The sequence below is a fragment of the Anser brachyrhynchus genome (genome assembly GCF_964034855.1).
Source record: "Anser brachyrhynchus genome assembly, chromosome: 16".
Taxonomy (NCBI): domain Eukaryota; kingdom Metazoa; phylum Chordata; class Aves; order Anseriformes; family Anatidae; genus Anser; species Anser brachyrhynchus.
In genome coordinates, this window is record NC_137734.1 from 11,350,727 (window position 1) to 11,611,794 (window position 261,068).

A 261,068-nucleotide genomic window follows, 5' to 3' on the forward strand; every position below is an offset into this window, starting at 1 on the left:
TCAAATGAAGTTGTACATATATTGTACAGTAGTAAGTATCAAGTAAGTTGTGAACCTGTAGTACTCAGCCAGGGAGGAACGGGGAAGGAATCAAGCGTCAGGTAACAGGGAATACAAGGTTTCGGTATACTTTTAGTGTGCACTCCTGCTTACAGGATGCCTGCCATTGCAATCCAACTGCAAATAAAAATAGCTTCACAGAAGACCCTGCCTGAAAAATTGAGATACTTCTCACAGTCCCCTCCCCTTATAGGGGAAAGGGGTCTGTGGAACTTCCAAAGCCAGTTAACATTTAGGTTTCACATTGCCCTCATTCCCCTTATATAAGGGAAGTCTTTCCCCACTCTGGATCTCCATTAGAGAGATCATATTGATAGTAAGCACTATGCTTAGGAGAGGGATCTGGTACCTCCTTCCTCCCCACCAAGGCTTAGAGAAGCTCTTGCACTAGAGGAGGTAGTAACAGCAGATTTAGAGGGGAAAAGAAAAGAAAAAGGACACATTCAGAAGCCTGCTCTGCTGCCAAAAGCACAGCCCAACCCCACCTAGCTTTTCACTCGATACCAGCACAGGCCATACCTAACCTTTCAGCCAGGATCACAGGCAACCATGTATTAATTAAGACCCATTTCACTCTGTGATTAATCCATGTAAGACACACCTAAACATGAACCTGGTGTCCACAAAACAATTACAGCCTTTCCAACCAAAAGCTTTCCCTCCCGTAGCAAGCAATACCTTTTTCCCCTGTTGAAGGTAAGCAGGCAACCACCAACAAAGAAGCAGGCACCACACCATGCTGCCCCCCTGCTCCCTGCCTTTATATGCTGGATGGGGAGCAGCTGGGGAGGGACCCTGAGTGACTGACAGCTCTGGGAAGCAGCAGAAAGGACCCAGGGTCTGTCCTGGCCTATGAGAGGTAGAAAGGGGGCAGAGATGGGTCCTGCTGTGTTTCATTAATTACTCTGTAATCAAGCAGGTACACGTTACTCTGGGCAGGGGAGCTTCTTTCAGAGGCTCCTACAAATGGAGAGAAGCAATGCTGGCATAGCCTTCTATGACCTTACATGGGCTTCCACAATCTTTTGTGATCATCTTCTATGATCTTGCATCAGGTCACAGGTACAGTCTGGAAACAGCAATTTGTTGCCTTTTTTTTTTTTATTGGGAAATAATAACCAGAAAAGAAAAGGAATTAAAGAGATCCAGAGAAGGGCTTCACTCCTAATGTGGGATTCCTATTGCTTTTATCTACCAGTGCTTGAAGTTTAATGCTGGAAGTACCGGAAAAAGGGAAACATCACTCCCCTTTTTAAAAAGGGTAGAAAAGAGGACCTGAGGAACTACAGACCAGCGAGCCTCACCTCTGTGTCTGGCGTGATCATGGAAAAGGTCCTCCTGGAAGCAATGTTAGGGCACATGCACACAAGGAGGTGATCCGAGACAGCAAGCACAGCTTCACCAAGGGCAAATCGTGCCTGACCAGTTGGTGGCTTTCTATGACTGAGTGAGTGCATCAGTTCACACAGGAAAACCAACTGATGTCATCTACCTGGACTTCTGCAAGGCCTTTGACAGGGTCCCACATGACATCCTGGTCTCCAAATTGGAGAGAGATGGGTTTGGTGGGTGGGCCATTCAGTGGGTAAGGAACTGAGGGAAACGAACCTCATTGCAGCCTTTCGGTACTTGAAGGAGGCTTATAAAAAAGATGGAGAGCAACTCTTTGCTCAATCAGATATTGAGAGGAGGAAGGGGAATGTTTTTAAACTAAAAGAGGGGAGATTTAGATTAGAGGTTAGTAGGAAATTCTTCACCCAGAGGGCGCTGAGGCACTGGAACAGGGTGCCCAGAGAAGCTGTGGGTGCCCTGTCCCTGGGGGTGTTCAAGACCAGGTTAAATGAGGCCCTGGGCAACCTGATCTAGTGGGTGGCATCCCTATGGCAGGGGTGTTGGAACTGGATGATCTTGGTGGTTCCTTCCAAACTGAGCCATTCCATGAAGTAGCTGCTCAGCTGCTGCCTAACCCTAGAAGCACTAAAACTCAAGTCTCTCATCCTGATGTACCCCGAGAGCCCAGTCCCTCTGCACCTTCCCCAGAGACCTACAGGGTGATCAGCCCACATGCAACACTGGTAGTACCAGAGCAGACTCCTTCTGCTTGGGTTCAGAGTGCACCTACTGAGCTGGTCTCAGTACTCGCTTCAATCCACCTTCCTTACAATACAATTGCACAACAGCCAGCTGATGCTTGCGCATGTTTTGGGAACTACATCTTTTATTCCCCACTCTGCTAGGGGAAACGGGGGTCCCGTGGTCCATCTCCCTCCGCAGAGCTTCACCTGTTTGCAGAAAGACTCCTCAGTCTCTCACCAGGTCTCAGACCAGGCAGGGTCCTGCCTGGTGGTGGTGGGCATGGTCAGCAGGAAGGGGCAGCCAGCAGCATCTGGCCCCTGCAATGATTCTCCCTGTATGCAATCTGGTGGCTTTAAAATACAGAAATACTAAAATCAGCTGAGCAGTTTATACTGCAGTTGCTTGTAGTCCCATCAGAAAGCTTTGAGTGGGGTGGGATTTTCATGTTTCAGGTACCTCCTCGTACCCTGATCCCACCAAGAGTCACCGCTTTACTTCTGCTTATGCATTGTCCAACATTTCAGCAAGCCTGTTAATGAGTGGGAGTTCAGCACTGAACCTTTGCAGGATCTGGGTAGATGAGAGTTTGCTTTGTTTGCAGGAGAACACACAAAACATTTGTGTTACAACCTGCATCCAGCACCCCAGCTCCTCGAATACAGCATCTGTCATTGCTTTCATTTAAAAAGAAAATCAAAAGAAAAAAAAAAGCTGTGAGTAGGTGGCACCAGTGAAACAGCAACTCGGTTACCTGCCAGAGGAATGTGGATCCCAACAGCCGAGCAGACAGGACTGGCACCCACCCACACACAGTGCAAACTAAATTGCCTTCCTCCCTTCCCAGTATTCATGAGCTTACTCCCAGCCACCATCCATCAGGATACCGTGGCAGTTACAGAGCCCTTTCCCCCGTGCAGGGAGCAGCCTGTTCCCTGCTCCCACAGCAGAGCAGATACCCCAAGGCAGCCTGTGCCCCACACCAGCCCTTGCAACCCCTGTTGACCACGTGCACAAGGGCAGACGATATACAGAACCCTGGAAGCCCCTCCAGAGCCTCATGTCTCAGCCAGGGCTTTAGAGGGTTCAACGAGTGCTTAACATTTGTGTCGTGGTCCCTCCAGGAGCCAGTCCTGGTGCTGGGAGCCGAAACTGAGAAATACAGCAGCCCTGTTTGCCCGCAGGGACAGAGTTTCTGCCCACATGCACCAAGCTAATGGAAAGGAGACAGCACAGCAAGGGTGGCTGCAAATGATGCTTGTTTTGGCAGTCAGCGAACACAGATCCTTTTGGCAGGAGCTGAGCAGGACTCCTGCTGCCGGAGCCAGATAAAATGGTGGTGGATTGGTACGTGGCAGAACAGTGGGGAGCAGGAAACGCAAAACCAGGGAGGAAAACAGACTGTAGCCAGTCCTTTATAAACACAGAACAGCCACCCTGGTAAATCCGGACAGCTCAAATGCAACAGAGATAATAACAAATCCTTCCTAGTGAGATGATTAAAAATAAATCTGAGGTTTCTGTAACCTCTCTCCTTTGTCTGTGAAGCTTAAGAGGGAACCCACAGTCCTTAGCCTGTCCTGACACTACCCACACCCCAAGTGCACAGTGCAGTGGCAGGGATGGGGTGAGTGTGCAAGGACGGTACATGGTGCAGGATGGCTTAACCACAGGGACGCGGGGGCAGCTCCAGGAAGAGCTGGGGTGAGCGGTGGCCCCCACCTTGCAGTGTGCCTGGTAGTGGAAGGTCCCCTGGGCCTGCAGAAGGAATCGAATACAGATCTACCATAACTGCAGTAATGCGTTTGCACCAGCAGTTACATGTATTTTTGCATTAGGGTAGGGCTACCGGGTTTTGAGAAGAACATACAGGTGGAAAAAATGTTTGGCTGGATGCTCCCAAACAGACACTGATTTGGTTGCTTCTGTTTTGGCAGCAATGGTTATAGGCATGTGTAAAAGCAGAGTTTCGTGTTCCTATATAACATTATTGATGAGCTATAAGATTTGAGGTTATTTAAAGGGGTCTTCATTTCTACCTAAGTCTTTCTGATGTGCCCCAGCCCTCTCCAGATCTGGGTGCATGTGCCTTTGTACCTCTTATCTACAGTTCTCCTTATGTCTCTGGATGGTGAAGATTATCAGTAATTTAGCCACTGTGATGATGGACCCTAAGCACCGTACGTTCTAATTTTTACACTAAATAAAAGGCATTAGCTGTGGTTTCTCGAGTGCATTTAATGGCAAACTCGGTGTTAGAAAAAGGAAAAGCCACTTCTGAATGGCCCTAGCTGCACAAAGATCACAGCGTCATGCAGTTTTCTGGATGATGAGCTTGGGCAGGGCTGTAAAATAAGCCTGTTGTAATGGCCAGGGAACTGCTGGCAAGTGAGATGCTGGAGGCTAATCCAGCAGACCTGGAGGTTCTGACATACCGTCTTTCCTCAGAGCTCGCTGTCACCATAACAGAGAATATGAGAGCAGTCAGAGTCTAAATTCCTGTTGTGCTCCCTTGTAACTTTCCTGAAAAAGAGGAAAAATTCCTCCGAGTACTCACTGTCCTCCAGACAAGCCCTGAAGTGGTGGTGAACATCATGTCAGAGGATCCAGCTTCCCAGAACGCCTCGAGGAAGGAGCGGTGTTTGTGCCATTTGCCTTTAAGTTTATTTTTCACTTTCTGCTTTGGGACGAGACAGCAGCATTGCTGAAGCACATCGCTCCCTGCACAGCAGTGGCTGCCAGCACCCACCTCTCACTGAGCGCCCTGTGTGCAGCAGTGGCATTACGCCAGCAGTAGTGCCCAGGCTGGGTCTTGTGGTGTTGAGGAGTCAGACGAGTAGGTCCTCCACCCGACAGAACAACTGGCAAGGCTTTGGATGATCAGACTCATGCTGAGGTTTGTTCCCTCGTATGGGGACAGAAAGGGCTTTGATATCTTGAGCTGTTCGTGCAGCCTTCTCTGCCTGAGCTGAGTCTCCTGAGAATGTTTACAGGAGAAACTGCATTTTGAACCTGTGAAAATGGATGCTACCACTACTTACAACTTTTTTTTTCCAGCAGATGAGCTCTGTCTGTCACAACAAGAGCCTTAGGAGGGCCCCAGACTCTCTCGGGAGGAAGGCAGCTCCTGCTGTCCCACACCTGTCAGGTGCACTGAGGCACCTGCAGGTTTCCCAGAAAAAGAAGACGTTCATGTTTCTGCTCCTGTGCTGAGCTTGAGCTGCTTTGCAGAAGAAAGCCAGGCAGCTGGATCTCTCTCTTAGCTCCCTTTAGCTGCCTTCAGAGGAGAGAAGAACTGATTACAAAGAGGCAGATGCATCAACATGACTCAACCCCTGAACTCCTGCAGAAAGCCCTTCAAAACCATACTGACTTCCAAGAAACTGCTGCTGTTCCCTCTTACCCCCTCTCTTTACCACTTAGTTCTTTTTGAAAGCAGGATGTTTTGCTAAGCCCTCTTGGCAGAAGAAAAGCTCATACGGAGGCAGAAAACAGCGAGCAATTTCATGTTACAGGTCTGCTGACGTTAGGACCAAAAGGCATGTCCTAGTGCTTTGTGTCACGGGGGAGCAGAGGCTGCTTGGAAATTGCTGCTCAGATCCTTCGTAGTATTGACTGAGCCCTTCTATCTTGGAAAGGTGTAACAAGCATGATATCTGTCTGCCTGCTGCAGAGTTTGGCATAACTGCTGTGCACCTGGGTTTCAGCAGCTGGGTAGTTACGGTGACAACTGCCCAATATTGCCTTCCTTGGCCAAAGCTGCAGAGCACCTGTGCCTGTAAGGAAGATAAAGATGAACAGTCAACATCAGAAATTAGAGGGGGACAAGAAAAGGCAGCCAGAATGGGTATTAACATTACCTTTTGCTCATAGGCAGCACAGTTCATGCAGAGAAACTCAGAAAGCTGATGGTGTTGAACTGGAGAATCCTTTGCCGCTTGGCCACTGATGGTCAGGGTAGCAAAGATGTTGTTGTTTCTGTTTTCGTTGTGGGTTGTTTGTTTGTCTGTTTGTTTTTCCTTTTCCTGGTGGTACTCATCTTAACTACAATGGTTAAGGAAGAAAAATATGTTTGTCTGTAGGCTGGCAGTGAACTCCTCAGCACTGCAGGTGAGTGCTCAGCTTTGCCCCTCTGCAGCTGAAATCTTCTTGGGGGGTGTGTGTGCATGTGGCTGGGAGATGGGTCTTTCTTCCTGTCACTGCTGAGACCACCTATAGCTGGGGAAAGACACTGCCTCGGGTGGGGATGTGGATGGCACAGGTGCTGCTGTGCTGTGCAGGGCACGCGTTCAGCAGAAGTCTTGTGCAGGAGTTATGGAGGGCAACTGGACCCAAAGGTCTGCTCCAGTCCATGCTGGAGAAATCACACAACCAGATCAACTAATCTAAGAGGGCTACAGCTAACTGGTTTTTCTGTCTTTGTATCACATCTCGAGCATTTGCACTGGATGCAAATGAATGCCTGTTTCCGTGCTCGTTATTGCACTGATGTTTGAAGACCACAGAGCTATTGTGGAAAAGAAGGGCTCCAGCCAAGCCAGAGGAGAGCCTGTGGATGCTGTATCCATGGCGACAGCTCCTTCCACTTTCAGAGATCTGACACCAATTAGAGGCAGTCTTCCCACTGCTAATGATGGTAATAGGGAGGCCGGAGCACTGGGCTGGACCTGGAGGCTGTGGGACTCCGTCCCCAGTTCTGCCAGCTGCCTGCGGGGGACTTTCTCTGAGGTGGCTCAGCTCTGTGTCTCAGCTTCCCCATCTTTAAAATGGGGATCATGATACCGACCCTTTTTCTGCAAAATGCTTTGTGATCTGCTGATGAAAAGCGCCAGGTGAGAGCTACGATAACTGATAATAAACTCCACACTTACCATTAGAAAGGCAGTTCCTGCTCAAGGCAAGTCACAGTCCCCTTAACCAGAGATACAGTTTCTCAGGGCAGATCTGGCCAGCTACAGCTTCCAAGCTCTTTGCTTTGCTTCATAGAATCATAGAATGGCCTGGGTTGGAAGGGACCTCAAGGATCATCCAGTTCCAACCCCCCTGCCATAGACAGGGACACATCAGGTTGCCCAGGGCCTCATCTCACCTGGTCTTGAACACCCCCAGGGATGGGGCATCCACACCTTCTCTGGGCAGCCTGTTCCAGCGCCTCAGCGCCCTCTGGGTGAAGAATTTCCTACTAACCTCTAATCTAAATCTCCCCTCTTTTAGTTTAAAACCATTCCCCCTCCTCCTGTCAATATCTGATTGAGCAAAGAGTTGCTCTCCATCTTTTTTACAAGCCCCCTTCAAGTACTGAAAAGTTGTGATGAGGTCCCCCCGGAGCCTTCTCCCCTCCAGGCTGAACAGCCCCAGCTCTCTCAGCCTTCCCTCACAGGAGAGGTGCTCCAGCCCTCTGGGCATCTTCGTGGCCTCCTCTGCACCCGCTCCAGCAGTCCCACATCCTCCTGGTGCTGGGGGCCCCAAAGCTGGACGCAGGGCTCCAAGTGCATGATTTGCCCTTGGTGGAGCCATGCTGGCTGTCTCAGATCACCTCCTTGTCTTGCATGTCCCTCGACATTGCTTCCTGGAGGATCTTTTCCATAATCTTGCCAGGCACAGAGGTGAGGTTCACCGGTCTGAAGTTCCCTGGGTCCTCCTTTCTACCCTTTTTAAAAAGGGGAGTGGTGTTTCCCTTTTTCCAGTCACCAGGGACTTCACCTGACTGCCAGGACTTTTCAAATATGATGGAGAGAGGTTTGGCAACTACATCAGCCAATTCTTTCAGGACCCTGGGATGAATGTCATCAGGCCCCGTAGACTTGTGTTTATTTTCATCAGGTGGTCTCGGACCCGCTCTTCACTTAGAGTGGGTGAGACTTTGCTCCCCCAGCCTCCATCTACAGGTTCAGGAAAGCAAAAGACTTGGGAAGCCTAACTATCAGTGAAGACTGAGGCAAAGAAGTTGCTGAGTACCTCAGCCTTCCCCATGTCTGTTGTTTCCGTGATAGCAGTCAGTCATATTTGTCTGCACCATGGTTTCCGATTCCTCTTTCTTGTTTCCAATTCCTCTTGCAGCAGGAGGAGAAGGTATGCAGTGTCTCATGCGGGGACGTGCTTATCCAGACACTTGACTCTGTGAGCAGAGCTTTCAGGGTGACAAGCTGGTCTCCACTGCCCTTCAAATCTGCTTCTGCTGAGACCTGGATGAACTGAGACAGTGGCTGTGTGAAACAGCTGCCTGGCCCCTGAGGAAGTGCCACCAGCCTTCTACCACCACCCCTTGTTACTGCACCAGGACTCCTAGACAGGTGGGACCACAGTGCAGTTCCTGGCTGAACAAGGCAATAGGGGGTTACCCATAGGAGACCCCAGAAACCCCTCCAACAGTGTCCTCAGCTGGAAGGCTGACACTTGGCTAGCTGTGCTTGGTTGCAGTGTGGGAGAGAGATCTGGAGGACTTGCAAGATGCGTGTGTGCTGAGGGGGTTATTGCCCCTCTGCAATGCAAACCAGGAGGTCTGGACACACTAAATACACTTGCTTGGATTGTACTGGCTTATGTCATCTGTATAACACATGATCAGCAGGTAACTTAGGGACAGTATTTGAAGAGAACACCCACTGAACTGTCAGAAAAATGCTTCAGAAATTTCATTTGAATTCCCTCCCATGTAAAGAAACTGGAACTTGAAATATGTACAGAGCACAAAAGAATACGCTCTAGCAGCAGATTTAAAAAATCAGTGCTTTAGGCAATCTCCTTAGCAGCTTGTTAGATATTTTATAAGTGTCCTTCCCAGCTCCAGAAGAAATAATACTACTAATGATCATGTCAGATGCAAAATAATTTCACAGCCTTTTTTTCTCTGTGAGCTTTCCAACTTCAATAACTCAAGTTCCCTTCTATGCAGATGAAGGAATTCAAAACCCATAGTACAGATGGTTTAGGTGGTGGAAGGAAGGAAGGAAGGAAGGAAGGAAGGAAGGAAGGAAGGAAGGAAGGAAGGAAGGAAGGAAGGAAGGAAGGAAGGAAGGAAGGAAGGAAGGAAGGAAGGAAGGAAGGAAGGAAGGAAGGAAGGAAGGAAGGAAGGAAGGAAGGAAGGAAGGAAGGAAGGAAGGAAGGAAGGAAGGAAGGAAGGAAGGAAGGAAGGAAGGAAGGAAGGAAGGAAGGAAGGAAGGAAGGAGGGAAAAAGAAAAAAGACACCAGGGCCATCTTTTTCTGCATTAGTTCCAGCCAATACTTTGTTTGCCTTAGCAAGTCAGGCACTTGCTGAGCTGTGATACCTTCTCATTAGCACAGCTGAGTGCTCTCTGGGATCCCATGAGGAGGTGTTAGACTTAAGCGTGGAGAAACATAATAAGGGAATCTGCACGTGCCTGCATGTTTCACTGCTCTGTAAAGTGATCTGGTGGCCCCAGGAGAGGTGGTGAACATCCAGGTTTCCCCAGGGTTGGGGTGGTGAGATTGTCGTGCTGTGGCATGATATTCCTTCAGGCTGAGAGGTGATTTACATGCCTGATGTACCGGGGGAGTGTTTCAGCCAGTGAACTGTGGGAACTATTATTCTCCTTGCAAATAGTCCTGTGCTCAGGATGATTGTCCGTGTGGACATAACCACACCTGAACGATTGTCTCAGTCCACTAGGAGAAGCTTTCCTGCCAGTGACATACTTGGGGATGGTAGAGGTGAAGCAGGGCATAAAGGACACAGGCACCTTTCTATCCTCTGCCCAACAACACACCAGTGAGAGGTTTACTCCTTTGTTTTTGAAGATGGAATGTTGTATAGGGGAGGTGGCAAACATATTTTAAACTTCTGCCTTGAAATTTTGGGTTTATTTCTAACAAAATCATTGCAACCCAAGCTAAGGTAATTTGAACTACCCAGAAAATTCCTGTGTGAAGTCCCTTTTCCAGATACCTTTTGAAACTCTGTTGAATTTTCTCAGGGGGTATTGGGGAAAAGGTCCCAGAAATGACTGTTTGAAAAAAAAAAAAATGCATTGAAATGAGCAGAGTAGTATGAATCTTCAGTGCTCAATGTAGTTATAGACCAAGAATAAATAACTTACACTGCCAGATCAATCTTCCAATGTTGATTGCATTCATCTACCCTCTTTGTTCTGAATAATAGAAAACACCACTCCAGGCTCTTGCAGAAAGTAGACTAGGGCCAACAGCTCTCCAGCATCAAGGCTTGAGCCTCTGTCTGTAGAGCACTCGAGTAGGGTGACGGCCTCCTCTTGTGCTCCTCCTGCCTTGCAGGTGCTGTCTCCTGCTCAGTACAGCTTGATGCAGGTGTTACTTTGGGCTGGGGTAATTAGAGATGCTCCATCTGCATTTGTGGGTGAGAAGGGACTCCCCCAACCCTGTGTCAGGAGCAAGACGAGCACACCTCTCCCTCGACAATGCGTGATCCCTGAGCGGGGGAGCAGATGGAGCAGGTTTATGTCTCGTGACAGGTTGCAGATCCTAGCTGCAACCAAAAGCTTTGTCTGGAATTTGTATGTCTATAAAGGCATTTGCTCTCATCGAGTTCTCTGGTGCCTGCTAGACTTCGAGCTCACACAATGATTTTTCTCTCTGTTGGGATACTTACACTACCTTTTTCTTATTGAGTTGCCTATTTTTTTCACATTTTGTAAGAATGTAATTACCTTTGAAACCTCTTCCCTGCGCTGTAAGATCTGATTGAAATTTAGCCAATGGATTCAGAAACTTGCACAGGAACAATCTGAAAACCCAAGGAGATAGTTACACTGCAATGTGAAATAATCCATAATCCATCTGAGTTTAATTTATCCATAGCATTTACATTTTTTTCCTATACGTTAACTGATGCTATTTTGATAAATTCATTCCAAGCCTGTATGTTCCTTCTTTTTTCTTTAAACTGCCTGAAGAACCCAGCACCACCCTGTAGCTGCTCCCCCTCAAGACCTGCCATGGACCCCATGGTGAGCAGAGCAGCAGCCTCCACTCACGACCTTTTCAATTTGTCTGCAGAACTAGAAAATGCAATTAAAATGAGAAACAAAAGGTCAGAAACCAGAAAACACATGACTGACTAAATCTAATCTTTTGTGTGTGGATATTTAGTCTCTTAATTGTTAAAGCTGTACCTGAACTCCAAGCATGGCCATAGAGGTAAATGAGAAACACAAATGTAGTGATCTTCTTTGGGTCTTCATTTTCCATGTGAGTTGTTTTCTCTCTTCTGCTTTGTCTAAGCTTTGGGTCTTATTTTGCTTATTTCCCTGGCTTCAGTTGTGATAAACCTCCATGGGGTCCCTGTTTGCTTCACACATGGCTCAAAGGGTGGCGGGGAGCAGCCCATCCTTCACATCAATCCATCATAGGCCGTGGAGAGCGGGAGCTTTTCTTTCTAAAAGAAAAGCCTCCCAGTAACTGCAGGCTGAGATTAATAAAAATGACTTGTTGGGGCAATTTGTTGTTATCAGCCATCCCATATATCCCCCTCTTTGGAAAACCTCTGACCTTTCGTGTCTTTCTTCAGATTGTCTTCTTACTGTCCCACCGACTGATCCCAAACAGATGTCTTTTTTTCCACATAGCAGATCTTGAGGCTTTCATGAGAGAATGATGATGCAATATCCAGTCCTTGAGGTCTGGAAACTTCATTTTAGAGGACAGAATCTGTGTCATACTTCTTGGCAGGGAGACTGCAGGGCAGGTGTTATAAACCATAGATGGTTTCTGAATGGAGATAGTCCACAGTCAGTTATAGCACCCAAACGCAAATGCTGAGGCTTTAGACTATCACAGCATATTTGCAAAGCATTGCCACCATTTAAGTGCAGTTGGTAGATTAATTTCACTGTGTTTCAATTTGCAGTTTAATGACGTCAAGGTTAGAGTGGATTACAGCCATCTCATTTGGCCTCCAGCTTTAACTGCGGCACAGGGTGTTATTCACTGAATTTCACAAACATTTTAGGCGTATCACCGGTATGCAAATGGCAGTCTACGGACTGTCCCAGTTATTCTGCATTTGAATTTCAGAACCGGGGGCCCGAGGGGCAACTAGTTTTTGCAAATAAACATCCAGCTTTACATGGCTACATGAGGCCTGGCAATCAGGATCGCTCATAAAGGCACACATATTATGGCATGACAACGACGCAATCAAAGGTAACTTGACTGTAGCATCCACATATTGTTTTCCTCATCTGCCATCAGCTTCTTTATTTTTAATTTTGATTGGGAAAGTTAACTGTAAAGACGTTATGGGAGAAATGTGTTTGTCTACACCATGAGGCCGCCTGCCTTTAAAGTGCTGCCCCCAGCTATTAACAGCATTGCCCCAGGAGCCAACGTCCCACTGTCGAGGCTTGGTGGCCATCCCTACACCACGGACCTTGGGGACATCTGGCTCAGCTCTGCCTCTGGGAGGAGAAGGTGCCTTTCCTCCTCCTGCTGTAAATCTCCCTTCTGAGCTCTCTGTATGGTCAAAGGCCAAGTCCTGTGCAGTCCTGGAGGCTCACAGCTCCAGGGATGATCACGGTGGGCCACGGCCAGGAGCATCTCTCCTTGCTTCCACGGGATTGCTGTTTCTTAGGGCAGACTTTTCCAGAAATCCCTACAAATCAGGGAGACATGCTGTGGCTTGGTTCATAGCTCGTGGCTTGCCGGTGTTGTATTCGACTGTGTGCTCTCCAGTACCCTTTGTTTGCATTATTATCTGGAGCAGCACGATACGACTGTCCTACTTTGCCTCCTGTAAAAATAGCACGGAAATAAGGTTTGATCTTTTTCCAACCACAGAGATAATTGTGAGCTGTTTGCATCCAGGATCTTCCTAGTCTGTTGTTATAGCTATTTTAAAATGATTCTTTACAGCTTTCTCTTTTTTTGTTGTTTTTTTTTGTTTTTTTTTTTTTTGATGGGGTCACTGAGTTTGCTGGTAAATCTTGATACACCTGTCAAAATACATTTTTTTTCACTGACAGAACATTTTGTATTGCAGGGTTAGTGTATATTAATATGTATCCCTTTCTTTTGCCATTCTTCAAAGTAATTTGGAGGATACAATTTTCAAATCTTTTATTGTACATCCTTTTGTAAAAGCGTCTAACTGCTTCTTTCTCTCCTTTGAAATCGTATTTCTTTCTTTCTGATAGTATCAGATCTGAAATCATTTGTCATGTTCCTGATATTTTTCATTTTTGAAGTCAAGCATTGCTTTTTACACTGTTTTTTTAGGCTTTTGTACTTCTTTTCTCCACTTTTAATGCGGATTCTAATGTTTGTCAGACAGTTTCATTTCTGTCATCTTTATTCTCTGCTTTATACGATATTTCCTGTTGGTTCCTTCCTACAAGTTTTTTAACTAAATTTCTTTAATTTCCAATTGATATACGTTTTCTAAGTACTGTTGTCATGGAAGGCAAGTGTAAGAAATATTATAGACTTTGTGGTAGTTTGCCAGCCTAATGAGACAGAAACAAATAGCGCACACTGAGAGGCAAAACAGCTCCTAGTAAATCTAATAGGCTTCTGAATTGGCTGCCGTGACCCTGTGGAAGGGGAGATGAACACCTTGCAGGTGGCTCTGCTTATCATGGCCAACAACCAACGCTCTCCAGCGAAGCTCCTGGGTGGGAAGAGGGGGATGCTGTGCCTCTGCCGCTGGGGACGTCCCTGGGGGCACCCCGCAGGGACCCAGCCAGCTCCCCTGGGTGTTCAGGACAGCACGAAGTCTGCAAGTGTCTCCAAGAAAACACCTCCTCATCTTCCCATCCAGAGACAGGGGCAAGCCCAGTGATATTTCGGATGCCTCAGTTATTTCTCTCAATGCTTGTTTCTCACCAGGCAGTGTGTTATTGCAGGCAGCAGGGAATCAACGATAATAACAGGGTGAGCAAAGAGGGTCACCTCACCATGGCATCTTTGGGGGGGACCCCCAGTACAAGAAGTCAAAAGGAAGACAAGAACGTCAAATATCATATCAAATATCCTCTGAAAAGTTTGAAGCAAAGGCACTGGAAAGTCCATTGTTTGTTTAATGTCATCAGAACCAAGTAGAGGAACAAGGTTTTTAAAAGCACAAGTGATGAGCACAAAGGAGGTGTCATGGGAACTGCTCGTCTCCACTTGCCAGTGGAGGAGTGATGGTGTTTCAGTGCTGCTTGGGAGAGACAGAGTCCAAAACCAGAAAGAAACGTTGTTTTTCTATACAGTGATTAAATATGGAACCTGGTGCCATGGGGAGGCCAGAGGCCAGGAATATCACACTGAAAAATGTCCGTAGTGTTCTGTATAACTGCTGGTGGTACCTGGTGTAATTAGCAAAATGGAATTAGAGAAGGGAGCTTATCCTTAAAGTTAGGGCTGAGAGCAGAAAGGATCACTCTGAGGACCCACAACTGTGGATTTTTTTATGCTGTCTTCTGGAATAGCTGATGCTGGACACTGTACAGCCTAAGATTTTGGACAAGAGGGCCCCAGCTGCCCGAGAAAGTGCAAAAACCTCATTCTTCAGTACCTCTTCCTCTTACAGTTGAACTAACATGTGGCTGTGCACAGCTTACAGGGGAGCTGTGCCATGAGTTTAGCCCTCCCCACAAAATCAGCCTGGGAATACAACATCTGCTCCTTCCAAGGGAGAGAGCTGTGACCCCAAAGAGGGGACGATCACCTCCCGTGCTGCCTGTGGGACAGCCTGGTGGCTTCCTCTTAATGGAAAAATTATGTATCTGACAAACACTAGTGACTTCCAGAGCAGCATAGCAGCAAGCTGTGGATCCAGTCAAGCCAGCAAGGGAACGCGAATTACCACTTGCTTCAGAAAGCAGATCTCCTCCAGGAGAACAAGAAACTTCCACCAGGTTCTGGCTGTCAGTGGGAGGTGATGTACGGTGAGCTGAGGTCTGGGTAGAGATGGATCTCCTCTGTATTTCCACAGGAATGAAGTTGTTGCTATACACCAGGGTGAAAATCCAAGCACAGTAACGTAGTAACTGCACGGCGATGTGAAAAATTAACTAGCAGTTTAGAAAAGCATATTCAGCTACTGAGGAAGGCTGGAATGAATTGTGCTCAGCTGCTGCTGTTTATGTTTCTCATGCTCTGCTTGTTTCTTCAATTTCTTATGTCCTTTTTCATGTGTCCCTCTTTGTTTTTGCTGTATCTCTTCTTGATGCCACTGCACAGCCCGGATGGGCTTCAGCTATGCTGGGTGTGGAGAGAGCAGCTAAGGATTCACACAGGGCTCTCATAAGCCGTTTCTGCTATAATATCTAATTCACGAGGCTTGTATCTATAATGTTGATGTCCAGCTGAGAGTTACAGCCATACACACAACCCAAAGCGAGAAGAGAGACTGCTGCAAATACCTGCAGTCCAGCAAAGGGTGGGCAGCAAACATAAAGCCATGAGATATTATAAATAAAATCAGCAAAAGCCAGAGTTGCCGCTGAATGGCAGGGCCGTTATGGCTCCAAGCCAAGCCGAGGCTGCGGGCTGGGGACAGCATCCCACCCCATCCCACCCCATCCCATCCCACCCCACCCCATCCCATCCCACCCCACCCATGGGCTCGGGAGGTGCAGGGTGAGCTGACAGTGAGGGTGACAGCCCAGGAAGGAGGTGAGTTCAGGACAGTTCGCATGTGCTGCCTACAGAGCAGTAAAGCAAAATGACCGTCCTAATTTCCTCATTACACTAATGACAGCCAGGAAAGCTGTGCAATTCTTTTCTTTTCCTTCCTTTTTTATTTTTATTTTTATTTTTATTTTTATTTTTTATTTTCCCCTCAAAATACTGCACTTTCCCTTGGAAGGGATTAGCAAAGCCAGCCCTCGCCACCATCTCCCCAGGGCCTCCCTGGCTCAAGAGCTGCTCGTTTTAAATGATTCAAACCTAGGCTGTAGGAAGGGGGAAACCCCTGGGGCCCCACAGTAAAATGGAGCAGCAATATGACCTTTTAAAAGCAATATGTTTTCTGTGGAAGAAAACCAAACTATCCACGGAGAAACTGTTCCCCAAAGAGCAGGAGCATCGTGAGGTCTTTCTATGTTTCCAAGAACCACTGCTACCAGCTAATGCTTGCTATTGATCAGGCACAGCCTAGATCCATTTCTTACTCTTTCATTTATGAGCATGCTTTAAGAGCCTTGTAACTCAGCTCTTGGGGTCAGAACAAAGGAGAAAGTTGCAGGTGCATATAAGAGAGGGATACCTACCGAAAGATGCCACTCGCAAACACCTTGGTGAGCCCAGCCTGACCTTTCCTGAGGTCGGGGTCGTGCATGACGATGTCCCCCTGCCCTGCCCGATGTCCCCTTTCAGGGCCAGGTGCTGCTCCATCTCCTGCAGTTGCTGCTGGCAGTGCTGGGAGCATCTCCTCTCCTCCCAGGCCACCTCTGAGCGCCCCAGAGGATGGACAGCCTCCAGCTTTTCCCTGTTAATATATGGGGAAAGGTAGGCTGTCTCCTTCCCAAAACAAACCCCAGTGCCTGCTCAGGGAAGGTACAGGCTGTTTTAAGATCCAGTACACATCAGCAAGGAGCGTCACCTACCAGGAGAGCCTCAAACCTGCTTAGTGTAGAGCAGAGATCAACAACAGACATGGCTTCGGCTTTCAGAGCAATTTGTCTCAGCTCAAGGCAAACAGAGAACAAGGCAGGTGGTAGAAAACACTGACAGTGGGAAAATGAAGTATGAAGAGGGAGCAGTCTCCGCCAGCGAGACCTAGAAGCACAGGATAAAAGTTTTCTGTCAGCTACAATATCACATAGACAATGATGCCCCGGATCACAAAGCTGGACTCTTTTCAGCCTCATTTTCAATGATGTCTCAAAATACAAGGAAAGTTTGCCATCAGCCTCAGTGAATGAAAAAAAATAATGCCTGACTCTGCAGAAAACACAACTGAAAGGCAAAACATGCCTTTGGCTCATTCTGCAAATCGGTGTCCCACATCTCAAGGAAAAAATGGTTCCCGAAGTACCCACCCAGCTCCTGCCTGTGATGGGAGACTGCTCCCTGACACACAGCCCTCGTTTAAAGGTTAAAGGAGCAGGAAAGGCAGTCCCCTGAGCTGCTGAAGGCCAGGTTTGTCCTAAGGCTGTGCCATGAACAGGCAGGACCAGAGAGAGAGAGGGAGCGGGATAAATTCATAGCCAGCCAGAGTGGAGTCTGGTGAAAACAAAAAGAAAAAAAAAAAGGAGGGGGTTTATAAAAATGTGAGATGTAACTTGTTCGCTTAGGAGAGAATTTTAGATTTGTTTTCTTCTTTTGCACATCTACTGCCTCACTTCATTAATTATAAGTAATAAAATGTGGTGGGTTTGTTTGTTTGTTTGTTTTTTTTAAGAAGTCTGGAAGTGAGGCACGTGCCCCAGCCGTGCCAAACATCTCTGCCATTTATTTCTCCAGTGGTTCCGGTGCCCAAACCAATGGGCAGTGAAACAACTGCTAAGTCTTGCTAAGTGTTCACCCTTGGGCTGCCTCTTCATCTTACAGGAGTCCAAGATTTCAGCCAAACAGATTTTTTAATGCTTTGAGAGGGTTCCGAGATCAACAGCCCAAAGCCAAAACTGTCCATGGTCTTCTTGTCCTAGCTCTTTGCCTCATCCTGCTATGTGTAATGATTTACTGGAACGTGGCTGGCACGAGGCCCTGGCCATGCTCTGAGCTGCGGCAGTGCCCAGAAAAACAAACACTGGCAGAAAACAGATTTGCTGGAGGAGAAAGAAGCTGGCCCGTAAGTCACAAAGGCAGGGGCTGCTCTGCAAGGCTGCAGCTCTGGAGATAGTCGGTTTGGGGAAAATATTGCAGAAGGGAGTGCAGTAGTTTTAGAGTTTGGGGTTTGTATACATCCTGCAGTGCCTGGTGCGTGCTTGCAAAGCCCCCGCACTGGCAGGGTGTCTCGTGGCACAGCTGAGTGCTTGCAGGCACCTGCAGAGAGCCGCACAGATCGGCCCCACCACTGCTGTCCATCTCCATCAGAGGCAGCACGGGGGAAGGAGGTGTCTGTGTGGCAGATCTCGGCATGTCCTGAACAGCAGTGGGCTGCCCAGGCTGTATTATTAAAATAATGATAGGGACACAGCCACGCGTTGGCTGGGAGCTAGCACAACCACCCAGCATAGACATGGATCGCTTCATCTATGAGAGCGCTCTCCTGGCAAGGAGAGGGTTCATAATGGGGGGAAATGGTGTACATTTTGCAGAAAACATCATTAATCTGAAGCCGCTCTGCAGGCAGGAAAACAAGCCACTTAGCCACAAATGCCACCGAGTGCTGCGGCTGCCGGTGGCTCCTCTCCCCGCACGCCAGGTGAGATAACAGGAGCTGCGAGCAGCTCGGAGGCCTGCAGAGACCCCTCAGCTGCTTGGCACTCTCATGATTAAAGACCTTTGGAGCCCTGGTTATTATCTCCAGTCCATCCCTAAGCTGTGCAGCTCATCCCACAGGAGCTTTATCACCACCACCAGCAGCAAGTAAAAATGTGTCTCCCACCGGCAGGGCTCACCACGCTCCCTCTGTTCATGGCTGCAGTGGAAGCAGCCCCCTGAAACGAGCGTGCAATGCAGGAAAACCACGTTACACTCCAGGCTGCGTCACGTTACGGGGAGGAGAGCACGTGCTGGCTTACTGGGACACACACATTCACCAACCCACTCCACCACCCCCAAATGCAAGATCCCCACAGCCCTTAGCAGGTAGGTGGTCACTGCTGCTGCCTTTATCTGTAAGTAACCTGGAAACACAAACACATCGCACCCTTAATTCACTGGTGCTAATTTGAGAGCAACATTAGCTTTGTCCTCATTGGCAAAAGGAAGAAAATTCCAGGTTTTTTTTTTTTTTTGGACAAAGCTGTGCAAAATAACGGTGATGCAAAACACAGCCTGGGCAGGTCAGAGGGTGGCTGGAATAAGTCAGTGGGGTGGCAGGAGGGCAGAGTGGAGGGGGGGTTCCCTGCTTCTGCAGAAGCAGGAGCACAGCTCCCCACAATCCAGGCTGCACCTGGCTCACCTGAGCTTGGAGGATTGGTCTGGACTCTGAAAAGCAGAAGTACAGCGACCCCAGCACCTTCACCCCAGTGCTCACGGACTCTTCAGACACCCACAGCATTTGGACTCCCAGTGCTGCTGTTTTTACCCTGTGGCTGGAGTAAAAATTTCCATTCAAAATAGTAAAATTTAACACACACATGCACAAAAGTATATACCTTTTTCCTGGAGGTGTTTCCAGAAATTTCCTTTGAAAGAAAGGCAATAGAGACATTCACTCAAATGGTCTTTCTCCCTTCCACCTCTCCCTGGTAGGGCTGAGGTCCCTGCACCCCTTCCAGTGGCCAAAGGCACCCATGGTCCCTTCTGAGCACATAGTTGGTGCCAGCAGGGAGCAACGAGCAGGTGAAATAGGTGCTAAGTAAAGAATAACTAACATTGTAAAATCCAGGTGGGAAGGGACCTTGGGGGTCACCTAGTCCGCCTTCCTGCATAGCTCTGGTACCTCGTGCCTGCTCCTGCAGTTGGCTGGGGTCTCCAGTCATGGCCGTGCCTTTCACGCGATGCTTTTCGCTGCAGAACATCTCTCCTCATCATCGTCACTCAGCCCAGAGACACGTGCATGGCCAGTGACCGAGGTTCCCACCCTGCTTGGTTTAAAGCCTGCCTGCATGTTAGCAGCCCTGCCAGCTTTGGGCTGTATCCAGCCACCTCCCATTGAAGATGACCACTCGTCTGCCTGCAATTGCCTCCTTCGTACCACCAGCAAGCAGACAGACACCACCAATTTATTTCACTCCTAATAAACTTTACAATCATTACAAGTAATTTACGCTTTCAGCTTCTGCACTGCCACTTGGTGAGAGACGAGCGGGTGAAGATGACCTGTGCAAAGTACCAAACTTCACATCTCACGGGGAAGGTGCCCCTGGAGAGGGGGTTGGTGTGGTTGCTCACAATGACAGTGAAGTTCAGCAGCCACCAAGCCCTCCCTCACCTCCTGCAGCCCAGAGCAGTGGGAACCACAATCTCCCTCCTGCCTTTTTCTCCAAGGAAGGACCCCAGCCAATTCAGAGCTGCTCTACTCGTGGTAATGCTCCTTTCCTTGGGTCTTCCAAGGCCGCAGCAAACTTCCAAGACTCCCTGTCCCCCCCATATCCTTCCCCAGGTGTCCCTCAGGGGCCACTTGGCTTACTACCCCATCCCTGCCTCCCCCCAGCTGCCTCCTCCAAGGGCCTCCAGCTTGGACCCCCCTGCAGCAAGACCCCAGATCCAGAGAGCTGCTCAGGATCATCCACGCCTCTGGGAAAGGCACGGGCATCCTGACAGCAGTTAGCGCCATGCTCAGCTTTGTTTGACTGACGGGTAAATGAGATGTTTAGTGATTTCTCTGCGGTCTGGTTTACAGCAGAGAGAAATGGCTCTATCTGAGCTGCTCCGCTTCATTAGTAGTTTAGAGAAGAGGGGAGGAAAAGAGAAAGCTGCCTCGAGGTTGGAAATTAAATTCTTTTGTGTTTAATCCCCCCTGGAAAAAATAAAAAAATAAAAAGAGCAGCAGCATTTTGGCAGATCCCTCTCCCTCCTGGCTCAGGAGGGATGCTCACAGCAGGACAGCAGAGGGGCCACCAGGAAACCTTGGACCTCTGCCCAAGTCTGCCAGAGCCCCTGCCAAAGCTGCTGAGTGGTAGCCCTCTACGCATGGATGATTGTTTTCTTGAGCATGGGAAGGGAGAGCAAGGGCACCCTGCTGTGCTGCAAACGGGGCTGGATGGACCCCGCTAAGCCGTGATTCACTGGAGCACAAACCCATGCCCGTCTGTGATCACTGGACCTCAGCAGGGCACTGAATCCCCGCTCCCCTGGGATTCATTGAGAGGAAGAAAATAAAGTTTCTGTTCCTAGGGATTGCAGAAAAATGTCTGCATTTCAGGTCATTTGGCATTTTATGTCCCTTATTAACCCTTTTCCATTTTTCATTTCCCTTTCACTCATTTCTCTTTTGAGTTGGGCCCGATTTTGAAGCAAAAAAAAATGCCTTTGAACATTTTAAAGTGAGGTTTTTACCTTTGAGGTTTTCAAAGGCAGCTTTTCTATATTGCTCTTTCAAAGTATTTTATGGCAGTTTTCTTTTAATTCTTTTTAATCATTCAAAACCCAGTCACTGAACATGACCTGGAGTTGTGCTACACCCCCAGAAGCACCACCTGGGGGCAAAAACCCTCTTCACTGAGAGCACATCACCCAGCTCATGTTTTATGGCCAACCCAGCATCAGCACGGCTGAGGCTAGAGCAACACACGTGCCTTAGCCCGGTGCCAGGAGCGTGGGGCAAGAGCCCAGAGCTCTGCGGTGGCTGCTGTGAGCGCTCCTGCAATTAGTGCAATTAGTCCTCTTTCACCAGAAGAATGACAACCCCCCAGACAGGAGTGGGGATGCTCTGCAAATCTGGTCCTCCTGGAACTGCAAAATGGTTGAGGATGGGAGGCACTTCTGGAGAACGTCTGGTCCAACTGCCCTGCTCAGGCAGGGACACCTGGAGCGGTTTGCCCAGGACCACAACCATGTTTTCTGAAACTCCAGCCCTGAAACACGCAGCCCCAGGAAGTTTTAGTTATCCACATCTTTGGCTTTCTGACTCTAAAGAAGATCTCAAGGATTCAGATGCTGCCGTTCTTGGAGACCAGCACCATCTGGCCCCTGTCCTTACTCACTTTAGATTAAAGACTAGAAAGCCTTTATGAAGTCAAAAGAAAAAAAAAAAAGTGATATGTCATCTGGACTTCCTACTGTTTGCTGGTAATTAAGTTTGTCACAGTCTTGACAGAGCTGGGAACAGTGGAGGGAATCAGAAAGAAAAGATGGAGGGAGAGAAAATATAACAAGAGTCTCTCCAGAGCTGTTTCCTTCTGATTCTGTTACCAAAGAAAATTATTAAAAGAAATAATGATATTTCCATGGTGTCTGCTCCCCAGTTCCACTACGGATACAAATTAAGCTTAACAATTTGTCGATTCTTTTTTTTAAGCTCAGGTAATGTCATTCCAATATTTACTGGGCTGCACGCCAACTCCTGGGTTTCATATTGGTTCAAATCTAGACTCTCCCTCTTCATCCCTCTTTGTTGTTTTCTCTTAATTTGTTTCCTTTCTTTTACTTGGAGAGCCAAAAATCCGGCCAGCTCAGTGGCACAGCACCTCAGGAGCAGGGCTGAAGGGCATCTCAGCAGAAGGATCTGCCTGTCTGTGTCTCCCTGCAGGAAGAAATGGTCCTTAGAGTTCATTTTCATCTTTCACTCTGCTGGGATAAAACCAAAACCGCTTGAAAGCCCCGAAAAGCTGCCGGGGCATTATCTGTGCTTCAGTACTGCCACAGCCCACCCTGCCAAACCTTCCTCCTACACCGACCTGATGGAGATGGAGGTGGCTGCAGTTTGCTCTTGTCCACAGCCGGGCTTCTTGCCCCTCTGGGATCAGACACAGTGAGCTGGGATGCAGGCAGAGAGGCAGCTTCAGCACTAGAAAGGCAAATTTCCATGCAAAAAAAACAGTGTTGCATTGTAAAAGCACTGAAAATATTTGGAAAGTGGAGAACATGAGTGTGGGGAAGTCATTGAAAAGAATTACCATGAGCAATTCCGGCTGTGACCCCACCTCTGCTCTGTCAGTGCCCAGCTTTGGAGCGCCCGCTGGTCTCTGCACATCCATGGAGCCCCTGACAAGCAGGACTTCCTCCTGGTTTCCTTTAGTTTCCTGGGTTGAATGAAAATTATTTGCTCCTTATGGGAAAACACAGCCCCTACCCAAACAACTGCAGCATTACAGGGCGCCACGCGAAAGCTGCTCTGACATAAATCTTGTGCTTCCCCACCTCCCTCCGAACTGGTGAGGCTGCGCAGAGCTCTCGCAGTGGACTTTGCAGAGGGCCATGAGGATAGATTTATTTTGGAATATTTCCACTTGTCATCACAATTAATCACCAGAACCCAAGGAAAAGGAGCGCAGTTTATGAAAACTGAAAATGAAAAAAGCAGGGAATGTGACTGCAGGAACCTGACAAACAGGACAGCAAGACAGGGAGACGGCTTAGAATAATCCATTTTCATGCCAACTCCAGTAAAAAGAAAAGAGAAAGACCGAGCAGCATCCTTCCCCATGACAACCTCCAGAGCATAATTGTGGCCCTCATCTGAAACCATGCAGCAGCTCTTCAGAACATTTTCAAAAGACAAGGCACCGTATTTTTTAAGCTCTGTCTCAAGCACGATACTCCGGAGAGTCCCTCTACTGTGAAAAATAAATGCTCCTCTACAAAGAACTAAATCCACACTTCTCAAAAACAGCCTCAGATCTGGACATGAACTTCAGAAAACACAGATTAATGTTGGCTAAAGTTTTGCACTAAGGACACTGGCAAGACAGACTCTGTCGTGTGTCCCCACCTGTTCTCCCCATTTCCTTGAGAGGACTTCCAGCCCCTTCACCATCTGCCATGAGAATTACCAGGCTCCTCTGGAAGGCATATCTGCAATGTTGGCATCATTAATGCAGAAGATAAGGAGGAAGTCTGTTTTCTAACTCAGTAGCTGAGACATGGACTCCAGAATGAGACACCCTGTAATAGCTGCACCCATGAAGCATTTACAAATAACAGCCTGCCACGGGAGAAGGATGCCCACTTCCAGCATCTGGGCAAGGAAAGGAGTCAGAAGCAAGCTCGGGTTTCCCCTGAAGCGCCCTAACCTCCGAGTTACCTGGGTGGAGGGCAGTGAGGGGGAAGAGGAAGAGGAGGGCTCCTGCCTGGCAGCCTTCTGATTCTCACCTTTGGCTCCATGTAGTGTCAGATGCTTGCAGAACAGATGGTTGAGTCAAATAGGAAATTGGTCAGTGTTTCACTGTGGCGAGAAGAAACGTATTTTTTGTTGATCCAAACCAATTTATTATTTTTTTTTGCATCTTGGCAGCTGAGCTGCAAAGAAAAAAACACACAAATTTCAGCTCTGCTTTGGTTTTGTTAGGTTATAAGCTCCTAAAACACCCGAAGATGGGCATTTGGGGAAGGCTACGAGGGTTCTGGCCTGTGCCCCCCTGCAGGGTGGAGGCAGGTGGACGCGGAGGGTCCCGCCACGGGCAGCCCGGGTGTCCCAGAGCCCCGTGGCTCTCGCCCAGCTGCCCTCCAAAGACCTGCAGGCCCACCTAGAAGCAGACCATCGGTTTCTCCCCAAACCTTCAGTGTCCTCTCATGGGCTCCACCCACTGAGCGCATGCATGGCCAGACCCTAAATACCTTTAAGTGATTTGTGGGTGTTAATCCAAGAACCATGAAAGCACGCCAGCATGCTGTTGGGGGAGCAGGTTTGCTTGGAAAGATGGAGTGAGCTTTTAAAGTCTTCGTACTCACAAGGTTTTCTTCATCAGTGACCAACCTGGATGAGTCTTCACACACAGCATCACTGCTTCCCTGCTTCCCACTACACAGCACAGCAAGCCAGAGCCCCTACAGAGGGAAACAGCACCATCACGGCCACGAAGAGGAGCAATTCCTTACTCCTACCCCATACCCAGGCACTCAAAGTTCATTAGCAGGAGCAGGAAGGGCACATAATCAAACATGATTAAGGTACACTAGAGACAGGATATCCAGTGTTGGTGTGTCCCTTAGCGGGCTGTTCTAGTGGGTGGCGGGGGACACGTGGGCATGCAGAACAGGGAGAACCACGAGAAATGAGCCAACAATACAGAGCAGGCTGACAATGTCCACCCAAACTACCTCACTGACCAGGAACTTGCCAGGCTTCTGGACTAGCAGGAACTATGAGAGTTAACAGCAAGCTTTCGTCACAAGTTCTGTTAGTAATTCACAATCCAAAACACACACTTAGGGTTCATGAGACGAATTACTCTCCATGAATAGTTCATTGTCTCTGTGCAAGACACAATGTTCTCTGAATACACTGCTCTCTGTGAGGCTCCCACGGGGCATATGTCTCAGAGGCTGTTGTCTCTCAGAGGCTGTAAGTGGACATAGCAAAATCCTCTTTGGTATTGCCAAGCGAGGAAGCCCTCAGCTGGAATCTGCAAAGGGAAGAAGCTCCTTTCTCCAAAAGCTGAAATTCCACTTTTGCTTAATAATTAAACCCCCAGATAACAGCTTTTATGCGTGAGCTGAACCACTAAATTACAGGGTGGATCTACAGCCTTTTTACACTGAGTGGAGTTTGCTCATGTGGAAATCTCCTGGTGCATCATCCTGTGGACACATTAACGATGTAAAGAAGGTGAGCAGGTTTTATGGTATTGATTAAAAATATTCCTCTTCCAAACTACAAAAGAATTTATGTTTTGGTTTTATTTTTTTAATCCACTTGGCACAAATTCCCCATCGTTTGAGTTGTGCAGTGTTGACGTACATTACTTTTTTCAGACTCACTCTATTGAAAGTGGAATGACTTCACAGAAGCCTTGAGCGAAGTCTGCAGGGCTGGGAGCAGGGGCCAGCGAAGGCCCCAGGACCCCCCTGTCTGTCTTCTCCAGGGCCTTGGCCTGGGCCTCAGCCACCGGGCATACATTGGCCAAGGATGTGCAATGACACCACCCCGCCAACTGCACCCAAGCTCCCCTACAGACCCTTCTGCTATAGGAAGTTAAAGCAATGGGCCTGAAATGTTGGATTCTCTCTTGTTCAACACTAATTCAAACACCAGTAGTTGTACAACACAGCCAAAAACTGGCCTGTCAGATTGTCTCAGGAAACCCAGCAGCTTTTGATAAAACATCTTTCCCATTGCTTGTGCAGGCCAGCAGAAGGCTGCCCACAAGCGGCTCCTCCTGGATCCCAATCAGAGAACTCTTTGTTAGATTTAAATTATTTAAAAGACATGAGCCAAACCTTCCTAGCTGTTCACACACCAAATCCTAAGTATCTTTTGTTGTTGAAAAAAAATGCAGTAAGACTAATGAAATTGTAATGTATGTATTAATTAATGTACATATTTTCTCAGTAAATTTTGCACAGCTATAAATGGCCAAATAAATAATGAATGCTATAGAATAATTTATATGAGCTCTTTTTCTTACTTTGCATGTTCTAATTACTGGTATGAACATACTCCAATGAATTATTGAAAATCACAGAATAAATAATATTTAAATTAATTTGTCACCCATAAGTACACGAAAAGACATGTTCAAATATATATTTAATTCTATGAGCATATTGCATTGTAATACTTGCCCAATAAATGGAAGCAGGAGAGGGAACGTTTCTCCTGGCCAACTTTATTAGGGGCTCCAGCTCTGGGTTTCATTTTTGGCTTCCAGTGCGGAAATTCGGCATCTAGATGCTTTTCACTAATGGACCTTTGGAGGGAGAGCAGATTCCGTCATGAAGCACCATGGATGAAACCAACACCAGTCTTAAAGCATTGTAAGCAGCACCTCACACTTGCAGAGTGTGTTGCAGCTGGGAATTTCGTGGTCACTTGCAGATAATTAGTCAAGCTTTAGAATTTCCCTGTGAGGCTGCATATTGTCATCGCCCTTTCACACGCCAAATGAAAGGATGGGAATGTTCTGAGCCTCTGAATGCAATTGTTGCACAACGTGAACAGTTTTTGCAGCTGCGACCAGAGGTCAGAAGCAACTGAGGGACATGCCCAGTAATTAATGATGCTGGTTGTTAGTATGCTTGACTGCTTGTTTCTCGTGAGTATGCAGAGTAACCATGTGCATCTTGTCAAAAACTGTGCTCTAGAGGGTGGATTTCTAAGAGGTACTGCTGTGGTCTTCTGAAGAACTGCCTAGGGTGATCTGCCCAGCAAGCTATTCACAAGCAGTTGCAACCATTTGGTAGCAGCGTGTGCCCAAAGGCCTACATCACGAGGTACCGGGAGTGTTCCTGAGCTGATGGATGCAGCCACTCCCCCCACCCCAGCAGGCACACTCCAGCCGAAACTGTGTTGCTTACCTATTAGTTATCCACTTACTCCGTAGCATGATGAGTGATCCATCAAACCCACTGCCTTCCCCTCGCTCAGCACACCCATGGTTAACAAGATTGATGAACTGCAGTTCATCCCCGAACGCTGCATTAATCACCAAGAGGATTCATCCTAGGCCGTGACGTTCACAGTGACTTTGGCTTCATCACGATTCAGCCAGAAGATGTCCCACCAGAGTGCAAGGAAGGGTCACTTCACCATGGGCAGAACCAGCAGAACCAGCTACAACTCCTCCTGCTTCAAGCAGAGCATCCAAGCTGGGCATGGGCTGTGTCCAGGTGGCCGCTGGCAAGAGCACAGCTCTCAAGAGCGTGGATTTTCATATCTGATTAGTGTTTAAGTCAGACTTTAGGGTTGGAAAACCTAAATTCAAGTCCTTACCTTGTGCCCTTTTTATTCCAGACTCCTATCATTTTTTCCACAAAATGGTATTTTTATTTTTTTATTTTTTTAAAAAAGTGTTTCTATGGAAAGTGTTAATGAATCTCAAGTCTCTTTAACCACCTGTACAAATGGCACATACTAAATACTTGATAGAAGAGTAGCAGAGTGGAGAACTCCATCTGACACAGACACAAAAAGTATCCCTAGGACATCTCAGTTTGCAGATAAAGCTGTGAAAACAAGTTGCAAATTTCAAATACACTGAAGGCAAAATTCACCCAGAAAAAGGTGTGTGGGGGCGGTAGAAATAAATGCAAGGACGACTACAAGAAAGTGAGCCCAGGGAGAGGAGCTTTGTTCAGGCCCAGATTGAAAATATAGTCAAATAAGAGAAGGCACCATCCTTGGTGGGCTTTCCTCCTGCACCTGGGCTAATCAAGTGACTGATTATTTGCTGAATATTTAACTATCACATCCAATATGAACTTTGCTTTATAAATGATAAATCAAGCAGCTTTTTTAAAGCTATACCTTGTCATAGTCTCTCCTCCAGCACTTTCATGGGCAGGAATAATTATTTAGTGCACGCTGCATGTATAATGAATTTTCAGGCATACTTGTTTGATCTATAGCCTTGGAAATAAAAATCCCATTAGTCTAACAAGCTCACCAATTATTTCCTGAGATCATTGAGCACATTTCAGTGAAGAAAGTTAAATAAAATTGAAAGTGAATGGAGAGCAGGGCAATATGTTGTTTTACAGAGTAAAACATTTTAAAATAGCATTTCACATCATGTTTGGGGGGCTAGAAAGAGCAGAGAATTTACGTCTGCATTAGATAGGTGCATGTAGCTTGCCTGCAGCTGCCCAGTGGAGGCTGAGTTAACACTAGGGAAGAAACATTTGTCCGAATTCAGATATTAACACTCAGATGTCTCTGTCCAAGCTAGTTACCTAGACTCCCCTTGGAAGGTTTTATGTTGAAATATATGCACTTTTGAGTGACAAGCATTCACAACCATTTCAGATACAGAAATCTGAAGACAGATTTTTTCTCAGATTTAGAAAGCCAGCGAGACAAACCGCAGAAGAGACATAAAACTGGATGATGCCGATTTCCACTTGGTGTCCAACCTCACCCAGTCACCCTGGGCTTCTAGAGGCTATGGAGGCATCCCCCAAGAGCCACCCAGCTATCTTTAGATTCCAATCTCCAAATTACATCAGCTGCCCTCTGTGGGTGGCTGCTTCTCACAGTTGCCTTGGCCAAACATCCAAAAAAAATCAGTTCCGATGAGATGCATCAACTTCAGAGGGCTGGCAGTGGGGAGCCAAGTCCACCACTCCTTCCCACGACACTCACGACGATCAGGGTGAGGAGGGAGCACCAGGCTCCATCTGCAAATAAGGAGTCGTGGCACAGCTTGATTAATTCTCGCTTGCTCTTCAGGGCTATTGGGAGCAGCTTTTTAGGTGATTACAGAGGGGACTGCAGCAGCAGCAAAGGAAGAGAGCGATTAGAGAAAATGCTTTAACAAACACACACACGGCATCAGCATTTCTGACTTCCAAGCACTTCCCTTTGCACCCAAGAAGGTGGCCTTTAACTGCTGGAACATCCACGGAAAAACAAAACCAGAAGAAACAGGCCCTGAAAACAGAAAGGTTCTGCCCTAGGAGAGGGTCAGCAGAAAAGGGGGCCTTAGAAGGGATTATTTACCTTGAGCTGGTGGGATCACCGTCGCTCTGGCGGATTATGAACTTCCACATGGAGCGAGGGGATGTGCTCCGAGAGCTACTTGCACAGCTCCCCGCTGGCACCAGAGCCATCACCGCCCTCACCTCCTGGGTGCGGGCCCGGCCCCAGGGAGGAGCAGGGCTGCAGGGAGCCGGCCCCCACCACAGCTCCCCCCTGCTTCCCTCTGCTTGTACCCCACCGCACCCTGCGCTCTGCCGCCCTCCTGCAGGCACCCTTCTGCTCGCTTCTCGCCCTGTGCCTCCAAGCAGGTCACTGCTGGTTTTCTCTTCTTCTTGGCAGCCGAGTCTTCTCTGGGAGCCTGGGAGAGGCCATCTGCCTTCCCGCAGCCCTGGCATGCGGTGCCCAGCAGGAGTAGAAATGGGAAGGTGCAAAGCAAGGTCGGCACAAGCAGTCTCTTCAGAGGCTGATGAAGCCCCTGCTCTCGTTTTGTCATTTTTCTCCCCCCTTAACTGACCCTTCTGGTGAATTGATACAAATGACCATGGAGCCACATGCTCGGCCAGATCAGGTTACTCCTATTAAAGCTCAAAAAAAGAGCATTTGTTCCCTCTTCATCTCTAGAAGACGCACAACTGAAGGTAGAACATGGGGGAAGAAAAAACAGCAGGGAATGATAAAAGAAAAGACACAAATGCAATAACGAAGCCATGAAAACCAAGTCTTAACTTGTCACATTCAAGTATTGTCCAGATAACTCTGGAAATACTTCGCTCACTGAATATTTTAAACATATCTAACAGTGCCTGAGCTCTGTAGTCCCATCCAAACAGGACCATGAGCCACTTTGGGATAACTTCTAAGGTTTTTCAAGTACTCAGACGCAGCACATTAATTAAGGGTTGGAACAGATGGGCATGTATGGATCACATCTGAGCTCGTTTTGGAAGGAGTGCCCTCCACTCTTCCCAGGAGCTGCTAATTACCACCCATCAGCAGGAGATCACAGCTCCAGCACTGAAACACGTGCACCGTGTGGGCTCCCAGGGCAGCTTAATACAGACAAGCTGTTTAAGTTGCCACACCTTTCCCAAAATGTGTGCATTTGCACCTTGCACTTAGCCATCTGTTTTTCTCTAGAGTGATGTCCAGGTACCCACAGGAAGATAAAATCCACGGCAAAGCTGTCACCACACTCCTGCATGGGAGCAGGCTCAGCCCCTGTGCAGGCAAGCCCTGGGGCTGGCCACTGTGCCCAACCACTCCTCCCCAGGTCTGCTCTAGCTCCTGTTGTTGGGATGCCCCCTCCTTAGTACGTGTCAGGCTCATGCCCCTTGCTCCACATCCATGACCTCTACATAGAACAGCAAGTGGAAAAGTTGGTCACAAGGATCTTTCCTTGCTATTACTAGAAGGAGGAGAAGCAAGAAAAAAAACAGTTTCCCCAAGCACATCAGAAATGCCAGACTGAGGAATCCTGAGAAGTGGGGGAGCTCCCCATTTGAGGCTTGGGACACCCTTGTTCCCCGTGATTGCTCCCAGAACCCATTGATCTTTGAAAAGGAGACTGAAATAGGCTTCATTTTGAGCAAAAACTCACAGCCTCTACAGCACTGTCCTTTCAAGAATCAGTTCTTGGACTGGATGAGGGCCCCTGCACACCCAGGAGAGCAGCAGGTGCCCCAGGTGCCAAGTCAAAGGCAAATAGAAAGCAAGGGGAAAACACCCCCTTCAGCACTCCCCTGCAGAGCACAGCCCCTCTGCTTTCCCTTCCCATCCCAAGCAGGTGCACAAGACAAACGATTCCTGCTGAAATACATTTCTGAGCTCAAAAAGGCTCATGAAGATGGATGTGTCCCCTGGACCAGAGAGCTGGCAGGAAGGTGGAAAAAGGAAAAATTAAAATGATTCCACAAATCAAACTCCAAGGTGTTGTTTAGGCATGAAGGTCCCCTGCTCACTGCCGTATTTGCTTTCTTCAGCTCACGCACAGATTTCAGCAGCTGAGTGTGCATGCACTGAGTGTGTGCCCTGCCCGTGACACAACCGCCAAGCCCATGGGGGCACCCGGCAGGAATGGGAGCTGTGGGCTCACCTGCTCAGCACCAGGGAGCAGGTCCTTGTGTCCTCTCTCTGACCAGAGAGAGGTGCCGGGCACAGCACCCTCCAGCTAAGGTTGCACCTCTGCTTTTTGCATATTTTTCCAGCTATTCACTATTTAAAGGAGAAACTTTCTACTTTTGCCTGTCTGCCTGAACTTTTTTCGAGAAGGAAAAGGGTTTGAAGAACATTTTGTCTTGTCATTTCTTTGAGTTATGGGACAGCAATTGAAAAACACTTTTCCCAGCAGTTTAAAGAGAAAATAACCACAGATACATTTTTCAGAACTGGAATAAAGCAAAAAAAGCGTAAGTTTGAAACTTGAAACTGGTTCAGTCACCAGGCTACGGAACAACATAACGTCTGTAAATCAGGTGAACAAGAGAAAGGTCAATTCTGAGCAGGAGCAGCAGATACGTCCTGTGTCTGTCCGTTCAGACAGCTTCTGTGTGATGGTTTTCTTCACATCTCTTTGTAGGGCAGCCAAATGAAGTCTTTTCCCCCTCCCTCCTCTCGTATCTCTGGAAACCCTTCCTGCATCCCTGCTTGTGTATTTTGAACAGGATACTGCTCGGAAACCACAAAGCCCCAAGCATGTCAAACACCAACCCTTCAGTCAGACAAGTCTTTCCTCTGCTAATCTCGGGCCTGTTTTAAAAGATGTTGGAGCCAAAAAATGAAACTACCAGTCAGAGGTGTGGCAGAGCTCGCCACACCTCACCCCTGCAGGCCTGATGCCCCAGCTTTGGTGGCCCCTTTCTCATGGAGTCCCACCAGCTCCAGGAGCTAAAAGGTTAAACAGGCTCATTTCCCACTCAAAAGCCACCTGAGCCAGCAGCATCCTGCCCTTGGAAGACACAACAGCAAGTGCAAACCTCCCTTGCCAAGCTGTGGCTGCCCTCTGGGCCAGCCTGCTGGCATGGCTTCGTCGGGGGCAAATGCAGCAGGAAGAGGCAGCGAGGTGGGAGCTGGGAAAGGAGGACCATGGCCTCTGACCTCTGGCTTATGTAAGATGATGAAAAAGCTGACAAGATAACCACTAATCCCCATCATTTCCGTTGTCCTTGGACTCCAGTGCACCAGTTGCCTTTGAGGAATTGCACCTTCCAAGAGCACACATGTCCATTAGCTCCAGCCATGACCCGGCCAAAGGACACAACTCACCAGCCATCCACCCCAGCACATGCTTTCTGGCAAGAAGTAGCCCAAGGAAACCTCAGACTGATCAGAGGAAGTTAAGGAGCTTGGGATGAGCTATCAAGGCAGGACAGTATGGCATGGAGCCACTCTGAGCATCGCTGCTTGGAGGGCATCTGGACTACGTGAGATGAGGTCTGTGTTGGTACAGTCTCCAGTATCAGCAAGAACTTTGTCACTGGTTTCAATAAAACAGATTCAGCCCTTAACCCACCTCTAATATGTCTGTTTCTTATAGCCAGATGAATAATGAACAGATATAAATTACAAAGAATTTGTCTGATGATGGCAAGGAGAGAAAAAGATGAATAATTTATTTGATGGATATTATTCATCCATCTCTATAGCCAGCCAAGTAATGAAAACATTTGTTCACAAATCACTTTGTTGACGGTTGAAAAGTTTGTAAAATAAATTATTCATAACTATGATTTGACTCCCTAAAAGCCCAAAAAGGATGGCTGACCTTGAAGTGGAGGAAGGTGTATCAGTACTGCACCTGTTCTAGACCTACCTTGTGCCTACCATCTCCGTGGTTACTTTGGACAGTGGGAAATGGGACCTTCATTTTTACAAGACAGCCCCAGAACCGGACAGTAATGTATCATACGGCCATGCTTAGAGGATGAGCCTGAGCCTGTACCCCAGAATGTCCCTCCAAGGACCAGGCACTCTGTCACTTGGCAGCACAGCCAGGACTCTCCAGATCTCCACTCCAGTATTAACACGTCCCACGCACCCCAGTTAGTCTTCTGTCTTTGGACACCATCACTCCCTGCTGCTTCAGCCAGGCTTCCAGCTCATCCCAGCTAAAGGTCAGTAAAACATTGTGTGATGCTTTCTGATGAAGGCAAAAAGATGGCTCTTCCCACGAGCCCAGCTCCAGAGAATGCTGGAGTACCCATTCCTCCGTAAATAACCTGCTGGAAAGGCCTGAAAATAACATTTTATTTTATTTTTTTTCTGTCAGAGGACATACAGCTGCCTTTTCAGATCTTTTCCACAGTTTATACCATTATCAGAGTTCCTTCTTCCATCCTGTCTTGCAATTTTCAGGTTGATGAAATAAGCCAAATGGCTCCATATTCCCTCTAAATAACATGAACTATATTCAAGCAAGGTTATAGCTGCCACAGATGAAAATATGATATTTATGTCCCCCTGAATTCTAGTCACTACTTTATGACCCCAGCTCCTCCAAAGAGGGCCACAAATCTACACAAAATCCCCAAGTGCAGGGTTTTGCATTTGGATCCTCTAAGATACCTAAAATTACATGAAGATGGACTGCTCCCTATTGACCGTCCATATAGAGAGGCACAGAAACACACATTATTCCAACATGACTACTGAATAAATTGCCATCTGCTTTCGAGTAGCAGAAGAGAAAAAATTTCTATGGCCAAACCTCTGGAGCTGGTGAACCACAAAACTTGTCACGGTTCAATTCATCTCACAGAAATATCAAAACCACAGCTGCCCCTCTGAAATAGATACAGACTATTCATCCCCCTTTGGTGAATGAGACCAGGTTGATACTCAGGGTAAGCCAGGTTGCTTATGAGATTTTCAAGTCCTTTTGGGGAACTACAATGAGAACAACTCTGGACATATGGCATTTGCAAGGTATTTTCTCTTCCCAGAAGAGATGGTTATTGCAGAGGATGTGAAAATGAAAATTAAAATAGAAGCTCACGCAGGCTGAACAGATGGCTACCATTTCTTTGCAACAAAGACCCTGAAGTAGACCTACATTTGAGGGGAGAAAAGGGTGGAAGAGAATAGAGCAGTCTGGGATGACTTAAGACACCTGACCTCATGGACCTTCAGGTCCACTCCCCCGCAGAAGCTCAATAGTCACCAAAAGCAGAAGTGTCCACAGGTGAGACACTGCTCTGCACCCACACTAGGGCAGGATTTGCACCACAGGGCCTCAGCCAAACTCACAGCCCAGCCACAGACAACCAGCCATTTGTGCAGCCTAAAAACCCTGCTGGCTTCTGCTTCTCAGCACCCAAAGAGAGACCAGACAGTGGGGGCATCGCCAGCGCCACCTCCACTCCGAGGACCATCTTCCTCTTCCTCCTTCCTTGGCCAGGACATTGCCTCCAGGAAAGGGTTCCTCAGCTGACACAATCCCATGAGCGATTTCCATAGTCCACAACTACAGCCACAAAACTATCAAAGTTTCACTCCCCCAAAATAAAAGATAGTTGGGAATTTCTGACACTGAGCCTTGCCTGGGAGCAGAGTCTGGGCTGAGATACAACAGAAGGCCACACAAGCACAGGTGCAGGGGTGCGCTCAGCACGGTGACACATGGGCTCAGACACACAAGCAAGAAGAGCCAGCCAGAGCCTCACTGTGGGGGTCATTTTCCCCATTCTAGAAGCAGTAATCTCTTTTTTTGAGTCTCTTATAAATGGACTTCAGGAAAAAAAAAAATCTTTCCAGTGAGCATGCCTGTCTGAGCACCCAAGGACTACAGAAGAGATGAAAAGCTCCACCACAACCACTCACCTAATTAGTTTTCATCACCATCTCCTTAATAACTGGTCCAGTGCCTCCTGTTGGTTGCCATTGAACCCTCACAGATTCCTGCCAGGCCAGAAATATATGAATTTGAACTACCTGACTCTGTTAGCAAGTTGTTTCTTTGTTTTGTGTTGGTTGGTTTGTTTTTAAAGACAGCTCAGAGGCCAGATAGACCCAGATGAGTCAAACGTCCTCACACCCTCCACTGAGTTTTGCTAAAGTGAGAAAAAGTATCTGCCTTATGGTACCTGCCAAATGGCGTCCTCAGCTCAGGGCCGTTTCGGAGAGTTTCTTTTGCCGGGAACCAGACGAGAGAGCAGGCATCAAATGAGGTCAGGCTAATGTGTCACAGGGGCTTTGCTGGGATGAGCAGGGTGGGCACTGCTGTCCTCACACAGGTCACCCGTGTCAGCTCCTGGTGTCCAGACACCTCCCTGATCAGGGCTGGAGGCAGCAGCAGTCCTGCAGCTCCATCTAGTGCGCTGTGCCTGGGCCATGGCCAGCACCCAGAGCTCATCCCCGTCCCCCAGGTTTCGGGCTCCTAGGACCCTGGGATGCCTTGTGTGTGTCTCACGGCTCTCAAAATCATCACCTTTCCAGCTATCACCACCGCAGAGGACACCACATACCTGCCTCAGGTGCAATCTCCACCTCCACCTCCAGGTACCAGGGCATCGCTTCATGAAGCATGCCTGAAGTCCTCCAAAAGGACTCGTAATTTCAAGGTCTGGTGTCACATCTCCAAAGACTTCCAGCACATTGGAGGTGGAAAATCTGTTCCCCTTTAAAAAATCCCTTGCTGCAGTCAGCAGACAGGGAGCCTGCAACATGGGCGCAACAGGGCTGTGGGCTCCAGCTTGTGTTTTAACCATTAATGCCAAAAAAAAAAAAAAAATGGAATGAAGGAAGAAGTAGGATGAGATGTTCCTCGGGGAAATGAATAAGAAAGTAAGACTTGGTACATGGTAGCACACTTTTACCCACCCCAAACACAGAATCACAGAACGGTTCGGGTGGGAAGGGCCCTTAAGGCCCACCCAGGGCCACCCCCTGCCCCCAGCCCAGGCTGCCCCCAGCCCCCCCCAGCCTGGCCTCGGGCACCCCCAGGGATGGGGCACCCCCAGCTCCTGGGGCAGCCTGGGCAGGGCCTCGCCGCCCTCAGAGGGAAGGATTTCCTCCTCACATCTAAGCTGAGCCTGCCCTCTTCTAGTGTAACGCCATCCCCCCGGCCTGTCCCTACCCCCTGGCAGGGTCCCTCCCCTCTCTCCTGCAGCCCCTCAGGCCCGGGCAGGCGCTGGGAGCTCTCCCGGGGCCTTCTCTGCCCCAGGCCCAGCGCCCCCGGCGCCCTCGGCCTGTCTTTGTAGGAGAGGGGCTCCAGCCCTCTGATCATCCTCGTGGCCTCCTCTGGACTTGCTCCAATAGGACCCTATCCTTCTCCTGTGGGGGTCCCAGAGCTGAACGCAGGGCTCCAGGAGGGGTCTCACGACTCACAAGGTTCCCAAAGCAGACCGCATCCTCCTCTGCTCAGCTCCCTCCTCCAGCCACAAAAGCAGGACTTGAATTGCCTCACCAAGCTGACAAACGCCCTGGTTATTCGTCATCTGCCCTGGTGCCAATCACCACCCAGCTGTGGAGCTCTGGCTTGGGCTCTTCCAGATATAAATACTGATATATAAACCCTTAAATAAATTCATGAATGATTAGCAGAAGTAATTGTTTTCTTTTTTTTCATCATTCATTATAGAAAGCTACAAAATGACTTTCATTTATTAATGGATGAGGCCCCGGTGCTAAACGAAGGTCACAGAGTGACTCGTGTCACGCTGCAGCGCTTTGGATCAATCTTTTATTAAGCATCTCCACAGTGCTTTTGGCTGCCGACTGCTCACTCAGCACGTGCTCGCACGGCTGGCAACTGCTCCTCTTTTAGCCTGGCCCAGAGCAGAGCAAGGGAAAGGGCTGGAGAGAAAAAGGTTGGAAATCTCCTATGCACACCACTTAGAGCAACTCCATGTTCAAAAATAAATCGAAGAGCAAACAAGCTTTGTCCCTGGGATAAAAGCCATGACTTTGCGGCGGGGCTGTGCTGGTCACGAGGCCCATCCCAGGGCATGGACACCCTTGGGTGAGCCCATCAGCCGCTGCTTTAACTCAGCACTGAGCCCCCGGTGCCTTACAACAGCCTCCTAAAACAACTTCTGTACATGCTTTTATTTCGAGCATCTTCCGACTCGAACGCATCCGATTCATCTCCCTGCCATAAATGACCCCTTTATGATGGAGAGCGAGCTGTCGAAGCACAGCAGAATTGTTTTCTCCCTGCTATCATGATCAAGTTGCTTGGTATAAAATGCAGCTTAAAAGTGAATCCATAACGTTCCTGGCAATGCGAGGAAACTGCTATTACTGGGAGTAAAATGTAGCTAGTAACTCTGGGGTTTTTTTCTCCACTGAAACTGTAATTAATGTGGATCCTGTGTACTAAGTGCAGGGAGAAATACAGTCTTCACAGCAGTTAAAATGCATCTCATTAGCACTGAAACCACTGTATCGTCAAAATGCATTATGTTCAGCGAGGAAAAATTGTGTAATTGAATTTCCACCAAAGCACAGTTCATCTGCAGCAAATGGCATTGTGCTCGTCATGGAGCTCATCCTGGCTGCGACTGGAAATGAGGATTAATTAGGAAACCTGTTCATTACAAGCATAGATGTGCTGTGGTCAGACTGGGGGCAGCATGCCCAAATCCCAGCAAGGCAGAGAGGGACCCAGGAACATCTCTTATTTGGGGAAAGCTGGAGGGGCTGCGGGGCGGCTGGTTTGGCCACACCTGTAGGAGCTCGTCCTGCGAGCCGGATGCATTAGTCAATTTTTTTTGTCAGTGCAGTAAATGCTGGCAAAAAACTGCCAACAATTCACATGAAGGTGCCCCTTACCTGCATAAATCCTTCAGTAATAATTAAATGATTTACACAATTGCTCTTTCATTATTCTAGGCTGTATCGCTACAAGTGGCAGTGATTGTATAAATCATGTTGCGTACAGCATCTAACAAGTGTGCCGCCAGAGGTACAAATGCACGAGGTAATAAATTCTCCAAAGCTGAACATGCCAGGCTCTTCACCTCACTAAGAATAACTCATTGATCTGCAGCATTTTAATGGGCAAATTATTATTAATTTAAATAAATAGATTAAAAGCTTCCAAAGACAGGGCACTGCAGGGGAGACACTGGGAGCAGATGGGAGAGTAGCAGAGGGAGGAGCGGTGACGTTTCGGAGCCTGAGCACCTCTGCTTTCACCCCATAGTCCTTCAGCCAGCTCAGAAGAGTGCAGAGCTGATCTAACCCACTGCTTCGCCACAGCATCTTCAGTGAGTCCAGGCACTGGGGCATGAATGGGCAGCAAGAGTGATTAAATGCATTTTATATCACTGTTACGTATCTTCCCATTTTGCTTTGTTTTTCACATTACACCAGAGTCCTGGTATGTCTGTCCTTCCTCTCAGCAGCACGACGGTCACGCTGAGAAAACCAGACAGCAAACTAGAATCCTGCCTGTGGCCCTTGCTTTGGGCCATCCGTGCAGCTTTGGAGCTGCTGGAAGCAATCCATCGCCCTCACCCTTTGCAAAGCCAGGAGCTGCTGTGGGGCCATGTTAAGCAGCCCCTTGGGTGAATTTTGCTGGCTGGAGGTGCAAGGGATTCTGAGCTCCAGTTCCCCGAACCTGCAGGCATGGTCCCCTCCGATGTGGCCAAGCACAAGCCATTACTTCTGTTCTTCAAAGCCCATTGTTCAGCTCTAACGAGAAAATAACTTTAATTAAGGAAATTAAAAATTTATTTCCATTTGAATTTTAAGTAGACCTTAATGGGAAACCACTGCGGGGAGCCCTCCGGCAGCAGTCACGGGGCTGGGTAAGGAAGAGGAGAAGGAGGAGGAGGAGAAGGAGGAGGAAGGCACAGCTGCCTTGCCCTGCCATCTCCACCCCGATGCACAACCCGCAGCTCGTGCCACCCGCCCAGAGGTGGCAGGCTCTCAGCCCTCCCCAGCCCCCAGAACTGCCAGTGGCAGACGGGGACACGGCCACCCCTGTGACAGTGGCACCGACCTGGGGAGGCCCTGCCTGTGGCAGCAGGTGGCCTTCCCACCCCCCCGGGTCCTGATTTCAGTTAGACGTGGAGCGTGCTGAATGCACCGAGGCTGCCTGCCGCTCCCAGGCCGACCTGGCCGGAGGAAGAGATGCATTTCCCAAGGCGAGGGAAAGGTCCCCAGGGTGCTGGTGAGCAGTGCAGCACTGACGTTTGTGGATGCTCCTGCATCTCTTGTCCACTGATGCTCCTCCAGCTGCTGTCTGAAGGCAGTTTGCTCGTTAAGCACTTACCACTCTCCCATGACCTCACACACCGGCTGCTGTCAGGATTTCCCAGCACGTCACTGCCAACCAGCACCCCCCTGCCCCAGCTATGGAAGCCTCCTGCTAATTGCAGGTGGGCAAAACAACCAAAAACAGGGCTTGGAACAACGCTGCCCTTGGTGCTGAGGTGCCACCAACGACCAGGCAGCTCAGCTGAACAACGAGGACAAGGCGAGGTGGCTTCGGGGCAAAAAGAAAACGCTTCTCATCTCATCTCCTTGCGGCTGAGGCAGCCTGGAGGGCAGCGCAATGCAAGGCGATGGTTTAGTGCATCTGGATAATGGTCTTGTTGAAAACACCCACTAATTAGTTAAGTGGTACCCAGTGTTATTAATTCGGCAGCTCTGCCATCAGCAATTTATTTGTAATAATAGTATTCCCTCTGTAACAGCATTAATCAAAATGGATTTATTAAGAAATTAAGAGGGAAGGGACATTACCTCCCTCGGGAGCACCGTTTGGCACCGGCTCTCCTCACGGCGCAGATTTCTGTTGTTTCAGTTCTTTGTGTCACGTCCAACATTTCCTCCCGACATTCACACCAAGCGGAAGGGCACCACCAGGTCTTTTTTTCCAAAAAAAAACCTTCTCCCCCAGACAGGGCTCCGGCTGCGCCGCAAGTGCCTGGGGCGGGGAAGGTGCGAGGCGCGCAGCCTGCCTTTCCCTCTCTCCTCATGTTTGCCGCGTTTTGGTTCTAATTCATTAAGTATGAGTTGCAGCCTGAGTAATTACATTTGTCTTAATTAGCGTGTATTGCCACACACCGCCGCACTGAAGAGACTTCTGTTCCGTGACTAGCACCGCGCCGTGGATGCAGCCCCGCATCTCCAGCACGTGGCCCGCCGCTGCCGGGCTGCTGGCAGCTGGCTGATTAAACAGGTAAATGCTTCCTGCACCTGTGCCCAGAACTAAGTTATAAAGTTAGGGCAAAGCAAGGATGTCGTTTTTACTATTTTACCCTGTTTTTTTGGAGCCTCCCCCATAGCAGAAGCTGTTCTGCTCCACCGGGGTGTTACAGGAGAGAGACCTGGAGAGGCTGCAGGCGGGTGGATGAGAGTCCTTAAAGCTTTTAGGGTGATGGTTTCAAATGAGACCATGAGGTCCTGGTTTGCAGCTGCCGATGAAGCCAGAGCTGCAGGGTAAAGGCTTTTCCAGCAACTCTCCCTGTGCTGAGAAGCCACCATGGGCTGTGGAGGGGCTGGAGAGGGGGCGAGGGGGTGTGGGGGGTGGGTAATCAAAGGAGCAGAGATCAGGAGGATCACTGGTGATACCCAACATCCTACCAAGCAGCACAATGGGACTTCAACAAGAATTAATTATATTATTATGATTAAATTATACTATATCTGCTCTCTTGAGAACCCACCTGAGGCACAGAAAGGGGTGGGCCTGTCAGAGCGGGGCCAGAGGAGGCTGTGAGGATGCTCTGAGGGCTGGGGCTTAAACTAAAAGAAGGTTTGGGTTGGATGTAAGGAGGAAATCCTTCCCTCTGAGGGCGGCGAGGCCCTGCCCAGGCTGCCCCAGGAGCTGGGGGTGCCCCATCCCTGGGGGTGCCCAAGGCCAGGCTGGATGGGGCTGAGGGCCCTGCCCGTGGCAGGGGGTGGCACTGGATGGGCTTTGAGGTCCCTTCCTACCCGAACCGTTCTGTGACCTGTGACATGGTTCGCTACCTGTGCTGTAGATAAGCAGTGCGAGGAAGGATCCGTCCCACTGTGACAGAACAGAGGCAGGGCTGTCACTCTCCGTGGGCCGGATCTGTGTCATGCCATGAAAATGAACGCCGTGTCCAGGCCAAACCACAGATGCCAACTATCCCCAGCTCCCACGGATCTCCACCACTTATATCTAGGGCTGGGGCTGTGCTAACACCGCGTGGAAGAGCATTATTCCTCCAGCAAGACTGGGGGATGGCAGGGATCAGGCATTCAGAGCGTGGACGGGGTGCAGGGAAGACAGCAACATGATTCGCACTGAGCTTGCTTTTGGTCTCAGAGCTGCTTATTGAGTTTCAGATTTCCCAGGCAGCTAGCTTTGGGGCTGAGCACAGGACTGCTGCTGTTAAAAATGAGCTGCCAGGCACTGCCAACAAGTCAGTGACTTTATGAAGTCGTTAACCAGTCAATTGAGATCAGCTTTCTCTTTCCCTGCCACCCTGCTGCCATCCATCCATCACTCCCGGCTCAGCACATCCATCTCGGTGCCCCCGTGCCGGTCCCTTGGGTGCGCTGCGGCAGGATTCGGGTTGGGTGAAGACGCTGCGGATGCGGTAGATGAGAAATCCTGTTGCCTCACTGTATAAAAAGCACATTTTTTGATGGAGATGGGTGACTTTAGCCCCCGTGTTGCTGACAAACAGAAAGCACAACTGGAGGCAGGCGTGGTTCATGCTTGAGCATTGCTGTCCCCAGGCTTCCCGCAGCCCAGCACTGCCGGGGATGGAGCAGCTCCCACACCGGGCAGGGCACGAGGGGCTGGTCGGAGACGTAACACCAGCAAAGCTCCAGCTCTGCCCCGCTCAGTCCCGCGGAGCCGTGCCGAGGCAGCTCCACCCGCAGCGCGGTCGCCTTCCCTGCGTTGGGACACACGGTGTGGCATGGGGTGGCCGTCCGGGAGATTTGCTGTGGCACCCCGGGGACACCGCTTTCCCAAGAGCAGAGCTGGGATGGGTCTTTCCCACTCAAGTGCTGGGATTTTACCTCCTGGACTCAGGCACTGGCCCGGCTCTACCCACCGGGCTGCAGAGCCATGTCCCAAAAGGACACAGCCACTCATGGCACTCCCGGTACCCGAGGGACAAGAAGCAGGGTCTGAACGCTGGCTGGTGGTGAACTTTTGTTGAATGAGACATCAGCTCAGCACAAGCACCATGCGCCCATCGCCACCTTGTGCATAAGCAGAGACAAGTGAAAACCACCTCCTTGTCCTGCCCCAACCCCCTGGTTCAAAGCTCCAGACGTCAGCCTGGAACCAGCTCTCCTTGCCCACAGCGTCACCGCGCTCACCGAGCCCCCGATGCGCAGCAAGGATCGTCCCCAGGACCCCCATCCATCCAGGGGACACGAGGAGATGATGCAGCACCGACCGCACATGCTGAAATGAAGGCAAGCGATGAAAGCGGTGGGCGTGGGAGGGTTCGGCACGCTCACCAAAACCCAGTGCCAAAAAACCTCCCGGCACAGATATCAAAGCAAAACTCTCGCCACTCACCAGACTGAGCGATGCTACCTCTGGCTGTGCTCCGGCACAGCACCGCTCCGTGCCACCCAGGGTGTCCCTCTGGGGGACGTCGGCGTTGTCCGGGGGTCTGCAAGCTGCCGCTCATCCCCTTTGAGTTTAACTTGGTGTTCTTCTCTCTTGGCTGCCACCCAGGGCACCGAGATGGCACCAAGCACACTGCAGACAAAATGAAGTTCTCTGCGATGGCACCAGCGGGATTATGAGAGCTTTGTCAATATTTGCCCAGGATGGAGGTGAAACTGAACCGAGTGAGGCTAAGAAATAATGTCAGATATTGGATTGTAAAGTGCAGTTGATAGCCCACAGTGGCAGCTATTGAGGTATTACCAGCTGCTGAGCTGAAAAGTCTTTTCTTTTTTCCCTTTTCCTCCCTTCCTTTGTATTTTAACTTCAGGTAAATTGATCGCGAATTACACATTGTACAACCACAGAGCTGGCTGGTACAGAAAACTGGCAACCTATAATAGGCTCAGCAGGGCGAGCTAATCCGCACGCTTGTTTCATGCTAATGAAGGGAAAAGCAGCAGCCGGGGCCGCTGTGGCTCGACCCTGCCCGCTCGGCCCCCCCAGCCCGCCGGGAAGAAGGCAGAGGAGCCACGGAAGCAGCACGTGAGAATCCCAGGCCTGAATTTAAATATTGCCATCCTAAAATTGACCTTGGGTGGTGAAAAACTTGCTTAAACCTCTGCCACGGTTGTTCTGCACAGCCTTAAACCCCGACTTTAGTGGTGCTCTTGCTGTCTTTGCTCGTGGGATAGGGCTCGCCGTGACGCTCCATCAGGGCTGGCTGGCTGTGGTGTGACACAGAGCTACTCCCCTTTGAGGCCATCTGACGAATTTCCATTCAGATATCCATAAAAATAAAATAAAGGTGGTGCATCCTTCCACTGAGCTGCCCAGGGGTGGCAGACGTCCCACGCCGTCCCGCAGCAGACGTGCTGTGCACACCCACGAGCTGGGGGCCATCCGCCCGTCCATCGCCAACCTCTCACCCTGCCCTCCCCGCATCCCCGCAGGCTGTCCCTGCTGACCTGGGACCCCTTCGCTCCCAGGGCCAGGAGAACAACCCCGGCTGACCCCTCCCCGGGCACTGGCACCCCTCAGAGCCTCCCGGGAGGCGGCGGGGCTGCTGCCAGCAGCTGAGCCTCGAGGCCATCGCCACACCGGGTTCCCACCCACCAGCTGGGTGCCACGTATCATTTCTGTGCGAAATTATGACAATTATCCCAAACATTTTTGTAAAAAATTAGCGAAAAAATTAATGCAGAAGTCAGATTTGATTATCATATCAAACCCAGCGTTAGTTAAGAAGCAGTGACAGACAGCTCTGCCGCCCTGTCTCCCCTCCTCAGACACCTCCTGGGGCTGCAGGACACGCGTCCCATCGCAGGGCTTTAGCGCCCGCTCTGTGCCTGCAGGCAGCAGACGAAGGGTGAAAAAATCCCACCAGGGTGACACAGGACACCTGCAGAGCTCCGGTGTCCTGCACGGTGTCTCCCATGCTCGTTTGGGTTGGGCACTCCAAGAAATGGCCCACACCACAGCCCCGGCCCCGCAAGCAGCGCAGCTCCGTGCTTCAGACCTGCAGGGACCCAGCCCCCGGGGGAAGGAGCGGGGCTCTGGGTGCCTGGGCTGCCACCGAGGGCTCACCTGTGAAGCCTGAGAACGGGAAACATCCGACACCTTGAAGACATCCCAGAGCCCCGCCGGGGCTGCGTGTGCCGAGAGCCGAGTCCTGCCGTGACCGGGCATCTGCCGAAGTGTCACCGAGGCAAAGAGCACCCCCGAGCCGCTGGGTCCCACGTTCGGTGCATAACGTTGTTCATTTGCATCTGTAAGTGCTCCACTTACAGTAACGTGTCCTTAAGAAGCCATATGGCAAATTTCCACTTTCTGATCTTCCAGCAGAGGGGAAGGGGAGGAAGGACCGAGTGTCCCGAACAAGCCAACGCCGTGGGCACAGGAGGAGCACGGCCAGCCGGGGGCCAGCACGGAGCCATGGCCAGCCCGTGGGTGGTGGCTGCAGCCCCCAGGAGGGGGCTCCTGTGCTGCCTCCTCACCTGTGCTGGTTTCCCCACCTGTGAGGCAGATTCACTGGCATCAGCCATGTCAATCATACCGACAAGCCTGATCCCCCCCCGCCATCAACCACCCATTGAGGCACCCCAGAACAGCAAGAACAAGGGCTCAGGGCAGGACCCCAGCTAGTTCCCAAAATCTAGGGCAATCTCTTAATCCACAACTGATGCTGCAGCTGGTGTGCATTCAGTAACAAACACAGAGCGCAGCCCCCTGGGAGACCCCAGCCCAGCAGGGGCACATCCTCACCTCCGTCCCCACGGTGCTGACCCCACGCCATGGACGAGGCCACAGAGCACGTCCCTTCCTCCCGAGGCTCCCCAGTAAACCAGCGCGCACCCCTCTCCTGCCCCGCTGCCCAGCGCAGCGCCTCCCGGGGCTGTGCGACCGCCCAGCTCTGCGCAGGTCCCCTCCCCGCACGGTGATTGCATCCGTCACATCTCTGATCTTCTTTCCCCTCAGAGCTGGACCAGCGCTGGTTTTGCACCTACGGTGCTGGGGGGAGATGGAAACCCACCACGGCATTTTCCTCTGCTGGCCAGCGCTCCCGGACCAGCCGTCCCCAGGAGCCTTCTGTGGCCACGCTGCGTCCCCCCAGAACACCCCAGGGGACACAGGGCCCCACCGCCACTCCTTCCCCACGCTGCTCCCGCAGCTGGATCTGAGAAGGTGCAAAACCGGGCTCCGCGATGCCCAGTGCGCCCCAGGGAAATGCTCCTGGAGAGGCAGGTAACACCTCCACGCTCACTGGCCGCTCTGCCAGGTGCCTGCAGCGTCCCCAAGCCACCCACGGGCAGCAGTGCTGTCCCCACCACCCACGGGGACATGTGAGCGGGTGGGAGCCGCGATGCCCAAGCTCCCCTGATGCAGCCCCGGCAGTTTCCCAGGCCTGATATCAGCCTTGGAGGAAAAGGGAGATGAAAACGAAAAGCAAAGGAGGAAAAAATGTTTTTTGTGAACGGTTGGCAGCCAGCAACCCCTCCCGGCACTCACCGTGCTTAAAAAACATCGCTCCTTAATTCAGAGGAATTTAATGCAGCTCAGGAGCGGGGGAGAGAGGCTGGTTTGTGCTCGCAGGCCTTGCCGGGAGGTGCTTCTGGACACGTGCCGGCAGCCCCGGGGTGCCTCAGCTCCCACCGCTGGGCAGAGACGTGCAGGTGGAGCTGCGCCGCTGCACGTCTGCCTGGCTGGAGATGCAGCTTTGCCTCCAAGCGTTCAAGCACGATATTGCACTCTGATGCGACCGGAGCTGCTCCTCCTGTGCAACCGTGCTGCTGAGTTGTGTTCCCATGGGCTCTGCAGGAAGCTGAGCAAGGAGGGGGGGACGTGTGTGCACCCTTGTGCGTGCACGTGTGTGTGCAAGCACCGGAACAACGCAGCGCAGGCCCTGGTGCCTGGGACACCCTCGGGCCAGGACGCTGCTGCCCAGAGCCCCGCAGAAGCCTTGGTCCCACCTAACCCCAAAGCGCCGTCCCTCTCATGCCCGCGCTCGCGGCCCCAGTACCAGCTGTTCCCACGACAGGGGCCAGAGCTGCTCGTTTTAGAGAGCTCGGCATGGAGGGGACTCAACGAACTCTTTTAGGTTGGAAGAGACTTGCAAGATCACATCCAACCATCAGTGTGACCAAGAAGCTTAATGGTGTTTTGTACCTATTGCTCGTACCAGTACTCCTAAGAGAGGTATATTTATATCTTCATCTAGGTGTCTCTCTCTTGCTTACAATACCCTTATTAAATCACGAGCAAGTTTGTAAACTTTTGGAGCACATTTCTAAATCAGAACAAAACGTCCCGAGGTGGAAGGGTCCCCCATGGATCACGGAGTCCAGGCCCTGGCTCCCTACAGCACCAACCCAAAATCAGACCCACGGGACAGCTGACGAGGGATGCTCATGGCCACAGCTCTGGGACAAGGCATGGAAGGACCTCGCAGGGCTCCCAGCGCACAGGTGAGACAAGGGGAAACCTCCGGTAAGGTCCCAAAACGCAGCCTCAAAGCCCTGCTCGCTGCCAGCTCCGGGCTGGGACAGAGCTGAAAAGCCCAAAGGGAGGGGTGGGAGGCTGCTGGGAGCCACGGGAAGGCATCGCTCAGAGTTAATGGCCCTTTGTGTTTGAAAATTAAATCAGGAGAGCTCCTTTATATGCCACAGGGCTGAGAGTAAGCTGAACACGAGCAGGATTTAGAGGAAGGAGAGCTTTCCAGATGAACAGAGCACAATTTTGTCATAAGAACCAAAATAATGATAAAAATAACTAGCAGGGGAGAAAGGGAGCTGTGAGCACAGCATACAAATGTCAAACTCCAGATCCTCTGAGCAGAGCCCTAATAAAAGGGTTTAACCTATTACATCGATTAGCAGCATTACACCTCTTCACTGAGAACAAACCCAATCTCACAGACGGGCTCATTTCATAAACACGCTGCCTGCGGAGTCTTGAAATAGGCCGGTGACTTTTAATGAAAGGGCTGAGACTTAAACACATGCCTGCAAGGGGAGCAGAGGAGTCACAGCCAGTGATGGCATCTCTGGGGATGGAGGGACGTGGCCACGGCACTGCCCCTGTCCCCGTGCGGTGCTACAGGGGCTGGCACCAGCACCCCCAAGGAGACACGGCCAAGGGGCTCTGCCCGCGCTGGGGAAGGGGGTGGCAGGAGCTCTGGGGACGTACCCAAGATGGCCTGGGATGGGAGAGCGAGAGGTGGGGAACGCTTCAGACAGGGAAAAGGAGTGACATTCGGACGGGAGCGACGCAGGCCCGGCTGGGACAGCCCCTCAGCACCTTCCTTGGTTGCAGTTATCCAATCTGGAAAAGCTCCCCAGGGCCAAGACGCCCCGCGCTTCGCTGCTCTGGGCAGACACCGGCAGGAGGTACGCAGGGAAAGGAAAATGCCCAGGAAAACGCCTGGCATCAGGCGGGGAGCAAGCGCACCGTGCTCCCCACTGCCCCCTTCTCCCTGCCCGGTCTCAGCCCCTCGTCGCTGCCTGCCCGACGCCAGCCTCTTCTCCCACAGCGGCTGCCAGCACTGCCCTGCTGGCCAAGCAGACAGGGGTCTGAACACTTTTTCTGGAGAAGCAGCGCTTTTCCCTCACAAGTCCTCAGTGCTTCAAGTACCAAGGAGTAAATTATATTCTGCAGTGAGCGCACTGCCCCCCGCTGCACCCCAGGGTGGCTCCCGGAGGGCTCCATGCTCGGCTGCCCCCTCAGGACGCATCGAGGGGCTCCTGCTGTGCCTGGAGCTGTGGGCCAGGGCCATCGCTCCTCTTGGGTCTTTGTTGTCCTCACCAGGGAAGCCCCATAAAGGGCTTCCCAAGAGCCCATTACTAGCATGCATTAACTGCTTACAACCCATCAATTAAGCAACCAGGAAGTTCTTTGCCACAGCAGTGCTTAATGGAGTCCTCCTTTCCTCCTCCTATTTAACATTGCACTGAAGGTTATCACAGTTAAGTGGCTGCATCTTAAGATATTCCCAGAAAGAGTGCCTGCTGGAGACAAGGCCAGGAAAGGCACAAAGAAAAGCCTTTTACCCATCTAGAAAATGAAAGATCCAATGATACTAAAACCTAATTTCATTCCCATAAAGCAGCGATGGGCTGAGCAACGGATCTCATTGCTCCTGGGAGGGAACAGTGCCACCTGCTGTACCGACACAAGTGCTCTCGGGGCAGGATAAGTGCTGAGGTTTACAGACAGAGCTGCTGGAAGCAAAGCCCTCGCAGCCACTCTCTGGTGCAGCTTCTGCAAGCGGTCTTTGTGCTGCTCACCCTGCTCTGAAGGTAGGAAGCAGATACTTGGTGTGCTCAACTCCTGAGCCTTTAAGCAGCCACAATGTTTAAGCAGCCACAACGCAGCGATTTTTTCCCCAACTCCCCTAACCCAAACACACAGCATAAATACAAAACGCTTCCCTGCCACACCTGGTGGAAGCACTGCACATCCCTAGGGTCAAAGTACAAATGCAAAGTCCCGGTTTCTCTACCTGCATAACAGAGATAACAGCCACCCCGCTGCAGAAGGTTGAGAGCATCGTAAGGGCAAAGCTGTGAGGAGGTCCACCAGCCTGGACTACCTGTGTGCCCTACTTTAAATATGACAGTATCCAAGACACATGCAACAGTGACAAAGCTTGAACAACTTCTGTTGGAAAAAAAAACAGGGTTAACCAAAATCTGAAAATATCCAGATCCCAGTTTTCTGCTTTAACAATTAACAGCATGGAAAATAGGAAAAATACCAACACATCTGCAAATTGAGGTGCCCAATGAGGGCAAGTTAATTGACCGTAGTTTGCTGTCAGGAGACAGACTGCCTCTCCTAGGAAGGGAGACACTGGGCACTGGGTGCACAGCTGCAGAAAGCCTGCTCACCACTGAGAGCTGCTGCCTCCTGTGCTGCATCTTGGTGTTCTTTACAGCTAAGTTTTGCCCACAGAATGAGCCTATGCAAGGCAGAACATTTTTACTCTAAGAATTTTTGCTACTCCCTGATATTATGCAAAATATCAAGGAATCCAGTGATATTCAAAGCAGAAAGAGTGATCAATCCTCATACGTGCTAATAAAGCTTACGATTAAGAAACCACCCTATCATTTCTCAAAAAAAAAAGTTAAAAGAAATAAGATTGTCCTAGCCATCTGGCTAAAAGTAAACAGGAATCTTGACGCTCTTTATTGCATTTTCTTGCTGTGCAAACCAGGCTCTTCCTTTAGTTGAAGCAATTGGCTAAATGAACAGGAAAAGAAAACATGACCCAGGAAACAGCTGGGTTGCCAGGTGGTGCCTCTGTCACTTACAGGTTCTGAGCTTCTGCATCAGCAGCCTTAGAAGCAATAAGTGCTATGGGACTGCTTTTTCCTCTCCCAGCTAAACCTGAACATTTCTGCTAAGACACTTTACTGCACTTGAGATTGTCAGTCATAACTCCTACAAAATACCAGAGCTTTAAAATACATTTTGTTTGCACAGTGCACAATGGGTGTTATTTCTATGACAAAAAATACAAAGCCAAGGCTCTCAGCTCTGTCCTTAAACCTGTTGATTCCATTATTAACCCAGCTTTCATTTCTCCTTAGTGTGGACTTTGACACTGTGCCCCAGAAGATTATTAGAACAAGAGCAGTGAGAGTCCTCTGGCAATTTTGCTCAGCTAAAACTCTAGTTTTATACAACTAAGCTACAGTTATACAACCAAAGTTCAACTAGCTTTAAAGAGTATATGTCACTCGTGTAGGAAGAGGCCAAATGGCACTTAAGTAATAGAGTCAGATAACTTAAACATCATAAGGAACTGATGGCAGTAGTCACAGATGAAAATTAATCAAGATATTTAATACAGTGCAATCCATAGTAGTTTCTTAATTAAAATAATTGTGTGCATGTATCTGAATGGGTTATTATCACAGAAAAAGCAATAAACATTGTAGTGCTATGTAGAAAAATGTACAACTGAAATTTAAATCTTCCCAACTTGCAAGATGCATTTGTCAACTGCAAATCATTATCACCAATTAAAATGGGAATAGTGACTACATTGCTGCGGTGACAAACACAAGGCTAGCCACACATCAGTAAAGGGATATAAACATAACTTGCAAAGAACTAAAAACCTAAAGCATTCCTGCACCTAAACACAATAAGAAGCCGATGGTGGCTTACAACTTTTCCTTTTTAAAATGCCTTACAAGACTTCTAAACACACTTAAACTGACTTAAAATTACAGAGTGTTTTTCAGCTTACGTCAATTTAATATGGCCCAAACTTCTGAAGATGAAGATCCAGCAGTGGCATTAGCACAGTCCAAAAGCCAAAAGTTTGATTTTGCGAATACCTTTTTACAGAAATTCAACCGTCCAAACTGCAGGCAATTCCTCCTGCTCCCCCTTCTTTCCTTCGTGCAGACCTCACTATGCAGAAAACAGCAGTGCAGTTCCCACTGCTTCAGGTTAAAATTAAAGGTAAAGACATTTTGCTTATGCTTTCTCCTCAACACAACATATTTGCACCCAGAATAGGTAATCAAAGTCTTTTTCCAGCCATTTACTACTGTGGTTACTCGGTTACTGCCCCTGCCCAAGCTTCCAGCTGTTTCATGTCTTCATCCTCTTCTTCCTCTCTCTTCTTGGCTGCAAAATATTAAAAGAAAACCAGTAAGTTTGGAATTGAGAGACTTCCAACTCTTGCGTCTGAAGAGTCCAACTCTTGGGCTGAAGAGCTACCTAGCTCTAGGTCTGTGCTACTCCCCTCCTCGTGCCATGAGCACCAGGAGTTGGTTGGGTGCAGCTAATAGGAAGCATTGTGCTATCATTTCTGGTCCTTTCAGGGGAGCAAACCATGCTGTTTGTTATGATATAACATGATAAATCTGGTTTCTGCAATGAAAACAAATCAACTTAGCAAAACATTTTAACCAAGAAATAGCTACAATAACTTTGCAAAATACCCCAAAAAGATATTTCCTCAGACAGTGTTTCAGCTTCAAAATCACTGTTTCAAAAGGGAAAAAAAAAAGAGTCAATTAATACTTAGAATGGCTTGCATCATCTTAATGAAACCTTTATGTAAGAGGGAACTGAGTCAGCTTTAAGTCAAACTCAAAAACTATTACTTGTAAAGATTTGGAATTTGTTTTTCTAAATTAAGATCTTCCGGTCTCTGCTAAACAAAAACAGCTTTTGCCTGGATTCTTTCAGACACCCATTTAGTTGGCAGGCAACAACAAAAAAAAACTTGAATTCAGGCTGATTAAGTCAAAATCCAGACAGCTCCTGAAAACTGGAAAAGCAGGAAAGCTCACAATTGTTTTCCATCCAATGACTGAAAAGGAGGCAAGAGTCACCTCTGCCGCGGAATACACATTAAGCATGCCCCTGAGCTGGTAGGAAAAGCAGTCCCTTTGGAAGTCCGGCCCACGGTGACCAAAAATACTTTTGATCGCAGTCTGTATTAAGTCACTTTTAAGTGAAAAACAATGAATGAAAACAGAAGAACACAAAATGAAACAAACAACTACAGAAAAAATCCACCCAACACCATCCCCAGAATCTCAGGTTTTCCAAAATGCTGGACTCGGAGGGAGCTTTAAGTAAAAGGCGAGTAGCATGCCATTCAAAGAGTAATGGGATTCGAATTTCCATGAAAAATCAGCTTAACCAATCCTGTAAGACGCTGTTTTATATTTGCAGTTTTTACTATGAAAAACATTCATAATTTTTATGATTTATTATTTTATGAAGAGGTACGCTTACATAAGTGTTACATTAGGCTGTATAGCTGCTTCAACATGTACAATTATAATGCCTCTGACTAGTCAGCAGTCATTACTAGCTAGTATAATGCAGAAGGTATACTTAGTTGGTATGTTTTTAATGTCCATATCCAACCAACGCTAAGAGAACAAATCTCATCAAAACATCTACGAAATAAAAAGGTAATGCCCACATTTATTTAAATACTTCCTCCTGCTGTTGGATCTGAATTTGGATCGTCTCCGATTCCAGAGAGTTTGATGTAACTCACTCCTTTCTCATCAACACTTACCAACAATTCTGCCTAGCAAAACAGAACTAGGAAAAAAGTGCAAAATCGATTACATTGAAACAAAACAAACAGAGCACGCAAGGAGCAAACTTCATAGCATGCCACCTGAAGCAGACCTTCTTGTTTGGCACTGTCTGCTGCTTCCCAAGTCTTTAATTAGCCTGGAAAGCAGCAAGATAATTACAGGTATGCTCACAACAAGTTGGGAATATTTTTGTCCTCCAGCTTTTTGGACCTTTTCTCCCCTCCCTAAGTAAGCACACAAAATAGAGCTGCAGAGACTACAGCTTACTTGTAATGCCTTATGGCAGATTTAGCAAACTGGGTAGTAAAGCTTCACATCCCATTAACGCATGTCAAAGGTTTTCCCACTCAACTGTAAGTCATGAGGTATCACTTCTAGTTCACAGAAAAATGATTAGTTCAGATTTAACAGCAGCTTTGAACTGTGTAAATACTAACACTTCTTGACCATTCTCCACGTGACATCACCATACTACTTTTTGCTAGATATACATATTCTAAAACTGTCATGACCACAAGTCTGGTACAGCCTGGCTTGAATACGTGCAAATGTCAGACAGAGGAGGCAACCATGGACCCCAAATAGGAGACTGAGGATATACAAGTGAGTTCCTCCCAAAAGCCAGAAAAACGGGAATGACATTTAAAAAATAAAAAAAATAAACAGCAGCAAAGAAGCATGGTTCAGTGTGGATATCTGAACCAGCCTGGGACTAATTCTAAGAGCTAATTTGCTCTCAACTCCCTTCCTTTTATATCCATGGTCTGTTTGTCAATATTACTTCCCTGTTGGATCAGCAGCGACTGGTAGAAAGTTCCCACTGGCTTCTTTCTTCCACGACTTGACTCTACCCTGAGCGTCATCCACGCTGTAGATAAACTGGAAGTGCTAGAACAGATAACAACTGTTCTTGTGATAGTTATTGATTCCCATAGTTCTTGTGAAAGGCAGGTTAGCTCCTTGGAGAAACGTCACCAGATGTGATTTTGAACTCATGAAGCTCTTTCAAGCAATATGCCTGTGCTGCCTGCAGCTCGGATTCTCAAATCAGAGGAGCTAGAATTTAAGTGAGTGTACTTTACAACAACCCGAGATGTTTCTGGTCCATAAATACCTGGCTTTGATGGTATTGATATTGAGGGCACATTTGGTAGTGGTACTGTCTCGGGACCACTTATTTCCAGCAAGTTTTTGTCTAGTTCTTCTTGTTCTAGTTCCTCTAGTTCTGCCATAAGTTCATCCTAGTTTTACAAACAAAGGAGAGAAAAAAAAAGAAGACACTTTTAGACGATATTTATTATCAAGCAGATTTAGCTGGTCATGTTATCACAGAAAATAGCTTAAATGCATAGGATCAGAGCAATCTGATGAGATTAGGAATCTGAATCTTTGTCTGAATTCCTGTATTGCTCTCTTGTAGGGAAGATGGTGGGGAAAGCAGTGAAAAGAGGAAGATAGTGCAAGTCCAAATGTTATCGGATCAAGTCATCCAGACCATTCTCAGCATAAAGTCAGGTACACAACTGCTGTATGTACTGGTAGAAACAGCAAGTAACAAGTTCCAAGAGAGATTTTATATCCCAATACTATAACTAGATACATGCAGCATGCAGATATTAAAAGATTTCATTTAAACAGAGGAAAATTCAAAGCATACCTCATCAAAATCTTCCCCAAATCCTACTGGCTTTGAGATGGCTGTTGAAATCTCATCTGCCAGCTCTTGCTGTTCTGCAATGTCTTGCATTAACTCATCTACTTTATCAATATCCCTGTAAAACAAAGGAAAGAGTAGGCAAATCGGGCACTTTCCCAATCAGCACTTAAGACAGTATTTCCTGTTTTTTGTAGTAATGCCACACCACGGTGACACTTCACACGGTTCTTTCTCAAAAAATATTTTGCATGCAAGTCTAAGTTCTATCTTCCTACACCTCACACCCTGATCTCAAAACAAAATTATGCATTTTTTTTTCCCTACTTTTCCCAAGAAGCTTAGCTCACAGCAATTATATAGAGACCTTGTACGAAGAGGTTTTGGTTTGTATTTTGACATTATTATTAATTTGCTCTGTTCCCTAATCCAGCGTTATTATATTACATCTAAAATATCTGCTTTTGGAACAACATTCCCATAATGCGGTTTACCTTTAATTACTGCTACATACACTAACTCCAAAGAAACTGCTACAAACACAAACTGCAAAGAAAGAAGTTTAACTCTCCCCTTGAGACTTAAAATTCTTGCTGTTGTGAGGTGGATCTGCAATGGTACACCCTCCCATTTGCTTCAAACTACACTGATGCTAGCCTTCTGTTGGACAAAGTACATTTGCCATTATTGGCTTCCTGTCATATGAAGTGGTACCAAACTGAGAAAGTGTTGGTCCTTCGTATTTTGGTCAATACACAAATATACCTAATATTTTAGTTTTATTTAAGTTATAGCCTTTTAAAAAGATTTTGCTACACTCACTGTACCTTTAGTTATGAAAAACTTGGTATTTAGCAGACCAAGCAAACGCCAAACTAAAGACTGCTATAGGAAGAAAAAGAGGGGTGTAACTTACATGTTGTCGTGAGCAGCTTTCATAGCTTTAGCAGCAAGCCCCATATTCTTAAGCACTTCCGTGTTAGTGTTGGCATTTTCAAGGGCTTCCCTCTGAAATTCAATTGTGGATAACGTGCCATCAATCTGCGCAAGCTGCTTCTCATACCTTTTCTTACGCTTCAGGGCCTGAAGAGCAGCTAATCAATAGAAGGGGAAAAAAAGTAGGATTTGTGAGATTTATTTGTGAGATTTGTGCCCCAGACAGCCCCTCACGTTTTGTACCAAATGGTACGCAGTACAGAGCAATGTTTAACATCTTCTATTGTTTGTCTTACTTGTACCTCCTTCAAAAAAATTGCTCAAACGTGGCCAAATGCGAGCCGCCCATCCATCCCCTGCCTCCAGGACACGAGCCCAGAAGTGACTCGAGGGCTCAGTGTGGCCCAGCCAGCCATAAGACCACAAGGCAGAAGCCACGTTACAGCAAACAGCAGGCTTCACCCTGCGAGCTGGTCTGCCTGGGAACACCTCTGCTCGCTCACCCAAGCACATCACGGCACAGCTGCTGGTGCAGCAACCATCGCATGAGGTTATGCTGCTGCTGCCCCTGCCGGCCCGCTGAACTTCTGCACAGCTGCTGGGAGAAGCAGCGTATTTGCACATACAGAGAAGCAGTCCTATATAAACAAACTGTGCATGGACAGGTCCAGCTCCTCCCGCAGCACTCAGCTCCTCCCAAGCAGGGCAGGCAGCAGCAGACGCTCCTCCAGGCACCCTGGCAGGCAGCAGCAGCCTGGTGCACACTCGATCCGAAGACACTCACGGTGACAACAAGCCAGATTTACAAATGGCCTCACCTGGACTTGGTTAAATGTCTGGTAAGGGCTGTGTGGAGGCAAAACCTACCGAGCACTGTCACTGATGAACCAAGACCAAGTACAACACAGTGGGAAACGAGAGATGACGACTTCCCTCTGAGGCACTGCTGCTCCCCCGACAAGCAGATTTCTTGCCCACGGTGTCATGGACTTGGTCGTATAATATACATCCACCCACTTTAAAAACTCAACTTGGACACAAACTGCTGTCATGACAGCCTTCCTCTCTGTTTTTTAACTTACAACACTATTTCAAACCTTTGCCTGTCCCCGTTACAATTCCCTAGCAGATATTTTGGAGAGCTGGGGGACTAAGGAGGAAGAAATCCCAGCAGCAGGCAGCTTCCCTTATCTCCTCTACTAGAGCCATGATAACTTTGACACGGTGAGTAAATTCCTGCAACAGAAGCAAAATAGCTTGTTTCCTCAGAGCAGATCAAGCCAGCAGACACCTCTTGTATTGTCAGATGCCATCTTGAGAAGCTTGACAGCCCTTCAAGATAACATCCTAACACCCAGAAGCTGTACATAGACCCCCAGCTCTGCAACTGGCTACGAATATACCGCTTTTGATTATTTTCAAATTACCCCAGTGTCCTGGAGGAATAAAAAAGTACTTTGGGCAGCTGCAGCTTAGGCTGCCAAGCACACTTGGAGAGGACCACAGACTGCCTTCGCAGATGTGATCACACAGACAAACGAACATCACCTCGGCTGTTCCAGCACAAGCCGTTTCGGTGGCTGCCACCCCAGCAATCAGTAAATCCCCCCCTACCCAAGCAGCGCTGGCAGCAGCAGCTGCCGTTGCCGTTTGGCAGAAGCAGGGCAGGATGGGGTCTTCGCGTAACGCAAAGGCGAGCGTTTGTTGGGACACGACACAAACGTCACCTGAAACGTTCCAGCTTTATGCCAAGCATAAAGCGCAGAGCAACGCATTACTGGCACTTTCAGTCTGGTTAATTCTGCACTAATTGTTTAATTAAGGATATACAAAGTTATCTTAGAAAGATAAAACTGTTAATAGGCTGTGTTTATACACTGACAGATGCCGGGAAAGCGTCAGATAGCAAAAGAACATTCTTTATCCAAGACTTTGTGCATTAAGGAGAATTATAGGCAAAACCAGGGGGTTTATAACCATTACACAAACCCAAGCACTGTAATTTACGTACAGTTCCCCACTGTAGCTTTCCCTGAGAATAGCCACAGTTTATCTACACTTCCTGCTTACGTACTCTTCAAGCAAGCCCTGAGACACCAAACACTGCAAGCATCATGGTGAAAGAGCACGTGGTCGGGGTTTATCAGGCGGTTGTGCAACCCTACCCCTCCCTCCGTCCCCGCACACGCCAGCTCAGCGAACCAGAACTGCACTGCCCAGCCTTCGCTGCCTGCCTTCCGTCTGTGTCTGTCGTTCCTTTCCTGCCTGTCGTTCCTTTCCTATGTAAGCAGGGGAGAAATTAACAGAGATCAAGGCTCCTGCTTTTCCAAAAACAAGCTACATGCTCCTCCAACCTGCAGGGCCGAGCCCGTGGGTCCGGGCTGCAGCCCCACCGCCCCCCAGCCCAGCGCCCAGGCTCGGCATGCCCCTGCTGCTCGCCCCCCGGCACCAAGCCCAGCCGGGGCCCGAGGTTTCTGTGCCCCACTCTCTGCAGCGAGGACCCCTGCAGGACCCACCTCCCCCTGGCCCGGATGCTCACCCAGACCTACTGGAAGATGAAGTGTGAGAAATCCCTCCACGTTCCAGCCACCTGCAGGGGGGTAAGGAGCAATACGCAGCCCTAGCAGGAGCTGCATGGCCGCACGCAAAGCTTCGTGTCTGGGCAGTTCGGGATCGACATTTAGCACAACCCAAGGAGGGTCAGTGATCAATGAGTTTCTGCAACGACGAAAACCTCACACAACAGACTGCAATTTCTTGCAGCTAAAAGCACCAAGGAACACACAACAAGGTATTCAGTGCCTCAGATTAGACAATCACAACTTTCTGCAATTTATTTTCATCCACGTTCCCTTGCTTAACTATAAACACAATGCATTGGGATAAGTAGAAGATTTTATTAAGCTGAAAAAAAACCCACCCAGTTAAGTTAGGTCACCCACACCACTTTCATCTTCCAAGTCTGGGAAATTTGAGTCCCACACACATCCCACCAGCAAAAGGACACGTGCCTCTGGGGTTTCCTTTCTGCAAGCAGCAGCACTGACCCCGTTCTCTCCCCACGTCCCCTTCACAGACAAGTCTGGCTCTGCCTGGACCACAGGCAAACCCTGCAGGCCACTAAGTAATCATTTCTGCCATATAACAACAAGTAGTATCAATGAAAATGCATCTACTTTCAAGTGAAATACTTAAAATCATTTATTTTTTTTCAAGCTTGTTACAGTTAAGTTGGTTTTCCATCTCCCTCTTAGGACTGATTTCTTTATTTTCAGGTGTCTCTGGAGCTATAAATTGTCCACGTTGCTGTTACACTTCACGGAGCAGTGGTATCGGATGGAAGCGTACATCTCAGAGGATGATTCTGGTTAGATCTATAACTACTTTATCTCTACTCTCCTATTTAAGTGTCGATTTCTGAAGACTGATGAGCAGCTCTGCTGCTTTTACCCTGCAAAACGGTCCTCACCATCTGCATAAATACCTACTGAAACCTTGCGCTACCAGAACAATACGTTTTTATTAAATTTTCAGTGAAGTCAAAGCTATAAATACTTCCTCTGAAAGGAACTGCATTAAATCTTTCTCCACAAGATCCATTTTCAGAACTTGAAATAAATAGAAGACGAGCCAGTTGGCTACAGGACGGCCCGCTAGCACGACGGCGTTTCACACAAACACAAGGCACGGAGCGCCTTTGCAGTGGCGATGTAACACAGCCCAGCTCTGCTCTTCACGAAGAGGCAGCCATGAAAAGAGGAGACCTCAGGACCTGCACCTCTAATTATGCCTTTACTATTTCCAAGACAGCAATTAAATTGGCAGGCAACGTAATTCAATACCCACCTGTAATTGCTGTGGAACTGCCTCAGCAGGACCTGCAACCGCCTATTAAGCCCAAACCATTTATTCCCTGACCTAGCCAGACATGCCTCGCTCACGACCCAGAACCTGTTGCTAGCACCCTGGCAGCACATTTCTCTAGAAGGAGCTGATCTACGTTTTCCACGTGTGACAATTTCCCTACCCTAGAATAAAAAAAACTGTATGAGATTGCAAAATCAAACCAGCATCCCACAGCAGCTTCTGTGAAGTGCCTGAGATTCAGACAGTCAAAGCAAATAGGATTAATGATGAAAGTCACGATGAGAAAAGCAAACTGTGCACTATATGTTTCTTACGAGAGTATCTGCCTTTGTGCAGGATGAAGCACAGACAGGCTATGATCTCAACCCATCAGCGATCAGTTATTTAGCGGTGGGTCCACGCTGGATCGCGCAGCGTGGCTGAGATGCAGAAAGCAGCCCGGTGCTGCCAGGCTCTGCACTGAAACCTCACCAGCTCCTCGGCACAGGACACGCAGCGAAGGACACCAGGCACGCGAAAGGGAAACACGGTGTCTGCTCAGAAAGCACGGAGCAGGCTGTATCATCACCCTGACAGCCTTCCCTCCGCAAGGAGTCACGTTCCACAGAAGTTGTTAGGTAACACCAGGTATTTCTCCTCCCAAAAAGCAGGAAGGCTTTGGATTGGGGTTAACTTGCTCTTGAATTAACTCATTTCTATATAAAAACAGCAGCACCACTTCAAAGCACTGGCTGTTTTAGGAGGGGATCTTTTGGCTTGCCTTTCTTTTTCCCCCTCTTTCTTTTTAGCTCAAGTCTCTTGCAGGAATCACAAAAGGACAGTGATTGCTGAACCACCAGAACAAACTGACAGATGACCATCTCAACCTGCTAAACAGCGTTGGATTCGATGCGTTGATGCAAGAAGCAAAAACTGGTGGTAGACTTAGAATTAACTATTAAAAAATAAAATTCCCAAGATAAATTGCTTATTTTCACTTAATAAATCAAAGCAAACCCCACAATAACAGAAATATTTGATAGTTACATGGAAAGTTAGTTTTCACAAGACGATAGCAAGAACCCACTAACGCAGTATTTTAGGAAAACTTCACAACCCCCAGACTTCAGGGGGACAGCGTGTGCTCTGCCTTCTAACCCCAACACTTAAAATACCCTCCAAAACCTAACAGCAGATAACAAAACTTATCTGAATTTCAGTAAAGTTTTCAGCACTTTCCATAGGTAAGTACCCACTGGAGAAAAATCAGAAATGCATATTATTACAATTAAATCGGAAGGTAATACATTTACAGCCAACTGGGTGACTCCTGTTACCCATTAAGAGATGGTGAGCAAGCTCAAAGGGATCTTTTCCATATGGCAGTCTGACATATTCTTCACCTTTATCACCGGCTACAGCCGGGACATTGGACCCAATTTGCACAGATAAAGATTTAAACGGTCAGAGCTCTGGGTGAAAACTGCTGGCAATTCCCTGAACAGAAAAGCACGTACAAAAGTAAATTTGAAGAAAATTTTACAGCCTTCTTAGGAAGTCAAACTTTGACATATAAAAATGCACGCCTTCTTTCCTTTTTAGTCTTCAGTTGCTGAACTGCAAAATATTATTTTTTGTGCTTTTTTGTTACTTTTACATTTCCTACCTACTTGAATTTCTGTGGTAGCCCCCCCACAGAAGTCCAGCAGCAGTTTTATGCTATTTGACCACAGGGAGCAAGAAGAAGGCACAGCAGCACCCAGCACTCCAACACAACTGATAAGCAGGAGCTCATGTTATGGCTTTCAGCCACACCTCTGTCCGATAAATGAACATTCGTAAGCGAAAAGGGCAGAGTCGTTTTGCCAGACTATCCTCCTCTGTCTGGGCTTACAAGTCTGAAAGAGCGTAACAGTTCACCCAAATAATTTCACTTTGTTCTCAAAAAAAATGCTATCAGGAAGATTTTTATGTAATTTTTAAGATATTTCAACCTGTATGCAAACAATTATTAACAGATCCATCATAAGTCTAAGATCTCCCTCATAATATTTACAACAGTTTGGTAGTGAAATAGGAAAAATGAGAGTGATCAGAAGTTAGCAGGATAATAAAAATACATTTTTTGCTACGTAATACTGCATTCAGAGAAAAAAACTGGCTCGGAACATCAGTAAGTCCATCAAAAACCAACAGCCCTGCTGCAAGTAAGTCCTGCTTATACACTTGCAGGACAAGCAGTGTTGATGGGGTACTTATGCCCACAGCAATCCCATTGAATAAATGCTTTTAAATATCGTTAGTAGCAAAATATAGACTGGTTTATAAAGAAACAAGGAAGAACTCAAGACTCCTTTTTCCAAATACTTGGAACTCCAGGCTCTGCTGGCAAAAACACGTCTCAACTTGAGGAGAGCAGGACCAGGTGCTTCAAAGAGCACTGGGAACAGTGGCAAAAAACACTCGGGAGTTTCACTGAGTTCCAAACCAGGCTTCTACGGAGGTCGAGGCATTGTGAACCCGGGGAATTTGTCCTGACTGACAGCTCACAAGGTGCACGCTCACTGCCTGTCCACCTCCCCCCTGTAACTGGAAGGAATGGCACAACGATCTGTTAGAGTTACACCAGACACCTAAAATATCACAGTATCACACAGTATCACAGATTTCTAGGTTGGAAGAGACCTCAAGATCATCGAGTCCAACCTCCGACCTAACACTAAGTACTCCACTAAACCATATCCCTAAGCTCTACATCTAAACGTCTTTTAAAGACCTCCAGGGATGGTGACTCCACCACCTCCCTGGGCAGCCCGTTCCAATGCTTAATAACCCTTTCGGTAAAGAAGTACTTCCTAACATCCAACCTAAAACTCCCCTGTCGCAACTTTCGCCCATTCCCCCTCGTCCTGTCACCAGGCACGTAGGAGAATAGACCAACCCCCACCTCTCTACAGCCTCCTTTAAGGTACCTGTAGAGAGCGATAAGGTCGCCCCTGAGCCTCCTCTTCTCCAGGCTGAACAAGCCCAGCTCCCTCAGCCGCTCCTCGTAAGACTTGTTCTCCAGACCCCTCACCAGCTTGGTCGCCCTTCTCTGGACTCGCTCGAGCACGTCCATGTCCTTCCTGTAGCGAGGGGCCCAAAACTGAACACAGTACTCGAGGTGCGGCCTCACCAGAGCCGAGTACAGGGGCACAATCACTTCCCTCGACCTGCTGGCCACACTGCTTCTTATGCAGGCCAGGATGCTGTTGGCCTTCTTGGCCACCTGGGCACACTGCTGGCTCATATTCAGCCGACTATCAACCAATACTCCCAGGTCCCTCTCGGCCAGGCAGCTTTCCAGCCACTCATCTCCCAGCCTGTAGCTCTGCTTGGGGTTGTTGTGCCCCAGGTGCAGGACCCAGCACTTGGCCTTGTTGAACTTCATACAGTTGACCTCAGCCCATCGCTCCAGACTATCGATGGGAAGCAGAAGGAATAGAAGCAGAGGAAGACGGATTAATAGCTCTGATTGCTGCAGCTGGGGTGGGGGTAATCTCACATCCAATTTTTAAGTTCTCTCTGGCAAATGAAAGAAGAAATGGCAGAGCCAGGGATACCATCAGAAAATATCACCAGCCATATTCATATGCAACAAAAACGCTCCACAGCAGCCTCAAAAATCACGTATCCTGTATCAGCCGTGCCATGCCAAAACAAATACTGTGAGGTAACAGCAGAGAGGCTTCCCAAAAGGGTCTCTTGGCCCCCTCTCACAGAAAGCCCAGACACCAGAGGTGATGGAGAGTCACTTCACGGCGGGTGCCCTCCTGCACGTTGTATCTGTGTTTTATAATTTACTCAACAGAAGAAGCATCATTATTTTTGCTGCGTCTGAAAATGTGGTTCCATCTTCCTGCTGCTTGCCTAGGCAGAAAATATAATCATCAACAACATCCTCGCTGCCCTTGAAATGGGATAAACAAGAGGCACCACAAAGCGTAACAAGTAAATTGCTGCCTGGCTTGCAGCGGCTTCACCTTAGACAGTGACTGTTAATCTCGCACTCTGCTGAGAATTAGCAAACAGCTCACAGTGTCTCACAAAAATCCCACGAAGATCTAATTTAAAGCAATTCAGAAAAAAAACCTCCAATGCTACAAGCACACAAAAAGCTCGATGTAAATCCAGTAATGATAAATCCCACCGCTCTTACCAAAATTCCTTCATACCTCTGAGCTCAGCCTTGAATAACCGCACTACCTCCGAGGCCTGCGAGCTCAGAAACGCTGAAGAACACTTGCAGGGGCTCACACCCAGCAGAAGAGACTCGTTAGCAGAAAAGCACCCAGGCGGCACCTTGCCACAACCAACCCGCAGCACGTCCCAGGGAAGCTCTGAGAGCAGCCAGGGCTCACACCGTGCAGCAGCTGGCAACTCAGTTCTGTGCTCAGGGACCCAGAGGTCAGATCTTTTCAGGGCACTTCTAAAACCTTTTGGGCTGTTTCCAAAACCCCTGGTCCAGATACAACAGCTAGAGAGCAGCCTTGTCCTTCACACTTCTGCCTGGGCTTTTTTTTTGGCGCAGGTACCGGTGCTGGAAATCTCTCCTGACCTTCATCTGCTCCAACAGAGCCTCGCGCCTGTCCTGCACGCTAGTGGCACTTCTCCACCTGAGAAGAACACGAGGCCTTTCAGTGACACTAACAACACGCCAGCCTCGGACAAGGGACTGCAGAGGCAGCAAGCACGGCCAGCAACCAGCACGTAAGCCTGTTCCTAACTGGTTGCCCATTAATCACCTGCCTACATTCAGCACAGAACGTCGGAGGTCAGAGAAGACGGTTTTGATTTTAAGCATCACGGTGTGAAAGCGGATGGGAGGAAGGGGCACTCAAGCATGGTTAAAGATAAATTCATATCAACTCCAAGGCTAACACAGGGCAAAGCAGCAGGATTTCGTTCCCAGGGAGGATCACCTACTGAGATCTGTGACGTCCGGAGGATATACGCAGGCCTAAAAGTCACTTTATGCTGGATGCTTGAAGCCATCACCACACATTTCCCCCACTACCAGAAAGCAGCCACCAGGGCTGACAGCAGGCTCCTGTGCCCCTCCTGGAGGGAGGCGGTGGTTTTGCCCGGGAAGAAACTGGGGTTGTCTTTTTTCTCCATTTATCTTTTTGTGTCTGTTTACTAAGCACCTATTAGTTCCCAAACCCTCTCCTCCAAGGACGGCAATGTTTCCTAGCTCAAAGATTAAGCGACTGATTAGAACTACTTGAATAAAGCACCTCAACCCAGACAGAGATTAAAAGAAGGCTTCTGTCCTCTCTGAATTTAAAACAACAAGAGGAACAAGAGGATTACAACTTCCTCTTGAAGAAAGTAGTGCAAGAGCATTTAGGCCATTGTGCAAGAGATTGAACTACACAATACGGATTCACTGTTGAAAAATGTATAAATACTCAGGGGGGAAGCGATCAAGAAGAAAGCACCCCTGCACACTAGCACCACAAGCTCTGCTACGTGCAGTACCGAGCGGAGCGGTACCAACCTACTTCCCTGCCCGAGCAGCACCCGCAGCACCACAGCGGCAGCCACCTCCGTAACACGCCGGGATCGGCCCCGTGGCTCCGCACCCCACAGCTGGGGTGGAAGGAGCTGTACTTGAACCCTAACACATCTCCTCATCGTGCTTCCTTATACAAGCGAGTCAGAAATAGCCAGTTTTATGAGCGCAGAAAGTGAGCTTCTGAAGGTCACAACCCATGATCGCAATGTGATTTACTGCCAAAGTGGTGAGTAAGTCACTCAGGCTGAAAATTGCAGACCGAAGCACGCTGCACTCCTGGGGCCAGAGCTGGCGAGATGAGGAACTTCCTCCTGGGCCCGGCCTTCTGCAGGAAGCAGAGATTAACAGTCCAGGATGAAAGAAGCCCTTCAAAGCTGATTTCTTTGCTCCTTGAACACCAAGACAGCAATCCTCTGGTCAAAAATCCTCACTGAGATAATCTCTAGGCGAGCCGTCCTGGACACTTCTGTCTTTCTCCCTGAGGCCACTGGGGTAAATGGTCCTCTCTTACCCTTTCAAAGCACCCACTAACATTGCTTGCTGCTAAACATCTGCACCCTACTTCACATCAGTTTGATATTTATACACACACAGACATTATTCAGAATTCAACAAATGTTGAAGGTTTTTGGACGAAATAAGTACGCTCCTTAAGGGCTCTCTGGGATCCTTACAGACTGCAAATGCTCGTTGTGGGTTTTCTTTATTTTGTGACTGCTGAAGGACGCCTAGTTAAAGAGAATCCCAGTGAAAAAACTACTGTCTTCCTCTGAGTCTCCTTCCCAGAAACACATCGGAGAGGTTCAGCTTTACAAGAACAGAAGTAGCTCCTCTTAAACATCTCAACATGTTCTTTTTTGACAGGAAAAAAGAATCCTTAAGTTGAAGCAATAGTTTTGAGACTAAAGACACAAAATTCAGGAGATCCTACCTTTAAGTGGCTCATCTGGAGACTTGTTCTTCCTGGGGCACGAAGTAAGTTACTGGTTGGGTAATCTGTCACCCTTTTTCCAGCTCTGTGTAGTTCCCACTACAGTGTCGCCAAGCTGAAGAATTTCATCGAGGCTGTCATAATATTTAGCACTTCCCTCAACATCTTGTCTGGTGAAGTTATGCTATTTTGAGATGTGAAAATTTTAACTTTTTTTCATGAATTTTCCAATTCCAACACCGATGATGGGAAGGGGAAAAAGTTGGGGAAACCCCAGAATTACAAAGCAAATAAATTAAACCATATTTATTTTCAAAATACCTCGTACTTCTTGACTCAACCTCTGAGCACTTCACTGGCAAGGCTGCGGCCCACCTCTGGGCCAGAGCTTCATTTCATTTCAAACGACAAACCCGTACAGGCTCCAGCTCCAAAAGTTTGCCAACCCGCATCGTTATTACAGCCCTCACAGGTCAAAGAACAGTTTGGGTGGGAAGGGGCCCTTAAGGCCCACCCAGGGCCACCCCCTGCCCCCAGCCCAGGCTGCCCCCAGCCCCCCCCAGCCTGGCCTCGGGCACCCCCAGGGATGGGGCACCCCCAGCTCCTGGGGCAGCCTGGGCAGGGCCTCGCCGCCCTCAGAGGGAAGGATTTCCTCCTCACATCTAAGCTGAGCCTGCCCTCTTCTAGTGTAACGCCATCCCCCCCGGCCTGTCCCTACCCCCTGGCAGGGTCCCTCCCCTCTCTCCTGCAGCCCCTCAGGCCCGGGCAGCCGCTGGGAGCTCTCCCGGGGCCTTCTCCCCCGAGCTGTAGCAACCATCACCACAGGGGCACGGAGCAGCGCAGGACCGCAGCACGGAGAAGGCAGCAGTCGTGGAAGCCCGCACTGAGCCCTCAGTCGCTGCACACAGGGACAAAACACACGAGTCAGTGTGTGCAAAAACGGGTGCCTACGGGTTCTTGGGACAGCACCAACACAAACTGCCACAGCTGACTGCCAGCCAGTTCAGAGTTAAAAGACAACATCTGCCAGTGTAATGGTTATATTATATCATGTCAGCGCTCCGGTTGTATTAGCCCCTATAAAACGAGTACTGGAAAGGCCTCACATAGCTGATGAACCCGCAGGAAGCCACAGCAGGCTCCTCCCAACTGGATTTCCAACAGTGAGGCTATTTGGGGCAGAACCGTCACTGCCTTGGTCCCAGGCAGGCACTGAGCTTCACCGACAGGGATCTCCAGCTCTGCCCTTCCCACCAGCAGCCACGTGTTTCGCCACCCCGGTACCACCGGCAAGGTCTGCGATGCCCCAGCCTCCTCGCCCGGGCCCAGCATGGCGCTGCGAGCAGACCTGCCCTGCACCTGCCAACGGCCTCAGCCACCTGCAGAGCCAGCTCTGCCAGCATGGCCACCGGCAGCACCTCCGCGGGGCCGTCAGGTGTCCGAGGGGACGGCCAGGCTCTCCCCACGTCTGACACGAGCGTTTTTAGCATCTGCACCCTGTCCGTTTCGGGTACCTTGTGCCACAAGTTCCACTTCGCTGGGTACCTGGCTGCGAATCCACAGAGAGCGCGCTGAAGTACCCACGCTGCTCCAACTTCTAGTTTTGCAAAATGGTGCATTTTTGGGTGTCACGAGTTAACGGCGAAGTTTCGCTTTACACCCCGCTCCTGCCAGACGCACTCTCGCAGAGCCTCGCTGCCTGCAGGCCAGGCCACGTCCCCCCCGCTCACACCACGCGCCGTGCCAAGGCTCCGGGCGGGCGGCGCACACTGCCCCGGAACAACAGAAAGGGCAGCGTTAACAACTCCAGGTTTTTTTCCAAAACAGATACGGATTTCACTGGGGAGAGCAAAAATCCGTCCAAATCCTGGCAGTGGCCTTCCAGCCAGCAGTGTACGGCCCGACGTGCTACTGCTTCCAGCACCCAGCAGCAATGCAGAGGAAGGAGAGGCTGTAAAGTAATCCCTGCTCGACACGAAGCACAGCCGCGTCCTGTGCCATCACCGCAGGCCTGAAAGCTGCAAGCCACCAGAGGCCTGGAGGGAACAAGCGCCAAGCCCAAAATCCCAGCACAACGCCTGCCAGCGAGAACCAAGCTGGCAGCTTGCTGAACGAGTCCGAGTAAGCGAAGGAGGGTTAAACCACACCAGCACTCCGCACCAGCTGCGAATTGCGGCTCGGAACCAGAACCAGGAGCCCTTCAGCAGGCTTTACTAACAAGAGCTGAGGCTTACCGAGGTACCGGAACCCAGCACGTGATACTGGGATAGAAAAAGCAATAAAAAAGCAATAAAAGCAAAGTCAGTGGCTGCAAACACACCAGGCTGCCCCTCTGACAGGGCACGGCACAGAACATGGAAAGGATGGATTGCAGCAAGGCGTTACCAAATTGCATCTGGCAGAACTGCAGGTCTGGGGGGTTGTTTGTGCAACTTTTCAAAGTTTTTTAAGAGGTGTTTTGAATCCTCCCATCCCTCCCCAGTTGTTCTATACTACTGCAACTGGACTCCAAAAGTCTGTTCCATAGGCGCAGGCCAGAACGGCGGACTACAAGCTTCCTGTTGCTTTAAACACCTCCTTAAAACCAGAGTAACCAGCACGATTCGCCCAAGCCAGGTGCTTAACACTCAACCCATTCATCTTAGGGAGAGACGAAGGACTCGGCCAGCATCGCTATCGACGCCCTTACACTGAAACTGTGCTTTCCAGTTAAGCACCTGGAGCTGAAAGATGCTTTCGGAACCGGACGGTGGCTGCAGACACAGACAAGCGCCTTGTTACCAGGAGGGCTGTATGGCAGCTGCTACAGGATTTCTGCTTCCCTGCATCAGCAGCTTATGATTTATGACAGCAAAACCAGGTTCGTGATACTTGACTCTGGGAGCAGAGCTCACTTCTCCTGCCAGAGATCACGGAGGACCTTGCAAGCACGTTTGCGAGCGATCCCAAGCGAGACCCTTCCGCACAGGCTGCTGATCCTGAGGCTGCAGCTTTCTCTTCCCTGAGCTCCAGGTGATTTGGACACTTGGAGCCATTCAGACACCTACACAAAAGCATCCCCGTCACCACGCAGGTGTGCTTCCACGTTTCAGCGGATGACTAGCTGCCCCCAGCTGCGAGACCCACGTCCCGCTCGGGTTTCACCACGATTACAACACCGGGGCTGGCCCCGCGCAGGACGAGCAGGCAGAACCGCCCTCCTCCTTCCAGCCGTGCTCCTGACCGTGGGGCCAGCCCCAGTGCTTGTTTGTGTGCCGGAGAGCAGAGAACAGGGTTGGCGGGCATTTGGTTTGGTTTGTGCTTTAGGGAGTTCGCTTCTGGCTGCAGCAGCCACTGACCCAACTCACGCACTGCCCACGCAGCCGCTCACGTCAGCGCAGGAGCAGCGGTGGAAGCAGACGCTGCCCCTCCTGGTTTTGGTCTGCCCCTCCTGGTTTTGGGACAAGCTGACGCCAGCCGCGGTGCTCCGGGCAGCCCTGCTGAGCTCTGGACAGACGGACACAGCAGACCGAGCAGACTGACGGACGGACAGGCGGAGAAGGGTGGGATCGGCCAGCTGAGCTGACCTGCCTGGGGCAGCACCAGGGTCCACTAAAAGATGACGGGGGGGCCATAACGCCTTGACTCTCGGCTCCAGCTCATGCCCAGCTTTCTTGTTTGGCTTTCTTTTTTTGGTGTGAGATGGAAAATAGGAGTGTTGTCTTTCCAGGAAAAGCCTGAATTACACAGCTGGTATTTAGCCGCGGTTTTGCATCCGTTTTGTACTTGGTCACCAGTGCCGAAAAAAACAGCACTGTGTTTATTTACAGAGAAGGAGGAACTCTGACTAGCTGGCAGAAATCCGAGTTGATAGAAAATCCACAAAACGTCAGTCTCCTGCTAACACCTGAATATATCCACTGCACATTAGCGTGGTGTCAGCTTCTCCCTCTTTCCAGTATTTGGGGACCTTGTGTTCACTAACAAGAAGGTAAAATCCAGGGGCAGGCAGGAGCGTGACTGCGCTGATTTACTCCGGATCTAATCACTGGTGGGCTGCTCATAGAAGCGGCACCCAGCAGGGCATCAGGGCTCTCTCCCTGCTGTAAACTTCACACTGAGACAACTTCACCTGGGGGTTTCCATCAGAAAAGGCAGTGAAAAGACGCCGGCTGAAGCACGACACCCACAGAGGTCAGGGATAAGGCATGAACACACTTTCTGTACGCGCTATTTCCTCTGCAGCCTGGCTTCCTGAGCTAGCCCGCTGGTGGCCAAAGGCGTAGAGCTGGGGCAGGGGCGATGAAGATCAGCCCGAGCTATCCTGACTTGATGCAACACCACCACACACACCACCTGGAGTGGGATAAAAGGATGCAAAGGATGCAGCAACTGCACAGCACTTCCGAACCATTGGGCACACACCTTCGGTTAACACAGCTTACTTTCAGGACAGATGCCGTACCTAGTAAGGTAAGGGCTGACCGGTGTTCAAATCACGCTCAGTGCTGCTGCTTACATTCACCGAGAGGAGTAAGCCCACTGCTCGTGAGCTAGAGCAAAAGTGCTGAAGAGTCTCTTGAGAAAAAGAGGTGAACACCCAAACTCGCGCCGTTTGCAAAAGAGCAGGCTGGACACTTACAGGAGATAACAAAACAAAACACAGGCCTAACCCAGGTCCTTCCCAGAAGGCAGAACACTCACTTGCATCTTTTCATCCTATTCTAAGGGTGACCAACCTTCTCCTTGGCAGTTTTCCACCCCATGGACAACAAATGGTAACCACACGAAAGCTGTGGCTGCTGCTCTCCCTAACAGCATCGATGCCTTCGCGTCGACCTGACCCTTGCAGATTGTTGCCTTCCCCCTCTCCAGGAGCTACTTGGGTACTAGGGAGCGATAGGAAGGAATTGGTAGAGCGAAAGAAAAAAAAATGCTGCCTGTTAAAATCCCAACGCTCGAGTCCCTTCCGAGGGCACAGCGATCATAAAACTGCCACAGCCGTGCAGCCAGGAAAGAAAGACCATAAAAAAAATTCCTAACACAAGTTGAAAGCCTCCCGTGCCGAGAAGCAAAGCAGCCTAAGGACATGCTAAGGGTATTTATACCAGCTGGTTACTCGTTTTAACTCCAGAATTTCATGAGAAGCTGTCTGGTTGCACAGCCCAGACACCCTCCATGCAGATGATGAAAAACACACACGCAAAACAAGTCCACAGATTAATAAAAGCCCTGCGTGCGCTTGGGGCAGGCACAAGGGCCGGAAGGCCTGTGTGAAGTTTCTGTGCTTCCCTCTGACTCCAGGGGTGCTGAAGGCGCTGGTGAATGAGCCTTTAGAAACCACGCGGGCTTGGCAGCCGAACAAGGGCTCGGTGTGCCAGCAGCACGGAGCGGCTCCTGCCGTGACGCCGAGGGTGCGGGACGTGCATCTTCCCCCCAGGAACACGGAAACATCGCTCCGCATTCCCCAGAGCGCCTTGATCTCCCCGTGAAGCTCCCTCCCCGCTGCTGCAGACTCACAGATTCTCCTGCCTGCTTTACCACAGCAGCTTCTGCTAACATCGAAACCTCCCGGCCGTGCACCTTGCTAAAGAGGGGGGACATATAAATACCCCCGGAGGGAAATCCAGGAGTCTCGGTGAGGAAAGAAAGCTCTAAGGATTTTTAGAGTTGGGTCTTCTAAAAGTTCAGATCCAATAAAGAGCCAATCCTTAAAAACCATCCCTAATAAATTAGCGGTCGTTTGGTGTTGCTTAAAACGTCAGCATTAGATCAAAACATTTCCATTAAAAAGCAGACTTTCATAAATAAAACCAATTTGTTTTTGTTTTCCCCAAGTTACAAATTTAAGTGACTTTGCATCAAAGTCACAATTTCTGGATTATAAAACAGCCTGAAGTCAGAGAGGGACAAATCCAAACAGCCATGTAACAAGAAAGAAACACACACGGGGAATTTGTTCCAGCTAAACTGATGACTGACACCTCGAACTGTGCAGAAACGAACGGCGTGTCCCGAGGAGAACTCGCTTCCCAGCAAGGCAGCAGATACCCACTGGCTTTCCCAGCAGCCCAGTATTAACACTGGCCTCTTGGCTTCAGAGAGTAGGAAAAAAAAAAGGAAAGTTTCCTTGGAGGAGGGGGGGGGAATGTTTTGGCTTTCCACCAGAAAACCATCCTCAGCCCTTCTCGTTTTCACAGCTCCTTAATTACTCATCAGGATCCTGTTCTGCTTGGAGACCTCGATTAGCCTGACCCAGAATCCTGCAGCGCACGGGCAGGTTCTTCTCCCTCCTGCGCCTCCAAGGAAAGGCGATGCCTCCACTGCCCACAGCACAGCGAGGCATGGGGAGAGGCCTCACAGAGCCCAGAACCCACAGGTTCGGGTGGGAAGGGGCCCTTAAGGCCCACCCAGGGCCACCCCCTGCCCCCAGCCCAGGCTGCCCCCAGCCCCCCCCAGCCTGGCCTCGGGCACCCCCAGGGATGGGGCACCCCCAGCTCCTGGGGCAGCCTGGGCAGGGCCTCGCCGCCCTCAGAGGGAAGGATTTCCTCCTCACATCTAAGCTGAGCCTGCCCTCTTCTAGTTTAACGCCATCCCCCCCGGCCTGTCCAAAGCCCTAGCAGGAAAAGAAGAGGCACAGTTAAACAGGATCAGTAACAGGTGCCAGACCCGCAGCACAGGCGGGCTGTGGCGATGGGTATTGGAGCTCTCCCTTTAAGCTTGTTACCAAAGCGGGCCAAAAAAACACAGGAGTAACTCAGCCTCACCAAGGCTGCTGCAGTAAGTTAGGACCGGGTTTGGAAGCCGATTTGCTGCGTGGACGGAGCTGCTCCCAGGGCAGCCTCCTGAGGGAGGGCTCGGCCGAGCCCTGACCCTGCCACCGGCCCCCAGCCTCGCCCCGGCACAGCCGCGGCCCCGGCGCCACAGCCGAGCTCCGAGGCGGCTCCAGAGGCCGATCCAGCCCCGCAGCAGCAGACCCAAACCCGTTTAACCCAAATCCGCGATTTTTTTTTTAAAAAAACAACCCCAGGCGGCGACACGAGGCCCGGCGCCCCCCCCCAACCCTCCCCCCCCGGCCCGGTCCCTCACCGCGCTTGTTCTTGGTGCCGTGCTTGCGGGCGGCCGCCAGCTCCTGCTCGATCTTCTTCTCGAGGAACTCCTGCTTCTTGCTCAGCATCTCCTCCGTGTCGCGGAGCCGCTGGATGGCCTCCTGCGGGGACGGGCCCTTCCCGCCGCCCTTCCCGCCGGCCCCCGCCCCGAACAGCTTCCCCAGGAGCCCCGACATGGCTGCGCCGGCACGGGTCGGGTCGGGTCCGGCCGCGCTCGGCGCTCCCCTCGGCCTCGGCCTCCTCCTGCCGCCGCCGCCCGGGCCGCTCCTGCTGCTGTCACCGCCCCGCCCCGGCTCGCCGCCCCCCCCGCCGCCGCATACAGCTCCCGGCGTGCCCCGCGGCGCAGCGCCGCGCCGACAAGCGGCGGCCGCGCCAGGGGCGCGCTGGGAAATGGAGTCCCGGCGGGGGCGGGGCCGGGCACGAGGCACGCCGGGAAAGGCAGGGAGGAGCAGGCTTCCGGGAGGAACTGGGACGCGGCCACAGAGGGCGGGTGACGTCACCGCGCGGTGACGTCACGGGGGCGTTGCCATGGCAGCGGCGGCCTGGGGCAGGGCCTGGCCCGGGTGGCTCCCACAGCGGGCTGGGCTTTCGTTAATGTCTGTCGGTGTGGTACCGGTGTGTATCGGTACTGGTGGTATTGGTATCTGTTGGTACTGGTGGTACCGGCATCTGTTGGTACTGGTGGTACTGGTGTGTATCAGTACTGGTGGTACCGGTATATGTCGGTACTGGTGGTACCAGTATACATCGGTGCTGGTGGTATCGGTGTGTATCAGTACTGGTGGTACCAATGTGTATCAGTACTGGTGGTACTGGTGTGTATCGGTACTGGTGGTATCGGTATCTGTTGGTACTGGTGGTACCGGCATCTGTTGGTACTGGTGGTACTGGTGTGTATCAGTACTGGTGGTACCGGTATATGTCGGTACTGGTGGTACCGGTATCTGTTGGTACTGGTGGTACCGGCATCTGTTGGTACTGGTGGTACTGGTGTGTATCAGTACTGGTGGTACCGGTATATGTCGGTACTGGTGGTACCGGTATCTGTTGGTACTGGTGGTACCGGCATCTGTTGGTACTGGTGGTACCGGTATATGTCGGTACTGGTGGTACCGGTATCTGTTGGTACTGGTGGTACCGGCATCTGTTGGTACTGGTGGTACTGGTGTGTATCAGTACTGGTGGTACCGGTATATGTCGGTACTGGTGGTACCGGTATACATCGGTGCTGGTGGTATCGGTGTGTATCAGTACCGGTGGTACCGGTATATGTCGGTACTGGTGGTATCGGTGTGTATCGGTACCAGTGGTATCGGTATATGTCGGTACTGGTGTTACTGGCCGTGGGGCGTCACTTCAGCAAACGCCACAGGAGCCCCGTGAGCAAGCAGGTGCTGTGGTGAGCTCCAGGCAGGAGCAGGAGCAGCCCTGTGAGGCACGGCAGCCGGCAGGAGCTCACCCGCGAGGGTTTCCAACAGCCCTGCCGCATCCCGGCTCGTTAAGTTTGTAACGGCAGGCACAGAGCGAAGACACGCACACACAAATAAATACACAAGGAAAAGCCACTGGGGCTTAGACAAAAAGCGCGCAGGGCAGCTGGAAACTTCAGGAGCTAGAACACGGCGTTCTGCCTGCCCCTTTGTGACTCTCACCGCCCGCTGTCAGAAGCAGACGCTGAGCTCCACGTACGTGTGTTCTGATCCAGCACCAGCTCCGGACCTTCCAGGGGACGCACCAAGCCCAGGGAACCCCCACGAAACGCCAGGAGGCTCCTGACAGCAGATCTGTAGAGACCGATATCGTGCCTGGGTGTGCGGCCAGGAGCGCTGGGTGCACGCGGAGCCCCGGCCCCGTCCCGGCTGCTCTGACCTGCCCCAGCCCGGCAGCGGCCAGGCACCCGCCACAGGAAGGCGGCTCCTGGGAGAGTTCTCCCCGTTTGGCCCACGGGAAACAGAACAATTTGGGCACATCTTAATTGACGCTGGGTTTCATTGGAGGTTATACAGCTGGGCAAAACAGCACGGAATGGGATTTCAGAGCTCCTGGCTTGCTGCGATGAGCCACCTTCCCCACACAGAACAGCGCTGAGCACTGCTCCCAGCTCCCAGCGTCTCAGTGACAACGTCTTCTTTTTCGTAATTAAATTATCTTTCCCACAAGGTTTTCCATCATGTCAAAATTTAATCTGCAGAAGAGAGGGTGTTGTTCTTCTTTTAAATAACTGCATTTTGTTCCTTCTCAAACAAAGGCACGAAGGCTCCAGGACCACCTACCTGGGACCTGGGGCAGCTGCAGAGCCGCCAGCGCCGCCGGGAAGCAGGGGGACAGCAGCTGCCAGGCTCGAGAGCATCACCCAGCCCTTCCTCTGCAAATCCCCCAGCTGCACAACCACCCGGCCCAGCCTCTCTTCTGCTCAGGGCCCTCTGTTGGTATCTCACACTAACCACTCAGAGGTTTACTCTAAGAGGATGATCATTACGGCCGAGATAAGACTGCGCTGAGTTAGCAGTGCCCGCGAGCGCAGCCCCACCACGCATGCACGCAGGTATCGAGCACCAGTGCAGCGTCTCTCGGCCCCAGCGTCCCGCGGCCACACGTGAAGCTGTTTTACAGCTCTGCTCCCAACCCTTGAATTCCATCCAGCGCAGCCGGCGGACACCAGATTGCAGCACCCTGTTTCAACTGGCTGACCTGTGAGCAGAGCTGGGGGGAAGCAGGGGCCCGAAAGGAAGGGCCATGCCTCCAGCCCCCGCCTGTGAGCTGAAGGAGAGCCGTGCCCACGCGCTGTTGTCTCAAAACAGACCCGGCTGCAGCAAGCACCCGAAGCCACATAATGACACTGTGCAGTGCGGGTAGAGAGGGGAGGAAAACAGTTTGCTAAATATACTCTTCCTAGTTCCTTCTACTGCTCCCCTCCTGTGAGAACTGTTTTTAAAAGTTATTGTGGGCAAATAAACTCTGCCCTTCACAGCAGACAAGAGGGTTCCCAGAAGCACAGAAACATTTCCTCCAAGCATGCTCCCTCAGAGCAGGGTGCTCGGGGTACTGCTGAGTTTTGAGTACGACCAGGTACCGCGACCTCCCGGCCCCTCCACAACCTTGTCACAGTGCCTGACATGTTCTTGACCAACACTTCTTTCCACTGAGTCAGAATTTGCCATGTTCTGGCACGTCCTCGTTGCCTCCCATCCTGTTCCTCTGCACCTCTGAAGAGTCCAGCCCCATCTTCTCTTCTCTACACCCTCCTGCAAACTCCTGGTTTCGGAATTGAGCAAAATACACCGCAAGGACACAAGAGGAGTACCTGGAGGTCCAGCCACAGGTTGGAGCTCAGGCAGGCACCAGGGTCAGACCAGTGGGAGCAGTAATGCTGGGCTGACTGCGCCAGCAGCTGGGAACAGCCACAGGTTGCCACGCGTGGCAGCAGCAGGTGAGGCAGGGCACCCCACAGCCAGGCGTTCAGCACCCAGAGCTGACTGACCCAGCGCTCTGCCCTGCACCACCCCCAGGCAGCATCTTCGCACCTACAGCTGATCAGCTCTTCACCCAAAATTCACCAACTGCTCTGCTGACCTGTACAAGAAGTAAGAAAAACGCAGTGAGGAGCAGAGCATGGGGACAGCACGTCCCAGGTGGACCCCGAGGCAGCAGGGGTGTTTCTCCAGGTCTGGGTCAAGTTCCCTTTTCCAACAGGCAGGACCATCTCACCAGCACCGAACTAAGGCTGAGTGTGGCATGGGAAGGAAGAGGGAGCCTAGCAGGCAAAACCACACTCGACTGCTCTCCTGCCTACTTCGGGCTCCACGCCTGCCCACACAGCTCCTTTCCCAACATTACACAATTTTCAGTTCCCTCCCATTAGGTGCCCCGGGCTTGGTGTTCCCGCCTCGCTTTTGGGACTCCTACTTAGGCAATCAGATCGGAGACGCCGTGTGGACAGCAAGAGTTGTTCCAGTCACAGAGGACTTCCTTGCTCCCTGACCATTGCCACCCCGCTGACAGCGACCCACTGAAATTATTGACCAGCCCATAAAACTGAGCTAAGGGAACGTAGGGCTGGCAATCAGCTAATGCAGGAGTACAGCAGTACCCTGCAGCACTCAGTCCAGAGCAGACGCTACAAATCTGGCTCGTGGGCACAGCACAGGTTTCCTGTGTGACCCTGGACAGGTCGCCTCACCCAGGCCTTCATTTCTCCCACTGTACAGAAGTGTCAAGAAGGGAGGTGTCACATTTAACTGTTACAAGGATGGGCTCGCTGATATCTAAGGCACTTGGAGATCCTTGGATACGGAGAAAACCATGAGACCACCGCTGTGGAAGCAACACCAAGCACGTGTGCCCAGACCCAGCACCACAGAGCTGCTCCCACCCATCGACTCCACACGGCGTGCCAGCTCCATGGTGTTTATAACACGTAGTACAGACACGGTGATCTTTCTGCTGATAAGAGACAGAGAAAAGAAAGATACCAGACAAGTCTGTCAGGGTATTTCTGAACAGTGTTCCCGAAGGATCTCAGGATGAACTTGCTTCCACTAGGAAGGATCATTTGTTTGCTCTTGGAAAGGCCACCCAAATACTGGGCAATATAGCTTTCAGGCCAGAAAAACCACAGATGGGACAGGCTGTGATTTGCAAAGCCACCTGATTTCAGCAGCTCTGTTTGTTGCAAGTTTGTTTGCTCCTTCTTCTCACCCTGATTCAGGGATCTTAGTCTTTCTTGCCCTAGGCTGACCAGTGATGCAGACGGACAAGAAAAAACAGAGCCATTCCCTTCAGTGCCTTGTAGCCATCAGTGGCTTCCAAGCAGTCCTTTGCCCAAGGATGGGAAGAACAAGTGGAGATGAAAGCCTTTCTCTCCCATATCCATCTACCTCCCCACAAGAGCTTTGGTCTTTTTCACTGAGCCAAATTTCAGCACCACGTCTGACAACCCCAGCAGCAGCCCTGAGCCACACAGTGGCTCTCTACACAGTCACTCAGTCGTTTGGATGTACACAGGGACAGCCAGCATGGTGCAGGGGCCGTCCGAGGCAGCCTGCAGCTCTGCCAAGGACAGATTGGACGTGATGCTGCTGGGCTGCCCGGGAACGACAAGGTCTGAGTCAGCAGCTCCTGATCCACCCACCACAATGGACAGGACTGCGTCCGACTCCTGAAACGGTTCTTTGTTCGGGCTGTCGTCCTGGGGGCTTTCCCCAGCAGCACCGTCTTTCAGCTCTGCCAGAGCCAGCTGGTTGGGGATGGACAGGCCCACCTTGCGCCCCCGTGCCACCCGTTTCTTCTGGGGCTTCCTGAGCTGCAGGTCCTTGTCCTTGGGTGAGCCCAGACGGCACTTGTGGTCTTTCATGTACTTGTGGCGCGTGAAGCCTTTGCTGCAGGTGGGGCAGCGGTATTTGTAGTTGCCGGTGTGCGAGCGCTGATGCTCTATCATGTGGGCTCGTCGGCTGAAGGACTTGTTACAGTACTGGCACTTGTGGATCTTCATCCCTGCACACAGCGTGGGAGGAGAGAGAGCTCAGTTAGAGACCCTGCTTCCCAGCACAGACCTTCAGGAAAACCTGCACCACAGAGGGAGCGCGTGACAGCTTCACCTCCTCTTCCAAGCAGATGTTCCCTGATAAAAGCTCAACACAGCCACCTCTTCACTCAAGAAGCCCCACTCTTTTCAGTTTGCTAATTAAAACAACCAAAACCCCCAGAGTTTAAGGAGATGTTGTGTCAGGCAAATATGCAACCAGTAAAGGATGCACTGCTACACCTTGAATGTCAGTGGTTACAAACAGCTACAACATTCATTCTTGCCTCAAAGGAGAGGTTTAAAATATCACTAAAAAAAAAAAAAAACAGCCAGGTGATTGTGATGAAAATGCAGAACAGTTACATTCTGACCTTTTTTCCCCAGGTGTAATTGGTGAGGAAAAAAAAAAACGCACTTTTTTTCCCTCCCAAATGTAGTCTGAAACACATCATCCACTGCACTGCCAGCACAGTCCCGTCTGATCACACTTGGCAGGGCTTTGGATGTGACAGGCACCAGAAAAGAAATTCAGTTTTACTCTAACAGACAAAAATCAAAAAGTTCCCTAGGGCACAGGAATGATTTGTCTTTACTAGAAGTGGGAGCACCTTTTTTGGACCACAGAAAGAAGGCAGTCAAATCCCAAGACATCTCTTTTTGAACGTGAGATATTACTGGTGAGGAGCGGGCAGGGCACTCTGGATATTCATTTGATAGCAAACACACTGAGTAATCCAGCTCTGCTGCGAAGTCTCCCCAGCAGGCCCTGCTTACAGACTTGTATTGCTTTAGGAAACAGCCTAAAGCTTAGACACAGTTGTAAAATGCAAGCTCATTTAAACAGGCCTGCAGCAACAGAGATTAAAAAAAAAGTCTAAAGCTGATAAATTATTTTAAGAAGTTAGGTTTATATCCGGGAAACACTAACATATGCAGGGGAAAATTCTGCCGTACAAAACTGCACAGTAACTGTTAGCCAAGTGAAGGGACACTGCAGGGAAAGCACCCATCGGGAACATCTGGCACTTCTGGGGATATAAAGCTGAAGCACTTTCACAATTTTCCTTCTCTTGTTTCTCTGGTTTGCTCCTGTACCACACTCCCACACAGCCCAGGGAATCGCAGCCACTTCATTCCCAACCACCAGCAGCACAGGCAGGGGCCAGCTGCACTTACCTGAATGGGACAATATGTGAGCCTTCAGCTTGTCTGGCCTGTTGAACTCTTTATTGCAGCCCGTGTGGCTTCTGTAAGAACAAAAAAATGCTGGTCAGCAGCATGAATCAGCTGAGGATTGATACATAAACAGATCCTGGACCAGAGGGAGATCCACAACCCTTCTCTATAGCAGAACCCAGACGGGTCCCTGCGTGTGGTCACAGTCGGAGCCCCAGTGTTTCAGCCCTTCTGGAGGGGAACGAGAAATAATCAGGCTGCTACAGGGACACGTGGCTTCTGCTAGGCTGCACATCGCCTTTGCCTCGCCACAAATTCTCCTAAAAGTAGCAGGTTCAGGGTCCCAGTTGGAGTCAGAAAAATGTTGGAAGGAGCTACATGGTGATTGGGAGCAGGGAGAAGTCAGTCTTGGCTACCTCAGAAGGCCCATGAATGTGCCATAGATTTGGGGATGGACCTTCTAAAGCTAGCTTTCTCTGGCTTGTACATTAGCTCCTCTGCTTCTAAGTGCAGCTGGGGAGACCCTGTCAGTCCAGCAATCCTGTGCTTGGTACTCAGATAATACTCTCTCCTCCCCAGAGCTCTGCAGGTGCAATCCCCCAAGCCTCCCACGTATGTAGGCATTATTTTACAGGTCTTGATGAATTGAGATGAAGTGACGTGGTCCCACAGAAAGTCAATGACAACTGAGGCTTCTGGGTTCCCAGTGCAACAGCATGCAGCACTCCTGCCTCCCCAAGAAGCAGAGGATGGGAAGATGCTACATGTACCCTAGGATACCTACAGGGGACATTTTTTCCTTTCCAAACCCCACAACGAGCCATTAAGACATGCTGCCATGCTGGAGACACTACGTACGAGAAGGGACATTTATATTTCTTGAAAGGCTCGTGGATCAGCATATGCCTCTTGAGTTTGTCTTTCCGATTGAAAGCTGCATCACACACTGAGCACTTAAAAGGCTTTTCACCTGAATTAAAAAGAGAGAGAGAGAAAGAGAGAGATGAGTCGGGGAAGGTGCAGTCGCACAGGGCTCTTCTAGTCACGTGCAGGATTCACTCTGGCAGCAGTGCCACTCTGCTTCTCTAGAAGCTGTCCCAAGTTTCCCTACGCCGCCGTACGGGTAAATAGATGGATACTGCCCCACTGTGTGCTGCTCTTGTTCTCCAGGGCAGCTTCCCTAGCTTTTGCAACCCTGGACAGTGGGGAAGCCAGTTCTGTGTCCTGCTTCTAGCTGGTCCAGAGCTGGGTACAAGACTGAATCAAAGCCGTACACCTCCTAAAAGCCACGTTAGTAGAGACGACTCCTACAGTCAGCTCCGTTACTCTGGTTATCAGGACAATAGCCAGAGCACCACCGAGTTCAGCAAGGACCACGACACGGAGACCCTGAGCACTGCAGCACCGGCGGAGCCCGTACCCGAGTGGATGTGGGCGTGCAGCTTGAGGTAGTGCTCGCGGCGAAAGAACTTCTTGCAGATCTGGCATTTGAACTTGCTGCCCGCACCGTGCGTGGGGATGTGGCGGCGCAGGTACCTCTCGCAGGGAAACACCTGTCAGCACACAGAAACAAGGCTAAGAGCCAGTAGCACAGAAGGGACATCACTGAGTTGAACGGGCAGAAGAGTTTTAGCCTGTACAAAAAGCACAAGCAGCTCACAGCAACTGCTTTTCTGGAAAGGAAGCACTGAGGAAACCTTTAGCTTTGTATAAGGAAAATCTAGACAGAGCTTTAAAACAAACAACAAAACCATTTATCCTTAAGAAACACATGAGCTGAAACATTGCTACTAAATTTTCTAACACCACAGTGCTGAGAACCAGCACCCCAGATGGATGCTAAGGCTCCTGCCAGAGCCAGCAGGGACCAGTTGCGCACAGACCCCCAACAGTTCCTACCCCCACAGTGATGAATTCAGTTTGTGCTTCCTGGTTATCTCTTACCAAAAGCTCCCACTCATGGGCTTTATAAAATCAGTATGAATGGTTCCTTTGGCTGACAGGGATACTGGAAATACCCACGCTAAGTGAATTCCTGATGAGGATGCTGCAAGCACATGTCTACAGGGAGCACAGAAGACCCTGAATTTTTGATACGCAGGACTGTGTTCTTTCATCTCCAGAAAAGAGCACTATTATTAAGAATACAAACACAAGTGAAAAATACTGCTGCAGACAGTGGGCTTTCAAACCCCCATGCTGCATGCTGAAAGCCCCATCGTGGTGCAGAAGGGTCTCTCTCTCCTGGTGGAGGGAAGTGGAGAGATGACAGGTAAAGATGGGTTACTAACCATGGCAGGAGCGTGTTTCTCCTTCCTTAGCTACCTCAGTACAGAGCGGACAACCCTTTGAGACTGTTCCTGCCCCTATCACAGGGTTTTCATTTCCTTTGCTACGAGCAGAGGAGCAAGGGTCCAAATTTTAGTCTGGATTTCAAAAAGGAATTTATTAGAATTCAAACCCCACAAAATTCTGTCCCTCAAACCCCTTTCAAGGCAATGCTGAAGAGAGTATTTCCAGCCCAAACCCATCCATGCGTTGCTCCAGTCCCAGTCACGTCACTCAAAAAGGTTTCCCTTTGCCAAGGATACAGAACATTCATCCAAAAGATAGGAACAAGGAGAAACCCAGAGACTCCTGTTGCAACAGGAGATGGGGACAGCAACAGAGGTGTCCAAGCTGCCCCAGAACCTAGGGATTTCTGTTCACAACCCTTCCAGACACAGGTAGCCAGCCATGGTGGGTCAAAGGCAGTGCCACCAGTGTATGACTTCCCAAAACCAGCCTCACCGCTGCTGCACCTGCCTTTAAGAAATAAGGACAGCAGCCTAGAGAGTGCGGTTCTGTGCTGTCATGGGAATAAGGAAGCTCTCCTTCCAAATTCTGTTTGTTTGGTCAGCAAATTGGACCTGGGAGAAAAGCCAGCACTACAAGGATGAATGTACTCTGCGTGAGGCCAGGGACCAGGACCAGAGGTGCAGTGACCTCTGCCTCTCTGAAAAGCACCTCACGAGCCTGCCAGGCCATAGCGAGGTAGGAAGGGAGAGGAGAGCGAGGAGAGGGGTCTCGTGCCCCGCACAGCCCCAGCTACGTGTCCAGGACCAGCTCAGGCAGCGGTTCCTCACCCACCTTCTGGCAGTGAGGGCAGGGAAAGTTGTGCGTTGCTGTCTGCAGATGATGCTCCAGGGCTTCTGGGGTGGAGTACTTATTTACACACTTCACACATCTGAATGTGGAGAGAAAGGACAGAGCCTGTGAACAAGGCTACCGACAGCAAACCCCACGCGGCAGGCAGACCGCCCGCAGGGCAGCGCAGCTCCTTCACCAACCGCCTTCCAGGCTGACTTCTGGCAGGGTCAGCTTGGAACAGATGATACCACCACCGCCCAAGTGCTCTGACACCTCAGCAACCCGCGTGGCCAGATCACACACACACTTAGCATCCTTCACCGGGGGAGAAACTGGAAAACTGGGCGGACAAGCCTTTAAATTACCAGTGCTCATCCACACAAACTCCCACGGGAGCACCCACAGAGGAACGTACACGTTCCATGGGGACAGCTTCCACGGCTTCTTCATGGAGACAGCTCAGATGTCGCCCTGCCTAAAACACTTCCTCCCATCTTCAGTGCACGAAGACAGCAGCTCCCAGTGAAGGAGCTGAGCGTGAGCTCGCAGCACAGCAGTGTTACCCACGGCTGGCGCAGCCGCAAGGCTCCAGTGTGGGGTCCCCCGTGTCTAACAAAGCTTCAGCTCACATTGCTGCCGCTCCTGGGACCTCTCCACCTGTTTTCACAAACCCTGGTGGTATTTCTGAGACCTCTGCCAGAGCTGGCTGGTAACGGGCAATGTGTATGTGTATTGTTGACAAGGAACACGCACACAGGCACTCTTCTCCCCACGTACCTGCAGTGAAGCCTCTTTTGCTCAGAGCAGACTAAAACCTCCTCAAACAGAAGGAAAGCTCTGACCCCAAAGATCCCTGATAGCAAGCTGTAGGATGAAGCTCCACAGCACAAGGATGACTAGAAGTTACGGTCTAAGAAGTAGCAGGCATTTATTTACTAGGCTCCGAGGTGGCTTTCAGTATCCTCTGGGATACTCCTTCTCTTCCTCATGTCCCTACAGGCATTTCAACAGCTCCAGAGAGCTGTTCACAGAACTCCCTCACCCCTTCCCCCTACACTAGCAGAAAGGCTTTTTTCCAGGTAAGGTAGAGCCCTTCACAGCATAAGAACAGGAAAAGCAACTCATTTTACCTGGGCACAGCTTCTACAGCCCACACTCCCTTTGCTGCAGTTTAGAGAATCAGCCTGGGCAGGGGCTTCCCGGGGTCACTGTCCCAGGGTGGGGCAGACTCAGCTGTGCTCACCTCACTCCTCACTGGGTGATAAGAGGTCTTGCCATGGTGGGCTCTTCCCATACAACTGAACCCGGCCTTTCACTGTCTTTCTGAAAGGCCCTTTGCATTCAAAACGCTTGGCTCTACCAGCCCAGCGGAACCCCATCTACCACCTGCGTGCCCGACGGAACCGTGGCTGCTGAGCAGGCAGCCCCCTCGTCCCCCTGACGTCCCCACCGCTCTCAGCCAAACACGCTCTGCACACACTCACTCCTACAAGCCTTGTGAGCACCGATTGCTACTGTACTTGTACACGGCCACGTCCTTCTTGGGGCTGTGCTGGGGCAGCAGGCTGTGGGAGTACTGGTGGATGCCCAGCTCGTACAGGGAGGGGAAGTCCTTGCTGCAGAGGTGGCAGCGATAACTCAGCTCCTCCTGGTGGCTCTTGATGTGGTCGAGGAAAGACTCCAGCTTCTGGAAGGTCTGAGCGCAGCTCTTCACCACACACTTGTACACCTGGGTGAAGAAGGGAGAGCAACGGGAGGGGCACACCACGGGAACAAACAGGGCAAATCCTCTGCCAACAGACAGAGCAGCCTTCCTCGCTTGGAAATCATTGCGACTGGGCACTTTACAGAACGCAACTGCTGCCCCTCAGTGCCCGGCGCTGGGGAGTAGTTGACCTGATGTTATGAACAAAACAGCACCAGGGCTCCCAGAGCACCCCACCACGCTCACACATTGGCTGCGGGGCTCAGTCAGGGCAGAGCGATGAAACCCAGCTCTCAACTGTAGCAGGAGCACAACATGACAGTAAAAAAAAAAAAAAAAATCCTCTTCCCATGAGGAAGAACAGTGCAGAAGAGCTCAGCACCAAAATATGGTTGACAGCCTTACGTGAAGGCAGCAGCAGAAACTGCTGGGAGCTGAACAGAAACCAGAACTGCAATCCTGCAGCACAGCACCCATCGGGCTGACACACAAGGAACTGGCAAGGTCATGGCAAGATCTTGGACAAGATCCTCCTGGGAGCAATGTCGAGGCACATGCAAGACAAGGAGGTGATCTGAGACAGCCAGCATGGCTTCACCAAGGGCAAATCATGCCTGACCAATTGGTGGCTTTCTACGATGGAGTGACTGCATCAGTCGACAAAGGAAGACTGATCAATGTCATCTACCTGGCCTGAGCACAGAGTGGGAGAAGAACTCACTGAGAGCAGCCCTGCAGAGAAGGACTTGGGGGTTCTGGTGGATGAAAAGCTCAACATGAGCCAGCAGTGTGCACCTGCAGCCCAGAAGGGCAACTGCGTCCTGGGCTGCAGCAGCAGGGGGGAGGGAAGGGATCGTGCCCCTCTGCTCTGCCCTCCTGAGGCCCCACCTGGAGCCCTGCGTCCAGCTCTGGGCCCCCAGCACCAGGAGGATGTGGGGCTGTTGGAGGGGTCCAGAGGAGGCCACGAAGATGCCCAGAGGGCTGGAGCACCTCTCCTGTGAGGGAAGGCTGAGAGAGCTGGGGGTGTTCAGCCTGGAGAGGAGAAGGCTCTGGGGGGACCTCATTGCAGCCTTTCAGTACTTGAAGGGGGCTTGTAAAAAAGATGGAGAGCAATTCTTTGCTCAATCAGATATTGACAGGAGGAGGGGGAATGGTTTTAAACTAAAAGAGGGGAGATTTAGATTAGAGGTTAGTAGGAAATTCTTCCCTCAGAGGGCAGTGAGACACTGGAACAGGCTGCCCAGAGAAGCTGTGGGTGCCCCATCCCTGGGGGTGTTCCAGGCCAGGTTGGACGAGGCCCTGGGCAACCTGATGCAGCGGGTGGTGTCCCTGCCTGTGGCGGGGGGTTAGAACTAGGGGATCTTTAAGGTCCCTTCCAACCCAAACCATTCTATGATTCACGTGGCTCAGGGAAGGACCCCACCAGGCACAGCTAGCCCCACACAACCAGCCTCCTTCCCTGACACTCCCAGCCACTTCAGCTGCTGGCCAGCGGCTGCAGAGGACACGCAGGTTGCGCACAGCCCAAAGCAGGGCTCACTCCCTTCCCATTTCTACCTCTGGGGTGAGACCAGGCCCAGGAGCAGATGTAGCTCCAGGAAGTGAACCCCTCTAGCCCTTGCCTCTTCCACATCTTGAGAGCTGGGCCAAACCTACTCAACTTCCACACAATACTTGTTCTGCCAACACAGACTGCCTGGGCACTCCCCTGAGAAAACAAGAAAGCAAGGTGGGAGAAAGGGGTGTCGGTGTGAGCGCCTGAAAACACCGGAATGGGTGAGACCACAACGCTCCAGCAGTGACCAGCCTACAGCCTGAGAGCTGCTACCTACGCTGAAAACTCTGGACTCTGCCTCTTTTCTTTTTCCTCTAGCCACCCAAACCTGCTTGACCGATTTTTCACCAGTGGCTCAGCAGGGCAGGGGAGCTTTTCACAGCCACGCAGAGCACACAGCTGCAACCCAGCCGTGCAGGGGGCTGAGCTGCACCGCAAGCATTTACTGAGCAAGCAGCATGCTCAGGACAGACCCTGCGATCCTGTCTTAATCTCACCACCACCACAAGATACTCTTGGTTCCTACCTGCTCGTTCTTGTGTTGTGTCATGTGTGATTTGAGCTGGAAATAGGTGTTGAATTTGCTGGGGCAGAACTGGCACTGGTAAGAGCTGTCGATCAAGACAACCTGCTTGGCTTCCAGTTTGCCTGCCTCACTCTCCTCCATGGGGCTCATGTCCTGGGGCGGTTGTGCGGGGTTCCTCGAGGGCTGAGTCAAACCTGGAGAAAAGGGAGAGAGAAAGTCACAAGCTGCCACAAGACAGCGCTGAAAGCTGTTCTGCAAGCTCTGTGCTGCTGAGAGACACCCAGGCCTGGCTCTGGATCCAGGCTCTTCCTTCCTTTCAAAGGCAGATCTTTAGATCAGAATCTCACTCTAACGGCCTAGTTCTAAGTTTGCCTACAGATGACCAAGGGCTCTGACTACTCCATCTTCTTCTCCTTGACCAATTCCCTTTACCACAGTGCTTCCAGGGCCATAACTGTTGTGCCCTGTCAGTGTGACAGGCTCCATCCGGGGAACCAGTGCCAGATTCTCTCCCACCTCCAGCAGGGGACGGGTGGTCACATCCAGCCAGCAGCAGCCCTGCTGTCTGCAGAGAGCAGCTCCCAGGGACCTTACCCTAGGTATGGCATTGCCACAGTGCTGTTCCAGTGAAAAGGGGAAAAAAGGGTCTCCCTGCTCCTGTGCATGTCCCGGCACACAGTTTGGAGCCCCTGTCTTCACCAGCAACTGAACTGGCAGAGGCTGGGGGCACCCAAGGACGCAGCTGCCAGCTAGAGTTGAGCAAATGTGACCCGGGCATCTGGTGCATTTCCCTGGTGTGTGCTGTTAAATCCCACAGCAGGACTACAAACAGTGCACACAGCTCCTTCCCTGTACAGGACCAAGAGACACAGGGATGTGTGGAGACCTCACGTCACTGCTCTGCCCCTAGCTCACGTTCCCAGGCAGCAAACCTGTGTTCTCCTCGTCCTCCGTCTGGTTGGGGTTCAAGGCCATGACCTGCACTGTGATGGAGTTGCGGGAGATGGTGCAGCCCAGCCCCGGAGGCCAGACTTTATGGGTTTGCATGTGCTTCTTCACATTGGACTTCTGGGCAAAGGCTCGGCCACACACGATGCACTGGAAGGGCTTCTCGCCTGTGTGACTGAAGGCAGAAGGCACCGTATCAGCAGCCAGCAGAGAGAGGAGGCAGTCCCCGGGCAGGGACCGTGGTGGGGTGGCTGCTGCAGGACTGCACTAGGAACTCTCTGCTTAGCGGATCAGCACCTGGACCAGACAAACAAGGGCTTTCAGACCCAACCAACCAGGGTAAGAGCACGGTCAGAGGCCTGGGAGAAAAAAGCCTGGCACACATATGCAACACGCACAGTCTGGGGATAACAAGGGACCAAAGGGAGAAGTGGGAGAGGAAAATAGCTCTGCAGCAACATCAGGGCATTCAGTTTGGGATTTCTGCATGGATCCCTGGGACCCCATCATTCTTTTCAAGGGTACAAGTCTCTTCTTCCCTGTTACCCCTCCCTCCCCTGCACACGTGGCTTCTAACTTGGGAGTCCCCCAGTCTCTCTGAATTTGCTTCCTGCTGTGCACAGCAGAAACATCCTTCTGCCCTCCTCCTCTGCTGCAGGAGAAAAAGCTGGCTCTGACACATGGAGCGTGTCACCTGAGGAGTCCAGGATGGGAAGGGGAGCAAAATCACCACTCGTTCCTTCTCATCTGTCCTGAGCTCAGCAGTCTCCACTGGAGAAAATGCTGAAGATTTCGACTGCCTCCTGCCAGAGCTCTGGCTCTTGTAAGAGCTCCCCGTGTAGACACTGAGCTTGGCTTATGGTTTGCCCTCCTGCAAGCAGGAAGGCTGCAGCTTGCGATGGAGGAAGAAAGGGCAGAGGGAAGCAGTGGAGATGACACCGCTCCACCAATCAGCTAACAACAGCTGTGGCTTTCAAGGTCTCATCAGTGAGGAAAGCAGGCTCCAGCCTCAGCCCATAATCAGCAAGAAAATTATGTCTGCAATGCAGCCTTCACCCCAGCTACTGAACTACTGTGAGGGAGAGCAGTCCTGGAGGCAGGGGGATGAAGGATGACCTCCCAGTGCAGCATGGATTCTGGGAGACACGACAAATGCAAGGTCTACTGGGCTGCGCAGACTCCCTCAGGGATCCACCCCAGGGACTCTGCTGTGCCCGGACTAACGTCACCCTTACCTTCTGATGTGCTGCTGCAGGTCAAAGTTTTTGGTAAAGGCCTTGTCGCAGTAAGTGCATTTCAGCTTGGGGGACTTTGGTTTCCCTGAAAGAGCAAGAGTGTGCACAGGAATGAGACGATGTGGCATAACCTTGCCTCCCCATGCACTGCAGGGCCCTCACCCCAAGACATGACTATTCAGGACCAATAATAAAGGGCTCATGGAAGGATAAGATCTGCCTGGCCAGATCAGGGAGAGGCTACGGGACAAGCATGTATTTAATGTAGCCTGAGCTAACTCTGTAAGCACTGAGGAGAACAGAAGTGAGGGACAGGGAATCCTTTTTGGGCATTAACCACTCCAGGGACCCTTCCAGCTACGCTACAGAGTACCTACAGTAAAGGCTTGTTGGGTGTTAGGAAAAGATACAAGATTAGTGAGAGGAAGGGCCCCAATTCTGTCTCTCCTATGAACTCACCAAGGTCAGCCATCAGCCAGAGCACATGCATATTTCTCCCATCCAGAAGATCAGTCAGCCACATCTTCTGTCTACTACGATGGGGTATAAATCAATGGAAAACAGCAGAGCCATGGGCTGCTCTAGGAAACTCTGGACTGAGAGCTGCAGCCTGCACGATCGTTCACACCTCTGCAAACAACGTTAAAGCCTAGTATTGTTGTAACTCTACGGGCCCAACCTTCCTGGAGCGGGGCCTCGCAGCCTTCCTCCACCTCGTGCTTGGGACGTCCCTTGTCACTTGGCTAGACACGCGTCCACCGCACCAGTAAAGGGCAGGCTCTGACCAGTAACGGGCAGCGGAGGATCTGTGGCTCCTCTGTCCTGGCACTGGGCACGCCCTTGTCCTTCCTCACCTGGGAGCGTGTTTTGTTCACAGACAGCGGAACACCCAAAGGGAGGGGATCTGCTGAGCTCTTTGTAAGATGCCCTTCGGGATCGGGTCTCATCGAGCCCACACACCTTGTGGCTGGGCATTATTGCTTTGGAGAACAAGGACCAAGCTTTAACACCCTATTTCGCAGAATCTCCCCGTTTTCAAGCGTGATCCAATCAGTGTGGAGCTGCACAGGTTTAGCACAAGTTCGCCCATGCAGCAGCACAGGGACAGTCCTTTCACGTGCACTCAGAGGTGACGAAGAAGCGCATCCACATTTTCACCTGCTCTTGATAGCCTCGGGCAGGGCATGGTGTCCTCCCTGGGAGCTGCAGGCACAGCCAGTGCCACCCCACTGCACCTGGAGAGCCTGTGGCACAGGATAAGCGCGGCGGCCTGCAGAGTAGCGCAGGGCACCTGCCATAAGGACACTTACCTTCCTGCAGCCCACTCTCATTTTTGGAACGCCTACTTTTGACAGCGGAGGTGGAATCAAAACCAACCACATTGCCTCCTCCTGAGCTGGTCAAAGGTGTGGGAGCACTGGTGCTCTTGGACTTGAACCCCTGCTTCCCAGGACTGTACACAGGGGGAGAGGGGTACACAGGACTTTCCACACACTGGCTTGGTACCTGCAAGAGTTCAGTTATCAGAGAAAAGAGGCTTGCTACACAGCGTAACACTGTGACTAGCACAGCTCCTACTACCCGCCAACTCCAGCAGCAGTTGCCCCACCAAGCTGTGAGTCTGGCTGAGTTTTCTCCCTCCTGCCAAACAACCACATTTCTGGTTCACCAATCCAACGGCGTCTCTAACAATGCGCACAGTGCAAAACTCTTGCTGAACATCACAAAGTACCCGGGAGTGACTACAGCAAGAACAGAACAGCAAAGAAGCACTGAAGGAGACCTCTAGCACCCAGCTATGTCTAGTGCCTGCAAGAGTTTCTCATCCCTCCAGAGCAGGTGACCAGGGCCATCACCGCTGAGCCTGTGGGCTCACACCACCCTGAAGGCGCCTGCCTTGGCAGGACTGCGGAGGGGAAGGAGGAGCACAAGAAAACGCCAGGTGGCAAAGCAGAGCTGCTTGCATCGGTGCTGCTACCAGAAATGGATGTTTAGAGTAAAAGAGTCCAGGGTGGTATGGGTTCAGGGCGTTTCTGTTTCCCACCCTGACAAATGAAGATGGAGTGCCAGGTATCCAACACCCCCATCCAGTTCTGAACGCTCGCACTGCCAGGTCAGACGCCAGCTACAACGGGCAGGCTGGCACAGCTCTCTCACGCCCAACGTTTCCATCGAGGACGGCGATGCTAGCACGGAGGCTGTGCGCAGCCGACCCACAGGTAAATCCATTCCCGCCTGTGCCTCTCTTGAGAAGCTGCCTTTGTCAAGCTCACTGACATTCAGACTGAATATTTCTCTCCACCGAAGCCCGCAATGTGCAGCGTAGTACTCTGCGCCCCCCTGGGACAGTTGCCTCCCCTCAGCTCTTGCTTGCAACACCTTCAGGAAGCCCGCATCAGCCAAGGCCTCCAGCCCCCTCTATTGCTCTTCGTGTTCTCAGAACCCCCTTCATCCTGCTGACACCTTTCTGACCAGCACCTCTTCCCAGAGGAAATAATCACCGTCAAATAACCTAACATATCCTCCCAGTCTCTAACTCAGCGTTTCGAGCCCAGGTGACCCCCGAGCAGCGCTGCTGCCTGACTCGCCCCGAGAGGCCCAGGGGGACGGAGCCCCCGGGGTCAGCCTTACCTCCATGGGCGGGTAGGGCTGCATGCCCAGCGCCTGGATCTCCACCGAGCTGCTTGCTGCCAGAGGAGCAGGAGCACTGTACACTTCGACCACGCCGCTGCCGCCCGCGCTGGGCTGTCCCGGAGCCCCCAGGCTTGGCGGGGGAGGCGGCGGGGGCTGAGGAGGTGGCGGCGGCGGGGGAGGCGGCGGCGGGGGGGGCTGCGAGAGGTAACCAGCCCCAGCGTGCATACTCAGGCTGCTCTAAAACCAGAACAGGGAAAGACAGAGAGACGAGACGTTGAAAACACAGCCCTACTGTAGCAGCAGGAAGCTGGAGGGGCCGTTCCCTCACACACACTGCCAGCCCTGACACAAAAGGGCACCTGCAAGAACAGCGGGGGTGTCTTGACACAACACAGCACCGTGCAACCATCGGGTTGGATCAGACCACGCTGGTTTGGCCTGTCAGTAGGCACTGTCTCCTCCAGAACACAAGCATCCAAGCCCCACTGCTTTTTTTGCTTCGTTTCTAAAGCTTTTAACCCTTATGGTTACAAAAGGCATTTTCAGAGCAAGGGGAGCGTGCCCAGCCTGGCCAGCCCTGCGGAGAGCCCAGAACAACCACCCCAGGAGGGAGATGCATGAGGCAAACTGACAAGGACTCTGAAAGCCAGTAACTACACGTCAGTGCAACAGAAAGCCAGGGATACCACAGGACAAACGTTTGGGCACCCAGTAACAAGCACACCAGCAGAGAGCAGGCCCTGGAGTTACCCTGTCACGTAGCCAGTGCTCCCACCCAAGGCTGGCTGTCCCGCTGCGGGAGGGTGCCCAGGACCCCACACGGAAGCAGATCACCAGACTCTGATCACCCAACCGGGTTTTCCTGCTGCCCAACCACAGCCCCAAGCCGTGAGCGCTCCCAGGCCCCCGCGTGCCCCTTACCTGCACCGGGGGCTGCACCGCGGGCATGGGCTGGTCCAAGGAGGTAAACGCAGACATGGCCGACATCAGCACCTCGTCGCTAACCAGGATGTTCCCCTGCACCAGGGTCTGAATCAAAGGCGATGGGGGAACGGTGATGTATGTAGAAATTTGCTGAAAGAAAAAGAAATAAAACGACGCATTGCTGACCAGCCACGGGACAGAACAATAAACTCAGAAAAATGACGACACTACTTTCTGCTGAGCCTCTCAGTCTCTGCTATCTGCTGGCCAGAGGCTGTGAAAAGCCACAGTAATTATCCAAGAGTCCCTAGTAGCTCCCAGCTGTAACTATAAGGCAGCTCCAGAAATGTTCTTCATTCAGAAAAGGAGGTATAAAAGATGACAGTGCCTTGAGAAGGTGGCCACTGGCTACAGCTAAAATCTGTGGTTATTAAAGAAGATCTGTGGGACAAACTGGTCACAGACAAGCTCAGGCTTTTACTGGACACTTCGCCCCAGCTAGGAAAGGTGGAGAACGGAGGGAGGCTGCTCCAGCTCCAGATGGCGAAGTTGTTTGCAGGAGAATGAGAAAGGAATGCAGGGAGGAGGCTGCCACAGACCCTGCCCTTCTGCCCACGAGCCAGTGAGACCTTCTCCCCACTGAGCACTGCACAGCGAGCACCCAAGCACGCTGCAGACCCACCAGGTGGTGACGCTGGGGCTCCTGAGCAGAACCAAAGCCTGGCTGTAACACAGACACGCTGGGAAACCCTCCCAGCCAGAAAAAGGGCTATCAGACGCTCGGTGCTGAAGGACACCTCGCTGCAGAGGACCAGGCAGATTTAACCATGAGGTCGAAAGCCAACAGCACCGCAACTGACAGAGGTCAATCATGAGGCGTTGTTGGACCTGAAAGCCTCATGTAGGGGTCCCCCCGCTCCCAAAATCAGGGTGGCAGAGCCTGCTGGCCCGCAGCAAGGTACCTGTCGGTTGGCGCTCGGAGCCTGCTGCACCGCTGTGATGGGGGGGCTGTACACACTGTTGCTGGCCAGCGAGACTGTTGAGAGGGAAGGGGCGCTTCCCTGGCACTGCTCTCTCTTGTGGGTCATGAAGGCAGGCAAGGAATTGAACTGCTTCTTGCACTTCCCACACAGGAAGACGTCTTCGTCATCTGCAATTAAGAGAAGCGGATCGCTGCTGCAGGCCTTCTTCAGCATTCCCCAGAGCTACACCCGACAACCACAACAAGTAAAGGCGAGGAAGCAGACACCCGCTGTGTCTTGGCACCTCACGGACATCATCGTCAGGAGAGATCAGGCGCAACTGTCCTGCTTCCCCGATGCCAAGTTCTCCCTAAAGCCAACTGATGTGGACAAGCCTGTCTTGGCTGCGCTCCCACACACAAAACCCTGCTGTCGCCCTCTGACAAGCTGAATCCCATCCCCTGTCCTCTCATCCCAAAGACACGATCAAGAAGCCTTGCTCCCCCAGCAAATTCTGCTCTTAGTTAAAGTAGCTTCTTCCAAAGCATTTGCATTAGCCTGGCTGAGGCAGATTTTATTACTCAGGTTGCACAAAGGATGAGAAACATGCAGCAGGGCACACAGCGAAGGGCGGCTTCTGTCTGAGACCCACCCCCAACAAGACCACTGGTCTTTGGTGCCTCGACATGGTGTTAGAGGCAGCAGACCCCAACCCAGTTATCATTAGCCTAGATGAAACTTGCAGCACGAGCAAATCACATCAGCTCACACCTTTTTTCACTTGAGCCAGTCAGACTCAAACCTCTTGAAAAAAAAAATATTCCGTGGCTCACACGTTGTACCTCCTGTCTGCTCTGGGGACACGGCCATAACTTCTCCTGGAGCACAGCTCAGACCCGGGGCACTGCAAGAGGCTTTTTCTCTCATGGGATCCCTCAGGAACTCACTGTCTAATTTGATCCGATCAGTGGCCACACAAGAGGAAAAAGAGTGAAAAGAAAAAAAAACACTCACAGGGAAAGGCTCAACGTATCAACCTACTGAACTGGCTGGCGGGGCTGCTGCCAGCCGAACTGCCAGCCTGCAGCATGCGGGGAGCCCGGGGGTAACGCAGTACCCCCTGTCGTAGGCGAGCACTGAGAGGTTGGGTGCACGTGGAGCCACCAGGTCCCATATCCAGCCACACAGATGAGACACTCAGTGACTGCACTAGTACACCCCCAGAGGATAAGGAACGGCTCGTTAAATAATAAAATACGAACACGCAGTCACGGCAGAGAGTGGCTGCTCCCTTCTTCCGTACCTCTAACGGAAACACGTAGTCCAGCCTCATGCCACGACCTGCCCAAAAGCATTTCTGCTCACCTGGGCACTTGCTCTGCCCCTTCCTCCTGCTCTGCCCGGCACCGCTGAGGGGTCACAACGCTTGCAGCAGCGCCCTACACAAACAGGGTGCCTGGTCTGGCAGTCACGAGAGCGCGCCGTAGGAAGAGACCTGCAGCCCACCACCCCTTGGCTGTCTCTCCCCCACTTCGGGACTCACCCATGGGCTGGATGGCGGTGGAGGAGCTGACACTCTGAGCAGACGGGTCCGTTACACCTCCCTGACCATCCAGTAAGGACTGCACAGCCAGCACCGTCTGATTATCCATTCCTGGAAGGAGACAAAGCACGGGTGGTGAATGGAGGGTGGTGTAAATGCAGAGCACCTGGGGACCGGGAGCTTGCTCACGATGAGTCGCGGAGAGAAGTGTTCCCCGCAGAGCCCCTCTCACCTTCTCACTGCTCTGCTCCACAGGCAGTAACACTAAAGCAACGCTCCCCCCTGTCCCTGTACACTCCTTTGGTACAAGGAGAGGGAAGGGAAGAAGGGCAAGAAAGCTGAGAGAGGGCTTCATTTCAGGCGCTTGTTGCAGCGAGGAAGGATGCTTGCAAACAGCAGGTATGAAAAGAGCTCAGAGGCTGACATTTGGGGTGTCACGGGCCATGCAGCCCATGTAGGGGCTCTCTCTGGGGACACAGCACAAGCAAGCCACCAAGCTCGCTGAAGACGAAATGCCTGGGGTGCAGCAACCTGGATCCAGCCCACACCTGAGCTCCTGTACGGTGCAGGAGAAACACCTCCCTCTTTTCCAGGTTAGCGTTCCTGGATCTGATCAGACACAGGGCTATGAACTACAGGAGGATTCAGATACAGCATCAAGAAGAACAGATTAAGCACAGGCTCCTTGGAGAGATGCTTTGGGGCGGACCTGGCTCAGCCACCGGCTGCCGCCCTGGTGCTGCGACGCGGGCGGGCAGGACCACAGCTCCCTCAGCCCCCAGCTGAGAGCCTCTGCGGGTGCCTCTCCCTCAGAGCTGCCGGTGGCTCTCTGTCATTTCCATCTCCCCCGGGACTCCGTGAGCACATGCACACCCAGACAGATTTGTTGTCAGAACGAGCTTGCTTGCTTTGGCACAAATATTTTGCACCACAGCTAAAATGTTCTAAAACGTTCTAGATAAATACAGGAGCTGGGGATTGCTCGCCTAGGGACACAGCCTGGCCAGCAGCTCGTGGCCGATGCATCACACCCCGTACACTCCTTTTCTTTTTAGGAATCATAGGTAAAGAATCAGAGAGCAATCTGATCATGAAAAAAAATAGCTAAAAGGGGTGATTTTTTAACGCACCACTCCTCTCTACCAATTCCTTTATCACAAGAAACCCACGAATACAATAAATGGCATGCCAAGGCCATACGTGGAGATTAAGGGGGAAAGGGGTAGGGGGAAGTTCATAGATTGCTTTTTACTTTTCATCAAGATCTCTGCAGATCTGGAAAAAAAAAAAAGAAATCTGTAAAGCTCTGACTAACTCTGAACTCAGGATTACACGCTGCAGTGAAGAGAAAATGTGTCCGTGTACTCATTTTCAAACCGTGCAGGTGAGCACAGAACCCGACGAGAGGTCACTTGGCCAACAGCACCAGGAGGGAAAGTAAAACGGCCCAACAGAGCCCGGCATAGAGGCACGGTGCAGCAGAAGCAACAGCCTCATTTCACCATTACAAGTTCCTCTTGCAATTTTAGAATTTCTCCTGGACAGCAAGGATGTTACCTCCCCGATGGGAAGCACATGCAGAACCCACAGCACTTTAAAGATACTCTAAAAACTCCTTTCTCCTGCACCTCAAGCACGAAGCAATGAACAGTGGCACTCCACGAATGCCTTTTCCATCCATCGTCTTTCACCAAGGAGAGGTCACAAACGCCTCCGTGGCGGGACAGCACCGCTCGGCTGCTGCCGGGGAGCCGAGGGCGTGAGCAGATCACGCCGCCTTACACCCTCCGTAAAATTACCCCCGCGCCGAAGGGAGCCCTTGGACATGGATCACAGAGGCTCAGCCAGGCTGCGGGGCCAGTTCTGCAGCCCTGCGCTCACACGGAGCCGTGTCCCTCCCGCAGGCCTGCCCCGCCGGCACAACGCCGCTGGATCTTCGCAGGCTGGCTTTAAAATCCACCTCCTGCTCTGCACATCATCTCCTGGGCAACTGCAAAGGTGGCACTGCAGGCTGTGGTTGGCACATCCAAACCGGAGGGAAACGGAGCCTTTCTGCGGGGGAAGCAAGCTAACAGGACACAGAATAAAACCAGGGATCAAATGCTCGGTGTCAGTACGTTATGAAGACAAACAAAAAGAGTGGAAATGACGAATTACTCCCATCTCGCTTGCACCAAGACCCCCACGCTCGCTATGCCCAGCACTTAGCGCCTGGGTTTCTTTCTGGCTCTTCAGAGCGAAAAATTCACATGATGGCCTCGATCTGGCTTGCAGGAAGGGGCTTGAGGAGAAACTGAAACCTACAGACAGGCAGAGCTGTGGCAGCATCGGCATCGCACGCAGCCAGAGAACAGCAGTCTGGGACAACCGAAACGATTGCTCTCCGTCCATCTCCCATTTGCACAGACACGCAGGGAGTCCCCCCCGTTTCTTGAGTTAAATGCACGGCGGCACACGTAACAGGGAGCGGAACCGCTACATCCCAGGTTCAGGAGCCAACCAGGCCACGCAGGCACAGCCGCTGGGTTGTACTGATGCCACCCGCAGGCTCCCTGAGACAGCTACGGGGCAGTCCTGCACTGAGCACAGCCAGCAGCAGCCCGTGGGATGTTCTTCGGAGCCGTGAGACCTTTAAAAGGCCACCTCTGCCTTCCCAGCAGCAGCAAGCCTTCCCTAGAACCTGACCGAAACACAAGGGTTTGAGGGATGCCAGGATAAAAATCCAAGGCTACTGACTCGACACGATCCAAGACTATCGACACGACTGCTTTCAGACGCCGAGTCACCACCGGCGTGTAATCTCACTGACAGAACACAACAAATAGGCTCGGACACCAAGAGCTGCCAATTATTGTGGGCTTGGAAAACAAAACAAAACAAACGCTCTGCTGAGATGTTTCGCCCTCCCGAATTTGGCGATGAAACCCGCACACCAAGGAGCTGATGGCGGAGAGGGGACAGGGCACCCGATGGTACGCAAAGTGCTGTCAGACGCACCAAGTGACCTGACCCAAAGCGTTGCTTCTTGCTCGTCTTCCCGCTGCTGCCATCGCAGGAGCTGCTCCTAAAGCAGAGGGCAGTGGTGCCGCTGCAAGGCCCTTCAGCCAGCGGCGTCCCCTCACGTAAAGGAAGACACGTGTGATCCGATTCGGGGAATAAATGCTTTGGGAAGCAGCTTTCCTCCGAACGGGCTGACCCCAAGCACAAACCGCTCCCTGCGCAGCCAGGCGCTGGCCGTGCCACAGAGCCCCACGCAGGGGGGGCACCCCGGAGCCCGGGCCGGTGGCCGTGACCGAGCGTGCTTGGCACGGGGACGGGGAGCGAGGGGTGACGGGGTGCCCTGGGGACTGGGCTGCCCCTGTCCGCTGGGAAGGGGGGGTGACGGGGGTGCCCCACTGCGCGGGGGGCACTGAGGTGATGGGGAGCCCCCAGAACGCAAGGTCACGGGGATGGGAGATGTCGGGGGTGCCCCAGCGTGCAGGGACGGGGCTGACAGGGCTGACAGCGGTGACAGGGGTGCTCCCTGTGCCACACCACTCCCCCAGGGAGGTGCAGGGGGCAGCGGGGCGGTGGGGACCCCACAGCAGCCGAGGCAGGGCCGGCGGGGCAAAGCGCGGGGAGGCGGCGGGGCGCCGGGGCCAGCGGGGGCACACGGGGCCGGCAGGAGGAGGAGACCCCCGGGCGGGGAGGGCAGCGGGGAGCCGGGGGGGGAGGATGCGGGTCTGGAGGGGGTGGGGGGCAGAGCCGGGCCGGGCCTCTGCTGGGGGCGGCGGCGGGGGGCGCAGCCCCGGGGCGCAGCGGGGCCGCCCGTTACCTTCCAGCGCCTCGAAGATCGCCTGCGCCATCTTGGAGCCGGGGCGGGCACGGAGGGAGGGAGGGGAGGGGAGGGGAGGGGCGGCCCCACCCCGCCCGCCGCCAGGGGGCGGCCTCGTCCCGCCGCGGAGGGGCCCGGCCCGGTGGGGGCGGCCCGGCCCGGTGGGGGCGGCCCGGAGGCGGCCGCCCGGCCCCGGAAGGGGCGGTGGGGAGAGGGGAGGGGGGGTGTGCGCGGCGCCATGGCGGGCGGAGGGGCAGCGCCGGGCTCCGCGCCCCGCGTCCCGCTGCGGGCCCTGCTCCGCGCCGTCAACGCCCTCCTGCGGCAGCGCCGCCACCGCGCCGCGCTCGCCGTCCTCAAGGGCTTCCGCAACGGCGCCGTGTGAGTGCGGGGGGCCGGGGGTGTGCGCCCCGTCCCCGTGGGGGGTGCGGTGGGAGCGCCGCGGGGCCCCGCCGGCCCTGCTGGCTGCGGGGCGCGCTGCTGCCGCCCTCCGGGCCCGGCCCCCGGCCGGTGGGGGGGGGCTGGAGTGGGTAAAGGGGCGTAAAGGACCCCGCGGTCGCTTCGGTGGCGTCTTCTGGGTGTCGGTGGGGGGCTCGTTGGGTGGTATCGCACAAAAACTCCGAGATGTTTCTTCGTTTTTACAGTTACGGAGCAAAAATTCGTGCCCCCCACGCCCTGGTGATGACTTTCCTGTTCAGGAGTGGAAGGTACCAGCCCTGCTTCCGTGCTGCCTGGGGTGCTGTTGCTCAGTTGCTCCGTCTTCGTTGTTCCCAAAAGGCCCAGGTCTAGAAGCAGGAGGACACGCGAGCCGTGCTCCTAGCCCCTTGTTGCAGTAACCAGGCAGGATAACTTGTATGCAAGCACATACACAAATGGATACAGTCACGCAGGTCACTCACTTGTCTGGGGGTTGGGCCTTTGTAGAATTAAACAAAAGCACAACGTGAGAAGAGCTTTGATTGAATTTGGATGGGTGCCCCTGAGTCCGTGTTCTCCCCCCTCACAAAGCAGAAGATGTTCTTGGGGTACCAGAGCTGATGGTCGAGGTGGGCAGGCCAGAGGTGTGTAAGGCCCGGGCTGGTCGCTGGTGATGCTGCCTGTTTGCTCTCCTAATTGTCTGTTTCTTTTGTTCAGTTTAAGAGAGAAACTGAAATCGATTGCTCAGGCTACGTACACTCATTCCCGGAACTTGGCGTATTTTGTGTTCACCTACAAGGGGCTGATGGCATTGCAGTCCTGGCTACAGGGGAAAAAAATTCCATTTCATTCTTTCTTTGCAGCCTGCATTGGGGGTTGGTTAGTGTTTGGTGAGAACAATCCCATCAACAGCCAGGTAAATGTCTTTGTTAAACGTTGGGTTGACAAAAAAGACTAACGGATGGGTGGTTATGTGCCAGGAACTGGCCGGTGTAGTGTGGCATGCTCCTGGTGGTCCTCGCTGTGCGGCAGGACCGCTTTACAGTATTCCTCTTTGCACAAGCTCTCTTTCTGACTGCTCTGCACTCAAGTGCTGGGAGAGGTGGCTGTGTGCCTCCGGGACAGAGCGTGCAGTTTGAGAGCTAACAGCCCTGCTTTGCCTCCAGAGTTGCACTTATATCTAGGATGACGGGTTCCCAGCCCAAAGCCACCTGGTTCCCCCACACGTTCTCTGAGCTGTGGTAACCGCCTGCCTCTGCGCTCCTGGCCTGCTTGCTTGCAGAGTTAAACCCACAAGCTTGAGCTTTGTTGTTTGTAGAAAACCATTGGTTACAGAGCTACGCTTAACTGAATTGGTTAAACTGACAAAAACTGCTCAGGGGGAGTCTGATCTAGAGCTGGTTGTTACCGGCTTCAGTTTGGGTCAGAAAAACACAGACACAGATTAATCAGAAGCGTTCTACTTGTGCAATCCCCTGCAAGACAGCACCTTCGGTCTGGTTTTAGGATGTGCTGTAACACCGAGCCTGTCTGTATCTGCTTGGCAGGTTGACAGGGCTGCTCTGTGACTATCGACAGCAGCATCTGGGGTAGTGTTAACTTAGCAAAGATGAAAGTTGTGCAACTGATCTGCAACTGCAAAGATCTGTTGCATCAGGTGTAATTTACTCCTTACTAAATGAGAGCACCTGCAGGGAAGCAAGGCTTTGAGGACACAAGGAAGACACAAACATCTCCAGTTTAAGATTTTTTGATATGTGAACCTACGGTCTGTTTGCTGTTACATTGGGTAAACTGTTCCTGCCTCTCTTGCACAGCTTATCACTTCTAAATCACTTCCCCTGACCAGACTTACTGGCTAGGTTCTCTTCCTAATGTTCTCTGGGTTTTCTCTTTATGCAGATCGTTATGTACCTGCTGTCTCGTATCCTGTTTGGCTTGTCTCGGCTGGCGGTGGAAAAGGGCTATGTCTCGCAGCCAAAGCAGGATCCCTTTCCACTCCTTGCTGCTCTGGTATGGGGAACAGTTCTCTGGCTCTTTGAGTACCACCGACAGACTCTGCAGCCGTCTCTGCAGGCCTCCATGACCTATCTGTATGACGACAGTGACGTGTGGCACGACATTTCTGACTTCCTCATTTACAACAAAAGGCCTGCAAGCGAGTAGCTGGTTCCTTGGAAAACACCTGCGAATGGGATGCTACCTTCCAGCAGCTAAGGGAAAAGGTTATTCTGTCGCTCTCGACTGATTTTTTTTTTTTAATATCTATCAAGGAGAGTTGCCTCTTGTGTCCTGACCAAAATGTTCTTATTAGGCTTCTATTAGCTCTGTTTAGAGCGAGTTAATACCCCACAGAAACTTGTTGCAATGCCTCAGGGAGAGTAAAATGCCTTGGGAACCTTCAGTTAAAATCGGTCTTCTTTTAAAGATGCCTTATTTTTACTATGAATGTTTTTTTGTTTGGTTAGGTTTTTGTTTCCTTTTAAGAAAGGAAATACACTTATAAAATGGCAGCTTGACAGTAATTGGGGAATAGGTCTAATCATGAAAAAATGCTCAAGGAGTTGTCTGCATTCTCACAAGATGGAAGCGTTTTTCTGTGCTGCCGTGCTCCCTGTCGTGGGAAGATGGGAGTGGGAGCCCTGCTCGGTTCTGGAAGCAGAGACGTAACTTCTTGATCTCTAAACTATTGCAAGGATGGTTGTGTGCTCCCTAAGAGAGTTCCTCTGCAATCTTTCTTCCCTTGGGGAGGCAATAAGATGTTTGAGAATAAAACTTCTAAGATTCTCTCGTACAAGTCTGGTAAATCAGGCTTGGAAGGAATATTTTTTTCTCAGTTTCTCTCATCCACTTGGGCTGAATCTGTCTTTCTACCCGGTGCACTAACTTAATACCCTGTAATTATTTAAGACTTATTTGTAAAGCTTTTGAAAGCTGCTTGAATTAAATACCAAAAACAGTTACGCAATTTAGACTCCTTTGAAAACAGGCCGAGGCACATTGCGTGCCCTCGGCTGTCACGCTGGATACTTTATACGTAGCAGTGAGATGCACTTTCAGTTTGGTGGAAGCCCGTGGGTTTCTCTGAGGTCCAGAGTCCACCCCCCGCAACAGTGGGATGTGCTAGGTGTCATCAAGCTCGAATGTACCTCGAGCTGGTGCAGTCTCGTTGCTGGGCCGGGCTGGGGTCACGGAGGAGTATTCAGGTGGATCTTCCTTTTAAATGCCCTGCTGAGTCCCACGAACAGCAAGCGCTGGGCTTTCACGGGGGGTTCACTGGACGGCTGAGAAATGCTCCATTTCATCAAAACAAAAACTTTTAAAGTTGATGAAATCAAACTGTTAATAGTACTAAGCACTGATATGTGGCACTACACCATTCATTCGCTTAATGATGGTACATGAAACCAGTTTGTCAGGAATGATTGCAGTGTGATATCACAAGAGTCGTTAAGCTCCCTGTGCTAACTGTTCCCTTTTGTCTCAGTCGGTATTATTTGTTTCTTCCTCTTTTACCTTCTGTTGTCTAAAAGAAGTTAGCTGTCCGTGTACACATCCACTTTTCCATCCTGACCTTGTTGTTTCATAATCCCACTGATGCTGCTCTTCATCATTTTTTGCAGTCTTTTCTTTACAATCCAAGCTCTAGCGATTTGTTGTATTTAATGGTATGACTGGAATAGGAAGTCCAAGTTCAGGTACCTTCTGTGTAGGGAAAAAAAATTCTTGATATCTTAAAGATGTTTTTCCTTCATCTCTTAACCTTTTTTTATTACTACTGTGCATCTTCTGAGTGCTGCTTTGCTTTTTATTTTTCCACGCTCTGTCAACAAGATGGAGAGTTGAATGCTCCCCTCCCCACAGCCTGTCTGTTGCTGTGAGGTTCCGGATCGAATCGCATCCAGAGAGGCTCAGGTTGAGTAGAAATCAAGTCTTCTATTCAGTCTCGACCCGCATCTGACACCGAGGAGAGCTACGTGCGCTGTGAAGTCTCGCAGTGCAGAGATGGAAGCGTCCTTGTGCTCGTCCCGTGCAGATCCATGACATACTCATCTTCGTGCCCAGAAGACGAGGTATTACTTTACCGTCATGATTGCCTGTGGTCCCTTTACCTGCTGTTATGGTCCTTCTGGAATGTTGGAGTTGGAACACAGAGCAGTATTTCGTCAATTTTTCTGGGCCTGTAGAAGTCAGGAATTGTTTTTGCGCTTCTTTCTAGTTAAATATTTTCTTTTGTCTAAGTGATCTCAAAGATTCAAGTAGAGAAAAAAAAAATGAAGCCGTAGCTGAGTTCTGATTTCTTTATAAGTATCACGTCTCTATTTGCTCCACGGGTGGATGCCTGAAGCCGTGTGTCCTGACAGGAGAGTGCTGCACCTGATCCTTGTGTCAGAAGCCTCAATATTGTTCCGAACGAGCGTGTTAATATTGAGCTACTGTTGCTGAACAACCTTTGATGGGATTTGAGAAAACCCTTCCAGAATCTCGGAGCAATGGCTTGAGAATTTCTTCCTGAAACTGTTAGACTGACAAACCCGTGACCACGTGTAATTATTGCAGCACACGCTGCGGCCTGGCTCACGCGTGAGCTGTGTCTATTTGAAGTTTTTAACGTTTTGGACGAATCGCTGACGTTCTCCCTGGAGAAAGGCTTATAGTTCTCTTACACGTGAGCCGATGTTCTTCTGCTAGTAGTTGTGCATCCGCTTGTGAAGCACTTTTCTGCCTGTGAAGTAGGAGGGAAATGTCTTGTCCTTTTTATGCCACCCCGCGCAGTACCTCTGTCCTCTCTAGGTGGCAGAATCAAGCCAACAGCAGGGCTCTAGCAGCAACTTGGCAACAGCGGCCGTCGGTTGTCCTTGCTTCAAAATGCCCTTTTTCTCTCGGGAATCCATCGCCAACCTCACTTTCAAAGTAAATCGTGCCTGAGACTCCGGCCATCTGTACTTGTGACCCAGGAACCAGCTGCTGGCCCTGGAAAACAAACTGCAGCTCGTCCCAGGAGCAGGTTCTGCGCGGCAGCAGCCATCCGCTGCGCTTTCGGGGACCGTTTGTGTTCCCGCTGTGTGCAGGCAGGGCGTTAAGCTGCAAGTCACTCCCGTCCCCGGGGAGGTAATTGGGACGGGTCTTTAACGGCATTAGGCCACATTGCTGCTTCTGCCCCCAGATAGCTGGGGATGGACCCCTTATGCTGCCGATGTGCCGGAACAATGCGGGCGTGTAGTAAGGAAGCGAACTAGAAGTAATTTGTCTGAGTCAGACTTTTGGATACATAAGTGACACTCCCTGCCCTCCCCCAGTGCATTGTGTAAGGAATCCAGTCCCCTGTTTGTGTTCTTTTTTATTAGCATTAAAACCAAAAGGAATAAAGAGACAGTTGGGAAGCCACCTGCGAATCGGCCAAATGCTTAAGGAATCACAAAGGAGTGCCGGTTTTTCTCCCCAACCCTGATCAGTTTTGAATTTTAAGATGAACATGCTTTTGTTTGTCTACGTCAACCTTATTTCCTCTTGTTATTTCTTCTCAGGCACCTGACTCCGAGATGCTGAGTGCCTCGAAAGAGAAGCAGGGCATCTCAGTGTTTAGCTCAGTTTCTCAAAAACTGGGATTTCTGGATAAAACTGATGTGTTCATTTTAAATTGATGCTCCTCCTTCAGATTTTAAGTCTCTTTTACAGAGGGAATTTTAAAGGTTAATGAATTGAACTGATCAAAAGTTTTCACCAAGCCTTGAATAGCAGACTGTATCCTGAGCTATTAATCATTTATTTTATGAGTGAACAAAGCAAGCTCAGGGTTATTTACAGCCGCCGCATGCTGCCCTAGCATACCTGCTGTGCTTCACTTCTCTTTGGAAAATTGCTCTTATATTAGCGTGTTTTTTTCAGGATTGCTGAAAGAAACATCTCCAGGACAATTACATTATTTAACAAAGGTGAAAGCTGAATGGGTGCGTGATATTTGGTTTAGCTAAGGTACTGCATCTGATCTTTTCAGTTAAGGAGAGGGTAATTCTGAAAGAAAAACTGCAGAAGATCTTTGATATCGGTGCTGCAAGACTTCCTTGCCCCGGTGGAGAAGTTTAAGCTCTGCTTTAAACCGAGCTGGGTAGGGGGGTGGAAATGATGGGATGGCCTCAGCCTCCTGAAGCAGACCGAAAGCAGGTGTTAGAAGATCCCCCGCACACTCTGAGCTCTGCAGCCAGTCGGGAGCCTTTGTGGATGGCTGGTGCTAGTGAAGTAACCAGTAACCACTGCAGGTATCCTCACGAAGGAGAAACTGGTATGACTCAAGCTCATTTTCACTGCCTCAGCACAAACACGACCTTTGGAAAATATCCTGAGCCGCATACTGTTTCCTATTTGTCAGGTTGTGTTTGTCTGCCTGGATCGTGCTAACCTGAGCAGACTGTGCTCACTTTTCTGATGCTGGTTTTGAAATCCACCTGATAAGGAGTAGAAAAAATGAGGCGTAATGCTGCCCAGTGCCATGTCTGGCTGCCACTGTTAGTATTTTAGGGGTGCTAATCTTGAATTCTCAACCTGTATGTTCACACCAGATTGCTGGAGGAGGTAACTTTTTTTTCCTTTACTTAGAATTTGCTTCTCTCTCATTTCCTTATGAGACTAGTGATGAGGAGGGGAAAAACAAATTAAATGCTCTATAATGCCAGTATTGTTACCTCTGCTTTTGGCCTCGCTGTATGTATTCTTCATTCATAATTGCCGTGTAATCCAGGTCCTGATTGTCTGATGGCATAGGATAACATTAAGTCCATAAACTCAGGTAACTTGTGATGATGCCAATCAGAATGCTTGTGGTAACTCCCCAATGGGTTTAAGCGGTGTGAAGGAAGGGGCAGTGGGTTTGGGGTAGCTCTGCTGTGAATCGGCTTCCTGTGCAGTTGGTGCAGCAGTCAGTCTGATGTAAGAGTTCTGCTCACCTCATTTGCAGATTATTTCTGTATAGTTGGGTTTTGAAGATCATGTTGTGCTTTCTATAATAATAATAAACTAATTTTTTGACTTTTTTTACTGTCATCATTATGAAGCTAAAATATTTAAAGTAATGCTTAATTATTGCGTGCTACTAGTCCTGTCTGTAGAGAAGTAATGCACAGAGCGTTTTTCGAATGAGCAGTGCCCTCACGCTACCTGCTCCCAATAGCCAGTGCTGGGCTTACCAAGCCGTCAGATTGAACTGCTGCAGCCCCTGGTAAGGATCCTGTCCCCAAAGACAAACCGGGGCGGATGTCGTCTTCCTGAAGCACGAACTTTCCCATGTACTGGCTGCTTGGACCTCTCGAGTGTTGCTGTATCTTCAGACCAAGTGAGTCAAACTGGGGCTAGGCTGTGCGATTCATAGCGTGTGCCAACTGGACGTGCTTGGTTTAAGCAGGAATGAACATGACTGGCTCTTGCATTGCAGCATGAAAAGTCAGTCTGGCTCTTTGGGGATCCCTGGGGTGGGGTGGTTTTAGGGCAGGCTGCTCCTCGGTACCTTGCAGCCCATCGCTGACGTGGGCAGGTGGTTTCAGAAAGCATGCGGCTTCCAAAGAACACAGGGCTGAGTCTGCCTCTCCCATTAGCTAAGAAAAATAAGGACATACAGAAATGATCTGGGTGCCTCTTCAGAGCTGAGAGCTACAGAGGAGGTATGCCACAGAGGTCAAAGCTGTGACAGCGGAGCCAAAGCAGCCCCTAGGTGAGGAACTCCGTACGGCACAGTGAGGGAGGCAGGTCCTGGCCATGCCTCCTTGCCAGCTGGAACTGAACGAGCCACAGGCTTTGAGGCCTCACCTGCCCTTTGGGTCTGCAGTGCCAGTAACTGTGCTGGGCACCTGCGGGGAGGGGAGCTCCGCCTGCATGAAATGGAGCCCAGCCGTGCGCCTGGGTGAAGGCGGAAGCCCAGCAGGAAACACGGAGCAGAAGAGGTGCCACCAGCCGAGTGGCTCCTCTCCTCGGTGCCTCCGTGCCACCAGCCGAGACAAACCACCGGCAGCGGCAGCAGGGTGCCCGCTGGAGGAAGTCGTGCGGGTGCGGTTGTGCCGGTGCGCGAGCTGAGCACAGTTCATAGCGCGAGCCGCAGAGAGCGGGACCGAGCTGCAGCTGACGAGGACAGTAAATGCTTCTGGGGGTTCTGCATGCTAAGGCTGGATGAGCACGGGGTGCTCCAGCCCCAGTCAGAAATGGAGCAGCTTCTTCCACATCCTTCCAGCTGCATATATGAGGGAAGCCTGCCTTGCAGGCAGGCTGCAGGCCCGCACAACCCCTCTGGCCTCTCCAAACGCAACGCACTGGCCTTGCAGCAGCAAAGCTCTCCAAACCAGAAAATGGTTTACCGTTAGGATCTCCGAATGAAAAAAAAACAGATCAATAAACTGGAAATATTTTTCCAGCAAGAAAAAGCCAGGATCAGAGCCAGGGGTCCAATCACTTTGGGGGAATCTGAAATGGCGGGGGGGGACCCCACAGGCACCCCAGCCACAAGCTGGGGGCAGCCCCGCTGCTGTGATACAAACCTTCCTGAGGCTGGGGGCAGGCGGGACAGCTTGGGTCCGGCCTGTCGCTGCCAGCAGGTTCGCATCCTTCCGGCCCTCCTTGCTGCGTGCTCCCGCGGCCGGGAGCTGCCTGCGCACGCCCTTACAGCCCCCGACCCAACGCATGCTTCGGAGGCAGCCGAAAATCGTGACAGCGATGGGATAAATCCCGGTGGTGTCCAGAGCACGAGGAGCCTTCCTGACCCTGTCGGCGACGGAGAGGGCTGCGGCGCAGCGGCCGGCGTTTATCTGGGCCCAGCAGCCGGCGGGCGGCTAATCGGGAGCGTGGCCCCTGCAGCTGTGCCGGGGGGATTCATCTGCATGCAGGAGAAGCCCCCGTCCTCCGTTCCCCCGCAGCACTTGCTGCAGCGACGGTTTGCCTCCCATTTGTCCTCGCATCTGCCCTTTTTCACCGCCACGAGCGCTGAAAGCCTCCGAGATTTGGCACCGCGGCCCCGCGAAACAGCCAAGCCGCGCGGGGGGCACGGTGCGGGGCTCGGCCTGCTCCTTCTGAATAAACCGCCGTGTGAATCGGGGGGGGGGGGGGATAAAAATAAATAAATAAGCACTAAGGTCGTCATCCCCCCAGCTGCCCCCGGCCTTTGTGAGCGGAGCGGGAGCAGCTGGCGCGGCAGCTGCCTCCCAAACCCTGCCTCGCCTGGCCGGGGCTCCCCAGGGACGGGCAGCACCGGCAGCCCTCGGGGTTGGCTTTTGTGTCCCCCCCCCCCGATGGAGGAGCACTGAACGGGCAAACAGCTGGTCCGACTGTTGCTTGCGCTGCGCCCGGGGCTCGGCCGGGCCGGCTGCTAACCGACTGCCTTCACCGCCCCGACGCGGGCTGGCGGCGCCCTGCGCTCTTGGCTGCCGAAGGAGCGTGGCGGGGAGAGGCGGCAGGATGCGGCCCCGGCTGCGCGATGCAGCGCGGGGGGCCGCGGGGGAACGTCCCGCAGCGAGAAGCCCCGCAGAGCCCCCGACCCGCCGGGGCGCCCAGCCCAGCCCCTGCGGCCCACGCAGCCCGAAAGCGGCTCCGTGCCTGGCTTGGGGAGCCCGGCCCAGCCCCGGAGCCCTTCACCCGAAGCCCAGCGGGCCTCCAGGCCCCGCCTCCACGTTCGTTTTGGGGTTAGACACCCTGGGTTTGGGTTCTTTTAGTCTCTGCCTTCCCACGCAGGGCTGTTATCGGGGCCCTGCACCCGGGGACGCTGACGGGGGGCACGGCCCTGCCCCGCCCGGCTCCCGCGCCCCGCGGAGGGGCCGTGCCCGTGCCCGCGCCCCCGGGGCCGTTCCGGGCGCGCCGTGCCCGCGGCCGCCGCCGCTTCCCCTTTAAGGCCCGGGCGCGCTCCGCGCCCCCGCCGCGTCCCGGAGCCGCCCCCCGATTGGCCCCCGCCTCGGCTCGGCGCCCCCGATTGGCCTCCTGTCAGCGCGTCCGCCGCCGCCCAGCTCGACCAATAGGCGGCCGGCACCTCCCCTCGCTCCGGCGGCGCCGGCCAATGGGGCGGCTCCGGGCGAAGGGCGCAGCCAATGGGCGGGCGCGGCGAGGCTGGCGCCGCTTTCGCGGCAAAAAGGATTTGGCGCGCAAAGGCGCGCGGGGCCGGAGCGCGGGACTGCCCGGCGGTGGCGCGGCGCGGAGCGGCCCCGCGCCCGGCATGGGCCGCGCCCCCGCCCCGGCCCCGGCCCCGGCCCCGCCGCCCGGCACCTGAGCCATGGCGGCGGCGGCGGGCGGCTCGGCGGGGCTGGCGGCGCTGCTGGGCAGCGCCTCCCCGCACCTCCTCATCGTCTCTACCGCCGAGGAGCCCGCGGGCGGCTGCCGCCCCGACGCCGACCTCCTGCTCTTCGCCACGCCGCAGCCCGCCCGCCCCGGCGCCGCGCCCCGCCGGCCCGCCCTGGGGCGCCCGCCGGTAACCCGCGGGACGAGGGCGGGGGTTTGGGGGGGCGAGGGGCCGGGCCGGGTAGGGCAGGGCCGAGCCGGGCCGGGCCGGGCCGGGCCGTGCCACGCGGTGCCCCGCGGGACAGCCGCCGAGCGCGGCCCTGCCCGGCCCCGCTGGGCGCCGCCGCTCCGGAAGCCGCCGGCGGGGGCCGCCTCCCGCCGGGCCGCTGCGCGGGGCCGCCCGCCGGAAGCCCCGCTCGGGGGGAGGCAGCGCCGAGCTCCCCGCGGGGGGCCGGGTGCCCGCCCGGAGCTGCCCGCCCCGCTGAGGAGCCCCTGTCCCGCAGGTGAAGCGGAAGCTGAATCTGGAGACGGACCACCAGTACATAGCCGAGAGCCTGCCGGCGGCCCGCGGCAGGCCGAGGAACCCCGGCAAAGGTACCGGCCCCGCCGCGCCGCTTCCCGGGGGCGAGGCTGGTCCTGCTCCGGCCGCGCTGTCCCCAGCCTGCGCCGCTGCGCGCCGGGTCGGGGACCAGGCCCCCCTCCAGGGGCCACCCTGCCCGTCTGCGGGGCTCCGTCCCTTCCCCTGGGCTTGGGGCTGTGCTTGTCACCGCAGCCTCCTGCACGCGCCTGCCTCCCGACCCGGCTGCCACCCTGCGGCGTCCCTGCGTGAGCCACCGAGCCCTGCCTGGCACCTCGGTGCCGCAACTGAGCTCACACTCGCAGTCGAGTGCAGGTGTCAGAGCCGTGCCCCAGGGTCCTGCAGCAGCCTTCCTGGGGAGGACCCCCCCGCCCCCAAAAAATAGACCTTGGGGTGTCGCTGGTGGCACGCTGAGCAAGGTGGCACCAGCACCGGGGTGGTCTGGGGGCCTCCCGGCTCCGGGGCTGGATTCCTGCGGCGCCTAAATCCTGCTTGTCCTTGGCCGCTGGCAGGGGCGAAGTCTCCTGGGGAGAAGTCCCGCTACGAAACCTCGCTGAACCTCACCACCAAGCGCTTCCTGGAGCTGCTGAGCAAGTCGCCCGATGGCGTGGTGGACCTCAACTGGGCGGCCGAGGTGCTGAAGGTGCAGAAGAGGCGAATCTATGACATCACCAACGTCCTGGAGGGCATCCAGCTCATCACCAAGAAGTCCAAGAACAACATCCAGTGGCTGTATGTCCCCGGGGATGGGGGGGGGACACTGGCAGCCACCTGGGCTGAGCGCAGCGTGGCGCGGGGAGGGTGGCGCTCAGAGCACTGGCAGTGATGGCCATGGCCGTGGGGGGGGGGGGATGGCTGCGTGGGACAGCAGCAGTGCCGGGGGGGAGGTGACAGCCCCGTGTGTCCTGCAGGGGCAGCCAGGCCACCGCGGGGGCCTCCAGCCAGCACCAGCTGCTGGAGGAGCTGCGGGAGCTGCAGGCGGCCGAGCGGCAGCTGGACGACCTCATCCAGACGTGCACGGTGCAGCTGCGGCTGCTCACCGAGGACCCCGCCAACCAGCAATATCCTTCCGTGCGGGGCCGGGCCGGGTCTGGCGGGGTTGGAGGGCTGGGGGCGGTCGAGCCCCGGTGCCTGCGGTCACCCGCGCGGGGCTCGGTGCGTGAAGGCGTCCCCGTGTCTGCTCCTTGACCCGCCACACCGCAGCCTACGTCACCTGCCAGGACCTCCGGAGCATTGTGGACCCCTCCGAGCAAATGGTGATGGTCATCAAAGCCCCCCCGGAGACCCAGCTCCAGGTCTCAGACCCGACGGAGGTGAGCGGGGGGCCCCCCGGTCCCTCCCCAGCTCTGCAGAGCCCTTGGTAAACCCCGCCTGGGCTCCCTGGGTGTCCCCACGCACCGTGTCTCACCCGTCCTGCCTTTTCCCCAGGCTTTCCAGGTCTCCGTGAAAAGCACTCAGGGCCCCATTGACGTGTTCCTCTGCCCCGAGGACAGCTCGGGGGTCTGCAGCCCCGTCAAGAGCCCCTTCAAAGCGCCCACGGAGGAGTTGTCCCCCGGCTCGTCGCAGCCCAGAGCCTCCCCTCTCCTGCATCCCGCCCAGGACGTGAACATGCCGCTGCTGCCCGGCGAGCAAGGTGGGCGGCCGGGGCTGGGGGCGATGCCCAGGCTCCGCGGCACGGGGACAGCGTCGTCACCACGGCTCAAGCCCCACGAGCCCTGGGGTGAGGGTGCGGGGCTGCAGGCGATGCTCGGGCTGCGTTTTTGCTGCCTGTTACGGGTGGCCTGGCCTCCGCCCTCGCGTTGTGCTGGCTGCCCGCTGTGCTGAGCTCAGTAGCGGCAGCCTTGGAGGCCTCTGCCAAGGAGAGGTCGCTGTTCCCCTCCGTCCCAGCGCCCCATAAGTAGTTTGGGCCACGCTGTGCAGATTACCTGGATGTTTCTGAGCTCTTCCGTTGGCTCGTGCCGTGCCGTGCGTGCTCTCTCCGTGGCGGTGCGGAGTGTTGCCCAGAGGTGCTGTTTCGTGGCGTATCGTGGGGCTGAGTGTCGCTTTGTGTCCCCACAGAGGCCCTGCTGCCGGGCGCAAGCGTGCTGCCCAGCAAGTGCCCCGCTGAGGAGGTGAGCCTCTCGCCGCTGGCCTCCATGGACGCCCTCCTGGAGCAGAGCAAGGACGATTTCTCGGGCTTCTTGGCGGACGAGTTCATTGCCCTGTCGCCGCCGCAGCCGCAGGATTACCACTTCGGCCTGGAGGAGGGCGAGGGCATCAGCGAGCTCTTCGACTGTGACTTTGGGGACTTCACGCCCTTGGACTTCTGAGGCAGGCGGGTGCCGAGGGTGAAGCCCCCCCACTGCAAAGGGGCCGTGGGGCAGAGCAGGGGACGGCCACCCCGTGCCCCCCGCACCCGGCGCGGCTTTGCCTTTGCGTGGCTTCTGGTGCCTTTCCTGGGGGTGTCCCTCGGCGGTGCAGCGGCCGCAGGCCCTCTCGCCACCCCCCCCTGCAATATTTCCTTCCCCTCCAGCATCTCGCCGTGGTGTGACCGAGCCCAGCGCCGCTCAGGGCTGCTCTGGTCCTGGGAGGGGGATGCTGGGGTGCGGGGGGGGCTCCCCTCTCGGTGCCCCCTCGCCACGGGGGTGCCTGCACCGCTGCCGCAGGTGCCCGTGGCAGAGCTTTAAGCAGTCCTGTGTATAGATTGGATTAATTTATTTTTGTTCCCTGGGGACAGCGTTTCGTTTCCTGGGAGGGGCCGTGGGGCGGGGGGGGGGGAGGCGTGCGGCAGTGTGGGGGTGCCGGGAGGTTTCCTTATGCTGGGAAGGGGCTGGCGGAGGTGTGGGGGGGCCGGGTCGGTGTGAGCCCCCCTGTGCGGGGAGGGCACCGTGCCCGGCTGAGCGTGGGGTATTTATTTATTATTTATGCCGTGTGGGAGCTCTCCTGGGAGGTGGTGGGCGGGGGGAGCAGGCGTGGGGCATGAAGTGGGGGGGGGAACGATGCTGGTGGAGGGTCCCGGCGGGGGTCTGCTGGCACACCCCAGCTTTGCTTTTGCCCCCAGATGGGGCACTGGCAAAGCCCCTGCCATGCCAGGTGGCCGCGGGAAGGGCGATGGGACGGGAATGGGGCCGTGCGTGTGTCCCCCAGGGACGGGGGGGGGTCCCGGGGGTGCGTGGGGCCGGGGAGCATCCCCACCCCCTGGTGCCGGTGAGGACCAAACATTGTCTCCAGGTTTTCTCTCTTAAATTCCCGCGCAGCCATCTGGGCTGAGCCCCTTTTGTTTTTTTTTTCCTCCTCCCTGGCTTAAGGGTCTGGAGGGGGTGGCAAGGAGAAAGGGGGGGCCCTGGGCCGGGCTGGAGCCGCACTTTCACTTACTGCCTTTTAACAAGCTTGTGTTCCTCTGAGCTTTGTGTTTAATAAAGGTTTCTACTGACTCTGGTCTCTACTTTAGGTCTGGACTCAGCTGCTTGGGGACAGATGGGGGCCTGAAATGTTGCCTACACCCAAAGCTAAGGGCTTTGGGTTGGTTTGTTTGTTTATTTTAACTTGAAATGGGGCTCTCAGAGCCTGCGGGAAGCACTCTGGTCCTCTTGTGTGACACAGCCTCTGCCCTGGGCCAAATGTGGGTGCTGGGACAGGAAGGGGGTGTCCCTGCAGGGCTGGGGACGCTGCGGCTCGCAGGGACGTCGGGGACCAGCACGGGACATCAGGGAGGACTGCGCGGTGGGTCTGGGGGTGGCTGGGACGCGCCGCTTCCTTCCCGTCTTTGTGCGCTCGCTCCTCTTTCTTTCTGCCTGGCTTCCTGCGTGTTACTTATTTAAATACCCTGATAAATATTTCACTCCGGCCTGCGTTGCATAAGCCCTCTGCTCCCACTCGGGCATCCGACGCGGTGTGGTGCCCGGTGTCGGGCTGCCCCGTGTTGCTGGGGCAGGTGCAGTACTCACAGGGCTCCTCGCGCTGAGCCAGGACAGGTTTGGGTTTGGGTGTAAGGGCACCCTGCCCTCGGACGTGCACTGGTCCCTTCCTTCTCTGCTGCAGGGTGCCCAGGGCTGGCGGGGCTGCAGAGCTGCCCGCTGCGCCACACCGTGCTCCCAGCACGAAGGAGCAGCCGTGGTGCTCGCTGGAAAGCACCAGGAGCGGCCCAGAGCTCCGTCGACGTCTCCCAGCTCCCGTGCCCGCCTCTCGCTGCAGGGAGGTGGTTCCAGAGGGGTTTATGGCCCTGCAGCATCCCCGCTCACCTCCTTTCCTGCCTCTTGCCCTGGGACAAGCCGCTCCAGCCATTGGTCTGGGCCGGGCCGAGGCGGTGGGAAGGTGGCAGGTCGTGCCGATAGGAATTTCCTTCTTTGTGAGTGCTCGGGGTTGTTTCCTGACAAACAAACCCCAGCTGGGAGAGCCTGGCTGCCAAGCCTGGACTGGGTGGACACGTGGCGCGTGTCGAGCAGTCATTTATCCCTTCCCATTTTTCACCTCCCTGTTTTCATTTGCGTTAATCTAGGCAGGACTCCTGCCCGCCTTCCTGATGTCCGCAGTGTGGGGCAGCGCTGCTTTTCCCCTGGAACAAGCTGACCCGCAGCAGCAGCACAGCTTTTCCACTTCCCCTGGGCGAAGGTGAACCGCCCTGCACCACCGCCACCAGCAGCGCTCAGGGACCAGCAGTCCCTACAAAAGCGCCGTGGGCCCTGGCGGGGACAGGGCATGTCCCCCCTGCGCCACGCAGCCCATCTGCGGAGCGATGCGTTGGCTGCCCCACGGCGGGCAGAGCACTACAGAAATAGCTGCTGTGTCCCAGGGATGAGTCACGGTGCAGCTGAAGGGCTTCCCTGCTTCTATTTCGGCTTGCTGCAGAAAGAGCTGATCGCCCGTGTAGGAGTTCTCGTTTCTGACAAGCACGCACGGGGGACTGGGCGAGCGTGGCTGTGCCACCTGGAGCGGGGAGTTGGGCACGGTGGGAGGGAGCCCGGCTCCCAGCCCCATTTGGAGCCCGACTCCCAGCCCCGCTTGGAGCCCGACGTCCCCCTGCAGGTGGGGCAGCCACGGAGCAGGGCTCTCTGCCTCGCTTTGCGTTCCGTACTCCACCTTCCAAAAAGCACTTGCGTTTCTTTGGAAATCAAGCAAAGCAGGGAGGTGAAACAGCACCATTTATTCACGAGACACCGGCAAGTGGGTGCTTCGTCGGTTCGTGCCCGGCCGTGTGCCTGTGCCCCACCGTGCTTGGGCGGCGCTGCCGCTGCAGGGCCAGCACCGAGGCCGTGTCCTTCCCTCCTGGAGGCTTTTGGATGTTCAGCCATGGCTTGTTTTGGAAAGGAGGCATTTTGGGAAGGAGAGCTGGGCGGAATCCTCTTCCCTTGCATGCACCCAGAGAAGCCGTGAGACTAAAACTCTCCGTGAGGCATCCTTGTGCCGGCCTCGTGCTCTGCTCGCAGCCGTTTCCCCCTGGGGAAGGGGGGAGCCAGCCAGCTCCACGTGCTGTGGCTCCGTCACGTTGGGCTGGGAAGCACCTCGGTTCTGAAAGCTGGGTTATGAGAAGCCAAGCTTAGCGAAACTGGTGGGGCTCCAGAGAGCCTCGTGAAGGGAGGAGCTGTGCAGATGGAGCCTGCCGGGCTGTGGTTCTGCATCCAGACGAAGCCCCGTTTTGTAAATAAAATCCTGGGATGTGGGATTGGGGAGGAGTGGGAAGAAGGGCGGCTGCAGGGGTCACCTGGGCCAGCCGTGGACACCAAGGGGCCCTTGGCATCACTGGGGGGCAACTGGGTCCAGCTAGGACCACACTGGGCTGACTGGAAACACGCTGGGGTCTTGCTGGGCTGACTGGGATCATACTGGGTTAACTGGGATTGCATTGGAGCTGACTGGGACCACATTGGGGTCACGCTGGGCTGACTGGGATCACGCTGGGGTCATTCCGGGCTGACTGGGATCACACTGGGGCTGACTGGGACCACGCTGGGGACGCACTGTAGCTGCATTGGCACCACACCGGGGTGACTGGCACCACGCTGGGGCTGCACTGGGCTGACTGGGACCGCACTGGGGCTGCATTGGCACCACACTGAGGCTGACTGGGATCATGCTGGGCTGACTGGGATCACACTGGGGTAACTGGGATTGCACTGGAGCTGACTGGGACCACATTGGCACCACACTGAGGCTGACTGGGATCACACTGGGCCGACTGGAGCCGCGCCGCCCCACACAGGACCCCAGCGGGGCCTGCCGCCGACACCGCGGCGACCCCCGCGGCCCTCCCTGCGCCGCCCCGCCCCGCCCCGCCCCTGTCCGCCAATGACGAGCGGCGCCCCGCGCTGCCAATCACCGGGCTGGGCCAACCGGAGCGCCGCGGGGGCGGGCCCGGGACGCAAAGTTGCCGGGCGGCTGCGGAGCCGCTCAGGGGCAGCGCGAGGCTCCCGCGGCCCCTCGCGGTCCCCCCCCTCCCCCCGTCACGGCCGTACCTCACGGCGGCCCCGCACCGCCGCCGCCCGCCCGCCCGCCCGCCCGCCCGCGATGGCGTGCGCCCAGCTGCTGGCGATGTGCCTGCTGCCGGCCAAGCCCGGCGCCGCGCCGCGCGGGGAGCCGCTCCCCATCTTCCACGACGTGAGTAACGGGGCCCGCTCGGGCCAGGGGGCCGCCCCCGGGGGGGGGGGGGGGCAGCAGCCGCCCCTCTCTGCGTGCTGGGGCTCCGGGGGGGGGCAGCGCCGCGTTCCGCAGGCTGGATGTGGCCCTGCGGCACCCGGGGGGGGGGCTCGCAGGGCCCCGGGCAATGCCGGCGGGCGGCTCGCAGCCCCCGCTATGGGCACGGCCTCCGCTACCGGCACCTCCAAGAGCCCCCAGAGATGTGAACCTGCTTCTTCTGCCCTCCCCCAAAGCCGTGGAGGTGGTGCTGGGGGGTCCGCGGCTCTGCGGGCACCGCCGGGACCTGGTGGCACCCAGCAGGGACTGGGCTGCGGGAAGGGCAGGCAGCAGAGCAGGGGGCTGAAAGCAGCACCAGGGGGTTCCCCTCTGGTGCACGTGGTGGAGAGAGCTCCTGGACAGCCTGGGTGCTTCTGCTGCGATGAAGATTCAGAGGAAAAGGTGATAGAGGAGGCGGGGAGGGACAGAGAGGGGCCAGATGAGAGGGAGAAAAGCAGGCTCTCCCTGCCTGGACGTGTCAGGTTGTGCCAGGCCAGCTCTAATGAGCCAGGTCACCTCTCCTGGTCAGCACTCCGGCATTCGCCACTGCTGGGAACTGCTTACATCCTGGGGAGGTGAGGAGGAGGAGGGCTCTGCCTGCGATGCTTCGGTGTGGGCGCTGTGCGAGCCGCAGCGCTGCCGTTGCAGTTCTTTCTCTGCAGACATCTGAAGCCTCTGGGACGTTTCGCCCCCAGACCGGACCTCAGGGCTTGCTTGTTTTCCTCCCTGCGTACCAGAGACTGAGCGAAGCTGCCTGGGCAGCCAGCCGTGCCCCCGGGGCGGCTGTCCCCTCCCCGCAGCCAGCCCGGCCCTGGCTGAGTGTCCGGGAGCTGGGGTTGCCTCCAGTCCTGCGTGCAGGGATAAGCCCTGTGATATCCTTCCTCCCCAGGGCTGGGGGGCTTCGTAAATGTTGGTTCGGTGCTTCCTCCGTCGTTCTCAGCCTGTCTGCCATCGCAGGTGCTGAGTGGGGTGCGGCTGCTTGGGCACAGGGACGAAGGGACAGGGACGTCTCTCTCTCAGGCTCGCAGCAGCGTTCCTGCGTTTCCGGAGCTGCCAGCTGTCCTGAATGCAGGTGAGGGTTGAGGCAGGGCTCCCTGGCAGCTGACACAGACCTGTTCCCACTCCTAGGCTGAGTCCCCCTCACTGTCCCCAGCATCACCCGGCCTCAGGGGACACGGGGCAGGCGTTGCCCCCTCTCACAGGGCTCTTGTGGCTCTGCTTCCCAGCTGAGCTGAACTCGACGCAGCTCTCGTGCGTGCATTGGCAGGGCTTTTCTAACATGCTGCTGGGGCAGAGGTTCCCACGTGTGGTTGAGATCAGCTGTCTTTGCTGAGATTTACACCGAACCCGGGACAAAACCACCCCTGGTTAGCGACCCACAGCCTTCCCAGCCCCATGGCGTCCCCCCAGAATTGTGCCTTCTCTTCTAGCCCGCAGGCAGACTGTGCTGGCTCAGGCCATCCTGGGAGCAGGGGACGTTTGGCCTCCCTTGAGTCGCATTTGGTAGTGCCTGGGTGCCACTGTGGTGTCTGGGGGTGCAGGTGGATGAGCTAGCTGAGCTCAGTGACCGTAGGAGGTGCAGCCCCGAGCGTCCCAGTGGGAGCAGATGCACAAGCAGACCCTTTAGCCTGGAGAAACCTTTGCTTTAAAACCCGGAGAAATCCCCAGCGTGTGGGAACTGCAGGTTTCTGTACTTCGTTCTGGCGAGGAAGCTCTGGAGTGCGGCGTGGGAGCCCTGATGGGCGTCCACAGAGCTCCCTGCTCTGCTTTCACGCAGGAAGGCAGCCTGGCCCCGCTGGGGGCCAGCACCCCGCAGGTACGTTACCTAACGCTGGGCAGCTCGGGGCAGCGTCTCCAGGGGAGCTCGCTTTGCTCAGACGAGCATCCTCCGAGGCGTCCCTGCCTCTGCTTTTGGCCACGGGGACGGACCAGAGAGTTCCCTGCTGGGACCAGCATTGGAAAAGCCTCTGCCCGGTCGCAAGGGAGCAGCATCTTTGGGAGCAAGGTTCTGGTTTCAGCTGTCTTTGCCTCTGAGCTGCTATCACGAGCACCTCAGTGGCCGTGCACGCAGGGCTGACCGCGGGCTGCCCCCTCAAACAGTGCAGCAAAAGCATCAGCGGGGAGCAGGGGGTGCAGGGGCAGCTCAGCAGGGATGGTGCCTCCTGCAGCCAGGAGCAGAGCTGGGCTGGGCTGGTTTTATCAGCGGCTTCTACTTTGCAGCTGCTCAGAAAAGAACATAGCACAGTCTGCCTTCCCCCTTTCCTGCCTTTTTTTTTTTTTTTTAATTCCTGATCTTTCTTCAGACCTGAAAGGGATGGTTAAAAAGAAAGTTGTTACACAACTTGCTGTTGTCAGCTCTGTTAGGATGTGCTAGCCAAAGCCTGTACTGTGCTGTCTGCGAGATGTTCCCAGGCTGCAGAAACCGTGCTGTTCCTCCCCGGGATCAGCCGAGACCTGCAGATAGCTGTTGGTGAGCGGGGAGAGAGGAAGGAACGAGAAGCCCCAGCTTTCTCCTGGGCCACAGGCAGGAGCGTTGGGTCGGGATGTGTCACTGGAGCGGCTCTCAAACTGTGCCCTGTGGCAGAATTCGTTACAGATGAATGAATGAATGAATGATTAATTGCGCTGGAGGGGGTTCACATGTCCAGGTGTCCCAGGCAGGAGGGTTGCGGGGGGTGGTTACGCCGCTCGGGACAAGAGCTGCCCATCAGTGCAGAGGGCTGAAGTGTCAGCAGTGATGCTCAAAGCGTTTCCGTTACGGAGTGTTTTTTACTCAATGTTCTTTCATTTAAAGGATCTGAAAAATTAAACACCTTCCATCACAAGTCCGTATCACAGCTGCAGCGATGCCCTTTCTACTTTGTCCCCCTCCGTTCTCTACAAGATGCTCTGTGCAAGTGCAGGCAGCAGCGGGTGTGCCGGGAGCTTTGTGCGGCGGAGGAGAGGGATGGTTTTCATCATTTGCAAAGGGAAATTTCCCACATTTGCAAAGGGAAGTTTCCCACAGACCGGCGTGTGCAGCGCTGTCCTTCCCAGCCCCGGTAACGTGGGCTCCTGTGCGGCTCCCGCGGGGCCCGGAGGTCTCCCCGCGGTGGCTGGGGCGGGCTGGCAGCTGTTGAGCCGCACCGCTCTTCCTGCCCCTCTCTCAACCCTGTCGTGTTTTCCCTTTCAGATTTTCCGGCGAGCCGACAAGAACGGTGAGTGCTTTGTTCTGCCGCCGCCTCCCCCTCGCAGCCTGGCTCCGGGCGAAGCGGCAGCCCTTCCCCACCGAGAGGCTCGCTGCAAGAGCAAAGGACGAGGGCAGGCAGCTCTCTGCCTGGAAGACAAACGCCTTTCTGCGTTGCCTGATGGTGAAGACGCCGGCCAGGGGCTGGGAGGGGGCTCCCCAGCCTCACCGCCTGCGTGTCACTGCGGGCAGAGCCCCCCGGTGCTGGTGTTCGCCCAGCCGAGGTCTCATCGCCTGTGCTGCTGGCTGCTCAGTGGGGACGAGCAGCGGGAGGGAGGGCAGAGCAGGCTGTGCAGCACGGCTGGCCAGGCTCCGTCAGGCTTTTTCTCCACCCCTTGCAGGACTGGCTCAGTCTCTGCCCCCTGTTTGGGTGGCCCTGTTCCTGGGTCCTGCCGGAGTCCCTGGTGTCTGAGGTTTGGCTCTGTAGGCCGGGATTATATTCGACACCTGGAAACCAATAAGTCCGACGTCAGAAGTCATTTCTCTGAGCCTTCCTCCCACCTGGGCTCTTCTCTTTCCTGGCAGATTGCAGATGCCAGGAGTCACTTTTATTGCAGATCAAAATGCAGCTTGGGAGCTGAAGTTCTCCACACACAGGAAAGGGGAAGCTCATGAGTCAACCGAGAGATTTTCTTTCCCTTAAAGACCTGATATCATCCTCGCTGTACTGTGTATAATAGCTCCGTGCTGGGGAGAGCTAAATGGAAAGCCTGCCTGGAAAGTCATTGAAGTACAGAGCGTCTGAATGCGTTTCTGAAAATGCTACTAAGGGGTCTTTTGGAAGGGTTGGAGTGGCTGAAATGCCCGCCCGGCAGCACTAGCGCTGCTTGCCAGCCTTCCTAGGTGTTTGGTGGGGATGCTCTGGCTGGTGGGACATGCTTTCAATGAGATCTCTGCTCTAATTATTATGCACAACACGCCCAACCATCCCACGCTGCTGGTAAAGAGGCTGCTGGGAGGGTTGCTGGGGCTTGCACGCTTCTTTCTGCAGATATATAATTACTCTTCCCTTTTGTTTAAATGCAGATGATGGGAAACTGTCATTTGAGGAGTTCAAGAACTATTTCGCTGATGGGATCCTGAGCTCGGAGGAGCTGTGGGAGTTGTTCAGTGGCATTGACAGGCGTCATTCAGAGTAAGTAGCATGGTGGCGCAGAGGAGAGGAGATGAAGGAGGATATAAAACTGCTTGACTGTAGATGGAGGACGTTTGGAGGCGGGTGCAATAAATAGTCAGGGTGAGATAAACCTACCTCTTGTAACACGCAGATGTTAAAACCCATTAAACACCGGGTACAAGTATTGCTGATGAGAGAAGCCAGACATTTTGAGAACAGGCGTTATCAGATTTACTTTAGCGCTGTAAAAGCAAGCATCCATTTAAAATCACATTATGTTGGTTTGAAAAATGTATTCCAGAAATACACGGCTCTACAGAGCAGGTTGTGTATCTGCAGGAGGAGCATGTGGTGGTGTGAGGACGATGAGCAGACAGCTATCTTGGCGATTGCTGACACAGGGAACTCGTTTTCACTTATGTAAGAACTTCTTTCCACCAGAAATGGGCCTTAGGAGTGTCAGTGTAACTGTGAATTTAGGCCAGCTTCTTTAAAAACAGAAAATAATTGCGCTTAGCTCTCGGTTGCTGTAGATTGGGGCTGCCCAGAGAAATCTGGTGGGCCTTCTAGAGAAATCTGCTGGGCTTGGCTGGCTTTGTCCCAGTCTTTCAGAGATCAGCATGGCCTCGCTGGGGACCCTCTGCCCTGCCTGCTGCTGAAAGTGAGTGTGTTTTGGCGCTGGGAGAAGCCGGCCTTTGGTTGATTGTGTGTCTGGGAGCTGGCTGTTAAAGCTGACGGGTGCTGCTGTAGGAGGAAGCGTCTGCAGTTCCCTTGGGTCTCAGGCTCAGCTCTGGCTCGTGCCCATCCCCGGCGCCCCAAGGAGCTGCTGCGTGTGTCGGGTGCCCTTGGGGCAGTACGGAGCGGTTTGCCTGCAGGGGAGGCGTTCCGGGGGACTGCTGCCAGCGGCACCAAGCTCCCGCAGGCTAATCCTGAGCAGTCCGTGGCTGCGCGTCCCCGGGTCGTCCGCCCTGAGCTGGGTGCACTGGGGGGGCTGACTCCGTCCGGGTGTCCCCTGAGGAGATCCTGCGCCATTTGTGAGGGGGTATCGTCCTCCAGCGGCTGCTTGCTGCTGGGCGTGCAGTCGGTTGGGCTCACTGGACGCAGGCAGCAGGAAGTGACCTGCCAACACCTCCTCGTCCTCCTGGGGATCCCAGGGGTTTAGCGGAGAGCCGTCGCCTCTCTGCGCGAGCGCTCCTGCCGTCGAGCTGCAGTTTGGGGTGACTTCGGAGTCGTCACCAAGGCGATACCACTGGAAAGCAGACTGTGCAGAGCAGGGGCTTTACCGGAGTGCCAAACATCTCCCGGTTCACCGTCCGGTTCCTCCGCCCGTCCTGAGCGACAGAACGGGGCTGCCAGAAGGCACGCGGGTGGCACCACGGAGCCTCGCTAGCGACACCGCAGCCCGCGGCAGCTCTGCCCAACCTCAGCCCTTCTGCCTGGGGTTGGGCAGGGCGCCGAGACACCCTCCCGGCTGGCCGGGGAGCGCGGCGGCAGGGGCCAGGCCAGCCCCGAGCTGCCCCGCAGGCCCTGTGCCCCCGTGCCCCCCAGCAGCACGCCCTCTCCCAGCGCCGCGCGTGGCCCCGGCTGCGGCGGTGCTCCCTGCGAGTCGTCGCCCGTAATGACGGCGCGGTAGCCATGACAACGTGGCAGCGTTGAGCTGGTGACATCTATTATCGGGGCATGACCACTGTGGTTTTGATCCCTTTTTGTTGTGAAGAACAGAAGGGACCTCGCAGACGGAGCTGGTTTCCAAATCTGTGTGTTCTGTAACTTCAGGGACGCGTAGGAGGCCCCCAGCCCCACGAGGATGCCCTCGTTTCTGCGAGAGCACACTGGAAGGCCCAGCCACGAGGCCGTTTCAGGGACGCTCCCCGTTTCTGTCCCAGGCCGGTACGTGACCCACACGCACGTAGGGAATGGTGTGAGCAGGTGAGAGGGGGATGGATTTGGGGTTGTGGCTGCAGGGAGCTGTGCACGATCACTCCGACCTGACCCCCAGATGGTGAAGGAGGAGGGGGTGGCATGTCCCGGAGCAGGAGCCTGGTTCTCTTACTAGCTGGTGAGAGGCGTCTTGTCCCCTGCAGACGTGTTTCTCAGTGCTGTCATCCTGACCTGGAGCTGCGTGCCTGCCGGGCTCAGGGACTTCAAGACAGGCTTGTCCCCAGGGAGATACTGCCCAGAGGCTGCCGCTTGCTCTGGGGTGCCGTGTCTCCCCTGGGCCACCTCCACTGGCTGGCGTGGCACACAGCACGGCCCGCCAGGAGTCGGCGTCGGCTTTCGCTTGGTGCTGCTCCAGGCGGGGTTTGGCCTTGTGCTGACCCGGGGCATTCGCTGTCACACACGTGGCACAGAAACCCTGCCCGGGGCCGGCAAGCAGGCTTGGCTCCGGGCAGCCTCGGGATGCGTTAGGTTTCACTGAGCTTGCCAAAGACTTCGGTTCAGGGAAGTAACGGGTTGTGCTCTGTGTTTGTATAAAGACAGGACCAAAAAGCGCACACCGGGCTGTGTGCAGAGCCACTTGTCCACTGCACAGCACGGGCGACAGAAATCGGGCAGCGTTCGGTGTGCTGGGCCAACGAAAGCTTCCCGTGGCTCTGTGTCTGGAGCTGGGCTTTCTGTCATCCGTGTTCGGGGTGTTTAGGGAGAGCTTCCCCTTCGTGCAAACTCTTGGCTCCTAAGGGCTGTGCTCGTACCCCGGCTGTCTGCTCGGCAGAGCTGCTGGGGAACCCTCCTCCAGGGCTGCCTGCTCGCTCTGTGCTTGCAGGGACTCGGTATTTTGGAGAACTGGGTGAAACTTGCCACTGGGTCCTAGAGTTACTGCTTAAGGACACCAAGAGATACCCAAGACCGTGGTTCTGTGGGCCACGTTTCTTTACACTCACGCTCTGTTCCTCGCCTCTCCGAACAATTTGCTGTCCCAAGCAGGTGGTGAGGTTTCCCCTGGAGTGAATGGTGTTGCTGGGCACCTGAGCCAGCACCGTGCCTGCCTGCGCTGCTGGCTGCTGCTGGCTCAGTGGGGAGGACAGAAGCAGGGGATCCTGTCCCTCACGTCAGGTTTGCCCTGCCCTTGAGTCGGTTGAGGTACTGTAGAGCCCCCGGTGTGGTGGTTGTCCACACCACTGCTTGTGCAGGGGCTGTGAGCTTGGGAAAGGACTCCAGGAGAGCCAAGCAGTACTGGGCCAGGGCTCTTCTCTCCCAGTATCTTTCTGCCACCAGTGTCCGCAGAAGGTGCTTAACAAGACCATCTAGAAGCACCTTCACCCTTACAGCTTCCAGTGGTCACTGGTTTGGAACCTCCTTGACAAGACCGCCAGTTCCCGTAGTCCTCTGCTCCACAAATCTGTCTGATTTTGTTCTGAAACCATTTAGACTTTCAGCTTCAACCACACAGGCTGAAAGTGAGTTCCGCTGTTGAGATGTGTAGCATAAACTGATTTTCTTTTGGTGCGTTTTAATGCTGGCGTCTGCCAACCGTGTGTGATATTCTGCAGGTCGTTATGAGAGGCGTTGCGAGGTGGTCAGTGAAGCCTTCTCCCTGCAGATGCTGTGATTGCTTTGGGCTTTATGGAAGGAAAAAAATGTTTCATTACTGAGGAGAGCACATTCAAACACAGTCTGCTTGTGTCTGAAATCAAAGGCTCAAAGAGCAGTGGTGGGAAGAGACCTTCGGAAGGCTCTAGGTCAACCTGCTGCCGGTGTGCTGCTTAAACGTGAGTTCAGCACAACCATGGTCAGCCCTGCAAACACACCCAGCGTTCTCCTTTCATGCCCCGGAGCTTTGCTGGTGATGGGAAAGCTTCAGCACTAATCCAGTGGCTGGATTTGGCCGTGAGGGTGCTGTGTTCAGCAGGTCTGGGTTGAAAAGATTGTTTTCTTGTCGGTGCCAGCCTGACCGAAGGAGACACAGCAACAGAGATTTTTACACCCAGACGTTATCCGTGTCTGAGTAATGGAGTGCTGCCCAGACACATCCTGACTCTCTTTCATCACTGCGAGACTGCATCTGCTCCTCTGGCTCACAAAGCTGACATCTGTGAAGATTAATATTTTAGAGGTCTCATACATTATTTGTTCTATATCCAGAGAGGCCGTAGCACCACGCTTTCCTTCCCTCTCCTCTGTCCTTCCCGTCAGGTCATGCTCCACCTCCAGTTTGTTCTGGCACTGGGGCAGGGCTCTGGCAGCCCCTGTGTTTAGCCACCTCCGTAAGGTTCGGTTCTATTTTGAGCCGGTGGAATAAAACCTGAGGTGTAGCCCGGCATATCTTCGGTGGTTTGGGTGGTGGGAACAGTAAAGCTCGTCAGAATGTCCCCTGTAAAATCTTTGAATCCAAAATGTTTGACTGATTTTGTTTGAAGATTTTGCATTTCCCCATGAGACTTCTTTTTCCTACATTTCTCAAAATTATTCCGTAAATTATTCCGTTTTGGCTTTAAATATCTCCTTATTTTAATTCTTTGACATTTAAAAGATGATGTTCCGCGTTGAAACCAAATGCAACGTCTCGTTGTAATTGGGTCCAACAGCTAGGTTCGCGGTTGTGTTTCGCTTGTCAGAAAGCACAGTGCCGAATCTGGCACTGGAGCAGAACAGAGAGCTACGTCTCCTGGGGAAAAGGCATTTTCATCCACCAGAACTTCTGGGAGAGAAAAGACGAACCTTTTTAGAAGGGGTGAAAAAGCTTCACTGCTGCAGAAGGGTCTTGGGAGAACCAACGTGCGGCTTGCTGCCGGGGCCGGGGGGCTGCTCGCAGCCTCCCCGGGCCTCGCTGCGGCAGCCCCCAGCCCGGGCTCCTTTATCCTCTCCCAGGCGCTGGAGGGGCAGTGTCGCAGAGACCCAGCTCCGAAGGCGGCTGCACTGAGCTCCGAGGTGTGCGTGCTGGGTGCTCGCTGCTCGGGCCGTGAACTGCTGCAGTCTGCCCCGGGAGGCGTCGCGTAGTCCCCGTGGACCTTTCTGTCCTGCATCTGTTGGGAAGGTTTAGAAAAATGAGGTTCGGAAATTCCTCCTTCGGGTGAGAGGTAGCGGTCAGATCGGAGCGACGGGAGGTTGGGTACAGACCGCTGGGAGCCTGAGGCTCTGATCTTGAGCCACGAGTGAAAGATTTTGGATTTCGGTAGATGCACTGACCTTATGCTTTTAAAAACAAACAGACAAAAAAACAATCTCGGAGGAAATAACCTCAGTCCTTTGGTGCTGTGGAAGAATGGTTGTGTAAACTTTCCTCCTGTCTTTGGTCAGATCCTCAGTGTCCCAGCATCAGCCGGTCTTTCAGCTCTGGAGAGCAACCGCCCCGCTTAAGAGTGCGGTGTGAGGGTTTGGGAACCAGGCCTGTGATCACAGCAGAGGTTTCCAACCTGAACATTAAATGATTAAAAAAAAAAAAAAAAATAATCCCATCTGCTTTGCTGAAGCTGACTGATGTTTTCTTGCATAAATTCCAGGCGCATTCTGACAAAATCCTAACAACATAATGATGACAAGATCCTCCATCATCAGTTCAAGCTTAATTACAGTTAATCAGAGGTTTGGGCACAGTCAAAATACAGCTATGTGGAACTGTGGAGCGTCTCAGGATAAGTGCTTTGGAGACAGAGGGTGCCTCTCTGCAGTGACAGAGGGGATGTCAGAGGGAGGGGCAGAGGGAAGCCTCTTGCACCCTTGCAGCCCTGCAAAGGGGTCAGGATTTGGCCCGCAGGATCTCTGCGTTAGCTTCTCCTGCTTTCTGGTATGAGAGAGCTTCTGGTAGCACAAGAACGATGCTGTCGGTACCGATGGTTTCTTGCTGCACTCTGTTCTCCTGACGGAGCCACGTTGTGCCCTGGGAGCTGATGTGTCGGTGCCAACGTGGGAAGAGCCGGGTGTGATTCTGCACTTGTGTAAGGCAGGGGCGGGGGGGTGCAGGACCCCTGCTGCTGCAGGAGGCTGGGTTTGCCACAGGGTCTTGGTGATGGGTTCGGAGTTTGCTTGTTCCATGTTTTAGTTTTTAGTTAGTTACCGTTCGCTTTAAGTAGCGAAAAGAGAAGATACAACGAGGTACCAGCAATCTCTGGCCTCTCCTTCCAAGCCGCAGAGTGGGTGCTGACGGCAGCTTTCTGACACGCGGGCACCTGCTTGCTAGAGCCCAGTTTGGGGTCTGGGCAGTGGTCTCAGCTGGCGGCCCCTTCTCACTCCTGCTGAAAGTTTTCCCAGCTCCAGGTTCTTGCTGGGGACAGATGCAGATGCCAGGGTAATGTATGTGCTAGGTATGTGACTGCATTTTGCTAACTTGGGTCGACATCTCTGCTTTTGCGAACTTCACCTATTTCTTGGACGGGGACCAGCGGCTGCAGTTATTCCTCTGGGGCACGGGTCTCATAAAAGCCACGCCACGGGGGCTGCGGTGCCTGCCAAGTCTCTTGTGCCACTGCAGCAGCAGGGCACTTCAGTGGCTCTGCAGGCTCCAGGCAGCTTTCAGGATTATGTGGAACAAATTAAGAAGGAGCAAGAGGGTTTTTGCAATTTAAATTTATGCTTCAAACCCCAGTCACCCTTGCGGAGCTGTGGTTGGATGCATGGAGCTGCTTAGAGATGGGATCAGCAAAGTTTGACAGAGTGGAATTGGCAGATGAAGGGGCGTTGGTTTCGTTGATTATCAGGATAGTTCCTCAAGGGAAATACTATTTTTTATTCTCATCAAAAACTGTCTGCGGTGCCAGGACAGTGCACCAGATCCCCGCCTTAATCAGCTCCTACAGCAGGTGTTTGAAGTGGAGGAGCCATATCACACCCTAAAACTGTCTCCCTTGCCTAACCAGGGGCCTGATGCAATGAACTCAGTGCAGGGGGCTGCATCCCGCTGCCAGGGGGCTGTGGTGACCCCTCACGTGGAAAGGGATTTGGGTTTGCTTCTCAGGTGAACCTGCTTTAACACAACTAACTTCAGTTTCATGCCACCCGGTAATTCCCCTCCCAGCACCCCAAATTTGGGGTCTCCAGCAAATTGTAAGTGGGGAGCATCCTCCCGACTCAGTTCCCTCCCCTGGGGCACTCGCTCACCGCCAGTCCCAGCGTTTCGCTGCCCACCCTGGCCTCTGGGGGCTGTGCAAGCTCTGGGGTCCTTCGGGCTCGGGTGCCAGCCCAGGGCAGCCAGGGACGTGGGGACTTTGCCAAGCGGCTGCCCTGCACCCGAGCCTGCAGCCTGCTCGTAGGCATGGGGCAGGCTTTGTGACGGGCTGGGAGACAGCGGCGCTGTGCAGCCCGCTGAGCTCTGCAGGCGTCGCTGGTCCCAGCGGATAGCTCTGCTTGCAGTAGAAGTGGTGATGAGGTGGTGTTAGCCCTGTAAGGAGTGGGGAAAGCTAAAATTGGAGATGTCAGATCAAAAATGAGAGGCTTCGTGCGTGGCCTTGCCCAGCAGGATTTGCGTGTTTTCCTAATTTGAAGCACTACGTGTTGTTAAACCACGGAGTGGGAGCTCAGCAGGAAGGCGGACCCAGAAACCATCCGTGGCAGCGCTCACACGAGCAGTGGTGCCGCGTCCTTGTGCTTGGAGCCCAGCAAGCTGCAGGCATCTCCAGTTCCTCTGCGTGTGCTTAAACGTTTAAAAATCTCTTTCGTGCTGTCTTCCACTTTCCCAATCAGAAATAGAAATAGCTGCAGACACTTAGGGGATTTTGAGACAGCAGAATTTCTGGAGAGGAGGCTGATGTGAGCGAATGCCGTCCTGGGGCATTTTCCCTGGAGGCTGCGCAGGTGATGCGAGGCATCGCAAGCAGCCCTGCCTCAAACCTCTGGTTCTGCCCACAATCCTCTCCCGACAGCCGGTAGGTATTTCTCGATGCTTCCTACTCCCTCTCCACCCCAGCTGTGCCTTTATTAGCAAGAGGAAGGAGCTCAGCCCTCTTTGCCTGCAGTGCTTGCTAGCTCTGCAGTCGGGAGGCAAGGGCTGGCCTCACAGAGCTGCAGGCGCGGGGTGGCGAGGCTGGGGGCTGCTGGGGCTGTTCTGCCACGACCCTGTTCGCGCTAACGGGGCGGCCTCCCTGCCTACCTGGACGTACGCTGGCTTTTCCACGGGATTCCTGCCTTGTCTGGCACCTGGCATCAAGGAGGCTCAGGGATCCGACGAGCTTTTTGGTATGTGTGTTTGGTTTTTTCTTTACCATCCGCTTGCTGTCTGCGGGTAGTGTGTAGCTCCAAGACTTGCAGGATGCCAGCCTTGGTTCTGGCTGCCTCAGAGGGACAGGAGGGTGAAGCCCCTCTGGTTTTTTGAACCCAGAACAGACTTCATCATAGGAACAACCCCTCCCTTGGACTATTTGCAGCTGTGAAACTTCCCCTGCCCCCGGAGGGCTGAAGGCAGCTCCAGGGCCCCTTGGCAGCAGCTGCACCAGGGGCACGTGGGGCAGAGAGGCCAGGAGAGGGCCTGCTGCCATGCGGAGAGGCCGGGGCTGAGACGTGAGGGGGATGTCCTCGCTGAGCACTTTGTGACCTGGGGGGAAAGAGGTGCTGCGGAAGCAGCTCCTGGGTCTCGTCAGGTCCAGGACCCAGAAATGGGGCTGGTTCCCCAGCCCAGGGGTGCGGGGCAGTGCCTGCCTCCTCCAGCCCCCTTCCCCGCTCCGTCCTGCTCCCACAGGCGTTTTCTCAGTGTGCTGCAGCTCCATCTTCCTGCTGCTGGACGGGAGATGGGGAAGGAGCAGCCCTCCTTCAGCCCTTGAGGCAGAGGTGATGCCCTACACCCCTTCCTGGTGCTGAGCGCAGCTCCTGAACTTGTGTGGCTTTTTATCTTTCTAATACAGCTTTTAAAAATGCACTGGGGGGCTCCAGGCAAGCCTTCGAGACCCTGCTCACCACAACTCTTTCCCCCAGACCAGCCCCGCCATCTAACTAGAGTGTTTTTTTCTTGCAGCAACGTGGACACGGAGAAGCTGTGTGGTAAGTCGGCCGACCTTCCTGCTCGGGGTGGGCTTTGTCTCCTGCGGGTCCGTGGCGGGGTTTGTGCCCACCTGGGCAAGGCAGGGCAGGGCTGGGTGGCTCAGGGGTGCTGACCCTGCGTGTGAATCCCTCCGGGAGGGTGTCCCGGGGCGTCTGTGCTTTCCTCCAGGGAGGAGAGGTTTTGTCATGGGAGGAGGAGAGGGCTCTCTGCCTGCTGCCAGGCAGGAGGTGCGACCCCTGGGAGAGGGACGGGAACGCCCCAAGCAGTGCTGGGGGCCTCTGGCACAGGGGAGGCTGGGAAGGAGCTGCTCTGGGAGCTCACTGTGCTCTTCTCTCCCACTTCAGATTATTTCTCAGCGTATCTTGGAGAGTACAGGAACGTGCTGTCTGCACTGGAAACGCTCAACTCTGCTGTCCTGGCAGCCATGGACAAAACCAAGCTGGTAAGGACGGGGCAGGAGGGTGGGGGGGCAGGTGGGGGGTAACAGAGCTGTGGTGAGCTCAGCTCCTTGTTTAGTGCCATCCTTGGGCTTCAGGGGCCGCAACTGTGGTGCCTCCCAGGTGCGCCAGGCTGCCTGCTGCGAAGAGGTGTGACATGGGTGGGCTACGCGCGGGTCAGTCCTGCTGCAGGCGGCTTGAGCTCATCGCAGCCTGTGCGCGTGCCCGCGGGGACAGGAGTCGCTGCAGGGACAGGGCTGCTTTGGGAGAGTGCCAAACGGTCAGAAGGGGAGAAATGGTGAAATTCACTGACTGCCGGCTTCGTGCTGTGCCCGTCCCTGCTGCGAATGCCTTCCCTCTTCCTGCAGCTCGCGCCGATGGGAGGCAGATCTGAGGCTGCTAATTAGGCCGAGCAGCGTCCTGCCTTGCGAGCCTTCCTGCCTGCACACTGCAGGGCGGGGGCTGTGGCACCCAGCGCTGCAGCTGGCATACAGCTGTGGGAAATGCTGCAAGGGACCCCCGTGGGTACCAGCATCTTGTTCGCATCTGGAGCGTATGAAATGGTTCGGCTTTGTGTCTGGGTCTCGCTCTGTTCTGCGACCGTGGGAAGGGCTGGCCCTTTCTTCCCCTTCCATCTGACTGATGCTCAGTGCGAGGCGGACAGACGGCACGTGCCTGCGGGAGCAGGGCCACGAGCGGGACCTCGCGCTGATCGCTCCTCCTGGAGCAGCAGGGCTCTTGGGGCTGAAGCGTGAGGTGGGTGTGCCCGAGCTGCTCTTCTCTGCTTGGCAGAGGTGGGAGAGGGAGCAGCGGCTCTGAGCAACGCTCCACGTGCCTCCGTCTCCGCAGGCAGCTGAGGGAGGGATACGGAGGTTGCAGCCCCAGCCCTGCCTCACCTGCAGCTCTGGCAGGTTCCCCCTTTGGGCCGCGCTGGGCCAAAAGGCCGTTAGTGAGGCTCTGGTGGGCAGCAGGTGACACGCCGTGCTGGCCCAGCGCTGCTGCGGGCGGCAGAGCCAGCGTGTCCCTGCCCAGCAGGGCGGCCGCAGCTCTCTGCTGGCTCTTCGTGACTTCGTTAAGAATCGCCTCAGTTCCAGGCAGGGTGAGTGAAGCACCCACAGCTCGAGTTGCCCTGAACTTCACGGGAGGAAGTTTGGCCCAAAATTTTCCATGTACCTGCCATGAGCTGTGTTTTTCTGGGGGAGTTACGGCAAGGCTGAGTCGGCCATCGCAAGGAGGGTGAATAGGGAAAACGGGCAGCTACCAGCTGAGCAGAGAAGCAGAGGAGGGCCGGTCCTGCTGCTGGCTCTGCCGAGCAGCCCTCAGTGGTGTTTACATCTCTGTAAAGTCACCCGGGATCTTGCCCCCTGAACCTCCCTCCAGCCGTATCCAGCCTCAGCAGCGTCTCCCTGTACAAGTTTATTAAATGCGAGTCCAGAGGGAGAATGATTCATCTGGAGGGAGCCGTGCTTTATTTGAATTCTTTTCTGCCTTACTTATATATTTATTTTAATAATGAATTCATTGTATATTCATGCGTTTCTCCAAAGTACAGCACAATTACTGTCTGCTCCGCAGTATTGGCATGATGTATTCATTCATTTAGTAGTTCCTGGTGTAAACATCCCAGTGAGCTCCATTATAATTACACATCGCTCTGCAGCCGTGTTCAGCACGTACCTTGAACTAATCATTTTCTTAAATTAACTTCTCATTTTTATCTCCTGGCCCTTTCCTTGGGCTTGAGGAAAGAAAAAACAACCTGGGCTGGGTTTGTTGTTTAAGTTACAAGACCTTGGATGCAGCTGCTAGGAAATGGAGCTGGGCAGGGACTCCTGGCAAAGGGGAAGCCGGTTTCCCCTACTGAAACGGATTGATGTGGGCTTGTTTTTCCACCTGTGATGGCTCTGCCCAGAGCTAGGAAGAGGAGGACAGGGCGGGCAGGCATTTGCAGCACCGCTCTCACCCGTGGCTCAGCCCCAAGCTCCTGGGTGCCCCGGGGCAGGTGCTGACCCTCCCGGGGCGCTGCTCCCTGCACTTCCCCGCTCAGCCAGGCTCCGCACCGGGGAGGAGGCAGGAGAAGGGCGATGCTATGGCTCTGTAGCTGTGGCTTGTGCTGGAGCTGTGGGAGATCTGTCGCTGCTGGAGGCTGGCAGAGATAAAATGCTGCTTTCTTACCTGCTGTGACCTGGATGCATACCCATGTTTGTATTTCCAGGTGGGGATTGGTCTTGGGCTATTCTGGGATTATAGGGTTGGATGGGAAGGTTTTAGCCAAAGCTCACACCTCTCAGAACCAGAGGAGAGGGCAGAGGACAGAGGTTTCCCATCTTACGTGTCTGCCTGCCGTCTCTGTTACTTCAGACGTCCCTAACGCCCCTGGGGCTGAGGACCAAGAGCTCCGGTTTGGCAGAGGAGCAGCCCACCTGAATGAAACCTCACCCTGGGGGTTCTGCTGGAGGTACAGCCGCACTGCGTGCTGCGCAGACTGGAAGGGGTCTGCCCACTGGCGTGGCCCTCTCCATAAAGCCCTGCTTACAGAGCAGGGCTGCGGGATCAAGAGAAGATAACTTTCATTCCCTGCCTGGTTTTCCCCAGGCTGTATTTAAGAGAGCTTCCTGTGATGCCCAAGGAGGCAGTGACACCCGTACCAGCTAGAGGAAGAAGGGCATCTCGAATGTGCCCCGGGTCTCACCAGTTAAACCGTGGCGTCTCTTGGTTAGGGCACCATCTGTCTCCAGCAGCTCCGAACTTCTGCTGCCAGAGGATTGCTCTCCCCTGCACCCTCCGGGCACTTATTCCGCAGCTGTAGAAGGTCTCATGTACATACGAACCCACTTTACAAGATGAAAACCAAACAGAGCATGAGATGCTTTGTTAGCAGAAGGAAAGCATGCCTCACGGGAGCTGGGCTTGGCGTGCTCAGATAGCACTAGGACAGTGCTGCAGCGGGGTGAGGCAGGGAAACACGGAAACCAGAGCTCAGGGGGAGAACGCTGAGGCCGTGCTGGGAGCCGTGGTTTGGAGCGGTGCCACTGGAAGTCCTTTCAGTGTCCGGGATTCCCACCTCTCTGCATGCCACCGCTGTCGCTGCGGGCCAGGAGACCTGGCGTGGCTCAGCGGCGTTGCTCAGGGAGGGCTCGCTGCCCTCTGCCAGGCTGCTCGGTCCCGTGCTCGCAGCACACCTTGTCGCAGCGCTCCCCAGCAGCCTGCGGAGCATGGGAAGTGGAAGCCACGTTCATCCTCACTGCCTCCGAGACTGCAGTTCCCGTAGGAAGCAGTGTTTGTGTGGGCAGCAAACCTGCACCTCGCTTCTTGTGAGTCCACGGTTGGCAGAACAAAAGCAAATTGTCAGTGGCTTGTGCCCGTTCGTCATCACTGAAAGCATGGTAAAGGAAGATGCCTATTCATAGACAAGGTGCCTTTTTTTTTTTAACCAAATTCCATCATTTTCTTACGTATTTTTAAAATATAACTGCTGATAGCTATGCTAAATGTACCTTATTCTGTGGCTACACTTTGTGGTTACAGTGTAGTAGTTTCAGAGCAAGGAGCAGACTATGGAAATACCTCGGGCAGCAGCCTGATATTTCTCTCAGGAACCCATGTGCTAGAATCTTCTCATTCTCTAGCTTGCCATCGCTGCACACTAAGCTATAAATACCTCTCCAAGTCAGATGCTCTTACGTCTCCATTGGCAGGAATTGTGTGTTCACCTATTCCGTTCTGTGAACATCATCATAGGAAACTAATAAAACCTCTCAAAGCACAATTGCAGCGGCTCTTGGCAGCCTAGGGATTTTCAGTTGGGTCAACAGAGCAGAAATACCACTCTGCAACCAAAAACCTTCTCTTGTGTCTGCCGAGTTATTTACAGCTTTCCAGGAGCCTTTGCTGTGAGCAAAAAATGCTGCACCTTCTCTCTGGTGCGTTCCCTGGGGCGTGCTGTGTTGGGCTGAGCAAGGCACTGGAGGGGGCTGGCTCGTCGGGTGCAATGCCCGCCTGAAACACTGGCACGTCCCCGTGGGACCCAACTCGCAGGGGTCAGCGTGGGCTGGAGCCTCCAGAAACATCTGGCAGGAGCCTGAGCTCTCTGAGCTCGCGTGCAGCTGGGGGTGAGCTTGTAAGGGCAGCCCAGGCCTGTCACAGCGCTAGGCACCCAGCGCGGGATCTCCCAGAAGTGCCCTGGAGGTGTTGCCAGCTTCCCAGCGCCGTTCCGGGCAGGGGGAATCGCTTCCCCCGAGCCAGGCCAGGCAGCAGAGGTTTCTCTTTTGCAGAGCTGCACGAAGAACAAGTCTCCTTCAGGCTGGTGTGTGCGCTTTGGGAGCAGGCACCCCGGGCAGTCTGCCAGCCCCTGCCTGCGGGGAGACGCTGGGGTAGGAGCAGCCGCCTGCAAAGGGCTCTTCCTGCAGGGAGAGGGGCAGGGGGGTCAAATTCAGACCAATTCCATCCTGGAAACAAAATGGACTGTGCCCAGGGATGAGTGATGCCCCCCAGCGCAGAGCGAGGGTGAGGATGCTGGGGGGAGCAGGGGGGGCTCGGCTGCAGGAGGCACAGAGGGGCAGAGCTGGGGCTCTGCTTCCCAAGGCCACGTCGCGTCAGCTGCTCCTCTGCCGTCCTCTCACTGTGGCAGAAAAATGAGATTCATTTTAAAAAGACGGATGGAAATCTATGCGCAGCACAGGCGCTGCGGTGAGAGCTGCCTGCTCGCCTGGGCGGGGGGCTGGATGGGGAGCAGCGGTGGCTGTCGGCGCTCTGCAGACGGGCGTCCTCTCCGCTTCCAAGGCCGGGAGCTGGCGTTCCTGAACGCTGTAGCCCGGCGAGGATGCACCTTCAAATGGAGCGGTTTCCAGCTTCGGGTTGGATGGCTGCCGCGTTTGGGTAACTAAGGCAGTGACTTCATTTCTCCCACGTAGGTGTCGAGCCTGTCCTCTGGGGCGGGGGCTGCCGGCTCCGTGCCACCCCTCTCCCCCAGAGAGACTGGCTTTGAGCCCGAGGAGTGGGGCGTCCCCAGGTGGGGCCTGGGCCTTGCACCGCAGTTTTGGCACCGGCGTTAAGAGTTAAGTCCAAGTGCTTTTACGCAGAACTTCTGGAATTTGGGATCCTCGGTTCTTCTGCCCGTTGGAGAGAAACGGAATAGGAATTGGAAGTATTTGACCTTAATAATGCGGTCGCATCAGTGGAGGCTCTTTTGGAGAGGGGAGAGGGAGCTCGCAGTGCCTGGCGCAGGGGTGGCAGCCCGGCTCCTGCGGCACCGGGGGTGGCTGTGGTCCGGTCTGCCTGGTGGTCTCCTCCAGGTAAGGGGTTGTCCCCTCCTGCTGGATGTTCCTGCAGGCCAGCCAGCTCTCCTGCATCAGGTGGAGACTCCCTCCGTGGCCTCCTACCGCCCAGCCGTGTCTCTGGGAATGCTCACACCATGCCCCGTGGCTTCTCTATCCCTTGAGAGTCTTAAATGCTGGGCACGGGGGCTGGCCTCAGGCCGCTGGCAGCACTTCCCAGCTGCTCCCCTTTGCCACCCCTGTTCCTTGTCTAACTGTGTGCTGAGCTGAGGCACCTTGCTAAAGCTGCAGCAAAGACCAGTGAGCTCTTTTGTGACGGTGCAATGAAATCTGCCAGCTCCCCAGATCACCAAAGCGCCTTTGTACCAAAATTACCAGCAGTGAGTTCAGTTTTCTGGTTTTCATCAGCTCACGCTCTGTACCCGGTGCCAAGCTGCTGCGGTGTCAAGGTCAGGAGCCACTTCTTGGGGTAAAGTTGCTGTCGTGCAGCACCGTGTAGACCTTAGCTCGTCCCTCCTGCCCCCTCGGGGCTCCTGCTGCGCTGGGTGCTGCGTGCAGGCAGGGAACTCGTTTGTTCTCCCCAGCTGCCGTGTGCCGCCCTGCACGCTCCTCTCACGACAGATCCCGCTGCATCTTCTCACCCTGCTGCAAAGCCCCTGCCCTGCGTGCTCCTGCGAGCCCCGCTGCCGCCTGAGCAGCACCCGAACAGCTGGGGGCAGAGGAGGCTGCTCAGCCCGCCCCAAAGCCCTCCCTGCAGCCGGGGCTGTTTCTGCAAGCAGCCTTAACCCGTGGGCTCGTGCGTGTCCATCGCTGCTTCCCCCCGGGCTGTGGGTCAGGCAGAGCGGGGTGGCAGCCTGCCTTCCCTGCTGGGACCTGAAAATCCGACACCTAAAAATTCGGTCGGCATCCACCCCGCTGGGGCTGGTGGAGGAGAGGCAAACCCTCATGCCTTTCCTCGAGCCCTCCCTGCGCCTGCCTGCTGGCACCGCTGCAGCCGGGAGCTGAGGACTTGTGTCCGTGTAAGGGCCGGCCCCGTCCAGGTGTGTCTCGGCTCCCTCACACAGGAGGCACCTGACGTTTCCTCCCCCCTTCCCCGCAGAGGTACGAGACCTCCTCCAAGACGGAGCAGTTCCTGACCCGCTTCCTGCTGCGGGAGACCATGCACCAGCTGCAGTCCCTGCAGGGCTCGCTCGAGTGTGCCGTGGACACCATGGAGGAGCAGGCGGGGCGGGAGAGGTAAGGGGGCGCCCGGTGGGACGCGCTGCCCCTCCAGCACCCAGCGCGGGGCCGCGGCGCGGGCAGGGCTCACGGGACCCCTGGGAGGGACAGCGGGGAGCAGGATCTGCCCTTTGCAACCTTAGCTGGCCCCGCTGAGGCGTGGCTCCAGCTGCCCTGTTGTGTTTCATTCCTTCAGGAAGGACATAAAGAAGTCGGAGACCTCCGTGGGCCTGAGGTCGGGGAGGCGATGTGGGCGCAGAGGGCAGAAGAACCTCTGTCTGTCCCCGACGGACCCCTACTCCGGGATGCTGACCACAGGTACCACAGCCCGGCCATCCCCGGGTCTGTGTGGTCGGGGCGTCTGCCCCTGCCCCGCTGCAGCCCAGGCTGGGTGCGAGGGCAGCGACACGGGGCAGCGGGGTCTTGTCTGCAGCGGGGTCAGGACCGGTGTACCCAGGAACAACAGCCCTGACCGTGGCAGGATTTCCTGCGTCTCCTGGGCAGCGGGAGGAGTTTCAGGAGAAAATAAGTTTCTTGGTTCCAGAGTTTAGAAGCTTTTGCGGTTTTCTGAGTTTGCAGCAAGCCCTCTGCCTTCCCCTGCGCAGGCATTTGTGTCGAAGCTGACAGCCAGTGGGTGGCCCAGATTGCCAGGCTCCAGCAGCTCATCGAGAAACTGGAGTGCAAGGTGCGTGGCGGCAGGGAGGGGCTGGGGGCTGCCCCCCGCCTCGATGCCCCTCAGGTCAGCACGAGGACCCCTCCCTGGAGCAGCGGCCCTGGTGTGAACGTCTCTGGGGCCATGCCCACCTCACACCGAGCTGTGCTGGGCTGTGGGTGCCCCTTGTGTTGCTTTATTACAAGATCCCTACAGTAACGATGGTTTTGTGAAATGCAGAGCCCACGCTTGGAGCCCCTGAAGGAGGAAGCAGCGTGCAAAGGAAGAGATGAGGTGAGTCCTGGCCCCACCTGGCTGTGCAGTAACTGGTGTGCACGCGGATTGCCTCCTGCACACCTCTGTGCTCCGGGACGCGCCGCCTGCGTTAGCTGCTGCCTTTGCTCTGGGTGGGCTCCTTGCCCGAGGCACACGTGGCTTCTTCGGGGGCTGTGGGTGTTCACGAGCAGTCCGAGGAAGGCAGCCCCCTGCTCGGGAGCGCCCAGACCTCCCGGCTTCTCTCCAAGCCCCTGCCGGCCGCGCACAGCCGCAGCAGAAAGGCCCCAGGAGCCCCTCTGGGCTGGCAGGGGACACGGGGACGTGCGGCAGTCCCAGAGCAGGGCCCTGTCCCCAGGTGGAGCACGAACCCCTGGCTTTGCGGGCGCAGTCTCTGCTGTAACGGGGATGTGCCCAGCTCGGAAGAGGACAGTTTATGATGTTGGCTCTGTCCCCGGCGTGGTGGCGCCCGCCCCGTGCTTGTCACTGCCCAGTGCTGCAGCAGGGTGGGAGGAGGGCAGGCAAGGGGACGACTGTGCCTGCGGTGCCCCCCTCCTGACCGCCTGTCCCCCGCAGCACATCCTGGTGGCCAAGAGGCAGATCTCGGTGGCGAAGAGCGGCGTTGAGGAGTTCCGCCAGGCGTTCAGGTCCTACACCGAGGTCACCGCCGGGCAGAGCAGCTGCCTGCAGTAAGTGGGGCAGGGGCAGGGCTTGCCCAGAAACGGGGGGGCCCCGTCCCTGGGGCCTGTAACGCTGCACCCCGAGGGGCAGAAGGGCTCTTTGTCGAGCAGGGTGTCCCTGCTCGGGTGGGGATGCGGCACCAAGCAGCACAGACACCTGCACGTGGGGCTCGCCCAGCCTCACAGCACTCCTGGGCTGCAGGGAGGTGCCGTTACGCGGGGGGGGCTCCCCAGGACGGCAGGGTTATAAGGACAGACCCGGGGAGAGGGGCCCTGGCTTCGCTTCTCCCCTGTGTCAGCCCAATTCCCTGGGGAATGAGCCCCGCAGCCCCTCATCCCCCCCTCATCACAGCGGCACAGGGGTGGGCTGGGCAAGGAGGGGGGGGTTCACACCGACAGTAACGGAGGCGGTGTGCACGTGCGAGGGGGTGCAGCGTTGCTCCAGCACTGAAGGACTTGAGAGGAAGGGGGAGAAGCCAGGGGAGAGCTCACGGCACAGCATTGCCTCATTTAAAACGTGTGCAATGCTGGCGGGGAGCATCCGTGACCACCTAGAGCTGCCCCCCCCAGCGTGAGACCGAGGCTCGGCACCACTCCGGAGCCGGGGCAGGGCTGAGGATGGAGCCCCAGGTTCGGCGTCGTGGCTCAGCTCTGCCGGATGCCCCCGGAGATCGCGCAGCTGCGCTTGGAGAGGCTCTCTCCTTCTCCCACGGGAGGCTTCAAGGAGGGAAATGTTCGTACTGTTCCCATTTAAAGTGTCATCTTTCAGCTCCGCAGCTCCAACCATACGAAATTGCAATTTCAGGCCAAACAAAAGGAAGATCCTTGTTTTGACGTGTGGCAGAGAGAATGATATTTTTTCTTTGGAACTGACGGGCTCGTCTGTCGTGAGAGCTGCCCATGTGACAGCCGTGCTTCCCGGGTGGGCAGAGCGGGGCTGAGGCGTGGGGGCACTGGGCTCTGCTTCACGCCAGGGAGCCGCGAGGCACGGGGCGGCGCCGCGGTCCCGTGCGTGGGGACGCAGCCCCCAGTTTAACAGCTGTAAAGCTCCTGGCTGCAGGAGCCGATCGGGGGAAGGGTCCCCTGGAGCAGCCAGCAGTTGCGGCTGTGCCCAGAGGTCGCTGCTGCCCCTCGGGATCCCGGTGTGGGGCTGGCGTGCGGATCTGCGCCCCTCGCTCCCAGGCGTCCCCAGCTCAGGGTTGCTCCTGTCCCCGCAGCGTGTCTGCCTGCAAGCTGACGGACGAGGCCTGCTTCATCCTCTACGAATTCTGGCAGGACGTGACTTCGTGGAGGAGGTTGGAGGCTTTCCTTTTGCGTGGTGCTGGTGGTGGGTCCGGGTGCTCTTAGACGCGCTGGGGGGGTGGCTGAAAGGGCTCCCTTGGGACTCCGCAGTGGACCCCGCTCGCCCCCTTCGTGCACAGCCTGTGCTGCTGCTTGCACTGCCCTGCCTGGCACGCTCGTCCTGGTGCCCCAGGGGCATTTGCAGTGGAGGGGGATGAAAGCCCAGGCAGGGGTGTGGGGAGCGGGGCAGAAGCGGACAGCCTTGTGCCGGGGCACAAAGCCTCTCCTACAACTGAGGGGCACGAGCGAGCCCAGCCCCCGGGGCTGGAGCAGGGCGGCCTCCTCGCCCCGTGCTGCCCTGACGCTGCACGCTGCCTTACAGCCACCTGCAGTCCAGCTACAGCAAGACTTTCCAGCGCGCCATCATCAGCTTGCTGGAGTCCCCGGAGCTGCTGACCACCATGCTCTTCCCAGGTGAGCGGGGCGCGAGGTGCCGGCCGTGCCGCGCTGCTGCCCTGAGGGCGAGCAGGTGCCCCGTCTCACTGCGGGGCAGAAAATCGGCTTGGGGGTCACTTACATCGTGTTTTCTAGCATGTTCTCTGGCCTGGATAGCCAAGCAGCTGGGAGCGTTTCCCAGATGGCAGATACGCTGAGTCCCACTGATAGCAGCCTGAGCCCTGGCTCGAGCACGCTTCACGCCTCATTTTTCTTCCCCAGATCCCTGAAACCCCTCTGCGAAGCGCCGGCCCTCCTGGGCCGCTCACAGTGGCTGTGTCCCAGCTTCATTTTTAAGGTTGAGTGGTGCAGAGGCAAGGGAGAGGCCCGGTCCGGGAAGATGCGTGTTCCCTGTGGTAGCAGCAGAAATCTGACCAAGAAGTAAGGAACGGGGGGAGTGCAGAGAAAGACAAGAGCAGATCGAGCTCCAGCTTGGGGTCTCTGTTGGGTTTACTGTCACCACCTGTGGAGGTGGTACTGGTGCTTCAGCGCCCAGTGCCTACAGAGAAGCATCAGTTCTTGCTGAGCGGGGCAGAGCCCTGGTCTCCATCACCCACAGCTTACACAAAGCTCCCCCTATGCTGCCCTCCTGCCTGCCGCTGCCCCCTCACCCCTCCCCTGTATCTCTCCCCAGCATCCTGGTGGATCATGAACAACAACTGACCCCGGCGAACAGCAGCTCCCAGGACGCAGCTGGCACGCAGAAGGACGCAGAGCCCCCTGCACAGCCACCGCCTTCGCTAGCGTTTGTCACCGCCGCCTCCCTGCCCTGTGTCCGGTGCAGCGTGCTCCCCTCCTGCAGTCTGGGGGCTGCCCGCCCCTCAGCTCTGGCAGTTTTACCCTTTTGCTCGTTTCGCGTGATTTATTTATTCCTCTTCCTCCTGGTGCCGAGGACAGCGTGCAGGGATGGGCTGGGGGACACGGCACGGCAAGGGTGGCTCTGGCCCACTGTCACATCCCTGTCCCTGACCCCTCAGAGCCACCCCTGCGTGAGCAGTGGTTTTGTCCAGGGAGCTGGGCTGGCTCGTGCTGTGAATAGTGTTTTATAGGACAGAAAAAAAGGGTTCAGCAAAGGCAAGCAGAGTGTGTTTCTGGACAGGAGTGCCAGCCGCAGCCTGCACAGCCGGTGCTGGGGTTTGGGGCAGCCTGTGTGCGTGCTCCCACCCCACGTCCCAACGGCTGCGTGCCCCAAGGCACGGCCGTGCCCCAGGCACCCCACAACCGGGGTGACGGGAGCGGGTGAGGGTGGCGCCGGGGCTGCAGCGTGCTGCCTGCGGGGCCGCCACCTCCCCTCCGCCTGCCTCCCCTTCGTCCTGCAGCTGACTGACCCTAACCCAGAACTGGCACCACGGGAGGTGCCGACACGCAGCGGCTGTAGCTGTTCAGCTGAATGCCCAGCGGGGCGGCTCGGGGCGTGCAAGGAGCCAGGAGAGCCCCTCGGGCTGGAGCAGCACAAAGCCCACCCCGTCCTCGCCTTGCAGAGCCAGGAGGCCGTGAGCTGCCGTGCGTGGTGTGGAACAAGTGACACCGAGGGCACAGGGGGCTGGGCATTGCTGTCACGGACCTGTGCGGTGCCCAAGCCGGACACGCAGCGCTGTACTCGTGCCACCCTGCCCAGCTACACGCGGGTACCTGCCCCCTGTGCTCCCCAGCCCCCCTCTTTTCCCACCCCCCGAGGGATGCTGCAACCCAGCAGCACCCCCAGAGATGCGGCGAAACGTGAATTTGACCGGCTCTCCCCCGTCCCCAGTTGCAGTTATTAAAACGCACTCACCCTGTGGCTGAAGGGGCAGTGGGGTGCAGCTCTCGTGTCGGGGGGGACTCTGCCGGCCGTGGCCACGCAGACACATGCAGCGAGTCACTGGGGCCAGCCTGGCTGCACGAGCAGCCCCCTGGGCGTAGGATGCGAAGGGCGGTGGCTCCCTGCACGGGTCGGGGTTACGAGGAGCAGGGCTGAGGCTGGGAGCTGCCCGCCAGCACCCCGCCACGCTGCTGCAGGGGGTCACCGATGGGCCCGAAACCCGCGGGGATTCGCCCCGTGCTGGTGGGTGGCAGCAGCCAGGGGCTCCCTGCTGGGACGGGGCGCAGGAGGGGACCCAGCTCATCCCTGGCCACAGAGGTGGGGTCGGGAGAGAGCGAGACCCTTCCCCAGCAGGGGAATAGCAGCAGCTGCTGCCAGCTTGCAGCCCCAGCAGCCCAAAGCCCCACTTGTGCCATCGAACCCAACTGCTGCCCAAGCAGGTAGGGAGTGCGCAGCCTGGCCTAGCTCCCAGCTGGGCCCCATCCTGCTCATTTGCCTAATTACATCAACGGCCCCTGATTGCCCCAGCCACAGGAGCAGGTTGCTGGGAGCAGGGGGACAGCCCCTGCAGGAGCCGTGCAGGAAGGGACCAGGGGAAAGTCGGGGGCTGGAGCTGCTCACCCCGATGGACGAGCAGAGCCAGGGCACGTCCCGAGGCAAAGTGCAGCCAGCAGCCCCAGGGCAGCTCCAAGCGCCAGCTCCTGCGCTAACTTTGCTCCTGCTGGGCCCGGGGCTACGTGCAGCCACCCCCAGCTTTGGGCAGCCCCGTTTCCCAGCCCGGTGCTTACCCTCAGTGGCACCACCCTGCTGCCAGCCCCCTGTGGCCGCAGCCCCATGCTCCAGGGCCCCCCCGGCTGCCAGGACACCCCCGGCCATGGGCACTTGGAGGCTTTGTCCCCGAGTTCTGCATTTATTTCAGGAGGGTGGGGGCACTGCTGAGCTGCTCCCTGCTGGTTCTCTGAGCCCCCCCACACAGAGGAGCCAGGCTCTGGGGTCCCCCCACTGTCCCCCAGGTGCTGGGGAGCAGGCGGCAAGGGGTTGGCACTGCAAGCTCCCCCCCCCCCCCCCCCCAGCACGCTGCAGGCTCCTCGGTGCCCCAACACAACAACGTGCTCAGAAAGACCGTGCTTAAATGTGGCTGGAAAGAGAACCAAAGTTCCCCAGCAGCCGACTCAAGTCCAGCTCTGCCTGCGCCCCTGCAGCAACCCCAGCAGCTGCCTGGGCACTGCCATAAAGCGCTGGTCCTTTAAAGAAAGAGGAATGAGGAGCTGTATGATGAATATAGTCTTTTTATTGACTACTTTTGAGTAGAACAAACTAAATACATCTGTAACAGTTTGGGTTCCTTTATACAGTACATTAAATAAGTTATGCACAGGAATGAAGTAACAAATTCCTATTACAGAATTAAATGTCAAAAAAAAAATAGAAAACTCAACCCAACAAGTCCTCTTCCCATGTCTGAATTTCACATTTATCATTACAATTTTTTTTTTAAAAAAGCAATCGTTCTAATCATGACCGTTAGTACTTCATTCATTTACACTGGGGTTAATTTTAATACACAGCCAAAGTTGCATGAGAATTATGGAAGACAATCTATTTACAAGCAATTTACTCCAGCACTGCACCGCGCTCGTTCCTTTCTCAGCCGCTCTGGCAGCGCTCGGCCCCCGCTGGCCCCCGGAGTGCGGCCAGGGCTGCAGGGAACCGCCGGGACGCCGCAGCCCCGTGTTGGGTACCTGAGGCAGCGCCGAGTTCTTGTGCGTTGTGCTGCGGACACGGGACAGTCCCAGCGGCCACTTGAGAGCTTTTGTGAAAACCAGGAGACTTCGTGGCTTTTTTTTCAAACTAAAACCTTGCCGATGCGGGACTCACCCACTCTATCCCCTGACAGCAGCTTCCAAAACAACGTTCCCCGAGGGACAAAGCTGGTTCGCTGGGTAACTCGGTTATCCCTGGGCACACCACTGACAGCCAGCAGACAGCTACACCACGGCAAACTCGGTGACTGTTCATTACATCTCTATTATTCACCTCCAATTGAAAAAGTGATCAAAAATAATTTGGGAATTACTTGCCTCATTGGGCTCCAACCCAGCAATCATACAAAAACAGTCACGGAAACACAGCTTTGCTGAATAGCTGCCTTCCTAGATCCCATTTGCGCACAGCATGTGCAATCAGTGCGCATCCCCGAGGGCACGCTCCGATGCCTCCCATCAGCCGTGCTGCCTCCGAGGGGAGAGCTCAAAGGAAGCGCCGGAGCCAAGCCCCGCTGCGTGCCCGGCGCCCCGCTGTAGCTGTTCGCGGGTCAGAGCTCCGCGGGCTGCCCCCGAGCCCTCCCTGCGCGCCGAAGCAGGGGCTCTTCTCCCACAGCAGCCTCCTGAGGCCGGTGCTGGGTCCCTGCTGCACCCCGCAGTTTTGGGTTGGGTGCCGACAAGGCGGGGGCAGCTGCACGGGGCCCCCGGGAGGGCCGCGCGTCCCCGCGCACCTCCAGTGGGGCCAGGGATCCCCAGGGTGGGTAAGAACCAGCACAAGCTGCCGAGTCCTGCATCGTTTGTTTGGCCAACGTGCGGGGAGAGAATGGGCTATAAATAACCCGTTGCAATCTTTGTGGTTAAAAACACCACCAGTAACTCTCAAACCAACAACTTCCATGCAATGAAAAAATGCTTTCTGCACAGCAAAATAATGGTAGCCAGGTGGAAAAAGCAATAACTGCCCACAAGGAATCCAGATTTGGTCTGCATGTTTTTCACTCAGCAAAGGTCCAACCCCGAGAATCACACAACTGCCTGTCCAGTTACAGAAAGGGATTAAAACCAGGCCCTCCAGAAGTGACCAGCTGTACTTCCCTGGTACTGACATTTGGTTTAGAGCTGTCCTCAGCAGACGTGTCCTCTCCTCAGCCTCTGCAGCCTGGAGCCACCACCCTCCGCAGGCAGGAGAAGAGAAGCAGGCTCAGCTATCCCCGAGCAGCTACATGTTTGTCATTGCACTAGAGAATGAGATGCTCTTGCTGGAAAATCGGCTCTGGTCTGTTCAAAGCAACAAAGAGCCAGCACGGCTAACTGAGAAACCGTTGTCTGGGCGCAAGATTAAAAAAGAAAAGATGCATATTATGGAAAAAAGGTAGCTGAATGAGGAGGCAGTTCAGACACCTCAGGAAAAGAGCCTGAGCATGTTTGACCCTTGAGAACAGGGCTCCTTGGCTGGGCGCTGCTCGCTCAGCATTTCCTGCCGGAGCTCCATGGAGGCCAGGTTCCCCCGAGCGAGTGCCCGGCCTCCCCCGGGTCCCAAACGATGCTCTGGGGGCGACCCTTTGGAGAGAGCAGCACGGAGGCACCTTGAGCGAGGCCGACCCAAGTCCTTTATGAGCCTGAAAAAAGGCAGAATGAGATGGCAAAGCCCAAGTGCTGGTGCTCTGGAGGAGGCGGCGTGGATTTGTCAATTGTGTCAAGTGACAGAAGTTTCTGCGGTGTTTTTTTTTTTTTTTCCAACTTAAAAAAAAATCGGGAAAACTAACCAAATGGACTGAACCAAAACTTTCCTTTTAGAGTCCGTTCGTTTCTATTGCTGTCACAGATGCTGGAGTGGAGGATCGAGACGTGGCTGCCGAAGTCTTCTCGAGGGCCGGGCTGGACACGCCGTCGATGCCCTTGGCGGCTGTGGAGCGCCCCGCGGGCAGAGCCAGCGGCTTGCTCTGGCTGTGCAGGCTTTGGCCGCAGATCCGGTGGTGCCTCTCCCAGTCCTTGTGCTGGCAGAAGGAGCCGCAGTACCGGGCGATGTTGCAGCCACTGCAGGTCTCGCTGGCCTTGCGGCCGCAGTTCCAGCAACTCTGAAAGGACCCAAGACACCACACTTCAGAACGGGTTTAGTTTCCAGAGCTGTAGGACAGTGCTGACTCGACAGCTCTGGAGGGGACGTCCATCCCCCTCTGGCCCAGATTTAGTAATGTTAAGATGAGCAATCCATCAAATCTTGCTATTTCACAGACCTTTGCCAAGGGTACTAACCCCTACTCCTCTGCCCTACAAAAGCCTGCCAGACTGCACTGCACACATCCTCTCCCCTAGATCCACCCAAACGCACACAGGAAACAGCAGGCAAGGACTGAAAAACACACCACAGATGCTGCTATTTGGTCTTTTTATTTCCTGTTTTAAGCAGCTCTATTTTGGTACCGCTCCCAGCCAAGCGCTCTCCGCGGGGATTACAGCGCTGCACAGGCACCATTTGCTCTGCACCCTGCCTAGCTGCACAAGAGGTCAGAGCCGGCTAATTTGGAAAAGAAAAAGCCCATTTGAAAGCCTCCCAGCCAGGTGGAAGCGCTGCCAGCGCGCAGGCTTCAGTCTGGAAGAGGAGCAAAGCCCCTCTGGCTGGCGGGCGAGGCGTCAGCTGGTGGGCTCGCAGCCCGAGCCGCTCGGCGCGAGCACGGGGGCAGGGGGCCAGCGCCGGGAGCTGCGGCCGCAGCTGCTCCGAAGAGGGGAGCGGGAGGATTAGCTTCCCTGCAGCTGGAGCCGTGCATTAGCAAACGCCTACTGGGAGGGCAGGTTCAGCTGTGAAAGAGCAGCCCCTGCCAGAGCCCCGGGCCTCTCCAACCCCGGCCCAACGGGGCACATTTCGCCGGCCGCCGCTGCCACGAAGGCGAGCGGAAGGCTGCTGGGGCAGGCGGGCGGCACGGCGCGCCCCACGCGCCCACCGACAGGGTCTGCGCCCACAGCGACTTCGGGGCTGCCAAAGAGCCCGAGCGAGCTGGTCGGGAGCGGGCAGCTGCTGGGAGAAGCAGGACTCGCAACCGGGAGAAGCCCCACGGCAGCCTGCAGTAACTGGGAGAGCTGGGACACCGCTGTGCGGCTGTTCACACTCGGAGCAGCAGCTTCAGTCGTATTGCCGAGGTTCCCCGGCACGCCAGAACACGCCAGCTTGCCAACAGGGCCCTCAGTGAAATGGGCCAGGGACATGGGGCTCACGGGGTGTTCACTCAGCTCCCAAGGCCCTGCACTGCTCCCACCCCCCTGTGCAGCAGCACCGCGAGGGGGATGGGCAGACAGGAGGAGGACGCTCCTCTGGTATTCCCCTACAGAAAGATCATTGCTTATCTCATTTCTTCCCGAGCAGTTCCACCCACTCCCATCGTGTGTTTACTGACTGCCACATTTCTCCTTCAGTGATTTAACGGGAAGCATCACAGCATGTCCACTGCTGGAATAACACCTGATGCTTACATGGCTCCTGCCGTGTGGGGTGACCAGAGCGTCCCGAACCCCGCGGGAGAAGGGAACCGGACTCGCTGCCCACGTGGCCTGAAGCGACACGAAGCCCTCGGTCCCATCAGATTTTTGGTCAGCAGAAACAGAGGCGAAGCCCAAAGTGTTTGTGCAGAGAAATGAAAGCAATAAGCCAGCCACAAGTGGCTGTGACATCGCAGCGTAGGAATTAACCGAGCAATTTGTGCTCAGTCCAGCTGAGATCTCCAAAGCCTAATGAAATGTGTTTCCAGTTAAAGAACAGTGAGAGTAATAATTAATGACTGAGGGGTGGAAAGGAATTCCCTGAGACACCCACTCAGCAGGTGTCGCTGGCTATGACAAACCAGGAGCCATCCGTTCTTTTCTGAGATGCAAAAACCTCGTTAGGTGTTACCAGCCCTCTGCAGGGCAGGGACAGCTGTCCCACATGCAGGTTTCTCCCTGATCTCATGGGATCAGAGGAGCAAGAGCACTGCAGAGCCTGTTTCTGGAGAGAAGCTAACACACGCTGCCCGGGCACGTCTTTGGTGAGCTAACAAACCGACAAGGTCCAAGGCAGCATGTATCCACCACGCTGGTCAGCACCAACGCAGGGTGTGATTACAGACCATCGAGAAATGGGTAACTCCAACCCAGTTTCTACCCTGCACTGTTCTAAAGCCTGCAAACTGCAATTCCTTATCTGCGCCCATCAGGTACTCCACAGCAGCAGATTTCTGAGCAAAGTGGCAAGCCGTACCCACCAGCACCCTTTTCTCTTTGCTCTCTAAGTGCACAGAAATCCCTGGTGGCTACCCTGGGTCCAGCTACCGGTGCCCAGCTGTGCCCTCACACAACCGCACTGCGCCCAAGGGTGCCAGAGGCTCCTCCAGAGGGGAATCAGTTTAGGCTGATTCCTCTGCCAATAAAACAAAAGCTAAAGTTTTCTTTTTTACAGTATCAATGCATCCTTTTAGTTACTGACTGGAGAGAGGCTTTTAAAAGGGAAAAGGGATGGGGACCTGCAGGCTCCAAGCCATCCCTGGGCAGGACTCAGGGCCTTGGTGAGTCCCTGAAACTCCCCGCTGGGGACGTCCCCGCAGCTGGACCGGCCCTGGCACCGTACCTCTGTAGACTCCTCCTGTTCGTTGATCACAAGGAAAGCGTCCTCAGTAGCCTGGCGCTTGGCGTCCGCAATGGTCTGCTCCATGCGAGCCCTCTCGGAGGCAATCATCTCAAAGGCCTTCTGCTCGGCCTCCGCCACGGCCTTCTGCACCTCCGACATGGCCTGGCGCTTCACCTCGTTCACGGCTTCTTCTGGAAGGGAACAGCAGCCTCAGCAGCCTGCCCGAGCCACGGGGGGACGCCAGCCTGGGCACGAGGGGGGCACGGAGCTGCTGTGCCGCGTCCCCTCTAGATTTGGGACACCCGCGGGTGGGGGACAAGGGGCTCGGTTGGCGCCGCTGCCACGGCTGCTCCCGCGAACAGCAGAGCCGGGCTCGGCCCCGCGGGCTCTCCGCCGACACCGTACGAAGGAGCACCCTTGGCAAAGCCGGGGCCGGGGGAGCGGGCAGCCAGATGTGCACAGCCTGGGGCTTTCCTGCAGCTGGGCTTCTCCAGTTGCTGCGGAGCGACGTGCAGCATCTGTGTTTACCTCAAACGATCTGGCAGCATCCCTTGCCAAGGTTCCTAACAAACACTTACCAGCTTTTTTCCATATCTCTTCGGTGACGTAGCCCGTTCCCGACCTGCTGCTGAACTCCCGCAACGAATCTGCTGGAATAAGGGACAGAGGAAAGGTTGGCAGAGCCTCATCCCGGCCCACTGCCGGCCGCGGGGTGGCTGGGGAATGCCCGGCTGCGTCTGGGGACCTGGCACAGACATCGGCCAGGCAGGGTAGGGTTAACAGGCTAAAACTTGAAACAAAGGATTCCTACAGTTAGGGCCATTCATCAAACACTTAGATGATAAATTACAACATTTAATTAGCGCCCTGCATAATTTATGATGCAGTATAACCCATTTCCATCTCCTGGTACTTTATAACAACAAGCAATGCTTATAAATATATGCCATCAAACATCTGCACTGCCCACTGGCTTGGAACATCAATCTATAGGAGCAGCAGTTTACATTAAAGGCAGCACTTTCCATTCCCAGGGGCAATTCAAAGACTCGACTCGATGGACAAAGCGTCCTGCAAGCTCTCTTGCAGTGAGAGGTGTATACATTCCCCAGCACCCGTACGCCCCCAGGGAGCCAACGTGACAGATGGGGACACTCATATGAGGATCTAAACACAGGCTGCAGAAACCTGGTACTGTCTTCTATCCGCATCCCTTTTTTTAACACTTCAGAGGAACTTTCTGAAGGGTCAGATGGCACTGGCAGAACGAAAGCTGATTCATGTCAAGGGCTGTGAGGTTATTTAAGCTCGTGGCAGTCTGCAGCGCGCCCGGGGAAGCTTCCTGACATTTAGCTGCACCTTCTCTCAACAGCGACAGTTTGGAAATTGGCTCCGGGTTCCCGGGAAGGGAGAAAACATCAACAAGGCTCCCGATAAAACCAGAAATGTTATCACCTTCAGCAGCACGGGGCTGCAAGTATCCAGGCTGTGCTACACACCGGTGCTGGAGGGCTAGAGGCTGGCTGTGCTCCTTGGGTCCCTACCCTCAGCAATCGGCTGGAGCCCGGCGCGCTTGGTTCCCCTCTCCCTGACCTCAAGCTCTGCACGCTTTTCTTGTCCTCTACGCTCTTCACAGTTCTAGAATTGTTCTAAAAGAAGCCTTCAAGCTATTGCAGAATTTATTTATTTTTAACCAAAAATTAAGTTACCTTCTTTCAGTGAAACTTTAAAAGCCATTCATAATTTCAAATCTGAAATTCAGATCTGCATGATACTCCCAAAGCAGGGCAAGGGCTGATTTAGAAGCAGGATTTTTTTTTTTAATTTATTCTTCCTTCCATTTACGCACTTGCTCCCACACTGAAGTTTCCACATACACAATCCTCCCTGTTGCTTCTGTTTAGAAGTGCTATGACTGAAATCAAACTGAGTTAAAACCCTAAGGGTAAATTAAGATTTAAAGCTGCAAACAGCAAATGCTCATTAACATATTCTATTTTAGTTGCTTTTGCTCATGTACTTGTTATTGTTTTCCTATGAAATACTCATTCTCACTGCCTGAGAACTATCAAAACTTGTTCAACTGCAGCTAAATCTAAGCTGGACCCAAATTCATTCAAATGTGCTCTTTTGACATGCAGGAAGATTCACTCTCCTTATGTAACATATTCAACTTGTTTGTATTACATCAAGTTGACATTTTGAGTTTGGCATTTATTATTATTGTTAGAAAACATGTATTTTCATTACTGAATGAATGAGATTTTTTTTTCCAGCACTTGCAGCAAATGCTTTTGGATGGAGATTAGAATTACCATCCAAATGCATAAAATCAGCACGTCAGGCTTGGATTTTGTGAAGGGTAAAAAGCCCTTGCATATTGGAGGGGGAAAAATATTCAGTTGCAATGAAGGTAATTGACTCGTGATTGAAAAAAAAAAAAAGCATTAATAACTTGAACTACAGGTAGTAGTAGCTCTTACACCAGCCTTCAGTATTTTCAGAATTAGCAGGTCCTGCCCTTTAAAATCCTTTATGCAAGACAGGCTGGAAGCAGAAGAGGAAGGAAACCAACAACTTTTCCTGCCCAGCTGGGTTCTCAGCCTTGGAGGATCCTGGTGTCGAGCTGCACCTGCTGACCTAACCCAGCCGAGGAAGACGCTCTCCCAGCACCAGCAGAAGCTGCTGCCAAAAAGTGCCTTCACACTTCAGCAAGCGCTGGTTCCAGGAGCTCATCCAGGAGCTCCCACATGGTCAATGACTCCTCTCTCTTCAAAGCTTTGAGAACAGTTATGCACTAATCAAGACTTTTTTTTAAATTCTTCAAGGTCAAAAATAGTTTGGGTTTCAGTGAAAATTGTGTGTTCTTGACTGGGGAGAGTAATGGCAGCTTTTCATCTACAAGGTAATGCTCAAAATTGCCACGATGATAGATGAATTATCACAGAAAGTGATTTACCAGCGTGAGTTTTTCCCTATAATTTCGTTAAGGGAAGTCAAGCTGATCTTTTCAGTATGTTCTATTTAACAACTCATTATCAGTCTAAAGAGTTTTAGAGCCAGCATTCGGTCACCATGCTGGAAAGAAGAAATCATTAGCCTTTTTTTTTTTTGTAAATTAAAAAGTTTACAATTAAAATGGAATCTTTTGAAATTAAAAATTCACATATATTCTTTTGTTTTCTTCTGTATAGCAGGTATTAAGAAATGTTAGCGAAAGGCATAAAGGTGGGCCTTTTCTTTCTAGAAACTGAGAAAGCTTGACTTGCAATGTGTAAAGGAGGTGAAGAAGAGAGACGGAGAAAGTCTTTTTACTAGGGCATGTAATGACAGGGCCAAGTGGCAATGGTTTTAAACCAAAAGAGGGGATTTAGACCGGGTAAAAGGAAGAAATTTTTCATGAGGAGGGCGGTGAGGCCCTGGCCCAGGCGGCCCCGAGGAGCTGTGGCTGCCCCATCCCTGGCGGTGCCCAAGGTCGCACTGGATGGGGCTGGGGGCAGCCGGGGCTGGTGGGAGGGGTCCGTGCCCATGGCAGGGGCCCCTTCCAACCCAAACCAATCTGTGATTAATTTGTATTACATTTTGAATTTATTGCAGTCTCTTTATGCTTAGTATAGCTTTGCCATAATTAGACAACTACCTTAAAGAGATCATTTTTAAAGAAAAAGGCTTTTCCTCGTACAGCGTTCCGCCCTCCCGCGAAGCCTGGCACCGCGTGCCACTCGCGGCGGGGCCGGGGGCAGCGCTTACCGCTGCCGATGGAGTCGGAGCTGCTGGGGCTGTGCTGCCTCGAGACGAGCTCGCTGCCCGCCTTGCGCGTCTCGGCCGTCTCGCTGCAGCGCCTCTTCCAGTAGTTGAGCTCCTCCCGGTCTGCCTCCTGGCAGCGCCGCAGCACCGCCATGGAGCGCCTCGTCTTCTCCACCATCTCCATGATGCAGTTCAGCGCCTGCAGGGAAGGACGAGCTTTCAGTTTTTCCGCCTGCCGACGAGGGCTGCTCCGGGATTTCTTGTTGGAGGTACCCGGGGGGCTGTGCCAGGAAGGTGAAACGCGAGTCTCTGCAGAGGAACGGGCTCTGAGCGCCGTGTTCCAGAGGGAGCAGCACCCAACCAGGCAGGTGCAGTGGGTCCCGTACCCGTGCATGGAGTGAAGGTGAGCCTGGACACAGCACGAGCTGGGAAGGAGGTGGTCACACCCACACCGTTTGGCTTTGGTCAACATCAGGTGTGGCTGAACACCTTTAGAGCCCTGCTCCTAAAGGTGGAGGCAAGAACAAACCCTTTTGCTAAGGGAATAGTGTGTCCATGCAACGCACTATTGGCTGGGGGACAGGTTTTCATGACTTTTATGACACCTCTGTCTCTGACCTAGAGGAATTGGGCTTGGTACCAGCTCTCTACAGCCACATCCCAACTCACAATATTCAGCTATGGGACTTGACACCCACACAAAACATCAGCTTTTGGATATAAGCAAGCATGGGGTCCCTCTGCATTTGTGATTAAAGCTGAATTTCAATCCCCTCTCTGTAGGGAAAACGCTCCAGTGAAGAGCTTGGACCAGCAGCCTTACTCGGTGCAGAACAACAGGCTCTGCAGAGACTCTGCCAGAAGTACCAAGTGTTGTCCATACCCAGCTGTGACCCATAAAAGGCTGGCAACCCAGGAAAAAAAGCTTTTAAAAAATAATGATGGGGTTGGTTATTCTGCAAATTCCATATATTTGCTGCACATAACACATCTGCATGCTTGTTGGTACAGTGCTGGCCTGGGCAGCTGCAGAAAAGACCTTTGCAGGGACACGGTTGGGCTTGATTGCTCTGACAGCCATGCTCTAAAGGAGAAACTCCCCAGGTCAAGCACTGAGTCCAGACTGGGTTTGGCTTTCACTGACCATGGGCAGAAGAAAAATACCAGGAAACTGCTACTGCTCCTATCTGCCCTTCCCACCATCGACCTTCCTGTGGTGGCTTGTTCATCTACTTGGAAAGCCTGGATATGGTACCAACAAGAAGAAAATCACAGACTGGGGCAGGTGAGTGCTGGGTTGTGTCCTACAGAGCTTCCCACAGCTCCCAATGTTCCTTACATGATCCAGATGCTTCCACTCATCAGCCCACTCTCTCTCTGTTAAGCGGTGGTCCACCAGCTCGTCCTGGTACCCTCCATTCAAACCTGCAACAAACCACAGCCAGAACAGTGGTTAGACAGACCAAGTGCTTTCAGAGCTGGAGAGGTAATGTGGCCCTGAAGCAACAAACAGAGCTGTATTTCTAACCATGTATAGCTGCAATTTTAAACACTTCTCAAAGAGGAGGCTAATTGCGTACTGGTGCTTTTACCCCTGCTTGTGTCACCATCTCAAAAGTGCTACAGTCCCCTCACAGGTCTGGACCTGACTCGCTTGGGAGGGCAGTTCCCTTTTTATAAAGCCGTAGGAGCTCAGAGCTCATGATTCAGGCTGCCCTGTTGGAAAGAGAGAGCTCACCTACACATCCCCAGCAGGGCTGGGGACAGAGGAGGCGGTCAAGCTCTGTTCTCTCCAGGCTTCACACATCTCCTGGCTGAGTCACCTCTGAAAAGTTCAGTTCTGTTTCCATGGTCTTTGTCTTTGCCTGCCGGGTTGGCTACACTCAACACAAACACCAGGTCCTTCCTCCTCATCCTCGGTGGCTCCACCCTTTATACATACAGAGGGAAACAGCAACTCTGCCTCTCATTCTTCCTGTTTCAAACCTTTCAATGTTAGATGTTTTCTCTGAATTCCCTACTCTCATCCTTCTGTTGGGGATGTGCCTGGAATTGCACAGCTTTAGGTGAGTGGCTGAGCAGGGGCCAACCAGGGACAGACACCTCAGCTCCACTGCTGGACCTCGCAGCTCCTACAACGGAAAGCCCGTCAGACCCTCTCACCGAGGCTGCTGTGCCTGTCCCGAATCTCCCTGTGCTCCAACATCTTGCTGGGGTCCCTGTAGAGATGGGAGGTGGCGATGTCTTCCAAGGTGTAGTGCTGGAGGGGCGGCGGGGTGGGGTGGAACTGCCCGCCGGGGTTCATCAGGGGGATGCTGAGGGCCGGGCTGTGCCGCGGCGCGGGGCTGATGGTGCACACCCGCTTGGCCGGAGGCTCCGTCGGCAGCGTCTCTCTCTCGAAACTGTTGTCTTCTCTTCTGCAACCACACCGACAGACAGGATTCGTTAGCACCGCATCAGCGTGCTCAGAAAGGGAAAGATGCAGATTTTGGGCAATGATGGTTTTACTGGGAGGTAAAAGCAGGAAGCTAAAACAAACATGCTCAACTTGGGAACAAATCCACGAAATGACCTCGTTAAAAAAAAAGTTCAAAATGCCTGAGTGTTGTGATTCATCTTTCCAGGCATGACCAAATTAAGATTTCACAGTTTTTATAAATTTGATGTGTGCTCCACATAATTACATAACGACTTTTTCTTGGAATAAAAGTAGTGAAAATGAGCTGTATCCCTCCTAGCGCTGACAGCGCCGCCGCTCTCCACCTTTCCAGCCCAGGCATTTCAGTGACCATCTACTGAACTAGTCCCTCTGGGACAGAATCTGCCTGAAAGCCCTCAGAAAGGTTCCCTAGCTGAGTTCTCAATGCAGGAGTACTGTGAGGGGAAGCTACAGCCACAGATAGTCAGCACCGTCTTGTTAACATAGCTGTTAGGAGCGCTAAGATCTTATGGTTTGGCCCTGGACACCACTTCAAATTTTGTTTCACCTTTGCTGCTGACAAAAACCACGTCCTCAGGAACTTGGCAGTGCGAAAGGCTCTTCTTACCTGTCCGGGCTGTGCCTCTTCCCGTTGCCGTTGACCTCGATCAGCAGCTCGGAGGAGTCGGCTGGGGAGGCGGTGGTGGTGTTCAGCAGGATGTGCTCGTGCTGCGCCAGGTACTGGGACGGCGTCTGCTTGGCAGCCCGGGCGCAGTGCAGCAGCTCGCGCTGGAGCAGAGGGAGGTTGGCCTGGAAAACAGGCAGAGCTCTGCTTCACGCGGGCTGCACAGGCATTTGCTCCACACACAAAACCCCTCAGAGCAATAAAGGATGAAGCCTGGGCCCCGCTCAGTGTGTTCCCTCCCGGGATGCCCGCACCGTGCAGATCTACCTGCGCGTTCTCAAGGGCTGAGCACGACCCGAAGCTGGCGCACGTGAAAACAAAGCGCTGGGGGAAGCGCTGCGTGCTTCCAGCATCTAGCTGCTCCAGGCACGCTCCGTATGCCAACACCCCAAATATTCTAGGTCTGAGCACTGGCAAATAAGATTGTGGGATCAGAAGGTGCAGCATGGAGCTTGGTTTGTCTCACTTATCCCTGACACACAAGCAGACATATGTGGCACTCATTACAACGTTAGCTTCCCATGAGCCAGTCGCACATGGCGATCGCTACGGTCTGCGCAGTCTGTCTTGGACTTCAACGAAATTGTTCTGATGCTTGAAATGAGAGCTAGTAGTGACACGCTGCCAAGTAGCACAGACCAACACACAAATTGTTAGCAAGCCCCATCAGCTCACTGTCACCTTCAGAAAGGGGATCACAAATGGCCTTAGGGGGAAGTTCGTCGCCTCTTGCAGCTTGCAGTGAAATTCCTCAATTGTCACCGTTGAGTTCTGAGAAAAGAAATTAAGAAATGAAATGACAATTTGTTCTTATTTTTAGACACTTGGGAAACAGCTCAAAATGAACAGAACTGGAAGGGAGACTGCATCTGCCATGACAGGACTGACAACGTTTGCATCGGATCCCGCCTAGCACAGCCAAAAAGACTCAGGTCAATGGAGCAGAAAGATCTACCGCACCAGGCAAGGGGTGAACGTGGCACACAGCCAGGCGCTCCCAGCTCTGGGGAGGGAGGCAGGGACCTGCTCCGGAGGCAGCGGGACCCAGCTGCCACCTCCTGCACCCTGGCCAGGTGGCCTGGGGCAGGCCAGGGGAGCCAGGCAGTGGCTCCAGCTGCTCTGAGCTGCTCTCCTTCCCTTCCTTCCTCCCTTCCAGCTCAGCTCATCCAACCTACCTGCCATCCACAAAGTCACCGCCAGCCTGCTGCTCACCCCAGTGGCACGGGCTCCCCCAAGGCTGTTTAGGCTGTGCGCTCCCTGGACAAGCAGCATTTGATACGCTGCACATACAAAGCTCGTCCCTGCAGCAGTAATTGCTGTCAGGGGTGAGAATGATGAGCAGAGGAACCTGAACAGCTTTTAATTTCCTTTCCAAAGTGGTAAGCTAAGATACTACCTTACATCCACAGAAATATACAGGCCCGCCTTCTTTCAGAGGCAGCATTTTGCATCCCGTGCTCAAGTTCCGTGAAAACCCGAGGCTGCATACAACCCCACGTTTGTTCTGCCCTTGCCAATCTGGGAAGCAGAAATACTCCATGCCTGCAGTCCAGCCCCATTTGCTGTGCACTGAGCCTCAAGAGCAAGCCTGCCAAAAAGCAGAGGCCAGCTCAGGAGCTGTGCTGGGTGATGGTGCAGCTGGGCAGGTGGCATGGTGCTGTGCTCCAGGCCCTTGGCTAGGCTTGCATGGGGATTGCACAGCCATTTCTACCAGCGAATTTGTGAATCTGCAAGTCTTAGATACAATCCTGCAGCAAGACCCATTCTTTTCTTTTCTGAAGGACGCTTTCAGCTCTCCGAAGATGCAAAGAGGCAGGAGGCTATACGTCTACTGTTTGTGCAGGCACGCACCACCACCGATCTCAGGTATTGCAAATCTCAGGTATTGCATTGAAATGGGATTTACCAAGCCCCTTTCTGTCTTTGCACCTTCAGACTGTCCTAAATACAAACATGACTGAATGACAGTTTGCACAGCCACCGATTTCTTTGTTAATGCAGGCGAAGCAGCAGAATATCAGAAGCTGAGGCCTCCAGCTGCAGTAGCACATTTCCCATCTCCTACAGACCTCGGCAATAGTTAACTCTGCAGTGCTGGTGGGGCTGTGTTAAGCTGTGCGGGACAGCCCATAAAGAGGAAAGAAGCCCATTAAATACACACTGTGCTCAGCACTGCATATCAGAACTGAAATGCTTAAAGCATCATGATGTTCTCCACACACTCCAGACTTCAAACTGGACTTCTGTAAAGGAGTAGACGCAGACACTAACCCCACACGGCCTTTCCAGAAGCCCCAGAATTCAGCATCACCCTCTTTCCCCTCAGAAAGATGTGCTTTCAACGCCCCCACAACGTACTGTGGAGCTACAGGAAATAGGATGGGGCCCTGGGCATGACAGGCTCACCAGTTACCCACAACGGGGCTTTTTCAAAAGAGCGCACAAGCCATTGGTTTGCAGTCAGAGGTGCTTTCAGACAGAGCGGCTTTCAACTTTCAACTACCAATTTTCCAGAAGTCGTAAATCCCTTCTACTCTAGGCTTATAGGGTGCAAGGAATAAAATGTTTCCCTAGTAGAAAACTACAGTCTCCTCTGAACTGTGTGGAAGTTTCACCCACAACAGCAAACCACATCCAGCGAGGATGGCAAAAAGCCCCAGGCACGCAGCTTTTGTAATCAAGTTCAGCCCAAAATCTTCTAGGTTTCCTTAAGCTCAGCTGCAGCCGGGCTCATGTCAAAGCAGCGCAACTGGCCAAATAGCTTTTGAAACCCACTGAAGACAAGAAAAAAAAAAAAGTCAGCGAGTTTACCAGAAAGCATAAACATTGCAGAGTCGTGCTTAGTCAACAGCCCCGCTTGTAAAGACACACACGGTTGTGCAATGCCGGCACGTGGCAGCTGCCAGGATCCCATCACTACGATGCTTTTGCCACAGCAAAGCCCCCGCGGCCGCTCTGCGGCTTCGCAGGGCTGTGCTTGGTGGTGCTTACCACTAAGGCCAGGACGAGGGTCCGGACCTTCTCCCCGATCTCTGGAGAAATGTCATTGCCAAACTGCTGCAGGGTGGTGAGGAAGCGCTTCAGCTTGCTGAGCTGCCGGGCGCCGCACGTGGCTGGGAGCTGCTGGTTCGTCAGGGAGGAGGAGGAGGAGGAGGCAGGGCCGTTGCTAAACCGCTGGGGTGGGGACGGTGCCCCATTGAGCGTCGGGGGGGAATGGTTTATCCCGTTGGGCACTGCAAGGCAGAGACAAAAGCGTTATCGGCGTGAGGCGGGCATGTCCCCAAGGGCTGCTGTTTAAGAGGATGGAGATGGTCACCAGCAACCTTGCTCGGGGCGATGTTCTGGGTGGGCCCTCGTGCACAAGTCCCCCTCCTCCAGGTCCGGTGTCCCCACAGAGTTAGGGTTCAGACAATATTCAGACAAACCAGGTGCCCCTCGGTTTTCATTTGAGGCAGCTCAAGGGGACGGGGGTCAGGCTGCACGAAGCTGACGCCACGGCAGCCCACATCGTGCCACACGCTCAGCCCAAGGAATTGAACGTGCCTGATCCCAAAGTTTACAGCCCTCGGCAAGAACTACCAAGCGGTGTTTTTCTGTCTGTGTCATGCAGAAAATGACCCCAGCTGATCCAATAATCCCCCCCCCAGCCACATCGTTTACAGGCAGCCCGCAGTGCTCGCCGCAGCCTGGGACCTGCTGACAGGCACCGAAGCTCAGGCGCTGCGGAGGGCTGGCGGCACGTCCTGAGGGGTGCCTCCTGCCCCGTGCGCCCAGTCGCGCGCCTCCCCGGGGACTTGCAGGGCGTTTCGCAAGCACGCTTGTTTTCCCAACCTGGTCCCATCTGCGACTTTGCCTCCTCTGAGCAGAAAGCGTGTTGAAACAGACTTCGGTTGTGGAAGTTTGGGAAGTCCGCAAGGGATTAGAATAAATTGTTGACATCCCCACACTGCCGTTGTGCAATCTGAAGTCGTGTCTGGGAAATGGTGGAGAGCAGCTGTGCGCTTGGGGCCCAACTCCTCACAAACCCAGAATTTTAGAGGTGAAAAGTACATCATCTAAATACAGTTTCAGCTGCCGCACTGGGTTATCCTTAAAAGCCCAGACCCAAACCCTTTGTGGAGGCGAGTGCTGAAGGACACCAGAGCCATTGCTCTGCCAGAGCTGCCCTCGCACCCTGGCATGCCCGGGCAGGGGAAGGCGTGTGCTACTCCTGAAGGAGCACAGCACGTAAAAAATGCAAAAACTTCCACCGCGGTTTCACAAAGATTGCTTCTTGGCTCTTCCAAAGAACACCACCGGTTAGGGGTTTTCAGAGAAAAATACGGGACGTACTTGAGCAGTTAAACCGCCCTGGGGCACACCGAGGTTGTGCAGGCTCCACGCACCTGGACCTGCCGTGGTGAGCCCGGGGAAGATGAACCACAGTCAGTTAAGATCCAAGGGAAAGATAAGGCTGAAGAGACCTTCAAAGCTGGCTCGTGCTAACCAAGGGGTGAAAGGCTTTTTTGGGGCATAACAAAGACACGTCCCTTTGCACGCACAGGGACGATGAAATGAAGGTAAATTCTCATTTCAGGTTGTGAGGACAGAGGTGTAAAGGCACAATGAGCTCATGCTTTCTCTTATGGATCAACGCAACTTGGGAACTTCTTGTCCACACCGGCTTCCCCGAGCCAGTACAGGAGCAGATACATCCTGCAGAGACACTGCACGCACCCACGGGATTAGCAATACGCGGTGTACCAGCAAGCACTGAGCTAATTTGAAAGGTAACGACAAATACTCATAACGAGCATTTAATTCATAATACAAATGTTATAAATATGGTGCAAAGACACCCAGAAGGAGCTCCGCTCAAGCAGAGGCGGGCTGCTCAGCTCTGTGCTCTCTGAAGCCTGCGGCCGAGGCACTTTGCCCCATTCTCTATTTCTCTTCCTCTTTTCTTTCACAGGAAAGAGGAGGAGAGCACAGGCTGCTCTGTGTGCAGGCAGGAAGAAGCAGGGGCTGCAGGGGCTGCAGGGGCAGGGAGCTGCCCAGGGCAGGAGGCAGCGGTTGATGAACTCGGGCGATGCTGCGGTAGCCCAGCAAGCCGGGGCTGTCTTTAGATGGACGCAGCTCCGGTAACTGCTCTCAGCATTTTTAGGCTCACCCTGTCTGACCCTCTTGCAAACTGGATTACCGCAGAGCAGCTGGCAGTTATCTGATCCTGCCTATCTCCAGGATCTGCTCAGCCACAGACCATGGAGCCTTACCAGGTCCTGTGCTCCAGATGAGAAAGCAGCGCCGAAGCAAGCGAGCGTGGGGCTGGGGAGACGGCACACAGACCCTGGTGGAATTACAGGTGTGAGGAGGAACAGAAAAGTCATCGCCTGGGGCCACACCATTAAAATCTGCTTTAGGTACTGAACAGTCTAAGACTTCCCTTGTTTTTCCAGCCCTTCTGTTACCGGTTTGCTGCCTGAATGCAGGCAAAGCCCTCCTCTAGTGTGCTCCTCCTCGCTTACCCATGCTGTGGGCTTTTACAGGGCAGGGTACGCGCAGGCTGGCTCTGACCAAGACCCTTAGGCACAGCTGAGAAGTTAAAAAGCAAGAGTAAACTTCATTACAGGTTGCAGCTCTCATCTCTCTTGAAAAGAGGCAATTAAGTCATCTGGAATCAGCAGATTCAGGCTACTTGGACCTTAACAGTGTGTCAAACAACCTTATTGGAAAAATTAATTTCTGTCACTTTGCTAATGGTCTTTTTCTGCCTTCGCAAAAGGAGAGCCATTAAAAAACCCTCAGTGTATAAAGATGGGGACAACGTGTCTGGCGGGATAACCCAGTGATTAGCGTTATTGCCAGCATCACTCAATACATTAGTGAGTGTCCTGAAAGAGAGGCTGAATTGTAAATCTGCGAAATCCCCTGCCAACATGAAACCGTGAGATATCCCAGACACCACTGTGGATAGCAAAGCAATACAAAACCAGCTAGGGAGACTGTCAGCACCGGGAATAAAAGGCAGGCAGAGCCTGAAAAGTATGTATGTGCCACTTGCGGGGGTAAGATAATTTCAAGCCCAAATGTTAAGTAAAATTGCTTTGCTCTGGAATAATGCTTTTAAAAGAGGATGACTTAAATGTTGTATAAGGGGGGGGGGAAAGGAGCTTGTGCTCTTTCTAGAAAAAGGCCATTTGGGGAAGCCACCTCCAAGCAACACCCTGCTAGGTGAAGGAAGCTGCTGGCGTGTGCGAGGCTGCTCTGCGGCTGGGCAGTGCAAGGATGAACTGTAGCTTAATAGGAAAGATTATGAAGCAAACATGGAGAAAAGAGAATCTGGATGGACAGCAAGGAATTTCTGAGGCTGGGAAATTAAAAGACGAAAACTTTCTAATCTCAGCTGCAGAAATGCTGTCTGCAAAGCAAGATACAGCAGAGTGGGAATTAACTCCTCCAAAGATACAGTGAAAAGCCTAGCTCTTGGCTCCTTTGAAGCCAACCTGATAAAAGACTCCAATTTCTTAAGGAGTTTATTGCAGAAATCAGGGCTGCACCTGCAAGGAGAGTGACTTGAAGCGACTGCAACAGCACTGGGGCCAAGGCAGGAGCTGGCAGGTGGTGGGGGAACATTACAGACCCCATCACACGTCCTGCATAAGCAGCGAAGCAGCAGGATGCCCCCAGCCCTCGCTCCATTACCACTATGCGGCATTGCCAACGCCCGCCATGCTGGCTAGCGGCCCTGGCAAACAGCTGAAACCCCACCAGTGACTTCTACAAGCCAAGTTCCCTCCTCGCTGGAATTAGTCTCGTGGACAGGCAGTGTTACTGGTGCCTTACGTGCAGCTGGGGTGAAGGACACGGGCCGGGGGCCGCCGGGGTTGACGGGGGGCAGCGGCGGCATGTTGGGAGGAGAGGATCTGGACTGAATCTTCACTTCCACAGGCGATCCGGGCATCACTGGCACCCTCTTCTCACCAGCAACTGCACAAAGAGAATGTGGTAACGTTATTGACAGTCACAGATGAGGATTTCCCCACTGAGCTCGCGAAGCAGAGTTGCGGTGGTGAAGATGAGAGGAGGGACAGTCACACAGGCCTGCCCGGCTGCTCTGCACGCAGGAAGGGGCAGGGTATGGACCTGTGCAGGTGGCCACACACCTGGGGTGCAGTGGGCACCCCGAGACCCTGACAGACAGGCTCAGGACGCTGATGTTCACCATCAAAGTCTCTCAACCATACTTTCTCACCCCTCAAGCCCAAAAATGCTTCCACAAACATTTTCCTATTTGCTTTGCTTCCCCTCATCCTTTAAATCCCCTCGGTACTCCCAGGTACGCCCATCGCAGTTCAGGGGTTGGTTGAATGTTTGGTTTTTAAAAGCAAACTCACAAATCAAGCGTTCTGTGCCCCTTCTCTCCCCCATGAACGCCGAGAGCAGCCTCCCCGCGCTGCACAGACGCGACCGCACACGCACGCATGAGCAAGCCCGCGCGGCGACGCAGTTCCTGGCCCACAAGGAAGCGCACGGGTGCCTGGAGGCAGCGCCAGCCCCTGCCGAAACCACAGCCCCTGCCCTTCGCCTCCCGCCTGCTGCTGAAGGCTGGGTGCCCAGGCAGCGCGCACCGCCCCGCGTTTGCTGCGCCTGGCCCCGAGACGAATCCTCCAAAACCACTGCCAGGTCTGAGCTGTGAGGCGGGTGGCATCCACGCCAGCAAGCTACCGAAATTGTCAAAGGGTCTTGAAAACAAGTCAACACAAGGCATCTGCAGCCGCTCTCCTGTGTGGGGCCTCCGGTGTCTAACGCAGCTCGGCTGGGGTGGCTGCACTCCTCGCTCCAGCATCAGGCTCCGAACTCATCCTCGGAAGGAAGCAAGACAGAAATAGGAAATACGTGCTAATGCAAGCCTTTTTTTGGTTTTGTTTTTAAATCCAGACAGAAAAATACTTCTGACACTATAAACGAAGCCTGAGCATCTCCGAAGAGCAGCCAAAACCTCCCCAGGAGGCACTGGGCACCGCAACCTCCGCTGAGCAGCGCGGGGCCACCCGACGCGAGCCATCCCTTCAGCAACGCGCTGACCACTTTCTGCTCCTCCGAGCGACGCCTGTCTCATTTGATTAGCTCACTAATGAGTTGTGACTGCGTTCCAGCATGCCCTTCACAAAAACGTTGACAGGTTTCCAGCATGTCCATCTGTGCCCTGGTTTGGGGGCGGCGTGGGGAGGGAAGGGGCTGCCAGTTGTCTTCCCCTTCCCTCCCTTGCGTGCAGCCCAGAGGATGCCATGCTTCGGGCCACCTGCTTTTTGGGCGATGGAGCCAAGGGCCCAGAGGAGCAGCTTGATGTGGTGCAACCATCAGCACCCGGCAGTGGTGAGCAGCGGGGCCAGTGGGAGTCCAGCGGGAGAGCTCCCCTTCGATCCAGCTGAGAAGAGATGAAACTCCGAGGCTTCGATGCTTGCAGAGGGTGAAATGGAGCAATTTTCTTCGGCTGCTGTTGGTAAGCGGAGACATCTGGACCCGCAAAATGGGTTTGTGCTCCCAGGAAAGTCGCTGCTCAGCACGCTGCCAAAGGAGCTCGCAGCGCGTCGCAGGGACGGAGGCAGGCAGCAGAGCGACACGTGCGTGCCCCTTCCCTGCCAGGCAGGGCTCCTCTGCCCGGGTCTCCTCCGCCACGTGCAGCTCGGCTGGCGAGCTCCCTGCCGCGTGATGCCCCTGCCAAATGGGTGCTGGTCGTTGCTAGCATCTGACCGGGGCTCCTGCCACTTGCGCAGCCTGCATCACCTGCTGAAAGAGAGTGCTTCCGAATCCACCGTTGGAAAAACCAACACAGGGCAGCCACCGTCCTGACCTGCGCCTGGGACAGCTGGCTCCTATAATTAAGGGCAGGCGATGCCTCTTTAAACTGCTGTTAGAGAGACCGCATGCCGTAATCAACCGCTGGTGGCATGCAAATGCACCTGTGCCACACAACACCGCTGTTTTTACAAATACCTGTCAGCTGTAAGAAAACCAGCTCTCAAATTCTGGCAGCTCCTATTAAACGCTGCGTTCCCGCAAAGAGAAGCGCTGAGCGGACAGCGAAGCCGTCTCGGGAACACCACCACCAAACCTGCTCCTCCGCCACTCCTGACAACGAAGCTGCCGCCCCCGGGAGCGCAGCCACGGCGAGCTGGCAGGCGAGCCCTCCGCAGGCAGCCGCTGGCCGGGAATCCGCTCGGCGAGGCGCGAGCACCTGCCTTGCCACCGCGCGCCCTGCACGAGCTGGCTCCTTTATTTCCCCTATGCCACGTCCCCGCTAAAGCCAGCGAGGTAACAAATTCAGTTCGTTATTCCTAGCGTGGTTTTTTTTTTTCTGGTTGCAGGGCTATCTGGGGGAGGCAGGGGCAGCGATGAATATGTGTTGAGGACCCGTGTTTTCCTGCCACTTCAGCACCGCTGGAGTAACTGGGGTGGTGCGGCTGGAATCGCTGTGAAATCCACGCTCGTGGCGCTGCCACGGTAGCAGGTTTGTGTCTTCGTTTCAGCCTGCCTTCCAAAACCAGAATTTGCTAGGCTTTGCTACCACAAACAAAGCGGAGAGATACCAAAGCCACGGGAAACTAATTAATTTTAACACAATAACGTAATAACGACACTAATACGATACTGCCAACTATTCAGACGCGTTTGGTCCCACTCACACGATTTGACACCAGCGTGCCTCTCCCTGCCATTCGTGCACAAACACAGCAGTCGTACAACCAACAAAACACGGCCGCAGGAAGACCACCAGTGTTCGTGCACACAGGTAACATTGCAGCGGGTAGATCTATGGCAAGGGCTGGAGGAAACAAACCCCTTCTTTCCTCCCACCCTAAGCAAATGGAGCAGAGGAGCCAAAGAGTCAGAGCCTGGTCTGAGTTCGCTTGCTCCATCAGGGAAGAGAGACCAATCCTTCAGGTTTCTCCTCCTTCCTCCTAAAGCAGTCCTAGGGCATGTTAAATACGGCGCCGGAGCACCCGCAAAGAAAGCAGAGCTAATTAAGGTAATTTGCAGCGGGGACGGGGGGAAGTCAGATGGAGTTTGTTCCCCCAAAATAAACCCAGTCACCGCCGTGCTACTGCACAAGGCACCGAACCCAAGCCCCAGGAGAAGCCAACACCTCCTCTTCCGGGCGTGCTGACAGACAGGCAAGAAGCAAACAGGACTGTTAAATTTAAAAGCTTCCTGCTAATGACCTGGGACATCTATAAACACAGATAAAAACCATCTTTCTAAAACTCCCGATTTTTAGTCCAAACACATCCATTTAATGAGAGTCATGTGGGCAAAGCAGACCGTGAACAAGGACTCGAGTCAGCCTCCCGTTGACCCGGGGCTACAAACGAGCCAGCGGGTCTGTCCCTGGAGGAACGACGCCTTCCCCAACTCTTTCTCCCACATTTCAGTGTTTGGATATATTTACTTGCTCACCAACGGCAACACCCAGATGCACAGAGGATGCTGAGAAGCTCCTCAGAACGCCTGCGAGTCCCACCAGCACGTCAGCCACCTGAAACCGTGCTTCAGTGCCACCGGGGCTCTTTGGGTCACACCGCCAAAAAGAGCAATTCTTGTCAATGACCGAATGCTCCAAGTCTCAGAGCAGGACGTCTGCCTACACCGGTAATGTTGATGGGTTCTCCATCAGAAAGGCTTCCCTCCAACCCCAACCGAGACCTCGGTGCCGGACGCGCAGCCACCCCGGGCTCCTCACAGCCGCCGTCCCTGCCGAAGGGGGCTGGGCTGGAAGGTTTGCTCTCATGGCATCTCCTTTAGAAACATTTACAAATGTTGTGTCGTTATTTTTCCAACAGAGCCTGCAGGACACAGATTGAATGTGTTTATGGCACAACGCTTTTGCCATTGAGCTGCCAACCATCAAGACTTTGCAGCGCCACGCGCTAACTTGGCGCCCAGAAACAGCAAATGTCAACTGGGGAAGAGGATGAAGCGCCGTGGCCACGCGGGGCGGGTGGGAGAGCTGCCTTCACGGCCCGGGAAGTGCTGGAGATCCACATGGGAAGATGATTCACTTGGAGCAAAGCAAAACCCGAGCACGGCGATGCTGTTTTAGTCTTGGCTTGGTGCGAGAATTTCATATTCTCAAAAAGCTGATGAAGTCTGAAGAGCAGATTTCACAGCGATCGGAGTTACAGATTTCAGATGCTGCAAAGCTTCTGGCTGGATCGGGGACAGCTGTAGGCATATTTAAGTTTATGCTGCGTGCCCTACATATCGCGTGTCCCAGTTACGGACCCAGGTGTACAAGAGACCACGAGGTCCCCTACGTGGAGAGGAGGAAGAGCCAAGCTGCACACATCACGCGAAAATCCAGGGCTCCGAGTGGTGCTCAGGGGAGAAGCCCCATGCTCTGCTCACCAAGGCTTGAGCTCCCTTGAGCTGTACGAAGCAGGACATGCCTTGGAGCAGGCGGTCTGAACACCCAGACAGATTTCATTGGGTTTATTTTCTTCAAAGAAGTCTTCTGGCTATCGTGTTTAGTATAAAGAGAGTGTTGCTATGATAGGTAACCTCAGAAGAATGGCTAACATTTGCTCCCATTGTAAACTGTATAAAGAAGCCGCTTTATTAATCTCCTCATGCTTGCGGGTTTGAGAAAAGGAAAAAGGCACGAGTAAAAATAGTCACACGTTAGGGACTATCTCAAATACTCTGGAGCTGAAATTAATTCTTAAATGCCTTTAGCAATTAGGGAGCAAACTAAGTAAAGAAAGAAAAATGCTGCGTGATGGAAGCAGGACGTTACCTTCCCCAGCAAAGCAGGACCAGGAGGAGCCCGAGGACGGCCGCGGATGCCCGGGGAGGCAGGCGGACAGCCCAGCACACCCGTCGCTCTGCTCTTGGCTCTGCAGAGCGATGCAAAAGCAGAACCCTTGATCTGGCGGCACCAGCTGAGCCCCGAGTTTGCAGAGAGCAAAGGGCACAGGAAGAGAGACAGCCACCGACACGATACAGAGAACGTAGAGCTTTATACAAATTTACATAATAACGTTTATACGGGCACAACTAACACCATACAGCAACCCCTGTGTGAGCACAGGGAGTATGTGCTGGCTCTTAAACCCTGCTGCCAGCTCAAGAGAGTAAAGCCTTTCCTCTTCCTTCACAGGAAAGCGATTCAAGCCAGTGGCTGAGTGTTTGGAGGGCACACGCAGCACAGACATTGGTATCTCCAAGTATTTTTGATGCAGGTGTAGGATCCCCTTGGCTCTCTGTCGCCAGCTCAGAAGGCAGGAGGAACCTGCCTGCGCTGGCACCGATGCTGTGGCTCCTCCTGCCAAAAGCTGCACGGAGCCTGAACTGTTTCTCACAAACCCGTTCGGTAGATTCAGGCACTCCAGCTTATCGTGCTCCAGCTTTTTGTGGAAGTCAAAATATGAAACACGTTGGAAGAAATAAGGAAGAAGCACGTTAAATAGGATACAGTGCCGCACAGCTTTTCGCTTCTGCAGCTTGCAGGATGGAGACAGCAGTCTCAAAATGAGACCCCGTCAGCACGGCTTGGGCCCTGACAAGGTTTTGCTTTTAGTCGATGTCTTCTGAACACATCCCTGTCCACAACGGGTTTGTCTAGGGGTTCGAAGTCAGAGGAGTGAAGTAGGTAATGGCTTCAGGCGAAGATAAGAGGTTTAATTGGAGCAAATGTTTTCACCTTTCATATAGAGTAGGCAGAACGTGCCCCAAACCTAAAGAGCCACCCTAAAGAGCCACCCCTCATCTCAAAGCGAAGAGCCCCGGGTTCAGATCTGCCACTCCAGCTGCTGTCCCGGAGCAGAGCCCAAGGTCAGGTCTGGCATGACAAAGCTGTCGGGCACAACAAAGCTGTCGGGCACGACAAAGCTGTCGGGCACGTGGGCGCCTGCTTGGAGCCAGCCACGCAGGCACCTTCTGGAGCCCACTGAAAGGCAGAGACCTCCGAGGGCAGCTCAGCCCGTCCTAAAATATTCATCAAAGCAGGTGAGATGAGCCACGCTCTAGATGTGCCTCCATTTCCACTGGCCCTAGCACCTCAGATGACCGCTTGGACTAGAGGCATAAATAATAAAATGCCTACAGGTCAGCCAGACGAACCCTTCTAGAAACAGCCCTTTGAAGCAGAGGCTCATTTCCCCCCCCATTTAAATGGGTAAAAGTCACAGGTTTAGGTTAAAGCAACACAAAGCTTGTCTAAATGGAAGAGAGACCATTTGCAAGAGGGAAGCTGAGGACCCCGGTGCCCTCTCCGGTGGCTGGCAGGACCCTGCCAACGGTCTAGGAGAGTTCCTTTAACATAACGGACCTAATATATTGTCCTGGAGAACAGGCCAGGGAAATGGCCCCAAAGCCTCCCTTCCAGCCCAGCCGTGTCTGGGATTACAAGGGCCCGCTGCAGCAGGCTTGCTTTGCAGGGTTCCCTGTTGATAATCTGAATGCAAACGAGAGGCAGCATCAGTGTAACCTGACCCGATAATGTAAATAGGGTGAAATGAAATATGGTTCGCCACCTCCCCAGCTTTGGCGAATGTTTATTTTGAATAACATGCTTATCTGCTCCAACTGCTCACCATCTGTTTTCAGTCTCCACCAAGCTAATATTTTTCACATTTAGGAACTGAGAAATGGGAAGAATTACATTTAAATTTTATTAACATCTTTCCTCTGCTCTAAGGTTGCCTTTCCCTCCCCTTGACAGCTCTAAGCCATCTGCAGAGCACCTTTGCAGCTCTCCAAGGCTTGCAGATAACCTCTCATCTGCATGCAAAGCAACAGAGCCGTTACTCAGACTTCCAGCAGACGCTGTTTACGGCTGCTCCATCGCAATCTCTCCATCACCTGCTTCCAGGCAGCTCCCCAAAGCTCAAAATGAAATCACGTCGCCTAGGAAAGACCCAATATTTTATCTTTTTGCAGCATCACTGCATCAGAAAGCGACGAAAGGGAAAGGCAGAAGGTAAGCATGAAACGGGTCAGTGGCAACGCTGGTCAACTGAGTCCACTCGCTCCTGTCCGCCTGCCTCCGCGCTGAGGCGGGGAGTTGTATAAGACGATACTACAGCATCTGTTGCAGCGGGTAACTTATGTTACTGCAGGGATACTTCCTCCGCTAAACGCCATCAGCCTATTTTTACACTGTTTTGCTTGGGTTTATAGCACATCTAGGCTCCTGATCTGCGAGATGCTGTGGGAGTGGAGAGGACTCGGCACCTCGCAGGAGAGCCTCGCATCGCTCAGGAGGGAGCTGCTGAGTCTGGGACAGGCATTTTATAAATCAAAAATAAACGCGTGTAGCTCCATTGCCATCTATTTCTCTCCCACACACAGCTGTTTCACTTTAAATCTCAATTCAATACGAAGCTTGGATAGAAGAACTTGAAAGAGCAAAGTATTTTATCGTTCGCAACCAGTCCAGAAAGCAGTTAATAAGGGAAATAAGATTAATAATTTATTCCTGAAGGCAGACTGCAGATCGTTATCTGTCTTGCCCTTCAGTGATTTTTATAAAAACCTATTAATGTTCCTGACTCTACAGACTCATCAGTAGCCCAGGTTGGACTTTGCAGCAATTCTCCTCTGCTTTGTTCCCAACCAGATGGGATGGATCCATACCGGAGCCAGCGGTGCAAACCAAGGGCTGCAGAAATCCACCCCACGAGCTATTATTGCATCTAAAATCCCCCACAGGCTTGCTCAGGGCCCCCAGATTCTCGTAGTCTTGCTTCTGCAAGGAAACAAACCAGCATGGTACCCCCGGTATCCCCACACCACGGAACAAGTGGACACGTTGCTCAGGGACATGATTTAGCACTGGACTTGGCAGTGTTAGGTTGATGGTTGGCTTTGTGATCTTAAGGGTCTTATCCAACCTAAATGAGTCTATGATCCTATGAGTAAGCATTAAGACAGGGAAAGCTGGCCGAACAGCCACCCACAGCTGGCTCAGCAGCCACCTGGGAGCTGGGGCTGCTTACCAAGAAGCCGTCTCAACCCCTGCCCTCCCTGCACGGCTCACGCCCAAGCAAACGCATTCGGGGACTCGGATATCAGGAGTTGGCTCCGAGCTTCGGCTCCCTGGCATCGAAACCAAGGCAGCGGCCAGGATTTCGCCTTCAAGGTGGAAAGGAAAGCGCTGTGGGGATCAGGAGAGCGCTCCCCCCGAGCCAACCCCGGCACGGCTCAGCCCACCCGGCCGGGTTATAACCGGGGCCTCGTCGGAGCCAACTACATTCGACCAACGCCCGAGACGCCCGCTGATTAGTTTCATTAGCTGCTGCTAAAGAGTTGGTCATTCTTCCATTCGTTTACTGCTCCTTTTAAAGTCACAGAATCAAGGCTTTTTTTTTTTTGTCGTTTTCAATCGCCCCCACTATTCCGATACGAGGAGGTATTTTCTCCCCCGCACCATTTACTTATTAGGCTCAAGCGTTTCGAATGCCAGACGCTGGCAGCCCTGGCTGTCACACAGACGATTCTGACAACCACGGAAGAATCAGTCCCCAGAAGCCTCTGCCCGCCACCCGCCTCTCCCAGCACCCCGGCTGCGTTTGGGCGCGGAGCGGAGCGGCGGAGGCTGGCGCGGGCTCTCCAGATGGGAACATCTGCCTCTCGTTTGCCACGGGGAGAAAACACGAGGAAGATTAACGGCTCCCGAGCCCGGCGGAGCCCAGACACAACAAGTACAAAAGGGATACGATTTAGAAAGAGTCTCGGAGCAACAGCTTGGTGTCAGGTTTTTTTTTGTTTTTTTTTTTTTTCTGAAATGACCATTTTGTGGGACTTATTCATACAAAGAAAGGTCGTGTTTGGAACAAATAGATCGAGTTTCACTTACAGCAAATGCTGCGTATAGCGAAAGCAAGAATTGAGTTAACCGCGCTTACAGGGGTGACATACAGCACTTCTACCATCTCTGCCAATCTTTCGGCATGAGAGGGCACTAAAGAAGTTGGCTTTAAGGGCTTGTCCCCGAAGGCCTGCTCTTTCCAGCCTCCGCTCGGCAGCACCGAGCATGCAAGGCGGCCCCTGCGCCTCAAGGCCAAAGCCACCAGCTCTGCTGCCCGCCCCTTGCACACCACCGGTGTCTTGCAACCTTCCTCCCCCTCCTTGATGCTCCTCAGGAGCACGTCTTGGTTACGGAGGTACCCATTTAGAACAAACCCCAAACTCTTCTTACTCCTAATTAGTGGCCTAGTTTTTGGTATCTATTCGGTGCCCACCAGTTTTAGCAGGCTTTCAGCACAAGCCCTCTCTGGGAAAGCCAGCCTGTTGTACAGGGTACTTACAGCACGAAATTCATTTCATCCTCCGGTCCGTTAAGGTAGGACTCAAGTTTCACAAAACAAAACCTCCAGTATGGGTGAGACTGCCTTCAAAACTTTTGCAAGTACTGCTTTTAAAACAAAGCTGTGCTAAGATCTGCTAAGGTTTAAAGAAACTAATTTGTCCTGAGAATTCCCCTATGTTATATAGAACAACTTTGCACTATAATTTGCGGCGCGGAAATGTTTTTTCTTCCTGCTTACATTAAACACTATAGACTAGATAAAGACACAACTTTCATGCCTGTAAACGGGTGACCCCAAAAGGAGAACAGTCACTAAAGCAAGCTCAAACTTTTGTAAACGTTTTCTACCTTTGCAGAGGTTTTGAGACCGCATTTAGGATATGATTTTATCTAGCACTCATAAACCCTTTTAAAACTTGGACCGCTTGCCATTTAACAAGCGGCTCCACCCTTCCCCTGCTTTCCAGATGGAATACATATGCGCTGAGCTCCATTTTGTTACCTTCCTTTTCAACACAGCAGTATCGGAGAAGTGACAGTATAGCCCAGGGAGCAGCATTTAATTGGCATCCTCTTATTACTAATTAGCTCTGAGGGGCTCTCCACAGCTCCTAATGGTCAATGGAAACGTATCCGCTGATTTATATGGGCTCGCAGCAGAAAATTACGAGATGCTGGTGCAGACTTTGAGGAGCGGCCCCGGCAGGAGAAGCAGCCCGCGGAGCAGCCTGCGTGGGGCTAGCGGCACGGAGGCCGTCACCGGCTGCAGGACGGACTCACCCCGGCACGGGCACAACGAGCAGGGCGTGCGCAACATCGGCAGCGCTCGCTGCTTACCATCCATCGACGAGGAGACGTGGACACGGCAGATGTCAGCTACGCATCTCACCTCTGCTCCAGCTCCCGGAGCCTGGGACCCTCTGCAGCTGCCCCACCTCACTCTTTAACAAAACAGCCCAGGGAAGGGAACCTTCCGGAAACATTTCTGCAGCAGCAGGGCTGTGATTCTGCAGCGCCCTTCTGTTCCCAGGCGGCTGAGCTGCGGTGCTGCAAAATCACGGCCACAGCTACGACGCTGCAGCCGCCGATGCAGCCCTTTCTTTGTGCAGGGCTGCTGCAAAACGTTCGGGTGAGCACTGAGAGCGATGCTCCCAACCCAAGCACCCTGCCTGGTATGCACAGGCTGTAGCAGGGAGCATCGGACAGCTCATATATCTTGCAGACAGATCCTGCAGCCTCCACACTGCGAGTTTGGTTCATTGCTGGAAGCAGAAAAAAGCCACGATGGTCTGCTCCGAGCTACCAGGCTGCTGACCCTTCTTTTTCACTGCCCAGTGTTTTATTCCCCAGATCTTAATTTTAGTAGGAAAAATAAAGTTGTGGAAGAGAAAGTGATTTTCTAGCCAATTCTGTAAGAAATTTAGCAGATGTTGAGAACGACGCTGTTTCTAGGTCACTGCAGTGAGCCCTTTTGCTTAAGGGCTTCCCACCAGCGGTCCCTCTCTCCTCGCTACGTGATGAATCCTTGCCTGCCCAGGATCAGTCATCCGGGATGCTCCCTTTGGGAAAAACCTCGCGTCAAGCAGGGTCCATTTCATTTGCTGGTGCATTGTTAACCTCCACACTTGCAGACATGCCATTTCAAATGAAAGAGATCGAGGTCAAACCACTTGCCTCTGCATCATGACACGTGGCCACCGTGCTCCGTCCCAGCTGACGTTTGCAGAGCCGCTGCGGGTCCCAGGCAAGCCCATGCCTGCTTTGCAGGGGACGAAGCAGAGAAGCAGGCAGCCCATGCACTGGCACGAGGCTGCTCTGCTTCTACAGAAGCTCCCACCCATCCTTAAGAGGATCTTTCTGACCAACGCGTCCAGCATAGCAAATCCTCATGTCCCAGCCCCGATGCTTCTGGCTGCAGACTGCCACCTAAATCCCCCTCCGACTTCCAGCACACCACGAGGGAAGTCGCTCATCACCGGGAGGGCTTTAGGAGCAAAACCGCAGGTTTTCAGCTGCACTTCCAAGCGTAACCAAACCAGGAGGGCCAGCTAAAACACCGCAAGGATGGGCAACCTGGGCACAGGCTGGGCAGCCCCAGAGGCGGCACGCTGCAGGGCATGCCCACGCAGGGCCAGGGCTGGGAGAAAGCTGCTGAGGGCAGGGTTTATGGGGTCTTGTGTTCTCCAAGAACCCAGAAATGGTTAGAGAAGAACAGCGGCAGGCAAACACAGGCCTCCTTCAGGAATGGCACCCCTTTCTATGGAAGCGTTTCTTCCCTGAACAACTCTGAGATTAGATGGTGCCTTCACAGTGATTCTGCCTCGCTGGAGCAGTTTTCCTTACGTGCATTTTCCGTAAGTTGCCCCAGTTTTCAGTCCTGTCCTGCTCTGCCCGAATGAAGAGGCACACAATGCAGACACACACCTTACAGAAATGTGTATCCTACACACAGCAGGGGCATCTCAGAGCACCTGGAGGGTTAATACTACAGGAGGTCTGAGGGGAACAGCCTGAAAGTTACCAGAGGAGGAAACATTCTCATTTAAAATAAGAGGATGGATTGAAAGCCACAACCAACTCTTCTTAAAGTCAGTGAATAATTGAAGATTTCAGAATTTTTAAGCCTAATTACCAAAGATCCACGGAAGGATGGTTTAAGTCAGAAGCTTCAAAACAATGATTCAGGATTGCATCCCTCTTCCCTTCCTCCTTCTCCCAAGCTCTGCTGCTCAATGATTTGGTTCCCATCATTATAAATCAACCTGAAAAAACATCACTGACTGAAAAAATAGCTAGTACTGAGCAAACCTGGATTTCTTGTAGCATCATGGATGCACTGAGCATGCAGGGACCTGAAGCTAACGAGAATGGGTCCAGCAGGTCTGGTGTCTAAGGGGTGTCTGATGAGTAGAAAATACTCAGACTGAACAATATAGGAACTAATATAGGAATTAAATATAGGAACTAAGATAAAAAAAGTCCACTCATATGAGACAGACCCAGAAATACCAGCACCCCAAGCAGCACACCAGAAACTGGTCAACAGCACCAAGTAAAAAAGCACAAGCACTTCTTAAAGAAGCGAGAAGATCTCAAGGCAGAAGATCACCATCTGTACCAATCAACTAGACCACAGAGAGGCAAAAGTAATACCAAGGACGCCTGAAGCTATTACCAAAAGCCTAAATTAAACTAGAAAAAGCCAACCTGCTTGTAAAGCACAGAGCAGGGCAGGTGTGAGTCCTGAAGCTCATCGTGGTCAGGAGCGCTGGTCAGGTGAAAACAGAGGTCTTCTTTGCCAGAACAAGAAAAAACATCTAAACGCTGCCCAGAACGAAGCAGCCACAGAAGGACAAAGGAAAAATGACTGGAAGAGCCTCCTTGGGTCCCTGGAGGATGACGCCAATGGCCTGCTCGGTCCCAAACGCAGGGCAGGGCCCGACAGGGCTGAGGAACAGGAGCTCAGGCGCTGCCGACCAGCCCCAGGGCTGACACTGCGCCAAACGTGACCTAAAACAAGGTCTCCATGAAACCAGAGGCCCGCAGCGTGCCGGAGGGGTACAGAAGTCATTTCCACCCCTGGCGTTAACAATTCCGTGCAGGTGCCCAAGCCCCAAGGGAGGGCCGCAGGCGTCCCCTGCCCCCTGGCCAGCCGGGGCTCTGCCCCTTTCCCAGAGGTGCCCCGTCCCCTCGGGTGCTGAGCACGGTACCTGCGGCCCAGCGAACCCTCACTCCTGATCGACGACAGGCACGGGATCCCTGCCAAGAGGACGTTTGTGAGAAAAACTCCTCACATCGCCACACAAACCGCTCCTCCCTTCGCCCTGCACCCAGCCAGCTTTTCACAATCCCGCCGCGCTGGGCCCTGGCAGCGAGGCACGTGGGGCGGATTTTAAAGGCATCCGGGAGAGAGATGGGGTGGGTGGGCACCTACAGGCCTGTAAGGTCTTTTGAAGCCAAAGCCCCGTACAAGCAGACAGACACCATACGGACATGGTCGGCACAGGCGGAGGTCTCCCATGGACTGCCCTGGTGGCTTCAGAGCTCCCCAGGGGACAGAGCGAGGGGGGGGCTCGGCCCAGCTCCCAGGGGACTGGGATGCAAACGGGGTGGCTGCTGATGCACTTGTTTCCAAATCATCGTCCTGCGACGGCACAGAAAGGGCTTCAAACTCCTAGGTCTGTCCGCAGGTTGCCACAAACTAGCCAGCAGTAACCTGCTCGCCATCACCTGGAGCGCTGACAGAGGTTAAACAAGAAGCGTGACCACCACAACTGCCAACTGGGAAAGAGAGACAGCACCCCACAAACCAACAAGTGGAAAAGAAAAAAAAAAAACAACAGCAAAAAACCAAGTTTGTTTTAAGCTGCTATCCTCCCCCCAGTCACAGCAAAGCCTGTGACACGGTGCCTATAAATTCCCTCTAATGATGCAGCAGCCAGGCAGGGACCCATCTGTGCCTGGGCACAGGTGAGACTTTTCACTATCATGTAAGTGCAGGCTGCCTTTCAATTACACTCACCAGCCCATTAGGCAAATGAGATTTGCATATGAGAGGATAAATAGAAAGTCAAAAAACAGGCCCCGAAGTAAAATACGTTTTATACCCTACATGCAAGCACCGCTGGCCGCCGGGTCTGTGGGAGGACAGGGACAGCAAGCTCACTGCTCAGCCCAGGGCTGCGCCTGATGCTCTTTGGGTTTCTGCCGGGGTGCTGGTGTACTTCTGAGGACAGGCATCTGTGTGCCCTGCACCCCCATCTCCCTAAAAATATGGCCATTTCTGTAGGGCTCTGCATTGTCTTTGGGTCCTGTCCTGCAGCAGGCTGGAGAACAGATGAAAATATTGCAGGCTCAAAAGCATTTAAATAGATTGCACCTGGGTTTCAGTCCCGCACTCAGGCAGGACCGAGTACTGCACAGCACTGAGCTCCAGGACTATTTCCAGCACCCCAAGGATGCACAACCAGCGCATGCTGCCCAGCAGTATGGGATTACACCGGTGTCCGATGTCACCGAGGGCATTTGCGTGGAATAAACAGTCCTGCTCAGGTGATCCCGAAGAATTAATCTGCCTACAAGTACTTTTTTTTTCCTGGTGAGTTTATGCAAAACAGACACAACCCAGCTCATCTCCCAGAATCCAGATGGCACTTGCAAACCTTGTCTGTGTATCAAATGTTGTTTTTTAGATCAAGTGTCCCTGGTTGACAACACAGAACTTCATGATGCTATCTTTAGAGAGGCTCTTCTGCACAGAAACACCCTTTGAGCATACGTTACAGGGAATATGCTAATGCAGCAGGGTGTTTTCAGCGGACGGAAACGTGTCTGCTCCTGGGAGCCCACACAGCCCAGCACACACCGAGCCTGGCTGAAGATGAAGGGTAATCCAGCCCGCCCGTGAGCCCCTGCGGAAGAGATCTACCAATAAGTTAAGATTGTAGAGAAAGGTTAACTTCCAACACCGCAGAGATGCAGGATGAGCCGATGGCAAAGGCCACACGCACGCAAGAATTATGCTTACCCCAAACCCTGCTAAATGACTTAGAGTGGCTGAACACAGACAGCAAAATCCAAGCTTTGGTTCCTTCATTTCTCCTGTAGGGTTGGAGATGCCTTCCCCCCTTTGCTATTCACCTAAATACAAGGGCCCAGTAACAAGCCGGTGATTTACTTCCCCAAAGTCTTTATTTCCTCCTCCAGATTTTATGTAAAGATAAAAGCAGCTCAAGCAAAGTTATGTTTTTAAGCACTCCATTAATAAAGAACAGAACTCCAAAGCCTTCTGTTTCACGTACTCCTGAGATGGTAACGTTTCCCTTGATACAAAAGTAGTAGTAGTTGTTAAAAAACACCCCTCCAAACCCTAACCTTGAGGTGTTTTCTATGCTCCTCAGCTCCAAGATCAAGAAAGCAACCATTAGCCACATGTGAAAATGCCTGAAAAACCAACCCTGACCTGTACGTGCTGCCACCGGGCAGCACAACAGCATTACAAACGCTGGGGGAAGACAAAGGCGGCTGCAGACACAGAAAAGGTTACGGCACAGCTCATCTCCCAGACCAGAAGGTGACACCAGCGGCGGCGCGGTGGCTGAAATAACCCATCTCACCCGCTGCTGAAAAGAACATTTCAGAACAGCGACATCAGGTAAAGCAGCTTCTTCTGAAAAAGAAAGTGATCCAGGAGGTAGCTCCTTCCATATTGCAGGCATTCACAGTAAACACCATATGGCCTGTTAATTTAATTAGGGAGAAGAAACCCCCTAAGTTTGAGATTTGACTTTGAAGGGTTTAAAACAAGTCTGAGGAAAATTGCTCAGGATACTGCGTGCGGTTGTTTTACTGGCTTCATCCATCCTGCTGACCCCATTACCTGGCGACTCACCTTAGGGGGCTGGGTTTTTTTTGTTTTTGTTTTTTACAAGCCTACTGCCAGATGTGCACAACCCGCCCCACGCTGGGCAGCTCGGCCAGGGTGGGTCCGTGTCAGGTAGGAGGCACGTGCAGCAAGCGATCCGATTGCTTCAGTAAAACCCATCTCCTCAGGTGCCGACCCGCGTTTTATTCTGAGTCCTTCTCACAAACCACACTGGCGGAGTCCGCTGTCAAGGCAGGGTGGTCCTCGCGGTGGAAGGACAAACGCCAGGGAACCTACGTGAGACACACAGCCTCCGGACAAGCCTGGTCCTCGCCTGTACGAAACTTGGCACTCCTACTCGTCAGGTCAACCAGCCAAGCCCCAGCTGCTCCCAAAGACGTGGACGTGCATAAACACTTGCCTCAGCATCTTCCAGGCTAGCAAGAGGGATGCTTTGCCCAAAGATGCTGTGTTATCCGAACAAAAAGACTTTTCTGTTTTTAACACACCTTCCAGTGAGTAGCTGGGGGAAAATGAGAATTCCCTTCTCAGACTTGGGCAGAAAGCAAGGCCAGAGGTTGACCATCCCAAGCATCCTAATACGGCTCCTCCACTGGAAGGGCCATATTCTAAAGACTGAGCGCAACCTGGAAAAAAAACTGAGAAGGAAAGTAAAAATAGTCTGTAACAGTTTTCCTTAGTTTTGCTTCAATCTGGACAATTACCAGTTCTTAACAGGTTGCTCTAAGGAGAGAAGAGAACATCTATGATCTTCTCTAGACAGAGACTCGGATACATTTATGGGTTTCAGATTCAGATACATTTACGGGTTTCAGACTCGGGTACTTTATGGGTTTCAGCAGTGCAGGGGCATGAGCTGCCCAGGGCATCACCAGCAAGGAACGACGCAGACCCTCGGGGATGTGGCTGCTGGGGCACTCCAAGAAGGCAAAGGCAAGGTTTGTATCCGTTAAACCCGCTGATCCTCTACAAAATAGCCTCTCGGGCTGCAATGGCTGAGGCTCACAGGGCGTGGAAGGGCTTTCTTCTCCAGCCAGCCCGCTGGGCTCCAGGCGGTGCACGCAACAGCTCGTCCAGGGCGCTCCGGAGAACACCGGCCCCCAGCGAGCTGCTCAGCCAGGAGCCATCAGCTGCAGTGCTGCAGCTTGAACAAACTCCTCCTGGGAGACCCAGCGAGTCCCATGGGACGCCCAGAGCTCCTCCGTAGGAGCACGCGATCCATCCTCCCTCCTTCTGGACTGTCCTGGTTTCAGCTAGGAACCACCGGGCTGCCCCAGTGCTGCTCTGGAGCGAGAAACCCAGAAGAGATTTGGGGTTTGGGTGCCATGCAACCTGCTGCCCTCTGCATGCCCTGTACTGGGGGAAAAATCACGCTCCCAGAATTCTGCAGCCTCGATTTGCACCTAGTTTCCCTTCAGCTCCTCTCAACATTTGACTACACTGACAAATTAACAACCAAACTGTTTGTTTTTAATTCCTTTTCTATCCAGACCCACGTTGGGATCTGCTCGTCTGTTTTATAGGTGTGGTATAAAAACATGCCAGGGAGACGGGTTTCCCATTTTCTGATTTAAAAAAAAAAAAAAAGGCAAACAAAACCCAACAACAATCATTGAAAGACCACCAGACTTTTTCCTGCTAGCAAGAGACCTCCTCTCAGGACACTGCAAAGATTTAATTTACTGCCACTTGCCCTCTGGCTATTTTACATTTATGGGGTGGGGGCTGAAGAAAGGAAGAAGGCAGGGAGAGGGTGTAATTAGCTTTCCTTGTAAAATGTTCATCGCAGTTGTAACAGTGCCTGGGATGCAGAGCCTATCGGGGGCTTAATAGATTTCAGGGCATTGTTCTTCGGGAGTGCTGAAGTGTGTGTGGGGTGGGGGGAATAAAAATAAAAAAAAAAAAAAGGGAAAAAAATCAATAAGTGGATCCTACTTCTTGCCACAACCCCATATGGAAGTAATCAAGCACGAGGGTGGCAGCTGGGGCCAATAACAGTCACCTGCAGTTGAGGGACGTGGGGGTTTCGGATGGGTTTTTAATGCTAATTTCCTTGGGAAACAATGAGGGAGCGAGCGGGGCGCAGCAGACGAGGGCGGATGAATAGGGAGCAGCCGGAACAATAGCTGCACCTGGTGCTGGGCGCAGCGGCACAGAGCCGGCACGCGGCAGCAGCGCACGGCACATCTGTTCCCCCACAGCCACCCGCTCCCCCGACGCTCCGCCAGCATCCTAAGCGAGGCGAGGGCTTCCAGCGCGCCCGGCTTGCCGCACAGCAACAGGTTTGAGTCGTGGCGAGGCTGCGGCGGGCTCCGCGCGCATCCTCCTCCTCCTCCTCCTCCTCTTCCTCCCCAGCTCGGCTGGGGTGGCTCAGTGGGGGACCGTTACTGATGCCTTGGGGAATTGGGTGGGTTTTTCGTTGGTGTTTTTTTTTTTTTTTTGGTGTCCTGTTGCTGTACGGGAAACCGACTCTTGGACCTCCCCCAGGAGCGGGGGAAACCCAGCAGCAGGTCTGCAGCAGTCCTGGTTCTTCACAGAGGTCTCGGGGCCGTCCCCCTTCACCCCCACACGTCCCACGGCTGGGAGCGAGCCCAGGGAATTCCATACACATTACCCTAAAGCCTTGAGCTTCGCTTATAAAAACGCCACTGCACCGCCCCTATAAAAGCCACGATAGTTACACTTTAAAATGCTTTGGAACCTCTGAAATTGCTCTTGTCCTTTCGCACGTGAGCGGCTGACACGCGGAGCGGTGGTAAGGTCGAGGGCCTGCCTCGCAGACTGCTCGCAGAGCCGGGAACCAAACACAAGCCTCTCCGCTCAGCTGAAGGCTCGCTGCCCACCAGTTCCTCCCGGCTCCTGCTCTCAACAGCCGCTCGGTTTTCCAGCTCCCACCAGGAGCAGTTCCCCGAACGCCACGTCAATTAGGACAAAGGCTTTAACGGGCTCCCAGAAAGCTGCGGGGATGCTGTCCCCAGGGACCACCCCGGAATTTCTCTCAAAACCCGCTTCATACCTAGCCCCGACAAGCAACCCAATACAGAAATATTCACTAGGTGCTGGGATCAAGCAAAGCTTCCCACCTAACCCAGAACAGGTCAGCTCCTGTATTACGGGGAAAACCCAACCAGCAGCAGATTTCGACCACCTCCAGTTCAGATTGAAGACACCAGCCAGCGTTGCCTTAAATCCATTACATATGCCCAAGTCCTCAGCTGACTTCGTCCAGCTATATTATAAACATTGTGCGTGCACGTCAAGCAAATCTTGTTTTTTGTCCAAACCCTAAAAAAAAATCAGAGCTGAAAAAAGCGAGAGCCACCTGGCTCACCCATCCCGAGGCAGCCGTGCAGAAGAGCTCGCAAAAACCTGCGCTCACGGGGCAGTTCGGGCAGCGAGGAGCTGCCCTGAGAGCTCAGCCTGGCTTCGGAAGTCAAACCATGTTCTTTCGCTCTTGTGCCCTGTCCCCCAGCAACAACTGGTGCGAGCCAAAAGCCACGGGGAGCGCCGTGCAGCAGCGCCCCGTGCTCTCTGAGATGGAGGTGAGGCGATCTGGGGCTGGCACAAAATCCCACCAGCAAGGCTGCAGCAAGAAAGGAAAGCCGCCTCTCCTGGGGGCACGGCTTCTGTGAGGTTAAGAGGAACAAAACAGGAACAAAACCCAAGAGCCTGACCACAGGTTCCCTCAGGTTTTGGCTTCGGCGGGTCGAACACCCCCTGCACGCCCAGTGGATGCAGCCTGCAGAAAGCGCAGGGCCCTGGAGGCCGGCAGGGGCCCTCCCTCCCGTCACCCGACGGAGCAGGACCCGGGCTGGCAGCGCTGCTTTGGCCTTTTCGCTGCTAAATGGAGTTTCTGCTCTTTTTCCTAGGGGCGCTCCCTGCGTAATGCACTCCTCAGATTAACCACTTATTCTCCTTGCCTCTAGTGATTCTTGTCCTTCCTCAGAGCCTTCAAATCCCTGCCCGCAGTCACTGTTTGCCCAAACCGCCCCGGCTTCGCCTCCTCCCCTTGTTCCACGTCTAGGCTCCCTCGGTGTGGCAGCGATTGCTGCCTGCTGGAAGCACTGGGTGCCCCGGGGTCGAGGCACCTATGGGGGGCCCTCAGCCATTCCGACCAAGCCAGGGTAATACCCAAAATCAGACGAGACTTCTCCTTCTCCAGATTAACACTAAAAATCACGTCATCCAGCGGGCACCTCTGAAAACGGCTTCACTCGGATGCGCTGCCCCATCCCCACGCAGCTACCGCCACCAGCCACCGAGCTCCACGCCAACCCCTGCCCTCGAAACACCACTGCCTCCCCGCCTACACCCCACCTCCTTCCCTTTAGTTTCCCTTCTACAGGACCTGCGAAGGAAAAAAAGTTTTCCCCAGGCAAGAAACCAGCCAATTAGTTGTCGGATGGCCAAATTACGCCGCGCCGATGCCGGCAAAACTTCCGTCTGCTTCGAGACCCCAGGAGCAGCTGCTCCTGCGCCCTGCGCAGCCGGGTCGGGAAGCCTGCAAGCTTGCTGCAGCGGGGGCTGCTGCCGGAGCACGGATCTCGGCTTTCAGACCCTGTCGCAGCCCGCAGAGCCTCGCCGGAGGCTTTCTGGTTTTCTTTCCTCCTTTGTGCTGGTGCGCTGTGAGATGCTCAGCTCGCAGAGCTGCTGCCTGCCTGCTCTCCGGGGGACACAGGGACACTTAGCGAGCGTTTAACGTCTCTGGAAGCAGACTCGTAATATTATCCAAAAATAAAACATCAAAAAGCAACAGCCACCAACCCGTACCTCAACCCTCTGCGAACTCCAGGAGAAGGAAACCCTCGAGGTGGGAACGCAGCGCTCCCTGGGGAAGCCGTGCCGCTTGGCACAGCGAGAACCAGCCTGGACAAAGCAAACAGCAAACGCACAAAAGAGGAACCATCCCGCACGGACCACCTAGCACACCACCGCCTCTCTTCCTCTCCGCTTCCACAGCGAGCGACCCCCCCCGGCACGTTTTGGCTCCCCAAACTTTGCCTTGGGCGCGCCTCCCACGCCAGGCAGCGCTTCGGCCCCGCGCAAAGCACGCCGCAGGGGCAGGAGCAGCCAGGCTGATTTCCCGGGGATGTTTCGCGGAGCAGCCACCCAGCCCCCGGGCAGCGGCTCAGCCAACGTGCCGCGGGAGGGATGCTCGCATCCCGCGGCTCCGGAGGGCTGTAGGAGCGTCTGCTGCTGCCCAACCTTCCCAAAAAGAATGGGGGGGGGTGGAGGGAGACAGGGGGAAGGGCAGGTTTAAAATACGCCCGTGGGGTTGGGAGATTGCAATGGAATAAGGCAGGATGCGAGATGCAGCCCGGCAGTGAAAACGTCAGGGCAGGGAGGTCTGCTCCTGTACCACCGGCTTGATCCGGGAGATTTACATGCTGGTAGCATCACTTGCTGCCGGAGGAGTGCGGAGACAAAAAGGAGCGTCCTCTGACACAATGCAGAGCCACGCTGAAAACCCAGGGAAAACTGAGGAAACCTGGGGGCTGACGGAAGAAATCCGTCTCTGCAGGTTTCCCCCCAGCTCCAGCACCAGCACACACAAATGGGAGGCAGACCAGGCACAGTGGAAAAAACACATTTTGCTACAACATGCAGAAACCTCCCCGGCTCTCCATTTCCCCAGAAAGCACTGAATCCTAGCCTCCTGCTCAGGGGGATTAAAAATGATTAAAAAAAATAAAATTAAAATAAAAAAGAAGCAAAACAAACATTCCATAGCACCGCAGCGCGAGCCCTCACGCAGCTCTCCCCCCGTGAGTTCGCTGCTTTGCCAGCTGCGCAGCCCGTGCAAGTTTTCCCCCGCCGCAGCCGACGCTCCCCCCTCGCCCCTACCTGCGGTGGGGTCGGGGCGCCGGAGGACCCCGCAGCGCTCCGAGAGCCCGCGGCACAGCTCGGCGAGGCAGCCCGGCCACCCCCCCCCGTGGCGTTTAAAAATAGATTGCTTACCCTAAGCGGCAAGGTTAGCGCGATCCAGCTGCTGTTGAATACACCTCGTTTCTTCGCAATATAAATAAAAGGGCTCTTCCTCCGCCGCTCTTAATCTCGGAGCGCAGGCTGAGCCCAGCCTTCCTTCTCCTTTCATTAGCTGGACATGTGTCAGGTCCCTCACATCTGCGATTTCTCACCGCCTGGAGCCGCCTGTCCGGTTCCAGGGAAACACAGATGGATCCCAGATGGGGAGGTCCTGCCAAGCAGACCAGCTCCCACCTTGCCAAACGCCCCGCTCCAGGCGCGCGCCCGCGGCCGCCTGCCTGCTCCCTGCCTGCGCCGCGCTGCCCGGGCGCCTCGCCAGCTGATGTCACCCAGCGCGCACCTCCCAGCGCCTCGCCGCCGGCTGACACCCGCGCCTCCGACCCACCGGGATGTTTATGGCCGGCGGCAGCCGGGGCTCTGCAAGCGGGCTGCCCCTTCCACTGGAGATCGCCCTGCATGGCCGGGAGGAGCCTTCGTCTTTTTTGGTTGGTTTTTTTTTTTTTTTTTTCTTTTTTGCAAGCCAGAGCGGGGTAAGCTGTTGGGTGAAGCAGCGAATTAATTTTCCGAAGGTTTCCCCGCGCACGTAAATCTCTCATGTGAGCTCCCCTGCAAGCCCCAGCCGCGCAGTTTGCAGCGCTGGAAAGCCGGCATGTGTTAGCAATTAGGAGCAACAACAAGATAACAAGATACTGATGTTGCAAGGGTACCAAATGAGGACTGGAAAATTCAAAGGAAGAGCAATTAAATGTGTAACGTATTACTCAGATCGAAGAGGAAGTGTTAAAGGAAAATGTAAATCCTAAATGTTTCATACATGGAGTAAAGCCCACGAGGGATTTTACAGCAGTAACAGAGCAGGCTCGTAAAAGAAACCCTCTGGACACCGCTGCATTTGACCGTTCCCCCCCCCCCACCCCGCTGTAACACCCAGGCTCGGCAGCTCTGCCACCCCCAAACCCCTGCTAGCCCCGAGCAGCCCCCCGCCAACGTGCAGCGGGGCCAGCAGCCGCCCAGCACCGACCCGCCAGCCCCGCAGCAGCACCCTCCCTGGCGGGCACCCCCCGGGGATAACCCCCCCTGCACACACACACACACTGCATCCTGCGCCCAGAGGCCACGCAGACAGCTGGGGAGGGGAAAGGATGTTTGCAGTTTGCTTGCAGCAAATATCCTGCTCCGCAGTCCGGGCAGGGCACGTTGCAAGATCTCAGGAGGGATTCACCGCGCCAGCCTGCCTTTCTCAGAGCTGTGCAGGTTCTGGGCTCCCTGCGATCCTTCTGAAACCTTTGCAGGCGATTGCAGCTCTCCCTCCAGCTACTTTTTCGAAAACCAGACACCGAGGTACCTTGCCAGGACAGCAACAGACTACAAGCTCGACGCTGCCAAAGCAGAGGGACGCCGGTTTCTCGAAAGCCCAGAGACCTGCAGCCTGCCAGTGCGAGCGTGGCAGGACATTTACTGGCTCACGAGCCCCAAACGCTCGTGGTTAGGGCACTCCCAGCACTCGGGAGCTCACCAAGCTCACCAAGCCACATCCAGAGCAGCCACCCTGCCTCCCGTGCCCCCCCCCCGAGCAGCTGCAGGCAGCTCCTCGCAAGGCGCGTCACCGAAACATCGCAGCCCAGAAAGTTCAGCTCGCCGAGGCTCCTGACACTTGTGATGAGGGTTGCGCAAAATACTCCAGCTCTCAATATTTCATAAGCCGAGATGGAAAAACCATCCCTAAATTACCCAGACAATGAAGCGAGACAAAAAAAAAAAAAAAAAGAAAAACAAGCAGCTCCCCTCGCACCAGAATGAACGCCGCTGGTTTCCTACGGCCCCGGGTCTGGCGAGGCGATGCCCGGCGCCTCGCGCTGTGCGGTCCCCACCGGGCAGTGCCGCGCTCACGCCGTGCTCCGAGGTCTTGTACCAGGCGGGCTCGCCTTGCAGCTTGGCCCCAGCGCAGCAGGGAGCAGGAGATGGGATGGGAGCAGCCCTTTGCTCGAGGCGTCGCTGTCAGCCACCGCTGCTCCCTGCCCGGTCCTGTCCCAGCAGCACCGAACCGGGCAGACACCCGCCAGCAGGTTCAAAAGGAGGAGGAGGAGGAGGCCGGATGATGAACGGGATGGGGTCAAGAGACACAGCCTGGGAGCTGCCAGGGCTCTGGGTCGGAGTCCCCACAGAGGGCCCAGAGAGGTGGGGGCTGCCCTGGGGCTCAGTTCGGGACAGGCCAGCCGCCCCCCCCAGCCCCCTCCTCCCCTTTTATCGGCCTGCGGACACCTGGCTTCACATCACCGTCCCCAGCTACCGCAACAGCCGGGCTGGAGCTGCCATTTGCCACCCCACGGCCAAATAAATCCTTTCCCTACTTCCACAACCTGAAGTAGATCGAAATATCAAAACTTCAGGCCGCCCCAAGCGTTTTTACAGGCTGCCCCAGGAGCTGGGGGTGCCCCATCCCTGGGGGTGCCCGAGGCCAGGCTGGTGGGGCCTTGGCCAGCCTAACGCAGCGGGTGATGTCCCTGCCCATGGCAGGGGGTTGGAGCTGAGTGGGCTGTGGGGTCCCTTCCAACCCAAACCATTCTGTGATTTGAAGTACAGCTACAGTCTGACTCTATAAACCTTTGTGAAAGGCTACGTGCTCCTCGCCACGGTGCCCAGAGGCCAACTTGTACGAAACCCCAGTGCCCTCAGGAAGTCGCCCCCAGCTGTGGCCGGAGGAGCAGGGTCAGGCCGACCCCTCGGCTCAGCCCCACGGGAAGGACGACGTGCCCTTCCACACCGGCCCGTATCGCTCTCAAGTCGTCATTACCGGGGCTGGAGCAGAGCCGGGTGCCACACACAGGCCTTGCTCCCGCAAACCCAACCTGGAGAAAGCCTCCAAACGCCACCAGCGGCCGTTCGCCCCACGCGGAGCGGGGTGGAGCAGGGGTACACAAGGCACCGAGCCGACCCGCAGCAGCACCCCTGAGTCAGCCCAGCCTGCCCCACCAGCACCCACAAAACCGGAGGCCGGAGCCCCGCCGCCCGCGGACAGCGCGGTGGAAAGACGGAGGGCGGCAGCTCGGGAAATTGCTTTCCCCGACGCCGCGCGTTAATCGGCTTCTGCTTTCTTCTCGTGGGAACGCTCCATGGAAAGAACGATGCAAACGGAGTTTGAACACTGCGAGCTATTGATACCTGCTGCTAAGTGTGGTTTTTGAGGAAAGTGAGGAAATCTGAAATATTTTCCCAGTTTCCAGTGGAATTTTTATGCCTATCCCGGCCCATTTCCACAGCAAGCACCAGGGACCCGAACTTCTTGCGATGTCTCTTCAGTGCCAGCCGTATCTCGGGGCACGCTGCGCCTGTGCTTTCTGCCTGCTGTGTTCTTACCTTGGAAAGCAGCTTTACAGGCCCTCGTGGCAGGCCTGGAAAGCCTTTGCCATTTTAAGCTGACCGCTTTCCATCGCGCAGAAAATAAATCCAAACGCACCGAGGCAGCCAAAGCCATTTATCAAGCTAAATGGAAACTGTAAATTCATGCTAACTGGAATCCGATGGAAACCAATTGGGATCCTCCTCCTCCTCCAGGCTCAGGTTTGGCAGGCGAGTCAAACGTCTTCTTGCCTTCCTTATGCCGTCCTTAGAGGCGGCTGGAGCCAGGCCGGGAGCGCTCCCCTTCGAAGGATGCTCGAGGAGCTCGCTGCCTCGCGCTGCCCAGGGACGCTGCTCGAGCTCGGCAGGCAGCGCGGGCGTCCCCCCCCGGAGGCCCCGAGCGGAGATCAGACCTCTCCATTCCCAGCAAATTTATCACATTTAACAAACATCCTCTTTTCAATACCTCCATTATTTAAATTAGCACATGGCAGATTATGTTAACAAGCTTAATTTGTCAAGTAAATCTAATCATATTGCCTACTTCAGCAGCGAACAGGAGCAGTGTTTAGCATTTGTGCCATTTCAATATTGCCTGGAGAGGGGGGAAGGACATGCACCAAACACTGGCCTTAACTGAATTAGCAGAATCTACACCCAGAACTATGATCAAACGCTGAGGAAAAAAGCAGTGGCGGCAAAGGTTCGACAAATTAGGCACAACCTAATCAAGTTACTGAAACTTCACTTGTGGCCACTGATTTATGGCTGGGGGGGGGGGAAGGAAGATGGGGACCTGAGCGCCGGCTGCCTTATTCCTGCTGTGTGACCACATTCGTAAAGAAGAAACACCCAGGAGGTGATGTCATGTTATTAAAAAAAAGAAGGGGGGGGAATGGAAACAACCGATTCCCCAATCTAACACCCTCGCTCCGATTAGAAATCCAAGTCTCTGTAATTGTCACGGGCATTTAAACCGAACACAGAAATATGGAAAAAATGAGTAATCCTATTTGGAGAGAGGAAAAGCCAGCCTGCAGAGGATTAGGCCTGGTTCGGCAGCCCCGTAGCTCGGCAATATTTTCCAAAGGGCAAGGTCAAAAGGTACAAAAATCAATAGCAGCGCCGCTCGCCTCTGCAGGTTCGTCAGGTGCCCGTTGGAGGCCGAGCTTCAGGCTCAGGCCAGGCGGCCGCCGCCCTGCTCTTCCCCAGGACCCAACCAGCTGCCCGAGGCCGGCACTTTCAGCGAACCCCCCTTCGGGGTGGGGGCTCCAACGCCTGTCCCAGCCCCGGGCTCTCGGGGGGGGGATCCCGAAGGTCGGAGCCGCGGCGTGGGCGCTCCCCAAGCAAGGCTGGGGGACGCACCGCGTGCCTTCGCTCCCGGCCCAGAAAGGGCAGCGCTCGCAACCAGAACCACGAGGGCGAGGAGGGTGAGAGCCCCGAGCCCCTTCCCTGCGGCCCTCCGTCACGCTTCCCGTCCCTCCCGCCACCATTCGCTTCCCTCCTCCAGGCTGAGACTTCTCCCGCAGGAGCTGCTTTTATTTCCTTCTCTCGGGCTGCTTTAACGGGAGCCTTTTTCGCCCTTTATCGTCGGTTTCCCTTCCCTCCAGCCCCCGGGGACGGCTGCATCTCTGAGCGCTTCCCAAGCTTGACTGGAGCGCGCCGGTGACGCGTCTCGCGGCACGCACACTGTGTGACTCTGCCCGCGTCCCACCTCAAATGAGGTGGCAGCTCCGCGTCCCACGGCCCGGCCACGTCCCGCTACCGACAGGCACCAAAGGAGTTTTGTTTCTTCAGAGATTCCTTGTCACTAACCCGGTAACCTCGATTAAAAAAAGCCGAATTTCTCAGCCACACTGCGGCCTCCCTATAGGATGCTCAAAAGAAAATTCCTCAGTCCTGGTTTGTTCTCTTCACCCAGCAAAACCACTGGTTGGGGGCTTGGAGCAGGGCTTCCCGGCGGAATCCATCCCAGGTGCCGCCACAGCTTTGTTGGTTTTGCAGGTTTAGCGCCGAGCGGGGCTCCCTCCCTCCCCGCCTCACTAAACAACCAAAAAACCACGTTTTCAACGGTGACTTCCCTTTTGGTTTCTTATTTTTAAATTTTTCACCATTTTTTCTTCCCCGAGCCTGCCTTCGCCGGCTCCTCTTCTGCTGTCAGTTGGCTTGCTGGACCGCTAGACCCATACCAAACAGCGAGCTTTGGGGGCGAAGAAACAAACAACCGACAAAAAAAAAAAAAAAGAAAAGAAAAAAAACCACCACACAACAAAACCAGCGCAGCCCTTTGTGCCTGGCCGGCATTCCAAGCTCCCCGCTCCTGGCTCCACGAAGTCTGATTTAGTAGCACTGCTGGGAGCTATTAGTTTACGAAAGAACCAGCACGCCCACCCAAGCGCAGACGGCTGCGAGAGGCTCCTCTTACACCGCTGCCATGCGCCTCTCCTCCTGCCCGGAGGAGTCGGAAAGGTTGCGGTTTCGCTGCGGGCAGGAAGCCAGCGAGAAACCAGGCCGGCGGCGAGCGCGGAGGTCAGGCGGAGAAGGGCTGGATTGCGTCCACGCCCCGCTGCTGCCACATGAGAAAATATTAATTAATGGGCAGCTTATTGAGGGAGCGCAGCCTCCACCCGGCTCTTCCTCCTCTCCTTTTATCCTGCCTGATGCCCCCATTCCTTCTCTTGCGCATTGTGGTGGCCTGTAACCGTTCTTCCTTCCTTTCTAGATCCTTGTCCTCCTTCCGCTATCGCCCTTTTTCACCTGCTTTCTGCTCCGCTTCTCCATTCTGCTTTCACCACCTCCCCGCTTGCCTCCACCCCTTGCTGCGGTAGCACGGGGAGCTCCAGCACCCCAACGATGCCGCACAGCCGCTTGCTGCCTGCTACCTGCCTCCGCCACCCACAGCAACCCAGTAAGGCAGCACCCCAAAAAATAAGAGGCACGGGGAACCGGGAGAACCTCCCTGTGCTGCTGCTCGGCCCCCAGCAAGCTACAGCGCTTTTTCCTTGGCACTGGCAGATGCACAACACAACATGCAGAAGAGCCAAGTGCGGAAGGTGACAACAACTCGAACGGCTTACGCTTCCCACCAGCTCTCCTCCTGGAGGGAGAAATAAAAGCAAGGTTAAGTGACATGGGTGGTTACGTGCAAAGTCTCTTAACAGCTGCCAAAATTTGGCTGGCTCATTATCCAAAAACGCCTGCATGGGATGCAGCAGAGTTAACTCCCTGACACCGAGGATTAGCTCTGTGGAGGAGAGGCAGGGGAGAAACGAAAGAAAACAAGCGACGAAGCATCACTCCAGAGTCATCAGGGTTTTGAGATTCTCCAACTGGCTTCTGTTAGGATTGCATCCCTATTTGGGTGCCTACAGACAAGGAAAAATAAATAATAAATAAAAAAAGCTTGATTTCCAGAGATGGAGAACAACCAGCAGGTTCCCTTCACTTGCCTCCGCCGCCTTTGGGGTGTTTGGACACAGACCGAGGAGGACCAGACGCAGTGAACGAGGGCCTAAAATTTTATTACCTTCATCCTTTGTCAGAAGCAAAGCCTATTTGCAGATTTACAGTTCGTGTCAACAGGAAGTTCATGTTTACAAGTTTCCAGGAAAAAAAGCCAGCATTCCTGTCCTATGCAATCGTTTGGTGAGAACTGTCTCCCATGGGAGTTCTCAGATCGGTATGCTAAACAGAAACAAGTTTTAGCCATCTAAAACATCCAGACAAAAAGATAAAGCTATGAAAGAAACGAAGGCCAGAAAGAAAACAATAATTCAGCAATTTAGCGGAAAATACACAGCAAGACACTACAACCGTGTCTGGAAAAATACTTTTTAGCATCTGGGATTCACGCTTAATAAAAACAGAAGAATTTTAAGAGAGTGAAAAGCTGTATTCAGGCGCTAGCATGAGCTTTTCTCCCCTGGCCCCAAATCCCCTGTAACCTCCGTGATGTGGGCGCCCTGGGGCCCACACTGCGGAGGGCTCTCCGGCCTCGCCGCCGTCCTGAGGCCTTCAGGAAAGCGAGGGGCAGCAAGGATTTCGGCACAACGGCGCTCCGGTGCCCACCAGCCCCTACACACGGTGCAGTGCCGCAGCCGGCACGCCGCGAGCTCCCAGCCCGGCTGATTTCACGGCCCCTTCCCCCTTACGCGGCCCCGTTTTCAGAGCAAAGCGTAGAACAGGGGACCCCGAGCCGAGGACGCCGTTCGTCACCTTCAGCAAGCAGCAGGCAGAAGCGCTCCCGTCCCGGGAGAGCTGGACTCGGAGCCCTCCCCTTCCCTACGGGTAGCACCAGCCAAAGGGGAACACAACCCCAGCCCTCCTGCGAGAGTCACCCAGAGCAAGGAGACACTGGGACAGCCAGAGGCCAGGCAGCCCGAGCTCCAGCAGGATGCCGAAGGGCCACACTCAGAGGTAAGTACTGATTTATCCCCCGGTGTACAGTTCACTAGATAGGATTACAAAGCACCTAGGGTGGGTTCCGATCTCCCACGTGCACGCTGTGCCCAGGGAAAGCGTCTGCCTTGACAAACGTCCATTTTCCAACAGAAGAACGATTCCACTAGAATGTTCTTCACCAGCTTCACGGAACAACCTTGCTCAACAGAACCACATCGGGTACAGAAAATCAAGTCTCAACAGGACAAAGCTGCTTCTCCTGAGAGATGGCCGAAGAAAACCAGGCCGAAAAAAAGCATTCAGGATTTAACATGCAAAAGCTAAAAACCAGCCCAGCTAAGGAGAAGGCCCCGCACTGCCAGAGGCATCAGCTCCCCCCTGCAGACCCCACCAGACCTGCACCCAAACCCTGCTGCAGCCGCCCTCAGCGGGTTCAGGGTGACCCAGCTCAGCCAGAGGCGCGCGTCCCCGCCTGCTGCCGTGCACCCGAGCGCGTCCACGCCAAGGCTGCACAACGAGACGCCCGGCTGGATTAGCTGGACGGCAAGGAGGAAACGAGGAGAAAGCCACCCGAAGCTCTCAGGGCTTTGCTTCCACCCGAAGCGCTCCGCTACCCGCGTGCTGAGCCCTGACGGCCTCCCTCCGCAACCCAGCACGGCGCAGAAGAACGCTCCGGCGGTTCAAAGAGAAGCTTCAACAGACCGAGAGGAGCGTTTGAGTCGAGCACCGCATCAAAGCGGGCGGAGGTCTTCCACCCACCCCACTCACCCGGCAGACGCGCTCAGGCAACCGCCAAGAGCCACAAGTGAGAAGCCTGCGTGCTGACGTTCATTAACATGCACGGGGGGGAAGAGGAAGAGGCCAAAAATTACCTTAGATCCACAACTCAGACGTACTAAACTCGAAACTCCAGCAGCTGTCAAAACCTTGATTTTCTACACCACAAGTCATTTAAAAAAATACATACGTCTCAGGGAAAGGAGCACGAAAGGAACCTCTTAATTTAAAAACCAGCAATAAAAGCTTGGAGGAGGAGATGAAAAAGAAACGTTCACCAGCAACGCTTCTCCAAAGCGGGGCTGGATTTGATGGTACACCCAGTTAAAAGGCAGCATTCTTGAAATAGTTGATTTGATTTGGCTGGGTTACTAACGAGAGGAAGAAGGGAAAAAAACCGTCTCGAGCATACATTTACTTCCTCTTCATTTCGCTAATCCCACCCGGCGCCCCCACCGCCGCCGAGGTGAAGCTGTGTTTATTGCAGGCAATTTTGCTCCGGGGTCGGCTCTGCCCAGGTGAAACGGCACACTGCACGTCTCCTTCTTAACTCTTCCCAGCTGTGTTTTGCTGCCTATCCCGAGCGTCCCCACCTGTTTCTGCAGACGGAGCAGCTGCAGCTGGAGGCGAACACCTGGCCCTGCGCAGCCCCACGCGGGCAGCAGGAGCGGGTCGGCGCTCCGGCAGCTCCTGCCATCCTCGGGGCCACGCACGGCTCCTGCGGCCGCTAACCCGGCCGCTCCCGGCCCGAGCGACCCCAAAACCCCGTGTGCTGATTTTAAGCCGAGCGAGGCTCGTTTGCATGAGGTTAGCTTTCGGCAAAACCGCGCGCCGTACAGAGCCGGCACCGCCGCGGGTCGCAGCCGGGGCGGGTGCACGAGGGCGGCGCGGTCACGGCGGGCTGACTCGGCAGCACGCCGCCGGCACGGGGTGCCCCGAGCTCGCACCCGGGCCCTGCAGCCTTCTCCTGCAAGCCCGAATTCAACAGCGAGATCGTTTGTAGCAGGAGTGCACGAAGAGCACCTGCAAACAGCGGAGACCGCTGGGACGCGTACAGGAACCCAGCAAACGCGCTGCCCAAACGTCTGGGCACGACAACGTCAGTAAGAGGAGCTACCTGCTGCTTAGCAGTGAGTTTCAGAGGGGTTGAGCCTCATTCAGAATCACAGCCATACGGAAAAATGTCCGCCAGATTGAGCACATGTTGGAAGGAAGGAGACAATCTGAGGGCAAAAAATTAAATTTTGCAAAGACAAAAGTGACAGATTCAGGGAATCAGTTCAAGAAAGCCCAGGGGTCAACTGGCACTACCTCTAGTTCTGGGCTCCCCAGTACAAGAAAGACGGGGATCTTCTGGGCAGAGTCCAGCGGAGGGAAAACAAACTCTGGGAAGAGTCCAGCGGAGGGCCACAAAGATGATACGGGGCCTGGAGCATCTCCCTTATGAGAGGAGAGGCTGAGAGACCTGGGGCTGTTCAGCCTGGAGAAGAGAAGACTCAGGAGGGATCTTACCAATGCTTACAAATACCTGAAGTGTGGGAGACAGAGGGACATGGCCAACCTCTTTTCAGTGGTCTGTGGGGACAGGACAAGGGGCAATGGCCACAAAATGGAGCCCAGGAAGTTCCGCACCAACAGGCGAAAGAAATTCTTCACGGTGAGGGTGACGGAGCACTGGGACAGGCTGCCCAGGGAGGTTGTGGGGTCTCCTCTGGAGATATTCAAGGCCCGTCTGGACGCCTCCCTGGGCAACCTGCTCTAGGGAACCTGCTTTGGCAGCGGGGTTGGACCCGGTGATCTCCTGAGGTCCCTTCCAACCCCTACAGTTCTGTGATTCTGTGATAGGTCCTTATGCAAACCAGAAGGTTTTTAAACAAACTGCTCGTCTGGGAAGATGGAAACGCTCCAGCTTCGCACCCTCAGGATCACATCAGCAGCAGAGGCCGTGGAACGAGAGGAGCAGGCCAGGAGATGGGACCTGCGCGTGGTGAGAGGCATGGGGGATGGTGCCGCTCAAAGCTCCCTGTGGGTCCCAGCCCCAAAAGCCCACATCGCTGTGCCCGCTGGAAGCTCGGCCTCCCCCTCACCTCGCCTGTTTCACAGCCCGGTCCTGCAGCCACAAGTTTACTACGAAAATGGAGCGTTGCCGTTTCCTTGACCCATGCAGAACGGATGACCCCAGAGGGATAATCCCGCCTTAATGAGGAAACAATGGGAGCTTTGATAAAGCATACAAATTTCATAAAAGCCCTACTAAAACATTCCTTTGTCTCTGGGCCTGGACGACGGACCTCTGAAATGAATTTCGTGTGTGCCTGCCTTAAGCCGCGTAACGCAACGCCAGGCAGGGAGAGCAGACTTCCCTTTCTTGTCCGCGAGGCACCGTAAAATCCGCAGCGGCGCTGAGGGCAGATTTCCCATGCCTACCGCCCCCTGCGTGCCACCCCTCCAACAAAACCCAACTCGGATGGGCCCGAGGACGCCGCGATCTCACCCGGCTCAGCCTCTCGGCGCGGCGGAGCCGACCTGCCCGCCGGAGACACAGCGAAACCGGCGGCTGGCTCCGCGCGGCCCCCAGCCGGCTGCCAGGCGGCCGGGACTTTGTCACCGCCAGCGTGGGCTGCGGTACAGCCAGCGACCTCTGTTCTGGTATTACTCAGCCTCTTCAAGCCTCTGCGAAACCGAGAACCGGGGCCAGGTTTTGCATTAAACGTATGCACGTATTTGAAAACAGTTCCTCACTGCAGCCTAGGTGCAGCAATCACGTTGTGCTCACCGTACAAAAATCCTCTGACACTTGTTTTCTGCCCTTGCGAGACCTCCTTCCAGCAGCGCAGGAGTGACATTTCAACACTTTCTCTTACCCTCGAGTGTAAACACACAACCGCTGAGAAAAAGCAGCGGTGCTCCGGCCTGACACAACCAGGCGTGTTGGGGGAGAATTCCTGCGCTGTATCAGTGGCTGGAATTACCAGAGCTTTGCCAACAGCTTAATGAGATGGAAACTCACGGTCCCGCTGCCAGAACATGTTTGCTGGGGTATAAACTATTTGGATGCCCTGAATGTTTTGCCTCAGTGTTATAAAACAGGTGCAAAGAGGTGCATCTCCATTCACGGAGCAGCCGCTCGGAGAGGCGCAGCCATTTGGACGGTACCATCGGTGACAGATTTAAATTCCTGGCGTGCTACATGTACGGAGGCCGGTCTGTCCCTCGTAGCGTCCTCGCCCTGGCTGTTCGGGCTGATCTACACGATCATCCCATGCCGGAGAAACACAGTCAGCAGACAGCTGGCTCCTGCGCGTCCTCACCCAGCTGAGCCCGCTCTTCCTTTTCTTCGGGGCGCCCAGCATCATCCCGGCCCTCAGCCTTCGTGGAGGTGAGGAAGCGGCTGGCTGCGAACCCTCCTGCAAACAGGGCAGAGCTCGGTGGGCTCTGCTTTTGCGGAGCCGCTGCCCGCTCAGGGGCACAGAACCACAGAACGATGATGGTTGGAAAAAACCTCCGAGATCACCTGGCCCTGCCCAAAACGTTCGCTGCAGCCTGTGCGGCGTCATCGGTGCTGGCAGAGGACGGAGGAAAGCAACGGGTGCAGTAAATAACATCCAGGAGCAGTGACTCAGCCAACAAGCCATATTTTTGCAAGCATATTTGACCATAAAAATAGAACGCATTTTATTCCCTTAACTTTATATCTAACTTAGCTCTCTTAATTAGAGGTACAGGGCTCAAGGGAAACTGCTGTAATTATTGAATGGAAAATAAAACCTGATGAAATGGTGGCTGCAGTGACTGAGGACTTCACATTTAAATAGAAGTGGGAGGAGGCAAATCAAGAACCCCACACGGAGTACCTGTGTTATGTCATGACACCCAGGTACCCATTCCACACACGCTTCGGCGTGGGAAGAGCGCCCTCGGCATCTCTGCGGTGTCAGTGTCAAGCTGTACCACAACCATTATCCGTCCTGCCAGTGCCTCCACTTCTCGTTTTGGCAAGGCAGAACCTGAAAGCGCAAACCGAAGAGCAAAGCTCCCAACGTCACGGTCACGGCACTGTACAAAGCCTTGTAAAATAAGTTATTTTAAAACGTTTGAATGTGTCTTGGGTTTGCAAGGCAGCTGGCATGGAAAGCCATGGGATTAAACTGACAGAATTTGTTTCCACCATTGGACCCTCTCCTGCTTCCAGCCCGACTAAGCCGCTGAAAACACAACTGCACTGAAAGTTCCCAAAGAGCAGGAAAAAACAAACAGCGTTTCGGCCGTTAACATATCCAGGAAAGACTTCTGCAGGCTGGTGTTGGAACAGCACCTCCCAAATGAGTAAGATCAGAAAGACACAGAGGAAGGCTTGAAAAACTTGTCCTGTCAAGTGATGGGAACCACGAAATAAATGCCCTGCTGTATGGAAAACCTGCACACATCCAGAAGGAGGGAGAAGAGCATTAAAATTCAAAGCAAAGGACTGTATTGCGGCCCCGTGAGCTTTCCAGAAGAGGGGAATCTGCTGCAGTCTGAGATTCTCCCTAAGAAGATTCCATCCAGTTCATTTCTAGGCGCCAGGCACACCTAGATCCAGAGGGCTGGCCACGCTTTCACAGAAAAAAATCCACCCCTTGGGGAAAGGAAAAGGCACTGATCAGTGTACTCTGAAAGCTGGTGGCTCGTGGACCAAGAACCGCAACAAGGGGGTCAGGCCTTGTGCAGCCGAGGAGTAAACGCACAGCAGTACACGGATGCAGGCGATTCACCAGAAGCTCCTTTTCTCACGATGCTGACTTTTGGTCTCTGTTACCTTGTTGTTGGATCTACCACCTCTACAAAAAAGCTGCTGCTGGCTTTTCCATGTTCCTGTCCCTCCTTTCTGCATGCACATTTATAGGGGAGGGCTAGTTTGGCTGAAGAAACGGAGATCAGAGGAAAGGAAGGCAGCTGTGGAACCGCGCGTCTCCCACCTCTGCGCGGTGCTGAATGAACCTGGAGGTGACGCCCTCTGCTACCAGCCGCTCCGTGTGCCACCAAGTAAGAAATGCCTCCCTCCAGCACGCAGCCTCTTTACCCCCATGGCACAACGAGGCACGGATGGACGGCAGCAGAGACCAGCAGAAGGATCTGCTCCTGCCTCTCTTCTCTGCTTCTCCACCCGCAGCCTGGAACTGTTTTATCTCTGCGGTGGTCCCAGGGACGCTCTCCCAGATCTGCTAAACTTCAAGGTTGCCACTGAGTTGACATTTTTGTTATTTGTTTGGAAAACATCCTCAGGATTGCTACCTTTCCTTTTTGTCTCTAAAAGCAAAAAGCCTCCTGGCAAAAATTTATCAGATAGCTCCATGATGAGGAAAAAAACAAAAAGTGGATGGGTCCGCGATAAGGATATCAAGTATAGTAACTTCCAGCTATGAATCGGGGAAGGAGAAGGGAGTAGGGAATGCACAGAAGGCTGAAAACCTGGACACATCGGCTTGTGCGCACGCCCAGCCATGGCAGAAGCACTGACATATCCTGAAGTAGATGTCTAGGCTCAAAGAGGAGGTGGGCGTGTAAGCGGACACAAGTGATCTCAAGTTGGGCTTGAGGGTTTTTCAGTGCTCCCTGCTCTGGGAAGGTCAAAGAGCAGGAACACGTCTCCGAAAGAACCTTCCTGAGGACGGCTGAGTTTCTCAGCCCAATGTCACGTCCGGCTTGTGTCATTACTCACCGCCGGCAGGTGATCCATTAGCATCTGTGGTGTGAACAAGGAAGCGAACGGCAGAAGGAAAGCGAAGAGCTAGAAAGAATTTCTGGCTGGAATTTGCTGCTTTCAGGCTCCCCATAAACACGGGCTGTGTGCTGGAAACGCCACGCTCGCATCGCAAAAGCGAAATGGGCATAAGGCTTCCATCCAACTCGGGTTTAATTGGCAGAGAAGACAGATCAGCTCTTTGAGAAAAATCCCAATTGTTGATCTCTGTTTTGTCTTGCAGTGGTGTACAGTATTCCTCCTCACTTCCTGCCAGAAGCGGTGGAAGTACTACGTGCTGTGCAGTAATTACAGCCGCTCAGCCCAGAAATGGCTGCATTTCAAACTGAGCGGAAGATGGGAAAGCGAGGAGCGGCTCCTTGATAAACGTTTAACCTGCTTTCAGACCTCTGGATGAAAAGACATTCTTCCAAACAAACGGTCGCCGTTTGCTTAATGCCTGTCCCATTTGTCTCCATAAAGCCTTAGTGCTGCCCAACGCTGCCGGCACCTCGGGGCCAGCCCGGCAAACCCAGGGCAGCCCAGCCTGAACGCGACAGCCGGGGGGCAGAGGGGCCACCGTGGGCAGGGGCTCGGTCCCAGAGAGGCTGGGCTTGATCCCATCTGCTTTTGCCGAACCGACCTCTCTCCGGCTCCTCGGAAAATCTGGCCACGCCAGCACTGCACCCCCCAAAACACGCTGCCTGACTTTTGTAGTAGGGCTGGGAGTTTTCAGTCTTCTGATTATCAGCAGAACAGCCACAATTATCCAAATAAAACTATTACTATATTGGGCCTTGGATCATAAATAGAACCTAATGGATTTTATTACATCCCAGGAAGCACGAGTTACAGAAGGAGAAGTATTGCTAAGCGTGCATTGCTGCTACCTATCAATTTCTCCTAAACACTCAGCACTTAAGAAATATCCAAAGAAACACACTGCTTCCACAGCACAACTATTTCAAATTCCCCTTTCAGCTCTTCCCTTTTAGCCAACTTGCACGGTACATTTTAGCAGCTGAAAATTAAAGGGTCACAATATTGAGCCTTCAGGTATCAAGTTCACAATGGAAATAGCAGCTGACACGGAAAGGGCACCGCTGAGCACGGCAGTCGTAATTTTGTTGCCTCTGAGCTGGAGGCAGCTCCCTCACATGAAGTTTGTTATTTAACTCAGCAAGAAACGAAAGAAAATGTTACAGCCGTGGATTTATTCCTTACACAGCCTCTTGCAAACCATACTCCAAAACCTGAGCCATGCCAGGAGCAAGAGGCTTTAACTCAGGCTGCGGCATCCCCTCTGATCCCACTAACTCCCATTCGAGGGACGAGGGGACAGCCTAAATAAGGACCGCTTGCGCTTCAAGCCCTTCTGCTGGAGCCCAGCTTGCAGAGACCGTCACGGGAGCCAAACGCAGCTCGCGGTCCGAGGGCAGCAGCTTGCAGCAGCAGCTCCGGGCCGCGGCACAGCCACCAGCCCAGGCACCCTCCCGCAGCAGGGGAGGAACAAAGAGCGCAGGAAAGCAGCCAGATCCGCGGGCTTCCCGCTCGCCCCCTCCTCGCGTGGTACAGGAAAAAGCAATCTCACCGCCCCGGGGACTCCCCACCTGGCCCCGCTCAGAGGTGACAGCCCGGGCCTGCTGTTATCTCCAACACAGACGCATTTATTCTCCGGAGAGCCTCCCACATCTTATCTAGCCGGCGGTTTCCAAACGCCTATCATACGGTCCGGCTAAAACCGCTCTAAGCTCTTTTATGCAACTGTTTCTGAGAGGATTTCGGATGGGGGGAAAGGAAGGAAGAACAAGAAGTCCCCCTTCGCCATCCGCGATTGTCATGGAAAGCAGCCTGCTGCCCGTCTGCCCCGCTCCCTGCCTCGCCAAGCGCCTTGTAAACAGGACCTGGCACATGAATGGATGTACAGTTTACAAAGATCCCTTGCTTAAAGCAAATTTGCCTCTCAACACATGGCCAAACTCTCACACAATAAATTAACTATTTGGCAGCCACCGAGCCATCGCTGGAGCCAAACCAATTAGGGTTTAATGTGATCCCAATTTCCTATTTCTGAGACCGGGGTCGGGGGGAGGCAAGAGGGAAGAGGAGGGAGTGAGAGCTGAGTAAATCCCCCCTTGCTTTATAAATCCTTGCCAATCATCCCAGATAAACCTGTCACCCACAGCTCTAAATCTGCATTTGCACTCGCATGCTCAAAGGGACGCTATGGGAAAAGGCACGCTGGGCTCAGGGAGCCTGACTCCCAACATGTGTTTTCCATACTTGGGAAATTCAATCATTTAAAAAATATTTACCAAGCTTTGTCTTTAATTAGAAAAACATGAGGACGGATAAGGAGAGTTATTGTTTCTAAGCTAGAAATGTCAGGGATCCTAATGATGTCACAAGATAAACCCAATTACCGACCCACGTATATGCTGCCAGGGAGGCAAACATTTCGGAGAGTTTTTCATCTCCCCTCAAAGTTCAGTGCTTCACAGCCACAATTAATCAGTGGCTTCTCGGCCCCCCCAGACCTAGCCAGGGAGGAGGAGGGAAGGCTCCTGACTGCAGATCTGCTTGACTGGGTGTTTTGATGCAAAAGAGCGTGCCCGGAGGGGGAGGAAGATGGAAACCATTTGACTTCTTTGTGTTTCAACATCCTGACTGCAGAGCCTCCCCTGCTCATGCAATTACCTGCCATCACCTAAAACAAACAAACCATCCTCATCTGCACCTGGAAGTACCACGCAGCGAGTGTTCACATCCTTTTAAAAAGTGCTAAATTAATTCTCTGCCTAACCCGGAGCCACCGAAAGATTTGTTCCCGAGAACATCGCCACGAAACGTTGCCTCCCACCATACTCACGGAACTGCAAAGAAAGGGCCTCGAGGAGAGGACGGGCTGCAGAGACCCAAGCTGGCCCAGAAGGCAGGCATGAAGGAGCAGCCACCGTCTTCCTCCCTTCCCGTGAAGGCAAGGAAAGGTTGAGCATTTTCCCTGTCCACGCTGCTGCCCGTAAGCCCGCTGCAGAAGCTGGCCCCGCAGATGCACCCCGCACTTCCAGCTCAGCTTGTTCAGGCACCTCCGGCCAGATGCAAAGAGACTCCGCAGGCAGGATACACAAGAACTTAAAAGTATAAAGCAAATATTTGTTGGCTAACACACAGAGAAGATAGCTGGGATGTAATGAGTTATTAGGCGAAGCATTTGTGTGCTCACCACTCCTGATAAGGCGTCTGAAGAGTCTCTGCTGGCCGGCAGGCGTCAGGGAAGGTCCCTGGCTCGGCTCCCCAGCGCTGCCCAGCTGCTGCCTGCCACCAGCCCAGTCCCACCAGTGCCCCCAGCGCTCGACCCAACCGGTCCTCCCCGGTCGCTGGCAGACCAGCCTGCCCCACGCACACCAAGCACCCTGCCCTCTCCTTCCTTTAGGATTTGGTACCTCCCCATTTCACTTCTTTTCCTTCTCGAGTCCTTGAGTGACTCAGGGTCCTCTGGCTGTAATTTCAATTTTTCTTATCTCTGTACAGATTTTCTCGCAGCTCTTTCTCAGCAGTCTGAGTCGAGGTTACGCAGCTGTGCCATGTCAGAGCCAGGCCTCAGATCCTCAGCAGGAGCACAGCCAAATTTTGGGGTGGGATGCTTACAGCAGGGGCTGCAGAGGGAGACGGTTACTCTCAGGCACCCTGAAAAGCTCCAAGCACATCGCAAGGCCTCAGAGAAATAACTCCCATTGCTGCTGTCAAAGCAGATCACCCAGCAGCAGCGATTACCAGACAAACAGACTGTCCCGGTCATGCTTCTTCAGGAGATTCAGCGTGGCAGTCCCGAGCCCCGGGCCGAAGCTCTGCACCCATCTCAGCCAAGGCCAGCTGGCTGCAGCGGGGCAGAGGAGCAGAAGGCACCGCGCTGCGGGGTTACCGACCTGCTGGGCAGGAGCAACCCCTGCTCTGCCACGCCACGGTCAACCCCTTACGCTCCGCAACTTCTGGATTTGGGGGAAATTTAAGATATTCCAAGTCGTGTATGCCAGAAATAGCTAGGTAAACACAAACAAAAGCCCGGTGGGAGTGTCCCAGGTGATACATTTGGAGGAACGTGCTGCTACAGCGACTATTAGGAAGTGGCAGACCAAATCCCAAAAGCCCACAAGGATTCAGAAAAGCAGATGTGTTTAGTTCAATGTGTTTAGTTCAAGGAGAAGCTGGCATTGATGCTAGCAAACCAGCGTGTCTGTTAAATCCGCTTCGAAAGGCAGCAGTGTTTCTGCAAGCATTCACTAAGTGCAGTCAACCGATTATTCTATGACATCTACAGAAAAAAAATGGCTGCTGCTACTCTTTTTTAATTTTTTATTTCAAAAAGCTTCAGCGTCATCTATTGATGCAAAGTCAAGACAACAGCATGCCATTTATCTTCTGAAAATACCCCTGCAGCTCAAGGTTGAGAGCTATTACTAAATACTATCTTAAATTCCACCATAAATCTACCCCGGAGAAAATCCCTGCCTGAATATTCTGATCCTTTAAATTCCACGGAGGCCGCAAAGCTTGACTTTGAAGAAAACATATGTGCAGTCTTTGACCTCAAAGCCCAATCACCAGATAAGCTATTACCTGTAGAAGTTAATGCTTCTCTCTCTATAAGAGCATGAAAGGGAGTAACAAAGTTTTAGCTGAGCTCTGAGGTCAGGGCTGGCTAGCCTGGAGTCCACAGATGCAGCTGCAATGACAGCCAGCGACATCTTCGTAGCTGAACCGGGCCTGGGGTGCGGCAGGGAGGGACGGCAAGGCAGCAGTGGCACAGGGAAGCCTTCTGCCCCGCGCCAGCTGGACAAATGCCCTCAGGAACACGGGTTTCAGTCTGGAAGGGTTCCGAGTAATAACAGAATCACAGAACCCACAGGTTCGGGTGGGAAGGGGCCCTTAAGGCCCACCCAGGGCCACCCCCTGCCCCCAGCCCAGGCTGCCCCCAGCCCCACCCAGCCTGGCCTCGGGCACCCCCAGGGATGGGGCACCCCCAGCTCCTGGGGCAGCCTGGGCAGGGCCTCGCCGCCCCCAGAGGGAAGGATTTCCTCCTCACATCTAAGCTGAGCCTGCCCTCTTCTAGTGTAACGCCATCCCCCCGGCCTGTCCCTACCCCCTGGCAGGGTCCCTCCCCTCTCTCCTGCAGCCCCTCAGGCCCGGGCAGGCACTGGGAGCTCTCCCGGGGCCTTCTCTGCCCCAGGCCCAGCGCCCCCCGGCCCAGCTCCATGGCACAGGGGCTCCAGCCCTCCGGCACCCGTCTGGGTGCAAGCACTGCCTCCAGAAGCTTTTATATCAGAGGGGGATATCTGGTGGCTACACCTCGAGGCAGCTGCGAAGCCCTGGCAGCCCAGGCCGGTGGCAGCTGCACTCAGCGTACGTGTTCCCCTGCGGCCCTGCTTTGGAGAGAGTCACACACCTGAGCTCTGCCTGAAGTGCACGCTCCTCCCTACCCTCAGAGAAGCTGCAAGTCAGAGGAAAACTCTTTGCTCTGACTGCTTTAAAAAGTCAGTTTATTTCACTCTCCCTAACACTGGTGCAAGGGGGGAGTAACATCTTAAGCCAGTTAGTTTACAGCACAGAAAAATCAATACCAAGTCCCTCAAAGACCTATTTTAATTTCTACACATTGGAAATATCAGTGTAAGAAAGGGATGTTCATGAGAGCCAGCCTGCGCCTTAAACTCATACGGAACACCCCAAAGTTTTAAAGCAGTCCCACATTTCTCCTTTCTTTCTGGATCATTAGTTTCAGAGCAAGCACTGAAGTATTTCTCCATACTTCTCTCTCAAAGAAATCAGGAAACCTCCCAATACAGCCAAGAACTGTGTTCATAACGCAGTGGAAATCACTGGGCTGATAACAAAGGCAATGAATAAAATTTGTGCTTAAACAAATTACGGGTCTATCCTGATTATTCACTTCCTCGAGACCAAAGATAAAACCCAGCAGTGCTCTGGGGCAGATGCGAGGCCCAGTGACAAGAACCAGTGACGTCTTGTCCTAGCAGTCAGCCTGGTCAATAGCTGGCACTAAAAGGACATCGTTCCCTGTTTTCTATCTATAAAGCTGCTGACGGCTACAGCACATATTTATGTGCTTATCCTTATAAAACAGCAGTATGGCTCTTCGGTGTTATCATTAGCACTTCACCGATGGAAGCTGAGCCACAGGCATATGAAAGCCGCATAAAAAATGATGCTTTAGCTGCAGCTGAGTCATCCGAAGAACCCCTCCCTACAGCGTGCCAGGTGTTTGTCACCCCCTCTTGCCAGTGGTCACGGCCTTGCTGTACCTGCCGGCTTTTGGTCCCATGCAATCGCTTCCTGACCCGGTTCTGTCAAAGGGATCCAGGCTAAAAGCCCTGCTGGCAGACATGGTTTACGTTGCAAAACTGAACAGCTACATAAAGACTTGCACACATTTCATCTACAATCCAGAAAAACATGCAAACAACTTGCCCAAGGTTGCAGAAAGCACCACAGCTGAGGCAGGAACTGGTTTTACACATCCCCCCCTGAAGCTATGGCTTCAGGCGCAAGATCACCGTTTCCTTTCGCTTCAATTATTTTTAAGTGGGATTTTAAAGGCCTGCCTTTTCTCCCAGCGCTCAGTCCAACAGAAACAGGGAACCTTACCAGTCTCTGCACACGTCAGGCTGCACCCTGAGCAGACACCCTGGGTGGGATTTGTTTCATCTAACTCCTAGCTGCCAAAGTCTGAGCCAGTTATCCAGGACTCCCCTTGCAGTTTGTGAACACAAGCAGGCACCTCCAGAACGTAACTCGTCTCACCCCAAGAGTGGTGTCCAAGGAAGGAGAGGTGAAGCACCCTCTCAAGTGCCTGCTTCTCCTGTAAAGGGAGCTCAGAGAAAGGAGACCAGGTACATACAGCTGACTTTTGGGTACTGAAGCTAAAGCAGGTGGTCTCACCCAAGTTCCTTCTGTGGGGTCTTTTTTTCAAGACAAAGGGAAGAGCCCTCCCTCGCAGTGAGGTTAGGAGTGGCTCAGTCAGGTACCAGGTTTCCGCAAACCCACGTTGCTGCTCACACAGCTTGCTCATTGCGACGCCTGCCTCCCGCAGCAGCCGTCTTCACCGCCGGCTGTTTCCAGTCTGCATGCTTTGATAGACCAATATTTGTAACTGCCTTAGGGGCAAAACAACCTCGCTCAGAACATCCCCACACACTCTGCACCGAGCAGCGCGATAAAGCATTCACCCACCCCCTGCAATTTCCATCGCTGGGTAATTCCTTCTTCCTAGCAGGAATGTAGCTTTCAGGGTGGTTTCCATGTTAAAGCTGGCATCTATCTTTATGCTGCTTCCCTTTGAGCAATCACACTTCATTTTAAAATTCCCTCATTTCCTCTGAGCGTTCCGATAAGCCCGTAGTGCTTTTCTGAACTACAACTTATAAACGGATCGCGAGGAGGCCATGGTCCAGCCCACAAAAGGCCCACGCAGCCCATGAGCCATCGTCCTTCCTCCCTCTGCCTGGGAGGGTGCTGAACCCACTCCCAGCACACACACTTCTCTGCAGATAACTGCTGCACACAGACAAACAGATGAGAAGAACGATCAGGAGGCCAATACCTGACGGGCACGTGCCAACCATCTATTCTGCTCCTTGGCAGCAGTAAGGCACTGCCCTGCACTCTTGCCAGCCTCACGGCTTTCAGCGAGACCGCAACTGTTCCAGAAATAAACGTCCCGTTTTGAGAAATTAATGAAAGCAGGGCTCCCGTTATCCACGTTCCTACTCCCAAACAACAGGGCACGCTCAGGGGGTCCCCGGCAACTCCACACGCACACACGTGCACCCGGTCCTGCTCAGCTGAGCACGCTGCGGCCTGCCTGCGAAGACAAGAGGAAAACACGGCAGCGGCGGGCCCGCAGCACCCCGAACCAAGCAAAGATATCCGAAAACTCGCCCTGGGCGCGAAACGTGTCCGGTCCCCGTCGCCTCTCAGCGCTGGCAGCGCGTTGGCGCTGGCAGCTCGGTGGCACCAGGCTGTGGCAGCGAGCGGCTCGCCGACCACCGCCGCGACCCAGGACCACTGCCGCTGCCCCACGGCCCGTCCTGCCAGGGGGCAGGGGGCCCCCAGCCCACCCCGCTGCGCCCCTGCTCCGCGCCGCCAGCCCCACAGGGCACTCGGCAGGATGGGGCAGGGCCAGCCCCGCTGCTTTGCCTGGCGGCAATAAACCGCATGCTAGTTAAACGTGCACTAACACAACACACACACCGGTAATATCCGTGTGCACCCGTATACATCCATGTACATCCGTATACATCTATATACGTCCATATACGTCCACATACACCCATGTACACCCATATACACCCACATGCACGCACACCAAGCCTGTGTGCGGCCGCAGCGGGGCACCCCGGGCATGCAGCGCAGCCCAGCCCGGCCCAGCCCGGCCCAGCCCCGCGCGGTACCGGCGCTGCCCCGGCCGCCCCCCCCCGGTCCCCCCCGGCCCCCGGCCGTGCCGAGGCAGCCCCGGTGCCGCCCCCGCTCCGTGCCGGCCCCGCTAGGCCCGCCGAGCCCCCCCCCGCCCCGCCGCCGCGGCTCTTACACTGGCAGCCTCCCGGGATCCCCACCATCGCCCGGCTCCTCGCCGGCGCCACGGCCCGGCCCGGCCCGGCCCCTCGCCGCCTTCTCCCGCTCCCGGCGCGGCCCGAGCGGCCCGGCCCGGCCCGGCCCTGCCCGCCTCTCGGCGTGACGCGGCCGGGGGCGCGGCCTGCCCCGGCCCGGCCGCCCGGGAAGGGCCGCGGCGGTGGCGGCGGCGGCGGGGCCGGGCCGGGGGCGCTGCCGCGGGGGCTCCCCGTGGGGCTGAGGGGAAGGCGCGGAGCTAAACGCGGGGAGCCCCCGGAGCTGCTGCCCCCGGAGGGCTGTGAGGAGAAGGGGAGAGCCCGCCCAGGGCCTGCCTGCGAGGGGCGGCGGCACGGCGGGGCTCCCGGGGTGTGTGCCCCGGGGTGTGTGCCCCCGCGGTGCTGTGCCCCCGCGGAGCCAGCTGCCCCCGCGGGCCGGTGGAAGGACTCAGACCACAAAGGCGCCCGGGCCGGGCTCCCTTCCCCAAAATAAAGCGCTGACACCACGATACGGGGCGTTGCATCTCGTTCTAGATAACTCGTTCAAATAAGAATCAGAAAAGGGGCAGTATTCATGCTTTTATGAGGATTTAATTGTAAATTGTATTCTAGCGTTGATTTTTGGAACCTCCAGACCGATCTCGCCTTGCCTGCCAGCGCCGCGCTGCTCTCCTGGCCGTGCAGAGCCTCCCCGCAGCGCCCAGCGTAACCCAGGGACGTGACGGTGCCCAGCAAACGCCGCGCCGTGCGCAGGGCCCTGGCTCCGGCCTGGGGACAACGCTGGGGGACAGACGCGGTGCTGCCCACACGCTGCTGCGTGTTTGGGGAACTCCGTGGTGCTTGAAGGGCAACTGGGATGAAGAGCGCGGCTCTTCGGCAAGGACGGCCACGGCTAACCGCTCAGGCCTTCCTCCGTGCGGAGCGGGCTGAGGAGCTCTGTCACCAGCCCGTGAGGTGAGGTGTCACTTTGCTGCCGAGGGAGTTTTGTGTGCCAGCAGCTCTCCCACGGGCCTGGCCCATCTCCCGTCACCTCTGTCTGCAAATTCCCCACGGAGTCCGCACACAGAAAAAACTCATTTAGACAGACTCATGAAATGAAGCTAAGTCAAAGACCTGAAATGGGGGTGTTTAAACTCTGGCGGAGTCCAAAGCTTGGGTGCCATTTCCCTCTGGTAGGTACCTCCAAGCCCAGAAATGGTGGAATTTTGGATCACAAAAGCTTCGCTAAGTGTCTGTGAGTTCCGCCCGGGGTTTGTCGAGGCCGCACGTGCAGCAGCAGCCCTGTGCTGACAGCTGGCCAGCATCTGAAAACAAAGCGTGAGGCTGCTCCTGTCCTGAAGGAATTTGCCCTGAGAGGTTCTCCGGGGGCACTGCAGGTAGGACAGCTGGGTCAGGGACTTCCCAGCAGACCTAAAAGAAAGTAGCTGCACGTCTGCAAATTGGGTTATAGCTGGGGTTTCTGTTCCCATCAATAAAATACACGTGGCCCTGGAAGCAGGGTCAGGACCCAGTCTCCTGTCCTGGGTTGATGCCACGCCACCAGTTGGCAAGTCATGCTGGTACCAGTGTGCCTGTGGCTCTTCGCTTCCTGCAGTCCAGTGGCTCAGCCCTTGCAGGGCTCAAAGCCAGTGGAGGGGACCTCTTAGGATGGAGAAGGACACGCAGACTGCCCACCCTAAGCACCATTAAGTCTCTGCCTTTACAAACAAGGCAACGAGGGCTGTGAGCCCTGTGCAGCTCTGGGGAAGAAAAGGCAGGAGCCCCTGCCTCCGGCCGTGGGCCGGGGCTGCTATTTCCCAGTAGGACCACGCTCCCAGCAAACAGGGTGTGAATCCCCCCAGTTCTGCACTGGTTGGTCCTGGTCAGGCGCCCACTGAAAGCACAGCTGTGGGTGAGCTGCTGTGCTCTGGTTGAGATCAGCTTCGTTGGAGTTTGCTGGCATCTCTCAGGTCCAGAAGTCCCATGATGGAGCAGATCCAAACTTGCTCTAACACGACAGGAACAGCCGTCTAGTCGCATCGTTCTCGATTTAACTTTGTGGCTTTGCCTCCTCCCCTGGAGAGACACTAGCACTTCGCCATCCCAGCCTGTCCATGAGCGCTTATCTCTGGCCATGCTGGCTGCAGCTTGACTCTGGCCCCTGCTTATCATCGCTTTCATTTCGGTGTCATCTACAGCCTTCCTGTGGCCAAATTTACCCCAGCGAGGCAGAGAGTGCTGTTGTGTGGGGTGCTGATAGGGGTTTTGTTTTAACTTGGCTGGTCTCCAAAGCCAATGAAACCCCTAGGAGAGCAGCAGGCTGGGCTCCATCCTTGGGGCAGCCTCCCAAAGGCTTCACCAACGTGATGGGAGCAGCTCCCAAATCACCCGGCTGTTCTCCCCATCCACGTCCCAGTGTCTCCCCAAGGCTCCCAGGAGAGTTTGCCTGCCCTGGAGCCCTCCACATGCCCCAGGGCAGAAGAGGAGGTGGGAACAGCCGTGCTGACGGCGTGGGGCTGTCCCTGCCCTGCTCCGTGTCCCAACCATCCCGGACACCGTGGCCTTGGGGGACATGCCCTGCCTTGAGGTGTCACTGCTGGGGACGTGGAGGATGCGAGGAGGGCTGGGGCAGTGATGCAGAGCATCCCATCTCCCTGGGGAAAGCTTTGAGGGAGAAGCTGATGTATGTTCATCTTTCTGGTAAGCAGCCCTGGTGTTGCCAAAGGTGAAGCCATGGGTACAAACCGGCTCCGCTGCGGGCTTTGTATTGTTCTGGTATTTCTAAACATGAAACAGCCACAGAGGAAAACCTCAAAGACGAAAGGACTGTGCCACATATCCCTCATAATGCCAGGGTAGTGTCAGGGCATGGTGCATACAGGGGCCAGTCTTGCAGATCTCAAGACCTATGGACGATATAGGAGCTCAGGGCAGCAGCTCTGGGGACAATTCCTTACTTACACGCGGCTGCCTCGCAGAAATGAGCTCATGTGCTACACGTGTCACCCTGCCGCTCCTCCATCCAGCATCTTCCACAGCGATGGGGAGCTGTTCTGTGCTGATGGGGAGCTGTTCTGAGGTTTCTGTATGTCCTTGAAATGGGCTTGCACATTAGAGAAGATGCTCCATGGGCACATGGACTGTATTTGGAGCCCTTTTCATTGTGTCATTTGAAAGGGATGTGTTTGGGACAAGAGACAGACAATTTCTCAGCCCAGTGGTGTATGTGGGTACACAACCTAGAGAGGAAGTTATGTGTGTATAAATACATAGGTATGTAGCACGTCTGACTGAGCACCCACAGTTTTGCAAAGAGCATTTTTAGGACTACAGATACACAGTCACTATATATGTGGTATACTTATGGTCAGTAAAACACAAAAACATTAAATATTCAGACCACAAAATCACGCACTACACAAGTCAGGAAATGCTCCCGTCCCCTTTAACCGTGTGATCACATTTAGCTGTATACCAGACAAACGATCAAGTCACAGACTATGATTTTCCATGTATGTGATTTTCTTTGGTGCACAGGTGAACGGAAGGACAGATCGTTTCGAGGACAGATCGTTTCATTTCTGTTCGCTGCCCCACCACATCCCCAGCCGTCCCTGAGCACCCGTGTGAAGGACCCTTCTGGCCTTGGCCCTCTTCCACGCACTGTGCTCCTCCCAGCTCCTGCTCCAGCTGCTGCAGAGGTCCTACCAAACCTTCCTGCATCGCATGGCCTCGAGTCCCCCTCTACACTGAAACGACGAAGGGGACTTCAGATGGAAGCTCAGGCTCCGGGTGCAGGACTTTGCAGCCTTGCTCCTGTCCTTCCAAAGCGTGTGTTAGTGTGATGCCCCCCCCCAAGAGATGCCCTGTGCAGCAGGGTACGGACCGAGGTGGGCCAGCAGCAGGGCTGAAACGTGTTCAGATCCCGCCTGGTGAAGCTGGTGAGGTATCTGAGAGCAGCTGAAGGTTGCCGTCCCCTGCAGACCCATGTCCAGGTGGGGAGCAGGATGCTGAGCCACGGGTAGGGGAGGTCCTGGCTGGTGGCCATGGCCCTGGGCTGGAGGGAGCGCTCTGGGGCAAGGACTCCGGGGGCTGTTCTTGCTCCCCACAGCTCAGCTCCTTCAGCCTTGTCCTGACTCTTCCTCACCCTTTGCTGTCCCCTCCCAGGTCCTCACCCTCCCTCTAAGGGGCAGTGAATCTATCAGCAAGGATTAATGGGTTCCATCAAAGAATGGCAAACACAGAGCAGGAGGGAAAGTTGTTTGGACATCTCTCACTTCACAGGCGTGCGTAGCTCTAAAAATGCTGAAGAAAGAGTGATTACTGCCATAAAAATGAGTGGGAAATGAGATAAAGGGTTTATCTCACAGGCCAGGTCATGGCAGAGTTACCTGCCTGCATCCTTCGCTACAGACTGGTTTTCAAGACAAGGCAAAATGGAAAGTTTAGCGCAAGAATCACAACAATGGAGAAAGAAGAGAGAGGCAAACAGCATCAGAGCAGGGCTGGAGCCTGGTGGTTTCCCAAGGCCGGTCCTGGCATCTGCTTCTCATTGGTGGCGCTGGTGACCTGGGCTGGAACGAGCTTTTGGGCAAAGACGCGCCTGTGCTGGCTTCCCACAGCTCAGCTCCTGATTTCCCACTAAGGGAATTCCTGAATTCCTCGCTGAGGAAACGCAGCCTTGCTCAGGGTGCTCAGTGCCGGAGCTGGGGGTTTCCCTCCCGGTCTCCACCACCCAACAGAACCCGATGACCTCTGCAGAGCCGGCGTGCCACCCAGCCCCGCAGCCCTGCTCCTGACAACCTTTCTTGGGTCATCGCGTGGCTTTGGTCGTGGTGCTGAGCCCCGTGGCTCGGCTTGGCGCCCGCTGCAAGCTCTGCTCTCTTCCTCCTCCGTACGCTGCCGGCTGCAGTGCCCAGACCCCACCAGATGCCGAGGGGACCAGCAGGGCTGCGAGGAGCACCTGCAGCAGGCAGGCATCCCCGCCGCAGCCCTCGCGAGCCCACCGCTCCCTCCTCGTGCCACCCTTGGAACTGGGATGGCCTCGGCACCATGGCGTGCATCGCGCCCGCTCGCAGCACCCGTGCCGCTCGGGGACCCGCAGGACACCTCCAACTCCCGGCGGCGGTCCCCAGCCCCCTGCTCCCATCCTGAAGCAGCGCTGAGCCCAGCCCGTGCCTCGCCACGCAGGCTGCCTGCCATCTGGCACGAGCAGGGCCGAGTGGAGTTAAATAAATGTTAAATACACACTAATACCATGTGACAACTAGCGAAAGGCAATGACTTCAAGCTTGAAGAGTCTGGTTATGTAAACAGCATCCTGAAATTAATATTTACCTTTTAAAGCAAACAGATATTTGGGGTGTTTCATAGTCTTTCTGCCTAGCAGATGCCAAAAACAACAGCTTGGTACTGCAGGGAATTGGCTTGACAGCTCAGGGGACGGTGAACTCCCCAGCAGCCTCCAGACTGTGAGGTCAGGACCGGTCCCTCTCTTTTCAAGCAGCTAAACTCTCACAAGCACCAGATTAATCTTTGCTCAGGGGCTGCAACCCCTAACGAGGAGCAGGAGCGGGGAGCGCGGATTCACGCAGCAGATGGGCTGGGGGATGAAGGCTTTGGGGATGCTCGGAGCAAACCTTGTCCGGAGGGATTCCAGGGGGACAGAGGGGCTGTTCCAGGCTCCATGTCCAGCCCTACCTGCATCCGTGGAGCAAACCCCGTATTTTTTCCTCCTTTAAGGGAAGGTCGTTTTGCAAATCGCAGCCCAAGCCCACTCCAGCTCCCCGCACAGCTCCCAGACCTTCTGTTGCTCCTGCAGGACGTGCTCCAACGGCTGTCCCCACCGACCCCTGCGTACCTGGCTCTTTTGGGGAGCTCGGCAAGGTGTTGGTGGCATTTCCCAGCCACGGGGTGGGCTCACACCACACGCTCTGTTTGCCAGGTGGCTGAGGATGGAAGCTTTTAGGATCCTTATGCAGCTTGCCGCTGCTGCCATCACCCTGGGTTTCCCTTTATTTCACCCCACCCCCGCTCCTATTGCACCTTCTCGGCTTCATCCCAAGCCCCATGCTTTCATCCTCTTCCTCCGAGGGACACCTGGGGACACCCAAGCCACCAGCAGCTGGCCAAGGGTCTCGGGCTGGTGTCTCTGCATGGGGTCACGCTCAGTGGGGACGGAGACGCACAGGGCTCGGAGCCAGAGGGCTCGGGGAGTGGGATGGGGCCGGTCCCACGGCCTGAATCCGGCCCTCCAGGACACAGCGGTCCCGTGAGCATCACGCCGAGGGGATGCGGGGCTGTCACCTGCTGCTCACCCGATGTGCAGCTGCTGGCTCGGGAGGACAAACCGGCAGCTGCTTTCGGGGGCCGGTACCTGCAAAGTAAACCCATTAATGCAGGCGGTGCGTGGGTGGGAGCCAGGGCGGGACGGGGTTGGGAGGATGTGGGGAGGCTCGATTGCCCCTGTAAAAATTAAAACAAACCAACAACAGCTTTCCTAGGATGGTTTGGAAAGAGGTGTCAGCGCAATTGCACGGACAGGGGAATTTGGGGGGCTTGTTGTGCTGAGAAATGGGGAAATATTGCTAAGGGCAGGGCAGGAAAAGCAGCCTGCAGGCTGCCAAAAGAGACGCTGAAGCACCACGATCATGCACAGCAAGATGCTGGGGGGCTTCATTCCTCCCTCGTGTCCGGGGGGGCTTGCAGTGAGAAACTGGGGCTAAAGATGGGAGGGTGAGACCTGGCAGTTCATCAGTCCTTGGGGACATGGGGACCAGGGAGCGAGAGCTCCGCCGGGGAGCGGTCAGCCCTTCTCCTTCCTGAGCCGGTGCAGATGCAGGAGACGGGCTCAGAAACTTGGGTCTTTCGTCTGTGCCACATCCCCAGGTCCGCTCCCTGATTAAAACAATTCCTTGTGATGCTGGGTGCACTGTGATCCAATGCCCATTTCCCTCAAACAGTGCTCGATAGTGGGAAAAACCGTGAGTCCCCGCTATGCAAGTTAATGAGTTACTCACATTTTATATAAACGTCTAGGAATTGAGGCTCTGAATGTGCAGCCTCAAATAAATAATTCTCTCCAAACTGGAAAGAAAGCAATAGTGGAGCTCTGGGAGCGTTTTCTGAGCCGAGAGCAGGAGTGGGAAATAACGGAGCAGGATGAGATGCCGCAGCGATGCCCCAGCACCGCCGGCTCCTCTCCAGTGCTCCAAGGGCACCCAGCTCACGTGAGTGGTTTTTTTGGATAAGTTTTTGGGGAAAAACCCATCCAGGTGTGTGCTGCTGTCCCCCCAGGCGGTGTGGCTGCCCTTGGTGCAGCGGGGACACAAGGGTCGGGGCAGCTTCTGCCACAGGAGGCTTCAGCTGGGCAATGCTGGGCACTAATTTGGATGAAATTTCCTTTTGGAAAAGACCAGGGAATAAGCATGTGGCGTTTTTATTCCCAGCTCAGCTTTGTTTTATACGATAAGCCTCAGAGCTTAGATCAGGAATCGAAATAATGAATTTCATTGTTACTAACTTAAAAAAAAATAAAATCCTTTAAATGGCAAGTTCTGAAATGTTGTGGTTTGTCTGGCTGTTCTGCACAAAAAGCGATCTGGAAGTGGCCGTGGCCGAGCCCCCATCCCCTCTGTGTCCCCAGAGCCTTCCCTCCTGTCCCTGCCGTGTCCCGGGGCAGGCAGCGCTCCGGCCCCGCTCCCCTTTTCCTTTGCTTTCTTAGGGTCCCAGCACCCACCCGGGGGCTCCCCCGAGGCCGCCAGCCCCACCAGCACCTCCCGTGCTGCTCCCAGGGCTCTGCCCCGCGTCGCTCCTCTCCTCGCCGTGCCGGGGCCGGATCCTGCGGGGTGCCCCGGAGCAGCCAGCCCCGCCGGGGAGCGGTGGGTAGCGCGCAGACCATATCAGAAATGATTTCCTGACAAACAGTGCGGCTCATTGTCTGTTCTCATTTATAAACTGCTCCACACCAGCCATCTGATATCCATTATTACAATTACAAACAAGCCCGGTAACTCTCCAGCTGGTCAGCCCCAGCCGAGCAGCACTGCAGCCATTCAGGGATGCCATATGGTACCGGGGCTTCCAAAGCAGCATTGTCAATCAGCCTTATTAATTTCTGAGTTCGTTTCTTTTCCTTTTAGGGATATATGTGTGTATATATATATATATATATTTGTGTAATGCAGAGACGCTTCTCTGGCCTTAATTTGGAACACGCAGCTGACAGAATAATTGCAACATCTAAATCGACGCGGCAGCTGGCGGGGAAGGGAAGAGCCCGAGCCCCACGAGCAGCCCCTGAGCACTGGTGCTCGTGCAAGACCTCCACGCGCCCCTCGCCATGCACACCACAGTGCGTGCCACGAGAATATTAAAAACCCATTAGCTCCAGAGCGCCGGACACGGCTGGCTTTTTTACTGCAGACGCAGAGTTGCTAACGGCCATCTCCCTTCGATCCCTTTGCCTCCTTTGAGCCGTATTTGTTTTTTTCCCAAATATTTTGGAGCCTCCGGGTGCTGTTGCTGGAGACAGCTACAGGTGTTGGTGAGCTGCCGGCTCTGCCCACGCCCGCCTCTGTTCTGAGCGAGCGCCGGGGTGCACCCATGGGTGCTGCATGGCTGCAGCGGGGTGGCCCCTCCATTTGGGGTCATTTATGGGGAAAGAGGCACAAACGCACCAGCTCGTGGTGACTGGGCATTGCGTCTTCTGCGCTCACAGCAGCCAGCCACAGGGCCTGGTGGGTTCAGTTTTATTTATTTTTTCCATTTTTTTTAAATTATTTTTTCAGTTTACAGTTTAAATCAAAAATCAACAAGGACCGATTTATTTTCTTGGCTTTTTGTGACAAGCCCTGCCCCAGCTTGGGCTCAGCACCCAAAAGCAGTCAGGGCTTTCCCTCCGCGGGTGCTCGGTGCTGGGGGGAGCAGAGGAGGGGCCAGCGGTGGCCGATGTCCCTCTCTGTGGCACCCTCAGGGTGTCCCCATGAGAGTGGCCCTGCGCATTGTCTGTCCGGTCTCTCCCCAGTTCAGTGCCCGGTGTTTCTGCGTGGGGAAGCGCCCTGGCCGTCTGCTACGGCACCCAGCGGGGCCCACCCCGGAGCAGGGTGCTGGGAGGGGCCGTGCACCAGCCCTGCCCCAGCTTCAGCAGGGGCCTTCACGGATTTCATTCGTGGAATTCCGCCCTGCGCTGTCGAGGAGTCAAAATATTGAACGGTTGTCAGAGAAGACAGTGGATCTGCACCTGACATGTGGCTGGAGCTGGATTTATACGGAGTTATTTCCGAGGAAAAATGCCTGTGGGGCTATGGATGCCTTCGGCAGCATCCCCAAAAGCAGCCAGGAGGAGGGATGAGCTGCGCTACAGGCACCGTGCTTGGGGGCTTGCTTTGTATCCCAGCCCACACGCAGCGATACAAGGCAGGGCAGAAAAAAGAGAGGAGAACCTCAGCACCGTATGCCGGGTGGCCAGGGTTAGAGCGCAGTGCGCTCTGAATCGCATCGGCTATCCACAACCCAGAGCAGAGCCCCAGCCGGGTGCGGCCACGTGGCCGGTGGCCACACGGGGACACACGGGGCAGAGCCAGGGCACGAGGACGAGGACACGCTGGTGAGGGCATGGGGGGACACAGCACAACCCTGTCCCTCCCTGCCTGCCCCCATCCCGCACGGCTTCGGCGCTTCAGGGCCACGTGTGTCCCCAGCTCAGCTGCTGCAGGAGCTCTCACTTCTCCCCACCCCACCCCAGGTGGACGCCCCCGTGCCACAGGTCCCTTCTCAACTTTGTACGCTGCTCATGCCTATTTTCTTTGAATTTCTGGATTTGTGCCCTTTTGGTTGATTTCCCCATGGCTCTTCACTCCGGCTCTTGGCGAACCATCCCACACTTTCTGCAGGAGGCAGCTCACCTGCTTTGTGCACTGCCTGTGGGGGTTTCAAGCCACCCCAGCGCAGCCCCTGCAGCTCTCCCCACGGCAAATCGATCCCAAATGAGCAAATCTTGCATGTGGCCGTGCCACGAGGGAGCCGCTCCACAGGGGCTGGCACCACGTGCCCCTCCTGTTTCCCCAGCTTCTCAACGGCACTTGTTCAATAGCACCTTGGAGATGTGACATTTCTCATGGGCAAGCAGGGGCAGGGACAACCTCCGGGGTTCTGTGGGGTTCCCCTCCTGGCCTCCACTGCGGATTCAGTCCTGCAGTGTTCCCTTTGTGAGCCAAAAAAGGGCAAGTTGCTCACACAGCCCCTGACACGGCTCTGGGATCTGCAGCCCTGCTGCTGCTCTTGCTCGAGCCTTCCCCACACACACCTTTTTTTTAAATGGGATTTTGATGTTTTCTCAGCATTCTTCGGTTCTGATTTCACATCACTCCTGGAGCTGACTCACTGCTGACACCGTCTTCTCTGCACACCCGAGGGAGAGCCGAGGCATCACGACTTCTGCTCCTGCCTCTGCCTGCGTGGTTCCCTCTCCTCCGGCACTTCCCGAAGAGCGCGGCTCCCCGCGTGCTACCGTGGCACCACCACAGTGCTGAACTTCCTTTATTTTGAATCATTCTGGAAGGAATCTGGAAATGTTGGTGCTCACCTCCCCGGTATTTAGGGGAGAACATTTTGGCAGCTGGAAGACAGGTCCCCCCGTGGCTCCCCAGGCTGTGTCCTCCTGCCCGAGCACCGATCCTGATAGTGCCATCGCCATTTCTGCACGCTAAGATTGAAGTTGGGAATGATATTTGGTTTATATACACTCATGTCCCATGTGTGCTGACAGCCCCACATCACCTGGAGCTGCGTGGAGCAGTGCAGGGATGGGAAGCAAGCAGGGGTGGGGAGCCAGGGGGACGAGCACCCACGCAACGCCGCGCTGCAGCGCCCGCTTGGAGCTCGCTCCATCACCAGCGCAGCTCTGCCTTTCCAAGAAACTTTGGGGGAGGAAAAAATTAAAAAATCATATTTTTTCCATTTGCGGCTAGAGCGGGGCCAGATTTTGCAGCAGTATGATTTTATATTTTTGTAAAGTGGAGCTTTCTTTTTTTTTTTTTTTTTCGGCCAGCACATCCCGAAGGGCTCCCGCCACAGCCACCGCCGTGCAGGGGACAGCGAGGGCGGCCAGCTGAGTCACCAGCGCGGTGCCGCCGGAGGGGACCGGCTGCCTCTCCTCGGGGCTGCCACCGCGGCTTTGCTTTGAAAACCCTCCAGTGCTTTGTTCTCCCTCTGATACAATCCATTTGGAGCAAATGCAGTTTCGGAGCATCTTGCCAAGCCCACAAGCTTTTTGGGAGGCTGCTGCGAAGCATTAGCGGCAGATAAGGCCCTCCGCGGAGATGGATGTCTGGCGAGGGAGGCGGCGGTGGCGGGGTCTCCTCCTCTCAGCCCCGGCCTGGGGACACCTCTGGCTCCTTTTCCAGCTCCTTCCCGCCGGGGCTGGGGGGCCTGACCCTGCGCATTGTTGCTCCTTGCACCCTGCCACCTGTGGGCCCCTGCTCCCCGGGGGGCCGGTGCCAAAGCAAGCAAGGGATGAGGGTGCAGAGGGTTGGGATGGACCTGCCCTGGTGGGGTCCTGGTCCTGAGAATGGGGGGTCCGGAGGCCTGGTCCCTGTCCCTGCAGTGCCAGGGCAGGAGGTGTTGCTGCTGAGACTGTCACAGCGGGGTGCAGCACAGCTGCAGGCCTGGCACTCCCATCCCCTTCCCCTATGGCTTGGAGATGCTGAATTTCTGTATTTCTACCTATAGGCAGCATTTATGTGCAGCATTTGTACTGGGCAGAACTTACGTGCAGCATTTACACACACACCATGCAAAATCTAGAGCACGCAAAATCGATACCAGGCACCACTTACACCATGCACCATTTGCATGCAGCTGTGATACCATGCAGCGTTCATACTATGCAGCATTCACACCATGCAGCAGTCACACCATGCAACATTTATACGCAGGATTCATACCACACAGCACTTATACCATGCAGGATTCATACTGTGCAGCACATACACCACGCAGCACTCGTACCATGCAGGATTCATACCACGCAGCACTCATACCACGCAGCACTCGCACCACGCAGCACTTACACGCCGCATTGCCCTGCAGCAATCACACCACGCAGCATTTGCGTTCAGCATTTCCACGCGGCACTGGTGCCGTGGTGCCAGGAGGGGAGCAGAGGGGACGCATCCCTCCTGCCCCGCGCCGTGGGCTGCTGGCCGTGGGCAGCACCGGGGACAGATGCAGCAGGGTGCCCGGGTGAGCGGCGCGAGGAGCCTGTGCTGCCAGCAGCCCCCAGCCCCACGTCCCCAGGGGACCGAGGGCTCTCAGTGACGGTTGACACGGGGTGGAAGCGGGGCCGGGCGCAGCGGCGGGGAGGTTTAATGCCGTTATAAGCCGGGGCAGGGGGTCTCCAACAGACGAGGGCTCGCCGGCCAGATGGGGAGACCCGTCTGCTGCGCCGCCTGCGCCGGGGCCACAAAGGAGGGTCCCCTCGTGGCAGCTGGCCCCGAGGAAGAGGTTACGGAGCCACGTGGCAGGGCAAAGCCCAAGGGTGGCAGGGGCGGCCCCGGCCTTTGTTGGGGTCACCCCTGGCTGGCGGGGGAGCAGCTGGGATGGAGCCGCGGGGTTGGAGGGCGCTGGGACAGCTCCGGCGGGCAGCGGCAGTCTCGGGGGGCACGGCACCGGCTGCGAGACCCATTCAGAGCCGTGCTGCCTTTGTTGCTCTTGCAGATGATGAATCACTCTATTTTTCCCCCTTTTATATTTTTCATTTTTCCCCAGAAAGAACAGGACTGGCCCCGTGCTGAGCATCCTCCTGCTCTGACTTGCAGCAGCCCGACGGGGGCAGGGACGGGTTCCCGCCCTGCCCACTCACCCCTTTTAATGTAGGGTGAACCTCAGGCCGTATTTCAGCCCTGGGGTGGGTGCCAGGATCCGGCCTCACATCCGGCTCGGCTTCCCCCTCGCAAGCGGCGCGGGGCTAATTTCAATTATCTTCTCCAGGCCATATGAATTCTATTAATATCAAAGTAATGAGGTAATTACTGTGATTTGGAGGAACGGCTGGGGAATTGCTTTGGATAGGATTTCGCCAGCCGAAGAGGGTAAATTAAAACCTCTGTTTGGAAGGGAACAAAAGGCTGCATCCGAGGCGAGCAGAGAGGCGCGGGTGCCAGCCCAGGGCCGTGGGGGACACCCAGGTGGGGGACACCTGTGCTGCCATCCCTGCACCCCCCCTGCGCTGCGGGGCCCTTTGGAGAGGCCGTGGGCAGAGCTGGCAGTGCTGGCCATGGGGCACTCGGCGTGGTGGCATCTCGGAGCAGGGCACGGCCACTAGCAGAGGAGGGCCGGGGGGGCTGCGGGAGCGCGGCAGGCACGGAGATGGGGACACTCGGTGTCACCGCAGCGCGGTGGCACGGGGTGGGCAGGAGGCAACCGCCCCGGGATGGCCGAGACGTGGCAGCGGGCGTGCAGCTGGGGGGGAGCATCGCTGACACCCTCCACAAGGCATCGGCTGGAGGTGGCGAGGATGGTTTTGGCGTCGCAGCGCTGAGCAGAAAGCCCAGAGCCTGGAGCTCTGGGGCGCAGAGGCAGAGCTGAAAATCCCCGGCAGAGCCCAGGGCTGAGTGCGCGGGGTGGGACGCGTGTCCCCTGCCCCCTGAGGGTGCTGCTGGCCTGGCCGCAAGCCCAGCCTGGCGACACACGCTGCAGGGAGCACTGTCCCCGTGTCCCCTGTCGCTGCCACCCGCTGCGGCTCCGGACCCAAAACCGCTGGGGGAAAGGGGGCGGTGGGAGCCCCCCACGCTCCTCCAGCTCACCCCACCCCAACCTTGCGCACAGACCCCCGGAGCCCCCGGCCCCGGGGGGGGGCTGGGGGTGGCCGAGGAGGGCTGTGCCCCCCCGGAGGGAGCCCTGCTCGCTGCCGAGCGGCGCTTTGCTGGCCCCTGCTGTCAGCCCCGCGCCCTGCGCCCGGCCCCGGCTGCGGGCTGGCCGCGGCGTGCCGTGGGGCTGCCCCTGCCCACGCGTGGCACCGAGCCCCCCCCCCCCATCCCCGTCCCCCTGCCGGGCTGCTGCACGGAGGGGGGCTCTCCCCAGAGCCCCCGCTTCTCCGGACGTTTCTGGGAGCTCTGGGAGTTAAAAATAAGCCTCTGGGAGCTGTGGGCGCGGGGCCGCCGCCAGCTCCCCGCGTGGGGACAGCCGGCGCCTGCCCGCTGCTCCTCGCACCCCGGCCTCGCTCCCTGCCTCGGTTTCCCCCCGAGCACACCGCGGGCGAGAGGCCGCAGGGGGATGCCGGTGGCACAGACGCTGCCCCCACGGTGCCAGGGGACGTGCAGGGTCGTGGGTGGCACCTCCAGCAGCTGCAGCACAACATCTCGGTGGGCCCAGGGGCACCCAGGAACTGGCGTTTTCCTTTGCGAGCTGCAAATTATCCAAACCACGGGGGGTTTTCCCTGTGGCCTACATAAGAGGTCAGTGGGGTGACCAGCCCAGCAGCAGGTACAAACGTGCCGGTACATTTTACAATCTGCAATCAATGCGCTGACTTTTGTGATTGACTCCTGCCCTCTGAACTACCTTAGGGGCTGAGTGGAGTCCTGCCACCGACGCCTCTTGGTCCTGGAGCGGATCTGAGGCACAGAAGCTGCAGCAGGCAGTGAATACCGGGGTCTAACGGGTGAGGTCTGCCTGGTGCAAGGCCAACAAGTGGTCTTGCAGAAGATTTGCTGACTTGCTTAAGCCAGCCGTGCCTGCTGGAGCAGCCAGACTGTGCACATCACTGCCGGCCAGAGTGTGACAGCTCTGCTGCATCACCCAGCTTCTGCCTTGCCCAAAGCTGTTTTAGCTCCCAGGTGCTGCTTTTTCCCATTTCTCCGACAGAAATCATCCTGCCTTGATAATGTACCTGCCGTGTGGTAACAAAGGTATTCTCACAGCAGGGAGCCCTGCTAATGTGACCATCTTGTAGGGATCCATATGGGAAGAACCTGGGCCGAGAAGGAAGAAACTTTGCCGGGGCTGATCGTGTCCCGGAGAAAACAGCACGCTGTCGGGTTAGAGGAGTCAGAGACTCCAGAGATTTTATGGTCAGACAAAGCCACTTTGCTGCATTTCCTGTATACCAAAGGATGAATCACTCAGTTAAGTACACATTGCACATCTGAATCTCTTTTATTTCCCTTTCTGTCCCTGCCAGTGGTTTTTCAGCCATTGGTTCCCGCAGAGTCGCTTGGGCAGAGCAGGACCAGCTGCCCTGTGTGCTGCCCGAGCAGACCGAGCACCGTGGGCAGCCGGAGGTGTTGTTATCTGGCTTGGGAACATTGTTCCAGCCCCTGAACGCGAGATTTTATTTTGTTTCACAAGTGATTAATTTAACTAATGCAACTAACGGTGCTCTATAAATAGACCGGTGGGCTTTGACACAGCTCCCGTCTGTGCCAAGAAATGAGGCTAATAATAGCTGCTTAACCACCAAGTCCAGGGGAGCGGGGAGATTCTGCAGAGAAAATGCCAGGACAGGCTCAGGAGTGCAATGAAAACCAGCAGCGAAAGTGGCACCAGCCCCACGGGCATGGGGACCCCAGGGTGGGCAGGGGTCCGCACCCTCCGCACTGTAACGTGGGGGTTTTGCACATCTGGCCCAGCTGTCTTGGGCGAGGAATGTGGAAAATCCACTCAGAAAAGTCTTGGGAAGCCACCTCTCGTGCCTGGCCAGAACTGTCGTCCTTCGCCCACCTCTCCTGTGTGTTACGCTCACAACACCTTGCAGCAGAAGCATCCCCTCTGCTGGGACATGGGGGGCCCTGAGAAATGAAGGACCCTGAGAACACGCGGGGTGAGGGCATGCCTGGGGGACCAGGCCTCTGGGAGGGTCCCTAAAACAGCAGCCCCTCTGCTCTGGGGACACCAGGACCCCCAAAACATCCTGCAGGCCTGTCCTCCCAGTTTGCTGACACCTGAAGCACTCGCCTTGGGTCACCGTCCGACGTAAGTAACTGGTGCAATTGCTGAAGGACGATAAAGCTGCTGAAAAAGAGAGGGGAGAGGGGGTCCCGCAGCTGTGTGGCCACAGTGTCCGTGACACAGGCTTCCTGCGGTGACAGCGGTGGCTGTCCCCGAGCCCGACTGGGCCAACAGCTCTGCCGTGTCTGCAGGACACAGGAGGGTGATTCGTGGCATCCCGCATCCCGCTCTCCCCTGCTCTCCACGTGCTCGTGCTGCCGAAGCCCATGCTGGGCGGCTCTGGGGAGATAAATGATGCTCTGGGTTGGGACGAGGAGCTGCTCTGGGCGAGGCTGCAGCTCCGGGGAGGTGAACTCATCCCCAGGCGGGCCCTGGGGACCCAGCTGCTTTCTGCATCCCAGCAGGATGGGGCGAGATGAGGTTTTTCCCTTTACATGGAATTGCTGTGCTCTGGATTGCTCCCTTCATCCACGCACGAGTGTTGCATCCGTGCTGCCAGGGCTGAGAAAGCAAAGCCAGCAGCTCAGACGGTGCCGTTCTGCAGCACTAAAAGCAGCGTTTCTGGTTTCCACCAGCACTTCCAAGGGGAAAGGGGCCTTAAGCAATTACCTACGCTGGAAACAACAAGGGAAGGAAAAAAAAAATCCAGGCAAAGCTGATTTGCAGGCTGGCAAATACAGCGAGCGCTTTGGGGGTGGATGGCAGGGGGAAAACCAGCCCTGTCTGCCCTTGGGAGGACAAAATTCCCCCTGCCGTAAGCGAAGTGAGCTCGGAGCCGCGGGGTGCACGTGGGGGACGGGATCGTCACCTCCAGACGGGTGCAGAAGGGACGCGGAGGGGAACGGCTACAGCAAGCTGCACCGTTAGGCAAACCCGGGAAGCCGCTTAAACCAAACCCCGGACTTTTTTTATTGAAAGGAAATTTGGAACATTTGAGCTGTTTCGTAAGGACAAAACCTCCAGGGTTCCCTCGGGTGCAACCTCACCAAATTCCACAGCTGCTGCTGCGGGGGAGGCAGCGGGGTAGGGGGGGACGTTTTTTCTCCCCGGCGTGAGGATGGGGAAGGGCTGCCTCCCCCCGTCCCTGCAGCCCCTCGCCACGTGCCCGTTCCGGGTAGATGCGATGAAGTTCTTCTGAATCTTGGCGTTTTGCAGAAGTTGGAGCTCAGCGACCTTGGTGGCCCCAATCCTGGAGGCCTCTGGAGCTGCCCGAAGCTCGAGGGGCACGGGGGGATGCGCCGAGGGGTGTTTTTTTTCGTTCCTAATCGCTGCCGCTCGGTTGCAGCAAGAAATGCCGGTGTGCCGAAGACAACCAAGCGCCGTCGCCGTCCTCAAGAAGCGGGCCCAGCGCGGGGCAGGCGGGGGGGCCCCGAACACCCTCCCCCTGCCTCCCCTGCCCGAGGGCAGCGCGGGGCCGCCGGGAGGCGCCCACCCCCGGGCCCTGCAGGGAGCAGCCTCGGAGAAACCCCGGGGCCGGTCCCGGTTCCTTCGGGGCCCGAGAAGCGCAGCGGGGCGGGGGGCGCGGGCACGGCCACCCGGCAGCGGAGCCCCCTCGGCGTCCCCGCGCCCCGACCCCGCCACGAGCCCTCCCCGGCCCCTCGCGGGGCGGCTCGGCGGGCAGTCCGGGGCCGTCCCACCCCCCCCAAATAATAAAAAAAAAAGCCCCACAGCAGCCGAGCGGCGGCGGCGCGGCGCTGCCCCGACGGGGCGGGCCGGGGGCGGTGCGCGGGGGGGCGCGGAGCGGGCGCGGAAGATGGCGGCGGGCAGGCGCGCCCCGCGCAGCGGGCTGCTGGAGCTGCGCGGCCCCGGCGGGCACTGGCTCCGCGTCCTCCTCACCCTGGCCGAGGACTCGCTGGGGGTGAGCCCCGCCGACGGCCCCGGGCCCGGGGAGGCTCCGGCGGCGCAGCTGAACGGCGGCGAAGGGGGCTCCGGCGTGCCCGAGGCGCTCGCCAACATCAGGCGCACGGTGCACGTCGTCAAGCAGGACGTGGGGGGGCTCGGCATCAGTATCAAAGGTGAGGTTGGGGCGGGGGGGGGCCCGCCGCTGGCGTCCTCCGAGCGGGCTGGGGGTGAGGGGTCCGGGGAAAGGGGGAGGGAAGGGGCGGGTCGGGCAGCGTCCGAGCTCAGTGCCCGGGGAGGTGGGGAAGGGCAGGGGGCTGCGTGGGGGGGCGGGGGGACACGGGGACAGGGGCTCCGGGAGCGGGGGGGACATGGGGACACGGGGACAGGGGCTCCGGGAGCGGGGGGGACATGGGGACATGGGGACAGGGGCTCCGGGAGCGGGGGGGACATGGGGACATGGGGACAGGGGCTCCGGGAGCAGGTGGGACGTGCACAAAAAGCTGCCCCTTCTGCAGCCGAGGGGAGCACTTCGCCCGTGCGTCCTTGTCCTCGTCTCCGGCGTGTCCCCGTGTCCCCATGTCCCCGTGTCCCCGTGTCCCCGTGTCCCCCGGTCCCTGTGTCCGAGCGCCGGCCCCTGTGCCCGTCCACCCCCCGAAGGAAACGCCTGTGACCCCCCCAGAGCCGTCGCGGGTCTGTGGGGTGCTGAGCGGTGCTGGAGCCCCGGGGAGCCAGGGGGGCCCCTTAGAGCCGCTGCCCGCCCTGCAGCCGGCTGGCTCTGCCTCAACTTGGGGCTGGAAACTTCTCGGGGCGAGGGTGGCCCTTCTGGCCCCGGCTGGCTTTCACGAGGCTCTGAGCTCTGCTGGAAACTCCGTGCAGGGGGAGCTCAGTCCAGGGGGCTGCCACCGCGCGTGGCCGAGGGGGTCGTGGGGCTGCGTGCTTGGGGGGGCCTGGGGACGGTGGCAGCGTGGCTCTCGCCTCCTGACGTGGCTTCCCCTCCCCGGAGCCTCCAGCTCGCTCCGTAAGCGGGCGCCGCGGGGAGGTTTTGTGCTGTGGGTGTCCCTGTGCGGGGACTGGGTCAAAACCCAGTGCTGCCGGCTGCTTTTTGGGATGCCGGAGCTTGCCAGCCCTTTCGGGAAGCGTAAAACCCCCTTTGCAACAACCCCTTGGCTGCAAAGCTGCCGCTGGCTCCGAGGCTCTCCCAGGAAAGGAGAAACGTTACTTGGTTCAGCTAAAACTTTATTTTTGCAGTGACGTATGTGGAAACCAAGGAGCCGTAATCCAAACTGGGAGCTGCAAAGCGTGACGGCCGCTCGGGCAGCCCTGGCTCTGCGTTACTCTGCCTTAACTGAGGGGGGGGACGGATGCTTTCCTATTCCTATTAAAAGGCAGCCCCCTTCTTGCAGTTTAACCTCGCTTTCCTACAGCAGCAAGCCCTGCGGGGGTGTGGAGGGGATGACGGAGAAGGGAGCTGAGGGGCTCTGGCAGCTTGGTGCCCCTCGTGCCAACCAGCTCCTGCTGCTCCTGTCCATGGCCCAGGGGCAACGCGAGGGGCAGAACCTGAAGCAAACCCTTCTGGCCCTAGCGTTGTGGCTGGGTCCACACCCCAGCCAGCCTAAGCTTTTTTGCTCAAGTTTCTGGTGTTTCAGGGTCAGGGTGCCATCCTGCTGGGGCTACCGCGGACGCTCCTGGCAGCAGCTCCCTGTCCGTGCACGCAGCCCGGGCGCAGCCGAGGACTCCCTGCTGCGAGGGTGGGCTCAGCAGCTCGGAGCACCCCCACGGGGGCCTCTGACAGCTGATAACCGGAGCCCTCTGCTCCTCGAGCGGCTTGGCAGAAATCTGAGCGAGGAAATGCCTGCGGCAGGGTCGGGAGCAGCCCCGGGGTGATAACGCAGTGCTGGGCTCTCCCCCTCGGATGAGGGATCCTCCCGGGGAGGCTCCTGGGGACAGGCTGTCCCGGGGGGCGCGGGGCACGTCGGGCACTGCCGCTCCCTGCTTGCCGCCCTGCTGCTGTAGCTGCTGCTCCCGCGCCTGCAGGCTGCTCGCATCTCCCCGCGGGTTCAAAAGTTAATGTGCAAATTGATCTCCTCAAGCTGCCGGGAGGCTTGAATAGCATTCTTTTAGGCTGAAGAATGGAAAGCAGCAGGTAAATAGAGCCACCGGGCAGAGGGGAGCAAATACCCAGGTCGGGTCGCTTCTCCCTGGCTCTTTTGCCTCTCCAAACACTCAGCTGCCTGATCCATTTAGATCGTGAACTCCTCGGAGCAGGGATGGTTGCTCAGCGCACACGATTAATAATGCAAATAATGACATGGTTTCCTGCCAAAATTGATGGGGAGACAGCCAAGGTATGTGTTTGCTCCACAAGGAAATCTGCAACCATTCGGAGGTTTTTTGGGAGCAATTATCTTCAGCTGCTGTAAAGCCTCACGGTATGTTGGGTACTGCCAGGGAGAGATGCGGAGGGCAGCGTGGTCGTTGCAGGGCTGGCTGGAACCTGAGCATCCCCGTCTGTACGTCCGTAACCGCTTGGTTTCTCTTCTGTTCAAAGGTGGCCGAGAGAATAAAATGCCCATCTTGATATCCAAGATATTCAAGGGGCTGGCGGCGGATCAGACCGAGGCGCTCTACGTGGGAGATGCCATCCTCTCCGTGAACGGCACCGACCTGTCCGAGGCGACGCACGACGAGGCGGTGCAGGCGTTGAAGAAGACGGGCAAGGAGGTCGTCTTGGAAGGTAGGGGCCGAGGTGGCACCGGGGGGCTCCTGCTGCTGGGCTGCCGATGCCCGTCTCCGCAGAGCTCCTGCACAGCCACGTGCTGGGTGCCCACCCCGCGACGCTCCAGGGTGTGCTGGAGCCGTGCAGGGAGCCCGGGGGTGGCACAGCATCTGCATACACGTTTGCATACTCTTTTAAATGGGAAACAATATATGCAGAGTGGCTTATCTGCTCATACGGAGAGCCGGAGGGGTCCCCCCGCGGAGCCGGAGGGATGCGCTGGTTGCCCGGCGGCTGTGCCCCAGCTGCAGGGACCATGGGCAGGCTGCAACGGGAGATTTGGGGCAGGTCTATGGGGCGGGTGACTTTTCTGTCATACGGCTGCACCCCGAGGTCCTCGGTGCCGGGGGCAGCGGTCAGCTCCATGTTCTTCCCATGGCTTCCATTTAAATCCACACCCTTGGCCAGAGTGGGGCCGCACGGTTCTGCGGGCTGCCCCAGGTGGTCTTAGAGCCCGAAACACTTTCTGGTGCGGTTTTAGGGCTGCAGGTCCCAAAGGGAGGTTTTCGGCTGGGGGCAGCGCTGTGGGCTGTGCCTGGACAAAGAAGAGCTCTGTGTCTTCTGCTGTGAGCAACCTCCGCGGCGCTTTCTTTCCTGCTCCTTCCCCAGATTGTGTCATCTCCAGATTTTCAGTTTTCGCTTTGCTCAGCCCTTTTCTGCTGTGGGTTCCTCCTCTCCTGGGAGCCGCAGAACCACGCTTCAGCCTGAGGAATGTGCTGCTCTGCACAGCTGCTGGGAGCAGATAGGGGGGTTATTTTTTTTTTCTGACCAAAGAGAAATACAAGAGCCTCTTTCTCTGGAAGTCTCTGAAATTCCTCCCCGTGGCCGCTGCACTCAGACCACCCTCTCTCTGTTATTTTCTTTTCATCCTTTACTTTGGCATGGGCTTCCTTTCTGCTGGAGGTTCTGCGGGAGGTGGAGATGGGCTGCCCTTTCTCGAGAGAACAACTTCTCTCCCAGACCAACCTCCTCCTCCTCCTCTTCCTCCTGGGGAGCCGGGTGGGTGCTTCCAGGCCACCCTGCAGGGAGGCACCTACATTTCTGCAGAAGCCGGGCTTCCTCCTAAACGAAAGCTCCCGGCAGGCACACTTCTGCTGCAGGAGGAGAGCTGGGCTGGCTCCTGCCGTGATGTTTTTGGTTGGTTTGGATTGCTGCCGTCACCCTCCTGTGGCACGGTGCTGCTCGGGGTGCTGCGGGCAGCCGCTGGTCGTCGCACGTGCGCACGGCATCTCCATCTCCGCTCCTTTCTGAGTGCGGCGGGGCTTGGGGGCAGAGCGCTGCCCTGAAGCCAGAGGGGTGGTGACAGGGGACTCCCCTGCTCCTTTCTCGTCCTTGGGTTTGCTCCAAGGCTCGGTGGAAAGCAGCACGACGACCTTAGCGTCCAGCAGGTGCCTTCTGGTGCCGACTATGCTCCCTCGCAGAACCCTGTGCCTTGGCGGTGTCCAGGGCTGGCTGTCCCCTGCTGTCCCCTGGCCCTGCAGACAGCTCCGGGCCAGCCCCACGCTGTTTCAGTTAGCTCCAGAAATGTCCCCTGTGTGCCCCAGCCTGGCACAGAGGGTTGGTGACATCTATGCTGGGACAGCCGGGGACAAGGGCAAGCAGCACAGCGGGGTCCCCGCAGCCCCTGGGCCTCCCCATCTCTTCATTTAGCTCTGACTTCCCTTACGTTTGCCAGACATACCAAAAAGGAGTCATTCAGCACAGCCAGCACGTGTTCACACCACCTTTCTCCTCCCAGCCAAGCTTGTTCTCAGACCTGGAGCTTTAAGGGCGGTTCACAAAGTGACGTGAAGGAAACGAAGCTCTCGTCTTGCTCTAATTAGGAGAGCGACCGCACGCGGCAGCACCGGGAGAGTTTGCACACTCCTTGTGTGGTCGCTGATCGGGGTGATGAGTTCAGGTGGAACCCCAAAACGGCCGAGCTGAGCACTGAAACGCGTCAGTCCCAGCGCCAGAAGTGCCCCACGTGCTGGATCCGGCCCTGCACTGCCGGTCCTGGCCGGGCGCGATGATGTGCGGAAACCTCCCGGCGTGCCCTGCCAGGAGGCCTCTGCATGTGCCAAGCTGCAATCTTCATACTTGCAGGAGGAGTTTGTTTTTATATTACATTGTTATTTTGGGGAGAGGCGCTCTGCCTGACCTTATTTTTCCCCTCATTAGATTTTTTTTTTTTTTTTTTGCTCTGGGTACAAAGCAGTTCTCCAGGACTTGTTTGGCCAAGGGATAGCATGGAAGGTTGAAATTCAGAAAAAATAACTGTTGGATGCCCGGTTCTGGCTGCAGCAGTTGCAGAGGGTGGAGATGTGCATGGTGTGAGATGTAAAATAGCCACAACATTCGGCTGGCCCTGGAGAAAATACCACAGGACCAAAGTGGCTGGAGTTTTTGGGGTGGTGGTGACCCAGATTTGTGTGGTGAAGCAGAAATCAGCTGCCCACGGCCGCCAAGCATCCTGGCTTTGTGCCTGCTGGAGCTGTGCAGGATTGAACCCGCAAGGGCAAACCCCCCCCCAGCAGCAGCTCCGAGAAGCTGCGACTTGGGCGGCTGGGCTCTGCCCTAGGAAGTGCCACATGTGCTCACGTGGCTTAACCACGGCGATGGAGACTTCGGACCCGCCTTAGGATGATGCAGAGGTGGTGAGGGTCCCTGTCCTACCTTCACCTCCCCTCGCCTTCCCCTGGCAGAGTGTGGGAGACCGGCCACCTCTGCCTTGTGATTTCATGTGCTAGTTTTGCGCCGTCGGTCCCGGTGTTGCTCCGAGGCAGAGAGGGGCCCGCCGGAGATGGGCTTAGGACCTCATTAGGGCTGGAGCTGGATCCCCAGGACCTCTCTGGAAGCCTTCCAGATGTGATGGCCGCTCCTGCAGCCGGAGCGCTTTGGCTTGCGATGCTGTGCAGGTGCTGCTGGAAAGCTCTCACCTCTTGGGGACAAACAACGAGGCCCTGGCCAGCAGCATAGCTGTGAGCCTCTCCGCCATGCGTCCGTGGTGTGATGTCCACCTTGCAGCAGAGCATGTGGACGGGGCTGTTCTGTCTGCAAGAAATGCCTTGGGGTGGGTGCTAGGATCTTGGGGTCCTGCCCTGAATTTTTTGGGGTGCACCAGGGTCCTCTGACAAGCTTTGCAGACTGTCCTCGGGGCAGGGACAGAGCCAGCTGGCCTGAGGTCACATTTCACATGGGCGCGGTGGCGATGTGCCCATGTTATGGGCTCTGCGGTCGTGTGTGTGCTGGGGTGGGGGTCTCTGGCACAACTCACCCAGGGCACCCCTGGGGCAGGGTCCCCTGCGTCCCGTCCCCTGAGCGGCTCAGTGGAATTCCTCCTGGAGTCAGGCAACATCGCCCGCTGCCTAGTTCCCCGTGCCCCTTCCTCCTGCCGCGAGCGGAGGCCATCGGGACGTGTTCCAGCCATGGCACAGCTGATGTCGGTGACGTCCCCTGCCTGCCCGGAGGTGACACGCGGGACAGGTGGTGCGGGAATGCTGGAAGGAATTACCGGGGGTGGTGTCAGGGAGGGAGGGCTTGGAGTGGGGGCAGAGCAGGCAGCGTGTCCCCGTGCCCCAAAGCGCTATCGCTGCCATGGCCGGCTCTCGGCATGTGCCGGTGCCCGCAGATGAACGCCCGTCTCTGTGGAATCCAATTAGCTCCCAAGCACCCGAATAACGACAGGTCCCGCTGCCAGGATTGCTGGCCCAGGGCAGCCTCCAGCGCAGCTCGCATGCCTGCGGGAGCGCGGCGGCTATTTATACCGGGAGGCACGGGGCTGCCACGGGGTGACCGACCCACGTGCGGCAGCGGCATCGCAGCCCTTTATAGCGGCGGCTCAGCCGGGCTGGGGCTCAGCACTGCCACCGGGGTGAGACGAGGTGAGGGGGCTGTGTCCCCCCATGGGGCATGTCCCCTCATGCCCTGGGGCTTTGCCTCTCCCCGTGGTGCCCCCACTGCAGCTCGCACGCTGGATTTGGGGATTTTGAGGTTTAGGAGCGCTCGCTCTGGCTTTGCTGCTGCAGTGGAGCTGGTCCACCAGTGTACCACCTATGACAGTCAGCTGCAAAGCCCGGGGTGAAACCAGCTGTGACGGTCTGGGACATGGCAGCAGGCACGTGTCTGTCCCCTGGTCCTTTCCCAAGGGCCACCCAAGGAAAGCCCTTCCCCAGAGCCATCAGCCAGCCCCACAGCACACAGGGCATCGCCGTGCCCAACCAAAGCATTTCTGCCCGTGCTTTGGATCAGCCTTGGGAGCCGCTGACCCAGTTTTCCAGCTGTGCCTGTGGGGCCCCATCAATTTGCTGTAGCTTTCATCTCCCCCTCTCTTAAACCTCCGGAGCTGGGCTGTGGTACAGCGGCTCTGATGTTTGACTCTGACTTGCTGGGCACTTAAAGATGATTTCTCGTCCCTGGTTTCTAACTCACCAGTCAGGGTTATGTGAGCTGTGCACACGCAGTTCGAGGCTTTTCCTGGGTCCAAGCCATGGTATTTGAGAGCTATTACTGCTTTGTTCCCACTTGGCCGCGGGACCGGCTGTACCAGCACAATTTGGACTGTGTAATTTTGGCCTGGGCTTCCTGCCCGTTCCCCACCCCGCGCCTCCATGTGCTGCCCTGGCAAACAGGGTCCAGGTTGAAATTGGATCTGTGACCTGAGCCACGTTAAAAAAAAAAAAAAAAAAAAGAGGGGAAAAGGCTTTTTTTTTTAGCCCAGCTCAGCTCACCAGAGCAGTTAGCAGCATGCCCCATGCACTGGTGTGGGGTGACTGCAGGGGACCCAGAGCAGCACCCATGGGTGGTGGATCCAGGGGGATTGGGGGATTGGGGAAATGATGGAGGAGGCATGAGGGGTTTCAGCAGTGTGGGTGGGTGCTGGTGGGCAGGATGTGGCCGCCACGCCATGCTCTCACTGGGCGCTACCTCTCTTCCAGTGAAGTATATGAAGGAGATCTCGCCCTACTTCAAGAACTCGGCGGCGGGGGCGACGGTCAGCTGGGACCCCTCTCCCTCTGGCCAGCAGAAGCGGTCGTCCCCCGTCCTGCCGCCCCGCGAGAGCCGGACCGTCCCGCTGAAGATGTGCTACGTGTCCCGCAAGTGCCTCCCCGCCGACCCGGAGCACAGGTCAGGGTGATGCCACCACCACCGCGCCGGCCACCGCTCGGGGTGCCCCATGGAGGGCCGGTGGGGACCCAGCGGGGCCGTGTCCCTGCAGGTACCTCGAGGTGTGCTCGGCGGATGGGCGCGTGGCTCTCTTCCTGCGGGCAAAGGACGAGGCCACGGCGCAGTCGTGGCTCGGGGCCATCCAGGGCGCAGCGAGTGCGCTGCTGCCGCGGGTGAAGGAGGAGCTGCGGGCACAGCTGGTGGGTGCTGGCATGGCGGGCGGCAGGGACGTCAGGCACGTGGGCTGGCTGACCGAGCAGGTACCCCCGTGTCCCCCCCACCCCTGCCACCTGCTGCCGAGGGGTCCCTGGCCAGCCCTGACCCCGGCTCCTCGCAGCTCCCCGGTGCCGGCACCAGGAACCTGCTGGCCGTCCTCACCGAGAAGGAGCTGCTCCTGTACGGCAGCCTGCCGCAGAGCCGCGATGCCCTGGGCAAGCCTGTGCACAGCTACCCGCTCATTGCCACCAGGTAGGTCCTGCGTGTGTCCCCGGGGTGGTGGCGGTGTCCTCAGGATGGTGTCCCCAGGGATGGTGGCGGTGTCCCCAGGGATGGTGGCGGTGTCCCAGGGCTGGCAGCTGTGGCCAAAGATAGCGATGATGTCCCCAGGGATGGTGGCGGTGTCCCCAGGGATGGTGGCGGTGTCCTAGGGCTGGCAGCTGTGGCCAAAGATAGCGATGATGTCCCCAGGGATGGTGGCGGTGTCACAGGGATGGCGGTTGTGGCCAGGGATAATGGTGTCCTGGGATAGTGGTGGCATTCAGGGGTGTTGGCAGGGCCGCAGAGTTGGTGGCAGTGTCCTACAGTAGTGGTGGAGCTTGGGGGACGGTGGCAGAGCCCCAGGGACGGTGACAGAGCTTGGGGGATGGTGGCAGTGCCCGAGGGGTGGTGGCAGTGCCCTGGGGGTGGTGGCAGTGCCCTGGGGGTGGTGGCAGTGCCCTGGGGGTGGCGGCGGGCACCCTAGGACTTGGTGGCAGAACCTGGGAGGTGGTGGCAGCGTCTGGGGGTAGTGTCGGGGCCGTGGGGACAGGGGCGGTGCCCGGGGTCGGTGGCACGGCTTGGGGGTGGCGGTGCCCGGGGCCTGTTGCGGCGGTGCCCGGGGGGCGGCACAAGATGGCCGGGCCCGTCGGCGGGGCTGCGGCGCCCCCTGGCGGCCCGCGGGGGGCTGAGCGCCGCCGCGCCGCAGGCTGGTGCACTCGGGCCCGGCCAAGGGCTCGGCGCTGTACGAGGCCGAGCTGGCGTTCGCCCTGCGTGCCGGCACCCGGCTGGGGGTGCAGAGCCACCTCTTCAGCCTGGAGAGCCCCCGCGACCTGGCGCTCTGGACCCGCTTGCTGGTGGACGGCACCCACGGCGCCGCCGAGCTCGCCCAGGAGGTGTCCGCAGGTCAGCGGGGTCCCGCGGCGGGCGCGGGGCGGGGGGTGGCGGGGTCCCGCGCCCGTCCCTGAGCCCGTCCCTGTCCCCAGCCTGCACCTGGAAGGGGCAGGACTGCACCCTCTCCATCCACATCGACAAGGGCTTCACCATCTCCACCACGGAGCCGGGGCTCAGCAAGACCGTCCTGCTCCAGCAGCCCTTCGAGAAGCTGCAGATGTCCTCCGACGACGGCACCAAGATGCTCTACTTGGACTTTGGCGGCCCGGAGGGCGAGATTGTGAGTTGGCATCGCCCTCGCTTCCCCCTGGCTCCCACCGGCCCGGGAGGAGAGGTGGAGCGGGGCGCCCGCCCCGCGCACGGTACCTGCCCCGTGCATGGCACCCACCCGCTGTCTGTTGTACAGCCCTTCCCATTGCAAATGTCCCTCTGCTCCTTTCTTGCAGCAATTGGACCTCCACTCCTGCCCCAAAACCATCGTCTTCATCATCCACTCCTTCCTCTCGGCCAAGGTGACCCGTCTGGGGCTGCTGGCGTGAAGACGGAGCGGGGCCCCAGCCCCCGCCACATCTATGCACCTCCCTCCAGGCCAAGTCCAGCCCGAAGCCATCCGGACAGGACACAAGTCCCCGAGGGGTCACGCTACCCTCCCCCGGGGCGCTGGGGACAGCAGTGCGGTGATGTCCCTCTTGGATGGCAGCACCAGGACGTCTGCGGTGCCCCCTTCCCCTCCCTGCTCCCACCACGATGCTCGGCTGGAGGAGCCCCCGTGGGAGCCGCACAGTCACTCGAGTGCCTTGTGAGATGATATTTTCTGTACAATGAACCCGTTTGTATGGATGTTTTATATTTATATCGCCCCCGTTACAAGTGCCGATGGGGCAGCTCTCATCCACCCGCTTTGAACCCCAGAAGAAACCCTCAGGTTCTCCAGCGCGAGGACGTGTGTCTGTCCGTCCCCCGGGCATGCGTCTCGGAACAGGGGCTGCAGACCGGGGTCAGCTCCGCGTTGCTGGATAGATGGGAACTGCAGATCAGCTCTTATTTGCCAAATTTTTCGGTATCGCAGCGTACTATAGGAACCACTTCTCTTTGGGATGGTCACACGGCTCGTGTGACTTTGCCAACTCCTGCATCATTTTATTTCCTGGTTTGGGGGGGAGGGAAATCAGGTGGCTGGTGGGAAACAACTTGTTTTATGAACCAAAAAATTCTGCATGAAAATGCCTCTTTTTTTTTTTTTTTTTTTTTTTCTTTCTGTTTTCGGTCAAATAAACATTGCAGCTCACACCCAGCAGGAGCTGAGGGCCTCCTGGTTTTGCTTGATGTGGAAAATCCGTGGGTGCTGCCTGGGCTGTGCCTCAGGTGTTTGCTGCCAGGCGACGAAGCACAGCGCAGGGTTTGCCTTGGGATGCCGCCGGGTTGGAGGTGCTGGTTTTGGGGTGTGGGGGACCCTCTGCGGGGGTTCATGATGCGACAAGTGGAATTTGCTGATGAGTTTCTAAGGGGTTTCAGTGCAGGGCTCTCAGTGCAGCATCCACACATGGGGACAGGAAAGGGCCACGCTCACATCACTGAAGTGACAAATTCTGGGTTAGTCTTTTCCTTTTGTCCTGGCCCTGTACGTGTGCGTGGGGGAGATCGGGGTCTCCTAGCAGAGCTCCTAACACTCAGACTGAATATTAGCAACTAATTAGCAGCAAATATCCTTTTTTTAATGATAGCTCATGCATCCTGTTATTCTGTGCTAACGTGGCGTGGCTCAGGGTAGTGGGGTGCATCAGTGGTGTCGCTGGTCTTGGAGAAATGAAATCCCCACATCTGTGGGGGGCAGTGCTGCTCCTTGAGTGCTTATTGCGTGGGGTAGCACCGGCAGGTGAGATTGCAGGGTGTCTGCTTCGAGAGGAGCCACGGAAGTTAATGATTTGCCTAATGAAGATGAGCTGGTCCCTCGCAAAGGGGACCCTGATGCTGTTGCAGCCTTTGGGATGCATGGGAAAAAAATAAGCTGAATAAAAAAAAAAGGGGTGAGTGTTAGCAGTCAAAATGCAAAACTTCCAAGGAAGTGAGGTGCATGAGATCTGAGCAGGAAGAAAGCAGAAGAACGTCTTACGTGGTGTAAAAAATAGGTCTGATGGGGCACGTAAGCACTGCGCTGCTCTGTCTTGGTGGGACGGGGGGCAGGAGAGGAGGGGGCCCGCTTCGTGCCCTTGCAGGGAGCCCCGTGGCTGCTGGCACTCACTGTCCACAAACCCAGCTTCTTAATGCACACCACTGTCAGATTTCCAGGTCTTGCAAAATGGATTCGCAGGAAAAAAAAAAAAAAAGAAAAAAAAATCCAACATGTTACTAACTGCTAAATCAATACAACAAGTAATTTAGAAACAGATGGTGTATTTTTCTATGATGAAAAGCATGTCTGCACAAGGAAAAATGTTATTACTGCAATTTACCTTCCTCTTCCTGCCCTACAGCCATTACTCTTTGGGGTTCATTCCAATAAAACAGGGAATCACTCCCAGTCCCAAGCAGATCTCCTATTAATCTCATAGACTACAAACTGCCATCCTGCTCCATCGCTGGGCAGTGGAAAAAATGGTTCAGCTTGGAGATGGAGCTTTATTTTCTTGGATTTTTTCACATTCAGTGCTGGTGACGGAGCGGTGAGTTTTTCCCCCGGATATTTTTTGGTGGGGTCTCCCAGTGTCTGCCCTTGGAGGTTGGATCCTGTGAGTCTCTCCAAGCCTGGGTACACAAGGTGCTTCAGGTTTGGGGTGAAGCCAGCCCTGTGCTCGCGGCCAGGAGTATCACATCGCGGACAGTGGGAGGGAGGCCAGGGGGAACTCTGCATTTTAGCACCATGGCTGCTCCTCTGGTGCATGGGGCTGGGAATTTGGCTTCCAGCTGAGCCAAGGCTAGAAAAAAAAGGGAAATCCCACATCTGCTGGAGCTCCTCATTCTGCTCTTACTGCTGCTTCCCACACAGCATCAGCCAAGAATCCCCCCCCAGCTCTTCCTGGCTGCCTAAAGTATCTGTTTCCTAAAACTCCTAATTTTCCTAAAATTCCTAATTCTCACCATCTTGGATCCTGCACTGTCGGTCCTTACAGTGAGCTTGGCCAAGCTCTGGTTTGGTTTCTCATGGCACGTTATGATGCCAGCAGCCCGACCGAGTTACTCAGATGACAGCTCTCTGCTCTGCGGGCTTGATGGAAATGTCCAGGGATGTTCAGATGTGTGGGCATGTCATCCCCCTGGGGATGCCGTGGCTTGTATTCCCCAGGGAGGAACAACAGCTCACAGGGGTTTTGTTCTTCCAGGTGCTTTCACGGCACGAGAACTAATATTTTTGAAAGCGGCTGTAAAATAAATGCAATGAACTCGGCTTGTGGAGCTGGCATGCTTTTGATGGGCTGAGATGCAAAGCAGATTTGTGAAGCTAAGTGGGCTTGGTGCAGCCGAGGCTTCATCTGGCCACCAGGACTCGAAGAGCGCAGGTAAAGGGGGTTTTGAAGGCGCTGTGAGTGCCGGGGAAACGGATGGCAAATGGGAAGGAAGGAGGTTCCCGGCTTCCTTCCCGCTCCCGCCTGTACTTTTCATTAGTCAGCTCTGACCTTTTAGCGCTGTAATCAAACAAGACAACCTAACACTTAAATCTGAGCGTTTAGCGCTGACATTTACAATTGGTTCTCACGTTAGAGAGGCCAAATGAAAATTTCCTAACAGACAGCATGCTGCAGGGAACGGGAATCAAATAATTCATTTGCCGAATAACACACGCGCCGGCCCCCATCAGCTGTCTGCCGGGGCCTGCATCGCATTGCGTGGTATTTGTACTGGAGCACTTGTCATTAAAAAGTCAATATTCATCTGGAGCCGGCGATCCCGGAGCCAGCGCCTGTGCTGGGTGCGGAGAAACTGGATTTGGCATTTGATGGATGTGAGCGCGGGTGATCCTCCCCAGCGGGGAAGTTGCATTAAATGTTAAGGAGCCAGGTCGGTAATGAGGATGTTTCCTCTTGGTCAGCCTCGGCTGCATCCTTGCCTGAAAACCGAGCACGGGGCATGTGCCTGGGTGCCCCCGGGTGCTCCTGCTCCGCGCCCCCATACGCAGCCTGGGCAGGGGTGGGCTCCGCAGCCCGTTGCCAGGTGGAACCGGGCTCTCTGAGGATGCTGAGGCCAGGACGTGGGACATCCAAACCGCTCCTTACTGCCACGTTAGCCCAGCATCGCTCGGGGTGCGGCTTTTCCGTAGTGCCAACAGCGTGCTGCTGCCGGAGGCTGTCACCTGAGGACTTTGCAGGAGGACGAGGAGCAGCATCTGTTTGTGCAACCACTTGACGTCCAACGGCATCTCCTGGTGTGGCTGCACGCAGAGATATTTTGCTTGGAGGAATAAGGGTGCTGCCTGCACGATGTCCGTGCAGCCTTCAGTTGCTGCTCTGCTGTTACTTTCTGCTGGTGACCTGAGGACATGGGTGGGGGACACGGCCCCGGACCTGCAGGGGCCTCAGCTTGGCACCACGTAATTCCTGCTTTGCATTGTGCCCACCGGGCTGCCGCTTCCTCAGGTTTTCCTCTTCCTTTCATTCCTTATGGAAAATCTCTGTTTACTCTGCGTGCCCACGCTGTGCTCGTCTGCCGGGGGTGTGCCGGTGTCCCCTCCTGGCCCACTGCGTGACATCTCTGTGGCAACACGGTGCAATACAAAATTGCCCGGCTCGAGCGAGGTGCGAGCAGCCCTTTGCCCCTTCCACGTGAGAGGTACGTCACACTGCGCTGAAACCACGCTCAGAGGCACAGCGACCTCAAGGAGATCTCCATCGAGCACTGCGGGGCCCATGGGAGGCAGCCTCGGGTTGACGGCCTCGTGCAGGCCTGTCCTGGGCCCTCGCTTGTGCGGGAGCCAACACCAACACCACGGGCACAAACGGGCCCGACCCCATCCCATCGTGATGACATGAAAGGAAGCAAGCCCACCGGTGACACCTCTGTCCTCCTCCTCGCCCCAGAACAAAGCAGCTGGTATGGACGCTGTCATTAAAAGCAGGGGGGGAAAAAATCATCAAAAAGCCAAGGAAATCCAGGGGTTTTCATCCCAGCTCTGCCACTCAGCTGCTTTGGGCCCACTCTGTGCCTCAGCTTCCCCCTCTGTAAAATGGGGATATTCCTGCTCCTCCCCAGCCTGCGCTGGCAGCTGCGCGATCCTGCACCGCCAGGGCCCCAAGGTGCGACGTGTCTTGGGAAAGTCCCTGTAATTGTCTATGTGTGATACCTTTGTAAATGTTACAGCACCCACCTGCCAGGAAATGCTGGAGGTAAAAGCTGGATTGATTTCTAGCTGTCTGTCTGTCTATCTATCTATCTATCTGTCTATCTCCATTGAATATATCCATTTAATTTCTCACTCTGTGTTCTAAAGTAGATTAGGATTCAAGAGGCTCAGGAGCTGAGGACAGCTGAGACGACAACCAGAAGATAGAGGTTTGTTCTGCAGCAAGAGTATGAAAACCACATAAAATTGGAATTCGTTTTATAATGCGTATTCAGGAGTCCTGAAGCCAGGAATGGGATTTAATGTATAATGCGGAGAGATACAGATGAGCCCCTTTCGGAGTTTCCATGTTTTTGTTATACTATATATTAGCAATGCTGCACGGTAGATTCTGCCCCCCCCCCAAATTTCCTTCTGAAAGCAGAAGCTGATTTCTGAAGGCTTTACCGTAGTGGTGACACATCCGTATGCAATATAAATGACCTGTTGTTTCAGATGATGATAATGGGAATAAATACCAAATTAAAAAAGAATCAAACCCCGTAGATCAGGAAAAATAACAGAATTTCAAACACCCAGAAAGCTCTTGCTCTAGGAAAGGGCACGTAACCATGGCAACAGGAGCCCTCACTGTCACGATAATAAAAAAATATATTATTCTAGGAGAGCTCTTAAAAGGGAAATATACATTTCACTGAGGTGGATGATGAAATATTGGGCATCGGAGTGAAGAATGAGACAGAGGAGCCCGCAAAGTAATCCTGGCCATTCTTCAGCCCGCGGCGGATGGGGAGAGGTGATGTGGGAGCTCGGGGGCTGCGGGGAGCAGCCCTGGGATGGGAGCTGGGGAGCGGGGACAGCGTCCTCCCCTCTGTTGGACAGCCCCGAGACCCTGCAGAGGGGTCGTGCTGAGCCCCCCTGTGCTGCGGAGCTGGCAGGAGGATGGGGAAGCAGCCCATGGCCCTATCCAGGACTCTGCAGCCTCCTGTGCAAATGACCCCACTGAGGACATCCATCCCAGTGTGCAACCCCAGAACCACATAAATCTGTTGGCAAAAGCCAGAAATTATGGGGCCGTGCAGCTTGCAGCAGCAGAGAGCATCCCTGCGGCATCGCGGCGTGCCCAGCATCCCGCCGTGCGGCTGCACTGGGCATGTGCTGGCCAGCTGCGAGCTGCAGGAGCGCTTTGCAAAGACTTTGCCTTTTTTTGTAAAGAGAAAAAAGCCGTGGAGAACTGGCACCTTGGCTGAGCTTCTCCTGGTTTGGGATTTTGCAAAGAGGCCTGAAGACTGGTCTTCGAGAGTCACTGTTTTATCAGCGGTTAAAAGGGATGTGCTGAGATTTGCAGAACACTTTGAAGAAAGGTAGGGGCTACGAAAAGTATACTTTTCCCCGTGGGAAGTTGTACTGGGCTTACATGGTAAGGTAAAGTAGCAGGGGGGCTGCGGGGGTGGCCTCCATGAGCAGAGCCCAGCAGCTGCCCCGTGTTAGAGGAGAGCCTAGAGGAGGTCTCCAGCTGCTCCAAAAGGGACCTGCTGCTGGCCAAAGTGAGCAACGCTGCTGCACCTCTGGAGAGCACAGTGAAGAAAGGAAAAAAACAAATAAACAAACAACAACAACAACAAAAAACCACCAAACTGTGCAACAGCAAGAAAGAGGAGCAAGGAAATGCAGAGACCCAGCCCTGCAGCCAGCAAGGTCAGTGCAGAAGGAGGGCAGGAGGTGCTCCAGGTGCCAGGACAGAAGGAGAGGCCCCTGGTGGAGCAGGCTGTCCCCCTGCAGCCCATGGGTCCCACATGGAGCAGATCTCCACGCTGCAGCCCGTGGAGAGGAGCCCACGCAGGAGCAGGGGGGCTGGGGGGAGCTGCCGCCCGTGGGGGACCCGTGCTGGAGCAGTTTGCTCCTGGGGGATGGACCCCGTGGGACGGAGCCGTGTGGGAGCAGTTCTTGAAGAGCTGCTGCCTGTGGGCAGCCCACATGGGATCTGTTCGGGAAGGACGGCACCCGTGGGAGGGACCCCACAGGGAGCAGGGGCAGAGAGGGACTGAGAAGGAGTGGCGAAGATGAAGCATCAGGGACTGACCGCAGCCCCCATTGCCCATTCCTCTGTGCCACTCAGAGGGCGGACGTAGAAGAGGGTGGATGGGAGGAAGGCGTTTTTAGCTTGCTTTGAGTTCTCACTGCTCTGGTCTGCTGCCAACAGGCAATACGTTACATTAATCTCCCTGTGCTGAGTCTGTTTTGCCCCTGATGGTAACTGGTGAGCGATCTCCTTGTCCTTATCTCAACCCCTGAGCTTTTTTTCATCTTATTTTCTCCCCTGTCCTTCTGAGGAGGGGCAGTGTGGTGGCGCTGAGCTACTACTGCACAAAACCAGCACAGAAATGCCTGGGATTTGGGTTGAACGGCTCAGTGGGGGAGTCCCCACATCAGCACCCCCGTGGGCAGCACCCCGCGCCCTCCCCCCAGGCAGAGGCCCCTGTGGGCACTGTGCTGCTCCGGCGGAGCCCCCACATCCCCCCTGCCCCTGCCCCTGGCCCTGGCCCTGCCACGCAAGGGACATCTGGTGTGTGTCCTGGTGGCTGTGGGACCAACCGTGGAGGAGCAGATCCCCTGGCAAGGGGTGGGACCTGGGGGCTGCTCCACAGTGTGGGGCTATTGTGTGGCTCTCTCTGGGTTTTGGGGAGTTTGCTCGGGGGGCATCTTTGGGTCCTGCCTGTGGGGAGCACCGAGAGGTAGGGTAAAAACACCCCCCTGGTGCCCTGCTCAAACCCTGCTCATGGGCACAGGCTGCAGCACAGAGAGGGGAAGCTGGCCCAGGAATGAAGGGGAAAAGGGGAAAATTGACCCCAAAATGTACAGGCAAGTTGGAGCGGTCCTCTGCCAGGCTGGTGTGGGAGCTCAGTGATGTCTCCAAGACTCCAGGCTGAGTCCTCTTGTCCGAGGGGCCCAGATGGCAGCTGGATAGGGGTGCTCCTGCTTTTGGTCCTCCCCACCCAGGCTGCTTGGACAGGCAGGGCTCTGCTTGGCTTGATGCTGATTGCAGCACAGTGGAGGCACCCAGCTGGCACCGACTCTCGGTGCTTTATGAGCAGGTCAGAGGCGGCTGACCCAGGGTCTTCTGAGCCCTTTCCCTGGGAGATGGAGCATGCCCTTGCCCTGCCAAAGCTGGTGCTAACCCCCCGTGTCCCTCCTGCCACAGGTAAGGGAGCTGCTCCGATGAGCTCAGGGACAAAACAGGAGTTTTTTGGGAGTTCCTGGTGAAACCCAGCAGCCGGGGCTCCGGGGCAGAGGACCCATGGGGACCTCCGTGGTGGTTACATCCACAACCACATCCCTGTTGGTGGAAAGCACACTTGGTGTCTTCCACCTGGCCCCATGGCTGGACAGTTTTCTGATTGCCTGTGTCACACACCTCGACCTCTCTGCAGCATCAGTAGAGACAAGGTCTCTGTCTGCAGTGGAGCTGGGCCTGGGAAGAACATGCAGGTTCCTGTGGGTTCAAGCCCCCAGACCTTCATCCCGCTGCCGAGCTGGGGCTTTGCTCTTGGTGCCACCAAGCTGGTCCCTGTGAGTGCATTTCAGCACCCCCATCTCCTGCAGGCTGTTTCAGCAGCTTTTCCCCTCCCTCCCAGCCCTGCACTTTTCTCCCTGTTATTTTGACCCCTTACAGGTGCAGGGGGTTGTAAAAGCGGCCCCGAACCTGCCCCAGCAGAAAGCTGGGAGCTGGGCACACGGCAGCAGCAGGACGTGGTGGCTCAGGGCAGGTTGGACCCCCAGGCGCCACCGCCGTTGCAGGGACCTTTGGGGTCTTTTGGGGACCGGAGCTGCTCCGTGGCTCAGATCCGGACCCCTGGCTCCGGAGAGCTGCGGGGAACGGGACTGAAGAGGAGGAGAGGGCTGGGAAGCACCGGGCGATGCACCGCGGGCTGCGCGCACACCACTGGCACGAAGCCCCTCGCAGGGGCTGTTTTGGGGCTAGGAAGGGACAACTTCGGCTTCCCTTCAGGCCGCGCTGGGGCCGCAGGAGAGCTCAGGCCCGGGCCGCGGCCGCTTTTCCCCGGGCGCTGCAGGGGGAGCTCGCGCCGTGCCGCAGCGCTGCCCCGCGGCCGCCGCAGCGGCTCCTCCTCGCTCGCCGCTCTCCGTCGCCTTTTGGGCACAGGAGGAGGCCTTGGGAACGAGTCCCGGTTGCTTTCCTCACACTTGGCTTCCAGGCCGACGGAGGAGAAGTTGAGGGCGGCGACAGGTCCCTGCTTGCGGTGCCCGCCGCGCAGCGGCCGCAGGGCGCTCCTCGGGGGCTGCGCAGCTGCAGCGCGCGCGGCGCTGTGCGGGCGGTCAGCAGGAGCAAGCCCCTTCCCCAAAGGTGCTCATGCACTGTCTGAACCAGGAGAAGAGACGCCTTTGCCTAGCAGGTGCAGCGTTTTCTCCTGAAATGAGAGCAATCGGCGATCTTTGGGCTCATTCAGCTCGTGCATCTCTGGTACAAACCTAAACCAACTCCCCTGATTTTCCACTTCCTTGCGCTCCTTTCCACCTGCAGCATTTGGGCTTTTGAGCTCAGTTTGCTGGTGCCTATGAAATAGCCCAAGCCATGGGCCAGCCTGTATGGGATGCTTTTCCACCTGGCCCCAGCAAAAGCTTCCCAGGGGACCAGCAGAGGGTGGAGGTGGCAGCAGCGATTGCGGTGCCCCAAGGGGTCCAGGAGCCAGTCCAGATCTCAGGGTGCTGCTGGGGAATCTCGTGGTATCTAACAAGGTGGAGACTCTTCTCAGCAAATCTTCTCTTCTAGTGACCTGAGAAGGTTCAACATTAACGAGGATCAACCGTGTGGGTAGGGAGAGGGGGACAGCCCCCAGGATACTGTGTTTGGGCTGAGGCAAGCAGATTGCATGCAGCCCCACACACCCCTCAGCCTCTCAGCAACCCCCGTGATGGGAGCCATGCTACAGAGCATGTTGATGCGCTGGGGAAAGCCAGCTCCGGTGTGCAAGCCCTCCCCAGGACGGAGGATCTGCCCAGCTCTAACTCTAGGCTTTGCTCCGGATAGCACAAAGTGAGCACCCAGCTCCTGGCAGGCTCGCGGCGTCAGCTCCGATCTCTGGTACAAACCCCACAGACACAGCTGAGCAGGGAGGTTACACGTGTGCAGGCTTACTGGGGGGTTTTCCACTGCTTGCTCTGGGAGGCAAGTGAAAAGAAATGAAGGAATTAGTAGTTGCTTATCTGTCAGAGACACTTTTTGGTCTTTTATCTATTCCTCATAGGTGCTGTTCTCACATAAATACGAGGACTGTATGTACTTAGGAACATAATGCTGGCTTGGGATGCATCGAAGAGAGATAAAGGACATTGGATAAATTGGAGGTAATTTAGCTTTTATATATACACAAATATAGATGTACGCATCATTACCATTTTATTTATGCGTGTGTGTGTTTACACATACAGATCTTATATTTACATATTTATAGAAATGCTAAATGATATATAGAAATACCATCAGAGACAGCTCCCAGATGAAAGAAACACTATGAGCTAATGAACGTAAAAAAGAAGAAAACAAATATAAAATAGTGATAAACCAGCAGCCTCACCCTTTTCTTCTGTTACTAGAAGTAAATTACATTGCAGAACAAATACGTTTTACTCCACAGTCTGCTGTAGCAAAGGTGGTCAGAAAGAGCCTTCCTTCTTCAGCTTGCTGGTTTTCCATTTTTTCAAGCAAAAAAAAAAAAAAAAGCATTGCAGTGAAATTTCACACCTTTTCTGAGATGATATTTCAGGTTCTTTTGCCTTTTTTTTTTTTTTTTTTCCCCTCCATGGTGTTTCTAAACTGAATTGAACATGAGCTTTACATGCTGGATATTCCCCTGAAAAGCAAGCTCCTCCACCCAGCCTGGACCCGTACCCTAAATTTTTGTTTTCCTTGGCAAAATAACTGTGCTTACTCTGTGCAAGCGAAACTCTCCCAGTGTCATTCAGGCACTGTTTTTGTTTTTTTTGGAGTAGCTGCACTTGAGACAATGTGAGACAGTATTTGGACACAAAAATGCCACCAGAAGAGCAGCAGCCCAGCCTTGGTGGGGCTGCTTGTGCCCCGTCTGCAGCAGATGGCTACCTCTCAGCTCCCTTTGAATTGCTTTCAGTGCATTACTCGGTTTTCAATTTCATCCCCTTTCCTACGAACAACCTCAGCTTTATGTTTCCCTTTTAAGCTGATTGAAATAAAGTATTTGAACAAATGTCATGGGCACTTAGAAAAATCTCTTCTCTGTTTACTCTCCTGTGCTTTCGTTCTGTCCACCTCCTGCAGTACCAGCTCTTAAAGCCTTGAGTGCTGTCTGTCTAAATTAATGCATCTTGTAGGCAGGATACTATACTATACAAATTAATTATTTTTTTTGTATATTGGAAATATGCCTTTATTAAATCTCTGTTCATGTTTCTCTGATGGTTGAATAGGTGAGCTTCTTTACAAACCATCAGCAAAGAGATGGTGGCTCCTTGAGATCCATTAGGAACATACCTCTGGCAGTGCATTATCCATCCAACAGTATTCATATTCTGTACAGAAAATAAGCCCCAAAGAAGAAGTTTTGAGGTCTTCCAAACTCCTTTTTAAACATCTGCCATCATGTGCATGACTCGTGGAGCCCCAGGTGGGCAAATCCCTGGGTGGGTTTCCACACCAGGGGCCGCGTGGCCCCTGGCACCCTGTTCCCTGAAGAGATGCGACAGGCCTGTGCTGGAGCCGACATGCCTTGTCTCAAGGCACTTTGTCCCCCTAGGCACCCAGCCTTCCTCTCCTTCCTCCCGTCTGCCCAAGGCAGGGGCCTGCTCCTGGGGCACAGAGGCAGTACCCCTGGCTGCTTTGCTACCAGCACTACCAGCCTGCTTTGCACTGGGGCATCAGCCAGTGCCCACCTGGAGGAGCCTCGCTGTGCATCTCCAAGCACAAACGCCTACAAACTTTTGGTTGAAACCCCTGCTTTCTCAGGCTGACGGGAGCAGTTTGACATGCTGTCCTTTTCCAACATAGCTGTCAGGCCCTACAGGCCCTGACCAGCCTCCCCTGGGGCCTCCACCCACATGCATGACCCAGGAGCTCTATTTAAGCGCAGCCGTAACTGCTGAGCTGTGCTGGAGGAGTGCTGCTCTCCAGCTGTGCCCTTGTACCTTTCCCCTTGGTGTGGACGTCAGCTGAAGGACTGGCTTCTTGGCGTTGGCCCTACATCTCCTATATAAGCTTCTTTGGTGGTTGCTGAGCCTGATCCTCACCTAGAGACTGACTCCAAGGTCTGACCTCAGACATGCCCCGTCACTGCGGTGTTGCCTCACGTGCTGGGCTCTTGGTTGGAGCCGTCTGCCATCCTGGGGCCTGTCCCGCTCACCTGGCTCAGGTGCTGTGGGATCGGGTCCTGGCTGCCCCTGTCCCTAGGGGAGCGGCCCTGCCTCGCTGCTCCAGCGGCGCCGCAAGGCCTTGAGGCTTTGTGTGGAGGGCTCTCGAGCTTGCTGAGCAGCATGCTCACAAAACGGCTTTTCATCTCACCAAAGGTGTGTTTGGGGGAAGTCCTAGCCTCTACCAGGCCTACACCTTCTGCTGAGCAGCACCTATTTCCCATCCCCTCACGTCTGCAGGGGCTGACCTGTGCTGGACAATGCTAGAGCTTGAGCCTGCCGCCTAATTCCCCCCAGAAAAACTCATCAGAAAGACCACAGGGTGATGCTGAGGGAGACAGATGTCACAAAACAGGTGCCAGTGGCTGAACAGTACGGTAGAAAAGGCCATGCAGGATGCTCAGTGACATTTTTAGCCATGCTGATACTGGGTGGCTGTGCTGGCACTGTGCTTCCTGCAAGCTGGGCACCAAGCACCATCTGAAGCAGAAAAGCAGACTCCGTGCATTGCTATAATGTCCTTGGCGTACGCCCAGCTCGTGTCCCAATCTGAGGCCCTGATCTACATGGCTTCCTCCAGACGAGATGTTCTTAAGCCCCTGCGCAGGGGGGAGGTCCATTTCTGGGCTCTGCAGACTGCTCTGGTCTCCCAGCGAGACTCCCACTCTGCCTTCCCGGGGCTCCGAGCACAGATGTTTGTTTAACTGACTTTCGTAGGTTTCTTCCAGTGACGCAAAGAGTGAAATAGCTGTCTACATTAAGTGAAGGCAGTGTAAAAAATCAATTTAACTCCCATTTGAGTTGCACAGAGAAGGGAATAAATTGATAATTACTTTTGAAATGACAATTCTGATTGTTCCCGTTGCCAGCTGGACTAGTTCCTTCTGCTGCAGGAACTGCGGCCCTGGCCAGAAATACTTGACCCAGCCACATCTCCAGCAGCTTCAGAGGATGCAAGGAGCAGCAGGAATAGTTGAAAGGTGCCTTCATTAATGCCTGGCTTCAGGCTGTCCATGCCCATGGCTTGCAGGAGTGGATGTGGATGAACTGAAGCACCATGGTGGTCTCACGTGGCAGAAGGGAGGAGGCTGATGTTAAGCTGATGCCACATCCCAACACCAGTGCCAGTGGTCACGCTGGATTAAGAGCAGGTCCTATCCATGGAGCAGGTCTGACTGTCACGCTTGTCACTGCAACATCCCATTGAAGCAGGACTCATTGAAGTGTTCCAGGATGGAAGTCTGGTGGCTGGGAAGTAGCTGTGTCTCCTTGCTGGCAGTGGGGAGCTCTTCATGTGAAACTACAAAAGCAACTCCAAAAAGACAGAACTCCTATCAGTTATGCCTTTTTTGATATAATTTTTTTTTGGCTTCAAGATGTCTTGCTGTTAGAAAGCTAAGTGAGAATACTGTGTTTTCATTTAAATGAAGTGATTCATTTTAACACAAAAAAGCAGATTTGATTTATCACTTCCTTTGCAATTTTGTCTCAGCATGTGACGTATGACCTATTTGTGAAGATAACTGGCTCATGGCTAAAATAGATGCTATGACTAGGCTCAGAGGAGCAGTGCTAGCACCTGCCCTGTCTCAGGCCTCTGAGAGTGACAAGGAAGCCACTGTCCCTGTGGGGTCCCGTGGAGGAGCTGCTCACCAGGGAGCCACTCCAGCAAAGGGTGATGGTGGAGGGGACTTCTTAGGGTGTTCCTGGGGCAGGGAGTTTGGGGACCAAACAAGAGAGCTTGGCGGTTGTCCAGGAGTTATGGGATGTTTATGGGAAGGACTAAAGGAGGGGTAAGGGAAGAATCAAGGTGGATCAGGTAGGAATAAGCATAGGAAGAAGGAGAGAAAAGGGTGGAAGCATGCAAGCTGATCTCAGTAGCCTGTCCACTTGAGTAGGGAAGATGGTCCCCACTGGGAAGGGGATAACGAATGGAGACAAGTGTTGGTGCTGGCCTGGCTTTGCCCATGGGACGGGAGATGTGCAGGTCTGGGAGCTTCCCTGGAGGCTGCTCATCACCCACAGGGCAGGACTGCACGGCCATGGGTGCAAACTGCAGCTGCTTGAGGAAGCACAACCAGAGGTCTTCTCCCAGGAGGGTGGCTGTAAATGTGCCTGCCCCGGTGTTCTTGCAGGGCGGGGATGGGGTGGGGGAACATGGTGCACATCTGGCCACACCACGTCCAGCAGCGGCTTGCAGCAAGGAGGGACTTCAAACTGGGGAGAGGGTAGGGAATGGGTGCTGGGAGAGACTGGGGACAGAGAGGGGCATGGGGCAAGTCCACCACAGAACGGCTGCCTTTCCTTGCCTTCCCCAAGAGGCAGGTGCTGGCTGTGCGTAGGGCTTACCGGAGCCCCCAGCCTTGCAGCCCCTTCTGCCTGCCCGCATTGCTGCAAAGCCCAGCACCTGTCCCAGCCCTTCCCAGGCTGCTTCTCACCACGAGGAAAGGGAAAGCCCCAGGTGAGCTTTCTGAGAAACCCAGCGAGTCCCTGCCTCTGCTTATCAGTGCATCTCGCTTCACACGCCGCTCTGACCACAAAAAGTCCGTGTCCAGCCTCTGGCCGCTACAGCAGAGCATTGCAAACACCACATCTCACGGTGCTGGTCACCCAGGCTGCCCCCCAGCCCCAGAGATGAGCAGTGGTAGGCAGAAGCCGAATGATGCCTAATGTTCAAAAATCATGGCATCTGCTGGGATGACTAGAAAAATCTGTGTTTAAAAGTGTGCACTTTGAGTTCTGCTTGTTCAGTTTTGCTTTCTGAGTGTGCATTGTTTCCACTTTCAGGCTTCCCTTTGAAACTGAAAGCAAGCTTACTTTTTGCCTTCTTGTAAGTAACTGGACACTTGCCAGAAGAGGTGATTTGCAGCTATATGGGAAAAGAAAAGCCCTGTAATGCAGTGGGATCAGCATTCCTGTGCTGAGGGATGGGCTCAGCCTCTGTGGCAGGGCCAGTGCCACCCTCACAGGCAGACCTGTGAATTTACTGCCCAGCCTAAGAGCTGGGCTGATTGCCCCCACCCTGCTGATCCCCATCCCAGGTAAACCAGCACCCGCTTGTGCTTCACCAGCATTTGCATGTGCAATTTCAAGCTTTCCCTGGGCAGCAAAGACCCTTTTCTTGTCTGTCCCCATCCAGAAACCAAGGGGGGAAGGACTGGAAAGGCTGGAAAATGAGGGAAAACCACATCTTACTGAAGGCATGTTCCTTGCTGCCTCGCATCTATGAGGACGTCAGCTCTGGGCTGCTACAGGAGGGGATAGGGTGATGATTACAGGGAACTTTTGGTTGGTGGTGCTCAGCACGACTCAGAAAAAAAAAAGCTTTGGTCCACTCAGAACATATTTGTTTGGAATTTCCCTTATTTGCTCTTCATTCCAGTTGAAAATCTCCGAAGGTGTCTTGCAAAGTTTAACTCCTGAGCAGTTGGACACCATAATGGCCTCCCAAAAAACACCTGTGTCAGGATCCGACATGGGCAGGGGCTGCTGCAGCTGCTCTTCGGACAGAAAGGGTTTTGAAATCCTTCCCGTCAAACCAGTGCCCTTCCGCAGGGCAAGAGGAGCGCTGCGGGGCCACAGCGGTCCTGTCCCTGGGGTGAGGCCGTGGCTGAGGTTGGTGCCAAAATTCATCAGGTTTTACCTAAATAGCTTTCTGGTAGTTAGAGGGGAGGAAAGGGAAAATAAAAGGGGGGGGGGGGGGAAGGAAGGAAAGGGAAGGGGATGGGCTCAGCTTCCGAAATCAGAGCATTTTAATTTTGTAACCAAAATTCCCCACTCTGCACCCAAAACAACTTTGAACACAAGGGTGTGTTTAAGCCTGTCAGCTCTGCTTTGCAATCTTGTTAAAAAAACAACCCTGAAAAATGTTAGAAGGAAACTGAAAAATAACATTTTCCCTTTTTCTGCTCTCCTTGAACACCAGCTGGCATCTCCCCGAGGACCACCGAACATGATGGGTGCTGCTCCTGCCGCAGGGACATGGGTGACAATGTGGGATCCAATTTCAATGTGCCTTTCCTCTGTACAGGATTAAGGAAAAGGAAGGAAAGGTTTTGGTACGGGTGTGTTATAGAAGAGACTGAGAGGCGAATCGCAAGCATCCCCAAGGCCCTGGAATAACGTTGCTGTGATATCAAGAGCAACAGCATAAAGAGCGGCAGTTGCAGTTGCTTCACCTACTCAACAGCTTAAAAGCGTGGAAATAAGTTAAAAGCAAAGTCTCTCATGCTTTTTATCACCTTGGTATCAGCTGTGCTGCAGGCGCTGCCGCCTCCCCAGCTGCCTGCAGGGATGGTGAACCCAGGTTTGCCTGTTTGTGTCCCAGGGCTGAGAAACAAGGGCCGTGCAACACCTCCGGTGGTGCTCGCTGATGGAGCTTGGAGAGGGATGCGCACAGGCTGAGCACCCACAGCTCAATGGGGCGCAGCGCACTCACCCAGCATCTCTTCTCAGGCCATCTTGCTCTTTGGAGGATGCTCAGTGCTGCTGGGGCTGGGATAACCCAAAATAACAGCATCCTGAGCTGGAAAATCACCAAGCTGTCTTGCTAGTGCTCGTGCATTGCGTGCGCGCATCACCCAGCCCAAGGGCTTGCTCCTGCCCTCTGAGATGAGCAAAGAAGAGCAGGACCTAGGAAATGCTTCGCAAGCTCAAGGACAAAATATTAAACTAACATCAGGGAAACCAAAGGCTTCTTAGCAATTACTTCAGAACTGAGCTTGCAAGTCTGCTGGTTTTGTTCATGCTCATCTGAAAGCCTTTGACACATCCGTGCTGTATGTTTCTTTTATGAATATGCAAATCAAAGCAGTGAAATTACAGATAATGATATGTAGTCAAAACTTTTCAGAAGTTAATGCATATTCCTTATTTTGCAGATTTCTATCACATTTGTATTTGCAAAATAGATGAGATAACGCCGCTCAAGAGCACAGCTTTCCTGTCACTGCAGCAGCGATACACCTTTCACATCCCGCCTGGGGAGCTGCCAGCTCCCTTCCTGGCTTGGGGTGTTCCCTGCGGGGAAGGGGACAGCAGTGTCCCGGGAGCCTGCAGCGGTGCGAAGCCGCAGGGCGGTGTTGGGGGCATTGCTGTTGTCCCACGTCCCTGCTGCTGTGCTGGGTCCTGCTCTGGAGCTGGGACGAAACCGCATCAGATCGCTCGCATGTGAGGTTCGCAGTGCTGTGGGGATCACCTGCAGCATCTGTGCAGCCCAGGGAAACTTTTCCTGCAAAATGTGTACCGGTGGGTTAGATTGACCATTTGTTGTTATTTTGTTATCGGTTTGATGTCAGGTGTGATGGGAGAGCACAGTGACCTAACAGCAGTACAATAAAATACTTCCGAAAATGAGGATATTTTTTCAAAAAACAATTACGTATTTTTCCCAAGATGAAATTTTCAAAATAATCCTAGTTTGGTGGGGTTTGTTTGTTTGTTTCGTTTTTGAGGAGGAGGAAGAGTATTATATAACATAAAGAATTTTGCACAAATGCTTGTTTTTATTCTGCTACAGCTACTATTTGACTACTGTGTAGTGAAATTACAGGGTTTGACCAGAGTGCCCCCGGTTCAGGCTCATCTGCACTGTTCCTGTGATGTTCCCTGCTACCAGAGCACTGCCGCACAGCACTCACACCTTTCTGTTTCTCACTCTGCTTTTAGTCCTTCCTGAGTGCTCTGCACAGGACAGAAATCATTCGCTGGGCGTATTTTGCAGGCTATGCAAGAAGTCTCAGCTGTGTTGAAGGCGAAACCCACTGGATCACCCAAGCAGCCTTCCAACCTGCCCGCCCCCATTGTATTTCCTCAGCCCTCGTTACACCAGGTAAAAATGAGCCGGCCGTGCAAACCGGGCTCTCCTGGGCATTTCCGTGCTGGGGTGTTCCAAAACCCAGCGAATCCACCATTTCTGGAGATGCTCCCTGGGTTTTGCTCTACGATGGCCACGTGCTGCGTGTGAATGTGCTGCCGGAGTGTGGCTCACTCAAGACTGTCAAAGGAAAAATAAATCACTGTGGTCTGAAGGTAGATACAAATTTTGTGTTCTCTCCATGGGTGGGAGAGGAGCAAGTGGTACAAATGGGTGGTTTGAAGGGAAGGTGATGGTGGAGAAGCCTTCTGAGAGGGCACTGAGCTGTGGTGGAGATGCTGCCCAGGGCAGGTCAGGTGCTGACACCTGCCCTGCAGACAGCCAGCCCCATCCCTTTGGCCAGCAGATGTTTTGTGGGCTCTGCAGCAGCCTGGCAAATCTATGGGGACCTGCAGAGCCCTAGGCACCTGGCAGGACCTTGCACATGATCTCCACGTGCTGATGGGCATCCTATAGGTCCTTGGGTTGTCGGCTGGAGGCTGTGTTGCCCACACACCACCCTCCTCCCAGCTGACCTAACTCTCCAATTTCATCCCACCTCCACCAAATTCCCAGTTCATCCTCAGCAGCAGTTTCCTTTTGCTTGTTAAGAGGAACCTCCACTGGATGATACCCTCATCCATGGCTGAGGACACTCATGAGTGCATCTTCACCCCTCCCAGTCCAGCCCTGCTGGGAACATGACCCTTTTGTGCTCCATTCTCCCCCAAATTAATTTCATCGCCCTTAATAATGTGCGTGGGCGAGCAGTTTCCAGCAAGTGACACCCGCCAAGAAGCCCGGCAGCGGCTCGCCAGCCCTCCACCCCTCCTCCTCCTTCTCTTTCTTCTTGCAAACACCTACATCCTTCCTGTATTGTTTCAAACCGCAAGATAATAAACTGAGAAGCAAGCGCTGTCAAACGGCGAGTGGAAAGGTCTGCGGTGGGAGGTGGACCTTCGCACTTCTTGGGCTCCACCTCCTCCTGCAAATACCACCGGAAACCTCCGTCCTGTCTATTGCATAACCGGGCTGAGATGGTGGAACTTGGCCAGGCCCCCAGCCTTCTCCAGCCCTTTTTGGCCATCACGACCCAGGCTGCCTCTCCCATGGTTCTGGTGGCTCGATCTAGGGCTTGTGGCCTGGGGTCTTTCTGCTCCAGGGAACTCCTTGCTGGGTTCTTCCAGTAGTTATTTGGGCAAATAACTTTTTTCAGGCTTTCGGATGGTCCTTCTCCTTCTCCCAGCTGTTACTGGGACGCCTCCATCCCAGCAATGTGCTTGCTGAGGAGAGGGGTGGAAGGAGAGCGCTGCTCCCTGACTGCAGCACCGGTGCGCTGATGGAGCGATGCTGGGGGAGAGCTGCCAGCACCCACACACCCAGCAGGCAGACACCTCCCGGCTGCCACAACCACCGCTTTGGCATGGCGAATCATGGAAAAATCAAGGCAAAAAAAAAAAAAAAAAAAAAAAAAAGAAAGAAAGAAAAGAAAAAGTCAGCACTCAGCCAGGTCTTTCCCCAGCATCGCATCCGCCACCTGGTCCCTGTCCCACTGGTCTCAGCACCCTAGCTGGGAGTCTGGAGCCCACACACTGCAGGGTGGGCCAAGCACAGTGCTTAACACCAGCTAAGGCCCTCACCTGCTTTTATCTGTGCTAAACCATGAGGAACACCTCCAGGCTGGCTGCTGCTACTGAACCTGGCGAGCGGTGTCGAAGCTCACGTTCAGGTGAGCTTGCAGCCTTGGCTGGGGCTCTGGGATGTTGTAGCCCACATTCCTGGCGGGAAGCGGTCTGGTCCAACGTCAAGCAAAGTATGGCTGTGTCCGCCTACAAATGGCAGTATTCCACCGTTTGCTCTAACGAAGCAACCCCGAGGAGCACACCCAAGTGCGGAAGAGGCCTGTCCTGCGCTTGCTCCACTCGTAGAGAGCTGAACCTGTGGGACCTACCTGGAGCCTCCTGAAGAGACCGTATCTCCAGGGTGCTAATGTCTGTGCAAGTCCCGAACCGAAGACACCCAAAGAGTTTTAAGTTACTCCCCAGGAGGCTCCAAAGTCCCATTCTCTCCTCCTGGGCTGTGAGGGAAAAATTTGAGTGTCAAAGGAGCCGAAGGCATAGATGCAGCAGAGACGCATTGTTATCTTTGCATGGAAAATTTCTAGTTGAAAGAAAAAAAATAAAGTTTATGTCTCATTCTGTATTCATACTTTCTTTTCATTTTGGGTTTGAGAAAGAAGAAATTATTCATGTCTTCGGTTGCTCCCTTCCCTCTTCTCTTATTTCTTTCTCCCTCTCTGTGCCAAAAACGAGAACACAATGGGATGGCAAATGTTTATGGGGAAGAGAAGACATTCTCTCCAGGTTTTTGAGTCTTTTCAACTCCATAGCTTTAAATAATGCCTGCAACTGTGTAAAAATGGCAACTTGAAATAGCAAAAGTGAAGTGCTGAGAAATTCCAGTACAGAGAAAAGAAATCAATCCTTGGATGTTTTTTGCTTTAATGCATTCAGTGTTACAAAAGGGTCAAAGAAAAAAAAACAAAACACACACACACACACACACACACACACACACACAAAAAACAACCTAGAAGCATGAAACTCTTGATTGGCAGACTTGTATTGCTGAGGGGGGTCTAAGAAATCAAATTTTTCTCATCTGTATGATGGAAACTATGCATTTGTATTACAACATAAATCTAGATTGTTTTTCAGCTATTCAAAATAAGACATTTAGATATTTCTTATCTTGATTTATGGAGCCCCAAAGCTGACTTAGGCTTTGGTCTGTAAATGTTTCCAGTACAGTTACTGCCTACTGAGAGAGGCCTTGAGAGTCCGTGGTGTTTTGGCTGAAGACCTCCAAAATTCCTCCCCCCCAGCCCCGTGTGATTTGAGTCAATGTTTTGGTGTCTTATTAACTCAGCCTTGGTTTCCAGGCTGTCTCTCCCTCGGGAGGGCAGCAAAGCCGTGGTGCTTTGCAATGCTCAGTGACCAAGGTGACGCGAGGAACTCCCAGGAGATGCCTTCTGAGGATGGAAGAGGCCTTCACATCCATCCTACCCCACCTTTTTCCTTAGATAATTTTAGAAGCTGGAAAAGCCTCTCCATGTGCCATTTCCAAGGCGTTGGCAGGGCAGCTTGGGGAATGTTTGTGGCTTTCTTTCCTCTCTATCCCACAGTCACTCAGGTGAGTGGGAGACTGCACAAGCCCTCTAAAGGGTGGTACTGCCCAACCCCTCTGCCAAAAGACCAGCTGCAATTAAAGCAGTCAAACGAGGATCTAATTACAAAAACTCCCTGCATAACTACAGAAATATTTTGTGTAAATTGGTGGAGAAAAAAATTTAGTATAAACTCTGCTGCAAGCCAATAAATCTACTTGTAGTGTAGCGCTTCCGGAGACAGCATCTAGTGAATGTCTGCGTGTTCCAGAAAAAGAAAAAGGTTCAATATGTTCTGAAATGACTTTATCCTGTTTCTCTGCTAACTTCCCCCAAGCCGTTCTGTCTCCTGGAGAGATCCCAAATCCCTGGGACTTCTTCCAGCCCTCCTCTTTGTTGCAGGCATTACAGGCTCCTAATCAGGAAACAGAAGCGATTGCACGTTACGTGTGTGCCCCAGCAGGATGAAGAGATGCATTTGGACTTCCAGCATCACCTACCTCATGTGCTGCACAGAAGAAAAGGGATATTGTACAAAGTTGCATGGGCAGAGGGGCAAAGCTGGAGCAGGAGCTGTGTCTGGAAACCCATGTGCCTCTCAGCAGCCAGCCCTCCTTGCTCCCCCTTAGTCCCATCGGATGCAGGGTGCATCCAGAGCCCTGGTGTTCCCCATGGGGCTGCAGTTCTGGTTTGCCTAGGGGGGGGTGGGAGCTGCATCTCCCAGACGTGACTACAGCGAACAGCCCGTGGGAGGGAACGTAGAGGGGAATTGCTGTTTCTGCCCGCATAATCCTCGGAGACCACCGGCAGGCCTTACGGGTTCTCTGCAGCTCCCTGCTAGGAGGGGGCAGGTTTTGTTTCCCCTTTGCGGGGGGCCACTGGGGGAGCACGAGGAGCCCAGCAGTGGGGCAGGTATCCGGCTGAGTGGGTGTCTCAGGGGTGTGTGTGGCTGCAAGATGGGAACCAGGACACATCAGGCTCCAGAATACCCTCCAGGACAGGTGCATCTCCTGCCCCGTGCTCTCCTGCTCCAGCTACTCCAGCCTGCTTTTCTATTGTTAAATCATAAAATGATAAGAGGCACAGTCCCGATAGCCCGTGCTGAGCCCCCCTGCAGTTCTTCTCCCAAGCAGCACTGACAGCAGAGGGGCTGTGGATAGTGGGGTGCTGGGAGGTGCCTGCCCTTCTTGATAATTAACTTTCTGCGAGTGCTGGGTGCAGGGGAGCATCGGGGGCTTTTCCCCAGAGCTGTGACATCCTTACCTGGGCCGTGGGACCTGACAGCAGGAGCATATTTGGATGCCAGAAATGCTAACAACACGCCAGCGGTTGTTATTTGTAGTCGGTCTCGCTGGAGATAATGCTGGAGCACATCCCAGCCCGAGCAGGGCAAGGCAGCTGCGTTAGATGCAGGGCTTAATGCCCGCAGATGCTAAAGCCACTGGCTGAAGCCACTCTAGTGGCTGGGCTGATTCTGCCAGGTGCTTTGATATCCACCAGTGTGTGGGTGTTACTGCTGCACCCACAGCTCTCCATGCCATATCCAGGCAGCTGTGCCCTCCTTCTCCTGCCCCACGAGCACCGGACTGCGCAGGGCAGGCGCAGGGCCCCTGAGCTTTGCAGAAGACAGTGACTTATAGTCTTTATCCCACCAAAAGTAACTGTCATTTTATAGTCAGAACTAGCTCCTGTGACTAAATTTCATCTGGCAATCAATAAAGTATACATTAACTACACGTTGAAAAGCAGTAAAAGTGGTATTCTTTCCCATGGACTTGCACAGCAAGAAGCTTGGGTCCTAATACAATTATAATGTCGTTGCAGCCCGAGGGTTTGCATTATCCCACCAAGGGGCTTGGGATACTGAGAAGCAGCTGGCCACCTCCCTCAGGGCCCTGCCTTGGAGGCAGAAGAGCACACAGAGCCCCACGGCATCTCCTTTTGCTCTTGGAAACCTGATTGTCCTACTAAAGCAAACAAGGAGCAATAGGTTATGCACTGCCAAGTGAAGTTAGAGCCAGTCCTGGGCAGAGACTTCCCAGTGGGTTCCCAGCCCTTTGCTGCCTTGGAGCCATGACAGGAGCATGAACAGAGGCAGAGCGGCGAAGCAGTGGGTTGGCAGGAGTCATGGAGATGAAGGCTGAGACAAAGAGGCTGAGCACTGCTGAGCACCAAGTACTTCAGCTGCACTAGTACCTGCAAATGAGCTCCCCAGTATCATCTGCAAAAACATCCACCTCATATGTTCTGCATTATTTGACCTTCTGTCCCTACAAATAATAATGGCAGAGCAACAGAAAGCTCTCTAATGTGCTTGCATTGTAATAAAGTAACCCCACTAGGAATAAAATCTAAAGCAATTACTGTGCCAGGTATTATGCTGATTTACCAAATTGCCGTTGAAAGTCAAGAAGAGTTGAGGATACGGTGATAAAACATCTGATCTAAAATCTGACTCTAAATTACCCTTCTGGCCAGCACAGTATTTCAGCCAGAAGAATTGTTATTCCCCTCATTTCTCTTCTTCAAAAAATCATCGTTCAAACCAATAATTTTGCACTCCTCATGTATTGGAGTGAGGACTTGTCTGCACTTTGTGCTGTGTGATTAGCTACTAAAGGCAATGCTGAGACTGAAGAACAGAAACTTCCCTCGGCAGGGTGGGGCATACAAAATGCAAACCGTGTGTAAGAAAAAGTCTCTCTTTGGAGCCATTCTGTCCTCAAAATGGAAGAAAAGATGCACCACGTCATGTTTGCTTGATGGGTAGAGACTTTCCATCACCTCCTGGTAATTGTGCATGGCAGAGGGCAGGCAAAGTTCAGCAGGTCCAGCCAATGAAGCTTATACCCTGCTCCTTGGACCTTGGCCACCTGTACTGCTCAGTGAGGACCCCATCGCCCCCAAGCCTGTGCCAGAGGGATGGGTCAAGACATACAGGTGAACTCACCTGAACTTCCATATTCATGAAGCATGGGTATGTCTGTGATGAGCTGGAGGTGCTGAGCAGCCAGTGCTGGCTCTGGTGTACAACCTCTCACCACCAGCACTGCAGAGCAGCCCCAACCCCAATGGGACCTTTGGGGAATGGGGACACTGGCCACGGTGCAAAGCTGCCCTTGGTGGGGGGACAGGACCTCACCTGGCTTGGCACAAGCCTTCTACTACTGGCACGTGCCGCTGCTGTCAAGGGCCTGATATTTGTCAAATGAAGTCCTTTCCTTTGATTCTTCTTGCGTAAAGTTTTCAGTATTGCTTGTCAGGACTGGGTTCCCTTCTGTTCAATCATCTTAATAATAATGGCATGGGGCGGGACATGGGGCACTGCTGGTGGGTGATCCCCTTCCTGAGCGAGCTGTCCAGAGACACAGCGTCTGCCTGGACGGCAGCCTTCGGGGCTGCATCTCTGCCCCCAAAGGGTTAACACCGCTAAGATCCTGCTGATCAGATTTGCTAAACTCCCCATTACATCCCACTGCGTTGCTAATTACGTCCTCATAAGCTAAAGTCAATTAGAGAGGTTTCTCCCTGCCTGCACTTCTTGACTTCAGTCTCCATCATCGGCCTTGGGCCTGGGAGCACCTGCCTGGGTCCTGCTTCCCGCCGTGGCCCTAGAAGAATCCAGTCCCAAAGCCATTTTGGAGCCTTCCGGTGACAAAAGTGGCACTTGCTGGCTGAAAGCAGGAGCTCTGCAGCGGCCCCTGCATGGGGAACGTGACCTGCGAGGAGCAATTGCAGCCGCCCAGGCACAAGGAGAAGGGAGGGGAGCTGATATCCTTCTTCAAATATGGAAAAAATTACTGCAACAAGGAAAGCAATAACTTCTCCCCGATGTTCAAATGTGAGGGATTTGCTTTGTAGGGAGAGAGATTTTCTGTGATTCTGTGATTCTGTGATTTAGGTTAACTGCCTGGAATTGAAAGGTTTTTAGAGGGAGGTTAGGCACACAGGGAGGGTTTAGGAAGGGCTGACTCTGCCATGAGGCACTAGAGGGGATCAGGTAGCTTCTCAAGAGCCAGCTACCATATTTTCTACTAAAGCTGGTCAAAAATGAAGGATTCAGACCAAGGAGAGGGTTCCCGGCCATGCCACTGCTGCCTGGCCGATGTGCCCCTAGGGCTGGGTGAGCGGTGCCTGCACCCTGCCTGCCACCCGTGTCCCCTGCCAGCCACTGGATGTGTGCCTCCAGCCAGCCCCCGTTTGGGTGGCATTCAGCTCAGGGGTCTGGCACAAGGCAGTGCTCTGGTGCTGGCCTCTCCCAGACCTTCTCCCGCGGCTGGCAGCAGCTTCCCTGTGATTTCAGCTTCTCTAAGCCGCTTAACTGCTGCATGAAAAATATTAAAGTTCAGGAACTCTCCTTGGAATATGTCCTATCTCCTGGCTGTGATAACTTAAGGTAGGTTTTCATCTTAATGTCCTGTTCTCCTCCCCCGTTCTAGTAATTGCATATGTGGAAGAAATCTCCTGGCTCTCATATTGCAGGGTAATTATCTGTTCACTGCAAGCTAGCCAGGCAGGGCCGGGATGCCATCGTGCACGCTGCTCCCCAGGAAATTTTATTCTGCTCCACGCTTCGTTTTCAAATGGATCAAGATGACAGAGGTCAGAGGGGAGCTTCAGGGTCCGAGGCTGGGCATCAGGGAGGAAGAGCCCCATGTTTACGGCTTCCTCCAGCAGCTCTGCTCATTGCCCACCTCCAGCACCCTGCGCTGTGCTGGGAGAGCCCTGATTTCACTGTGCTCGTGCCAAGGCTCGCTGTGCTTACACCAGCATGGTTAACGGGACAAGGAGCAGGCACTTTTTGCTTTGTACCTGCTCTTTAGAGAGCAGGAAGCGTGGGGTTAAACAAGTAGCTTCTCTAATGCAAGTTGATTCATAGAGTTACATCTTGATTTCACGTCTCGCTCTCGTGCAGAGAAGGCAAATGCTCTCAGCAGAGAGGACTGGCACTCGATGGCCTCGCAACGACGCTGCCATGGCCTCAGAAGAGGCGGCTAACACAGACGTGGTGTCAGGCTGATTGCAGAAGTTTGTGACCCGCCTGGACCCCTGCGGGGTGCCGGGGGCTCGCCACCCCGTGTCGTGGTGCTGTTGCCTCCCCCTCTCCCAGCGCCCCGAGGGGGGCCGCGGGGCACGGCCTGCTCCCAAGGCCACCGCACCCCGCGCCACGTGAAGGCCTCACCCCTGCCTCCCCACGGAGGCCAGAGCGGGAAGCTTTGGGGTGACAGATGGTGGGATTTTGGGGTGTTTTTGGTGTGTCAGCAGGGTGCAGGGTACACATCAACCACGGAACACAGCAGGACACCCCCCACCCCCACCCCCCATGCTCCTTGCCCTGTCTGGTGGTCAGCAAGGGCACCTGGCACCACAGGGGGGACTTGCTGCACCAGGCACAGGGCACGGCAGCATTTCTGAAGAGTGTATAAAACCATTAGGCAATGAAAAAGACCATTTATCTCATCAAAAAAACCCCTTAGCTCTGAAGGGTGAGCTCCCTCTGGATTATTAAAACGGTCTGAAGGCTTTAAAAAGTTATTTTAAGTCATTGGAGAACATAAATGTTAAAGCCACTTTCATCATAAACGGGTAACAGTGGGGATAATGGGACCTTAACTATGACATTTGGACCTAAATGAGACCTGAAGCCCTGAACTGCGTGAGAAATGCAGCCATGCCGCAGCTTCCCGTTTTTCCATTTAAATGCACCCCTGCAGAAATTGGGCCTTATCTAAATGACAGCAACTTGTGTGCCAGTAACACCGTGAGGGGAGACTCTCACGGCCAAGGCTGCCTGTAAAAACGGGCTTAAAATGGTACATTAATTAACGGGTTTCCTCCAGGCAAGTGGCCTGAGGTGTGAAATTTCATGTCGTGTTAGTTTTTATGCCATTCAAATATTCCATCCTTCTTATGTGTTCACCACGGCTTCCTAGGAAGAGATGGAACTGGGCTCCTGTGGGCATCTGGTGGTGGCCCCCGGGCAGCTCGGTGCCCCCACGTCCGCACGGACATCGCTGTTAATGCACAGGGCAACGAGCTGATGCTGAGGCAGGGAGGTACCCTCTGCTGAGTGTGAAGCGGGCTTTTTCCAAGAAAACACGTGAAAAATGCGTGTCTGTCAGCGTGGCTGCCATTGCTCAGCCATAATTTTTATTGCCGGGGTGGTCCCTGACATATTTAGTTACGTACTGTTACCCAAAGCAAGGGGGGGTGGAGAAAGCAAGTGAGGATGTGGTGGGAGAGGAGCAAGGGACAGGGGAGCTCAGGAGCACAAGGACAAGGCACGGGGCATTTTCGGGCTGCGTACCTTGGGCCATGTTAGCGAAAGCAGCCCCCAAAATAAG

The 261,068-nt window shown here is 54.5% G+C and overlaps 8 protein-coding genes and 4 long non-coding RNA genes across 22 annotated transcripts in view; 5 read left to right on the forward strand and 7 right to left on the reverse strand.

The window, feature by feature from the left end:
* Positions 1 to 831, reverse strand: part of LOC308179140 (perilipin-3-like) — a 5,192-nt gene extending 4,361 nt beyond the window's left edge. The window contains exon 1 of one of the 2 annotated variants that reach the window (XM_080558826.1): positions 739 to 831. The gene's annotated coding sequence lies outside the window, so the exon portion shown is untranslated. The remainder of the gene's footprint in view (positions 1 to 738) is intronic. The other variant, XM_080558827.1, reaches the window with a different exon arrangement.
* A 10,971-nt stretch (positions 832 to 11,802) lies between these two features.
* Positions 11,803 to 19,392, reverse strand: LOC308179137. The gene is made up of 4 exons (XR_013940188.1): positions 19,124 to 19,392; positions 16,675 to 16,830; positions 16,323 to 16,540; positions 11,803 to 15,473 (listed from the first exon to the last, which is right to left on the reverse strand). It is a non-coding gene; the product is annotated as an uncharacterized lncRNA (long non-coding RNA).
* Positions 19,393 to 22,000: 2,608 nt separating this feature from the next.
* Positions 22,001 to 27,432, reverse strand: LOC308179138. 3 transcript variants are annotated; one of them, XR_013940189.1, is made up of 7 exons: positions 27,064 to 27,432; positions 26,332 to 26,456; positions 24,499 to 24,594; positions 23,920 to 24,066; positions 22,725 to 22,850; positions 22,506 to 22,615; positions 22,001 to 22,395 (listed from the first exon to the last, which is right to left on the reverse strand). It is a non-coding gene; the product is annotated as an uncharacterized lncRNA (long non-coding RNA). The 3 variants fall into 3 exon arrangements; XR_013940190.1 differs by having other exon boundaries at positions 22,001 to 22,615; XR_013940191.1 differs by having other exon boundaries at positions 22,001 to 22,615; positions 24,385 to 24,594.
* A 12,441-nt stretch (positions 27,433 to 39,873) lies between these two features.
* Positions 39,874 to 50,208, forward strand: LOC308178792. Its single transcript, XR_013939971.1, has 2 exons — positions 39,874 to 44,485; positions 44,692 to 50,208. It is a non-coding gene; the product is annotated as an uncharacterized lncRNA (long non-coding RNA).
* Positions 50,055 to 72,624, reverse strand: CHMP4B (charged multivesicular body protein 4B). The gene is made up of 5 exons (XM_080557866.1): positions 72,302 to 72,624; positions 54,880 to 55,057; positions 53,967 to 54,081; positions 53,424 to 53,550; positions 50,055 to 50,870 (listed from the first exon to the last, which is right to left on the reverse strand). The coding sequence occupies exons 1-5, from the start codon at positions 72,495 to 72,497 to the stop codon at positions 50,797 to 50,799; spliced, it is 690 nt and encodes a 229-aa protein (XP_080413992.1). The 5' UTR covers positions 72,498 to 72,624; the 3' UTR covers positions 50,055 to 50,796.
* A 4,090-nt stretch (positions 72,625 to 76,714) lies between these two features.
* Positions 76,715 to 98,074, reverse strand: ZNF341 (zinc finger protein 341). 2 transcript variants are annotated; one of them, XM_080557864.1, is made up of 15 exons: positions 97,997 to 98,074; positions 94,183 to 94,293; positions 92,640 to 92,827; positions 91,675 to 91,827; positions 90,751 to 90,990; positions 89,430 to 89,625; positions 88,120 to 88,204; positions 86,869 to 87,059; positions 85,937 to 86,130; positions 83,671 to 83,879; positions 82,151 to 82,247; positions 80,442 to 80,574; positions 79,880 to 79,991; positions 79,022 to 79,092; positions 76,715 to 77,814 (listed from the first exon to the last, which is right to left on the reverse strand). In XM_080557864.1, the coding sequence occupies exons 1-15, from the start codon at positions 98,025 to 98,027 to the stop codon at positions 77,300 to 77,302; spliced, it is 2,526 nt and encodes an 841-aa protein (XP_080413990.1). In that variant the 5' UTR covers positions 98,028 to 98,074; the 3' UTR covers positions 76,715 to 77,299. The 2 variants fall into 2 exon arrangements, with proteins under 2 accessions (XP_080413990.1, XP_080413991.1); XM_080557865.1 differs by lacking the exon at positions 97,997 to 98,074 and adding an exon at positions 97,180 to 97,422.
* Positions 98,075 to 98,203: 129 nt separating this feature from the next.
* PXMP4 (peroxisomal membrane protein 4) lies at positions 98,204 to 105,440 on the forward strand. Its single transcript, XM_080557877.1, has 4 exons — positions 98,204 to 98,374; positions 98,638 to 98,700; positions 99,128 to 99,326; positions 100,313 to 105,440. Exons 1-4 carry the CDS (start codon positions 98,235 to 98,237, stop codon positions 100,574 to 100,576), a joined length of 666 nt encoding a protein of 221 aa, XP_080414003.1. The 5' UTR covers positions 98,204 to 98,234; the 3' UTR covers positions 100,577 to 105,440.
* LOC308178798 lies at positions 103,630 to 107,727 on the reverse strand. The gene is made up of 2 exons (XR_013939972.1): positions 106,933 to 107,727; positions 103,630 to 105,999 (listed from the first exon to the last, which is right to left on the reverse strand). It is a non-coding gene; the product is annotated as an uncharacterized lncRNA (long non-coding RNA).
* An 858-nt stretch (positions 107,728 to 108,585) lies between these two features.
* Positions 108,586 to 112,656, forward strand: E2F1 (E2F transcription factor 1). The gene is made up of 7 exons (XM_080557876.1): positions 108,586 to 108,845; positions 109,159 to 109,249; positions 109,745 to 109,964; positions 110,144 to 110,293; positions 110,431 to 110,545; positions 110,661 to 110,865; positions 111,291 to 112,656. Exons 1-7 carry the CDS (start codon positions 108,651 to 108,653, stop codon positions 111,539 to 111,541), a joined length of 1,227 nt encoding a protein of 408 aa, XP_080414002.1. The 5' UTR covers positions 108,586 to 108,650; the 3' UTR covers positions 111,542 to 112,656.
* Positions 112,657 to 115,552: 2,896 nt separating this feature from the next.
* Positions 115,553 to 140,521, forward strand: NECAB3 (N-terminal EF-hand calcium binding protein 3). The gene is made up of 13 exons (XM_080557875.1): positions 115,553 to 115,805; positions 119,053 to 119,077; positions 120,133 to 120,241; positions 129,105 to 129,130; positions 129,476 to 129,573; positions 135,944 to 136,080; positions 136,259 to 136,380; positions 136,668 to 136,747; positions 136,955 to 137,008; positions 137,564 to 137,676; positions 138,885 to 138,962; positions 139,331 to 139,422; positions 140,078 to 140,521. Exons 1-13 carry the CDS (start codon positions 115,716 to 115,718, stop codon positions 140,104 to 140,106), a joined length of 1,053 nt encoding a protein of 350 aa, XP_080414001.1. The 5' UTR covers positions 115,553 to 115,715; the 3' UTR covers positions 140,107 to 140,521.
* Positions 140,522 to 142,516: 1,995 nt separating this feature from the next.
* On the reverse strand, positions 142,517 to 206,111 carry CBFA2T2 (CBFA2/RUNX1 partner transcriptional co-repressor 2). 7 transcript variants are annotated; one of them, XM_080557872.1, is made up of 11 exons: positions 205,958 to 206,111; positions 161,278 to 161,421; positions 157,447 to 157,688; positions 155,137 to 155,226; positions 154,399 to 154,580; positions 153,515 to 153,768; positions 152,691 to 152,776; positions 151,355 to 151,550; positions 148,183 to 148,251; positions 147,605 to 147,795; positions 142,517 to 145,085 (listed from the first exon to the last, which is right to left on the reverse strand). In XM_080557872.1, exons 1-11 carry the CDS (start codon positions 205,983 to 205,985, stop codon positions 144,801 to 144,803), a joined length of 1,767 nt encoding a protein of 588 aa, XP_080413998.1. In that variant the 5' UTR covers positions 205,986 to 206,111; the 3' UTR covers positions 142,517 to 144,800. The 7 variants fall into 7 exon arrangements, with proteins under 7 accessions (XP_080413998.1, XP_080413997.1, XP_080413994.1 ...); XM_080557871.1 differs by having other exon boundaries at positions 148,183 to 148,254; XM_080557868.1 differs by lacking the exon at positions 205,958 to 206,111 and adding an exon at positions 192,224 to 200,147 and having other exon boundaries at positions 148,183 to 148,254.
* A 17,498-nt stretch (positions 206,112 to 223,609) lies between these two features.
* Positions 223,610 to 234,325, forward strand: SNTA1 (syntrophin alpha 1). The gene is made up of 8 exons (XM_080557978.1): positions 223,610 to 223,915; positions 226,291 to 226,476; positions 231,435 to 231,624; positions 231,716 to 231,923; positions 232,001 to 232,131; positions 232,847 to 233,043; positions 233,124 to 233,311; positions 233,478 to 234,325. The coding sequence occupies exons 1-8, from the start codon at positions 223,654 to 223,656 to the stop codon at positions 233,568 to 233,570; spliced, it is 1,455 nt and encodes a 484-aa protein (XP_080414104.1). The 5' UTR covers positions 223,610 to 223,653; the 3' UTR covers positions 233,571 to 234,325.
* The last annotated feature ends 26,743 nt before the right edge of the window (positions 234,326 to 261,068 follow it).

Bases quoted from the DNA above. Each gene is read 5' to 3' on its own strand.
- PXMP4 (XM_080557877.1), top strand. From the start codon at position 98,235: ATGGCGGGCGGAGGGGCAGCGCCGGGCTCCGCGCCCCGCGTCCCGCTG. The intron at 98,375-98,637 runs GTGAGTGCGGGG...TCGTTTTTACAG, and splicing joins GGCTTCCGCAACGGCGCCGT to TTACGGAGCAAAAATTCGTG. The intron at 98,701-99,127 runs GTACCAGCCCTG...TCTTTTGTTCAG, and splicing joins TTCCTGTTCAGGAGTGGAAG to TTTAAGAGAGAAACTGAAAT.
- NECAB3 (XM_080557875.1), top strand. From the start codon at position 115,716: ATGGCGTGCGCCCAGCTGCTGGCGATGTGCCTGCTGCCGGCCAAGCCC. The intron at 115,806-119,052 runs GTGAGTAACGGG...TTTCCCTTTCAG, and splicing joins CGCTCCCCATCTTCCACGAC to ATTTTCCGGCGAGCCGACAA. The intron at 136,381-136,667 runs GTACCACAGCCC...TCCCCTGCGCAG, and splicing joins CTCCGGGATGCTGACCACAG to GCATTTGTGTCGAAGCTGAC.
- E2F1 (XM_080557876.1), top strand. From the start codon at position 108,651: ATGGCGGCGGCGGCGGGCGGCTCGGCGGGGCTGGCGGCGCTGCTGGGC. The intron at 108,846-109,158 runs GTAACCCGCGGG...CCTGTCCCGCAG, and splicing joins CCGCCCTGGGGCGCCCGCCG to GTGAAGCGGAAGCTGAATCT. The intron at 110,294-110,430 runs ATATCCTTCCGT...GACCCGCCACAC, and splicing joins GAGGACCCCGCCAACCAGCA to CGCAGCCTACGTCACCTGCC.
- CBFA2T2 (XM_080557868.1), bottom strand. From the start codon at position 192,434: ATGCAAACGAGCCTCGCTCGGCTTAAAATCAGCACACGGGGTTTTGGG. The intron at 157,689-161,277 runs GTAAGGCACCAG...TCTGCCTTGCAG, and splicing joins GTCCTTCACCCCAGCTGCAC to TGCCCAACGGGATAAACCAT. The intron at 154,581-155,136 runs GTGACAGTGAGC...CCTGTTTTCCAG, and splicing joins TTGTGATCCCCTTTCTGAAG to GCCAACCTCCCTCTGCTCCA.
- SNTA1 (XM_080557978.1), top strand. From the start codon at position 223,654: ATGGCGGCGGGCAGGCGCGCCCCGCGCAGCGGGCTGCTGGAGCTGCGC. The intron at 226,477-231,434 runs GTAGGGGCCGAG...CCTCTCTTCCAG, and splicing joins CAAGGAGGTCGTCTTGGAAG to TGAAGTATATGAAGGAGATC. The intron at 231,924-232,000 runs GTACCCCCGTGT...GGCTCCTCGCAG, and splicing joins TGGGCTGGCTGACCGAGCAG to CTCCCCGGTGCCGGCACCAG.
- CHMP4B (XM_080557866.1), bottom strand. From the start codon at position 72,497: ATGTCGGGGCTCCTGGGGAAGCTGTTCGGGGCGGGGGCCGGCGGGAAG. The intron at 54,082-54,879 runs GTAAGTTACACC...TTTGTTTTACAG, and splicing joins AAAGCTGCTCACGACAACAT to GGATATTGATAAAGTAGATG. The intron at 50,871-53,423 runs GTATTTATGGAC...AATATTTTGCAG, and splicing joins ATCAATACCATCAAAGCCAG to CCAAGAAGAGAGAGGAAGAA.
- ZNF341 (XM_080557864.1), bottom strand. From the start codon at position 98,027: ATGGCGCAGGCGATCTTCGAGGCGCTGGAAG. The intron at 89,626-90,750 runs GTAAGGCTGACC...GAACTCTTGCAG, and splicing joins AGCCCTACCCGCCCATGGAG to GTACCAAGCCAGTGTGTGGA. The intron at 87,060-88,119 runs GTAAGGGTGACG...TTCTGCCTTCAG, and splicing joins CTGCAGCAGCACATCAGAAG to TCACACAGGCGAGAAGCCCT.